Source organism: Nasonia vitripennis (genome assembly GCF_009193385.2).
Source record: "Nasonia vitripennis strain AsymCx chromosome 1 unlocalized genomic scaffold, Nvit_psr_1.1 chr1_random0005, whole genome shotgun sequence".
Classification (NCBI taxonomy): domain Eukaryota; kingdom Metazoa; phylum Arthropoda; class Insecta; order Hymenoptera; family Pteromalidae; genus Nasonia; species Nasonia vitripennis.
The window spans coordinates 1,057,376-1,345,733 of NW_022279591.1; the positions used below are offsets into that span (position 1 = coordinate 1,057,376).

Consider the following 288,358-nt stretch of genomic DNA (forward strand, 5'->3'; position numbering starts at 1 on the left):
GAAACTCTAGCTGTGAGCTCCAATATTTTTGTTTTTCAATAATTTAATTTAAATAAAATTTTTTGTGTTTAAAAAACAAAAATATTGGAGCTCACAGCCAGAGTTTCCGTGTTATCATCCTGATGGCTTTAAATGATTATCATCTGATTATCACCTGATTATTATTATTATTTTATCTCACATAAACGCATATTTATAACTATCAGCGTTAATAAAAATACTGAACTTAAATTACCTCATAATCAGCTGACGTTTTGGCATGATTATCAACTGATTATCAGCTGATTATCAGCTGATTAACAGTAGATTGTCATCTGATCTTTTTCAGTAGGGCAGACTGCGTTATTTGATGAAATTAATAGCATTATTTACTTAACGCCTAAATACTGACAATTATTTATTGTATCCCACTCAAATTTGTTAAATTATCAATACCTATACAAAGCATATTTCTATCTCATTAAAAATGGGTAGTTACCGGCAATTTTCAGCCATGTAAAATGTGAACAGTTTTATATATATTATCTTCATAGTTCTTAGGTTTTTACCCAGTTTAAATCGGACTTTTTCTACCAGGGTTGTAACGAGGTGGTTTTCTCTCGTTATTTTCCTTTGCAACAGTGATTAGCTACTAACGCCCGGCCGTATTTATTTCGAAGGCGCCAGGTCGGACGATTTATCTGCGAACGTTTTGGGGTCGCGTCTCCGGCTAGTTACGAGACTCTATTCTCCGAGGGAGTTCGATCGGGAAAATAGGAAGTAATAAGCTTAGACCACTCGACTGATTATCACTTCACAAATCTTTACTTACAAAAAAAAACCGGCTGTAATATAATAAACGCGAGGCTCTAAGGTGATATTTTCTACTAGCTACAATTTCCGTTTTCGCACACAACGCTCACACAGTTATCCGGTACTACAAATCTCGGCTCGTCAAAAATTTTGCCACGAGGCAGTAACGCTCCGCCTTTCGCAACGTCCGGCTTATTCCTCTCACACTCAATATATATTATAAATATTACCATTAAACACTACCTTCCGGCTGAAGTTCTCTCTCGTACCTCTCCCTCGTTCTTATAACAATATCGACAGGATAACGCACTCTTATATTTTACTCTACTCTCGATAAACAAATGTCTGGTCAAACCGTAGGGATGTTCTCTGGGCTGCGACGAAAAATCAAGTGGGCGAATTCTCTGGCCGAGGCGCGACGGTACACCTCCCTAGAGTACTCACACAAGCGCAATACATAGTTATCGGTCTAGTGCCGTTACATTTGGCGATTTACATATGTTTTCTCGTGCGATCGTTGGGTTTTCACACTGTATCATACCACCTCTCATGTCATACATTACAAATAAATAATTCTTTAGGTTACATAGGTGAATATTCTTTTTACACACACTCAACGCCTCACACATACAAGTAGCAGTATAGTATCTGCTGCCGCGGCCTGGCGCGAGGTTTTCCCCCTCCCGGCGGCGGGCTTATCTTCTGACTCGAGCGGCTTAGGTGTGAGCGTGCGTGAGCTCCAGCGTGTGTGTGTAGTCGCACGGCTGGTGGGAGCGCTCTACAGTAAGCGGCTAACTCGGCTGTTAGTCGGCTATTCTCTCTCTCCTTCTCCCGGCTGCTATCGCACGGCTATGTGGCCGATTCCGACCTTCCTCTACCTAGAATGCATACCAGATCTATGAGAGTTAACTCATGGTGATGCAGTTCTGATAGGGTGACGTAGAAAAGAGAGAGAGAGAACTTCTTGATACTGGACGGTCACCCCGTCGCAGGGTATAAGATAGTTAATATACATGGTGGACCATTTTAATCTATTATGGGAAATATCTCAGATTTATGGTTGGATACAGAAGAATGTTTTAGACAAAAGTAGTAGAGGTCAGGTGGTCAACTTTTGGTACCAACAACATTGACCTTGAACTTATTTTTGAAGGTCATTTCAAGGTCAAGATCATTTTTTTAAATAGGAAGACCTACTTTTGATTCCGGATTTGAAAAGTGCAGAAAATTTTACGTTCAAAATGATATTTTGAACAAGGTCACGGAAGGTCATATGATGGTCAAATTTACGAAAATTGTTAAATAATGTGTGTTAACTCGGAATAACGGTTGGAAACATCAAAATGTTTTTAAAAAACGTTGTCAAGAGTGGAGAGTTTCACTTTCTGGTTGCAATAACCTTGACCTTGAATTTGGTTCTCAAGGTTATGCCAAGATCAAAGTGATTTTTCAATCGAGAACCCCTGTTTTTGATCTCCGATTTGGTAAAAATAAGAGAATGCCCGTTGGAAATGCTAATCAAGGTCATGGTAAGGTGATAATGAAAAATTACCTGACCACTTTTGTGCATTCCACCCTCGAAATTCGTGTTCAGGAGGCAAAAATACATAGAAAAAACCTTGGTGATTTACTGGCCATTCAAGTCCGACGAAAAGTGCTCAGCACTGAAACGTGACGAAAAGTGACGCATGCATGGTTTTATTTTTGCGTTTTTGATGGTTTAAAACACCATCAGAATTATATCATTCAAATTATTTAAATTTTTTAAATTTTAAACTTTATTTTATTTTTTAATTTTTTAAAATTCAAAACATTTTTTAATTTTTTAAATTTGTTTAATTTGTAACGAGGCTTGATTTTGGACCGGATCACAATCCGTCATTGCGGCGGAGAACTCTCTCAACGACTGTGGTTAACCCGCGTTACAACGCAGCTCGCTGCAAGAGCTGCTTCGCAAACGTCGTGTTCGCACGTGCGCTATCTCTCCGTACTCTTCTGTCCGAAGCCGGTTTCTCAGATTTGCGTTACAACCGTTTGTTACAACGCCCGCGGAGGCAACGGTATTTGCGATGGGGATGTAGGGAACGGGAGAGAACCTCAATGTTGACTTGGCGTGGAGAGTTTTTGCGAAGCGTACGCGCGCGAACGAGAAGGCCGTTACTCGGTGCTGTTACACCAAGTCACAAAGCTGTAGCTGCTGCTACTACTGACGCGATACAGATAAAAGGGCTCAGCCCTATTTACTCGCTGTCATCGTTCTTGGTAGGCACTCTCACACACTCTGCGCCGGTGGTGTTGCTGGCTCTCTCGCAGGAGTCGACGTCTTCTAGTTCGGTCGCTGATCGTCAGGCCGGGTCGTCCTTTACTATGAAAGCCGAAGTTGGCAGGGACGTCTTCTTCTCGCGTTCACACACACTCTCACTCTCTCGCACGCTATCGATCATCTCTCGATTTAGTCAGTCTCACACACGAGAGCTGACGCGTTCGCAACTATGGTCGGAAGCTATCTTTCCATCCGATGGACTACAACTTATACGCGAGGCCCCGAATCTTGCATCGCGCTTGCGCAACGTCGCGTTTCAACGATGCGAGAATCTACCTAATTTCGCACCTCGTTACAAATTTTTTTAACTCCAAACATTTTTTATTTTTAAAATATTAAACATTTTTTAATTTTTCAAAATTTCTAAATCTTTTGGAAATTTTCAAGTTTACCCAAAAAAAACTTTTAAAAATACAATTTGTTTAACTCTGTGTATAGCATGTGCGAAATGCCTGATTTTCACGCTAGTGCGTGAAATTCACGTACGAAGATATACTTAAGAATATGTTTCAAAAATTGAAGGTTCCTAATAAATTATCGCGGTTATTAAGATCTTTAAAAGCCAGCAAAAATGGAAAGCTCGAGAATACGAGAATTTGATATTATACTATAGTATTCCTCTGTTAAGTTCGGTTTTACAAAACCACAAAAGAATCTTAAAACACTGGTCAATATTAGTAAACGCCTTGCACATTTGTTTGCAAATCGATATTACTTTTGGAGATTTGAATTACGCTAATGAAATCCTTTTTAAATGTGTGACTGAAGCAGAAAATATGTATTCGTGAACTACGTATAACGCACATCAACTACTACATATAGTTAAAAGCATGTATAATGGGGCCCTCTGTATTACCATTCGACCTATGCCTTTGAAGCTGCTAATTATAAATTATTAAAATCAATTCATGGGACTACAGAGGTGATTTCTCAAATAATAAGATATGAAAGCATTGAACAAACCATACAAATTCTGGAAAACAAAATTTATTCAAAACATCCTGGAATATTGATGTTTTTTTTTTTGTACGAATCTCATATCTTTGCTAGTTGTCTAAAATGTCTGATGAAATATAAATACACATGATATTCATAAAACTTGTTTATTTATTGAAACAGGAGATAAAGTACATAATTCCAACACCAAATCGGTTATTTTATTGGTTGTTTGTTATAAATGTATATACTTACATAAAAATAAAAAAAATCGTTAGTACTGTGACGAGACATAAGTCTCGCACATAAACATAAAGCGAGCGCGCGCGCGCACCAACCGAAAGGCGAGTCAGCATGAGCGCGCCGCGCGCTTTTATAAGGTGGACCTCGCGACGCAACGGGTAGTTCTACTCGAGCTCCACTCCGGGTAGTATCGTGAGCACACGTTACTATAAGGAAAGCGAGAGATAGACCCTGGCCGACGAAATCGTCTTGTGAGCCCATGTGACGACTAATCCGCCGCACCGAAACCCGAAAACTCCGGATTGCCGTCGTGAGCACACGTAGACGACACCCGGCGTCACCGTAATCTCCTAACCTACGTCCCAATATATTGCTGCTCCCTCCGCCACTGTGAGCACACAGGGTTGAGGAAGTAGCAATAATCTCGCCGACGATTCTCTAGGTCGTGCGCTCACGTCTTGGTGAATTTGAGGTTAACTTCTAACCCTCACAACCAACTTTACGCCGACATCTTACGATTCTCTTTGTCACTGTGTACACACAGGGCAAAGAGAAGAACAAGACGAGCGACGAGGATTTGTAGAGCCGTGCGCTCACGACTCTACGAGTCCGAGGGATAACCTCAAAACATTGTAACCCCGTCCCGACCGCACCTGTGCGCACACAGATCGATCGGAACCGTGGTTACACGGTACATTCGGACCAGAGTAGCCATGCGCCCATGACTCCACCGTCCCGAATGATAAACCGATGCCGCAACCGTAGAATCGCTATTGTACCGAAATCACGTAGCCGTACTTGAAATTTGTTAACCACGTTAGTTTAAACAATACAAATTGTAAAGGCAAAATATTCTTAACAAAGCCCCTAATTGATTTCTCTTTTAGACTGGATTTAACAACTGACTTCCAATACATTTGTTTTGTTACTAAATATACTTTATGATTGTTAAAATATAAAAACAGACTCATTACTTTGCCTTTCCCCTATCCAGCTCCTGGAACCGACTGAATATCCAGTCTCTCGGGGAAAGTCATACCGTTACAGTACATAAAAAACAGTATTGTTACAAAAAAGTATTTTATATGTATTTTAATCCGAAATAAATATTTGTTCAACTATCCAAGCATAATCGATTATTGTTGAGAGTAATGTATACATAAATATATTTTTTAATTTTAGATAATTTGTTTATATTTCTGTTATATAATTTTGTAATTGATATTTCTTGTAATCACGTCATAAATTGATCGAGATAATCACGTAATAACGCATGTGAGTATCCACGTGAGTGTCGCGTCAGTACTCACGTGAGTTTTTTCAGCAAGGGTGCCGACCGGCTTGCAAGGGCGAGAGAGAACACAGGTGAAGGAGTGGACACGCGGTACTATTAATTGAGCCTTTATTGCACGTAAAACTGTAGATACAGGTGTGCATGTATTTAATGCGTGTGCAAATATAACTTTTATTGATTATCTAAATGCGTGAGTGTGAGTGTCTATGCCTCAGAGCTTTTGTAGAAAAGATTCACGATCACGTGATAGTGTAGGAGTACTTATCATCTGGAGTGTGCCAAAACAAGAGAGCGCGAGACGCCCCGTGCTCCTGCTTTGTTGCGGCCTTGACCCCAATAAAGGGGTGAGTTCCACAAAATGGATCTCGGGTGGTCTCCGGTTTAGTCAAATTACAGTAGCGCGCTCGATATCCAAACGGTGCCAACAGTCATTTCTATATACAACAGTAACTGATTGATTAAGATATATCAAACAATTTATTACGTACGGTAGTTATTATGTATTATTTATTATGTACGTCAAAACTGGCTGTGTTAATATTACTTTCAACATAAATCCTCTGTAGCTTTAAAAGCTTTAATCGAATTTTTTTAAAGACTTAGAAATTGATGTCAATGGAATAAATTCAAATTTAAAAAAATAAATATATACAAGCAATTGTTTAACAAAGTCATTGCCATTATCAGTTTTAAATATATACACATAAATAGTTTTAATATAATAATAGTAATTTTTAGCTGAGTTATCGCCATTATAAAGTCTAAATATAAAATAATAATTGTTTGGCTGACCTATCGCCATTATACAGGCAGGGTGACCCAATTTAAACGGACACCGCTAATAACGCATCAGGGACGGCCCTAATCAAACAAAGGTAGTGACAATAGTTGTAGGATATCAAGGAGGAACTCGGATGGTGACCTAAGATTGGACCTCGAACTCTATTTTTTAAGGTCATTTGAAGGTCACTTTGATTTTTAAAATAGGAACCCTATTTTTTTATTACGGGAATGAGAAGAACGGTAAATTTTACGTTCAGAATGATATGTTTGGTTGGGGACTGAAGGTCATCTCAAGGTCATGCAGCCAGTATCAAACCCCACCTACGCAATTCCTCTGGTAACACCGGAATCAAAAAGTGGTAAAAACATAAGTTGTAGGATATCTTGGGGGTGCCAAATGGCGACTCCGGATTCTGAAAGCGCGTAATATGTTACGTTTTAAACGCCGCGCGAATATCTGTAATCATAACTAGCACTAATACACGAAACACTCGGCGTAAAGCAAAGTTATTGTGTCCAGCGACTGTACCTTCAAGCAATTCGGGAACATTTGAAGAATATTTCACGGAAGATATGTGGAATATTTCTGAATTATTTCAGGTGAAATATTTTATTAAATTTTTCAGAAATATTTCTGAATCATCATTTCACTAGTAACTTATAGTGATTATTAAACTTAGAAACATTTCAGAAGTGTTTCTCAAATCTAGTAAAGAAATATTTTATGAAAGCTTTCTTGAATGTTCCGGAATTATGTTACTGCAATTTTTCCAGTAAATATTAAACACTGAAAGAATTCCGAAATAATTCAGAAATATTTTAAAGAAATATGTTACGGAAGCTTGCTTAAATATTCCAGAATTATTTCAAATACAAATCCCAGGAGACTGCGTGCCACAAAATAATTTAGAAACATTTCAGAAATATTTCAAGGAAATATTTCATGAGAGATTTACAAGGCGGGGCATTTTATGAAATAATATTATTGCAGTAATATTTCTGAAATATTTCGTGAAAAATTTCAGAAATATTTCTGAATTCTTTCAAAAAATATTTCAATATAGGAATTCGAGGGACATAACATTATTTCAGAACTATTTCGTCGAAAGATTCCTGGAAGATTTCAAATATTTCGTTCCAATATTTCCGAAATATTTCGGAAATATTTCATGCTGTATGGGTAAATGAGAATAGCATTAGCTACCTTTTTACCGCAGAAAATTTATATTATCGTTTTTCGTTCTTTTATTATACACTGTAAAGCGCAATTTATTGAAATCGTTTTATCTCAAAAACTAAATGTTAAACCTTTTTAAAAAAACTTGATTATTAAGGGTTATTAGAACTATACACCACTTTAGTTTTAAGTCATTTCAAGGGGCAGTTCCTGAGAAAAATATCAAAAACTGATAAAAGTCATTTTTCTACGTGACGCTATAAATGAAGTAAAAAGGCAGTGATCAACATCAAATTTTAGATTTGGTTAGTATTATATAGCACCTTGATCCCTTTCTTTGGGCTGTTTATGAAACCAGTTACTTTCAAAGATATTAAGTTTCAAAAATTGTTTCTTACCCTGTAAACTCTGTATATCTAAAAACTGTATCGCTTGGATCTCAGCTTATATAAAATGGATTTTCAGTCTCGCATGTGCGTTTTTTTATATTATATTTATTAAAATTTTTGTATGATTGCATTTGCTAATTTTATTAGAATATTGAATTTTTATAGTTTTAAAATAACAGTGAAACACTAATGTCCATAAGTAAATACTTGTAATGAAAGCACGATAATAAATTATCACATTACTATTGTTGTATTATGAAGTAAAATATAACCTCAACTGGAAAATAAAAATATTATAGATTCTGGTTCCAATAACGATATTTAGTATAAGTTTCTTAAAATAGATTTATCAACAGATAAAATGAATTTTTTTTGTTTAAATAAAACTTACAAACATTTTTTAAAATCATGTTATAAATATAAAGCATATAATAACTATTGATTATAAATCATTTGCACCTTAAATCTCCATGATCCTCTGCACCATTTCGGTGGGGGCGTAAGTCCTGCCTCGGTTTGAGGACAGGGGTCAGCCCCCATTTTTCAATAAACTCTATACGAGAAATCTTGATGTTTAACGGTAGTCACGAGAGGGGGTTAATCCCCCCCTCGTTCTCCATTGTTTTTGATTACTGCACTTCTACAATTTTAAGCAATAATTTTTCCACCACTGTCAGTCTTTAAAAGTTTTTCTCGTATTTTTTCGTTCACATTCAAGTGTTTGGAGTTATATCTTGCCCCTCTTTCTGCGGCTGAGAACCGCCACCAAAATGGCTGCTTTAAAAGAATCTTGAAATGACGTTTTCATTTGCAGTAACATTTTATGCTATTGATAACCAATATTAACTTTTGCAAAACAAGCAGAATAATGATTTTTATTGTTATTTATTTGTTTATAGCACTATCACACTCTAGGCTCTTGCAGCTATTACCCACAAACAGATAGATATCTATATTGCAAAAATAGCATTTTTTAACTATTACTTTTTTTAGAAAATATGATAGTAAATTTTCTTTGTAGAATATATTAATAGTATCAAAATATGGCCTTTGTTATTAAATGAAAAATCTTTAAACTTTTCTAGTAACTTTATGATTAACTTCACTGTTATGTTAATAAAATTCGTCAATACTTCTGCTAGTTAATATACTGTTACCATAGATTTTTACTAAACATATTTAAACATAGAATAAATATAAAAATGATTTTTTTATGTGTTTATATTCTAAATATTTCATAGAGTCATACCTTATGATATTAATGAACTTATTACTTTAAAATACAAGATTTTTTTTATTTAACACTGAGTACAGAACAATAAAAATATAAATTTAAGATGATATACTAGAAAAGTCACAAGATTTTAGTGATCTGTCTGTCTATATGCTTGGTAGTCTGTCTTGTAAGCTGCGCGCGCTTTCCCACTCTGATGTTTCTACTACTTTCTCCCACTATAATTTATTTATTTATTTCTTAATTTTATTTAAAGAAGTAGAAATAAGGATCTACTTAATCCAATATTGTATATTTTTGCGTGTATCAAATTCACTAAACAACGTTAATTAGTACTAAAAAATATAAGTTTACTCGGATTACAAATGCTATCTAATTATTCCATTTCTTTACAAAAGTAATGTTTGGACAATTCTACGAAGTTCGCTGTACATTTTTGTACAGAATTTTTTACACAATTCTATGCATAAAACCCTCTCTTATTATTAGTTTGCATGTATATTTTTAGAAAAAAAGATAGCGAAATATGCAAGGAACTTTTCAAAATATCCCGCAAAATTTTTTTGTATGACCCAATTAAGACTAGAACCCGATTCTTTATGGCACTGAGTCCTTTACTCTGCAATTAAGCTAACTTTATTTTATGTTACATGTTTTTTTAAATTTAATTTTGTGGGTATATATATGGGGCATTCCGCGTCAACTGAGACAGAGCTGTACACAAACATCCTTCTGACCTAAAAATTTTTAAAAAATCATAAAAGTTAACATTTTTTATCTACTTTCAATTACCGAGTGGCACTTTTTTAAATTTCGACCCTAGGAAGAGCTACACGTCCCTTAACCTCAAAGAAAATACTGTATTACGATTGAAATGCATATAAATGTTCACAGGAGCGGTCATTTTTAATCAGATAGGGCTTAAATTAAAGCTCTTTTATTCTCCTTTCAATTTAAAAATTTATTTTAAGTGCCTATTTGTTAGTTAGCGATACATATTCTTATCAATTACGACTGTTTCTTTCCCTTCTTGATTTCCATATATATAGCTAACCAACAAACAGGGACTTAGTATAAACTTTTTAAACGAAAGTAGAACAAAAGAGCATTAATTTAAGCCCTGGATAGTTAAAAATGACTGCTCCTGTGAAAAATTATAAGCATTTCAATAGTAATACAGTATTTTCTTTGAGGTTAAGGGACGTACAGCTCTTCCTAGGGTTGAAATTTAAAAAAGTGCCACTCGGTAATTGAAAGTAGATAAAAACGCTAACTTTTATGATTTTTACAGCTCCGTCTTAGTTGACGCGGAATGCAGCATATACAAAATCAAATTTTAAAAAACATGTAACATGAAATATATATATATATATATATATGCGTGGTTTTCTGACAAATCATGCACATGTGAATTTTCAGATCGATTCGATCGTTTCTCTTCGAGTTACAAGGGTTTAAAGATGGTTATTAAGGCATTTTTTGCCCTTTTTCAATGATTTATAGCTCTTAAAGGGCGAATTTTTCACTTAAAACACATAAAATGTTATTTTTGTAAAATTTTTTCAGCTTTTTAATAAAAGTTTCCTTATAGCCCTGTATACATACGCTGCTAAAAATATGCGATTGAATTCGATTGAAATCGATTAAAATTTAATCGAATTTAATCGTTTTAAATCCATTCAATCGACCAATCAAATTTCGTCGATTAAATTCCTATCGATTTAAGGGGTCAAGCCTGGGTTAAATGCTGCAAAAAAACAAAAAGATATTCTTCTTACCAAAAAATTTTTGATTTGATGTGATTTGAAAAAAAAAACATGTATATACCTTGTAAAATCATTGACCAAAATTCATGACATTTCACTATATAAATAAGTGTTTTTAGTCACTTGCCACGGCTTTTTGAAAGATCCGGACCGTCTTCTTTACTCTATCCGGTCTTAAAATGTACCTTAAACATGCCCCCTCGGACCGATCGAGAGACATTGCTAAAAAATATGAATTAAATAAAGTTAGCAACAAATTTTGTTATCTAAAATATATCAATTAAACATTGCTAGCAACAAAATTTGTTGCTAGCAGTATTTGATTTATATTTTTTAGCAATGTCTCTCGATCGGTCCGAGGGGGCATGTTTAAGGTACATTTTAAGACCGGATAGAGTAAAGAAGACGGTCCGGATCTTTCAAAAAGCCGTGGCAAGTGACTAAAAACACTTATTTATATAGTGAAATGTCATGAATTTTGGTCAATGATTTTACAAGGTATATACATGTTTTTTTTCGATAAAAATGGTGTATATTTTATATATTTTCAATAGAATTTTTTTTTTCAAATTACATCAAATCAAAAATTGTTTGGTAAGAAGAATATCTTTTTGTCCCTGGTAAAAATAACGTATTAAATCCGATTCGAAAGATAATAGGGTTTAATTGGATTTCTTAATCGGAAATTATCGAATTAAAACCTATTTAATCGATTAAAATCTATTTAATCTGATTATAAGTTTTAGTCGGTCTTAATCGGATTTAAACAGTTGTGTTTTTAAATAAAATATTATATTTGTTGAAAAATACAACTGATTGAATCTGATTAAAACCGACTAAAAGTTATAATCAGATTAAACAGATTTTAATCGATTAAATTGGTTTTAATTGAATAATTTCCGATTATGAAATCCAATTACAACCTATTACCTTTTGAATCGGATTTAATAAGTTATTTTTACCAGGGTTTTTTTTGCAGGATTTAACCCAGGCTTGACCCCTTAAATCGTTTTTAATTACGATCAGTTTTAATACGAAAAATAAGTATTAAGTTTAATATATTTTTTATCGATGTTTATGTAGTAATTATTTTAGTGCAGTTGAATTTATTTTGTCGTCTGTTGGTGATTTTTCTCTTATTTGTGTTTGTTGGATGTTGCAGGCGAATTTTCATTTATTTATTTGTTACATTTAATCTCAAAGTCGCATCGCATAGAATTTCATTATATCCTAATTTACCTACGTCGCAAGCTATTTATTATACATGTCGCAACCTGACAACGCATCGCTAGACAATCGCATTTATATTTATATATTATATTCAGATCTGGAAGTTCCTTATATACTAACCGAACAGTTTTTCGTCACTTGCGAGTGAAGTTTACGAGTCACCCCCTAACGGCAGTAAGTGATCAGGCGAAATCTTGTCGTCGGCTTGAGTTACGACGAATTTTCGAGCTCTGTTGGTAATTTTTTACCGACGTAACACAGCGAGTCAAAGCGAAGTCCAATTTTTACTATACTGGTATAGCAATTTTTTATGAATGTATAGTAAATATTCACACAAGCATACTATATTTTCTGCATAGGTTGAGTTTGTCTCCCGATTAGGAGAAAATAAAGTAATTTTTAATGATACCTTTCTCTCCGTGTATTCTTGCAATATCATTAAATTGTTATTTTATCAGTATATATAAATTTGTTTGAATGGTACTTTATTAATAAAATATTAAATCTATCCCAATCTATCTTTCAAGGATTAGCCTTTAATGTTACTTTAATCAATCAAAATGATCACAATAATAATCATACTTTCAATATATTTATTTGTAAATTTGTCAACAAACTTGAATCTTTTGAATGGTAATTTATAAGTATAATATTATGTTGGAATATAGGCGCTAACACCCGACATACGACCCGTACCGACTGCTCGTAGCGTCCACGACGTCGAGTTGACTCAGTCACGTGATCTGCCGCTCAGCTCGACGGCGCGCGCGGGCTGCCGCCTCACTGTTCGCCAGCTCTCCGAGCAAGCAACATCTCGCGCTCACGCAACGCTTATCGTCATCACGCTCTGTCACGTTTAGATTAATAAAGTCACGTTTAGTTCTTTACTTTATACAAGTGTATTCTCTTTGTGTCACATCCTGTTCCTTATCATATCACGTGTAGGAAATATCCTTTACACCGACAGGTTATGGGCCCAGCACGCTTCCACTGCGCGGATCGGTTTTCGTGAACAGTGACACAAGTGTAAGAAAAGAAGAACGACGATACACACTCGAGGAAAGAGGCACGCTGACTCCCAGTGAACGACACGACCACACGACCACATCGCTCAATAAAGAAAGCACCACGCCCAGCATCAGAATACAAGGTCTACAAAGTCAAGCTTACTTCGGCTTACGCTTCAAGGTCACCGTCATTACAAAACAATGGCATCAGGTCCATTTCGATGGGAAAATCCGGAACCTACGTGTAAGTACTATTTATAAAGTGAAGCAGAAAATAAATTCGGTTTATCGGGAACAAAGAAGAACGCGATTTCTCTTGTTTTCAAAAAAAAAGTAAAGTGAGAATAAATTCGGTTTATCGGGAACAAAGAAGAATGCGCTTTCTCTTGTTTAAAAAAGTGAAGTGAAGAAAAATCGGCTTATCAGGAAACGCGAAATAAAATCTAAGACAAAAACGAATTCACGAAAATCGCGTAGAGAAAACGACGCGAATAAGTATTTCGAAAAATCACGTTTTCATAAAAGTCAAAACGCGCTGAAACAAGAAACATCGACAAAACGCATTTCCCAGAATTTCAAACGGGCAAAGCCGCGCGCTAAGCTTCTCGGTACGAAACGCCAGTAAAAGGGGGGTCGCTAAGCAACCGAGCCAACATGGCCGCCTCACCTCTCTCTCGCACGTAAGCTACGGAACGGAGAGAGAGAGAGAAGAGCGAAAAGACGCCGCTGCGAACAACGCGCGAAGCAAGGCGCAAGGGAAACGCGGCAACGCCATTTTGAATCTGATGCGCACTATACATTAGTACGTGTGCACAAAAACGGAGGGAGAGTTGCTGTCGATGCGCTCATCGCACTTAGTAACAAACAACTTACAAACACGATACGAATTGGATGATGTTCGGACACGTGTGCGCGTATATGTGCGGGTCGTGAAAACAATATCGACACACACGATAAAGCGAGAGCCGAAAAAGGGGTCGTGCGAAGATGCACAGGTCACGTGATCACTCTACACGTACGTGGCAATTTCAAATCGCTAACGCGCGCTAATACTACCAGTGCAAGTCTGCCTGCGTGCTGCGCTGCTTGCAGACACCACGTAGGTGGGGCTGCTGAAGTATAAGCGCACTCAGCAATTAATTAATTAATTAATTGAATTAATTAAACAAAGATCAATTTATAATACGATATAATACGCGTGAACGAAAAACTTATACGTCTAGTGTAAGTCTGCCTGCGTGCTGCGCTGTTTACAGACACCGCGTAGGTGGGACTGCTGACGTATGAGTAAACTCTGCAGTAAATTAATGAAGCAATTTATTTAAAAAAAAAACGAAATGATGTTGATTTCAGTTTGTAAATGTGCAGATCGGACAAAGAAAAGATGATCTAAGAGTAATAATTAATCACGAAATGTTTCAACATATCCAAGCTCAAGCTCAGACTGGGAGGATATACGGGAAAAGATACTGGAAGAGTATGGATTCTACTATGAACGGCCTGACGAGGAACTCTGGCTCACGCTCTACAGCGGAAATATATGGATAGTCACCAACAAAGACAAAAGACTCCTGCTAGGTAATGAAGTCATGTTTATATTATATATATATATATATATATATATATATATATATATATGGAACTGACGCTCGTTTAAAATTACAAAAGATGTTAAAATGACTCTATCGGTCTATACGCACAAAATTAATTTTGAAATAATAGGTTATGACACTGTTTATTCTCAAAATTTGAGATCTTGAACAGGCATACCTTTCAAAAATAAAATAAAAATCTCAGCGTTTCGTCATTAAACGATTCATTAAACCTAACACTACGGCGCTGCAGACTCGGTTTTTCATTTGCAAGCTCTAGTAAAAAAGTTTTATGTAATAGAAAAAACAATGTTTTTTGGGACGACATCCCCTTTAGTATTACTTTTTTAATCAGCGAGTTAAAAAGTTGGCAGCAGTCAAATGAAGTCATGAATTTTTTTTTACTTTGTAGCCTTAAAAAAGTGAAAATGCGAAAATCGATACACGTGCGTCAAAAAAGATATGGTGTACAGCACGGGCGTAGATTAGGCTTTTTTACCTCTTGTATTTTGTAGTAGTCGTTTTGGAATCAGACATGCACTCGCTTTTAACTCGTACAAGAAAACTCCACACTCACGCATTAAAAGATACGTGATTTGTGCAAGCTTGTAAAGGTAAAAACATTTTATTTATTTGTAGGGCTCTCCCTTGCAAGAGTCTAAGTCGGAATCAGTATAATTTCTGCACATATACATAAATAATATTTTTTATTTTGCAGAAGCTATGTCATAAAATAAAAGGATTGGGAAGCTTGCTTAAATATTCCAGAATTATTTCAAATACAAATCCCAGGCGACTGCGTGACACAAAATAATTTAGAAACATTTCAGAAATATTTCAAGGAAATATTTCATGAGAGATTTGCAAGGCGGGGCATTTTATGAAATGATATTATTGCAGTAATATTTCTGAAATATTTCGTGAAAAATTTCAGAAATATTTCTGAATTCTTTCAAAAAATATTTCAATATAGGAATTCGAGGGACATAACATTATTTCAGAACTGTTTCGTCGAAAGATTCCTGGAAGATTTCAAATATTTCGTTCCAATATTTCCGAAATATTTCATGCTATGTGGGTATCCCCTTAATTATTTGACGTGTCATTATTAAATATACTGTTAAATATTAGATGTACACTCGATGGTAGTCCAATAAGATTGCCAGATTGATAAATTCTAACCAATCAAAAGCACGACTTCGGAAACGTTTCATAAGAATTAATTACCGTCGAGTATAAATGAATATATTCAATACAGCCAACATTCTATAAAAGTAGTTATAGCTACTAATATACAGAACCGGCTTTAAAATTATAGAATAAAATAGAAATAAATTTTGAATATTAAAAAATGTTTTTAAACTCTTTGTAATTATTTAATGGCAGTATTAATTATATTAACAAAATCTAACAAAAAAATAATATTAATTAAACATTTTTTTATTTACATTTATAAAATAATATAAATTGTGAGATTATAACAATTATACCATTTATATTCTGTACTACATTTTAATACATAACACGATATTTACTTTTATATTAACTAACTTTTAATGCCATTTTTTTAAAACCTATTTTCTCTTTAAAAAAGTGACACCGGAAAATTGAAGCCGAAAATAGATTCTGATGAATCGAGAATATGATTGGTTAATGGCGGCGCTGTAGCTGCACTGTAAAAAATGTTTTCGTAAAATTACTATTCTCAGAGTAGTACACGAATCCGACCTATTCTCAGAGCAGATAAATTACAATTCAAGCTAGTAAAATCACTAGGGAAATTAGTAAAATTAGTCAGTTTCGGTAGTAATTTTACTAGCTTGAGTTGTATTTTAACTGCTCTGAGAATAGGTCGGATTCGTGTACTACTCTGAGAATAGTAATTATACAAAAACATTTTTTACAGTGTGATATCTATAAAAACGCATCATGAGTGGTGTTCATAGCGCTAAATTTGAAAATTCTAACCTTAAATTGTAACGCGCAGGGGGCGAAGTTCTATTCATCGTCTGATTGGTTGGTTGAAAAAGGGCGCGTTTTCTGGTTGATTTTGAATTCGAAGTTGTATTTTAATTTTAATAAGTATCATACGTAAAGCAATAAAGTTTGTAATAGATTGAATTGTTGAGATGATTTTTAATTAAATTTAAACAGACGTATTGATTTTTAGAATCTTGTACTCGATTATCTTGGCGTCAACATCCTTAAGTGAAAAATTAAAAAAAAAAGACTTCAAAAAGCATTTATTAAAAAAATTATTTGTAATTTTTAGATAGTTCTACTATCCATTTCTATAGATCTTACTGCATTTTATCAAATTTGAATTAAAAAAATGGCATTAAAATTTAGATAAAAAATCAACACAATTTTCAACAATATAATCCATAAGTAAATCATTCTACTTAAAGAAAATGCCGATAACGATATATTTTTTTTCCCGATTCAGGCATGCATATTCAGGCAGCTTTTTAAAGAAATAACGTAAGAGCTCACGTCTGATTTCTTAGGAGAGAATACTTAATTTTAATCATTGTTTGTAAGATGCGATGACAACATCTTAACAATGATAAAATACCCTGGTTGACAATCGGTACTCATGGTATTGGCCCAATATGGCATTCTGAAGCACTTGCTTTCAATATTATTGACGTATATCAGGGACATGTCCAAGGACAAAGAAAAACAAAGAAAAACTTCAATTGATGAAGTTGCACAGGGAAAATCAAAGCAATTTAGTACTGTTAAAAAATTGTTTACAAGCACAGATATACGGTACATTCCTAAAACAACTGATCTATACTGAACATAGTTATCTATATTTACTGAAGGGGTTAGACCTCTAGAATGTTTACCTATAAATTTCCTATAATTTTTATCAAATTTTGTTGAAACGTTGACTCGCCAATTTTCTGCTCGCCTATTAGCTATATGTTGCAGCTGTAAATTTGGTTTCCTACACATTTTCCTGAAATAGCTCATGTTATTTTCATATGGGAAAGCTGAAAATCCCTTTAATGGTCCAAATAATCTTCCATCATCAGCAAGGTGTAGCACACAATGGGTGTTATATGATAAGAATTCAACACCATAAACATCAGGAGCTGTTTTAACAAAAAGTTCAAGGCAACTTTCTGCAAAATTGATGAATTGAGGAGTTGAACGAGGATGGATGAGAATTCTCATAGCTGTATGAAGCAATAAATAATGTTTATAAACAGCATTACTGACAATACCATAAAATATAGCTGGACCTGAATGTAAAAGAATTTTTCGAAACTCAGTAGCTTTAAATTTGCTATGCTTTACAATATCAATTGCTGTTCGAGCAAAGTCTAGAGGACAGTACTCCTTGACTTGCTATAGCCGAGTACTCAACATTTTCACTTGAATTGAGGATGAAAGCTTAACTGATTCTGAAAACCTACCATCGATCAATCCACACAATATTTTTTCCATGATGCCAAGACAACCTAAGTGCATGTAATCGAACACTGTATTGTAAACAACATTGAAAGGAAGAGCACCAATAGGACAGTCTGGTCCCTTATGATGATTACTATTAACTCTACTCAAATACTCATCTAGTATACGAGCGACAAAATCTACACCTTCGTACACCATAACACCTGCACGTAGACATTTACCTCTAACCCAACACCTAGAACATGGGTCAGTAAAATTGTGACCACGATGACCTAATCCAAGGGATCGAGCTGGTCCATCAGCAACAAAACACCTTAATTTTGTTAATATTTTGTTGTAAAAAAACTGAAACCTATCTTTTAAAATTTGAAGCACTTCCTGCACAAATGGTTGAAAAAATTCTACTGCGTCAACTCGTTTACCCGATACTCTATATATGCCTACAACTTCAAGAGCACTATTTTCTATATTTGCAATCCTTACTTGGATTGACCACAACACTATTTTGCTATTTTGGTCCAGTGATGCTCCATGCGTGTTAAAATCTAATTTTAGCTCTTCAGGAATCAAGTGCGAAGGAGTTGATTGGAGAACCCTGATCAAACCATTAGCTACGCCTAAATGCAGATATTCTCCACCAGCAATCTGCATAGGAACAGTTAATAAGCTTGGTGTTTTTAAAATTGCCCTTGGGTCTACGTGAAAAGCAGAAAAACATTTATGAGTCTTGAGCACTTGATGTATGGCTTTCGCTTGCACATGAGTCATATTTGTCTCAGTGAATGCTAAAGCCAGCTTGTCTTCAAACACTTCTACATTTTCTCTGCACGAATGACCAGATTCCACTGTAGAAGCTCCAGAATCAGAATCAGATAAAACATCTTGATGCGCATGGGTGCTGTTGTCATCATCACTTGCATCAGAATCATCTTGCAAATGATTGTCAGCATCGTTGATCATACTTGATGAAAGATGATCATCGTCAACACTCATAGCACCACTAGAACCACTACAACCACTGGCACGATCACCATCATTGCTAACACAAGAAGCTGCACCAGAGGCATCAATATTATTCGATACACAACCTCTATCCGACTCTACTAAAATGTCATTTCTTTCTGCCCTATAAGACTTACTGCACTGAGCTAAGGGTTTGCGAGAACGAAATTTTTTAAACCTATTATCCATTTCAATTAAAATATTCAACACAAGGGCTACCCAGATAAATAAAAATTGAATCTAACCTCAATGAAAAAGGAAAAGAATCTGCTCATAGATAATAATTGAACTATTAAACTAATTATACCTTGATTCAGACCCTTACACTCCTTGCATTACTTACTTTTTCTGCTGCACCCACTATTTATACGTAATATAAATATAAAATATACTTATTAAATATACTTATAATAGTGCGTACAATGTTGTTTCAAACTGGCCGCCGGTGAGATGTATACAAATAAAAAATTCACCAACATGGAGCGAAGAACCCCATCGCATGCGTATAAAATTCGAATATATATTCGAGCTACATGACGGCATTGTGCCTTCGACCCGTGTTCAAAATTTATTAACATTTGGCGCGGTCAGAGTGCTAGCAGAATGTCTGCTAGGAGTGCTGCTCGCCATGTCAGCATTCTGTCGGAACGAAATTCCCGCAGAATGCTGGCTTTGTTGGCTGCGAAACTTAGAAAATTTTCAGCCGCACAATTCACGAAATAAGGCTTTTCAATGTATTATATTTTAAGGCTGTTGATTTTGTTAATTTGGGCTATTATTTATCCACCGGACTTTGTTCCTTGCCAATTTTTATTAATTATATTATTATGACTACTCTTTCATGACTACCTAATTTATAGCAGCCTGCCAGTTTCGCACCTTACACGAAGTAAGCGGCGAATATCAATGTTGTTAAACGCGTTAATAATAATTTTGGTGATTGTTTATTACAATAACTTGCATATTTATTAACATCAACAGCTGCTCGCAGTACATAAGGACACAATTAGCTAACTGAAAGGTTCAGGGTTCGAACCCCGTTAGGGTTTTAATTTTTTTGTTTTTTCCTAATTTAAGTTTCTTAATACCGTCATTTCCGGGTCATGGAGCAGGGGTACCTGGACGTCACGCGTAGCCCATTCCGAGCAGTCTCGGTGCCGTCATTCGGCCGACATCATGTTATCGGGGTTCATACAAATTGAATTGCGATTGATTATTTAACAGGTTCACAGAAAGATTTTAACATGCGATCTTAGTTTACAACTATTTTAGGTATAAAATGTAAATATATATATTTTTAATAGATATAGTATGATTAAATATAGAAATTCTATTTTTGAAATTTGAATACCTCGCCAAGTCGCCATTGGTGATGGTTTCCGGAATCATCATACACGCAGCTTTTGCGGCGCGCGCGTTCGCATTTCTGACAATTGGAATTTGGATAGTTTGTTGTTCAACTGCGAAATATCCGGATGCCAATATTTTCTTGTGAAGCAAGTGTTTTAAGGTGCAAACAGTGCTGTGAACAAAACCTGAAAAGCAGCTGTATCTACGAAAGAGCCGTACAATTCCTTTTTGGAATTATTTATTTCAATAAGCGATAAGTATTAATAATTTATTTTGTGAGGTTAGGATCCATTAGTTTTTGTTTTTAACAACTTTGAGTAGGTGTATTAGTTATACTGGAGTTTGTTCAAGTTTCAATATTCTTTCAATATTTCTATTTTTAATAACATTTACTCAAGTAAGCTTAGGAAGTTTAGTCTTTTTATTATATATTGTAAGTTTAATTATAAGTAAGTTAAGCGTTTAGTTAGTGTAGTGTGTTGTTCATTCAGTTGTTAGTTGTTAGTTGTTAGTTTTTAATTTTTAGTTGTTAGATTCAAAATGTATAAAATCAAATCTATGCATTGTAGCCGTAAACCTTTGGAGGAATGTACTCCTGATCATAGAGCCTGCATGAATAGACTGTTGGCTAGAGCTCGTCAAGAGTATTTGGCCAATAGTCATTCTACTCGACAGGCTGCATCTGATAATTCTATAGTTACAGTTCCTGATGTTTATCAGACAATAGATCAGTGTGCTTTTAGTGATGTTGATGCGACATATGAGAGTTTAAATGATAGCTTCTTGCATGATGACGTAGTTCAGTCAGAGTCTGAATCTTTTGTTGGACCGAATGATCCTGTTGGTGAAAGTGAAGTTTGTCTAGAGTTCAGTGAGCCGGATAGCTTGGAAGAATTTGAAAGTAGACACGCTGTAGCTTTCACAGAGTCTAATATGACTCACTTGCAAGCAAAATGTGTTTTGCGTGTCCTTAAAACTCATGCTTGCTTCTCTATGTTACACGTTGACCCTAGAAGATTACTCAAAATACCAGTTCATGCTGCTCCTACTGTTCAAGTAGCTGGAGGTGAATATCTCCATTTAGGTGTCGAACAAGGTCTTCAGATTCTTTTATCGACTGCTCCAAATGAGATTCCTAATGTTCTTACCATTGAATGTGGTTTCGAATACTGTATTCGACTACATGCACTTAGTGTGTCTTGGTATAATGGCTGAAATTTTTCAAGGTATCATAGATGGTAGATTCGTCAAATCAGCCAAACTTTCTCCAAATAATATAAGAGTGTTAGGTGATCAACTAGTACAGGTAGAAAAGTTTTGTCCATTTGATTTTGCTCGTAAGCCTGTAAATATTGAAAAACATGGTAAATTCAAAGCTACTGAGCAGCGACAGATTCTTCTCTATAGTGGTCCAGCTGTATTTAACGGTTTGATGAATCCTGCTGTTTATATTCATTTTCTTTTGTTTCACACGGTAATTAGAATTCTTGTGAGTCCTTCATGTTTGATGGAATCAATAGATTTCGCTGAAAAATGCCTTAAATTATTCGTTGAAACTGCTTCTGATGTGTATAGTATAGAATTTCTTTCTTATAACATCCACACTTTGTTACATCTTGCTGACGATGTTGGGTCTTTTGGGCCATTAGATGATTATTCAGCTTTTCCTTTTGAGAATAATATGACCTACTGTAGAAAATTGTGTAGGAAGCCAGATCAACATTTACAGCAGATATCAAACCGGCGAACAGAAGATTGCCAAGTTAATCGACGCAAGCGAATTGATAGAGATTCTTTGAAATTTATTAGACGTCATTTGAACGGTCCAATACCTGCAGTAGATAATTGTTGCTATAATCAGTATAGGAAAGTTATTAAAGGGGCATTGAAAATATCTATTCTTCAACAAGATAACGCCATTATTTAAAAAAATGGATCCATCTGTCTTGTAGAAAATATAATTGAGATTCCAGATAACGGTTGCTATCTTCTAGTAAAGCCTTTTACAGCAGTTCAAGATGTTTTTCATCTTCCTTGTGCTTCCTCTGCACTATGCGTTTTTCTATGTTCGCAGCTATCTGACGTAATGTCTTTTGTTAGTCTCAATGAAATAGACACGAAATGTTTTAGGATGCCATATTGGACATGTAATCCGACAAAAGTTAGTTCCTTAGAATATTCGATGATTGTTAAAATTCTGTCTTCTCATCAAACACAAACATAAAGCTTTAAACATTATCTTGTTTCTATATATTTATTCTTATTTGTAAAATCTTTTGCATTGGTTTTTTGAATTGCTGTCAGTGTTAACTTTAAAATAAAACCTTTCTCAAAAGGTGAAAGGTAGGTAAGTATAAACTGGTTTTTATTTACTATTAATTTTTTATTTGATGATGATATAATTCATTCAAATAATTATTTATATAAGTGACAAACTATGGTAAAAAAAATATATGATATCAAATAGTTAAATGGCAATTGCGTATTTAGAATAAATTTATCAAATTATTCTTTAATACGATTTATAATTTCATTGTTTTCCTAACGTTATTGTGAATTTACTGGCGGTATTCTACACTACTATGAACATACTTGATAAACCCGTCGCTTAATAATTTTACGGTGAAATAAAAAGAATAATTTTTCAATGATAATTTTTCATTTTTCAATATTTGCTTTATTATTAATGATGTTGTGGTTCACTAAATATGAAAGATGTTATAAGTTTACTTGCCTACCTTTTACCTTTTGAAAAAGGTTTTATTTTAAAGATCTCACGAATTTTTAAGGGTAATAATTATAATAAAAACTATCCTCTCGATAGACATATTACTTTATACCTCACTAACTTAAAAGAGAATCATCAAACTGTTGTTAAAATAGTGAGTATTAGTTTTAGTTTAAAAGCAACCATCAAATAAGATTTGTAAAATTAATAGATGTACACGCCGCTAGGATCTATCTTCACAGCAAAGCCTACAACCAGTAACCACACATACCTCATAAACTACGGAGTGATAAGTGACCCTCAAAACCCTTGGGTAACGAGTTTTAACTAATTGCGTTACAAATTCCCCAGAAACTCTTGAAGGTGACGTTGATACTGTCCACCCTAGGCACCAGGTACCTTGGAGGCCGTTGCCGTCGCGATATTTGTGTTCAGCGACCAAAAGCGATAAGGAGGGATACCGGCGTGCCGCACTTAAACAGCACGCAGAAAATTGAGAGAGAATTTTTCAAACACAACGTCGAAAACGTCCGCGGCGTGACGATTATGCTCCGGACCATAACCGCACCCTGCCTGTTGACTTATCTATTGGTTCTATCAGTGAGACCAGCAGCTTGGCGGACTGGCGTTCGCTTGAACTCGGAGAGTACGACACGATGATTTGTCGGATAAATACTTTGATTTCGAAAAATATCCACCAGGATACAGCGACTACAACGAAGAATACCCAGAAGAACATCCAGAAGAATATCCAGAAGAATATTCAACAGAATATCTAGATGAGTATCTAGAAGAATATCTAGCAGTATATCTAGAAAATTTAAAAAGAGGCAAGAAAAACAACGAAGAATATCGAGAAGGAGACAAAAACAACGAAGAAGATCCCGAACATATGCAAGATGATAGAGCGCATGGCCCCGACGATGTTAACGATATATTTGAAGCCAACGAAAATGATAAAGCTCAACAAGTAAAGAAGGCCGATGAAAACGATGACTTTAGCCAAGAGGTCTTAAATGAATGTGAAGAAAAACCATCGAGCCCAGAAGGATCTCTCGAGGAGAATAATGAAAATGACGCGTATGGGGGAGACGATATCCTGGATAATGGCCCCAACAGCGGATATAACAATGACACTGACAAATATGATCGAGTAGACTCTTTAATAGGTGGTCAAATAATGGTGCAACTGCAAACTAATCTGCTGTACAGGTTCTTAAAAGGAGTAGACAATGAGGATACGTTATACGTTTATCCTATTTTCGAGTAATTTCTGACGCCTTTTCGAGCCTTTTTTTCTTTTTTACTCATGCATTATTAATTTTTCTCTTTTCGAAGCATTTTCTATGAATTTTTTAGCCTTCTTTCAATCATACTTATGTATTATTTTCTTTCTTAATGTATTATTTATTTTATAATAAATTGCATTCGTTTTAGGTAAATGAAAATATACATCAGCCTAATTTAATTTTTTTCTTTATTCGTACCATCGATGTGTATTTTTTATTTCATGCAATAGCGCTCTTTTACAGTTCATATTTTTGAATTCTTTTTAATCGTTCACAATTTTTGTGTTATTGTATTTTTTTTTAGTTACATATTGTTAATTATTAGCGGTATTGTAAGAGCGCTGGAGGGGCTAATGAAGGTGGATGAGCCTCACGGAGATGGGCGAGGTCGGGGCCCCCTCATACCTAATCAAAAAAGAAATTTACAGATTCTATTATACGATGTCGACCATCCCATTTGAACACGAGATATAAAGCAGATGAAGATTAAAAGTAATGTCTACTAATAGAACACAATACTAATGAGGCATCAATTTTTTTTTTGTAAGTACTCTTTTTATTATTTAATCATCATTACTATCGTTAATAAATATTATATAATGATATTTCTTTGTACTTTGTAGGATTAAACTGGATTCTAAAAGAAAAAAGTATCATAATCGCCGTATATCGGATACGATTAATTACAATTACATAATAAATCTTAATACAATTCAAATTATTATTCTCGGATTTGGGCTATTATTTATTTACCGGACTTTGTTCCTTGCCAATATCATTAATTATATTATTATGACTACTCTTTTATGACTACCGAATTTATAGCAGCCTGCCGGTTTCGCGCCTTTACACAAAATAAGCGTCGAATACCGATGTTGTTCAACGCGTTAATAATGATTCTGGTGATTGTTTATTACAATAACTTATGCAACTTTATTAACATCAACAGCTGCTCGCAGTACATAAAGACACAATTATGTCTACGACTTGTAACAAGTGTTCATGGTCAAATGGTAAAGTGCCAACCTGCTAACCGAAAGGTTCAGTGTTCGACCCCCGCTCGGGTATAATTTTTTTCTTTTTTCATAATTTAAATGCCGGCACGATGCTTGCACCGGGTGCCAGCATTGTGCTGAGCACAATGCCGTCATCAGGGATACCTAGACGACGACGTACTGCACACTTTTTGTACCCTTCCAGAAAAGATTTTGTATACAAATTTTAGCTATATTTAGCAGACAGCTTTTTGACAGCTTTTTATGAGACTCTTACTGCAGTCATCTTGCTTAAGCGCTCTTTAAGGCATCATTTTTAGAACAACTTTGACGACTCTAAGACAGGAAACATGGCGGAAAAAAGACAATTTTTAGAAAACTATGAATGTATTAAAAATTTTGACATACGCAACTTATCTAAAAAATATCTAATATGATCACTTTAAAGCAATCTTTAAGTGCTCGCATATAAGATATTACTGTTACTTTTTTCTACAAAAAAATCTTAAAGGAAATGTCAAAAAGATGTCTGAAAGTGATCTTTAATGAATACTATTTTAGTTCATCAATACTTATCTCTGAAAAAGTTGTCAAGTCGACTATTTTAAGAAATTCTAAAAGAAGTCTTAAAAAAGGTAATTCATAATATATCTAAAAAGTTTGTTGACCCTTTTCTATGACCTAAAAGTTATCAATTTGAAGACTTTTAGAAAATCTTAAAGTAGTCTTCCGAAAGATAGGTAATAAGCTATTCCAAATTTAGTGAGTTGTCTAAAAGGCATCTTTTTGATGTCTTTTAGAAATTCTTAAAGAGGTCTCAAGAGAGATAAGTATTCAGATGTCTAAAAGTCCGCCAGTGTTTATTGGGGTGGTGGTGCCATCAAGCGGGACTTGCACATGCGAATAAGTAGAGCACTCTTAACGCGAGTCGAAATCAAACTGTATAAGTTCTAAAAACGAAACGAACAATCCTTATATACCCGGACGTGGAACGTGAAAGCAAACCAGACGTTTCATTACTAATCTTTGCTTGTACTACAGTTTATGGTTCTGTAAATCATAGTCCAAACCAGGGGAAAATAGAGTTTATTATTAAAATTAAAATTTTTGCTGCATTATACAAAAATTTATTTTGTTCTTAATTGAAGAACTGAAATTTTAACTGAAAGCATTCCTTAACATTTTCAATTGAAAAGGTTTAATTTACTACTTTGGTTCTATGCAGTATTTTGATTAGGATTATAATCATTTTATAAGTTCAAAATTTATAAACAATAGAATAATTATTTATTTTATATAAGAATGAAATATCACTATATTACCTTAATTATTTTAAGATTTTTGGCAGTACAGAATCTGGGATTTATAGTTAATGTTTTAATTCTATAACTTATTAACTATAACTTAACTTAAATAGACAACAAAAGGCTTCTCTAGTGAAAATATAGTGCAAGAAAGTGTAATGAATTGTGAGCAAATGTAACCAAGTGTGATATTTTGTATAGTTTTGTTGAATTTTTGAATATTTTTATTTTGTTTCAGTGTGCCACATTTCATTTTGTATACTATTGCTATGAGAACTTTTTATGGTTTTTAAGATGATAAATGTGACGTGATGTAGTTAAAAAGCACAAAAAAATTGTAAATAAGTATAGTATTTATGTAAATAATTGGCATATTTAATTATACTTGCTTACTTTTTCTTATGTTTTTATACGAATCATTACATTTTTAAATAAAAATATATTACAGAAATTGCAAGAATTACCGATAAAAAAATAAAATTAAGGAGATGTCAGAGCTAACGTAATCTAACCTCTAGTTGTAGTTTATATTGTTTTCCATCAATATTCTTTGGACTATCGGAAATCTAATTAATAGTTGTTATGATGTAGGTTATTGTGTATTGAGTTTTTGTTGATTCAACTATTCGAAAATTTTATTTATGTTATTTTATTGTTATTGCCGCCTTATTGGCTGATTATAATTCATATTTTATTTAATTAATATACCGAAATGATTATTATTTCATAATCAGGTGGTGTACTTCAGCAGATTATCAGCTACTAATTAGCTTATAATTGGCTTGCTGTGATCTGCTTTTTTCAGTAAAATTATGAGTAATAGAAAATATTTAGATGAAAATTTCACACAATGTTAAAGTATAAAAAATATAAAATGTTGTAAAAAAAACATAAGAAAATGTAAACAAGTATGAAATGTTATTAGCTTTTGGACAATTTTATCACATTTTTCTATATTTTATAATTTCTGATCACAATGCATATGGCAAGTTCTTACTTTTATTCTTAGTTTTTCATATTTAATTATTAACTTTTTACATTTCTTTACCTTCTATGAAGTTAAACTATATTTTAAAATGGACATTCTTATTCGCACCAAGATTCACGTAATTAAGTGATTAGGTGACTGAGGGTAGCTTTTTTGTCTCATTCTTAGAATCACGTAAATTTTTCAGACAACTTGTGGTCACGTAAATTTTTCAGACAACTTGTGGTCTCGTAAATTTTTCAGACAACTTGTGGTCACGTAAATTTTTCAGACAACTTGTGGTCACGTAAATTTTCAGGAAAAATCTTAGAAACACGTAAAAGCTCCAAGATACGTAAATTTTTTCTTACAGTCACGTAAATTGAGAAAACATAAAGTTGTTCCGATTCAACGTTTTTAGTGACTAGTAATTTACTTTTCTTCTTCAAAGAGTTACTCTGTGTACTGTTGCTTTAGCATACTGATCTTTTCACTCAGATGTGCTAAAGAAATCATACCCACTCAGGCACACTTTTCGCAAACGTACTCTAGAAAAATGGCCAAACGTTGAATTGGAACAACTTTGTGTTTTCTCAATTTATGTGACTGGAAGCCTTACGTGACTGTAAAAAAATGTACGTGTCTCAGAGCTTTTACGTGACTTCAAGATTTTTCTGGAAAATTTACATGACCCCAAGTTGTCCTGACAATTTACGTGACTAAAATGCGACCAAAAAGCTACCCTTAGAGTCACGTAATTACGTGAATTAGTACAGAATTTCATTGATTCCTATCAATTCCTATCGATTCTATTGATTTTAATCAAGTTTTTATGCAAAAAATGAGATTCAGATATAGCTTAGAATTCAATTAATAATTTAATCGATCTCTATTGACTATTTCTAACAGGGCGATTCATTTTCTAGAAAATTCTCAAAAACTATTACTTTTTGTATTTAGTGTCTATATAGATGTTCTCATCTCGATGATAACATCAAAAATATTTATTTGAGGTGCGATATTTTTATTTTTCAATAGTTATTTGATAATTACAGTTATGGAGATACTCATATGAATTTCACCAATTTAAAGAATGTTTCAAAAATTAAAATTGAAAAAACAAAAAATTTATATTTTCTGATGACCTGAATAGAAAAATTCATTAGCATGATAAGGCTTAATGATGGTTATTTAATTGGTTGAAATAAATTTGTATTGTAATTGATATTAATCGATCAAAATTTGTACGCATTGATTTTGATCGATTTTAATGGGTTATATCGCACGTACCTTATGATTAGTATAATAACTTAAACAGTCTTACCTCTTAAAAAAAACTTAACCAAAGTAAAAAGGTTAGGCGTGTTTGAGGTTTTGCGTACCATCATGAATGACAATAATTATTTTTACTGTGAAATTACAGATTAAAAAACAACTGAGATCAATTAAAACAAGTCAAGTTTACAATCATATTATTTTATTTATAATACGACTAACAAAAAATCATTATGTTTAATTAAGGGCTCAGTCAAATGATTGGTAATTTAAACTTAAGTAATATATTGATCAATTACAAACAACTCTCAAGATGCTTACTACGTAACTTGACATGCCCCTTACATTTTATTCATGGTACATACTTTTACATTTAAAATAGTTCATTTTATTGAAATAACAATTTTATAAGTTTAAGTACTCAAATTAAATATTTGGATAGTTACAATTAGGCAACACCACGATCCTTGCAAATTCCTTACAAATCTGAATCAAGATTTGACGCAATAACATTCGGCTTTGGTGAGATGAGAATCTAATAAGAATCAGATAAGAATCAAATGAGGATCAGATGAGAATCAGATAAGAATGTGAGAATCATTTGACGATCGAATAAAACTCACTTGAATATCATCTGAAAATCACGCCAAAAATCACATTTGATTCTAATCACTGATTATCACGAAAATGAACAAGCTAGAATTTTAGTACACGAATAAAAAATATAATGTCTCATTATTATCTTGTGAGCTACGTGAAATTTTTATATTATCGAAAAAGTTATCTATGCATATAGTTATTTATCATTAGCGAGAACATTGACGTGATTTTTTAATGTATTAAAATTTTATAGTTTTCTTCGTCAATTCGTTTCTGTCGATGTGACATTTGTTTAAAAAAGAGGTAAAAAAATGTATGCTGCAATCTCACTTAAACCAATTAATTAGTGCGGAAATCCCTGATGAAGATGAAAAACAAAAATAGATTATTTGCTGTTGTTCGACAATTTATGATACATGTATGATACAATAGATGTCCTTATTTTTAAAGACATTAGAAATTCTTTAATTCTAAAAGTTAATTAAATGATAACCAAATACTTGAATTCAACAACATTTACTCGAATTTTAATATGCAATCCACAGTCAATTTTCAGAGGTTGTCTAATATTCACCCTATTGATAGACATAAAGAATATATTCAAATACTTTTTTCTGGTTCCAGTAGAAACAGACACTGGATTTGTTGTACAAAGACAATGTAATACAAATTTTTGATAGTATTAACAAAACATGTCTTGATGATGATCATCAAATTTTTATTGATAGACTGTTTTTCAATAAAGATAATTTGTCCATGCAATGTTCAATTTAATATTAGTAAAATGCGAGAACATTGATTAGTATGCATGATACATTGACTTTATCATTTTTTCCAATATCAAAAGATTATAAAAATAAAATTTATTTTGAATCAATTGCTGAATTCAAATTAAATTCTGATAGAATAAATATTGAGGAACTTGAGGTATTATATACAGCAATCATTAATTAACTCTTTTAGAAGCCAACACAAAGAAAAAGTAATTGCTGAAAATCAATCAAAAAGAATATAGATAATAAAATATTTAGTTTATATGACAAAACAACTAATAATTGTATTTATCATTTTGAAAGAATCATGCCGATGAATGTGGATAACAATGACATTGTATCGTCGCTCTGCACAAAGCCTAGTACAGTTCAAATTTTCAAACGAAAACTAGTACAACTCACAGTTTGCCGCGAAGAGTAGCACAGTTCAGAAATGCGGTCAAGTAGCACAACTCGCGATTTTATATTACTAGGAATGAAGGCGCGCTTCGCGCGCTCTTGATTATATCTCTGTCTAATAACATTGGTAGAAAATCTACCATAAGTGTTGGGTAGCGCACTAACGTCTGCTAATATTTTATAAGCATGTAACATGTTACTAAATCCCTCAAAACTATTTTTTAATAAATATATTACTAATGCTCAATATATGTCGTCATCATTGGTTTGAATAGTGAATTTGAAGAAAAGTTCAGTATAAGAGTCAGTGGGTTTGTCTATCATTAAAATGCCATTTATTTGCATTATAAAAAAGCTATACAATTGAAATTTTACACAGATACTTACTATACTACCTAGAAAACATGTAACATACATGATTATGATTTAACTGTTGTCATTCGTATTTTCACATCGAGGTCCATATGAATTTTTTAATTTAGCGTATCAAATTTTGCTTGTAGACAGTTACACAGAAACTACCATCTCTAGCACATTGTATTTCTGGTTTACAGTGTATTTTTACATGAAGAAAGTGATAAGTATTTTAGCTTTTTTGTCAAGGCATTAATTAGAATTCTGACTTTTAACAATTGTGAGAGATTTTGAGACCGATACCTGTTTCTCCATTTTTGCATTTATTCTCATTCAAAAACAAACAAGTCTAGAGAGATCATATTTTGCATATAGATTTCTTTTGTGATTGTGGAAAGATATTTAAAGTTGAATTGACCTTAACTGAAAAACTTCTGATTTCGACTCCGACACTGACGTGAATGCAAACTCATGCTATACGACTAAATAATTATCATGGGTATTGTAGTCGAACACAAAAGTAATCTCTCACAACTATTAAAAGTCAAAATCCTAATTACCTAATACCTTGACAAAAAAGCCGAAACATTTATCACTTTCTCCATGTAAAAATATGCTAGAAACCAGAAATACAATGTGCTAGAGATAGTAGTTTCTGCGTAACTGGCTATAATTAAAATTTGACCTGCTCAATTATAAAATTCACATGAGCCTGGATGTGAAAATATAAACGAAAACAGTTAAATCAGAATCATCTAGGTTACATATTTCTAGGTAACATAGGAAGTGGCAGTGTCATATTTTAGTTGTCTATAGTAGCCCTTTTACAAATCAAAGAGCATTGTATAATGATATACTTAAACTTACTGACTCGGATACTGAACTTTTCTTTAAATTCACCCCTCAAACCTTACCGAGGGCGACTTTGGGCACAGAGACACAGTATATCTTCAAACTCTTTATTCTTTTAATTGAACTTCTCACTAACATTTAAAAAAAAACTAAATAATATTCACACACTTTATTGTTACTTCAAATAGGGTTAGGGTGTTACTTTTCAATACACATGTTGTAATACTACGTTATATTACATATATTTTATCTGTTATCAAGGTTTTCACATTTCATTTTAAACACCTCAAATATTTCTACCAGGATTATGAGTTATGACTGTTTTGAGGGTTATGAATTTAAAGCGCGGTTCTGATCTCGTTGCCTAGGCAACTAACCAGCAACCAATCAGAATCACGTATTAAATGCTTCACAACAAAGGCCATCATTTTTTTAAAAGAGGAAAAGAGGAAAAGAGGACTTAAAATGTGAGTATTTACGTTTTTATTGGGTTATTTTGTTGGTTAAGTTCATGAAAACCTTGGACAAAGACAGACAAACCTCAAAGTTTAATAAGGTTTCGGACATTTTAGAAGGTTTCTAAAAAAGTGAATAATTTAAAAAAATGTTTGTAAAAAATTATTGTGAAAATCTGTGAAAACATTTTTAAATTCGGTAAAAAGTTGTAAATTGTGAATATTTGAAAATGTTCATTAAAGACAGTTTCGCGAAAATCGGGAAATTTTTATAGAAATTCGTTGTTTAAGTTGTGAGAAAATTTGAGTTGTGCTTGTCTAGCGTGCGTGAAATGAGTTGTGCTACTTATGACGGGAAATTTGAACAGTGCTACTCTTCGTAGGGAGCAACGGTATATTTATCAAATTAAAATAGAAAAAAAACTTAATTAAAACGAAAATTGGATTAAAACATCATAGTACTTTATAGTACCTTATTGATAACACAGCCCCACACAAAAATTGAAATTATTTTCTCCGATATCTGAGGAGGTGCACTTTATGTTTTTGGGGTTGCTGAATCCGAATCCGAGGTCCGTTTAACCCCATCACGTCAGGGTCAAGGGCATCTGAAGGTCAAATTGCGGAATGACTATTAAAAAATCTTGAAAATTTTATATATATATTTTCGGGGTCGCTAAATCTGAATCTGGGGTTCTCTTGACCTTGAAGTGTCAGAATCAAGGTCAAACAAAACCCTAAAATTTGATGATATGATCATTTTGACCCTGGATTCTTGAAGAGCAGAAAATTTTACGTCCGAATATGTATTAACTTTTTTTTAGAACATACCTTTGTAGGTCACGTGATGACCATCCAAAATCAAATCCATTTTCCAGCTTTTGGCTGTAAATTGAGATCTTGGGTCTTTGATGAGTTGATATTTTTCGGGTCGTTGATCACGATTCTGGTATTCATTTGAGCCAATCACGTCGTAATATAACGATATAATATTTTCTTACTCCGGATTCTGAAAGAGCGAAAAATTTAATCCGTGTGTTTGCATCCAGGGTACCTCCCCGTGGTGACGGCGGGCAACGGAGTTGTCCCGCTATCCGGCAAAGTCCCTGGAACAACACAGTGTGAGACGAAACGTTTAATCGAGTGTGTTATCTGGTTGTTCCTCGAGCCTTAAGACGCGCGCGAGTCACGCAGGGTATCCAAAAAAATGAGTTTTTGATGTACGATTTAGTTGCTACAAGTCATAATTAATTTCGACAAATAGAAGAATTGTTGTAATCAATCAATTTTTATCAAACTCGCCTAACCTTTTACTTTTTTAAAAGTTAATTTTTTAGAGATTTCAGATCTTTTTAGTGAAGTATTTTGAGTGTTTCATATTGCGCACCATCTAGACTTCGTCATCGGCCACCCTGTACACCGAGACGCTGTCCTCCTATGATTTTTTCCCTATACAGCAAAAACGGAGCACCCTACCTAAACCTTGTCATTAGCAACTCCGTACAGCTAGACACCGTCATCATCTGATTTATTTAACTAGACACAAAAAACCACGGTGCAAACTATGTAGACCTCGTCATCGGCCACCCTATGCACCGCTTAATATAGAGCAAAGATTTATAATACTGTAACTGCCTCCACGACACACGGATGTCTATGCGAGTATGTAGAAAACTGTGGGAAAGCATTACCCAACTGTATTACACACATAGCTTGTGCGGCGAAATTCACAGTCCTACCACTTTTGGGCTGAAGAGGAAAATTTGAAATGAGCATATGAGGAATCTTGAATTACACAGTCGTTTATTATGACATAAAACGGCTTTTTGCTAATATTTTTAATGAAAATGATAGTTCATTATTAAAACATGCTAATAAGTCAAAATAACTTACGAACAGTAATGATAATCTTTTTTTTTTCTGTAAATAAAAAATCCGAACACCAATATAGAAGTAAATAGTGACGCGAGCGCCGCATCTTCGTTTGCTTCTCAAATTCGCCTTCGTAGCGCTACCGCGCCTCTTGATATTTTGATATTTCAACACTAAAATGTGTGTATATGTTTTTTTATAACTAATTTTTGTCCGATTTTGCTTCCTCCTAGAGGAAGCTTTGTAATAGTAAAATTTTGTCAAAACTACAAGAAAATACTTTTTGGTGTGTTAAAAGTTTAAATGAATTGTTTTGAGAAAATGTCCGTATGGATGTGTGTTTTTTCTTTATGTGGCGTAGGCAGAGCAAGCTCTGCACAAGTGGCCCTCCGACACAGGATCCCCACAGGTACTATCGTTAAACAATACTTCCGTACGGTCCGTTAACTAGCCTTTTTTGGCTTCTACTTTGAAGTTTGACATTTCCATACATCCCCCATCCAGCAAGGTGATTAGGGGTTCAGGATCAAACTCGTTTTCTTTATTTTGCATCGTCCGGCCGTCTTCTTCATTCTGCATCGTCCAGCTGTCTACTTCCTGCAGCATCGTCCGGTCTTCTACTTTGAGCAGCATCGTCCGGTCTTCTACTTTGAGCAGCATCGACCGGCCATCCTCTGGACAGACTCGGACAGGACATCGAGAGAGTCTGGGCTCAACTCAGTTACCTACGTTTCTTAGCATCGGTCTGAGGACCACTTAGAGGTACTTAACCCTAGTTCCTACGTTCCTCTGCATCGGGCAGGGGAGTGAGAGCTCAACTCTGTGACCTACATTCCTTTGCATTGTCCGAGGAGCGTTTTGTATCTATTACCTAGTGACCTTCGTCTAGCAACAGTTTTACTCAGCTGTTTCGCCTTGTCCTTTCCTTCTATTCTCTTCGTCATTTCTAACCTTTTTGAGAATGGTCCTTACGTAGTTGTTTACTGCGCACCAGCCATCCTTCGACGCTAGCATAGCTGTCATCATTGACTCAGAGGTCACCCTAGTCTGAAGTTAACGCTCGAGTTCTTCTCGTTCCATTTCGTATCGTGAACAGTTACAGAAGACATGCTCCGCATCTTCGTTTGCTTCCAAACATTCTGGGCAATTTGGATTATCCTCTATCTTGAAGCGGTGTAAGAAGCCTCAAAAGCACCCATGTCCTCTCAAAACTGCGTAAGGTAGTAATTCACTCCCCCGTGCCGTCTATTGGTCCAGCTAACAATACGTGGTATGAGGCGGTGCATCTATCGCCCCTTTTCACTGGAGTCCCATCGCCTTTGCCACTTAGCTAGGGTTTGTTTCTTTGCGGATTTCCAAAATTCCTTTTAAGTATTGTCATCACGCCGGCTTTCTTCGTATATATTCTTTCGTTCTGTTGCTAGAAGGTCAATAGGCGGCATACTTGAAATAACGCAAACTGAATCTTCTGATACTGTTCGGTAGGCAGAAGCGACCCGCAATGCACTTCTCCTATGAACTGTTGACAGCTTTCGTGCATAGGACTTCACCAACATAGCGTCCGCCCATATTGAGGCACCGTATAACATAATTGATGTAGTTACACTGGCTGGGAGTAACCTTCGACCCTGCGTTGGCCTACCTACATTTGGCATTAGTCGCGATAGTGCAGCACCGACTTTTGCTGCCTTATTGCTCGCCCTCTCGAGATGCTGCCTAAACGTTAGTCTGGCGTAAGATGGTGATTCTCAGGTAGTTAATGGTCGGCTGAGAGTATATTTCGTGTCCATCCACTGACAGCGTTATTGACTCAATTTTCATCCTACTGGATATAAGGAAAGCCTCCGTTTTATGGCTAGCAAGCTCACGTCCAGTCTGTTTTAGCCAATCGTGGATTATACCTACTGCCTCGTTAGCGATTTCCGTCACCTCTTCGTTTTGCTTTGCTACTACCACTGCTGCAATGTCATTTGCAAACCCTATAACTGTTGCCCCTTCGGGTAGCTCTAGCCTAAGTACTCCATCGTACATGATGTTCCACAATAATGGGCCAAGCACTGATCCTCGTGGGACCCCTCCGGTTACTTGATAAGTTTTCGTTCTGCTCTCTGTGTCATACAAAATGGTTCTGTCTTTCAGGTGGTCAGACATAATCCTTCTTATATATACGGGTACCTCTTTTTTCCGTAGTGCCTCGTGTATCTTGCTTCAGCTGACTGAGTTAAACGCATTTTTAACATCCAGTGCAATAATAGTACTTCTTGGCTCCACTTTTCCATCTTTTTCCTTCTATTGTAGTTCTAGCGGTGTCAACTACTAAGCTTACGGCATCAAGAGTAGAGCGTTTTTACCTGAAGCCGTATTAATATTCCGCTAGTCTGTCTGGTTTTTCAAGGTCCATTCTTACGCTGCTTATGCGCTCTAAAATCTTGCCCGGGGTGTCCAGCATGCAGACTGGTCTCTATGAGGCAGCTTCTCTAGGTGGCTTATCTCCTTTTGGTAGTAGCACCAGGCGTTGCTTCTTCCAGTTCTTAGGAAACATCCCTTCTTCGGGACATGCATTGTACAAGTCCACAAAGATATCGAGGCGTGCCTGTATAGCTTGTTTAAATGTAGAATTGGGTATGCTATCCAGGCCTGGAGCCTTGTTGTTCTCAATTCTTTTACATGCAGCCAGTGATTCCTCTAGGGTGATTGTTGGAATGATTTTGTTATTTGTCTTCGTAGCTACCAGCTGCGTGGTCACTCTTCCCACCTGTGCCTCTTTTGCAGAGTACACAGTTGGGTTGGTTCTTACAACTCCTTTGTTTTGTGCCCATCTTTTCCACATTTAAAGCAAAGCTTACTTCTGCCTTCAGTTACTGTTTAGTTTCTACTGATATGGCCAAAACCTAGAACCCCATTTATAACACGTAAGCGGTTCGTTTTTGCGAAATTTACATCCTTTGTTATAAGCGATAATACGATGGACACAGTCATCAAACTCAAACATCTGGCCAACTGCTTAGGAGGCGAGGCTGTCAGGAAATTGAAGGGAATCCAGCTCATTGGAGCGAATCTCCAGACAGCTTGGGATACATTGTGTCACCGATACAACAACAAATACTTACGCCTTACTTTTCAAATGGAAGCTCTGGTCAAGCTTTCGCCGGCGACTACGGAGTCCGAACAACGCCTCAGCCAGCTGCTAAATACGGTAAACGAGAGGACCAATGTGTTCGCAGCGTTGGGTCGACCCGTCGGTAAGTGGGATGACTTCCTCGTATTTTGAATCGACAGTAAGCTTGCACACAGCACACGTCTTGAGCAGAAGAAAGAAGTCGAGAAGTCAACAACGATGGTATTTTCTGGGTACGCTAAAATCAAGGCCTTTCTGGAGGAACGTATCCTCGGTAGACATTGACAACGAGCATGCATCAGTGGAAGGCGACCGTTCGGAAAGTACCCAGGAGTCCACCACGCGATATAAGAAGGAGGGGAAAAATTCAAATGCCCAAAAAAAGGCGAAAAGCGTGAACGCTTATACTACGACCCAGAAGTCAACGCGAACCACAAGCCGTACGCAATGCTCGTTTTGTCGCGGAGAACACTTCCTCGGGTATTGCAAGAAGTTTACAACCACCTCAGTCAAGCAACGCCGAGCACATGCCGCATCGGCACTAGTCTGCTTCAACTGTATAAGTGCAAGTCACACCGTAAACCAGTGTGTGTCAAAGGGGCGATGTCTAGTGTGCGGGAATAAGCACCATACCAAGCTGCATCAGGAGGGGCCCGCTAACGCTGCGACTGCAACTACGGACTATGTCGAGCGTAAATCAACTTCAGCACACACTGCAACGGAAAGCTCGTTACTTCCAAAAATTGCTAGCACAAAGGTGTTGCTATCTACGGCGTGCGCAATACTGTAAGCAGATAACGGACAAGCAGTCACAGTTCGTGTACTGCTGGATTCCGGAGCTGAAGAAAGCTTCATTTCCGAGCGTATTGTGCAGTTACTGGCACTGCCCAAGCATACTGCAAACGTAGCTGTCTCCGGAGTCGGGGGCACCACCATGGCTGTGGCCAAAGCACGTGTAACTGCTACGTAAAGATCGAATCACGATGCTAACTTTCGTTTCGATTTTTCAGCTCTCGTACTCCAAAAACTAACGTTAATCCTACCCCGCACGGTCGTTACGATGCAGGATCGAGACTACTTGAGAGATGCGACGTTGGCAGACCCGCACTTCGACCAACCAGCCAATATTGACTGAGTCTTGAGGAGCGCTGTCTACGCGGCTGTACTCTGACCAGGGATCAAGAGAGGGTCATCTACGCAACCCGTGGCTCTGAACTCTGCCCTAGGATGGATACTGATGGGATCAATCAACGAAGCCGCCCGAGAGAAGAACGCCAACGTCTCGCTGTTTCATACAACGATAGACCATGCATTAACCGATGCCATCACTCGCTTTTGGGAAGTCAAAGAAGCACCAACTAGTCGCCGCTTATCGCCCAATGTAGAAGCGTGCTATGAGTTTTTCCGCCGAACCACAACTCGCGACGCAGATGATCGGTTCGTGGTCAGGCTGCCGTTAACCAAGAAGCCTGAACTTACTGGAACCCGAGCTCTTGCGGAAGCCTGCCTCAAGAGAGTCGAGAAACGATTCAAGGTGCAAATGGATTTGGCAGCTGCTTACCGAGGATTTATGGCAGAGTGCGAGGATCTCGGCCATATAGAGCTGGTATTTTGCAACGACGAGAACTATCCAGACGCTGCATACCTACCGCATCATGCTGTGTGGACACGCAGTGGGAATAAAATACGAGTGTTATTTAATGCCTTATAGAAGGATACCTCCGGACTGTCGTTCAACTTCTACATGCACGTGGGTCCGAAACTACAGGAAGACGTGTTGATACTAATGGTGCGGTGGTCCTTCCTACCGATGGTATTTACATGTGACATCGTTAAGATGTTCAGACAATTTTTGGTGCATCCTGACGACCGCGGATTACCAGAGGACGACTACCAGAGGATTGTATTGAGAGCGGACGACACACCCATTCGTATTTACCGTCTGACTACGGTGACATATGGCACGGCCAGTGCACCCTTTTTAGCAAATGCCTACCTGCTTAAACTAGCCAATGACGAAGAACACCGCTTTCCCGAGGCAGCAAGGGCGTTGCGACAAAGCCGATACGCTGACGACTTTTTTGTGGCGGAGACTATTAAGGAAGCACTGGACATGAGAAATCAGCTCATCCGAATTCTGCAAACTGCCGGAATGACGGTAGAAAAATGGGCAGCGACACGAACTACTACGCAGCCTGGACGATCCAGAAGTCGAGAAGAAGGGTACCGATGTCCAGGAGCCAGAAATCGTATCAACGCTGGGACTGCATTGGCTGTCGAGGGAGGATGCCTTCTGCTTCCGAGTCTCGGAACTGGTCATCACTGACAGCATTACGAAGAGATCAATGCTGTCCGAAATTGCAAAACTTTACGATTTAATCGGCTGGCTCGCACCGGTCGTGGTATGCGCAAAAATCCTACTACAAAACCTCTGGATGCGGGGCGCCAACTGGGATGACGCAGTTGGCGCCGGCCTGAAGAATGCTTGGCTCGCTTTCCGAACCCAAATCATAGATCTAGAGTGCATACAAATCCCTCGCTGGAACGGCGCCTTCGAGTCCTCTCACCGGCGGCTACATGGCTTCTGCGACGCGTCTGAGAGGGCCTACGCCACAGCAATTTATACCGTGCTTGCCTCGGACGACGGTACCATATCCACGAAGCTGATTATCGCGATGTCTAAAGTTGCCCAAATCAAGGTAATCAGCCTGCTGAAGTTGGAACTGTGTAAGGCCTCGCTGCTGTGCAAGATCATCTCTTCCGTCACTTCAAAGCTGGATCATTAACCTTCAGAGATATATTGTTGGAGCGACTCTAAAGTGGTTCTTGCCTGGCTTCACGCGCACCCCTCGCGTTGGAAGGCATTCATAGCCAACCGCGTGAGCGAAATCGTCACGACGTTGCCCCAGGCCAGCTGGAATCATGTAAAGTCTGAAGATAACCCTGCTGATCTGATCACTCGCGGACTTTCTTCGTTGCAGCTTCGAGAGGCGCAGATTTGGTGGAGCGAATTTCTGCACTGCTCAAGTCGACGAGTTTTCTTACTGGCTAACCACGATCTCTTCGGTGGACAAGATCATCCGAATTTTCGCCTACATACACCGATGGCGCTCGAACACAAAGCTGATACCAACCGACAGATGCCTGACCTGGTTCTACGCATCAGAATTGGCACTGGGGACGTCTCTCGCTACTTCGACTAGTGCAGGCAGCCGCCTTTGACTCGGAGATATGACGACTACGCGAGGCTGATTTCGTACCGAAAACCAGTGCCATCAGCAGGCTCTCGCCATTTCTGGATGGCCAGGGACTGCTACGTGTAGGTGGGCACCTGCAAAATTCTTTTTTGAGCGAAGACGAGAAGCATCCGATTATCCTGCCGAGCCGTCATCATGTAACGACGCTACTAATTCGGAACGCACATTTAACCACCGTACACGGCGAACTAACGGTCGTTCATAGCCATCTACTTCGGAACATCGTACGGACGATTGTACGTGAGTGCGTGCGATGCACTCACTATAAGGCCGTCACGTTGGAGCAGCAGATGGGACCCCTTTCTGCAGTGCGAGTGAGACCAGCTCGCCCCTTTACTTACACAGAAGTGGACTTTGCCGACCCGTTTCTAATGTGCTGCTCAACTGGCCGAGGACAAAAGGCCTTCAAGGGCTATATAGCGGTGTTTGTCTGCATGGTGGTGCGCGTTGTGCATCTCGAGGTCGTGTCGGACTACATCCGCCGTTCTTGCGGCATTCCGTCGCTTCGTTGCTCGCCGTGGACTGTGTCGCGTAATTTACAGTAACCACGGTACCAACTTTCAGGGAGCAAAGGTGGAGCTGAGCCGCCTTTTTGCCCGCACCTCCGCTATGAGCCAGGAGATTGCTGCCACCATCGCCAATGATGGAATCGAGTGGTCGTATATTCCACCACGGGCACCTACTTTCGGCGGTGTGTGGGAAGCCAACGTCTCGCCCAATTAATTACAGCAGCGGTGAAAGTGGCTAAATTCGAACCATTCATTCAACGAAGAGGATTTGGTATTGTATAAAGACGGCTTGTTGCCGCCCACCAAGTGGTCATTGGCGCGGATCATCCGACTGTATTAGGGTATAGTTTATGCCGCGTCGCGTTAATCAAAACCGCCAGTGCCGAATATAAGCGACCGGTAAACAAATTAATTTTACTACCCGTCAATAACGAGGCGGTCGCTCATCTTGCCGCGATTCAATCTACCGCTGAATAATTTTGTATTTCTCTGTTTATGTCATATGCATATAATTAACCTATCCGGCAAAGTTTGTGCGAGCCGCGCGTGTGTACGGAAGGATGTTATGGTTGCGATTTAATTCTACTTATGTAAATTGTTTTTGTTGACTAGCGTCTTCGGGTCTTTTATTTATCTGACTAGTGGGTCAAACTGTATATGTTAAGTACGTGATACAAGATCAACTTTTTATTCAGGATCAAATTTTAATTATGTATATTGAAAGATTTTAATTAAGATGAATTATAAAAAGAGTTTTTTTATGGCTTGTGCTTGCTCGAGTGTGTGGGAGTGTAAGTGTGCTGCTTCTAGCTGTGTAATGAATACTTTTTGTATGTAGCTTTTGCAACTTAGGCATCGTGCGATGCAACCGTGAGATACATTGGTCGACAAATGTGCGTCTTATTAAAAGGAAAACTTCGAGCTTATTGTTTGTTGTACGACCGATGCGTTACGAAACGATTGTCACCCGTTTCGTGGGGGCCGATATGTTCATGCCGTTCGTAAATTTAAGTTATATCGGTTGTTCGGCTATAAGCGTGTTTGGGGGTAACCATAGATTGTCGTGAGAGCCCTCGTGACGAGTCGCTCTTATCTTCGTCCGACGGCTCGTACGCCAGTAAGTTATATCGCCACCTCCGGTGGAATGGCACACGCCTGATCTACAAGCCTCAATAACGGTCTTTCATTTTAACTGTGTGATTTATTCTTCCGGCACAACTCCTATTCTATACCGATAATCGCCAAGTGGTCATGTATGGACTAAATCACCAATAGTCAGTACAAGAGATGAAGTGAACTTATAGCCGGAGACCACCAGGCATATTTTAATATAATAGAGGATGTTCAGATGATCTACCTTAGTAGAAATAAAAATGGAAAATGTATATTAATGTACAAAAATGTATATGGGTAATTTCAGCTAATTTTTAAAAAACGCTTTGCGGGGGGTAGGGGGTCGGCCAATGTTTTCTACGGAAGTACATTAGGAAAGAAGGCAGAAGTACATTAGAAAAAATTTGTTCCTAAATTTTTAACCCTCAAAATGATAACTGTGCCCTGTAGAATTTGAATGTTCAGAAATCTCTAAAAAGTGTCTAACTTAAAGAAATTCCTTCAGCTTTGCATTTTGATAAAAAAAAACCTTCATAAATCCATGGGGAGTAACTATGTTGAATTGGAGAAAGTAAAAAATACTTTCGTGACATTTTTATACAAAATTTGGATCTTCCAGTTTCAAACAGAAATTTCACTTTATTTTCTTCGCATATTCCCTTAACTTTTGTTAAAAATTAATCTGTTGTAACTTGATCGCTAACGTTTTCGCTATGCCTGACGTCGTGTTGTCTTGCCGCGTTGCTGTGCTGTTGACCTCCCCGACCTTTGACGTAGTAGCCTCGCTGTGCACCTCTGCCTCCGCGGCTTCGGAACTGCTGTTTCTACTGTTGCAGCTGTGGGTACCGTGCACCTCCTGCCAATGCGTTGCACATCTCTTGCCTCTTTTTCTGGTCCAGGAGCTTTTGCAATGCTGCTTAAGGTGTCTAAATTGTCCACAACTATAGCAATTTTTATCTATATTCTGTTCAGCTCGAAAATCGCTAGTTTTCTTCTATCTGCTGTCATTACTTGTATTTCGACTTCACAATTTTCATTTTTTTGTAGTGCATCTATCAGATCTCCAATATAACTCAGTGAGTCTGGTAATGTTCTCAGCATATAGTTTAAATTTCTTTTTTCATCAACTTTTCCACCTGCATTCTTTAATCAATTAATTGTTTTTTCAAATCCTGTTAAACATAAACTGGAGTCTTCAAAACCTTTCAACTTCATTTTATCTAGTTTATTCCTTACACGTATCTGTATAGCCAATGATTATTTTACGTATAAATTGTCAATTGTGAACATAATCGAAGTAATCAGTGACGTAGATAAAAAACATGAAAATTTAAACGAATGAGTCAAACAGAACGGTCTGAACTACACCGGTTTAAACCTAGGGCATAACACACTAAGAATAAAGGTCGATCAAAACGTAACAAAATCCATTGATAGTAGAGTAGCTCTAAAATTTTCTGTACTTCAGCTTGAGGCTCAACCGGGGATAAGCCTTACGGGGAATTTCGACGCTTTAATACACATGGCTATAGATAAACATGAGAAAGAGCCGGAAGTCTTACTGTCTGATAAAAAAATCGACGACAAACTAAAGTTTTTTATAGTAAAACATCCAGAAACGATCAATAAACTCAAAATATTATTACAAAAATATCAAAAAGTATTCTATAATAAACCAGGAAGATTACCATTATTCAAATACAAAATAAAATTATTTCAAAGTTTAATTGCATGGGTTCTGCTTCTAGAATTGTTGTTTGCTTCTGAAATTCCTGGGAGTAAGGAGACAGACATCAAAAAACTCCCGTGCGCGGATATGAGCAATTTGAAAAATATGTATGCCCCAATCGTTCGTCTCAGCTCTAAATTAAACTAATGATTTTTTTAGCGCCCTGGTAGAACATTAATGAGTTTCGCCCATTAAGTTATTAAAAAGTAGCTAGGAACGGTTGCCAACGGTAGCTAGAAGTGGCAGCTAGAAACCTATCTGTTTGGCAGTAACGTAAGCGTACCGTACATGCCTTGAGTCTATACTCTGAGCGCCAACTATACTGTTTACTCTGCTCCGAGTAAAGACTATGATGTTCTTTACTCAACAATCTCTTTCGACGATCAGACTCCGATGTAGTCGGATATATAATTTCTCATGTATAGTCCGCTTCTATCTGTTCTGTTTGTTTTTGCAATGTGACTTTATTCGTGTATTAGTGTTTTGAGGCTATGTGCTTTTGTGTGTGGTGTATGCGTACGTCTGTGTGAGTGTGAATGCTGTGCGTGTATGTATACGTTTCTTCATTCTTTTACTTTCTCTCTCTTTCATTCCTTCTTGTCTTCTTCTTGATCTGACACTATTCCTTTTTCCACAATCCTCTTTTCCGGTCCGGCGTATATCTTTTTCCTCCTACCTCCGCTATCAACGCCTTCTGTGGACTCGCTTCTTCCTCTTCTTTAGCTACTTCGTCTCGCTTTTCCTTTTTCCTCATCATAAAGGCCTTTACCCTCCTCTCCTCGTATGACAGCCACTACTCCCAACTTTATCTTCCCCCATCTTTTATCTCCGCTTTCCTCCCCCATATCTTTTCTATGTCTTCATTTCTCTTAAAATTTACTTTTTTGTATCATCTGTCCTCGTATCCTCCAGCTCCCACTCTACTCTTTCCATGATGTCGTCCATTCACTCATTTAGCGAGTCCTCTTCTCTCCCACACCCCCCCCTCTCTCTCTCTCTCTCTCTCTCTCTCTCTCTGTTTCAGGGACTCTAGGCTCGTTTCGGATCTCCGCATTTACAGATTAGCTAGAGACTATGCTCACAAACAAGTCGAGGAAGCCAGGCTGAATTATTATTATTCATGCCTGTCTACCTTGACCGACGTTGCCGAGATCTGGAGAGAGCTGGAGAAACTTGGAATTTCTGCCACTAAGGCCCCATTACCATCTCGATTTACCACAGATGAACTCAACAGGCATTTCAGCGCGATCTCCAACGATCCGTTGGCCCCTGCCGTTGAGGATTATCTTCTCACCCTGGAAAGTCTTGACCTCCCGGAACACTTCGAGTTCAGCACTATAACGGAATCGGACGTGTTGGCTGTGGTTTCGCACTTTGACACCCAGGCCAGGGGAAGTGACGGCATTCCACAGGTTATTATTTCAAAAGCATTGCCGGTTCTCGCTCCCTTATTAAGTCATATTTTCAACCTATCCCTGAGCGAACCCGGCTTCCCATCTGCCTGGAAATTGTCACTTGTGCGCGCACTCAGCAAAATCAGTTCACCAACAGCCGTGACCGACTACCGTCCGATTTCACTTCTCTGCTTTCTATCCAAGGCCCTGGAGTGGCTGGTGCCAGGCAAGTCTCAGAATACCTTGAATCAAGGCTCCTACTAGATAATCTTCAAACAGGCTTCCGCACTGATCACAGCACTCAGTCTGGCCTAATTAAGCTAACTGATGATGCCAGGGCCGGGATAAACAAAAAGAAAGTAACACTTCTCCTTCTCTTTGACTTTAGCAAGGCGTTTGACACTGTGTGTCACGTCAGGCTCCTGAGAAAGCTATCCACCTTCGGCTTCTCAAAGCAGGTCATCCGCTGGTTTGCCTTCTACCTCTCTGGGAGAGAGCAGGCCGTCGTTGGTGACAATAGCGAACGTTCCTCCCCTCGGCGTCTTAACATCGGCGTCCCGCAGGGGTCCGTTCTGGGTCCCTTGCTGTTCGCATTGTACATCAACGACATCGGTTTCTGCCTTGATTCCGATGTTTCCCATCTCATCTATGCGGTTGACTTGCAAATTTACAGTCAATGCCACCTTGAGGAGCTCGATTCTTTATCAAACAGGATGTGTGCTAATGCCGAGAGGATAATGGCTGGGCTGCACAGAAGAGGCTAAAACTCAATGTTAACAAAACCAAAGCAATTGTCCTGGACTCCCCATATTACATAAATGCACTACCTTCAATAGCTAACACCTATATCAACATTGGGGGTGCTCAGGTCAGCTTTGAATCTTCTGTGCGTAATCTGGGATTGGTGCTTGACTCTAAACTCATGTGGAAGGATCACGTTACACAAGTGTGTAAGCGTGCTCACTCGCTAATGTACAGGCTTTACTTTTTCAGAAAAAGTACCAATCTCAGATTGCGCAAGCACTTAGTGCAAGCGCTCCTGTTTCCCCTTATAGACTACTGTTCTCTTGTATACTGTGACCTGACGCAGGAACTCGACTTAAAACTACAGAGCCCTACTTAAAAACTTCAGGTGATAATCAGCTGATTATCATCTTGATATTTGCATTAAATAAAACATTGTATATTAACATTATTTAATAAAAAATTTATTTTTTAAAATCAAATGCAATTAATATTTATCAATAATATAATTGATATCTTATGTTTTAGAATACATTAATTATAAACATTGATTGTTGGGGTAAATTTTTTATTAAGGTCATTAATTATATATAGCAAAAACTTATTTTTTATAATTCTTTTGTATTAGAATACTATTGTTATTACAATAATTGTTAATTTATATAAAGTATAGATCCTTTTCATTAAGTGAAACTAAAATTTTGTAACCTAAAAATTATGTCTCTGTCGTCATCGGACAAGTGTTTATACTTTTTGTTCTCTTTTAGATAATCTTCATACAAACCTGAAAAATACAAGATTATTATAGCGATATGCATATTTTTATTTCTAAAAAGCTGTTAAACATTGTAGCTTAGATACAGCACGCTCTGAAAGCTTGTATACTGAGTTTCGAGTCCGGACAATGCACTCGTTTTAAATATCCAATTATTTTGAAATTTTTAATGTAAAAAATATAATATCATAAAAATAATGCATTTTTCGGACTTGAAAATTAGTATGCAAAGCCGCAGAGCATATATTGCATTAAATCTGTACAGCTTTAAAGCTTTAATAATATAATTACTTTAATGCTTTAAAGCTGTACAGATTTAATCCGAGAAATCGATTCAAAAATTAATAAAATCACAGCTCCACACCAAATTTCGAAATTAAGTCGACCATTAAGCTGTCGAAATGACTGGAAAGCACGAGAGTGGGAAAATTACATTTTGTACTATAGCGTCGTTGTTTTGCCAGAACATTTAAGTAGAAATTATTACTATCATTGGCTTCTCTTTGTAGAACGTTTGTATATATTACTACAAGATAAAATAAATTAATATTACGGAATTAAATCGAGCTGATGAAATGTTGCACACATTTGTAGCTGATACTGAAATATATTTCGGACATAAAGCTATGACATACAACGTACACCAACTATTGCATTTATCCACAAGCGTACTGAATTGGGGACCATTGTGGTGTCATTCAACGTTTTCATTTGAGTCGGGTAATCACGTTTTATTAAAAACTATCAAATCTTCCAAAGGCGTTTCGCATCAAATTACAAGATTTATACAAATTAATCACGCAGTAACAGTTTTGCAAGAACATTTATACACACATATAAGTGACGTCGTAAAAATTTACTGTGATGACATTCTGGATTCGAAGGTTCAAAATTGTTGTAAAATATCAAATATAACTTATTTCGGTAAAGGTGATAGCATTGATAATATATTAGTTGTTACCTCTGATGTATCAAAAGATGCAACAATGTATTATAAAATAATAAAAGATGGTTGTTTGTATGAGTCTGAATCGCGAAAAAAAGGAGATCCAATTATTCCTTTGTTTTGTAAAACAATAATAAATTTGCACGTATTGACAAATTTATTCTGGACGAAGACAACAAACGAGAGTTTACAATTTGTAATATTATTAATATACGTAACTATCATACTCGATACTATCACATGTTCAAAATAATTGATGAAATTGAAGCCAATTCTACTATTGTACCTACGAGCGAAATAAAAACTATTTGTATTTATATTGATATTTTAGGAATAAAGTATATACTACCATTGCCGAATTTGTTACATTATTGACATAATGATTTTTATATTTTTATAGAAATATATTATTTCATGCTTGAAAAATCTGTATTAGTCATTCTTTTTTCCTAACATAAACCCGATCTTAAAAAACCAAAAAAATTTACCCCAACAATCAATGTTTATAATTAATGTATTCTAAAACATAAGATATCAATTAAATTATTGATAAATATTAATTGCATTTGATTTTAAAAAATTAATTATTTACTAGATAATGTTAAAATACAATGTTTTATTTAATGCAAATATCAAGATGATTATCAGCTGATTATCATAGGCACTGGCCTACTTCGACTTTTGCGTAGCACTCCGGCCTGTTAGGGAGGAAGTGACACCTCTGGATATCCCTACTTTCGCGACGGAGACGCTGAGGAACTCGTTTCATATCAGCGCCTCATATCTATGGAAGAACCTGCCTTCACACCTCCGTAACACTACATCCATCGCAGTATTCAAGAAACTAGCTAAAGATTACTTTTTCGAACTCGAAAACGCATAAACACATAAACATCGTGTACACAGTCACGCACACGCACACACTTGCTCACTCTCGCTTAACCCATCTTCACCTCAGCATACTTTCACACTACACAACTACTAAAACAGATACCTCAAACTTATTACTTTTACTACTCTGCTGTACATATTGAATCGTACAACATAATGTACGCAAAATAAAATTAATTAATCTAATCTCTCTCTCTCTCTCTCTCTCTCTCTCTCTCTCTCTCTCTCTCTCTCTCTCTCTCTCTCTCTCTCTCTCTCTCTCTCTCTCTCTAAATCTTTATTCTCTCCTACTATTCTTATTCTTCTCGCCTCCAGCTTCTTCTTGGGCACTTCTACCTTTTCTTTTTTCTCTTGCAACTACTTCCGGATTTCCCGTTCTCTTTTATCCTATATCCCAAGTATTCAAAACTTTCTACCACTTATAGTTCCGTGTCTCCCCGAATAAAATCTTTCCTCTTTTTTTTATCTACCCCCGTTCTTAAACGCCATAATCTTTGACTTTTCCGTGTTCAAATCCAAACCTTTTCTATCTATTATTTTCTTAAACTTTCTGAATATCTGCTTTAGCCCTCCTGCGCTTACTGCCAGCAACACCACGTCGTCCGCTTATGATAGCGACCAAAATTGATCTTTCCCAATTACTATCCCTCCTTCTTGCACCTTGCTCAATTCCCTCACTGTATCTGTAACGTAGCGGTTATCATTGTCTTACCTCCTTGTGTAACTCAAGCCCTCCTATGTTTTTGTCCCCTATTTTAACTCGCTTTTTGCCCCCTCGTTTAACTCTGTAACCTTATTCCTTATCATATTCCTTAATCCCAACTTCCTCATCATTTTTCATACCTCTTATTTTTCACTTTATCAAACACCGCCCTCATGTCCGCAAAAAAAGCGTACACCTCCCCTACCTCTTTCTTTGGTTCCGAGTCTACCGCCTTGCTCAGTATGTATATCACGTCTGCTGGCCCTCTTCCCTACATAAAGCCCATTTGCGTATTATCTAGCAACTCATTTCTCTCTAGTACCATTTTCATGTTTTCCCCTGGTATTTCCGCGTATATTTTATACTCTGTGTCCATTAACGTGACTCCCTTATAGTTCTTGGAGTCCTTCCTGATTCCTTTCTTGTAGAGCGGAGTTATCATGTGTGAGTTGCACGTGACTGGTTATCCCTCACCACGTTATCACTTGACGAATGCATTACTATTCTTAACGCTAACTTAACAAACGCCATAAATCATCTCGCCCAATGAAAGACTGTGACACCAGGACGCAATCGTCACCCGTGGTTCACCATGGGTCTTTGTAACCTTTTGATTGAACGGAACAGACTCTACAGATGATTCAGCAGAAGTCGATTACATTACAAGGATCTATACTTTTATACAATTGCAAGGGATGACGCTCACAGGCAGGTTGAGGAGGCCAGGCTGATTTATTACTATTCAGGCCTGTCTACCTTGATCGATGTTGCAGAGATCTGGAGAGAACTTGAAAATTTGCGTATAACCATCTCTAAATCCCCTTCATCTACTCGGTTCTCTTCAGACGATCTTAACAAATACTTTAGTTCCATCTCTACTGACCCTCACGTTCCATCAGTTGAGGAGTATCTGCGAACTATGGAGAGTCTGGATCTCTCTGAACATTTCAGCTGTAAGACTATCACAGAGTCTGATGTGCCGGCTGCTGTATCGCACTTTAACACCCAGGCCAGGGGAGAGGATGGCATTCCACAGGTTGTAATTTCTAAGGCACTGCCAGTACTTACTCAGTCACTGTCAAATTTTCAACCTGTCTCCAAGCGACCGCCTTTCTACCACTAAACACCGGTATCCCACAGGGATCAGTTTTGGGCCCTCTGTTGTTCGCGATGTACATTAATGATATTGGCTTCTGTTTAGATTCAGATGTGTCCCATCTGATCTACCCGGATTACCTCTAAATATATAGCCAATGCCAACTTAAGGAGCTTGATTCTTGTTCTGTTAAGATGAGTGCTAACGCCGAAAGTATAATGAGCTGGGCTGCACAAAACCATCTCAAACTTAATGTCCTTAAAACTAAGGCAATTGTCCTGGGCTCTCCCTACTACATAAATGCTTTACCTACTGTTGCTAACGCTTACATCAACATAGGGGGAGCCCAGGTCGACTATGAATCCTCTGTGCGCAATATGGGGTTGGTGCTTACCTCCAAATTTACGTGGGAAGAGCACCTAACACAAATATGTAAACGTGCTCACTCTTTGATGTACCAGCTATACTTCTTTTGGAAAAGTACCAACTTCAGGATGCGCCAACACCTTGTGCAAGCACTCCTATTTCCTATCATAGACTATTGCTCATTAGTATACTGCCACCTGACCCAAGAACTAGATACTAAACTCCAGAGACTTGTTAACACGGGAATTCGCTACATCTATGGTGTAAGGAGGGACGAGCACATCTCCCCTCACAGGCGCGAATTGCAATGGCTTACCACCGCTGGGCGTAGAAAGTACTTCATGGCCTGCCTTTAAGAAAAATTTTTAACACATCAGTGCCTACCTACATTCTAGCCTTTTTTGACTTCCACGTCGCGCTCAGGCCTGTGAGGGGTGAGGTGATCCTCCTGGACATCCCGACTTTCAAGGCGGAGACGCTAAAGAATTAATTTTTCATGAGCGCCTCATACCTCTGGAAAACGCTGCCACCACACCTTCGCAACACACTATCATTAAGCAATCAGCTGTAAAATACTTCTTGAAACTAAAAACCACATAATCTTCTCACAATCATCTACACTCTTTCATCTCATCTCATTCCATTCCACACGCTTCGTATCTCACACTCACACAAACAAATTTTTATACTATTTATCTGTAATCTTTTCTTAATAATGTGCAACATAATGTACAAAAATTAAAATATTTCTGTCTCTCTCTCTCTCTCTCTCTCTCTCTCTCTCTCTCTCTCTCTCTCTCTCAAGGGGATGCCGCTCTTTCGTGAGGGACGGCAGGATCTTCATCCATTCTGGCGAGGGCAACGAACGGGCCACCATCATCACTACAGATGATGATCTTGAAGCTTTTTTAGCCCGCACGCCGCCAACAGCCAACACGGACGCCACACACTAAAACACATACACATCATCCCACCAAAACCACCATCTAAAACATTAAACTCATCCACGTCTACTTCTAAAGTGTCTCTGTTTGGGGGCCTACGGGTTTGTCATTTCAATGCGAATTCCCTTACGGGTCACATTGAGATGGTCAGGTTCTTCTTGTCCACTCGTTCCCCCTTCCGCGTAATAGCTGTAACTGAGACCTGACTAAGCGACAAGATATCGTCCATCCCTTCACTGGACGACTACACTCTGTACAGACGGGACATTATTTCGTCATCTGACGGTGAATGGTCGGGCAAACCAGGTAAGCCGGAGTATCTTTTCTGTGAAATCACAGCTAAGGGAATATCGCCCATCTTCGTGGGGGTTGTGTATCGCCCTCCTCATTCTCCCTTTATCCAGGGATCTAATTTTATTGAACAACTAACAACACATATGCACAATTACTCCACGAAGGTCATCATGGGAGACTTTAATGCAGACCAGCTTTCCTCGTCTGAAGACGCCAACTTCATCAAGGCTTTCATCGACGAAAACTCCCTTACTTCTGTGCCATATGGTGCAACCCATCACAGACAGGACTCTGACACCTGGCTCGACCTATGCTTAATCGATGAGCAGGATCGCCTGCTCTCATATTAGAAGACAGACACTCCTTTCATCAACGGACATGACCTTATCACAGCCACACTCGACGTACAGATTCCACGCCACGTACCTGCTACATACACCTACAGAAACTACAAAGGAATTTGTGCTGAGAAGCTAAGGGACTTCCTTAGCGCATGTGACTGGTCATCTTTCACCACACCATCTCTTGACGAATGCATTACCATCTTTAACGACAAAATCACGAAAGCCATAAATCATCTCGCCCCAATAAAGACTGTGACACCTGGACGTAAGCGTCACCCGTGGTTCACCGCGGCTCTTCGTGACCTTTTAACTGAAAGGAATAGACTCTACAGGTGCTTTCGCAGAAGTCGACTACCTTGGGATCTATACTTTTATAGAGTCGCAAAGGACGACGCTCATAGACAGGTCGAGGAGGCCAGGCTGAATTACTATTATTCACGCTTGTCTACTCTGACCGACGTTGCAAAGAGCTTGAAAATCTTGGTATTACTACCTCTAAATCTTCTCCACCTGCTCGGTTCTCTCCAGATGCTCTCAACAAACACTTTAGTTCCATCTCAAATGATCCTCAAGCTCCATCTGTTGAGGAGTATCTGCGAACCCTTGAGAGTCTAGACCTCCCTGAACATTTCATCTTCAGGGCTATCACAGAGTCGGACGTGTTGGCTGCAGTATCACACTTCAATACCCAGGCCAGGGGAAGCGAAGGCATCCCACAGGTTGTAATCTCCAAAGCATTGCCAATACTCGCTCCTTTACTTTGTTAAATTTTCAACCTGTCTTTGAGCGAGGCACGCTTTCCTTCCGCCTGGAAGTCATCGCTCGTTAGAGCATTAAACAAGATCAACTCTCCAACAGCTGTAACAGACTACCGTCCGATCTCTCTACTTTGTTTCCTATCCAAGGCGCTGGAGTGGCTGGTGCACAATCAAATCTCTGAATACCTTGAAACAAGACTTTATCTTGACAACTTCCAAACTGGTTTTCGCACTGGCCACAGCACGCAGTCCGGCTTAATTAAGCTGACTGGTGATGTCAGGCTTGGGATAGATAGGAAGAAGGTCACTCTTCTACTTCTATTTGATTTTAGCAAGGCGTTTGATACGGTGTGTCACGTCAGACTACTCGGAAAGCTACCCTCCTTCGGCTTCTCCAAGCAGGTTATCCGCTGGCTTGCATCTTACCTCTCGGGAAGAGAACAGGCCGTCATTGGCGACAACAATGAGATCTCTACCTTTCTACCACTAAACACCGGTGTCCCACAGGGGTCAGTTTTAGGCCCCTTGTTGTTCTCGTTGTACATCTATGATATTGGTTTTTGCCTAGATTCAGTTGTGTCTCATCTAATCTACGCGGATGACCTGCAGATCTACAGCCAATGCTACCTCGAGGAGCTTGACTCCTCTTCTGTCAGGGTGAGCGCTAACGCCGAGAGGATAATGGGCTAGGCTGCGCTGAATAGACTTAAACTAAATGTAACTAAAACTAAGGCTATCGTCCTGTGTCCCCCCTACTATATAAACGCTCTACCTTCTACTGCTAACACCTATATATCCCAGGTCAACTTTGAATCATCGGTGCGCAACCTGGGGCTGGTGCTTGACTTCAAACTTACGTGGAAAGAGCACGTTACACAAATTTGTAAACGTGCTCACTCTTTAATGTACCGTCTCTATTTTTTTTTAAAAGCGCTATCCTTAGATTGCGCCAAAATTTAGTGCAAGCACTCCTGTTTCCCCTCATTGACTAATGCTCACTTGCTTACTGCGACCTGACTCAGGAACTTGACTTAAAACTGCAGAGGCTTGTCAATACGGGAATCCGTTATATCTACGGGTGTAGGGACGAGCACATCTCCCCTTACAGGCGTGAGCTGCAATGGCTTAACACCGCCGGACGTAGGAAATACTTCATGGCCTGTTTTCTAAGAAAAATGTTCAACACCTCAATACCTACTTGTCTATGAGCCTATTTTGATTTCCACGTCGCGCTCAGGCCTGTGAGGGGTGAGGTGACTCCACTGGACATCCCGTCCTTCAAGACGGAGACCCTGAAGAATTCATTTTTCATCAGCGCCTCCTACCTCTGGAATAGCCTTCCATCTCATCTTCGCAACACACTATCCATATCACACTTTAAACAAGCAGCTAAAAATTACTTCTTCAATCTGGAAAACACATAAACATCACACAAACATGCACACATTCTCATTCATCTCATTTCACTTCATTCCATTTCACACTCTTCACACGCACTAGCACCCTAACACAAAATTTTTATTCTTTTTATAATATACTATAATTGTATATGTACAACACAATGTACAACAATAAAAAAACAATTAAATCTAAAAAAATCTCTCTCTCTCTCTCTCTCTCTCTCTCTCTCTCGCTCTGCCCAGCGCTTGAATATAAACCCTGCGAAAACTCGGGCTTGTGCGAATTTCGGACCAGCAGTGAGAGAAACACACACATATTGTACATAAAACATCTTTTTTACAAATAAAAAATTTCTTAACAGTTTTATGAACAGGGCGGCATTGATCGTCGAAAATAGAGAAAAATAGTTCTAATATTTTCTTTTTTCTGTACAACACCTTTGCCTTGGGGAAGTCGACAGGTTCAATCAAAATTGTTTTTGGTTTCTAATAAGGTTTAAAAAAAATACTAATAAAAGTAAATTGCTAAATATGTACCTAAAAGATGTCAGCATTCTCCATCTTTTTCTGCGGACAATTTATAATATGGTACGTCGTTCTTTTACTATAAACCATACAGTGCAGTTTTTGGAAACCGTTTCAACTCGAAAACTAAATGTGTGATTTGCCTGCCTATCTAATAGAGCTCTTAGTAACTTAACTCTTAGTAGCTTTATGCTCTTTGTTTAATTCTTTGAAAATTGCATCCTCATATTTAAAACTGTCATCTAATATAGCGTCCTCATTTAATTCATCTTCAAATTCTCCTAGAATTTGATTTCTTGTCTTTTTTTCTATTGACTTAACTTAAGCAATTATAAGTTTGCCCGACTACTCCCGTTTTTGCTGTTAACTTTTGAGGTTAGATCTAGATCCACATGTTCTGAACAGATAACTAGGACAACACTTAGCCTTACTGCGTTGTTGTTTGTTGGAAATCAACTTGTACGATAAACATTTTCACAGAGTAAGTATAGCGTAGTCTTTTTGCATTGGATGGGATGTATAAACTTTTTGCGATTGGCGACTCGATAGGCTGTTGCACTTGTTGCCCATCTTGAAAACTTAGTATGTAATAAACTTTTTATAACGTGAATTTCTACGTTTCTCATCTGTTAGTCATCCCTTGACGACCAACCAAAGATCAGGACAATCGTTTTAGGTCCTAATAGACTATCTTCTATGTAATATTAAAATTCTTTATTTTGGAAAACGATGCCTTCTGTAAAGAGCCCTATATTTCGTTAAAAAATTCTGCATAAATTACTTTTTTAACATTGTCTGTTATCTTTGCATATGAACACATGGATTTATCTCAGAAATCTAATTTATAAATAATTAGTTTTTGCAAACATTAACAATGAACATTAGAAAAATAGCGTACTCACACACACCGGTATTTAAAACTTTGAATTTGGGAAACTCTGATAGCATGCTGAAAAGAACTTATGCACCTAACCCTATAGCCCATGAATAACATATAGCAATACAACTTATTATGTTTAAAATGATGCAACTTCTACTGCAAGGCCCATCTAATTACCAAACTTGGCATGCTCGAAGTTCTTGTCATAAGAAACACTTTCTTCATTGGAAACCCAAAATTACCTCAGCCAAAGCTAAGCACTGGGCCCGTATAGCTTCTATTTTAATATAGCAATATGAAACAAACTATATAGGCCAAAATAAACTTTTTTTCATATTCTGCATGAAATTTGCACCAAAAAATGCATTTATGTACTTCTATTTTGAATTATAATCCATTTTAGTTGTCAGAAAAAGCAAAAATTGCAAAAATTTTAATTTTTGATATGGCTACAACTTGGAACTAGGGGTACTGAGAGGTCTGAAATTTATTTTGTATTCTTTTTTTTTTGGGGGGGGGGGGGTATACTTGACTAGTATACCAATCTTACGGGTTGATGTGGATAGCCCATATATATGTATATGGATGGTTCTCTGACAAATCGTACGCGAAAAAGAAATTCTTGCCCAAACTTAGGGGATATGTTCTAGAGATCGCCACGATGTCACCTGTAACTTTTCAGATCGATTCGACCAATTTTCTTCAATTTACAAGGGTTCAAACTTGCTTCTTTAAGCATTTTGTGTCTATTTTTAATGATTTATAGTTCTTAAATAATAAATTTTTCACTAAAAACATACTAAATGTTTTTTTTTGTAAAATTTTCTCAGCTTTTTAATAAAAATTCCCTTATAGCCCTGTATATGTATATGTTACACCTGTCTTACAAGCCATTTAAACCTTAATATTGGTAAAAGCTATTTTCGATCCTAATTCAAACCACCAAAAATTTCATGAAGATGCCTTTTTATAGTGCAAAAGTCTCAGCATAGGTCCCAGAATTTCAGAGGTCCTGTATTATTATCTAAAAATGAAGATAACCATAAATTAGAAATGTTAACATGGAAGCTCGGCCCAGAGGGCGTCTTGGTTCCCAGTCCCAAACTCGCGTTAAATGTATCTATATATATGCTCACGGACACGCTCTTGCATGTGTTAGGTCACGTGATACGCACACACACAAAAGAGCGTGTCCGTGAGCATATACAGGGTGTTTCATTTTAATCCGACCACGACAAAAAACCATGGAAAAACTAATTTTAACGAAAAATGACCTTAACAAAAGTTGAAGGGGGTAAAGGGGGCCATCGAATGACACAAACACCTATGACCTTGAACTCGATTTTCAAGGTCATTTGAGGGTAATTGTGATTTTTTTAACGGGAACCCATATTTTTGACCTCGGAATACGGAGCAGCGGAAAAAATTACGTCGGAAATGACATTTCAAGTTTGCCTTAGTGACCTTGAGAAGGTCAATTCAAGGTCAAATAAGAAGTATCAGCCTAAGATTGTTTTCCTTTCAATTTTTTCGTAGAATTATTATTTTGTTATTGTAATAAACATTAAGAGAATAATTGACTTAAAATGTGATTATGCTTTGCTGGCTTTAAAGCCATTTTGTAAGGTCAAAAGTGCAAAAATGCAATATCAAATGTTATGTGAAGTCCATATTTATATCCTAACTTTAGCGTTACCCAGGAACAACGACATGGACGTAATAGGATTGTGTTCCCGTTGGGGTGCTTGATTAGAGTGAGTCCCTTTGCCTCTCACTTTTCGGGGTGCTTGATTAGAGTGAGTCCCCTTGCCTCTCACTTTTGCTCAAAATTCAACGCAGGTGCTCAAAGACACCACCATTTTGTTGGATACACAATTCAATTCGCTGCTGAAAATGTTCTACTGTTCTGAGTAATACAGCTCTTGGGATGTTTTCACAAGCGGTTTGAATTCTGTGGATCATATCTTGTTGTAGTGTCATGTTCATAAACAACATCTTTCAAATACCCCCACAAATAGAAATCGGGTGGTGTCATATCTGGAGATCTCGGTGGCCATCGAACACCCAAAACTCCACGTCCAGTGCGTCCAATCCACCTGTCACGGTAATTTTGATTAAGATATTGTCTAACTATTCTAGCATAGTGCGCAGGAGCTCCATCTAATTGAATCCACATTCTTGCTCTTGTGTATAAATCTACTTCTTCAAGAAGTACTGGAAGACGTTCTCTCAGGAACTGTAAAAAATTATGGCCATTTACATTTTCATCGAAAAAGTATGGGCCTACAAGGTATCCGTTAACAATTCCACACCAAACATCAAGACTCCAACGATTTTGGTTATCTATCTGCCTGTACCAATGCGGATTAACATTCGACCAATAATGACAGTTGTGTCGGTTAAGCTCTCCATTGCTTTTGAATTTTGCTTCATCAGAAAACATTACGTATTGAAAAAAGTGACGATCATTAGCAATCATTTGTCGTGCCCATTGGCAAAACTGTAGCCTTAACCTCATATCAGCAGGTGTGAGATCCTGAGTCAAAGTAATATGATATGGATGATAACGTTGACTTCTCAGTATTCTCCAAGCAGTAGCCATAGGTATACCACTTTGCCTTTGAATTTCACGGGTACTAACGTGGGGATTCAAATGAACCATTGCTAAAACGACCATTACACGAAGATCATCTTCGTTGTAATTACGACTTTCTCTAACCCGTGCTAGTTGCCCTTGTTGAGCTCTACGGTAAATCTCACGAATGGTTGTATAACTTGGATGTCTTCTATCGGGATATCGAATTCGATACAAGGCTGCAGCTTGTCGATAAATACGTCTAGATTCACCAAGAATCAATAAAATATCGACCCTTTCAGCGGCTGGATAATCAGCCATTGTTAAAAATTTATAACAAGTTCAATAAAAAATTTTGTTTTTACCAAACTGAACAAATTAGATAGCTTTCTATCCTCACCTATACTCACTAAAAGTGAGTGCGTAGCGAAGTGATTTATTGAGTGTGTTCATTGGTTGTTTATATGTGTATGTGTATGTGTGTGTGTGTGTGTGTGGGTTGGTGTACCTTATTGACCAAACTGAAAATTCGGATCATGACGCCACCTAAAAACCTAGTATATAGTCCGAAATTTGAAAAAAAAGTTTTTTAGATAATATAAATGATTTTAAACCACTACCGTGTATCGTTAGTTAGAAATCGCTAGAAATGGTTTTTAAGCTGTAACTCGCAATCCAAGCTTTTAACGAAAAAAGGTTAAATATAAAAGTTGTAGATTTTCAAAAAATACAATTTTTTTCTATTAACACCAAAATGTGAAAATGTTTTCAACTTGAATAAGCAGCCAAAAATCTTTTTTTTAGCTGATTTTTTAAGCGAAAAATCTATTATTTATTGTGAAAATTAATTGTTACGTTAAAATTAAGGACACACTGTTTAAAATATGAAAAATATCTCATTAATGGAGTAATACATATATCACAGGTACTAGGCCACTTATACCAACTTTAAAACCACAAAACCATAACTTAGAAAAGCTAACTTTTTTTAGAAAATTTTATTTCTAACTTGCAAAAACTTGAATTTCATACTGGAAACTTGTTTGCTTACCATGTTAAAAAAAGAAATTATTTTGTTATAATATTTTTAAGTTTTTGATACTATTTTGTCTTACGTTCTAATAACAGTGGAGACGATTTGTTATTCAGAGGCCAATAAATTGAAGATATTGCTATGCTATTCAACCCACATTAAGTATGATTTTGGTTATTCATGCTAGATCAACATTATAGGTGGATTTAAATACTTATTAAAAATAGAACTAAGAACGCGAAGCGCTTATCGATATTTCTTGCAAATAAATAAGGGTTTTCATGAGATTTCTGTTTCCAAATTAAATGGTTAATATACGTGAAACAATTTGTAATAAATATTGAGCTTGATCTTCCTTTTTTGTCAAATTTTTCAAATATTGTTCAGCAAAATGAACAGCCCTTCCTGTAGTATCATTTACAACTCTTATATCTTCAACAACTTTTAGGCCTTCTATGTAACTTTTATTTTCTTGCCAAGTATTGCAATCATCGAGTAGAAAATCAGTTTTTATTCGAAATCTATCAAAAAAACAGAAAGACTGATTGTTAATAAAGTAATCCATCTCTTTTTCTTTTAGGTCTCTGAAATTGGTTGTAATTTAATATAAAATCGTTTTGGTGGTTCATCCGTTATTTCTATATTATACTCTAAAGGCTTGACCATTTAATGTTTTATTCCTATTGATATTTTTTCAATAAAAATGAAATTGCACTACATTCTGGGGCCAAGTACCATTAATGGTTTTGCAGTTTTTGCAACGCTGCTTTTGCAATGTTGAAATCAACATATTCATAGTCAATGAGTTTGTTGATCAGTTTTAAATCATTATTTATAGCATTGCGTGACCTAAGTCCGCGTTTAAGTCACGCCTATCCGTCACCTAAACAGTCCTTTATTGCACCGTGCTTTATCGTCCGAACGTAGCGAGGATGCTAACCGCACGGTGCAGTACAGGACTGTTTATGTCACGGATAGTTGTGACATAGCGGGCTTAGGGCAGGCAGATGCTATAAAATGGTATACGATACTTGTGACTCAAATCGACCCATTATCACACGGCGTGTAAATCGCCCTCGCTACGTTTGGGCGCTATCTACACGCCGTGTAATAATGGGCCGTTTAAGTCACATGTATCGTAATATACTATTGGCGCATTAATAGCAAGTGCTGCTGTATACCACGCTTTAATGTATAAAAATACAACAAATTGACAAATTTTAAAGATTCCCTTTTTTCTTTTTTGTTAATTAAAAAGATTCTCGAAACAAATATATTTTATAGCACAGTGTGGCTAAAATCCGCTGTTAAGTCACGCCTATCTGTGACTAAAGTAGTCCTTATTTGCACCGTGAGGTTAGCGCACGAGCGTAGCGAGTCACGAATAGGCGAGACTTGCGGACTTTAGCAGTCTGTGCTATAAAATTTTATACGATACGAGTGACTTGAATGGTTCAGTCACACGTATCGTAATGTACTATTTAAAGAATATATGGCCTTGGCCATCCAACGTGCATGATGAAACGCACCAGGCTTTCGAAATTTCACTTCAGTAGATGGTACTGCTCTCAAGAAAATTAAACACAACTCAAGTCATTCCTTGTAATCGTCTCGAGGCAATTGTTTATTTAGGTATTTTTTTACAAAAATGTTTTTTTTCTATTTCGGTTATTAATGGTGATGCAATCTTTCCGTCTTTCAATCCATCTACAAAATTCTTTTTATCTAGGGTTGACCAAACGCTCTAAAACTTCTTAAAAAAGGAAACATTCAGTCCATTTGTACCAGGTAGTTTCACTTCAAATGAAGAAGCCAAAATCATTTCAAATATATGTCGGCATGGCAAATAAAGTAAATCTCTTTCTAGAATGGTCTCCAAAATGACTGCTGTACCAGCTTTACAGTCTAAATTTGAGTTTGTTGTGTCGCAACATAGAGCTTGAACATTATCGCTCAACCCCCAATCATCAATAGCTCTAAAAATAGCATTAGCTTGGGCAAGGCCTTTTTCATCGTAACGGTTTATCTTTCCCCTAGAGACTGGATAGTCAGTCGGTTCCAGGATCTGGATAGGTAAAAGGGGCAAAAAAGAGTCTGTTTTTATATTATTAACAATAATGAAGTATATTTCTAAATTGAACAATAGTATTTGGAATCAGTTGTTAAATCCCCGCTAGAAATTAATTATACGTCTCGTTAAAAATACTTCGCCTTCACAAGTGAAATTGTTTAAACTAACGCGGTTAACAAATTACAAGAATTTCTATGCGATTTCGTTACAATAATGTTTCTGCGGTAGCGGCATCGGTATCGGTTCGGTGGCGGGGTTACGGGTCGGTGACGGATTTCGAGGTTAGGAATTCATTCGGGACGGTGGAGTCGTGTACGCACGGCTACGCCGATCTGAATGTGTCGCGCAACAACGATTCCGATCGCTCTGTGTGCGCACAGGAACGGTCGGGATAGTGTCACGGTGTTTAGAGGTTATCCCTCGGACTTGTAGAGTCGTGAGCGCACAGCTCTACAAATCTTCGTCGCTCGTCTCGTTCTTCTCTTTGTCCTGTGTGCACACAGCGACAAAGTATGTCGTGAGATGTCGGTGTAAGGTTGGTTTTGGAGGTTAGGACTTAACCTTAGACTCACCAGGACGTGAGTTACGTATTGTTACCTCCTCAACCCTGTGAGCTTACAGTGGCAGAAGGAGGCAGCAATGTGTCGTGATGTAGGTTAGGATTTTACGGTAGCACCTGGTGTCGTCCACGTGTGCTCACGTAGGCGAGGCTCGGTGTCGTTTGGATGTTCCGGGTTGCCTCGTGTGCTCACGATGTCAATTCGGAGTGTTGGGTTTCGGTTCGTCTACTAAATCGTCACGTGGGCTCACGAGACGATTTCGTCGGCGTGGGTCTATCTCTCGCTTTCCTTGTAGTAACGTGTGTGCACGATACTACCTGGAGTGGAGCTCGAGTAGAACTGCCCGTTGCGCCGCCTGGCGCGTCGCCGCTGAGTCGCTTGCCGGCTGCCGCGCGCGTACGGACTCGCTTTGCGGATGTTGCGCGCGCGCTTCACCCGCGTCGTGCGGATTACGCAAAATACTATCAGGGATAATTTTTCCATCCCAATGAATCACAGCAGCAGTAATCTTCTGATCTTTAAATAATTTTTTTATATCCTATGATTTCTCTTTACGTATAATTTTTTGTAATCTGTTAAATGAACTTTTATTTGGTACTATTTTGGTACTAATTTGTTAATTTATTTATTTGTTACTAATTTGTTAATATCATGCCCTAAAGCATCAGCTATCATACCAATTATATAAACTGAATGCCTATAAGAAACTCTACAATTATCTTAGGCAGCCTCTATATTCTCATTGAACAAATTAATATTCCCTTTTACTTTTTTATTATAATAATAGCGACCTGATAAGGACAATTTTGAAACGTTACGTTCTTGTGAAGAAGGGCTAGTTTCTTCGCTGTCGAGTAAATCAATCCTATTCATTTCTTCATTCGAACATAACTGCTCAGATGGACAGGGTGAAGGTGAACAGTGTATCTCTCAGCTGTTCGATTCTAATTCGCGCGAGTCGAGATGTTCGTTGTGTTTATATAGCGCGGAGTAGTGAGAAGAGAGTCGAGCGGCCGTGTTGACAATTTCTTCGGCTATTGACGTCAGAGCATGGCTTATGTTTGTTTTGTTTTTAGCTAGTGTATAAAGTATGTGTATACTGTATTTAAATTTTGTGTGTCTTCCTTCTTATAAATACCGTTTTCTTGTAGGTGTATGTGTAGCATTTCGAAAACTAGTCTTTTATTTAAATTGATCTCTCTGTCTTTAATGTGGTGATTTTCGAAATTGAAAGTCTGATTCAAATAGTTGATGTGATCGGAAATTACAGTATTGTTCGATCTTTTGTGTTCATGGATACGTACACACACATTCCTCCGCAATCATTACATTCAAGTTTATAGACAACGTTGTTTTCTAGATCTTTATCGTTCTTATCTTTGCCTTTTATGATGATACTTTTCATTTGGCTATTTATTTTCGGCACCGTTTCGATGTTAAGGGCCTTAAATGCATGACTGGTCTGCTCGTAAAAACCTTGAATATAGGGTAGGCTTACAATATTGCGTTTTTCATTACTGCTAGTCTGTTGCCTCGACAATGCGTTTGATTTTATCGTTGACATTCTTTTTCGTATATATTTGTTAACGAAGGTGGGTGGATAATGATTTTCGTGTAGTAATTTTTTGATATTTTAAATATTCTTATTGTGAAATTTCTTGTTAGATAATTTTATCGCTCTATCGACAAGATTGTACACCATGGCGATTTTTTGAGACATAGGATGTTGTGACAAATTCCAACTAATCAAAAGCACGATTTCAAAAACGTTCCACGAGAATTAATTACCGTTGAGTATAAATAAATATATTCAATAAATCCAACATTCTATACAAGTAGTTATAGCTACTAGTACACAGGACCGGTTTTAAAATTATAGAATAAAATAGAAATACATTTTGTATATTACAAAATATTTTCAAACTTTTTGTAATTATTTGATGTTAGTATTAATTATATTAACAAAATCTGACGATAAGATAATATAAATTAAACATTTTTTTTATTTACATTTATAATATAATGTAAATTGTAGGATTATAACAATCATAACATATTTTTATGTTATATTATATTCTGTACTATAATGTAATAGATAATACAATATTCACTTTTGTATTAAATGATAACGATATCTTAAATCCCTAACGAGAAAGAAAAATGAAAACAACTGAAGAAATAAGATATGAACTGCAGGTGATAGCGGAAAAATGTCGGGATTGAGACGCAGACAACAGTAATCTTTTGTTATCTTCAGTTGTATTTAGTTTCCTAGATTCTTTAATTGGATTTATATATTTATTTTTTTTTTTTAGGTATAAAATTTTACGATTTTGAAAATAAATAAAAGAATAAATACAACAGACAATAACTATTAATAAGTGAAGACAACAGTTTTTTATAGTTCAAAACAGTTTTCCTTATTTTATAATTGCTGTATTTTACATTCACTAGTTTTTACCCAAATAAAACAGCTATTTTCGGATTTCTACACATTTTTCTTAACTTTTTAAAAACACGCATTTAATAACATGATTGAATCTAATTAACGTAACTGTTGAAAACTGTTGAAATCTGGTACCATCCGCAGTAAACTAAAAAAAATACTAATAATACCTGCAAATAACTGTTGTCTTTGTCTCAATTCCGACATTCTTCTGCTGAAAATTGCTGTTTTGTTCAGTTATCTTCTGTTTTAGTCTAAAATCTTCAGATGAAAACTGTTAAGTGAAATATTTTTGTTCCACTAAGGATCGATATAAGTATGGAAAATTATGTAATTTTATACAAAATCATATTTTATATCCTTACATAAAGATCAATTAATTTTATTATCATTTTATTTAATCCTTATCTAAATTAATTAATAAGTCAGTATTTAAAATATACTTTGATATAGTGTTCGTAAAATGCACTATTACGCACGCTCCGAGTGCGTTCAAGCACATTTTCTGCCTACTTTATCGGATAATAACGTTCGATACTCATACAAAAAGTTAATTTTGAAAATGTTATAAATAGATAAAATTCAGTTATCAATAACACCGGCACACAAAATAAAAAAAAATGTCTGTACAAAAAATCAGACCCATGTATCCTTATGTTTTTCAAGTCGCTGAATTCGAATCCGGTGTCAGGGTCAAGGTCAGTTGGAGGTCAAATTAAGAAGAAACGGTTCAAAAAAATAAAAATGCCATATATGTATGTTTTTTAGGTCGCTGAATCCGAATCCGGGGTCAGTTTGGCCCTATCACGCCAGGGTCAAGGCCAGTTCGAGGTCAAACTGAGAAGAAACGGTTCAAAAAAATTTAAATGCCATATATTTATGTTTTTTTTGCAATTATTATTTTTTTTCCACTAGTTTAGTAACTGTCGATGTCTTTCTTTACTCCTTTTATTCTCTTGTAACGAACTCTTTTTTCTTCAAATGACCTATGCAATGGGTTTCTTTTTCTCTTTTTGTTATTTGTTTTAATGTCTCTCTTCAGCGTGCAAATAAGCATGGTTCGTTTTCGCGGGACTGTAGACCAATTTTCAAAGCAGCTTCCGTAAATCTTTCGTTCCATCGCTTTGGACTTACTTTCAGACCGTACAACGCTCTTTCTAACTTGCAGACTTTACTCAATCTTGTTTCATTCGAACATTGAACTTCTTCCGGAATTTCCATATATATGTCTTCATTTAGTGTGCCACTCAGAAAGGCAGTTTTCACGTCCATTTGACATACTTCCAGACTATATTTATTTATGATTGCGAGCACTGCTCGGATTAGAGGTAATCATGAAAGAGATGCATAGGTTTCTTGCAAAGCATAAACATTCTTATCTTCATTCGATTGACTTTCGGGCTCAAATTCATCGAACCAATTACTTGCATTTATTTCAACATTGACATTGGCCCAGTTATTTATTTCATCTTTCTTGTATTTGTCTCCAAAAATAAATCTTTCGTTAAATCTAACGTCGCGACTTCGTATAGCTTTCCATTTTCCGGTTTCATCAATAAATAACCAGTGTCTTTGTATCCCACTAGAATCGTTCTAAAACCTAGCGATCGAAATTTCGGACCTACCTTTCGCTGTACTTTCATATATGCCAGACAGCCAAATCGTTTGATCTGTGTCAGGTCAACTTTGATTTGTGGATTGAATTTTTCCAACGGAGAAATCATATCGTTCGATACATGTGTCCGATTATACGCATAGATTGCCGCACTCAGAGCTAAATCCCACATGTTTTCAGGTAGCTTCGAGTCATACATTAGCGTTCGAATCTTACGTTGTATCGTTTGATTCAATCTTTCCGACGTACCGTTGTGTTAAGGAGTATCCGGACAAGCCAATTGATGTTCGGCTCCTAGTTTCTTCAAAACTTCAACCGTATAACCCCCGGTATACTCAGTGCCTTGATCTGTTCGCAGGTAACATACCTTTGCCTCCCTTCCCAAGAGGTTTCGAGCGCTCTTTACAAAAGATTCTAAACAATAACCCGTTTCGTCTTTTGTTTTCATGACATAAGCCATGACGAGTCTCGAACTATCATCAATAAATACAGATATGTATTTATACCCTTTAGGATGAGAAGACGGACTTATCTTTCCCATAACATCCGAATGAATTATCTGTAAAGCTTCTTTTGCTCTTGAAACGCTCATCACTTCTTCTTACTGGTCCTTGGTACTTTTTTAATATTAGATTTTAATAAAAGAAATAATAAGTCTAATATTTATTAGAAAAAGTAATAAACATTTGCAAATCTGAACCGTGGATCCGAATTCAGATTTGGAATAAATCGATTTTACTTTAAATTATTATTTAACGAATAATATAACAAGAAAATTGATTTTAAATGAATTAAATAATAATAATAATAGTAGGTCCGGGATTGTGGGTAATGGATATGCAACGCAATAATTATAAACTCTTGTTTATATTTAAAATAGTGTGTATATTAACAAAAATAATTTAACATAAGAATAATGCCTATTCTTGCTATTATTCTTTTTGAATCAGATTTAGTTACAATTTTGTTTATTTTTTGATGAAGACTTCTGTTATGCGATTATTAAATATTATTAAATTCTACGCTTAATTTTGCAGTAGATTTCTGTATATGCACTAAGGCGCTTAAAAGTGCAGCCAGAGTAGACTAGGGCGCTTGAAAATGCTGCCGCTAGTGATTGAACACAGGCCTCGCATGGCCTTTTATAGGGCGCTAAGAGAGCGCTGATCGAGCCGCCGAAAATATTCGCACGTTCACACAATCATACTATCATTCATTCATATTTACATTTATCATTCATACAAACATACTCGGATGCGCACGACTCGCCGTCGCTCGCTTACGCTCACATATACATATAAATACTGTTACGCAACGCGCTGCTGCTAATGCTGGCTTGGTAGCTGGAGAGAGAAGGGGGACGCGCACGCACACATGCGCGTCGATGGCCTGCCGTCGCTGCGTTGACTACTGCGCAGCTGCTGGTTTCGTAGGAGCTGAGAAGAGTGGGGACGGCCGAAATATTCCGTGCGCTCGCTGTATAGGCAGAGTCGAATGTTTTTTAGGATTTTTTTAAATGTATATGTTCTAGGAAGTTACACGCCGGGTCGTGTATAGGGCATTACACTCTAGTACGTGTAGTTCGAAAGGGTAGTCTATTTAATTTTGAAATTAAACAAACTTCACAGTTTCTAATCCTTCGTCGAACTTGCGTTCTTTCAAATCTTTAATTTCGGGATGTTTAGTCTGTAATTTTTTTAGATATTCAAGCGACACGTGACCCATTCGTGTGTGCCACAGCATAGCTTTGTTACTAATTTGTCTCTTAACACTTTCGAATTCTATGTTGCAGTCTGGATCTTCCTCAATTGAGGCTTGATTAATTAGCACTATATTTCTATCTCTTACTGTGACATCAAAATCCGAGCAGTTTCCTGAGTTTGAATTAACAATTTCTTTCTCTTTTTCTCTTTCGTTTTCAGTTTCATTTTCCCTTTCAACTAATTCTTCCGTTTCCTCATTCATACTTTCAATTTCTACACTATTTCTCCTTTTCCTTGCCATGCTTCGCGTTACTACGTATGCTCTAACATCATTGGATTTGCATTTAGAATATTTTGAGTTATTTACTTCGAACTCTATTATCCAAAAAGGTTTTTCATATATACCAGTCAATAAAGATTCGTTCGATTTCGAGTCATAAATGTCAATACGTTGATTGTCTAAATAAACACTCAAGCCTTGATCAACAATTTTTCGTAATGAAATCAGATTTTCGGATAAATTTTCGGCCCACATAACATTATTTAAATTTAACAGTTTGTTTTTGTTCGTTCTACATACAATATCGCCGACTCCCTTCGTTTTCAACATCCCTTCTTTCGAATTATTCGCGCATTTAATTTCGTCCGTTCTTATGTCAATGGTTTTAAAAATAATGCGTGAATTTGTAAGGTGCTCAGTTGCACCCGAGTCAGCTAAAAATTTTGCTAATACTTTTCCTTTCTCGCATGTAACGTTCGTTCTTCCGATATTGCAAACTGACTTGATTTCATTATCTGTATTTATGTCAAAGTACTCACCATTGATATTTAACCCATTAACGTCCAAAACAGAGAAATCGTAACTCTGTTTTCAACCGTTAATTTATCACATATTCCACGGATATATTTAAAGCAAACATACTTTTTCTGAAGTATTTTTTTCTCTACTTTCCATTTCTGGTATCAGAATTGCGTATTTTTAACTCAAAAATCCAATATGGCGACGTTTAAAAGAAAAAATGCAAAATTTCGATACTTTTTTTTTTTAATCCAATTTCTTGTTGTGTTAACGTTGAGGACGGAACTTTATTTTTCAACTATGAGTGCATAAATGAGTTGTACTTTAAATTCAGTTTGGTCCCGAATCCAGAAATTTAATATGGCGGCTAGAAAATGGCGCCTGAAGCGCAAAATTTTGCCCAAACTTTCACGAATTTTTTTCTCGAATATAATGCATTCGACGAAAAAATCAATAAGAATAAAAAGTGCTTAGAATCAATCAAGGAATATGTCTAAATTTTTTCACTGAGTTTTGAGCAACTTTTTTATTTTTGCCAATTGGCAATTTATGACAAATTGGAAAAATTCATCGAATCGTCTCGAAAAAATTCAGATATACTTCTTGGTCAATTCTAAGTACTTTTTATTCTCTAACTTTTTCTTATATTTTGTTTTTGAGTAAAAAATCAAAAACCTTAAAAAATTGCCATGCATTCGATCAAAAAAGTGGACGTGGGTGGTTTTTATTAGATTACTTCAGGCCGCTGTCACCAATGCAGTAGTACTTTATAATTGTGCTAATCCAAGTCACAAAAAAAGTTCAAAAGAATTTCTGATGGATATTGTGAAATACTATCTGACTAGACCTAAAGTTGATGACATTGTTCATGAAACAGTATCCCTCAAACAACAGAAGCTCTGCTGTTGCAAGCCATGTGTCATTAGGACAAACAAATTTTGCAAAAAATGCAATAATTTTTATTGTAAAACGTGTTTTATAAAAAATCATAACAGTTCCTAAAAAAAATAAAAATTATAAAACTATAAAAAATCAAAAACATAAATAAAACCCTAATAAAAAACGAAAAAAAAAATAAATAAAAAGATAAAAAAAAAGACAAGATGCTTTGACTCATTCACCTCCACGCGGTAAGTGTCGGGAAACGTTGTACATCAACGGCTAAGAAATGAGAATTTTTCAATGCGAAAATCATATCATCTGGAATGTGACAGATACTCGGGCACAAATTTGAAGTAAATTTGCTCATAATTGACCAAAAAGTGCATATGGAACAAAACATTTTGAAGTTTTTGATTTTTTTTTTTGAATTTCAAAAAATCTTAAGAATTTTAAGGTTTTTGATTTTTTACTCAAAAACAAAGCGTTATATAAGAAAAAGTTAAAGAATAAAAAGTACTTAGAATTGACCAAGAAGTATATCTGAATTTTTTCGAGACGATTCGATGAATTTTAACAATTTGTCATAAATTGCCAATTGGCAAAAATAAAAAAGTTGCTCAAAACTCAGTGAAAAAATTTAGACATATTCCTTGATTGATTCTAAGCACTTTTTATTCTTATTGATTTTTTCGTCGAATGCATTATATTCGTGAAAAAAATTCGTGACAGTTTGGGCAAAATTTTGCGCTTCAGGCACCGTTTTCTAGTCGCCATATTGAATTTCTGGATTCGGGACCAAACTGAATTTAAAGTACAACTCATTTATGCACTCATAGTTGAAAAATAAAGTTCCGTCCTCAACGTTAACACAACAAGAAATTGGATTTAAAAAAAAAAAGTATCGAAATTTTGCATTTTTTCTTTTAAACGTCGCCATATTGGATTTTTGAGTTAAAAATACGCAATTCTGATACCAGAAATGGAAAGTAGAGAAAAAAATACTTCAGAAAAAGTATGTTTGCTTTAAATATATCCGTGGAATATGTGATAAATTAACGGTTGAAAACAGAGTTACGATTTCTCTCTATTGTTGAATCGACCTCTTTTAGCATTCGAATCGTTCTGACTTTCACTCGGACGTTTTGTACCACTACGATAATTATTACCGCCTCTACCCCTTCTATTACCACGACTACCTCGATTATTATAATTTTTATTTCCATACCTTTTCTCTTTCGACTTGGACATCCGAAGTGGACACTGTGCAACTCTATGCGTCACGAATTGTCTGCATTCGTAGCACATCTTAAGGTTCGTGCCCTGCCTTGGACAATCGCATCCCAAATGTCCATACTCGCCACAGTTAAAGCATTTGGTGGCTGCTGTCATCACACTTCCAGGTGCTTGCGTGGTTCCAGTCTCGCTTTCGTTCTGTATTATGTAATTTTTAAGACTTTCGTAAGATAAAGGTTTGTTCTGTTGGTGCATATTTAAGAAATTCAGATTCTTAATATCCGGTAAGGCTTTCGAAATAGCATTATAAAACGAATCTCTGACTTCGACATCGGTCAAGGATTTTACGTCCGGCAAACCATACATTCTAACTATGTCTTCGAATCGATTCCAGAAGGCCGAGGCCCTTTCTTTACTCGGATTATATTTAATGCTATACAATTGTTCTCGTAATTTCATAGTAGTTAAATTGGCTTCGCTTAATTTTAAAGTTTATGCTTTTCCAATATTTCTTTCGGTTCCTGAATATCACAAACTTTCGAATTCATTTCTAATCGTCCTAGTAGTCTTTCGCGAACATCATATTTTTACCGTTTTAAAATACTTTCGTCTACATTCGAACCCAAGCTCTCTTTTTCGTCTATAACGTGCAACAAATTAAGAGAGCATAATTCAGATTTAAAGAAGTCCAGAAAATATTCAAATCGAGTTTGAGTATTTAATTTGTAATCTCTATGCAACTTTATGTTTCTAGATTCTAACGAGGTTTTAGCATTATCGCGTTCTTTAAAGCGCTTGTCTATTTCTTTTGCAATCAATGAATTTACATTTACAGTGTACATTTACAGTACTCGGTACTGCATTTGAATTACTTACAGCTTTGTATCGTCCGGACATGTCTGGCATTGAGCCTGCTCGACCAGTTGATGTTACTTTGATCAGATGTTCGGACATAAATCCTTTGGTCTGGTTTCCATACTCCACCAGTTGATCAAATTCTTCACGAGAACATTTAAGCAGATCATTCATCTCGTCCAACTTTCGTTTCATTTCGGCTTCCGCTTTTCTTTCCATTTCTTTCAATCTGCTTTCGAAACTGTCCGCCACAACTTTCATTTTATCCTGAATTTCTGTGGAATTTAAGAAATCATTAGTTTGATTTTTCTAACTAGGCGCATTGTCGTTCCAAGAATCATTCATAAAGTCTTTATTTATTATAATTTTCGGAGGTTTTATAGTTGTGATATTAGTGATTTTTGGGGTACCTTTCATTAAATCTTTCATTTCTTTCGAGTCTTTAACTTCCTTCAAGAATACATTCACTTTCGGACTTTTGAAATCAAAGAATCTTTTGTTTTTCGGATCTCCAACTTTCGTAATTTCTGTCCTTTCTTCTTCCTGACATTTTTCCGAAGTGCAGTACGAAAGAAACATTTCTTCTCCCGCAGCATGAATTTCGGCCAATTCCCTTTCCAGCAGTTTCAACTCCTTTTCTTCAGCCTTGGATTTAACTGCAATTTATTGTACAATTTTATAAGCTTATATTTAGAAAGTATTGGACGTACCAAAGTAAGTTTATGCATGTTTTATTATTGCAGATAAACAGACTCTATATTTATGAGTCAAAGCATTGCATTTAAAATCAAAAATGGGAATCGTTCTATAACAATTAATGTTTTTATTCTCATGACCGAACACAAGCCAATCAAATAAAAATGAGCAAGTACTATGGCATCCGAACACAAGATTACCACAATATTTACTCAGACTCATATGGCTTATTGCTCTCTCAAACGAACACAAGTTAATCGAGCAACAGCGAGTACATGCTGTCAATTTATAGTATTAAACAAGAGATCGTATACCGATTTCCCTTTTGAATCCACTCTCAGTGGTGAACCAGATTTTGGTGTCGTCCAGGTGCACCGTCACCTTCTCATTGGGAAAGTATTCCCGGAATCTCAAGTTCTCTTCTTGTGTTTTCAAGAACAGGATTAGAGTAGATCGATCTAGAATGAGTAAGATGCAATTAGTTTATCTGGTTTTTCAGAGAACTTTTCTTTACTGAAATTTAGCTTTCATTTTAATTTTCGTTCTAATTAAACTTTCAATTCAACAATCCGTTCAAAATTAAACTTCCCTTTCACAAATTAATCTTTCCTTTCAAAATTAAACTTTCAAAAATGTTAACTTGCCGTTCAATATTAAACTTTCAATTTTAATTTTCGTTCCAAGCTAAATTTCATTTTATTTGTTGAAACAATTTTATCAATTTCAATTTAATTATGTGTATATATATACACACATGTACATGCATAAGCACGACCCTGTATATACAGGTATTCACATATATGCGTCCATATATGTGACTGGCTGACTCGCAGGACTCGCTGTAAATGCGCAACTACCGGTATTATAGGCACATGTACTCGAGAATCATGTACACATGCGTTCAGCGCGCTTGCCTTCCTTCCGATGGCTTTCCTTCGAGCTAAGCGAGCATAGCTTCCCGCTCTGCGGCGATCCACCTATACTCGCAACGCGCCCATATACCTATAGCGCGCGCGGCTTCTCGCGTCGGCCCGACCGATATTTCGTGTGTATATATATGGGACGTTTCACGTCAACCGGACCATCAGTGCACCCAACATTTGGGTTAACCTAACAAGACGTTTGAGGTCTCAAAATGATCGTCTGGTCAAGGGCTTTTGAAAAAGTTCTGGCCTTTTCAAAAATCCAATGTGGCGCATAAAATATGGAGCCTGAAACCCACGTTTTCATAGCACATTCAACAAAAACAATAGTAAAAATGTTCTAATTTGTGAAATATTCCACCAAAAAGCATGTGCAACTAATGATAGGACATATTATTGACAATGCTGACGGAATTCCAAAATCAAAAATGGCGGAATCAAAATGGTGGACATTATACCTCCACCAAACCCATTTTACCGCAACAAATGATTTTTAATCAGTTTAAAGTATCGATATGGGAGTTTTCGGGGTCATTGAATCTTAGCTTGACCTCGAAATTCCAAAATCAAAAATGGTGGATCCAAAATGGCGGACATTACACCACCACCAAACCCATTTTACCGCAACAAATGATTTTTGATCAGTTTAAAGTATCGATATGGGAGTTTTCGGGGTCATTGAATCTTAGCTTGACCTCGAAATTTTAAAATCCAAAATGGCCAATCCAAAATGGCGGACATTATACAAACACCAAAACTATTTTACCGCAATGAACGATTTTAAATCAGTTTAAAGTATCGGTATGGGAGTTTAAGGAGCCGCTGAATCTTATTTTAACCTCGAAATTTCAAAATTCAATATGGCCAATATAAACTGGCGGATATTTGTCATAACCCACCCGCAGGCTCTCTCGCGAAAAGCCCCTGCTAACGCGCAACCCGCCGAACACGCCACGCACGCTGCAGCGCTTATCACCGCGGCGCGTCGCTAGGCGGCTGCGCATTACCCACAAGTAAAGTAGCGTCGCGTAGGGCACATAAGGAGGCTGGGTCCAGCGCTGTACCTCGCCCCTCTTCCAACAGCCTAATGCTGCAAGTACACGGCTCGTGTCCAATGACAACTTGTGCAAAGACTTCAGCAAATAAAACTGTTTTGTGGCAAAGGAATTTATTGCTTTCAAGTGATTTATTTCATCCCTCTTTTTTACCTACACCCCAAACCCCTTCCCACGTTTAGCAACCCATAGAAAGGAATATTTTCTTCAAGGAATGCTTTCTTCATCGGCGACTTTTTTTTCAACAGTCCTTTTTAGGATAGTTAATAGGTACATTAATAGATAAATTGGCGACTTCTTCTTCAACATCCTTTTTAAGGCAGTTGTTGAGTAAGTCTTACTTTATCGGCATCTCCTTGTTCAACTGTACTAGCCGTAATTTTGTTATTTCTAACATTTTTTTTTGTTTTGGTTGTGCTTTCTCATATCCTACAACAATGTCTTCTCCTGCGAAAAAATATCGTATCGATAGATGCGTTAATCCAATTGATATTAATACAGGACACAGCAAATCTCTTAGGAAGATCTCCAAAGAATTTCAAGATGTCTATCCTGATTATTCAACATCTTCACTGATTTGTGATACATGTAGAAAATCCTTTTACAAACTACATGATTTGTCATCTCCAAACGTCAGTATGAGTGTTGATTTTGAATCAGAGACTGACTCACCTTCGGTTTCAAACACGGATGCACCTATGCAAGATGATCTTACAGATATTTTAACTGGACTTAAAAACAAATTCCAATCCCTGCCGGAGAACGATCCATTACGTGTCAGTATTCTTACTATTTTGCCCGAACACTGGGCAATACGTAAAATTATGAACCAATTTGGTGTGTCTCACAGAATGGCTCGTAAAGCAAAACAGTTAAGAGAATCAGATGGAGTTTTGGCTTCTACTGTTGCAAAACGTGGAAAAACATTACCTGCAGAAACTACTCAGAAAGTTGAAGATTTTTACGAAAATGATCTTAACGGCAGAATTATGCCAAATAAAAAAGATACCGTCAGTATTTATTTATATGGTGAAAATATAAAAGTGCAGAAAAGATTATTACTTACTGATATTAAGAACCTTTATAATCAATTTAAAGAACAGTTTCCTGAACATCCGATTGGGCTTACCAATTTTGCGGAACTGAGACCAAAATGTTGTGTCTTTGCAGGATCCTCTGGTACACACAATGTATGTGTATGTACGATACACCAAAATTTCAAGGCGATGATTGACGCAGTAAATATAGAAAAAATCTCAAACAATATTCTGAAAAATTATAAAGATTGTTTGAATTTTGTTCTATGTGAGGATCCCAAACCAAGTTGTTATTTGAATGAATGCAAATTTTGTCCGGACATTCAAAAGTTTTCTAATTACGTTGAGAACATTATGGATGAGCACAATATTGATCAAGTCATCTTCAGCACGTGGCAATCAACCGATAGATACACTTTGATAAAACAATGCCTAACATCGCAAGAATTTATTGAAACTTTATGTTCTAGTCTAGAAAAGTTGATACCTCATCACTTCATCGCTAAGGAACAATCAAAGTTTATTTCTGGGAAGAAAAATAATCTTTCAGATGAAGAGGTTCTTGCTCAATTGGATTTTGCTGAGAACTATGCTTTTACAGCCCAAGATGCTGCACAGGCATTTCATTTTAATAATGATCAAAGTACGATTTTTCCTGCTGTTGTTTATTATAAATCTGAAGGCAAGCTAAAGCATTTCAGTACAGTATCTATGGACGACTGTACTACTCATGATGCCACTGCAGTATACATAATGCAGCAAAATATATACCTGAAATTCGCAAGGTAAAAAAGGTAATATATGCTACTGATGGTGCTAAACAGCATTTTAAAAATCGTTATCAAATGAGTAGTTTAATGAGTCATAAGAGAAATTTTGGCGTTGATGCTGAATGGCACTGTTTTGCAACAGCACACGGAAAAGGTAGTTGCGATGGGGTTGGAGCGATAGTAAAGAGAGAAGCTACAAGAGCGAGCTTACAAGCTGCAAAAAATAAAGCAATTCTAGATGTTAAAGCTCTTTATTCATGGGCTAATGGGCGATCATTCAATATAAAATTTTTCTTATACACCAAAAAATATCACGAACAAACTCGTCAATTCCTAACAAAGAGATTTAAAAACTGTCCACCTGTCACAAACATACAAATGGGGCATGGATTTATCCCAGAAAATAATGAAACGTTGAAAATCATGCATTACTCAAATGCCAATGAACCTAGGAACAGAGTAATTTATGATATCGGCGAAAGCCATTTATCACCAGTAAAAACTCCACGAACGAGGAGCCAGAATTGATAAGAGTGCACAAAATGTCATTAAAGATTGATTCATTTGGCTAAATTATATATTTTTTTCATCCACGCAGGAATATACATATACACAGAACAATAGAAAAATGTAAGTGCAAAAACCTCAGACAGATAATTCTAAATCTAATAGACCGGAAAAATATAAGATTCATGTGCACAAATACTGATTCCGATAATACATTTATAACCATTTACCTCACAAACCCCCATATCGATACTTTAAATTGATCTAAAATCATTTGTTGCGGTAAAATTGGTTTGGTGGAGGTATAATGTCCACCATTTTGATTCCGCCATTTTTGATTTTGGAATTCCGTCAGCATTGTCAATAATATGTCCTATCATGAGTTGTACATGCTTTTTGGTGGAATATTTCACAAATTAGAACATTTTTACTATTGTTTTTGTTGAATGTGCTATGAAAACGTGGGTTTCAGACTCCATATTTTATGCGCCACATTGGATTTTTGAAAAGGCCAGAACTTTTTCAAAAGCCCTTGACCAGACGATCATTTTGAGACCTCAAACGTCTTGTTAGGTTAACCCAAATTTTGGGTGCACTGATGGTCCGGTTGACGTAAAACGTCCCATATATATATATATATATATATATATATATATATATATATATATACGGTTGCGCACCACAGCTTAGTCTCGCGCGTATGTTTTCGTTCTGTCTCTCTCTCTCTCTCTCTCTCTCGCACGCGCGCACAGCCTAACTCAAGCGCGCGCTCGCTCTAGCCTGTCCCAGCCGGCGTTTGACTTTCCGAGAAAAGAGCATGCGTTTCTTCACTTGGTTTCTAACGCGTGATTTTTGTTCTTTCGACGCCATTTTAACACATCAAATATTTCGACTTTCAATCTTTTCTAGCTAGAATGGTTTTACTTTCACGTGATTTTATTCGTTTATAGATTTTCGTGCTATTAGATTTAACGTTCCTTTTGAGTTTTTGTTGCAACAATAGTATCCATAAAACGTTTCACTTCCGATTTTTATCTTTTCAATTATAGTTCCGAAAAACTATTTGTGTTGTTTCTAGGAAAATCGTCGCGTGAAAACAAAATACTTTCGCGTAAGTTATTTCGCATTCGATTTTTCTTTCTTAAAATTGTTATACATGCTTTCTTTCAAACGTTCACTCGCGTTTAATTCACCTACTAGACGATTTTCCACTTACTTGCTTTCTGAGCAGCTTTCGATGCTTCCTGTGCTCCTTCGCCTCCTGCAGTCACGTTCTGCGCCGTGAAAGCTGGCTGGGGCTCCATAACCTGATGAAATATTGGGAATGTGGAGGCAGATCCAGGAGAAATAAACAACACTATAGTCTTTATTCACTTTGCGTTTATTTAATATAAAGAGTCGAGTCACTTCCTGACAAAACTATCTTTCGTCGTATAGGTATATATATATATATATATATATATATATCTGATAAATTGATTTTTTTTTTACATAAATAACTAGTTAAACGATGAGTTGTAACGGGGGTTGATTTCTGGGGAAAACTCTTTCTGGGCAATATCCGACCGGATCACAATCCCTCGTTGCGGCGGAGAACTCTCTCAACGCCTGTGATTCACCCGTGTTACAACGCAGCTCGCTGCGAGTGCTGCTTCGCGAACGTCGTGTTCGCACGTGTGCTATCTCTCCGCACTCTCCTGTGCGGAGCCGGCTTCTCAGATTTGCGTTGCAACCGCTTGTTGCAACGCCCGCGGAGGTGGCGGTATTCGCGATGAGGATGTAGGGAATGGAAGAGAATAACTCGGGAAAATGAAGCTAGTCCCGATTAAAACAAAATAAAAAAATAATGTATTGTACGGACAATATTGTTTCTATACAAATGTGCGCCGAGTCACCCCAATGTCGACTCGGCGTGGAGAGTATCTCGCAAAGCGTACGCACGCGAACGAGAAGGCCGCTACTCAGTGCCGCTGCACCAAGTCGCAAAGCTGTAGCCGCTGCTACTGCTGACGCGATACAGGCAAAGGGCTCAGCCCTACTTACTTGCTGTCGCCATTCACGGTAGGCGCGCACCACACACTCACAAACACTCTGCGTCGGTGGTGTTGCTGGCTCACTCTCATTCGGTCATTAGTCGACAGGCCTGGTCGTCCTTCCTTATGGAAGCAGAAATTGGCAAGGACGTATTCTCGCGATCACACACACTCTCACTCTCTCGCACGCTATCGGTCGTCGCTCGATTCGGTCAGTCTCACACGGAAGCTATCCGTCTGTCCGACCAACCGCGACTTATCCGCGAGACCCCGATTTTGCAACTCGTTACAATCCCCTCCTGGAATCGAACAATCGTCCCGAGTTCCGGACGGATTACCGCAGAACGAGGACTATTCGAACGATCCGGAAAAACGAAAATTGTTAATAATAGATGATTTGATGCACGAGTCAGCGAATAATGGTATGATAGATTTGTTTAGTAAGGGAAGTCATCATCGTAATGCATCGATTATTTACATATGTCAGAATATATTTCACAAAGGGCAGCGTGATATATCGCTGAATGCAACTTATATGGTTTTATTTAAGAATCCTCGGGACCGTGCACAGATTCAGCATTTGGATCGTCAACTATACCCCGAAGATTCCAAGTTTTTGCAAGAAGCTTATTATGATAGTACTATAAAGCCGTATTCTTATTTAGTTATTGATTTGAAGCAGAGTACACCTGAGGAGTTACGTTTCCGTAGTTGTATATTTCCTGATGATGAATATCATTATGTTTATATTCCCAAATATTCGTCGAGTCAGTACAGCAAGTTAAATGTTGTGTAAAGAGAAAATATCGGTTCAGGTATAATCCGATAATGGCGAAGCGAGCATCTCGTGAGAGTCGAGCGTTAATTAGAAAGAAGAATAACGCATCGCCTTTTGAAGAAAAATATTTTGTGTTGCTGCAGGCATTGAGACATTATAATAAAGAACAACGACTAGCGTTATTGCGTACTGCCCATGAAAAACTTGTACAGTACATTTGTGAGTGTGCATTGAACGTATCAAAAGGTGTTGTATGTTTAAACGTCACGAAAAAAAATAAGCTGAAAAAGTATAAAACAATTCTACGTAATTTAACAAAAGTTACAAAACGAAAAAAAAATTCTTGGAAGAGTAAAAAGCGCATTATTGTACAAAAAGGAGGGAGTTTTTTAGGCTTTCTGTTGCCACCTATTATGGATCTTTTTCTAAATGCATAAAAAATGGAAAGAGCACGAAAAATGGTTTTGATTCCTCAAGAAAGTTTACAAAAAATGCAAGCAAGTGTAAAAACAGCATCAATAACTAGTTTGCCAGCAGCAGCCGGCGTACAAGAAGTTCCAGAATAGGAGACAAAATTAACGAGTGAATCTATTCAAACACCTGGAGATAAATTTTCACGGCTTGATAGCGAAATGCGACAGATCTTGGATTCAGGAAAATATACGACAGATAGTGACAAGTACAGAGATTTTCTACAAGTTTTACAGAGATATCTATTTTTTGTCGATGAAAAACGTCGGTTTGACGATAAGAAAAATTTAGCAGATGGTAAAAGATCAAATGAGCGATGCGTACATTCTTGAAAGTGTGCCAAAATTATACAAAAATAAAACAAAACTTTTTTAAATCATTTGAAAAATAATAGCAACCGTTATACACTGTATCCTTATAGAGCGTACATTGAAACTTTATTGAATTACGGACCTGATGCAAAAACTTCGCATCTCTCGACGTCGTTATGGGGAGCGGAAAAATGGATGAGAAGCCTGCCACTGATTGTGCGAATAAAGGTCTTTTAAGTCATCAAAAATTTACGAGCGATGGAAAAGTCGTTGATCTTTTAGGACATCTGCACATTGACGTATGTAACCAGGATAGATTTCTTTTAAATGGTGTAGAAATGAGTGTCCGTTTGGTACGCGCAAAGGACGCTTTTTGTTTAATGGATGCCTCCGATAAAAATTATAGTGTACATATAAAAGAAGCTAGTTTACTTGTACGACAAGCAAAAATAAATCCAGGTGTTTTAGTGGCACACGCTATAATATTAGCGACAACAGCTGCAAAATACCCTCTGACACACGTCGAGGTTAAAGCATTCAGCATGCATAACGGTATACTCGGTGAGTGTTTAGATAATGTAATTCTCGGGCAATTACCGAAAAGGCTCATCATAGGATTTGTCAATAATAAAGCTTTTAACGGCGATAGATTACTAAATCCATTCAACTTTCAAAATTTCGGTATTAATTATTTCTCACTTTATATCGATGGTCAACAAGTGCCGGGTAAACCGTTACAGCCAAGCTTCTCCGCAACTGCGCCTCTTTACATAGACTGTTACCACACTCTTTATTCTGGTACTGGAATACACTTTGCAAATGAGGCAAATGATATTGATAGAACAGAATATCCCGATGGCTTTTGTTCGTTTGCATTCGATCTTACCCCCGACATGTTTGCTCATTGCGGTACGCATTGGCCCTTAGTCCGTAAATGTGCGTATCGTAGTGCGTTTCGATAAACCATTAACACACACCGTAAATTGTATCGTTTATGCTGAATATGACAATATTTTAGAGATCGATTCTATGCGTCAAGTTATTTTAGATTACAATTCATAAGATGTGCGTAACAGTAAGAACGAACGAACGAATCACAGAACTCTGCCTCCTCCCTCTTTTTCGTTAAAGTTCTGCGCTGTATGCAGGAGGGAGAGAGGGAGAAACCGTAAAGAAGGGAGAGGGCTTGCCTATACAACCTCTCCGGATTTTGAGGGCTGTTAGTTCATCTCTAGTATTTGAGAAAGAAACAGTCGATAGCTACAATGGATTTTATCATTGATATCCAAACTTTTCACGTTAAAGAAGGGTTATTTTTACCCAAGGAAATTGCTGTAATTGCAGTTGACCGTAATGTTATCGCTCATTAGATTGTGAAACCACCGTGTGATTACAACGAATTATCCAAGGGAATAATTTCGACTAATTCTTATCTTTCGTGTTATCATCACGGTATAGAATGGTACGATGGTGAGGCCGCGTTGGAGGACACATACCCGTCGTTACGCTATATTGCCAGAGAAGCATACACAATTTACACACGTGGCTACCAGAAAGCTAATCTACTAGAGCATATTTTGGGGAGACACATACAAACCTTGAAGAATACAGCTGTCCATCGTTTAGAAACTTATCCAGTGTGGACGATCATATTTGCATGTATCACGGAGGAAAATCTGAACACCTTACACGTGCATTAGCTTACACATTCAGAGTGCGCTCATAGTTGAGAAAGGTGTGACCTTATACGGTCACACCGTAATCGATATGAACGAGCAGAGAAAGAAGAAGAAGAGCCCAATTGAAAAACCTCCTCGAAGAGCACTTGTGGATGGTGCTACATCGTCATCGTCGTCGTCGTCGTCGTCATCAGGGTCGTCTATAGCACCTCGTAAAATCAGTGTCAACAACAACAACATCAGTAAAATTACTACTTCAGTTACTGCCACACCTGCCGAGGTTATTGAATCTTGTTTTGCTGTCATTGTTGAAGAAGAAGAAGCTGATGCTGATGTGCTCGTGGTACCGGTGGCGGTGGTAGTTGGGCAAATAGAAAAAAAAGAGAAGGAGAAGTAAAAGAAGAGCCCTACTACTCGAAACCTTACGATGAACTCTCTATATATTCAGCAGGCACTGAGGGGCATATCAGCACAGACCGTCGGAGTCTTCCCAGCAAACCGGTTACCCAGGGTGTGGACGAGACCAGTCGCCATTATTGCTAATACTCAAGAACATCATCTACCTGGTGCTCACTGGATAGCAATTTTTGTCGACAAAAACGGTCATGGCGTTTATTTCGACTCCTACAGTATACAACCAACTGTGTCGTATCACCTTGACGGATTGCGACGAAATTGTACACTATTCACGTGGTTTACAAGTCGGTTGCAGAGTTTCGATTCCGATGTGTGAATTTTTCTAAACTCTTTTGTTGCGACACAAGGAGTAACGACAAATTCTGCATGGTAATTTTTCGAAAAATTATGAAAAGTATAAAAAAGAAAAAATTTAAAAGTGTATCAAACTCATGTTCTTATTGCATTCAATCTTGTAAATCCGAATCTTGTAAGAAAAAGAAAAGAATCTGACTTTTAATAATTTACATTACTACGTATTCAAAATTTATGAGTGAATTATATAACCGCATTTATTCTAGATTTAAGAATTTCTCATGTATTACGTATATTTTTTTAACAATCAACTGATTTAATACATTTTTTTTAAAGAAAAAATTGTAGTTGTGTTTCAAATTATTTTTACGTGAAATACGTATGTTTATTTATTTCCTCCTCCTCCTCCTCCTCCGTCTTAAATTTTATTAATATTCTTGTCAAGAAAAAGGTTTAAAGACAGAAAGAGAAAAACAACTTTGATAGATTTTTCGTTTACTTTTATTATTATTATTTTTATATGAAATTTATATATTATTAACGCAAAGTATCTGATGGCCAGACTGGATGGTGCCTTCCGGTGAGATCATTCATGGCTGTGTCAAATGCGACAAGCATTGGATTCACATGAACCATACCTCCACCTTCCTTGCCCGCACTGCTTAGAAATACGTAAGCTGAATTGTCGAATAATCCTTTTTGTGCAAAAACGCATCTTAGAAAACGGTTTACGGTGACCATAAGAAATATTTCAGCAGAACGAGGTGACCAGTGGAGACCATTTGTCGATATGGGAATGACCAAAGTCCAGCTAATATTGCTCGTGAAGGTAAGGCAAGAAATTGGGCTTCTAGCAGATAAATGCCACTTTCCTCGTTTGACTCAATCAGAGTCACACATGTACCATTATCTATTAGTCAGCATCGTTGCGGGTATCCTTCTTCTGTTACTCCTCGTAACCATCTTCCCATTTTTTTCACTGCAATTATCGCGTTTCCCTAAAATGAAAAAAAAATGTTCTATCGCTATATTATCGTAAAAAATAAATTTGGATTACTCATTCTTCTTCTTCTTCTTTTTCTTACCTTTAACTCGTGGAGTTTTTCCTTGTGTAACACTGGTGAATCAGATTTTTCCATTGAAATTGTAAAACTTTCTTCACAGAAATATAACAACGACTGTGTACTATAATAATTTAACATTTCTGCCTCCAATTTCATGTACACGGCATCTTCTTTTATTAATTGTATATGGAAACAAGATGGTGTTTGAAACGCAGACACTCTCACTTCATGAACTGTATGAATCAAAGGATCCATGTCCCGTGCAAGAACTCCACGAGAATTCATGATGCAGGAGTTGCTATCTCTACAAACTGTCTACGTATGACAGATTTTACTAGAGCAAAAAGAAAATTTGGTTTCCCTCCCTCTCTCTCTCTCTCTCTCTCTCTCTCTCTCTCTCTCTACATCTAGTGTTGCTATAGCGAAAAAAATAAGTGGGGTGAGAGAGGAAAGGAGGAGGAGGAAATAGTGAAGAAAATCATCCATGCTGTATACGAATTTTCGGTTCAGAGCGCCACTACAGGTGTTGCTTCTATAGTGGCGCATGTCTCCTTGTAAAATATAGGTCAACTGCAGTGCGAGAAGCGACACCGCTGGTCATTCACCTGTGCCGGGGTTAAACCGCTTACCTGCGCGTCGAGTAAAAGTCCTACCCAGCGGCCCTGCTAGGTCTTTTTTTACCTGCGCGCGTGCACGCGCCCTCGCTACTAGCCTACTAGGGCGCGTGCCGGGGGGGCCCGGCCCCGCTGTTCAGCAAGCCACCGCGCCGCGCCGCCGACCGCCGCCGCCGCCTGAGGGATGCTATTATTTTATAGGATTTAAGGGTTTGAGTAAATACAATAGGATATAATTTTTATTTTTATTTTTTATTCATGTATATAACCATATGGTACAGAATATCGATGATTAACAAATTGTCTTTTTTTCAAAACAGCGCGACATTTTTTCGTTTGCTTAAAACTAATAATGTCATTGACTGACGTTCGACCTATATGGAAATTCCTAACATATATACAATTATTCGCGCCCCGATCCTCATTTACCTCCTCCTCTCCCTCCTCCTCCTCCTCTGCATCTATAATATCGAATTCGTGATTTTCCATCATCTTTAAAACAGAGTCGAAATTTATTTTTTGACTATTCTCATAGTTGAGTCGGATGCCCTTTACTTTACACGTATCAAAGGTTTCGCCGTTGGGTGCACGCACTCTATAGGCGTAGAATTTCGGACCATCCGAAACAAAGGTCTCGATGTAAGAGCCTTCTCCGTATTCTTCCAGTTCATCTGTTAATTGGCCTAGCAGAAACCCGGTTTCTGGTTCGTACTCATCACGCTCACCCTTTGATACGTATATGACGGAATCGGTATCATAATACAGTACCCGCTCGCCTAGATTTTCGAGATATTCATACAATTTTAAACGTCCTTGCGCAAACGTATAAGCGGCTATCACTACATTCGTATTTCGCGCCGAATTAGCTACTTCTATTTTTAACTTACTGGATGCATATATTACATTCTCGTTAACTAAAACTATTCTACCTACTTTCTTTTCCGGGCTAGTTAATAATTGTAAAAACTGCTCACTCGAATTAATTATTTCGGTGTTTGGCAAATTACCACGTTGTCCAAATTTCCCTCATAAACTATTAAAACAAAGTTTTGCAACCGAGCGCATGCCCGGATTTTTCTCTATTTTTTGAGGATCTAGATCTATACCCTCCTTTTCTTTATAATAGGCGATGTAAGTCGCTTTACTAGCCTCATCCGTGCAATTACGTGGCCAACCCGAGCTCTCCTATTTTAACTTTAAAAATAAGTTAATGTAATCGGTAAACAATCCGCATGTCGTGTCGTCTTGATTACCGGATTTAGGGTCGTACTGCGTTATCTCGTATTGCCAGATAACGCTGATATTTAAAATTGTATAACCGAGTTGTAAACTTTTTTTAATCTCGTCCGATACCCATGTACCGCTTAAGGCGCGAACTTCCGGCGTTACGTGTGTACATGGGACTTTTCTCAAACTTTCACAAGTTCTGCATAAGGGAAAAAGTAACCGAGTATGCAGACGATACGGTAGCACAGGATGAAAGAGTTTACGCGGCGGTAGAATCGAATATTTAACTAAGCCCTCAACACGGTCAAAATATTCAAAATTAGGCCCAGTTAGTTTGAGACAGTCGGTGCTGTTATACACGCGCGGGTGTTTTATCGGAAACTTGCCCGTTTTACAAACAAAGGGGTATAAAGAGCAAACATCGACATATTTTATTTTTTCACCCGGTTCGACTTTATATAAGGTCGCAATGTTACCCGTGCGACCACCGTAAAAAGCATCTCGCGGATTAAGAATTTCATTATGAGCGATCGGGTGATTTTCGATTAAGCGCTTAAAAGCGTTTAAAGTAGCTATTCGAATTAAAGTCATGCTCCCACATTTCAACTAAAATAAAACCATTTGATCTTATTTTAGCTGAAATTGCTAGGGTACTCTCATACTTTTGATTGAGAGTAGTCCGATCTAGAAGAGGCGCATCGCGCCTCGTTGGATAGCAGATCGGACAGCCATGAAAATAACATCCATGAAACTGATACATTGTACCGGTTTCTGGATTTTGAAGATCCGCTAAAAACCCGTCGACTTTTATACGACCGAAAAGGGTGTACTCCCGTCCACGCCCGGCATGAATGATTTCCCTGCCTACCTACTGCTCAACCCATAACAACCACTCTACGGTCTTTTGGCTATGTCTATCGACGCGCACATCACCTTCATTGCTTATTAGACCTATCAAATTATCTTTTAGGAAATTACCAATTAAAAAAGTGTTCACGCTCCTTGGAGCTCATCGCATCCGGTGCATAATATTCGGCTGCCGGATAAGGACCTTCATAATCCGGGTTATCATCTGTATTAAACAGATGCGGGAAATATCCTTTCTTTGCTTCTTCCGGCAGACCGAACGAAGCTGTCATTACGGCAAGTTTCATAGGCATACAATTTATGCTATCTATGAATTTCGTTTTACCAAAACTTATTAAAATAATTTTTCGTCCGTTTATAATTAAGCTCGGAACGCTGCCGGATTTTTTCACAATTCGATTCTCTACAATGTCATGTAGAACGAATTGTGAATCAAATGCTTTTGCGTTATGCGCAATGCAGATGATGTTTTTAAAATTAGTTTTTTCCGCAAAACTAAATTTAAAAAGTTAGAAATCGGCTCTTTTGTGAAAACGTGTTGGCGAAGGCCACAATAATTGCAAAATTGCAATACATCGTTTTCATTTAAACACGACGAGCATGCAAACTGCGCCACGCATAAATTTACCACGTGTAGGTAAACGCTATTTTCACCCTCTTCTCTTAGAACGGTGTTTTGCATCGTCTCGAAATCGTAGAAGACGAAAAGAGTTTCCTGGTGAAAATTTGTTGTTGTCGTAACTACACGTGAATTTTTTTTAGAGGTCTAATTTGCATGTAGCAGTTGGCATTTTTCTCATGCACTGCTTTACAATTCGTACAGTACATATTTTTGCAATTATGTTTATTCGAGTCCATATCATAAACATAATGACAAAAAGTACAATACTTTACGAATTGACAAATTGACCGTCGCGCATTTTTCGATTTACCCATCGTGTACGAGTCAGGAGCCTTGTGATTTTCGAAGCACTGTGGGTTTTTAAACTCGCGGTGGCAATCGTCACAAGTTATGGCCGCACCGAGAGCCTGATACGCTGGTGAAGTATTGCACGATATGCAAAGATTTTCACATTTATGATGAAAAGGCCGCGTATATACTGTGTTGCAATCTTCACAGTAATATCGCTGATGCTTTTTCACAAATAACGCAGTCGAGTTTAAAATTAATTTAAAATGATTAATATCCCTATGGAACGCCATATTAATTTTTTTAGTATATTTTATATTTACCCCGTCAAAAAATGCTTTCCCATTAAATAACGCACCCTCTCCACTGCCTAAACTCTCTATATAATATATCATTAGCGCAACTCCGTAATCCAACAAGTATAATTGGAATTTCTGAAACTCGGTATAGCCACAGCCTTCTGCAGGCATGACTACTCTAGCTTTTTGAGAAATTTCAATTGCACATGTTCTTTGGTGCGCCATTGAATTAAAGGTGATTTTTCGCCAATTTTTTTCCCAGATTGTGCGTTCGGACTCCGCTTTCTCAAGAAAAACTAACTCGCATGCGATAGCCCGCGGTGGGCATAAATTATCGTTATTTTTAATAGTCAAAATTGATTGACGAATTAATGCGTCAACCAACTTTAACTCCTGCAGACCATTACCACCGCGTGGTAAGTCTGAATAAGTCACATTTTCGCGGAGAGTCTCGTCTATAACAAATGATTCGTTACTCTGTGTAACGCTACCTATACGGTTCCAAAGATTGTTAAAGTCGAAATCGCGGATCTTTCGTACTGGAAACCATGCGTCGCCTCGAGCAAATCTATCACTATTTACTGTAACACCGATTAAAATATTTTCATTTAAACCCGTTACTAAATATCGATAAATTTCCAATAAAGCCGAACGCAGGTAAACAATCGGGTTATCTATATTCGGCGTTATTATAAAACCGAATTTTACGTCGAGAGCCGCGGTGAAATAATTACGAGCACGACGAGTACTCTCATTTAAAATAACGACTTTTTTTAAATCACCTCTATCTATTCCTTCGCCTATGAGGATCTAGTTGTGTTGGTGCTGGCGGTGATGCTGGAGTGGCATGGCTGGGTGTGTTGGACTCGTCATCGCTGAGTTGGAGATGTCCATATCTTTTTTAAAAAAATACAAGAATTTTTTTTAGTTTAATTTGTTTCATTTATTATAATACTATAAATAAATTAATCACAGAATATCGTTGACAAACTTTCTTTTTTTTTTATTCATTTATATAAATTACACACCTTGAATGTCGAGACATGTTATCTGTGAAGGACCTGCAGCAGCAGCAGCAGCGGCGGCATTAGCAGCCGCCGCCTCGAGCCAAGCGATGCTGTTATTGGGCACCAATTGCGAGTCGAATATGATTCTCAAGCCTTCTTCGTCACTTATGTCCTCGTAAAGAGGACCCTGTGATTGCGCCTGCGGTTCTAGTCCTGCATTGAGGATATCAGCGTACGCAGCTGACCCCGTCTCGAACATCTCGGCAGTCTCAAACATCACCCCTTCAAGGGTGACATTTCCAAGGTCAGGAAAAGCCGGTTGATCGGACAGGATAATTACATCGTTATCATCCTCGTTGTCGTCGTCGTCAAAATAACCCTGGAGATCTTCGAAGACTGAAAATATAAATTAAAATGTTATTATTATTTTTAAATATTTTTCATTACTACGTTGTGTGTGTGTGTGTGTGTGTGTGTGTGTGTGAGTGTGTGCGTAGAATGTATATTAAATTTGAAACTTATAATTTTCTACTTCACCGAAATGATAGTACTCCATAGTGACATTTTTCACGATGAAGTTTACAATATTTTCTGTAATCAAAATGCTCAAAAAATATTAATAAAAAATTTATTTACATAAGTTTGCTTTTAAAATTTTTTAACCTTCACCATCCTCCTCACAACTACCCGATTATTTAAAAAATAATCTATTGAAAACAATATATACGTCTATCTTTAGTACAAAAAATCATTTTAACAAAGCTTGTAAAATAAAAAAAAACTTCAGTTTTATTTCTCCGAGAAACACACAATAGCATTTCTCTTACTGATTTTTCTCGTAGCTTTCCTCCAAATCGCACGAAATTTCACCTTGTCAAAAAAAAAAGGGTCGATCCCTCTACACATCCTGTAGGAAAAAAATTCTGCTGCAACTCATTGCTTTAACGCCACTTACATAGCTCGGTATGCTATATAAAAAAAGGGCCAATGCCATGTCGTAGCTAGCAAACAGATAAACGCACTTATTGTCCTTTTTATTGAGCAAATGACCTCCTATAGCGCGGGTGCGATCCCTACACCCGCACGGGCCCTACAGTACCCCCGCCGGGGACGCGCCACCGCACGTGCGACGCTCTTACGTCATCACCTCCCACCAGAGAGGCCCAACTAGACTTGCCCCGACGAGCCATGGCGCCACCCTCCCCTCCTTTACCTCCCCTACCTGTCTGCCTGGGCTTGTCCCTCTCTACTTACACTCTAGGAAAAACGCGACGTATATCGTTTGGACGGTTGAACCTTTTCTACGACGCACCTGTTTCTTCTCTGGTCTACTCACAGAGGCTTACAGGTCGCAAAGCGGCATACGGGGCAAAGCGGACCTAATGCTAGCTAACTTTAAACGTCGCCTCACCTATCGGGACCGGTTGTAAGCTTCTATTCAAACACTAAGAATGTTATAAAAATCGTGTTGAGGGGTTGGGAAAAATCTACGGAGCCTGGGTAGTAGAGGTTTCAAATTTTTATTGATTTAGCAAATTTCTTGATTTTTCAACGACGGATAGAAGCGTTTAGCGTTCACTTGACTGCCTGACGCTTGCGCTTCGTTCCATTCTTTTATACGTTCATTTATGACAATTCTGCATTTCGTGCTGAAATTGTTATTAAATTATTTGTATCAAAAATCTTTTTTAGGACTATGTCTTGCATTAAAGCATTTAAAAACTATATTTGCCACGGTAAATCTACAACTTTTAGATTTAGCGTTCTCATGGGAAATGCATAACAATTAATCTTTACAGTAATAACAGATTTTTTGGTTAAAAAATCAGCTAACTAACGATTTTTGGCTGCTTACTCAAGTTGAAAGCATTTTCACTTTTAGGTGTCAATAGAAAAAAGTTGTATTTTTTTTAAGATTCCCTAGTAGAAACGGAATTCAAGTCATTTGGAAATTCTGAGGTTGTCAATCTAAGAACTTAGTAGTTTTCTTTGTCACTTTTTATTACAAGCTGTAACACTTGTTATCCTAGTTCTTAAGCAGTTTTTAGGTCGAGTATTCTTAACTATTTACTTCCGAAGATAGTTGGTCAAATAATACGTCGCAGGTGCACGTGGTTAATGGCGATTCGAGGTTAGAATTAGAAAATCATTACTAGCAGGCTTGTATTCGAGTTTTTTTAATGAAAGTATATAGAATAATGATTTGCATGCGAAAAATCATCCGAAAAATTTCGACTGACCGGGGACTCAAACCCGAGCCCTGCACAAGAATAGCCGCGCGCCTTAGCCAACTGCGCCACGTAGACCTTGTCTTTTGACCAACTATCTTGGGCATTACTTTTCAAAAACAGCTCAATCTAAGAACTGCCAAAGAACTAGGATAAAAGGCGTTTCATCTTGTAACAAGAACTGAAAGAAACCATCAAGTTTTTAGCTTTTTCGCCATTTTAAATCGGGCAATTTCTACCAGGGTCTACAAATTTTATATTTAACTTTTTTTCGTAAAATATTTAGATTTTGAGTTACAGTTTAAAAACCGTTTCTAGCGATTGCTGAAACTTACGAAACACGGTGGCACGGTTTAAAATCATTTATTCTAGCAAAACAAACAAATTTCTTCCAAGTTTTGAACTATAAACTAGGTTTTCAGGTGGCGTCACGATCCCAATTTTCAGTTTGGTAAATAAGGAACACCCTAAAATATATATTATATGGCTATTTTACATCAACGCGTGGGGAAATTTTTCAAATCCCGGCCAAAATTGGTTTATTTGTTCAGTATACCCCCTAAAGAACACAAACACAATCTCAGACCTCTAAGTGCCCCTAAGCAAAGCTATAGCCATATCAAAAATAAAAATTTTCCCAATTTTTGCTTTTTCTGTGAACTAAAACAGCTTGTAACTCAAAATAGAAGCATTTTAAGTAAAAACTAATGAATACCTTTTTTTGTAAATTTTCAGTAGAATTTGATAAAATGATTTTTATGACTTATATAACATGTTTCGGATTAGTTTTCATGTGATTTAACACTAAAAATCAAATGTTAGCTATGCTCCACCAGATAAAAATAAAAAAAAAAATGTTTGCATTTCTTATCATAAAATCTTTAAATCTAGACCACGCTGAATGATTTTATACGATATTTATTATATAACTGTTTTTTACATCAGAACAGGATAGTACGTTATACTTTCAACCTTTTTTTTAGAGGTAAAATCATTAGGTTATAAGCAACTAGTGCGATAAGTTGCCAATCACGCACGCGGGCTCTATGTCACACTCGTTCCGCTAAAATGATCAAGTAATGTCATTACACGAGTATTTAGTCGGATGAACTTATACACTTATATAAAATAGCTAATTATTTATAGATGTACGACTGATCGACCTATTATGTTAATGATAAGGAAGTTTTATTTCTCTTCCTTTAATCCAATTATTTACTGCATATCTATATGCTTTTACACTAATGCAACCTCTTTAATTGTTCATTAGATGATAAGTTAAATCTACGTACTTTACACTATCAATACATATATAGTCATACAAGTTTTTCACTTTATTACCTTCATGCTATGTCTGTATATGCACAGTTGCATTTTTATAATTCTTATACAATTTTAAGTCACATGATTTTGAATAAAATAAGCTGATTTGCTGTATATTATTCATATACATATATGCTGCAGGGTTACACGCACAAGTGCATTTCAGTAAACTACTCTCTTCACTTCTCTTAATCACTTTCATGATATATCTGTATACACTCAGTTACATTTTTATGATTCCTATACAATTTTATGGTTAAAATATGTAGTGAACAGAAGAGGTAGTTACACGTTTGCCTGCCAATGTGGGAATTTGATAGTTAAGTTCAAGTTCTGTTGCATCACATCCGTATAGTTATTAGACTATATCTGTAAACTACAAAGACATATGCTATTTCGTTATGAAATATAATATGTAACATTTATTCCAATTACATAACCTGTATAACCAAAATGTTTTTTAATATAAATAAAAATAAATCTTGCCAACTAGATAGAATAAATATTTAATTTATTAACTATACTAGAATTACTACATTGATATAGTTTTTACAAAAAAATCTAATTATAAAAATTTGGAATCTTTGTAGTTTACAGATATAGTCTAATAACTATACGGGTGTGATGCAATAGAACTTGAACTTTATTATTAAATTGCCACATTAGCAGGCAAACGTGTAACTACCTATTTTGTCCACTACATATTTTAACCATAAAATTGTATAGGAATTATAAAAATAAAACTGTGCGTTTACAGACATATCATGAAGGTGATAAAGAGAAAAAACTTGTATGACTATATGTATCATAGTGTGCTATTAGTTGACTGAAATGTACTTGTGTATATAACCCTACAGCATATATATGAATAATATACATCAAATCAGCTTATTTTGTTCAAAATCATATGACAAAATTGTATAAGAATTATAAAAATGCATGCATGACTATGTGTGTTTCGGTAGTGTACATAACTTGATAATATTTTATTAGATTTTAATAAAAGTAATTTGGAATAAAAAGATCAAGTATAACTTAAAATTAATATTTTCCTCGGGTGGCAATTTAATCCCAGTTGGATAATTAATTTGAAAATTATTTAACTGCAGCTCAATACCAATCCAAACAATTAAAAATGCTTGAAATAATAACGTACTATTCTGTTTTGATGTAAAAAACAGTTATACATTAAATATCATATGACATCACCTAGCGTTGCAAGCTGTAATCATGAATAATGGATTTTAAGTACGAAAAAGTGTATTATTCATCGTAGAATGCTCGACCCACCTCCTACCATGTTAAGATTTAAAGATTTCATGATAAGGAATGCAAAATTTTTTTTTAATTTTTAACTGGTGTTTCATAGGCAGAATTTGATTTTTAGCATTAAATCACATGGAAACTAATCGAAAACATGCTATATAGGTCAATAAAATAATTTGTTCAAATTCTACAGATAATTTACAAAAAAAGGTATTCATTAGTTTTTACTTAAAATGCTTCTATTTTGTGTTATGAGCCATTTTAGTTGACAGAATAAGCAAAAATTGAGAAAATTTCAATTTTTGACATGGCTATATCTTTGCATAGGGGGTACTTAGAGGTCTGAAATTTTGTTCGTATTCTTTTGGGAGTATACTGAGCGAGTATACCAATTTTGGCCGGGATTTGAAAAATTTCCCCACGTGTGGAATAGCTCATATATAATTTCGAAGAGTTTAAACGTTTTTTAACATTTATAAAATTGTTCCATCTATTCTCCACTCATATTTTCACAATATACCATAATAAAATTAAAAAGAATTATTTTGTTCTATTTGCTTGATATCTAGAAAGAGGATGCCAACGTCTTCAACAAGTGTTGCTGTTATATGCTCAAGTAATATGAATCGGAGCATGGAGGCTCATGCATTTCTTAGGTAATGTATACTATATTGTGCTCTGGGGGCTAACAGTAAAAATCAGCGCTCTCTGGGTGTAAGTTTGTTAGCCAAGTAATGAGATAAACATGCTATCTCACATAGCCTACTGTTTTTTAAATGCATTATACAATTTGTTAACATATCGTGGTAGTTAGATTGTACTAGTTTACTGTCAAAGAAAGAAATAATTGCAAGTGAATCCTAACATTGCTATAAGTTTTGATGTCATACAAACTGTTTATGTCCAAGAAGCAGGCTTGGCACCGAAAGGCTTAATTGAGTGCAGGAATAAACGTAGCACTGTTCTTCTACTTAGCCAAATGCTCAGCGTAGATAATCAAATAGCAGCTGAAATAAAAGTGCTCTTTAAGTAAAAGTCGTAATGGAGCGTTCTCAAAACTATCGTCGAGATAGATTGTATTTCCAGTTGACCGTCTATGTCAACAGTATGTGCGCGAGACTTTTTGATCCGTGGTCTGCTTTCTATATGTCAATGGTTTCTGCGGACAAATCAGTCACAGTTCTTTAAAATAACGTCTGTCCATAAATACATTGGTCCTCTCTGGTGACTAATATCCGCACTTTGAATCAACTCCTCAAGTGTTTCTCGGTTTATGATTTGGGTGCTTATTTATGTTGAATAAAATATACTGGTGGTCTCAAGGAGTATATTCTTTCATGATTTATGACGTGTCAGTCCCTTATGTTACAGATCTTTATTTCGTTTGCGAATGATACATCTGGTAGGGATTCCTCAAAGCCTGGTATGCGCACTGAGAGGAATGTAGAGTAAGAATAGCTGTACATTTTTCTGTGGTATTAGCCTTGGACGACCACAGTTGATTTAGCGGTGGACTCAGGCAGATTCTACCGGAGTTTGCAGTAGTCCAAGCTGGGCTCCTCCCCGCGCTATATCAGCCGCGCCGAACACGTGAGGTTTTACTTATTGCTTATGTCTTTTAGCATATCATATCACAATGAGTGACAAATTCATAAGGGACCTATTGGTTTCGTAGAATTTGTAAAAGTTATGTGAAAGGTTTGAAAATAAGTATTGCAATATGTACAACATAACCTCTTAATCTCAAAATTTGTATACTTATGCTGAAGCACAAAATTTAAATAATTATAAATCAATGCATTGTTCAGCCATGAATATTGGTTTACAAGCCCTCAGAGTACAATGTGACATACCTGTAAAGTCTCTTGGCTTATCTGAAAGCCATAGACCTGCATTGCCCTTAAAACCCGATGATACCGTAAGCTCGTCAGAGCTAAGCAAACCTTCTGCTTTGGGAACATGAAAATGTACAAATACGATAAACTGTACTCTGAGGACTTGTAAACCAATTTTCATGCCAAAACAATGAATCACTTATTAAATATTCAATTTTTATACTTATGCTTACTGCCCGTTAAAAACAGCGGTAGTGCTAAAGCAGATTCAACCTTAAACCATTTGCTTGAGCGCTCCGGTAAAAACTGCCGGAGTTTCCGGTTAATCCAACTCTACATTTCTCTCAGTGCGGTAGGAAATAGTGTTACCCTCGTTCGCTAATACTAGGCTCAGTTTAGTTGTGATCTTAAGAATGACCCTGCCTTCTGTATTAGTCCTCGGTGTCCCATTTCGTGTATCTCACATTAAAGTCGCCTGCGATCACAATTTCTCTGGAAGTCGCATTATAAAAGTGCTTGAACTTAGGTTACAGATATGCGCTAAAGCATGTGAAAGAGCTCGAAGAAGAGCTAGTTAGAACAGGTGAAAAAATAATTGTAACTACAGCGGTAGAGAATATAGGAAGACAAATAGATCTGACAGATAAAAATAAGGCAAGCGAGGATGAAAGAGTCGAGGACGGGGAAATAGAGGAGGAAGAAGTAGATAACAGACAGGAAGAGGGGGAAAACGCGGATTTAAACAATAATGGGGGAAAAATAGAAAGTTGATATCTGAAACAGATGCCGGATAAGTTAGGGAAAGGGAAGTTGGAATGGGAGATGGCTGAAAGAAGAAGTAAAAAGAAAAGTATAGTCATCAGAGGAATAAGAACGGTGAGAGCGAAACTTAAAGAAGAAGTTAAAAGGATAATGAAAGAAAAGCTCGATGCGGCAATATACATAAAGAGAATGAGGGCGATAGGGGGAGAGTTAGTAATAGAATTGGAATCGATGGAAAACAAAATCGAAATAATGAGGAAAAGAAAAATGTTGATGGGAATAAATTTATGGATAGAAGACGATTCAACCAATAGAGAAAAAGAGATCCAAGATTGGCTAAAAATTATAGTAGCAGAGGAAAGAAAAAGGGGATTAGAAACTTAAATAGGATACTAGAAAATAAAAATAGAGGGCAGTTTATACGAGCGGGATGAAAAATAGGGAGGGATAGTAAATGTAGAGAAAAAGAAGTTTCGTGATTTAAAAGGAAATTAAAGACGGGGTAAGGATATTTTGGAATATAGCAGTCAACAACGTGAGGGGGGTTAAGAGTTACTTAGATGAATTTGAAATAAAAGCGTTGCAGGAAACATGGCTGGAGAAAGAAAAGGAGAAAGACTGGTTAAATAAATTAAATGGGAACTATAATTGGAAGACGAAGACTGTAATAAGACTGAATAGGAAAGGTAGATGTAAAGAAGGAGTATTAGTAGGAATAATAGGGGATTGTGTACCAGGGGCGTAAAGTGGACTTTTTTAGGCTGAATGTGGAGTTTGCAGTACAAATCAAAGCAAGTTAGCCCGAGCCGAAGGCGAGATTTTCATCTTCGATTTCAGAGAGAAACACACGTGTGTGTGTGTGTCTTACCTAAAATTTTTTATTGCTCCATTATCTTGAAGGAGTTATATTTAAATTTAAGTAGTATTTCTTGTCCGTGTTTTGGTGTTTTGAGGTTATGTGCGTATGTGAGTGCGAATGCCATGCATGTTTGTGTGCGTGTGTGTATTTGTGTAATTGTGTATGCTGTGCTTTTGTATATCTGTGTGCATACGTGTCTCATTCTTCTTCCTCTTTCTCTCTGTCCTCCTCGTCCTCTGTTGATTCCCCTGACCTCTACCGTCTGTATCTTTCATCTTCTTCGTGATTGGTCCCTTTTTCTCTTTTAACAGTTCTCTCCTTCTCCTCGTCTCACGTGTATCTTTCTCCTTCTATTTCCGCTATCCACGCCTTCTCTATGTACAGGCTTCTCCTTCTTCTTCAGCTGCTTCCTGTCTATTTCTCTTCTCACTCATTATTAGAGCCTTGGCCTTACTCTCCTCGTATGACAGCCACTGCTCCAACCTTATTTTTCCTCTTTTTTTCTCCACCCTTTTCTCCTATATCTTTTCCATGTCCCCTTTTCTTTTGAAAATTACTTTTTTAGTGTCCTCCGTCCTCGTTTCCTCCTGCTCCCACTCTACATCTTCCATTATATCGTCCATCCACTCTTTTAGCGAGTTCTCCTCTGTCCAATTGTTCATATAAACAATTAGTCCTCTCTCTCACACTTTGCACCTGTTCTCACCTTTTTTCCTGATCTCTCCTCTCTTCTCTCGCGTCCACCTTTCCTTTTTTCTCTTACAGCTTCTCTTTCATTTCAACTATTTCTCTCTGTCATCGTTTCATCTTACCCTCCATCACTTCCTGCAATTTCCTCTCTAGAACTTCTCTCCCTTTCTAATTTCACCTTTATCTTCCATCTTACTTCTTTCACTGATTTCACTTTATCTCTCTGGCTACTCGATGTTTATTTTAACCTCTTCTTATCTTATCTACCACGTGCTTTTTTTCTGCCGCCGTGACCCTGTTTCCTTTTTCCTTTTCCTCGTACTTCTTATCTGCTCATTTATTTTCTGGTCCTTTTTTCATGTTACTTCTCTCTAGGGACCGTTCTGCCTGGACCCCATGCTCATAAAAAGACCGTGTACTGGTCTCGTTTTTGTGTCCGCTTTCACTTTTCCTACCTTATTTCGTTTTCTTCTATCTTTAAACTTTTTTTTAGCTTTTGCTCATTCACGTTTGCTCCTCCTGTTCGCCTGTTTACTCCTTTTCTATCCCCTATTATCTTTCTTCTTCTCTTCCCTCTTCCAGAATATTCTGTGCAGTTTTTCTCGATTCTTTATATCTCCGTTTAGGAGACCTTCCCATTTATCTTCTCTGTTTCCTGTGCTGCTACATTTCTCGATTATATGTTCCAGGATTTCTTCATATATTCAAACTGGTCCTGATATTTAAAATTTCACGACTTCAAACAGTGCACGACATAACCTATAAAGTCTGCGTTTATGAATTTAACCGATGATTAGTTGCTTCGTGATAAAAATTTAGAAATGCAAATCAGAAATTCGAATTTGATTACATAGCCTAAAAACTCCTCAAACTATGCGTGCTCAGTATCAGGCGGCAAAATAAAAAATCTTTCTGAAAAGATATAATTGACTTAAAAAGTAAAAAATTAAAATGCGTTGAGTGCGTCTAAATTCACTAGTGTATATGGGTGACTCTGTGTAATATATATATATATATATATATATGTGTGTGTGTGTGTGTGTGTGTGTGTGTGTGTGTGTGTGTGTGTGTTATACCTATCTTATATGCCATTAAAACATTAAAATTGGTAAAAGTAAGAGTTCTATCCGGACTACGGCCACCACAAAATTCACGGAGATACCTTTTTATAGTACAAAAGTTCTAGTATGGGTCCCAGAATGGCAGAGACCCTGTATCATTAGCTAAAAATGGAGATAACTATAAATTCATGCTAAAAATGATCAAAATTCATATTCAAAGCCTATGATAAAGCTTATAAATTTCTTAGATTGTTTCTAAAAAAATAACAGTTGTAGTAAACATCAAAATAAAGAAAATTACCGTAAAAGAAAATTGGTAATTAACGTCTATCATTAACTAAAAATGCAAACGTTTACTAAAAATGCAAATATTTACTAGAGATTTACGTTATTTATTCTTTATTTTGTACTCTTTAAGTTAATGTTACATTTTTATTTTTATTGCGCCTAGGCACTAGATTTATAAACATGTCACTCATTGTTTCTTATCCAGTCCTTTATTTTTTTAGTGTTAGATTCTTTCCTGATATCTAAATTCTTAAGCACATTTGGCATTCTATTAAAAGTGTTTATTGCTTTTATATAACTATTTTTAGTACTTACTGTTTTGTGGTACCTTGATGTGATTATTAATTTGGATCTCGTTTCGCTTGTTGATTTGGTGTATTGATATTTAAGTTTGTTATAGTAAGTGTAGAGTAAATGATAGAGAGTAGGTGAGATGGAGTAAATGAGGGGGAGAATTCTTGAACCGGCGGCGAAACTTTTTTTATAATATAAAGAGACTAGGGGGGTACCCCCCTGCTCGCTTCGCTCGCCAGCCCCCATTTATAAATTTTAGTGTTTTTTGTCTTCTGATACATTTTGATATACTGTTTGATATATTGTTCTATTCTGTTTCATGTATATTAATTGTTTCAAAAAATGGAGAGATTCCATTAGATTATGATCTTTGTGTTTATCCAAAAAATCCTCTAATAGAAGCAGGTCCAACTTCTATTCTGAATAAATTATCTTTTCATAAAGAGCCTATTATTTTCCCTATAATTTTTCCTTACAAAGATATTGGATGGAATCCTATATTTAAACAAAATTAAGTTAATGATAAAAATTTATCTCCATTACAATATTACTCGTATCGATTAGCTTATAGGCCTATGTCAAAATTTAGTTACCAAGGCTTTGTAGATCATGTATCAAAAAGTACTTTCAACAATAATAAAAATTTTGAAAATAACGAAAAATTGTGTAACTTGTTTGTTCTACCGTCATCATATACAGGAAGTCGTAGGTACATGCACCAAAGTTTTCTTGGTTCTATGACTATAATGCGGAAAATAAGCAGTCCACCTAATATATTTGCAACAATAACAACTTACCAAATTGACCTGAGTTGAAAAGAGAATTGAAAATATTTCCTCCATTGTATTGTAAATTCCGAGCAATGCTTACTGATATTCTGAGTGGAAGAATTTTTGGAAAAATTTTTACTTATGTGTATGTAATTGCATTTTAAAAAAGAGGTCTTCTTTATGCACATTTGTTATTAGTATCGGATCATAAGTCAAAATTGATAAATCTTGAAAAAATTGATAAAGATATTTTAGCTAAAAGTCCGGGTGATAGTGATGTAATATTAAAAGAATTAGTATTCAAAATATTTTTGTAATTCAACACGACTTTAACAGCATGGTTTAAACTAAATAGAAGAGATGATTAGGCTAAAAAATTATTATATTGTGAGATACCAGAGCATTATAGATTCACGGAAAAAAGTGAATTAAACATAAAAATTATTCCTTGGAAAGATTAGTTTGTGTGATTCATAACGAACGTGATTTGTTTCATTTAAAGTTAATATAACACAGAGTTGGAGGTGCAACATTGTTCGATGATATGAAAAAATTTGAAAATAAAATAACCTTTACTGAAACAGCGATAGCCATGAGATTAATAGAAAACTATTAAGAAATTTTTCACATATTTAATGAAGCATATATATTTATGTTACCAAAGCAATTGCTTGATTTTTAATTGTAAACAAGTTACCATTAGCAAAAACTGTTTGGGAAAAATATGAGAATTTTTTTTTGTGAAGACTTTGTTGATAATGCAGAAAATAAAGCTTTGCAACATATAGAGGAAATTTTAGATGTAGAAAACTATAAATGTTTAGGTTTTGGATTTCCAGAACCTGTTTTTCAATTAAATAAACAAACAATGAATTAGAATTTACTATAGATGATTACAAATAAACATTCACTGAATTATATGAACAAATTCATAATGAAAATATATTTTAGATTATAAAAGCAAATTTGCTGAAAATAAAAAAATTATATTCATCGATGAACCTGGTGGTACAGGGAAAACATTCGTGTATAATACTTTAATTTATTATTATTGAAGTAAAAAAAAAAACGAATTTTGTCAATGGCTTGGACAGGTATTGCTTCTATTTTATTACCTAGAGGAATGACAAGCCATTAAACTTTTGAATTACCTTTGAATTTAGGAGATATAATAACAGCAAATTTAAAATACCCATCCAAAAAGAAAAAAATGAGAGAATCTGAAATTATTATTTGGTATGAAGCTTCCATGATTCCTAAAAAAGTTTTAGAAATTGTTGATACGTGATTGTTGTAAATTAGAAAACGTTCCTTTGTTGGAAAATTATTGATTCTAGGTGGCGATTTTAGACATACGCTTCCTGTTATAAAATATGGCACTAAATTTAATGTTAGAAATGAATCTATTAAAAATTCAGATTCATGAATAAATTTCAAGGTATTGAAATTAAAAACTCACATGAGATACGAAAATAATTATTTTTATGAAAAATTAGTGTTGGTGTCACGGGCGTAAGCCAAAAGTTGCCGATGAAGCACCTTTGCGCGGAGCAGTTCGCATACGCGAACTGCTACCGGCCAGCGGGCCGACAGATCACCGACGACACTCGCCAGATTAGGAGCTCCTCTCTCTGCTAATAAACCATAACTACCATCTAGTTGCTCTTCTTGTCCATCACCCGAGTACCACCCTCCTTTTGTAACACGTGGCATCCCTTGTGGGCTCGGGCTCTCAGAAAGGTCAAAAGATAGGACTAGCAGAAAGCCGTCCGTCAGAAGAACAATTTCTAATTCGAAAAAGTCCATCTTCGAAGAGGATCAGGGCTTAATGTCTACACGTTCCCAAGAATTTGAGTGAACGAAGCAAACTCTTTTACGCCGTCAAAGCAACACAGAATTGTGAAGAGAGAACTCCTGTGCCGTCGAGGCTCCGAATTCTACATCGGAGCTCAGAGAAAAACTTCAACCAGTAACCGCCGACGTACCTTACAAAAAAATCACTATGACCAACGGACCCCGTGAAGCCGAGATCAACCACCTAAGCCTGCGGACCATCGAGGACCAGTCATCACGCGCATTCAGCCGCCAGCGTGGACCAGCCGTTGGCGCGCGTGAATTCGCAGCCGCATCCGCATCAGCCGCAACTACCCATTGCAGTCGCAGCCATCCCGAGAGCCGTCACGATGTTCATCACCGCCGCAGTCCGCATTTCGATCAACCTACTGTAAGTCTATTCCGTTACATCAGCTTGGCTCGCGTCTTTAAGTCACACAAATTTCGGCTCGAATCACTCGGAAATAACAAAACAAGTTCCTTTAAAAACATACAAACGCATCTATTATCCGTCGTATCCTCAATGGCTCCTCCGGGTTTATTTAACATTCTGACAGGGAAAACGAAGAAATCTAATGGTAAAACGAAAGAGAGCGGATCTCTAAACGAGCCAGAATGGGATCCAAAGCAAAGGAAATATGCACGCAAAATATTTAGAATTGAACCAAAGCTATCACCCCGCACGCGTAATGCATTACGGTTCCGCCGCGAATACGAGGGTATCTCGGCATCATCCGACGAATCGATTATATCCGCTAGATCAAACACCAAAACAATACGAGTTTCCCAAACCGGCAAGCGAAACGAGCGGCGATAAAAGCAAACCGCAAATCACTAGCATGTTCGACAATAACGCAGAAGGCGCGTGCGCGCTACCAGACATCTCCGCAACCCAATATGAACTCGAAAATATAAACGAAAGAATAAGTAATCTAAATTTAAACGCAACAAGTAAAAGCACAAACGCAATTAGTAGAATGAGCATGCCACTGGCCGCGCGCGAAAGATTGAGCATAAACAAAAAGTGCATGGTAGGCGTAAAAAATTATTTCGATATTAGCATACTCGCTACAAGTGCCATTCCAGTAGAAAATAATCCACTGCCAAACTTAGAACGCGCACAGCACAAGGAAACACGTGGGTCAAAAGACTTTCCGACGGCAACCAATATCGTAAATAGAGAGGCCATGCAGTTATCAAACGAAGAGTTCGAAATAATAAAATACCTCCGTGAAAATTGCGCAAATCGCATACTGAATTCAACAGACGAAGTCTTTAAGGCACACAGTCGGGAAAAAACTCACTCTCCGCCAAGAAACACACACGAGATAATAAACAAGCAAAAGATCATCTCATTAGATTGGCGGCCATTAAATCACGCCAATAGCAGCGTGGGCCAGGAAGTGAGAGTAGCGCGGTTAATCGACATCTCGTGCGACAAAGAAACACACGCACGCGCGCGACGGATTAATAGATCTAGAAGCCGCAACTCGCGACGGGACGGCAAAACCTCGGAAAAATATAAATTAGGCAAATCGGGGAAAAGTAGAAATCGCGGACGAGACGCATCGCGAGATAGCTACGGCAACCCCTGGCCGTCGGACAGCGAACCTTCCGACGAGTCCAGCAATTACAGCGAGCCTAGCGACCCAAGCGAACCTAGCAACAGCGAATCCGAATAAGAAAGTGATAGAGATTTTGGTAGGAATAGACTCAGATTGAGACACACCTTGTCCTTTCACGAGGCAATTAAAATGATTCCTCAATTCAGCGTCGAACAGGATCAACTAAAAGCATTCTGCGACACGTTCCGCTCAATTCTCGAAAAATTCGGGCACGGTTATGAGGATTACATTCTTATGCACTTGCCGAGCAAACTAAAAGGCCGAGCAGCCGACGGCTACGGCGCGCGCGTAACAGCTTATCCGTCAGTAAAAAAATTATTAAAAGATCTAGCTCTACACTACGAAATATAGGAATTGCAGATGAGATCCAAGCCGAAATGAAAGTTCTCCAGCAAGAATCGAACGAGTCCGTGGGAGATTACAGTAGCCGAATGCAGAAGCTGCACAATCATTTACTGACTATAATCGAGGCCGCTCCAAATTTATCGAAAAGGGATAGGAAAACAAGAAAAGCTCGCGCGCACGATGACGCGTTAAGCTATTTCACTTTCGGATTACTGCCGCCTATTGATCATCAAGTGCGAAGCGAACGGCCGCATACGCTTAACGAAGCTTTCAGAATCGCGCTCGAATACGAAGGAAAACAAAGTGCACGGCGCGCAAAATACGGTAACTCGGCATTAAACCATACGTTACTCACGCTACCCGAATCAGCTCAGGTACGAAGGGCGACGGCGGAGGACGGAAAGAAAGAACACGAATCGCAGCCGGGACAAGTGCAACCCACGCAAGCGCTACAACCAGACAGCAATAGACCGGAATTTTGTTCATATTGCGAAAGAATGGGCCACAATATCACTAGTTGCATAACACCGCTGGTACATGCATCCAAAAAAGTTATATCGAATCCTTATAACCAACGCGCGCGCAATTCGAACAATAATAACCAATATAGCGGCGCAAGCGACAATAATGCCCAAAACTCCGGCCAAAATAACGATCCGCAGAACGCGAACAATTACAACGGTCAGAACCGCGGAAATTACCGCGGAAAAAATTTTAAGAGTAATTATCGCCAAAACTCAGGCGGGAATCAACCCGCTAAAGACAACGACGGCAATAAAAATGAAAATAAGCCCGCCGAGGAACAAAAACCAACGCAAAAAAACTAATCTTGCGTTCGCCGCAATTCCCGAGCGACGAACGCGACTACTCAAATAGAAGCAAGTCTCGAGTAGAAAACCTTAACAAAATGCCATCAATAAAATTCTTATCGACAAGCAGGCAGCCGCCAATAGTAAACATATCATGCATGCAACTCAGAGACGGCTGCGGCAGATTTTATGCCGACTCGGGCGCCGACATATCGTTACTGAAAAGAGGTAAGCTGGCCCCGATCTACCCAATTGACACAAAAATCATTGAATTAAAGGGCGTGACCGCAGGTACAGCGCACACCGTGGGTGAAGCAACAATTCTTATACAAGACTTGCCCTGTAAAGTGCAAATTATCCCAAACGCATTTCCCATAAGCGAAGCAGGCATAATAGGGTGCGACACAATCGAAAAGCACAGCGGGTACGTCGATGCAGCCAGTAAAACACTCAAGCTAGGAAATTATTCCCTTTGAGGCGAACGAGAGAATCTCGATTCCGTCGAGAGTTAAAATGGTCATTGGCGCGCGCGTAAGCAACAATGTACAGGTAGGTTGTGCAGAGCTAACAAACCTTCACCCAAACTTGAGGTATCAATAGACAGTCCGACGGTCGAATTAAAGGAATGCGAAACAATCGCAGACAATCGTCTTTGTCAAGCCGACGGGGACGGCTCACCAAAAAAAGACTCAGAATTCGCCGCAACTATCCGACGCATGTACGAAGTATAAAAAGCGGATGAAAAATACAAGGAGGTAAAAAACCTCAACGATAGGCTGCACGCGAACGAAGCAGAAAGGCGCGAACACGTCGAAAAAATGAAACTCGCAGATTTGGGGGGATGTAACGAAGAAGAAGTTCTTCAAATAAGATAAATAATCGATGAGTATGCGGGCGTATTCGGGCTCGAAGGAGAACCGTTGCCGTCCACACATCTGATTCAACATAAAATAACATTAAAATCAAATAAAGTAATCCGCAATGACAGATTCAGATTTCCCCCGATACTCAGAGAGCACATGGTTCGCGAGTTACAGAAGCTCCGCGAACAAAACATAGTAACAGAGTCAAATTCAAATTATTCTTCTTCATTATGGATAGTTCCAAAAAAGCCCGATGCGCAGGGCAATAAAAAATTCAGATTAGTGACGGACTATCGCGCGCTAAATGAGGAGACGGAAGGCAGCTGTCATCCACTCCCCTTCACGCGCGACATACTCGAACATCTCGCCGCGGCAAATTACATAACGGTCATGGACTTAAAACAAGGCTACTATCAAGTCGAGATGCACCCAAATTCGGCTTATTTAACAGAATTTCACGCGCCGGACGGGGAGCATGGTAATCGTTACTTTAAGCCAACGTTACTTTAAAAAGATTAGACAGCAGCCACCTCGTATTAAGCAAAACTGAGCGCCGTCGTATAGAAAGTATTCTCGCCTAATCGATAAAATTTAGAGAACAGTCGAAAATTACTCAAAAAACCAAGCGCATGGACGAATCCAGCGTTCAATCCGAATCTGGGCCAGAATCAGTAAATTGAGATATCTCAGAATTTTCGAGCGACCGCGACATCCCGAAAGAACTACGCCCACACTATCGATACTTAGCATCTATCAAAGTCAAAGAGACACACCCGAAGAGAAAACAAAGCGCAAATTCGCGAAAACTTTACAACCCAAGCAGTTCGGACGACAGCGAGGAAAATAGGCTTCTGTCGGCAAAAACCGCAGTCGCCTCGGGAAATTTAGAAAAATTTGAGTTCACCGCGAAAAATAAAATAGCGTCAGCAAAGCCTCAACCGTATCAAACGCAGACTAGTTTCAACGAGTCGCGCGAAACCAACGTCGCAAATCTTTCCCGTGATAGAGAAATAGCTCCCAAACCAGTGTCAGTGTTCTCCGAGCCCAAGCTAAATGACGCATGGCCACTGCTGGGTGAGAAATTAAACAGAAATTTCATAGTTAACATCAGAGAAAAACAATGCGGGTGTAGAGACGGACTCCAAGTTAATATCCACGAAGCAAAAACCCAAGAGGCCAGCGATGGTGAGGAGTCGGGTAGAATCGCGCACGTGTCGCATGCAACCGGCAAGAGCAACAGCTTTAATAAAAATAACGCCGAGACGACGAACGCCAACGAAAATTCCCAACCGCGTGAGCGTAAAACTACACCGTCCGTTGATTCACCCGAAACGAGTCAAACCGAGCCAACACAGCGAGAAAAGCCCAGAGGACCGAGAATCATCGCGGATGTAATCCTACCCCGGTCGAGTCACGTTAACGCGACGCTAGCACAATTAACTCCGCTGTCTCCGCACCGCGAAGCCAAAGACATCGTTTCAAACGATAAAAACGCGGCCGGCGATGCAAGCGATTGCGAAGGGCCTTTCGAAGATTTTGATGGCATACTAAGAAATTACGAACGCGCTAACCAACCCTCCGACGAAAATTCTTCAGCAAGCTCAGGGAACGTACTGGTACAAAGCTATATCCGAAAAAAAGATGCGCCGAGTAGCACGCACTACTAGTACGATCCGACGACATTCCCAACTCTTCCCCAGGCAATTGCTTATTTTTTTTTATTAATTAAATTATTGGACTTAAATATGTCGGTCACACAACTAAAAAAACGCTTGCTTTCCTCTCCGGAATTAAACTCGTGTGGCGAACCCGTTGAGACAAGAAAAATCTTAGAATCAAAAACAGAATACGGTTCGGTAGATTGCGCGTATTTTTTTGCTCAAGAATTTAAAGTTAACATCTGCATCCACGTGCAACTAAAAGACGAAACAACGGGATTTTTCCACATACTCTCGGATAAAGCCGGAAATTTTATTCACATTAATCTTAACCTAGCCGGTCAACATTTTACTCCTTACCTACGCCTAAACGAACCAGTAGCTATCGGAAACGCGACAAACCAATCTCGCGATGATTCTTCAACCAATGATGAAGATAAAAACGATCCGAGGTCTCAAACATTCGATAGACCGACACTCGCACGGAAGAGAGCCCGATCGCACGCTCAGAGCAGTCAGTCCGAGCCAAAAACAAATTTAAAAATCAAGCAGACTCTCAACGAGACTGCAACGATCTACAGCCTATTATAGCGCCCGGTAATATCGAAAATGGCACGCGGGAAACGCAAATTATCGGCGACGTATCAGCCCCGGATAAGCCCGAAAACTATAATAATTATTCAGACATCGAGTCAGAACACGCGGATCCAAAAGGAGCAGTAAGCAACTGTCGTGTAGACAAGGACGCGGCGATAACACCTTCGAGATCGCACGACGTCAGCGCGATTAGCAGCGACGACAAGGTCAATGCCGCGAGAACAGCTGCAGCCGTAACCGAAGCTCTGAACTCAGATAAACTGAAGCGCTACGTAACCGGGCAAGCTAGACCGCCGCGAGAAAAACCACCTTGGGCGATACCGGAAGGCCAAGAACCACCGCTCTTCGTACACCTACATTCGTATAACGAGCACCCCTTCAGATTCAGGGAAAATATTGTTTATTTAGCTTCCGCGGACAATTTTCTCTCAACAGAAATCCAAGAGTCTCTAATTGAGTCTTTAATTGAAACGAGAAGGAATTAAGCGAGAAAGAATTTGAGCAAGGTGAAATCAATGTCACCGAGTGCAAGGGCATCAAGATGATAGGTATATATATATATATAAAATCTCACTTTAATGAGAAACCGTTACTAGCAAACATTAAAAAATGCTTACATACACTACGTAGAGTCCTAAGCAGGGAGCACATCAATTCAATCGCTATTATTCGCGACCTCGCCATGTTAACATCAACAGAGTGGGAAAAATTCATAGATGCATTCGACAATATCTTTATGAATAAACCAATAGTCGCCATTCTCTATAAAAACAATTTGCCCGTACCTCCGGTTCTAGAACGCTACAAACTATTAAAGGAATAAATACCACGACGCGACACTAGGCGGGCACCGAGGCGTAAGCAAAACCTACAGTAAAATTGCCAATGACTTACTGGAAAAATGTGCGCGCGGATGTAAAACAGTTCGTCGCGCGCTGTGCCACTTGTATCGGTAACAAACTTGTAAGAATAAAAACACGATTACCGATGCTAATTAGCAGTACACCTTCGACACCTTTCTCGCAGATAGCACTAGATTTCTACGGTCCGCTGGAAATCACGAAAAACTGTAACAAATATCGGTACAAGACATGCTTACAAAATATACGATTCTTATACCAACAAAATACGCAAATGCAATTGAGGTAGCGCGCGCTTTGTCCGAAATAGTAATTTGCATATTTGGCACCCCAGCAGCAATAGTAACTAATCAGGGCACCCATTTTCAGAAGAAAACACTAGAAGAATTCGCGAAAATTTTTCAAATAAAGAAATTCTGCACCACCGCGTATCATCCTGAAGCAAACGGATCCATTGAACGTATGCACCACACTCTTACCGAATATCTAAGGAAATATGTTAAAAATAATGCGGACTGGGATAACTGGAGAGCCGTATGCCAACATGCATATAACTGTACAGTACACGAAAGTACGCGATAATGCCCACACGAACTTTTATTTGGAACAAAGCCATGCACGCCGTCAAGCTTTCCGCGTGTCAGAGATGATATAACGTATAACCAATATATTAGCGATCTCACTGCAAATTTGACAGCCTTACAGATTACCGTGAGAATGAATCTAGTCCAGTCTAAGTACAGATCCAAGTACTATTACGATAGGAAATTAAACACGAAACATTTTCGGGAAGGTGAACAAGTATTTTTATTGAAGGAACCAAAAAAAAAAGGAAAATTCGATCGAGAATATTTAGGCCCGTTCGAAGTCATATAAATCAAAGTGATCATATAAATCAAAATCAATCGAAAAATAAACAATGTAACTATACAAAGCGATAGCGTAGTGAAAACCGTGCATATAGATAAAATAAAAAGAACTGACGTAATAGCGAATCAAATAGATGAATCTGAAGGCGATTCGTCGGAAGAAAGCCTGACGGATTATCCGTTTTTTTTTACTGTTTTTTTTTTACGCGGCACCGGACGTGCCGCGCAGCAAAAAATCGTCTAATCCGTCTCAATTTTGCATTGCCTAGCCCTTAATAGTCTACCGAATATCGGGAACTCGTCTTGGACTGATATCCTTGAGGATACTCCCGAATTCGTACAGAAACCGCAATAGCCAAGCTTTACCGCTTATAAAAAAAAAAAAAAAAAAAATTACAGGATCATGTCGGGAGGAATTCTGGGAAGCAACAACCTGAATGCAACCAGCAGGCCTCACCGCTTCATCTATCAACTGCAAAACAATCCTGGGTTGATATCGGAAAAAATCGCCCCACTCGCAACATCAAGCTCTAATTGGAAAATAATCCAAAAAATAGATTTAAAACCATATTTCGAAACTAGCAAAAAACTACCCGAACACGCGGCCAAGATAATATACTCTTGCGGGCCGCGTTGCGAAATTAGCGACTTGCAAAACGAAGTAAAAGAAGTCACTCGTCAAGCAGATCGGGTGCTCGACTTAATCTTAGTACACAACGTAGACGAGCAAGGTAAACGTACACGCCGCGCGCTCCTTCCATTCATCGGATCACTTCATAGATTACTGTATGGCACACTAACAGAAACCGATTTAGTAGAGGTTCAAACTTCTATACGCGCCCTTAGCAAAGATACAAAACTAGTTGCAGCGCTGCTAGCTAATCAGACGGAGATAATCGAACATTCCTTATCAGATCTAGGAACGCAAACCGTAAAACTTGAAGCATCTACAGTCATACTAATCAATAGGTCAATAGACACGCAAAGCGAAATTAGGACCCATGACACCATCCAGGCAGTCAGAAATAACGTAATACAATTTAAACTAGACACTGAAACTTTAACTGACGCGATTTTACTCGCAGTTCAAGGCCTGATTCACCCGAAAATCATAACTCCGGCTCCGATTGCTCGCCCAGCCAAAATGGTTCAAAACACCGTAAAAAACGCAAAATTTCCTCTCCCCAGCGAGAAGTTCTCCGCAATACCGATTATGAAAATTTCCAAATTAACCGTGATGTTTGACGACGGATTCCTAATTTATATCATATCTATACCACTTTTGGGTTCACAACAATTTCATTTGTTTAAAGCATCTCCGCTCCCGGTCATCCAAAATTCATTAAAATTACCATTCATAGCGGCCTACGTATGGCCGGAATACCATTACTTCGCTGTAAGCGAGTCAAACAGAACTTACATGCCGTTGCAATCAGAAAAAAATAGCGAAACTTCGAAAACTTAACGATTTATTGATTATAACTAATCCCGAACCAATCCGAGAAATAAAAGACAGCGCGGCATGCGAAATAAAATTGGCAGCAGGTCTCAAAATTGATAAAATCGAAGAATGCGACATTAGAGTAAGAGAACTAAAAGATACATTTTGGCTCCGCTTACATAAAGCCAACGCATGGCATTTCTCAACAAAAACCACGGAAAACATTTTTATTCAATGTCAAGGCGCCGAGCAATTAAAGACATGACTGGCCGGCGTTGGTATTCTGGAATTACTTTCTAGCTGCACAGCTCATACAGCAAACGCGCGGCTAGTGGCACCCAATCTTATTTTTCATTTGAAAATACCACCGTTTTTGAAACTATTAAATTTAATATAACAAAAATATTACAAAAATTAGAAAATGAAGGCGAGAGCACCGTGGCTATAGAAGACGCGATAGAGACCGAGGCGGCCAACCGCGCAGGAAATCAGCACGGGATAAAACTAGAAACGCTAGAAGCAGGCACAGCGCTCTGCGAAGTAGCCAGCAAAGCCCGGAAAATCTCAAAACATAAAGCAACCGAGTTTGAACTAAGAAATCTAAGCAGTTGGACCTCGTGATTCACTATTGGATAGGTTGGTGCATCGTTAAGCGACGATGCGCTAGCAACGCAGTCGATCGGATAATTAAGCAGCAGGAAAAACAATTAGAAATAGAAATATTAAGAGAAACAAACCGCGCACGCCGCCAACGCACAGAAAATACTGCTGAAACTACCGCGCGCGAATAACTCGCGAAAAATCAAAACCTCTACCAAACATTATGTAACTATTCAAAAAGAAAACGAAAAGCTAAGCTCATAACAGAATAGACTTGAAATAATTCATAAACTAACCATACTACTTTTAGGATTGTAATTATAAGCTAATTTTACATTTATTCATATATATCCTTCGATCACACATTTTTATATACACACTATGATGTATTATTAATATTATCTATAATTTCATGTAAAACCATGTAATATTACAAATAATTTTGTATTTTAAGGAGCTCCTAAATCAATGTAACGCAGCAGCGGCTGCGATATTTCCTCACACAAACCTAACAAAAAGAAATCAAAAGGATGGAGAAGATCCAATGCGACTCGCGCAACCAACACTTTTAGGGACACTCACACATACACTTACATTCATACTCACTCTCGCATACACTCGCAAACAAACACACTTATACACGATACATTGAAAATGACACCAATCTTGTAAAGTAACAGCGGTTGCTAAAGGCTTAACAAAAACAACAGACAAATAACACAAACGTGTCCAAGCGCACTTGCGCGCGCTTGAACGCGAACACCATTCTCACTCCACAGCATATGCAATCAAAATGTTAATCATTTAGGAAAATTGACAAATTCAAGACTGTTTTTTTTCACGGGCGTAAGCCCGTGGCACAGCACCGTACACCCGCGGAGTGTTGTGCGGACCAAAGTTGCCGATGCAGCACCTTTGCGCGGAGCAGTTCGCATACGCGAACTGCTACCGGCCAGCGGGCCGGCAGATCACCGACGACACCCGCCAGATTAGGAGCTCCTCTCTCTCTGCTAATAAACCAGAACTACCATCTAGTTGCTCTTCTTGTCCATCACCCGAGTACCACCCTCCTTTTGTAACAATGGAAAAATTAAAATAGGACTTAATATAATATTAGAATTCTACATACGCTTACTTGTTACTCTTCCACAACGTATCCCCGCAAAAACACTACCCACGCTATCAGTTCAATGAACTCTTTAAAAGCGGCCAAAAAAAGCTTGTGTTGTGCTTTGTGAAAGCTTTTACACTTCAATAAACAATTTTTCTTAGTTATAAATTTTCAACATAAGAATTGCGAATCGAATTTGAAGAATACGTAAAGGCAGAGCAGTGATTTTCTCGATAGGCGCTATCATTTCTTATTGCATTCTACATGCTTAATCGAGTAATTTAGTAGTAGTATTCGAGGACAATAACAAAAATATAATAATAGAGGGGCACTAATTGAAGGACATTAATTGAGAGACAAAATTTATGAAACGGTGGTGGAAGCGACGGTGAAATTTTTGTATAATAAAATAAAATCGCAAGAGGTATGGGATCGTAGTGTGGGACACCGGAATCGGCGTCTCTTATAGTCCGTTCTACAGGGTGATCGGCACATGTTACACCGCTTCGATCTTCGTGTTAAACAGAATTGAGAGCACCGCGTCGCATCTGGCAATTGTCCACAGAAGCAGCAGCAGCAGATACGCTATTTTCGGCTGCATTTTCAAAAGTCTTTAAAGAATGCAAGAGGTCGAGTCGCTCGCCGAGTGTTGAATGCACGAATCTGCATAATACGCGAAGTTTCCGATATGGCCCATGTACTGCAAAACGCTCTCGCTCGCGCTTGTTATTATAATAGCTTAATGCCGAGCATTCTCGGACGGGAAAAATGTAGTAATGTTTTCAGTTGAGCTTGCGTCAATGTTGCTGGAAAGCGACGCTACCACTGCAATTTGTGGACCATTGCGCTGAATTAGTCACTTTCTGTTTGTTTCTTGTGTTACGTAATGAAGTGCACTTGTCTCGACTCGATGGCTTGATGAGACTACAGTTTCAGTACGTTCACAAAATCAGATGTCGGAGAGGAATGCAAAAACAAAATGAACGATGTAATCGAGTACGAATATATGATACATTATCGAACGCGCGAGTGCTTTGTCACGCATTCGCCGTGTATAAATATAGTAAATATAAGTAACTTATAAATACTATACTTATACTTATACTTACGCAAGTCTTTTGCTGTACATGCTACGTATAACAATAAAATTGCTTCTCAATTCCTACTTAATATATATTTATTTATTTATTTATTATTCCAGAAAATGTACAAGATATGAAGTTCATATCTGTAATCCTGCAGAGGTACACGTCGGTATCTGTTGGCAGGCCTAGTTACAAAAAGAAAATACAAAAAATACTTATAATTAAGACTTAAAACTATTTATATACGTTTATTTCAATATTCTAACAGAATTTGTTGCGCACGCGCCATTACAACAATTTTATAACTCTAGACCTTAACAATTATATTTTATCCACTCTTTAATAAGTCTCTTATGCGAGTGTTTTTCTATATTCAACGCTTTTAGGTTATTTGGCAGCTCATTGAACACATTAATTGCTTTCATGAAGCTATTCTTATTACTAATTCTTTTTTTCGTTTTAGGTATAATAATACTTTTGCTTCTCGTAACACTATCTGATGCTAAAAAGTTGTCTTTCAGATCATTGTAATGTACTTTCAGAGATTCTAGTGCGAAAAGTTGTCCTATATTTAATGGGTTTTCATTCACTATGCAATTATTTTTATTGACAATTCTTAAGATTTTGTTCTGAAGCTTTTGTAATTTGACTCGACAATTACTATAGACTCCGCCCCAAGCTATTATACCATAGCTTATTACGCTATGAAAGAAAGCGTAATAAATCATTCTGAGTGTCTCTGTGTGCATGTATTTAGAAATTTTATAAAAAATATATACTAGGTATTTAGTTTTATCAATTATGTATTGAATATGGCTGTCCCACTTTAGATTGCTGTCAAAGACAATCCCTAGATATTTAATATTTTCTACTCTAGTTACATTTTTATCAAAAATTTTTATATTTATTTGAGCTGGAACGCTACCACTACTACTTCCAAATGTCATGCACACAGTTTTTCCTACATTTAAAGACAATTTGTTTACAGCCAGCCACTCAGCTATCACAGATAAAAACTTGTTCATGCTAACTTGGGTTTCTAACCAATCCTTTCCAGAAGATATGATAGCAGTATCGTCAGCATACGAAATTATTGACTCAGAAGGAACCTCCTTTAATATATTGTTAATGTATATAATGAAAAGCATCGGTCCCAAGATCGTTCCTTGAGGGACACCAGTATTAACTTCTAAGTTATCACTCTCAGTACCATCTATTTTGACTACTTGGTGTCTATTACTTAGATAGCTGGATAGGAGATCCAACGCTTGACCCCTGATTCCAATACGATATAATTTCGCAAGTGATATACTGTGATCTACAGTATCAAACGCTTTCGCCAAGTCTAGGAAAGTTATTATTGTAGGTTTGCTCTTATCAACATTGTTAAACAGTACGTTAGTTAAATAATTCAGCGCATCTTTAGTACCAACCCCTCTCATAAAACCAAATTGTTGATGCTTTGATATAATATTGCACTGTTCAATAAAATCATTTATTCTATTGTATATAATTCGTTCAAAAATTTTTGCAACATTTGATATGAGAGAGATAGGTCGATAGTTCGTTATTTTATTTTTTTCTCCTGATTTATATACCGGCACTACTTCGGCCATTTTTAGGGCATCTGGACATATCGCATTTTCAATACACTTGTTGAAAGTATGGGTCAGAGGATCTGCTATATAGTTACATAGTAGTTTCAAAGTCTTGGTGTTTATCTTATCAACTCCCCCATTTTTCAGTTTCAGTCTGTTGATTATGCTCATTATTTCCGCATTACTTGTTGGCTTCATGAAAATCGAAAGAGGATTCATGGCCGGGAGCTTAAGTTCAGCATTTACTGGTTTAACGATACTTGCACTCAAATTCCTACCTATTTCACAAAAAAAAATGATTCATGCTTTGTGCAATTTGGAATTTGTCCGTAATTTTTTTATCATTAATCTTTATATGATTTATGACATTTGATTTTTTAACTTTCCCAATTTTCGTATTTATTATTTCCCAAAGCTTTTTGGGTTATTGGAATTTTTCTGTACAAGATTTAATTCGTATTTTATTTTGCCAGACCTCTGACGATATATATATATATATATATATATATATATATATATATATATATATATATATATATATATACAGGGTGAGTCATTTTAATCTTTAATCTCAATTATCTCGTTGGCAAAGCATGCCAGCGAAAAAAGTTTCGGATAAAAGTTTTGGGATTTTTCCCTGGCTATCTGATGATGACCATGAAAATGTCATTGAGCGTGACCTTCAAGGTCATTTGAAGGTCAAGTCGATTTTTTCAAATAGAAACCCCTACTTTTGGCACCAGAAATGGAAAGAGCGGGAAATTTTACGTTTGAATATGACCTTGCGTTGACCTTGAATTCAATGGTCAAGGTCATTGGTCATGCCGATAACAGTACAACTGGTTAGCTGAACTAAAATGCATTCAAGGAGAAAATGTTACCCACAAAAGTTTTCAGTTTTCTCCCCGGCTGACGAATGGTCATCTTCACCCTGTCGTTAAACAGGATCTTCAAGGGCATTTCAAGGTCAAGTTGATTTTTTGAAATGGAAACCCCTACTTTTAGCCCCATAAATGAAAAGAGAGTGACATGCGTTCAAAAATGAAAAAATTTTCAATATTTCCAGAAATTTTCAATATTTTCTAAAATTTTCGTAATTTTTTCAGTTTTCAAAAATTTTCAAAGTCATTCCATTATTTTGTATTAGTGTCAATTTTCAAAATTCTTGATGTAGTTAAGTCATTCCATTATTTTGTATTAGTGTCAATTTTTGAGAGTGAACTACTCTTAATAGTTATGTAGATAGCAAATTAGTGCAGAAAAGCTTAATCGTGTTTTTTACTTCTTGTAAATCGATAATTATTATTGAAAAAAATCTGTTTCCCTGTTTACTGGTCTGTAACAAATTATTTTGATTTTGATCATGGCTGATTATGGTCCCAACGAAATCGTTGATATGATCATGATTTTGGGAGAAAGTCGAAATAATTATGCAGCAGCTGCCAGACTTTATGCTGAACGCTATCCCAATAGGAGACACCCAAGTAATGTTACTATTGAAACCTTAACTCAGAGAGCTCGAAATGGAGCTTTTGTTCGTCAACGCCGTCATCATGAATACGACGAAAACGATCCTCGTGTTATTGCCATTCTAGCGATTATTCATCTTGATCCTCACATTAGTACTCGACAAATAGAAAGAGAAATAGGTATACCTCAATCAACAGCATCCCGATTATTGAGAGCGAGAAGATATCATCCTTATCACATAACATTAACACAACAGTTAACTCCAAATGATATGATTTTGCGAGTACGTTTTTGTCGATGGGCAATACGAATGATTCAACAAGATCAAGACTTTTTCAGGCACGTTCTTTTTTCAGATGAATCAACATTCAGAAACACTGGAGAATTGAATAGACATAATTGCCATTATTGGTCAGATGAAAATCCTCATTGGTTCAGGCCCATAGACAATCAACACCGCTGGAGTGTTATGGTTTGGTGTGGAATCATCAATGGCTATTTGATTGGTCCTTATTACTTTGAAGAGAACGTGAATGGGATAAACTTTTTGAGATTACTTCGAGACATTTTACCTGAATTACTAGAAAATGTAGACCTAGCCACAAGGCTAAGAATGTGGATCCAATTAGATGGAGCACCACCACATTATGCACGCATTGTTCGTGATTATTTAAATACCCGCTACAATGGCAGGTGGATTGGGCGAGGTGGCCCAGTTGCCTGGCCCCCTCGTTCACCTGATTTAACCCCTCTCGATTTTTACTTATGGAGATATCTTAAGAATATTGTTTATGCTCAACGGCCAACAACGCGAGATGAAATGATCGAACGCATTCGTACAGCTTGTGCAGCAATCCCTCGAGATGTTCTACTTAGAACCATAAGACAATTCAGAGCTCGACTTGATCTTTGCATCCAACAAAACGGCGGTAATTTCGAACAATTAATCAATGGTTAACTCCAGTTAACATTCCATAAAAATACCAAAAAAAAATAACAAAAAGGGAAAAAACAAAAAAAAAACAAATAAAAAAAAAATACAAAAAAAAATAAAACAAAAATGGGATGCTAAATCCTTTTGACAACCTCCTCGATGGTGCATCCTGGGTTCGGCTGATGTCAAAGGTAATTTCCGCACAAAAGATGATTTGTTTCCAAAATCACATGTTCGAACGTAAAATTTCCCGCTCTTTCCATTTCTGGTGCCAAAAGTAGGGGTTTCTATTTGAAAAAATCGACTTGACCTTCAAATGACCTTGAAGGTCATGCTCAATGACATTGTCAAGGTCATCATCAGATAGCCAGGGAAAAATCCTAAAACTTTTACCCGAAACTTTTTTCGCTGGCATGCTTTGCCAACGAGATAATTGAGATTAAAGATTAAAATGACTCACCCTGTATATATATATATATATATACATATATGCGTGTGTGTGTGTTAGGTCTAAAAAATATAGAAATCGTGCATGTGTTACAAACAAGTTTTTAGTCCACGCTTGACTGCAATAGCCACTTTTTGTGCCTGAAATGCATATCTATCCGGAAAATGAAATTTGCGGGATAAATAAGAATTTTGCCGTAAAAATAAAAAAGTTGCGGGAAAAACGAAACATTTTCGGGGAAAATCTGCTACTTTTGCCCCTTGTTGCATAATGTACTATTTTCCCCGTTAAATAACTTTTTTGCCTGCCGGTCAAAACAAAGTCACTGTAGTCCTGATTAATAGGTATGAAAAACGCAAAAATCGTTCGTGTATTGAAAATAACTTTTTTGTAACGCATGCACGATTTCCGCGTTTTTTAGACTTAAAAAGAGGCTCTAAAGCAACATTTTTTGCCCGGTTTATCAGAAAAAACGGGTAAAGAATCTTTTTAGCCCGATTTAAAAAAAAAATTGTAAAAATGATTAAAACATGTACTGACACATATATAAATATAGGTACATGAATCGTATTTTTTTTTTTTTTTACATGGCATTTGGAACTCGAAAGTTCATCGCCTCATCTACGCAAGCCTTCCACGCTGCCCTATCTTCTGTCAACCCCACCCAAGATCCACCTCTCCGATCGACACACACTCGTCCTATTTCTACTAGATCCGCTTTTACGTTGTCCTCCCATCTACGTCTAGGTCTACCTAGAGGTCGCGTTACCATCGGCCTGCCCTTCATGACACGCGCTGCCGTACGGTCGTCTCCCATTCTCGCTACGTGCCCTGCCCATCCCAATCTGCGCGATTTTATTATTCTGTTAATATTTGGTGACGCGTACAGATTGTGTAACTCATCATTGTGTAGTCTCCTCCATTCCCCGGTTTCCTCATCTTTCTTCGGCCCGTATATTTTTCGCAAGACTTTATTTTCAAATACCCTAAAACGGTTGTCCGCTTGCTTAGTGAGAGCCCACGTTTCGCACCCGTACAGAACCACCGGCAGTATTATTGTCCTGTATATTCTTATTTTAACGTTTTTAGACAACAGCCTCGACTTAAGTAAATTACTCACGGCGTAGAAGCAAGCATTACCCGAATGGAGTCTCTTATTTATTTCGACATTAATCTCGTTTCTATCATTTATGGTAGTACCCAGATACCTGAATTGGCTAACCTTTTCAAAAGTAAAATTCCCAACTCTGAGATCTTCCTCCCCTCTGCAGATGCCTAGCTTATCCACAATCATGTACTTTGTTTTTGATTCACTCACTTCTAGCCCTGTATACTCCACCGCTTTTATGAGGATTTCCGCGTTTCTTGCTACCGTTTCCCTACAATCCTCCAGTATATCCAAATCATCTGCGTAGCCTAGTATCTGCGTTGTTCCATTAAGCGTTGCGCCCATCTGGCTAACCTGCATTTTTCTAACGGCATACTCTAACGTTAAGTTGAACAGCACCGTAGAGAGTCCATCCCCTTGTTTTAAACCATCGCGTATCATGAAGGGTTCTGATACATTACCGCCTACTCGGACCTTTCCCGTGCTTCCGTTCAGACATATTTGAATTAATCTCACGAGTTTTTTCGGTACACCGAGAAGTACTAGAATTTGATACATTTTGCTTCGCTTAATAGAGTCGTACGCTTTTTTAAAATCTATAAATAGTTGGTGTATGGTTTCGCAAAATTCCCACTTTTTCTCTAACAACTGTCTTATGGTAAACATTTGATCGCTCGTCGATCTGTTGCGCCGAAATCCGCACTGATAATCTCCTACTATATCTTCCGCGAATGGAGTGAGTCTATCTTGTATTACGTTTGACAGAACTTTGTAGCACGTTGCTAAAAGTGAAATACCCCTATAGTTATTGCAGTCTGTCTTATCCCCCTTTTTAAAAATCGGTATAATGATAGATTCCTTCCAATTTTCGGGTATTGTTTCATTTTTCCAGATGGCACATACTAGTTTATAGATTTTGAAAGTGAGCTCGACGCCCCCATATTTGAGTAACTCAGCTGGTATAGAGTCATTTCCCGCGGCTTTGTTGTTTTTTAGTTTTTTAATCGCGGCCTCTACTTCTTGGTAGCTCGGTTCCTCCACGTGGGGTTCAGCAGTGTGAATTTCGTCCCCTAATTCTTCGCTATTTTCGTGCACGTTTAATAATTTATCGAAATAATTTTTCCACAGCGACAGTAATTCGTTGTCATTTGTTACGAGGTCCCCGTTTTCGTCCTTCATCAATTGCGCTCTACTCCTAAAACCCTTTCTGATGGCGTTAATCCCTCTGTACATTTCGCGGGGGTTATTTTCCTTACTGTTAGTTTCTATTCTCCTAATAAGATTCTTTTGATACTCCCGCTTCTTATTTCTGTAGATCGCGCTCGTCCGTTTCCTTACGTTAGAATACTCTTCTACGGTCCTATCGCTTCTATTTTGTAAGCTATCTAATTTAGCCTTTTTGCGCCTTTCAAACCAGAGTTCGCACTCTTCGTCAAACCATGGTTTGCTCTTTGGCTTTTTCTTTTTACCCAGTACTTTGTTCGCGGCCTCTTTTACCGTTTTTTCGATGTCCCCCCATAAGCTATTCGGTTCGTCATTCCCCTCCGGCGATGTGTTTGCTTCTTCAAGTGCCTGAAACCTGTTATTAATTTCTATCTGGTACCTAATTCGCTCTGTTCTATCTCGTAGTTTCTCAATATCGAAGCTTTCTACCTTGTTTGCTCGCTTACTATTTTGATTCGCTACTAGTCTAGCTCTTAATTTGGCTACTACTAGGAAGTGGTCCGAGTCGCTATCTGCCCCTCTGCAAGCCCTTACGTCAAGAACATCAGTATGACGTCTTTTTTCAATGAGGAAATGATCAATTTGGTTCTGTGTGGCCCCGTCCGGCGATGTCCACGTTGCCTTGTGTATGTTCTTGTGCTTAAAACACGTAGTTTTGATTATAAGATCTTTTGCCGCCGCGAAATTTATGACCCTAATACCGTTATCATTGCTGGCTTCGTGCAGGCTTTCCTTACCTATAGTAGGGCTAAACATTTCCTCCCTACCTATTTTAGCATTGAAATCGCCTAATACTATTCTTGTGTAAGACGCGAACTGGTCGATTACCTGCTCTAAAGTTTCGTAATAGAGATCCTTAGCTTATTCTTCTTTGTCCTCCGTAGGACAGTGTACATTAATAAATACATATCTATACCATTCACCTTCGATAATGATGTACGAGAGCCTATCATTGACGGATTTGAAACTTAAAACCGAATGTATGATGCTTTTGCTTACGAGAAATCCGGTGCCTAGAGATCCCCCACTCCCGGCCCCATACAGGTACGTGAAGTTACCCGATGCTAGTACTCCGCCATCTGGCCACCGCGATTCCTGTATTGCTACAAAATCTAGATTGTACCTATCAGCTTCCTTTACGAGTTCTTTAAACGCACCTGCTCTGTATAGACTGCGAACATTCCAAGTTCCGACCCTTAAGTCCCTTTTGGTTCGGATTTGATTTTTTTGAGCCATGATGTTATGTTAAACCCGCGCGCTTCGGATCCTGTTCCGATCGCAGGTGAGTCCACCGTTCTAGAGGTGATAACCCCCATACCTCTCTAGAACTAAATATGAGAGCTTTCCGACTTTGACGAGGACAGTGTCAATTCGTCGTCAGACACACTACGGTTTCATTCTCACATCCTAACGCCCCCCTGCAAGGCAGCGCGCCTTCGCTGGCATCGTTACCGAGTAAGACCAGGTGACTAATCTTTCTACACATCCCCTTTCGGGGCAGTTGTCATCGCTCCCGCATCCTCCTCGGCAGCAGGATTTTGGCCCATTTTTGTAATGTGTGATGAAAGAGATAGATTGAGAGATAAGAGATAATGTGAAGTGGTTTTGTTGTCGTGGTGCTTGCGTAGTGTTTCTAGATGAATGCGTTCGACAGTGTGGGCTCATCACACCCACGCCTGTTCCTATCGGCTTTCCGCGGCTGCTTATTCAATTTATTCGCAGCTAACCTCTTTCTCAGGGGCTGTTCCTCTATCCGCAACCTAAGGACGCGCTGTGTAGTGGTGATAGGCACCCACCCGTCCGATCTGGACGACAACGCCCAAGACCCGCTTAGGGTAGCGGCATTGTAACAGACATGAATCGTATATAGAACTGAATACTTTGGGGTGCTGTATCAAAAAAAGCCATTTTAGCTCTGTTTATAGGCACAAAAAACAAAGAAATCAGTACATGCGTTACAAAAAATATGGTGTGCACCAAGGGCTAAGCGGGCTTTTTGGCCTCGTGTGGTTGCAGTACTTGTCTGCGGATCGTAAACGCCCTCGCCTTCGGTTCGAGCTAACTCGCCTTGACTTATACTGCAAACTCCACACTCAGCCTAAAAAAGCCCACTTTACGCCCTTGGTACCCCTGGTAGCAAATGGCCGATAAGTTCTGGCCCGTTCCCTAGCGACTCGGTAAAAACGAAACCCAGAATCTGTCAATAAATATGCGTAATTTCTACGCTGAAACACGAGTGGCAGAAGTTCTCTCAGCATAGGCATACTAGAAGTATATGACGCGTATTGTAGAGGCTGTCTGCTATGTTATACAGCAGAATAGCATAGCAGACCAGAACTACAGTTCTCACAGTCAATGTTGAATAAATACCGTATAAATTCATCTAGAATGTTTTTAAATGAGAGTCAAAATGGAATTGTGAAACAAGTAATAGAAACCAATAAAAATTTGATTTAGCTCTCATTTAAAAACCATCATATCGAGAGAGCTGAAATTTTGCAACTTAATTTGTGTTGGCCTGTTGTAACAATATATTAAGATGAATTCATTCTAGCTGATATGAATTCAACTTTCATGTATAGACCTACCTGTATTTTTTGCCGCTAAAGCCATAGGGTTCAGGGTGTAAAGCTGAACCAAGACTGTTAAGTGAAAACTGAGATGGCAGGCTGTTTCTAAATAATTTAACAAGTCTTAATGCAAAATACTTGACATCTAACTTCAATATCATGAATTTAGCATGATTATACGAGTTTTGGTGGTTGACAGTGACTGCGCTCGCATACTGATGAGATTGAAATACCTATGCAAACCTCATCATTGGTGACTTTGAGCACATCGATGACACTTTCTACACAGTAATTGCACTTAAACATCACAAAGTTAGCCAGTACAGCATGCTTGTACATACTGTCATGTATGAGAGTATGCATGTGTAGGGTTAGGTTTTTACTCTTAATGCGCACTTTAAAAATCAATATTTCCCCTTTAAAAAATATTCTAGATAAATTTATACGGTATATATTCATCAATTTATAAACATTTTCAAACAATCTCAATGTAGAGCAGGATCATTGGCACAAAAAGTAAGGTTATATGAACAAATCATAGTGGGAAAAAAATTCTACCTATATTTCCTCTAGATTTCATGTCTAATTTATCGGGGTTTTCATCTAGATTCTAACCTGGAAACTATGTAGATTGAAAAAATCTCGGTAGCTTTCAAGTACTTTCTCGAGAACGCTGCTACCAGAGTACACAATATACTATTTCAAAAGTCAAATTATTCAAGTTTGTTCATTTTAAATTAATAAAAACATTTACCATTAATTTTTTGGCTTCGGTCAAAACCTTGCGCGCAAAAGACTTTTGCAAGTAAACTCATTGTATAATGTTTTTTGCAATATTTCATCAAAAAAATTATGAAAATTACTCAAAGTTTAGGTAACTTACCCTTTTTTCATATCGAATGAGAGTGACATTTGGGAAAATATTACAATTAAATAAAATGACCATAACATTTAGTAGAATACTACCTTAAGGGCAGTTATATACGATTATTCAATGCTTTATAAATATAAAAATAAGCCAAATGACTTATCGAGCGACTTTTACTTAGATAAATTCTTTACACTCTGTATAGTGGTTGAAAAGTACTAACTTAATACGGGATTTTGTTACATTAAAATATAAGATATTAGTTGTTTAATTTTATGTTGATTAATAACTAACGTTTTTTTTTCTTTTCTTAACCATTAAGTAAAAAAGGATTTAATGTAAAATCCTTTGGTACTGGAGATAAAGTAAAGCTACCTGGCAATGCTCCGGACCGACCTAACATATATGATTTCGGAACAACTTATGAAGAAATCTATAATGATTTACTCATCAAAGACAAGCAATAGTATCCTATTTGATTAAGAATTACTTACAATTTTTATATATTTTCCTTTATGCATATATTTACAGTTATACACAAAATGGTCTTTTACATATGCTAGATCGGAATCGACGAATAAAAGTTAAACCTGAAAGATTTCAGTTGTCAAAAGATAGATTTGATATTTTAATAACATGTGAAGAACGTGTGTATGATCAAGTAATAGAGTGCATGGAATCTAGAACTCAAGAAGACAATCAACCAGTCCATCTTATAAACATAGATATTCAAGATAATCACGAAGAAGCAACTGTAGGATCGTTTCTTATCTGCGAATTAGTATCAGTGGTATGAAAAAAATTAATTGTTCTTTTATTGCTTATATCTTAACGATAGATTCTAACAATATGATTTTATTGCAGCTTGCGAATAGTGACGATCTTGATAATGATATTGATGAGCTACTACATGAATTCGAATCTAAATTCGATAAAACGATTTTGCACACTGTTCTTTTTTATTAAATATAAATATATTGTATTCTAGTTGATACAGTGCATATGTATAATTTATTAAAAAATGTCACAACAAATGTATTAGGTGGTTCTTGTAAATATCTTTTATTAAAAACTATTGAAGCATTGTATGTTTAATGAAAACAAAAATAAACACAAACTACTTCTATATAAAAAAATACTGCTGTTTATACATAGATATTATTCTAAAAAACCAGAGGAAGAGAGTATTGTATGAATAAATAAATCTACATAATATTAATTCGATATTTCTAATGTGTTTTTCAACTTTGCCTTCTAATAATGTATATCTTCCTACAATTTTGTTGAACTATTTTGGGTCCCTTTTGTTGACTACATACTCCTTTACATTGTTATGAAAGAAATTTTAAAAAGTTGCTTCTACATTTATAAAAAAATTGAATTAAAGGTAGACAAGTCGGTTTTGAAATTCTCCGGTTATCGAAATCGTGACACAGCACTTTTTTATATCGACTTTTTTGACACTTAGACATCATTTACAAAGAAGCACGATTTGTTTTTCGGTAGATTCTATGTACACTTGGTGCTCATTCTCGTAGACAATAATTCATTAAGTTAAGGGCCATTCATACTTTGTTATTTTATTTTCATTAATGTATGTACTAGCAAAAAACACCACTCGCTAACACTCGCTCGGTGATATATCAGTTGATTTTCTTGGATTTATTTATAAAACTAATAAATCCAAAAAAACTATCAACTGATTTTATATTTTTAGAATATTTAATTATACAGGTGATTTTTATCCGCGCTTGTATAGCACTGTAAAACAGTTTATGATTCATTGGCCTTGCGGAGTAATAAATAAAAATTCTCCTTGTATAAATAAAAATACAGAAGAATGTACAAAAATTTTTCCAAAAAAATTATAATAGTAAGACAAGTTTTCAAGTAACAGGATATCCAATATACAAACCAAGAAATGATGGTATTCAAATTAATTGTTAGTAGAATGTGGATTTGTTGATTAGAATAATAATGATATATACAGGTCGTGTACACCATATGTACGATGCGACGGCTCGGAACCAAGAGAGAGCCGCAAGCACGCTACGCAGTTTATACATTCTCAACACGCCTCTTTACATTTGTCTGTATATTATGGTCTGTATATATTATCATTTAGCAATTCTCTAAATTTTACAAACTTTTCTTTACATAGTGCTTTAGTAAAAATATGTAAGTCTAAAAATATCTAACTAAGGTAATTTACGCTATAACTTATATCCTGTCGTATACTTCAACTTATGTATAACAAAGCACCTATCAAATTTTTATATTTAATGTTTATTTCACAGCTTTCAGCCTTTTCAAGCTTTAAATGTGTCTCCATAGGAGTACTATACAATCTACTTTCTTGTATTTTATATTTATCGGCTAATGACTCTATATACTTCGTTTGGCTTAAAGTGAGTTTATTTTCTAGATAATTGTAATTTATATTAATTCCAAGATACTCTTTGATTTGTCCTACATCTTAAAAGTCAATCTACATACATTAAAATATAAATTTCATCATTCTCTTTCCTTTTTTATATAGACAGAGATCTACGTTGCTTCTCTTAAATCCTAACTAGCTAAAAACTCGCTCGCTAACGCTCGCTCGTTCTATTTAAACATTGATTCAAGTTTTAAATATATATATATATATATATATATATATATATATTATATATATATATATATATATATTATATATATATATATATATATATATATATATATATATATATATATATATGATAAAAGAAATATGAAACAAAAACAATAATAAAATAATATATCAATATTTCAATACAATTTTATTTTAAAATCGATAGTAATTGCATTATAACATTAAAACATAATACTTATTTAAATTCATGCGATGTGATGTATTAAATATAATACCAAAGGGATTTAATTTTATTTACCAACCTTGACGAGAACAATCACGTGATTTTTCGTACAGACAATTACGTGATAGACTGCTTGAATTCTTACGTAATTCATTACGTAACTACATAGTGTGATTTTTCACGTGAAAAATGATGTCAGAAATCATTCATAAAACTATTATATTAAAATGTGTCTGGTAGTCTCCGGCTATAAGTTCACTTCATCCCCAAAACTACCCCTCCTTAGGGGTTCGGGTGAACAAGAAGTTTACCGGAAATAGACCGGAAGTCGACCGGAAGTTGACCGAAAGTAATGGGAATAAATTCAAAATGGCCCGGAAGTGACCGAAAATAACTGGCAATGAACCAGAAATATACCGATTTTTGAACAGGAAATAACCAGAATGATGCATATTTGCTGAAGTACTCTTAAGGGGTGAATTGGAAATAAATTAACAAATGGTTAATACAAATTTTACGAAGATTGGTAAGTATGATTGATGAACTGTAAATAATTTTGAAGCCTATCTTATACATAAATAAATAAATACATACATATATATATATACATACATACAAACACATACATATATACATATTTTAATGTTTAATTATGTAAAATTGTGCACAATTCTAAATGTATCTAATACTAAAAATTACATCAATATAATTAATTTTAAAAAATCTACATTTAAATAAATATTTAACACAGTATACCGTTGAATACACTTCAATGTTAATGTGACAGTTGAATTTGAATAATAAGTATGGGCAATATGAAGAAACAAATCAATTATTTATTGATCTATTATCTGTGTATTTTATAATATCCCATCTATTGATCTATTATCAATAAGGTATTATCAAATATTATACTGTTTTAATCAAATTTTCGTTTTAATGAAGTCTTTTTGCTATTTTGATTTGATAAATATACGATGTCATTGTTATCCACATCCATCAGTATGATTCTTTCAAAATGACGATTACAATTATTAGTTGTTTTATCAGCTAAACTTATTATTTTATTATCTATATTATTTTTTGATTAATTTTTAGCATTTACTTTTTCTTTGTGTTGGCTTCTAAAAGAGTTTAATATTATATTATTAGTTATAAACAACAAGCATTAACTCTTTTGATTTGATTATATCAAAATATAATTTTTTAGCGCACCTCTTGTCAACAAAAAAAGTTTGATACATGTGTACAGAGTAAGCGATCCTCGCACGGCTATTTTGTCACCCGAGCAAGGCGTGCGATAGAAGGAAGACTGAAGGAAGAAGGGGAAAATGGAAAAGAATTAGAATAGAATGCAAGGAGGCGAGGGAACGGGAGGAGGAAGCAAGAGAGAGGGAGAAGAAAGAGTGGGAGGCGAGATTCGAACGCGAAAGAAAAGAGAGGAAAGAGGAAAACGAGGGGATATTAGGGAAGATAGAAAGTTTGGAAAATAAGGAAGGGAGAGACAAGGGCAGAAACAGGGAGAGACAGGCGGGGAAGAGAGAGGATAAGGGAAAGGGAATTAAAATGGATAGGGGCAGAAAACAGATAGAAGAAATGCAATGGAGGATCGAGGAAGGAGAAATAGGAAAAAGAACAATATTATAATAGCAGGGTAGAAAGAAGAAAAATGGGATAGGAAGACGGTAGAAAACTGGATAAAGAAAAAACTTGAAGTAGAGGTTACGTTGAAGAGGACGTGGTCATAGAACGGGAGAATCCGAAGCATAGGAGCGGAATGTTGAAACTGGAAAGAAAAAGGCGTCTTTATGAGAGAGAAGGCTAGGCTACAAGGGTCAGATATCTTCATAGACCACGATCTAACTTGGAAAGAGAGAAGAAATAAGGAAAAACTGAGAGAGTATGCGGTAAAGGAAAGAAAAGAGATCAAAATAGGCTATAACAAACTGTGGATAAATGGGGTAGAATATTTATGGAAGGAAAGAGAACAGGAGTTTTTTCGGAGAAAGAAAAGGACTGGAGAGGAAGAAAAGCGAGGAGAAAGGGAACATAAGGATAATTAATTGGAATATAGCGGGGATGAGAGGTGTAGATGAGAGGACCTGGGGATATCTAAGAGGGTTTAACATAATAATATGTCTGCACGAAACGTCGCTGGAAGACAAAGAAGGAAAATGCTGGGAAAAGAAATTAGGAGGTTACGAATTCAAAGTCAGAAATGCGAGAAAAGGGGGAGAAAGAGGTAGAGTGAAAGGAGGAATAGTGACGGCAGTAAAATAGGGAATAATAACAGAGAGAATAGAGTGGATAGAAGAAAAGACAAACGAATTGATAGGGGCAAAAATACTAGGGAAAGGAGATACATGGTGGATAGATAGGAAAAACAAGAAAACTTTAAGGAGATAGAGGGGATGACGGAGAACGCCAGGGGCGAGAAACTGATATAGTGTGGATATATGAACGCAAGAACGGGATATGAAGGAGGCGGAATTGACGAAGAAGGTAACGAAGAGAACAGGGAATCGAAAGATGAAAAGAAGAACAGAGAAGTGGAAAACTACTTGAAAAAACAAGAGAGATAGGAACCAGTATATTGAATGAACATACCGAAGGGGACGAAACGGGAGAATACACGTACATAGGAGGAGCAGGATGCTCAGTGATAGATTATGTGATTACAAATGAGGAAGGAAAAAGAGGGGTGAGTAAAATAAATATCGTTTACAGGCTGGAATCGGACCACAACGCAATAGAAATAGAGACGGGTTAATCAACCTGGGGAAAGGAAGAAGAGGAAGAGAGAATTAAGGAACGAGCAATATGGAATGAAAAGGCTATAGGCCAATTCGGAGAAGAATTAAGCAAGGGCGAAAAGGAAACAGAATGCACGGAATTGAAAAGAAAACTGGAAAATGCAGTCAGAAAGAGAAAGGTAGGCGGCAGGAAAAGGAAGAGAAACACCTGGTGGGATGAAGAATGCAGACTTAAGAAAGCAGAGGTAAGTAAGCTGGGCAAAGCGATCAAGTTGGGATCAGAGGAAAGAGTACATCAAGCAAAAAGAGAGTGGGGAGTACTAGTAGAAAGAAAGAAGGAGGACGAAATGGGGAAGAGGATAAAAAAGAAAAAGGATAGAAAGAGGTGATGAGGGATGATACAAGATCTGGAGGTCGGGAGAATCAGAGGAAGAGGACGAAGAGTAAGAAACGAGGGTGGAGAGAAAAAAGAAGAAAGAAGAGTAAGTAAATAGCACATACACATAGGGAAATAGCAGTAGAGCACTCACATACACACATACACACACACAACACATACTCAGACAGACGCGCACACACGTAAAATCACATACACACACACCCAGACACGAAAACAGGAGTAGCAGGAGTGATCACACACGCAGTCAAACAGAAACATAACCTACAGAGGAACATGGCATGACACAACACAATAGGGTAGAGAGAAAGAACAGAAAAATGTAAATAAAGAAAGCACTAAAATTGTAAACACACCAAGTGATACAATAAAGAATTATTATTATAATAATAATTATTATTATTATTATTACTATTATTATATTCTCTCATTATATTTCATAATGTTCCGTACAAATATAATAATATTACAAGGTTTTCAATACATTTCCTTATAATTAATCTTAAAATATATTAGAAATATTTTGTAGATATACATTTTGATTAAGTTAGAATGAAATATATCGATAAAATATTAGGAAATATTTTATAATCTTTTTAAGTAAATAAAAATGTTAATTACTTAGCCTCGCATATTGCAACTTTTTTTAAATATTCCTTAAAATCTTAAACCGATAACCTAAATTTTCTTTTAAAATACATTAACTCTTTTAAGAAGTATGTTGCGCATTCAAGTTAAAATAACAAAAGATTACGCTAAAAAGGCGCAATTAATTTGCAAAAAATTAACACATTACAGAAATCTGTGTTACCGACACCCTATTTTATATTTATAATACCAAAAATAGTATTTTGAATTTACATACTAGTAAAAATAATTTACAAAAGTACGTAGTAAGTATACAATTGCAAAATTATTGTAGTGGCATATGTGTAACATTTTTTAAAGTGATTTATCAATTCATCCATAGCATAACGAGTAGAATGCCAGACTGTCACGCAGAAGATCGCCGGCTCAAATCCCTGTCACATCAAGGTTTTTTAATTCTTGAATTCTTTCAGATATATATCCATAAAATATTTCAAAATATATTCATAATCTTTCTATATTAATAAAAAATCTTCGCCACCACCGCCGTTTCAGAAATTAGCTCCCTCTCAATGTGGGTTATTGGGTTAAAATTACGCTTTTTCACGTTATTTTTAACCCAAGTTTCGTTATTTGGATATTAATGAATGATTTTTACGTAATTTTACTGTTTTTGGCTCCCCCTCATTTTGACACCCCTTCATTGGGCCTCCCTCTCATTTTGATTTGCCTTTATTATAACTTTCCCTTATTTTAGCGGCCCATGATATATATTTTACCCTTTTTCGCTTCTCTCGCCAATGCCCCATTTGGATATAATATGCTGTGATTAATTATTATTATCTATTAATTTACTAAATATGCAATTTAGAAAGTACTGAGAGATTTCCACGCCACCCAAGGGTTACTGCCATGAACATACTGTAAATTTAGTGGAGTATGCTGTTGGTGCGTTATTTTTTTTAATATTTCGGTAATAAACAAGTCAAGTCAACACGCCAGTCAAGAATGGCGATGGCGCCACCCGAAAGTAAGCCGCCTGACAAGGCTGATATAAATTTTTACAAGTGTCATAAAAATAAAAAAGTTTCAATTGTGATGTGTTTTATTTGTGGTGGTGTTTATGATAAGAGTTGTTGTGAAAGATTGAATAACACAAAATTCATTGGAGAAAATATGGTAATTTGCCCTGAACACAATGCCATAACCTCAAACTACGATGAGTCAACACTAAATGAAGATACAAGAAAAGTAATTGCACAGTTAAGATTAAGTATGATAAACGAAATAAGAGAAATGGTATTAAATGAATTAGAAGAATATAATACCTCCAGTGCCAGTCAGCAGGATGAGGATGAAGCAAAAGATATACATAATCTAAAGAAAGAAAACAAGTTACTAAAATTATTAAACATTGAACTACAAGATAAAAACTCATTACTCAAAGAACATCTGAATCATGTTAAACAAGTTAAGAACAAGTCTTTTTCCCAAGTTCTTACTGATGAAATTCCTAAACAAAAACGAATTTCCAAAATCATTATAAAAAAGAAAAATAGAGATGATGGTAATGACCTGTAGAGAAACGTCACTCATTATTTGAACAAAAAAAAATCAATTCAAACAAAGAAAGTGATATTCAAGAATGATAGTGAAGTTATTATTAGCTGCATGAATGAAGTGCTATTGATACCGAAAAATCGCTAACAAAGAAATTATCCAATACATGTACTATTGAAAAGGAAGAGGTTAAAAAACCCAGGCTAAAAGTAGTCGGATTTGATAACTATGAACAAATGGACATAAAAACTATAGAAGAGGATATAAATACTAGAAACTTTAAGAAATTTTAAAGTAAATGTACAGTTGTGCACACGTACGTAAATAAAAAAACAAAATTACAAAGTGTCATTTTAGAAGTTACTGCTGAAATATACAAACACATTAGAGAAAGCAAAAACAGGATTTTTGTAGGATACCAGAATTGCAGAGTTTATGATGACTTAAACCTACAACCTTATTTCAATTGTGGTAGGTTTGGACGTAATGGAAATAAATGCTTTAATGAAAAGGTGTGTTTGAAATGTGCTGGATCTCATAATAGTGTATACTGTAACGGGATAAATGAAATGTGCTGCGTAAATTGCCTATACAGTAACAATACGTACAAAACACAGTACGATACTAAGCATGTTACAAACGATAGTCAACACTGCCAAGTTCTAATAAACAGAATTAATAAGTATATAGCAATTACTGACTATCAATTGACTCCAGTTATCCAGAGATACATCGGTAAGATAGATATCTACAAAAACACCGGAGCTGAATCAACAAATGCAAGACAGCAATCACAATCCATTACGTCACTATCACCACGCAGCAGTATTCTTTCAATTCCAAGGAAAACCGACGCAGCTAAAAAACGGTAATACGATCATGGAGCAGAACATCGAGTTAATTGACAGTGTACAAAAAGATATAATTCAAACAGAAAATACTTTTCATAGTGTTATCACTCTCAATAATTACGTGAAATATAAAAAAGAATATATTTTATACTTAAATATTCGTAGCCTTAATGGTAATTTTTTACAACTGCAAGCACTTATTGAGAGCTTAAATACTAAGCCTAGTATTATAGTTTGCGTCGAAACTTGGATCATAGATTATTGCAACTATTTTAATCTGAACGGATACAAATTATATTACAATAATAGCAAAATAAACAAATCGGATGGTGTAGTGATGTATATTGAGAATTCTATTATTGAAAGTACTGCAATTATTGAAATAGGTAAACTTAAAATAATTAATTCAATCATTGAAACTGATAATGGCAATATAGAGATATCAGCACTATACAGATCACATGACATTCCAAAAATTGAATTTATTACCAATATAAAACAATTACTATATAACAAGAAATATGCTAATAATCACTTAATTATAGGTGATTTTAACATTGACCTACTAAATCTAGATAATATTAGTCAGGAATTTCTGAACAATTTTTTGGACAATGGTTATCTACCGGGATTTCAAGGTATTACTAGACCGTCCGATAGGAATAATAACACTGGAACATGCATTGATAATATATTTACTAAAGCTAAGACAATACACACTTTACATTTTAAATTATTAAGTACAGTAACATCATTACCCATTATTTACAGCATTAAGTAAATTAAATTAAAAAAAAATATAGAAGAATCAATAACCCAAATAAATTATGATAAATTAAGTTGCATAGCCAGTAGAGAAAAGAGTACAGTATTCTCAATGCATGATCCTAATGTAGCTGTGAATACATTGTTAGAAAAAATAAATAATTGTGTACAACGGGCTACTTTCATAAAGAAATTAAACAATAAACACAATAACAAAGTACCCAGAAGTAAATGGATCACTAAGGCAATACTAAATTCTTGCGAAAGAAAATAAATACTATACAAATTATGGAAAACTGAACCAAATAATGTGAATCTAAAGATAGAATATCGGAATTATATTAAAATTTTAAATAGGGTAATTAAAGAAGCAAAAATAATATATGATAGAGATCAGATTGTAAAAAATAGTGATAATCCCAGAAACCTGTGGAGAGCAATCAAACAAAAACTAGGTAAAAATGCGAAAAAAAGATAGAAATATAAACCAGATTTATGATGATAGGAAAAATATAATAAATAATCATACAGATATTGCTAACCATTTCAACTCTTACTTTAGTAGCATCGGCAAAACATTGAGTGATCAAATAGTGCAACCAATGAATGTAAACGTCAAATTACCAAAGATAAATAATAATTCTATTTTTATTACGCCTACTAATTACTTTGAAATTACTGGCATAATTCAAAATATGAAATTAAAGAATGGAGGAGTAGACAACATAAACTCTAAATTACTAAAAACTCTAACACAGTACATAGTAGACCCACTGGTACATATTATAAATATATGCATAGAAAAATCTATATGGCCGACTGCGTTAAAAAATGCTGATATAATACCGATACATAAAACAGGAAACAAGAGGAATATAACTAATTATAGAGCAATCTCTTTAATATCCAATGTAGCAAAGATCTTCGAAAAAATCATTTATAATAGAATATTGAGTTTTATTAGTACATTTAATATTTTATCCACTAATCAATATGGTTTTGTTAAAAATAGAGGTGCGAAAGATGCTCTGGCAGAAATAACCAAGATTATTTATGAGAAATTAGACAATAGTACCCCGATTGCAATCACTTTTCTCGATCTTGCGAAAGCTTTTGATACGGTAGATCATAAGATACTACTTGATAAACTTTACAATTATGGAATCAGAGGCACGGCACACAAACTTATAACAAGTTATTTGGAAGTTAGAAATCAAAGAGTAAAAATTAATGACTATATAAGCGATTTCAAAACAATTACTACGGGTGTACCATAAGGTTTGGTGTACCATAACTATCTTATCTTAGTTCCACTGTTTTTTATTATATATGTTAATGATCTCTTGCAAAATATGCCTGCAAATTCAATAATATCATATGCGGATGATACAGCAATTATTTCGACGGATAGTTCTTGGACAGGAGTAGAGGAAAAAATTACTAACTACCTGTATAAAGTATCTAACTGGCTTGCACTAAATAAGCTATCACTAAACATTGACAAAACAGTTTGTATGACGATCGGGAAGTACTCTGATAGCGTACCTAAAGATTTTTTAATACAAATTGATGGCAAAGACATCAAAAGAGTTGAAAATACCAAGAACTTAGGAATTATTCTTGATTATAATATGAAATGGATAAATCATATACAGTATTTAATAAATAAGTTGAAATATATGGTATTTATTTTTAGAAAGATTAATAGATTTATGCAAATTAAAACTTTAAAAATGATATATTATGCATTTTTTCATAGTGTTATAAATTATGGTATAATAGCTTGGGGTGGTGCTTACTCTACTGCTACCAATCTATTACAAAGGCTACAAAACAGAATTTTGAAAATCATAAACAAATATAATTTTGCTCAGGATAATCCATTGAGTATTGGGCAACTATTTGCATATCAATCACTAATATACCACTACAACACATTAAAAGTTAAATTTTTAAATTCAGAAAGCAAAACTAGGAATAAAAGCATTCAGATACCTAGGAGACTTAAGACCATAAGTAATAAGAATAGTTATATTAAAGCCATAGGAGTTTATAATGATCTGCCAAATAACCTAAAAACTGTAAGCTCTAAGAATTATACTTATAAACTAAGAGAATGGGTTAAGTTTCACATGTAAAAAAAAAATCTTTTTTATAAAATTAATAAGAAATATTGATAATGTATTTATAAATTGCTATGTATTCTGTATACAAATTTTATTAAAACGTTATTAATCAATCTTTCATATTATAAAACTGTTAAAGTGTAAGTTAGGTACTACATATCTTGAAATAGATTTTATTTTAGTTACAAGGTACTATAGTTAGTAAGTATACCGGCCTCGCGAACAGGTAACTGCGTTTACCTCTGCGGAAATTTTAATATTATGTAAATAATATGTAATTTTTTGTCTGGTTAATAAAATAAAAAAAAGATAAAAATAAAAAAATAAACATCAACAATGTGTTTTTCTTAAATATCATTACTAACATTCATTACTGTTTATATAAGTCTTTTTACATTTATATTTTCACATTCATTATGTGTTTTTCTTCATTAGACTTATTATTAGAGTAAAATGTTTTTTAGTATCAACTTTATTTAATTTTTGTTATTAACGTTTATTAACTAAAAAGTGTTTTCCCAATAGGCCTATTCCACTCTTATAATTTGCATTATAAAACTTTTGCTTGCATTTAAAATATACTTAAAAAAAAGAAAACCTTTCTCATATTTGTCCAATATGAAAACATGTATGTACCTTTTTTTTTTATGTTTCATATATATATTGCTTTTCTATGGACCTATATGAGCATACTATTTTATAATTTTTCTAAGAAAAATTAAATGCACCAATATAAATATAGTAATAACATGATTACAGCACAATTTTACTTATGGAATTTCATGTCTTTTTAAATTATCAGCTCTATGGGTAGATAAACTATGTCAGTTCTGGACCACCTGGGGAGGAGGATGGGGTGTAATGGTTTATAGCATCTCAGTTCTGGCCCACCTGGGGGCGAAATGGTACATGGCGTCTGAGTTCTGGCGCAAGCGGTAAGAGAGCGGTGAGAGAGCGGCCGATAACATCATCAACGCTGGCATTGTCGATCGCGAGATCCCCGATCGATGCAGCGTCTCGGTGCTGGCGGTGATGTCAACGGCTCGATATTACCTTTTGCTTGCTGCCCTACCGATATGTCTCCATAGCAGCGAGAGTCAATTTTAAACGTATGGCTTTACCGCGCAACTTATCGTTTCGGCTGGAGAATGTTTTGAGAATCTTTTATCTAACTTATAAACAACATTCGCATGGTGACTATAGAACGATGATCATGGGGACACATTCCGGGCTGTTCTCTCGTACAGCAAAGGTCACATGCATTCAAGAGTTGTATCGTTTTATAATAAAATGGCTGAAAATATGTAAGTAAAATAATAATTATTATTTTTATAATTTATTAATATTTTAGTCGCTTTTAAAAACCTTTTAAATAAAAAAACTGAACATTTTTTTGAGTAAATATAAAACTTTATATATATATATATAAATATATATATATTTTTTTTTAATTAAAATTTATTATTTGTAAAATCTAAAGCGAAAATCTAGTGCTAAATCTGAGAGTATTTGATAAGGACCAATTTTTTGTTTTTGAAATCTAACTATATATTCATATTTTTTAGTCAAATACCACCAGCGCCTTTGTTTGCCAAGAGATTTTTTCTTTCTTTGGCAGAAGATTATCATGAGGGAAACGACAGCTTTTATGCAAAAAGGGATTGAATTGTTCGGCGATGTAGCGAGTTTTTTGAGGGATATTGATGTCTCACTCCTTTTTAAAAGATTATTGCTCTTGGAAATTGGCTCTGAGGTATGTACTTTTTAATAAATGTACAAATGATTATTATTATTATTATACAACATTTTAAAAAAGCTATTTTTTACAGAAATTTAGAAGCATTCGTGATTTCTATACACAACTGTGTTTAGAAAGTGATGCTGAATCTTCAATATATATGCAGGAAGGCTGCAGCCTGCACATGCACAAGGATATTTTTTTATATGAAGTGCAGACGCAAGTGACACGAGAGCAGCATATATTTGGGTTTAAAACCATACATGATTGCATCCATTATAGTCCACCAATTGTTGCACTTTTGATGTTAAAACGCATAATAGAGGAATTAGAAAATGAATAAAATTTACGTTTTTAGATATTTGTGTTGTTTTACCATGATTTCCATGTAATTATTTTAAACTGTTAAGAACGAGTGACAGAGACAGATATGTGTGTGTGTGTGCGTGACAGAGAGAAAGAGAGAGAGAGAGAGAGAGAGAGAGAGAGAGAGAGAGAGAGATATCAAACGCTGCTTATTAAGCTATTGTGCTTGACAGGCGTGTGCGCCGCTATGTTGGATATCTCTCTCTCTCTCTCTCTCTCTCTCTCTCTCTCTCTCTTCATATAATAAACATTAAATACAAAAAATCCATTGTTAACTATATATCTGTGTATTAATTTAATGTATACTGTATGTTTATAATAATCCGTATTAAGTGCTTTAGTCTATTAACATTTAATGAATAAATATATAGATAAATAAAAGCTATTTGATACTAAGTAAATTTGTTGCTTTAAAGATATATATCAGAATCAGAAAATAAGTTTTTTCATAAAATAAGAGTATAGTAATAGCTTTGGTTGAATAAAATCTTATACAAGCATAAGTTTCATTGCTTTCATTCGCTATACATCATAATTAGTAAAACAAGAATATATATAACAGTTTATTATATAACAAAGCTGTACATAAAGTATTAGCCTTATATCTTTAGTAGATGCTGTCTTAGATACTTTATTGCTAAAAGACAAAGCATTTTTCTTTAATGTAGGTATACTGAGTCTGTTTCATCGATGAGTCATAACTCAGCATCTACTAAAGATATAAGTCTAATACTTTATGTACAGCTTTGTTATATAATAAAGAGCTTACTTCTTTACCAACGTAGAACTTGTTGTTATCTATATCTATGTTTGGAATCGAATTGAAGGTTAATAGTTCAACCAATCCGAGAACGTAGTTCTTATACGATGAAAGTTCGATTGGCGGGAAAAATTGTGCTTCAAGTATAGTAGATGTACCTGAAAGACTCAATGTTAATTAATCACTCATGATGGTCAAATTGATACTGTTTTGGTAATCATTTTTTCACTCCTTTATATAGTCTCGAACTCAAGAATTCAAGACATAGATGCCCACAATTAAATGTATCATAGTCCTGATATCTTTCATAGTTATACTTTATTTTATCAACGCCCAAATATAGCATTAATTCTAGAGGTGGTTGAAGGTCACCAAAACTATCAAAGTACATAACTTCGCTACCTCTCTTTCGATATGCTACCCAACGTGTGCCAGGACCGGTAGCATCATCCAATTTAACAATAGCAGATTCACGATAATGTGGTCCATTGATAGCAAGAGCATTACGCATAAAAACACCTCGAAAGTATAGGATTTTAAAATTTTAGCATACTTTAAGAGATCAATATTAGTGAGAGCTCTCTGAGGTAATCTTACGTCGACAAACTTTTTTTTTTCTTAACTCATTTCCAGGCTTAAGACGAAGACCGAGCCCTGTTTTATGTGGTTTCAAATAGAGACCTTTACCAAGAGCTATATCTTCCATTCTTCTATTATGCCTCTGACTTTCTTCAAGAGCCTGTTTTGCTGATTTAGCATCGTTAACAGCTTTCGCTATTCCAGCAGCTCCTCCTGCGATAGGGTATAGGTATAAGGAATGGTAAGAAGCCTCCTACTTTCGATGGAACTGGTAGAATACGAGGAATACCAATGTTTCGTTTATCACCAGCCTCTTTGACTGCTTTTCGAGCTCCTTTTAATGCTGATAGAATGACTTTATGAGCACATTTGCTGGGAACGATTGATTTCGATGCAGCTTTTACTATCTTCTTAAATGGAACACCCATTCCAAATTTAGACTTTAACTTCATGGCACTTGTAACAGCAAAAGCGGCTGCTTTTTCCTTAACCCCCGAATCTTTCGAGACAACTCTTTGCCAGCAGCGTTCCTAGCTCCGATGTTTTCTCGATTCTGAGAATAGACTATATCGTGTTCCTTGCAGGCTACGTCTAGGGGATTAATACCTGGAACGCCACGAGCTAATCGTTTAGTGAGTTTAGCACCTGATCCATAGTATTGATAACCTGGTAGATGAAGTTCAATTGGAAGATTATTGATCAATCGATTAACAAGACCTCGTCCTCGACGTTTGTAAACGATCATTTCACTTTAAAGGTTAAACAACAACTAATATCGAGAGTATAAATACCAGCTCTATTTATAGTCTCACAACAGTTGTAATGCAGACCTCTCTATACAAACATGTTCAAGAACCAGTCTGTTAAGCTTCCGGTAGTAAACTTTGATACTATTGCAGTGCCGGAGAAGAAAAATAAACGACATGGTGATTTACTTCCAGATAGTATTCGAGCAGTATTTTGTGGACCATCAAATTGTGGTAAAACCAACAGTTTGCTAGCTCTTATAACACATCCTAATGGAGTAAGGTTTGAAAATGTTTACGTCTACTCTAAATCACTCAATCAGTCCAAGTACAAATTTTTAAAAGATCTTCTTGAACCATCGAATGGTATACAATACTTTGCATTCAGTGAGAACGATGATGTCAAGCTCCTGATAATGCACTTCCAAACTCTATCATGATCTTCGATGATATAGCCTGCGAAAAACAAAACAATGTTAGAGCATACTACTGTATGGGGAGACATAAGAAAGTCGATTGTTTCTATATATGTCAGTCTTATGCACAAGTTCCGAAACATCTTGTAAGAGATAACGTCAATCTCTTGGTAGTTTTCCGACAAGATGAAATGAATCTCAAACACTTATACAACGATCATGTCAACTCGGACATGTCGTATTCGCAGTTTCGAGAATTATGCTCAAAATGTTGGATGGATGACAAACATGGATTCTTACTGATTGACAAAGATAGTGCTATTAACAATGGTAGATATCGAAAGGGTTTTGACACTTTTGCTATAAATATAAGACACATGTAGTCGACATTCATTAGTCTATGTTTGACTGTTAAAGTATCAACATGGCTGATATTCAGAGACAAAAGAATATAATTCATCAGCTTGTGAAAGCGCAAAATGCTGTAAAACGCAAGTATAGTCTGTTGAAATTTGGAAAAGATCAATTTGAACAGTCAATAGGAGAAACTTTTAAACCTATTGTTGAGCCTCTCGAGAAACTAGTTAAGACAGTTGAAAAATCTGAAGTATCTAAACGTAGTAGAGCAATAAAGAAAGAGGTTAAGGATGAAATGGTCAAAAATGAAAGTTCTAATGACAGTTTTGATGATGATACAATTGAACCTTATCATGAATCTGATTTTGAAACTGCAGCTAGTGAGGATGATGATGATGATTTGAATGATACAAAAATTCGTAGGGGAGTAATTCAAGAGCCCAGTAACGTAGCTGACATGTATATGACTATGTTGAAGCATCAGCAGGATAATGATAAAATTTATGGAGTTCGAAAAGAAGGTTCAGAATGGATGTTAGGTGACTCATCAATAGAGTTTGGAGATCGAAGCATCAAAGTAAAAGATGGAAGATATCCAAAAACAGCTGGTTTGATGGAATTGCTCATTGCAAAACAACCCAAGATTTATGATCAAAGTGATTTGCAGAATTATCGAAGTATTCTGGAAGCGACAAATGCTCATAAAAAACAATATTTGAGCACACAACCAATGCGTGTTCATAATAGTAAAAAATATACTAACATTAATAATCCTATGTTTAGTGGAAAAAGTGGAAAAGGATTACCTCGTTATAAAATTGCTAGAAGAGATACTCGAATGGATTATGTGTACTGGGACGATCCAAATGAGCTAGTTGATCGTTTACGCTTACTTATAGCTGAACAATCAGCTGGCAATCCTAGTCATATCAACGAAATCCACTCAATCATAGAAGAACTTCGCGAAGGAGGGTATATATACTGAGCTGTTTCATTTACAAATATCAGTATCAAAATGAATGTCGACGTGTTCGGACGTAATTTAAAAAAGAGTGAGGGAAGTCGTGGCCCTCCTGGTTTTGGTTTCAAAATCACAACAGATGGCCAATACGACATGCATAAAAAGAGGTTATGCAACGTGGGAGATGCACAAAACATAGATGAGGCTGTCAGTTTGTTTCAACTTCAAATGGAAAACCAAAAAATTCTAGATTTAATATCCCGACAAGAAAGAGACTTAAACAATTTAGATTCTCTTTTGGAAGCATACAGAGAGAAATTTGATTTAAAATTACTTACCTACAAGCTAGAAATCGATACTATAAAAGAGGCTGTGTCACAGATCACAAGCAACATTCATTCTGCAAACGTTTAACATGCAACATAAAAAAGTAATAGTTGAAGAACTTCACAAACCAGCTCGACGGAATTATCCTCGTCGCAGTTTTGATGTTCGAGGATTAGATGAGAGCAAGCTGATTTAGTAGAGATGCAACCTTATGCTAAAGAAAATAAGAGTTTTAGATATATGTTAACAGTCATAGATGTTTTCTCCAAGTTTGCATGGGCTGTTCCTGTAAAGAAAAAGACTGGAGAAGAAGTTGCGGCAGCAATGAAGTCCATACTTCGTCAAGGTCGAGTACCTAAGAATCTACATACGGATAGAGGCACAGAGTTTTATAATACCAACTTTCAAACTCTCATGAAACAGTATAAGATCAATCTGTACTCAACGTATAGTAATTTAAAAGCTTGTATATGTGAACGTTTTAATCGTCCACTCAAGAACAAGATGTGGATTCAATTTAATTTGCAAGGTAATTATAAGTGGTTGAAAATTTTACCTGATTTGATCACAAAGTACAATGATACTAAGCATCGAACTATTAGAATGAAACCCAACGAAGTGTCTACAGCGAATCAATCTCAGATTTTCAAAAGATTTACTTGTGAGAGTAGATTGCCGAAGAAGCCTAAGTTTAAGATTGGTGATAAGGTACGATTGATACGAGTAAAGTGAAGCAAGTTTTCGAGAATGTTTGCTATACACCTAACTGGTCAACTGAGATTTTCATAATAAGTAGAGTTGCAGCAACGAACCCAGTTACATATCATCTGAAAGACTATCAAGATAATCCAATCACAGGTGGATTCTACGAACAGGAGCTCTTGAAGGCAAAGTATCCAGATGTTTATCTTGTAGAGAAAGTCTTGAAGAAGCGTGGAAAACAAGTATACGTTAAATGGTTAGGGTTTGATAGTTCACATAATAGTTTGATTGATAAGACTGAAATATAATTTTCTTTTTTTTGGAAGTGATGAGAGCCCCACCTTCGCTCTCACCTGTGAGATACAACCATAGTTAACTATCTCTCCATTAACTTCCTTTATTTATTCAAACAATTATTTACAATGGTTAACATTTAGGCAATACAAAATTCAATGTTATTTTCGCCTTTTGAGGTCAGGGACATCTCTTTGGCTTGACTAGACATATTCTCAAAGGTCTCTTTGTCCTTCTCCAATGTAGCTGATACACGGGAAGGGAGGAACACCTGACAATCATCGTCTAGAGTAGCCACAATTCTCAGTCCATATCTGGTTTTGACTGGACGTAGGGATGTCACCATATGCTTCTGTCCGGTCTGTAGCTCAGACATCTTCTTCGTGGGAAGGAATCCTCCGCTGGCAATCTTGTTGATAGCGTCCATCTTTGAGGTGTTTGCTCTTTAGCTCGTTGATCGAGAATGATTTCGAGAGCGTTGGGCTTCCTTAAGTATAGTCTTCCCCACCACTACTACCAGCGGTGACGGCGGCTCACACATCGGATTGGTCGGCAGGGAGTCTGCCCAGTAGAGCTGTGATCTGAAACAATATATATGATTAATATAATAACAATTATAATTGTTATTATATTAATTATAAATTATTATAACATACCTAATGTAATCTGACTCTCTTCGCAGATGGCTCATCTTCCTCGATAAGCTGATATCCATCAATCATGTAATGACCCCACGGTAGAGTATCCGTCTGACCGGGGATGAGGTATCGCTTATCGTTAAGTGGACTCAGAGCGATCTTATGCTCCTTCTCGGTCCTGATAACGTGGAGGCGGCTGTGGATGTTCTTTTGTTGCCGGGAGATCGTTGCCTTATCTCGAAGACAATGGATGTAGTCGTCAAACTCAATGGTTGACTTGACGACTAACGACTTCACACCCTTTGCCTTCTTGATAGGTTGCTGTCCTTGTACCTTAACGGAGTACATCTTGCTACAGAGGCCAACAAACTCCGTCATGATGTTGCCATTGCACTCGTCCTTCATGAGTCCGACTATCTTCTTATTGACTAAAGGAATGTTGAATTGATTATCGACCGGATAATCAGAAGTGTCGAACTCATGAAGGTCAGTCTTCATCACAGCGTACATATCTACATCGCTTACTTCATAGATGAGACTGTCTGTGTCTGTGTAGAGGAGCTTGGCCTTGTCTCCCACCCGTTTCTGCATGTACTCGTAGTGGAAGCGGTAAAGAAGACTCTTTGACAAGTCCAGCACTGTCAATCCGATGTAGATCGGCTTGCGGACTGAGATCTCGGTTCGGGCAAGCTGGACCGCCACGAGATTCTCGTCGAAAATCGCACAGCTGTGGAAGTTGGGCTGAGCAATGTATGCCTCACAGCCGTAGCGACCTTCCCACTTGTTTACCAGCTTCACGTCGACTCTCTATCGCTCATTTTCCATGGTCTTACCATACACTGCGTTGTTGAAGAGTTTGAAGAGCATCTTCTCGAACTCATTCTTCGCATTCTTCCTCATCTCGCTGTTCAGGTCAATGTATGGCTTCAACCATGGCTTCTGGTTGAACTGGAAAGCACGATGGATATGCTTCAATCGAAGCCCGTACTTGAGAGCTTGCTTGAGAGCGACGTAATGCAGGACATACCGCTCCTTACTATTTAGAGTGGTTAGCAGCTTTTCTTGGTTTTAGCCTGGAGGTGCAGCATGCTCTGGACAGAATGGAAGGTCCTTGTGAGCATCATGGAGACTTTCTGGATACTCCAGATCTACTTCCATTTGTTAAATCCATTTCTACTCACTTATTTATGGAGACAGTGATGTTCAGCAGTTTCTTGGGCAGCGATTCGTCATCTAATGATCAATTCTTTTCACAACACTTTTACACTTTTATTCGTCGCACTTTTTTCACAATCTTGTCACTTTTACGTTGTTCAACGGAACGACATCCAGCAATTTCGTCCTTCAACAATTCGTTCTTCAGTAGTTCACTTTTTTTACACAGCACTTTTATAACACTTGTCACTTTTTTTACACAGCACTTTTATAACACTTGTCACTTTTTTTACACGGCACTTTTTATATTACTTGTCTCTTTTTACACAGCAGCTCCTTACTTCACAAGTCGATGAACAATAATGATTTTTTAAAGCATTAACGATTCCTTAAGTAGAAGTCCCCCCCCCCCCCACCATAGTAGGAAAGCTATAACGCTGATTGGTTCGTAAGAATGTAGAAGGGGAAGCATTGATCTGATTGGTTAATACGTAAGTGGAGGGGGAAGTCGTCATCTGATTGGTTGACATAGCTCTCGCAAGCAGTATAAAGAGGAACCTGCTACGTTTTAGAAATCATTTCATCATGGCGTACGTAGTAGACATCCAAGGCTTCAAGAGCACTTGCAATAAGTTCATCTTCAAAGAGATAGCGATCATTGCTTTCGAAGAAGATGCAACTCCATCAGTCTTTCTCTTTCAACCACCGTACTCCTGGAGCACGCTACCGAGATGGAGAAAATGTGAGAACCGATGGTTAGAACGCAACTACCTAGGAATACCCTGGACTGATGGAGAGATTCCGTACGAGGATCTGGTGCACACTCTTCATAATCTTCTACGAGGAGCATATAAAATATATGTCAAAGGTCCAGAAAAAAGAAGATGGTTGGAGAAAATAGTACCTCATGTTTTTGATCTTGGCGAGATAAGATGTCCATCATTGAAAGAGTTGCGGAAGAAGAGATATACAACATGCAACAACCACAAACAATGTAAAAAACCGGTATGTGCAACTGAAGGAGCATGCGCACTGAAGACTTGGATGCTTGAACGGAAACTAAATTTGACAGAGGGTATTGATGAAGTAGATAATATGTAAAAATCATAGATCCCTAGTATTTATCAGTCGATTATGTCTCCTGCATGTACCGACAGAGATGGACAGAGAGCTCTATGTCTGTTTTCAACCTGAAATCAGTGATTCCTACATCAGTTAATAACGTTTCCTGCATTTACCAACAGAGCGTTTGGGGTCTCTTTTCATCCTGAAATCAAGTATTAAATTTAAACCGGATGTGATACGTTGTGACGTCACCTAGCGGCGCAGATGCTCGTGAGTAGTGGTGCTGGGGTGACTCAGCGGCGAGGACATTGGCTCGCTGAGCGCCTCGGACCCGGTCAGACATGTTTGCTCTCGGTAGAATTCCGCTTACCATTGAACCGCTTGCTCGCATACAAAGAGTATAACTCCATTCTTAGATTAAAAAAAAATGGCATCTGTACCAATATTACCTAATAGTGAGAAAGAACAATGGAGCATTCTACAATATTTCCAGTTGGAAAAAGAAAAAATCAGGCAACAAGTAAAACTGCAGGAAAAGATGTTGGAGTTGACACTCGAGGAAGATTTGCGCAAACAGCTTCAACCTGTAAAGCAACGACTAGCTGCAGATATCCGGGAAGTGATCCCCCTTGGGAATCCTCACCAACATCCCAGGAGAAAAATGACGAAGCTCATCCCGGAACCTACTAGCAGAGCAATCTTCCCGGAAAAACGGTTGCAGAAATATCAACAGACCCGGGAGAAGCTGCAGGCAGAACGGAGGAGACGGGCTAACAGCATCAGAAGACCAGTAGAGCCTTTGAACGCTAGCTCCACATGTCGAAAGCCAACGATTTTTTATTATGTTTCATATATATATATATATATATATATATGAAACATAATAAAAAAAGGTACATACAAGTTTTCATATTGGACAAATATGAGAAAGGTTATTTTTTTTTTAAGTATATTTTAAATGCAAGCAAAAGTTTTATAATGCAAATTATAAGAGTGGAATAGGCCTACTGGGGAAACTACTTTTTTAGTTAATAAACGTTAATAACAAAAATTAAATAAAGTTGATACTAAAAAACATTTTACTCTAATAATAAATCTAATGAACATTGAAGAAAAACACATAATAAATGTGAAAATATAGTAATGATATTTAAGAAAAACACATTGTTGATGTTTATTACCGAAATATTAAAAAAAAAACGCACCAACAGCAAACTCCACTAAATCTCTCAGTACTTTTTAAATTGCATATTTAGTAAATTAATAGATAATAATTAATCATAGCATATTATATCCAAATGGGGCATTGGCGAGTGAAACGAAAAAGGGTAAAATATATATCATGGGCCGCCCAAATAAGGGAAAGTTATAATAAAGACAAGTCAAAATGAGAGGGAGGCCCAATGAGGGGGCGCCAAAATGAGAAGGAGGCCCAATAGGGGGCGTCAAAATGAGGGGGAGCCAAAAACAGTAAAATTACGTAAAAATCATTCATTAATAACCAAATAACGAAACTTGGGTTAAAAATAACGTGAAAAAGCGTAATTTTAACCCAATAACCCAAATTGAGAGGGAGCTAATTTCTGAAACGGCGGTGGCGGCGAAGATTTTTTATTAATATAGAGAGATTATGAATATATTTTGAAATATTTTATGGATATATATCTGAAAGAATTCAAGAATTAAAAAACCTCGATGTGACAGGGATTTGAACCGGCGATCTTCTGCGTGACAGTCTGGCATTCTACTCGTTACGCTATGGATGAATTTCTAAATCACTTTAAAAAATGTTACACATATACCACTACAATAATTTTGCAATTGTATACTTACTATGTACTTTTGTAAATTATTTAAGTATGTAAATTCAAAATACTATTTTTGGTATTATAAATATCTCAAATATAAAATAGGGTGTCGGTATATCTACAAAATATTTCTAATATATTTTAAGATTAATTATAACGAAATGTATTAAAAACCTTGTAATATTATTATATTTGTACGGAACATTATGAAATATAATGAGAGAATATAATAATAATAATAATAATAATAATAATAATAATAATTCTTTATTGTATCACTTGGTTTGTGTTTACAATTTTAGTGCTTTCTTTATTTACATTTTTATGTTCTTTCTCTCTACCCTATTGTGTTGTGTCATGCCATGTTCCTCTATAGGTTATGTTTCTGTTTGACTGTGTGTGCGTATGTGAGATCACTCCTGCTACTCCTGTTTTCGTGTTTGGGTGTGTGTGTGTGTGTGTGTATGTGAGTGCTCTACTGCTATTTCCCTATGTGTATGTGCTATTTACATTATCTCTTCTTTCTTCTTTTTTCTCTCCACCCTCTTTTCTTACTCTTCGTCTTCTTACCCTGATTCTCCTGACCTCCAGATCTTGTATCATCCCTCATCACCTCTTTCTATCCTTTTTCCTTTCTTTATTATGCTCTTCTTTTTCTCGTCCCATTTGTACATCTCTCCCTCGATTTCGGCTACCTATTCCTTCTTATGTGATACCTCGCCCTCCTCGTCCTCCTCCTCTTCCCTTCTCCTTTTCTCCCTCATAATCAGTGCTTTGGCCCTTCTCTTGTCGAATGACAGCCACTGCTCCAACCTGATCTTGCCTCCTTCTTTAATTTCTGCTCTTCTCTCCCATATAGCTTCCATATCTTCTTTCTTCTTAAAAATAATTTTCTTCGTATCTTCCGTCCTCGTATCTTCCATTTCTCACTCTACTCCTTCCATTATGTTATCCAGCCAGTCTTTAATTGAATCTTTCTCTGTCCAGTTGTTTAAGTGGATGATTAATCCTCTCTCTTATACCTTGCATCTGTTGTCCCCTCTCCTGTGACTGTAGCTGGCCGCGTCAGTCCTTCTCTCTCTAAGAATTCTTTTTTCTCCTCTTTCAAACCCTCTTCTGTGTTTTCTCAATTCCTGCCTTTTCTTTATCACCACCACTCTATTATTCTTACCTGCGCGGCCATCCTTCATCCCATCTATCTCCTTCTGCATGCTTCTCATCTTCCCTTTCTTCTTAGCTATATTACTCTGAGTAGCTTCGCCAAATTTTTTCTTTCTCCATTTAAAATATTTTTCCAGTTGTTCTGACTGTTACCTGTTTTGCTGCATCTCGAAAATATGTGTTCATAAGTCTCTTCCTCTTCTTTGCATAACCTGCATATTCTTTCCTCCTATTTCAGCCAGTATTTATATCCTCTTGCTTCATTTCCCATTCTAAATCTTGCCGTCGTAGCTAGCCCTTTTTCCCTGTGTTACCTACTCTCTTTAGATAATCTGGAGTTTCACCTTGTGGTTTTATTAATTTTTTTATATCTCTCGCTTGTCTTGACTCTCTCATTTTGTTTACCCAATTTTGCCATTGTATGTCCTTCTCTGTCCCTTCCAGCTCCGTCCAAACCTGCTCTCCTGCTCTCATTCATCTGTGGTATTGAGATAGTGCCCATCATCTTTTATTTAGCTCCTCTTCTCTGTGGCTTCGCTTTTTTCCTTTTCCGATCTTTTTGTCCTCCTTTTTTTCTAGTAATTTCGAGCATTCTCTCCTTCTCTCCACAGGGAACCTTCTTTTGCTTTACTTAGTGTCGCCTTGTATTTTATTGCTCTTCTCCTTGCCCTTGTTTCTAGCTTGTATCTCTTACAAGGAAAGGTACCCAACCCGAACTCACCGATTTTGATGATTTTCATATATGTTGTAGAACATAAAAAAATAAGAGACACGTATTTTTTTTTATCGGCTAATTATCACTTTTAAGGGGTAAAAACCTCCCCTAAAGTTAACCCCCAAAAAGCGCTTTTTTTAAATATCTCGGCTTAAAATTAATATTTTTCAATGAAACAAATTGGAGGTTATTTCTTACAAAAAGAGCAAGTATTTCATGGTGATTTGAAGAGTAAGGGTAGCATCTCCTATTTTTTAGGGGTTGAAAACATATATTTTTTTGGCATAATTTTATAATAAAAATGTTTAAACCGACTAAAAAAAATTGGAAAAAATGTTTAAACATCCTTAATAACAAAATTTAGTTGACGTCTTTCGGTGTTTTCATAAATATTACCCCTAAGGGGGTAAACCACCCCTAACACAAAATAACTGTAAATATGTAATTCAATACATAATATTTCGTAGAAAGTTTGTATATAGAGGTTTTTGAGGTCGCTGATTACAAATCTGTTATCAGATTTTGAAAATTCAAAATGGCGGATCCAATATGGCGGACGGAAATATCGAAAAAAAATTTTATATAATAAATAAGTTTTAAACGACTAAAAAATTTGGAAAAAATTTGTAAACATCTATAATAAACAAATTAAGTTTTTCGGTTTTTTCATAGATACTTCCCCTTAGGGGGGTAAACCACCCCTAACACAAAATAACTATAAGTATACTTCAATCCATAATATTTTGTAGAAGGTTTGTATATAAGGGTTTTCGAGATCGCTCTTTGCAAATCAGATTCAGATTTTGAAAATTCAAAATGGCGGAACCAATGTGGTGGACGAAAATGTCGAAAAAAAATTTTAACTTTCATAAAAACTTGTTATAAATGTGTTATCTTTGTAGCCTGTACATGTGAACTAAAGAGCCTTAAACCCTAAACCCCTAAAGAACAAATAGGCTAAATGGTTGTGCTTTTTAACCAAACCACCTCAAATTCCTAAATTTGTAAACAAGAAAATTCTGTGTGTGAAGCAGTTTTATAATTTCCGTAGAAATTGTTATCAGAATATTATTGAAATTCCTTTATTGTAAATTCAACTTATAATGTATTTTTGTTTATAATATTAGAGTATAATAATAATCTACAATCTTTTATCTTTTGCCATAGTGCATTTTTTGTATTGAGCATAAAATATATTATTTTACGATGTTTTTACAATAATGGTAGTCCTCATAAAAGTGTTTAAAGCACAATGCTTTTATGCACCAACCACATCGTACAATTGCAATGTTTGTGCACCCTTCTATTTCACAATGTGTTGCACAAGACTTTCCAAAACTGAAATCTATAGGATTATCAAATTTATCTGGTTTTTCATTGACGTAACCGCTTTTATACCAGGAATATTTAAACAAATCTATATATCTCGGTGAAGACAGTTTGTTGTGAACCAATGATTGAAGTTTAATTATATTATTTCTCACATGTAAATTCATATCATGATCCATTAACATTACATTATCAGAAAATGTTCGGACAAAGTTTTTCGAAATACGGAATCCATAGACATCAAGTGGTTGTATTTTTCCTGTGGTTCCAGTTGGAATTTTTTTATGTTAATAATTTTATTTTGTGGCATTGTTTCTTCTATAACTTTGTCACAATGACCACTCCAAGAATCAAGTAATAGTATTGAGTGATGGCCTACATAGGGATAAAATATTTTTTCCAACCAGATTTTGAAGTGATCTGCAATTAAACGACTTACTAATTAACTGATCAACGATATTACAATGTAAAAATTGTTATTAGTTCCCTTACTTGTTGTTAATTTTCCAGATTTGGATGCTTCCACGTACACGTTTTCTGGTCTAAATATGTTTTGTTCTACAATAGGGCCAAACTTGCCACTTGGTTCCTTTAAAACAAGAAATAGCGGTGACAAAAGTTGTCCAGTAGCTGATATTAGTGGCTGTATAGTATAACTATGCGTTGTTGCTGAAATTGACTGTACCAGACATTGCACTTGCTTTTCTCCTTCTACTGCTAATGTTCTTCCAGAATGCATTTCTAGCTGAAATCCGCTCTGATCTGTATTATACAAATTTTCGAGTCCAATCCTTGGTATACACGATTTAACGTCATCGATAAATGCTTCAGCTTTAGCCGTAAGTTCTGCACTACTTTCTAGTGTTTTTCTTGTTATGAACTTATTTATTTTCCTAGAAACTATTCGGTGTGCTTGCTTAAATTTGAGTAACCAATGTTTAGAAGCTTTGAATCTAATATCATCAAAACCAATTTCTTTTTTAGCTTCTAAGGCCCATCGAATTATATCTTCATCATGGATAATTGAACCACTGTCGAGAGCTGCTTGAAAATTATCCAGGGTATACTGACAAATTTGTGCTACTTTTTCTCTATACGTGCCACCTTTATTAATTGAATGAGCCCAACGACGTAGCTGACTAATAGATGATACTTTTTTGAATCGGTTTTGCACTGTTTTGAGACTTAAATTTTGCTTCGTTTTGCTACTTCTCCAAAATTCTACAGCTCTTTTTTTGTATTCAAAATCTAGTTCTTCATTATCTGCTGTACATTGATTTGTTGGTGCTATATCCGGATCAGGAAAATGATGTTGCACTTCATCTTCAATTATTTCCACATTATGGTCTTTATACTCTTCTTGAAAATCCAAAGAGTCATCAGTAATCATTTCTACATCGTTGAAATCATGTGTTGCATCTATTAAAATTTCTTTTATTTTTTCGGCCAACTCTGTTTCGTGATAATTCGTGACACTATCTGGTATGTTTAACGCTTGAAAGTATGCTAATAATAAGTTTAGAACGTTTAACGGATTAATTTTCATTTTTCAATCTAAAATGAAAACAAGCGGTAAAATTTATACAAGCTGTGTTTTTGCATGTAAGGCACGACTGCTACATTTCTACCAGAATAAAACGAGTGAATGTAAATTGAATCAAATCATTAATTTATGCATTGGAGAAGAATTCTCGTTCCACTTTGTGATGTTCGGAAAACTCTATTTTTGGTTTTATTCAACTTTTATTCACTTTGAAATTGAATAATGTAAATCTATATAAAATCACTAAAGAAAATTTTCTACAACTGTATGATACCACTGACAAACAAAAAGACGTACTATTCGTACTTTCCGGCATCGAATTAGAATACCCACAAAACTCACTCACTGCCTAAAAAATAACACAGGCAGCTGAGGTAAACACTCGATGAAAACAATCTAAAAAAAGAACATACTGATTCGCACATATTGTCAACAACTTTTATGAGTGAAAGACATTTATCTGTGTTATTATCATTGAATGTACGATAACATTCATTAAACTAATGAATGCATATAAAATTCCCTTTCAATAACAACGTGTTCTTTAATTGCAAATGAAGTTCGAGTATTAATATTCTTTTATGTATTTTTACCAATTACAAAAATTATCATAGTAATATAATAATAATAATAAGAATAAGCATAATTGCAATAGCAATAATAACAGTAATACTGATAATAGCAATGATAATGAAAAATAATAATAATAATTAGAATAATATTTATTATTAAATTTAGATTTTTTGATAAATTCATTAAATCGTATCAAATAGTATTATTATGGAATTCCAGACTGTAAATATTTTACTATAGAATAATCATTACTTCGAGAATTCATCTAAAAAACGTTTGGCTTACGAAATAATTGTAACAATGAAAAACTCCCAAGTTTGACAACATTAAATTTTATTACAAAACGCAAAAGAGTTTGATAAACTAATTTTATTAACCTATGTTTTTTCATTTGCAAAAAAGTGTGGACTTTTTGAATTTATAAAATTATATAATTATGCAATTTATGAAATACTTTATAATTTATGAAATTACTTTTGAAATTATGCTAATTTATAAAAGCAGAAAAATAAATAATCTTTGATTGAAACATAAAACGAGACGTTATTTGTTACATACAAAATGATAGAATAAAATATCGGTAATATGTCTATACTCGTGTCTACGGTAAAGCATAGGCCTTCGGCTTGTCTGGAGGTTAGGGGTTTGGAGTCGTTTGGTTAAAATGCACAACCATTTAGCCTATTTGTTCTTTAGGGGTTTAGGGTTTAAGGCTCTTTAGTTCACATGTACAGGCTACAAAGATCCCACATTTGTAAACAAGTTTTTTTGAAAGTTAAAATTTTTTTTCGATATTTCCGTCCACCATATTGGATCCGCCATTTTGAATTTTCAAAATCTGATAACAGATTTGTAATCAGCGACCTCCAAAACCTCTATATACAAACCTTCTACAAAATATTATGGATTGAAGTATACTTATAGTTATTTTGTGTTAGGGGTGGTTTACCCCCCTAAGGGGAAGTATCTATGAAAAAACCGAAAAACTTAATTTGTTTATTATAGATGTTTACAAATTTTTTCCAAATTTTTTAGTCGTTTAAAACCTTTTTATTATATAAAATTTTTTTTCGATATTTCCGTCCGCCATATTGGATACTCCATTTTGAATTTTCAAAATCTGATAACAGATTTGTAATCAGCGACCTCGAAAACCTCTATATACAAACTTTCTACGAAATATTATGTATTGAATTACATATTTACAGTTATTTTGTGTTAGGGGTGGTTTACCCCCTTAGGGGTAATATTTATGAAAACACCGAAAGACGTCAACAAAATTTTGTTGTTAAGGATGTTTAAACATTTTTTCCAATTTTTTTTAGTCGGTTTAAACATTTTTATTATAAAATTATGCCAAAAAATATATGTTTTCAACCCCTAAAAAATAGGGGATGCTACCCTTACTCTTCAAATCACCATGAAATACTTGCTCTTTTTGTAAGAAATAACCTCCAATTTGTTTCATTGAAAAATATTAATTTTAAGCCGAGATATTTAAAAAAAACGCTTTTTGGGGGTTAACTTTAGGGGAGGTTTTTACCCCTTAAAAGTGAAAATTAGCCGATAAAAAAAAATACGTGTCTCTTATTTTTTTATGTTCTACAACATATATGAAAATCATCAAAATCGGTGAGTTCGGGTTGGGTACCTTTCCTTGTTAGTCTTTAGGTGTAGTACATGCTCCGGTGTGGTTCTGTCCAGTTTCATTATCCATTTCATAAATCTTCTCTGAATCTGCTCTAGTTCCTCTTTCCCCTTTCCTATCCACACCTGTGCCCCATATTTCATTACACTTTTCACCATTGTGTCAAATAGCCTCATTCTTACTTCCCAATTGTACCTGAAGAGCTCCTCCCATAGTTCCCACATCGAACTCATTACCGTGTTTGCCTTTTCCTTTAGTTTCTTAATTTGTGCCTCTTCTTTCCCGTTTTCTTTTAACATGTAACCTAAGTAATCAAAGTTTTTCACTACCTCTATCTCCTTCTCTTCATAGAAAAACTTTCTTCCTTTTTTTCCTTCCCTGATTTTTGAATACCATTATCTTCGACTTTTCCGTGTTTAATTCTAGACCTTTCCTCTCTACTATCCTTTTGAATTTCTTTAGCATCTGCTCTAACCCTGTCGCGTTGTTTGCCACCATCACTACGTCGTCCGCATATGAGATTGACCAGAATTTCTTTTTTCCTAATACTATCTCTCCTTCCTGTACTTTACTTAGTTCTTTCTCTGTGTCCGCCATCGCTACATTGAAGAGAGTCGGGCTTAATGGGCACCCTAGTCTCACCCCTTTGTATATCTTGAATCCTCTTATCATTTCCTCTCCTATTTTGACTTCACTCCTGGTCCCTTTCTACAGCCCTTTTACCCTCTTCCTTATTCTGCCACCTATTCCTAGCTTTCTCAACATTTTCCAGACCTCTCTTCTATTTACTTTGTCGAAAGCTGCTCTCATATTTGCAAAAAACGCATATACCTTCCCTCCTTTTTTATCTAATTAATTTTCTATTGCCTTACTCAGAATAAAAATAGCATCTGCTGTCCCTCTCCCTTTTTTTGAAACCCATTTGTGTGTCGTCCAGCAATTCCCTTCCCTCTAATTCCTTTTCCATCTTGTCTCTTATTATTTCTGCATATAGTTTATACCCCGTGTCCATGAGTGTTATCCCTCTATAGTTCTTTGCCTTCTCTATCTTCCCTTTCTTGAAGAGCGGTGTTATCACTTCTGTTTTCCATTCTTCTGGAATTTTTCCATCTTTCCATATTTTATTTAGTATATCAGTTATCTCCCCTATTACCTGTTCTTCCTCGTGTATCCATACTTCATTTTGTAGACCATCTGCTCCTGGTACTTTTCCCTTCTTCATCTTGCCAATTACCTTCCTCACCTCATATTTGGATATGTTTTCCTCGTTCTCCTCTCTATCTCCTTCCCGATCTTCTCCTTGTGTACTTACTCCCAACTCATCCTCTATCACTTCTCCCAGTTGTTCTTTGAAGTTAGTTAACCAATCCGGTTTCTGTATTTTATTGCTGCATCTTGTCCTCTTTTTTCTTCTCCTGCATTTTACCACTTCCCAGAATTTTCTCCCGGTTTTGTCATCTCCTGCCTCTTTTATCCTCTTCCCCATTTCTTCCTCCTTCTTTCTTTCTACTAGTACTCCCCACTCTCTTTTTGCTTTGATGTACTCTTTCCTCTGATCCCAACTTGATCGCTTTGCCCAGCTTACTTACCTCTGTTTTCTTAAATCTGCATTCTTCATCCCACCAGGTGTTTCTCTTCCTTTTCCTGCCGCCTACCTTTCTCTTTCTGACTGTATTTTCCAGTTTTCTTTTCAATTCCGTGCATTCTGTTTCCTTTTCGCCCTTGCTTAATTCTTCTCCGAATTGGCCTATAGCCTTTTCATTCCATATTGATCGTTCCTTAATTCTCTCTTCCTCTTCTTCCTTTCCCCAGGTTGATTAACCCGTCTCTATTTCTATTGCGTTGTGGTCCGATTCCAGCCTGTAAACGATATTTATTTTACTCACCCCTCTTTTTCCTTCCTCATTTGTAATCACATAATCTATCACTGAGCATCCTGCTCCTCCTATGTACGTGTATTCTCCCGTTTCGTCCCCTTCGGTATGTTCATTCAATATACTGGTTCCTATCTCTCTTGTTTTTTCAAGTAGTTTTCCACTTCTCTGTTCTTCTTTTCATCTTTCGATTCCCTGTTCTCTTCGTTACCTTCTTCGTCAATTCCGCCTCCTTCATATCCCGTTCTTGCGTTCATATATCCACACTATATCAGTTTCTCGCCCCTGGCGTTCTCCGTCATCCCCTCTATCTCCTTAAAGTTTTCTTGTTTTTCCTCTCTCATGTATGTAGTAGCTATCCACCATGTATCTCCTTTCCCTAGTATTTTTGCCCCTATCAATTCGTTTGTCTTTTCTTCTATCCACTCTATTCTCTCTGTTATTATTCCCTGTTTTACCTCCATCACTATTCCTCCTTTCACTCTACCTCTTTCTCCCCCTTTTTTCGCATTTCTGACTTTGAATTCGTAACCACCTAATTTCTTTTCCCAGCATTTTCCTTCTTTGTCTTCCAGCGACGTTTCGTGCAGACATATTATGTTAAACCCTCTTAGATATCCCCAGGTCCTCTCATCTACACCTCTCAACCCCGCTATATTCCTATTAATTATCCTTATGTTCCCTTTCTCCTCGCTTTTCTTCCTCTCCAGTCCTTTTCTTTCTCCGAAAAAACTCCTGTTCTCTTTCCTTCCATAAATATTCTACCCCATTTATCCATAGTTTGTTATAGCCTATTTTGATCTCTTTTCTTTCCTTTACCGCATATTCTCTCAGTTTTTCCTTATTTCTTCTCTCTTTCCAAGTTAGATCGTGGTCTATGAAAATATCTGACCCTTGTAGCCTAGCCTTCTCTCTCATAAATACGCCTTTTTCTTTGCAGTTTCAACATTCCGCTCCTATGCTTCGGATTCTCCCGTTCTATGACCACGTCCTCTTCAACGTAACCTCTACTTCAAGTTTTTTCTTTATCCAGTTTTCTACCGTCTTCCTATCCCATTTTTCTTCTTTCTACCCTGCTATTATAATATTGTTCTTTTTCTATTTCTCCTTCCTCGATCCTCCATTGCATTTCTTCTATCTGTTTTCTGCCCCTATCCATTTCAATTCCCTTTCCCTTATCCTCTCTCTTCCCCGCCTGTCTCTCCCTATTTCTGTCCTTGTCTCTCCCTTCCTTATTTTCCAAACTTTCTATCTTCCCTAATATCCCCTCGTTTTCCTCTTTCCTCTCTTTTCTTTCGCGTTCGAATCTCGCTTCCCACTCTTTCTTCTCCCTCTCTCTTGCTTCCTCCTCCCGTTCCCTCGCCTCCTTGCATTCTATTCTAATTCTTTTCCATTTTCCCCTTCTTCCTTCAGTCTATTTCATCTATTTTAGCCCTTCCTCCATTTTGCTGTTCATTTTTTTCTCTAGTCCTAGGTATGTCTGTTCTCAGTTCTCAATCATCTTCTCCCTTTCTTCCTTTTCCTGATCCATTTTCATGCCCATCTCCTCTACGTTTTGTAGGATCATGTCCATGGTGTTCTTTAATGGCCCCACTATCTCTTCTCCCATTTTTTCTTTTTCTTGTGGTGATCTTTTTACGTTCTCTCCTTTTGCAAATGCGTTTCTTTCTCGTAGATCTTCTCCAGTTCTTTCTTTCTTATTCTTTTCGGCTTAATCCTCTGGACTTCTCTCTTTTCTTGTTCCGTGGATTATTTCCTGCACCTCGGTATTCGTCAGGTTCATCGTTCCTTTCCTGCTCTCTCTATCTCTATCTCTCTCACTCTCCTTCCTGGGTTCCCCCTACTATATAAACGCTCTACCTTCTACTGCTAACACCTATATAAATATAGGGGGAGCCCAGGTCAACTTTGAATCATCGGTGCGCAACCTGGGGCTGGTGCTTGACTCCAAACTTACGTGGAAAGAGCACGTTACACAAATTTGTAAACGTGCTCACTCTTTAATGTACCGTCTCTATTTTTTCCGGAAAAGCACTAGCCTTAGATTGCGCCAACATTTAGTGCAAGCACTCCTGTTTCCCCTCATTGACTATTGCTCACTTGCTTACTGCGACCTGACTCAAGAATTTGACTTAAAACTGCAGAAGCTTGTCAATACGGGGATCCGTTATATCTACGGTGTGAGGAGGGACGAGCACATCTCCCCTTACAGGCGTGAGCTGCAATGGCTTAACACCGCCGGACGTAGGAAATACTTCATGGCCTGTTTTCTAAGAAAAATGTTCAACACCTCAATACCTACTTATCTATTAGCCTATTTTGATTTCCATGTCGCGCTCAGGCCTGTGAGGGGTGAGGTGACTCCACTGGACATCCCGTCCTTCAAGACGGCGACGCTGAAGAATTCATTTTTCATCAGCGCCTCCTACCTCTGGAATAGCCTTCCATCTCATCTTCGCAACACACTATCCATATCACACTTTAAACAAGCAGCTAAAAATTACTTCTTCAATCTGGAAAACACATAAACATCACACAAACATACACGCATTCTCATTCATCTCATTTCACTTCATTCCTTTTCACACTCTACACACGCACTGGCACCCTTACAAAAAATTTTTATTCTTCTTATAATATACTATAATTGTATATGTACAACACAATGTACAACAATAAAAAACAATTAAATCTAAATCTAAAATCCTAACCTCTCCACCCTGAATCTTTCTTTCTCACTCCTCTATCCCACTTCTTTGACCCGTTTTTTCGCAAATTTTTTATACCCTTCTCTGATGGACCTTTTCTCTTCCTTTTCCTGCCTATTCCCTCTCTCCTTCCCTTCTAATACCGTCTCTACAGCTTCATAATCTTACTCGCCACTATACACACTTCCTCCCACAATACAATCCAACATGGCACTTCTAATGAGAAAATATAATGTTTTAAAGTTGTATAGTATATTTCGAAACAATTGCGCAGAGTAAGTGATTTTCGCACGCTTTGCTCGGGTGACAAAATAGCCGTGCGAGGATCGCTTACTCCGTATACATGTATCAAACTGTATTTTTTGACAAGTGGTGCGCTAAAAATGTGGTTTTCATGGGACTCGTTTTTTGCGTTGCATATGCGAAACAACACTTTCATATATAACAACGGGATGTCTCTTGCCATTATATTTGTTTCGCGCACTAGTTAAAAAATCTTGTCTTTCGCGCACAGAATACGAGCCCGAAAAACTGCGTTCCGCGCAAGGAGCGTTAAAAAATATTTTGTAATATTCTACGCTATATTTGTTAAGCTCTGTCAATTTGAGAAACTTTGTTTTACCGTCCCATTGTCCTAAATGTTTACGTACAAATTTAAAATAAACGACATTTTTCCAAAATAAACGATAATACGAATTCTTCGCGATAATAATATAGGTAATTATATTCTCTTTAAGGTACATATCATCAGGCAATATTTACTTATATTAACTTTCTCAATAACTTTATTAGAAAAAACTGAAATCTGAAAACTAAAAAATCTCTATTAAAAAACGCGTTAACAAAATGTAAAAATAACGGACTATTTTTCCATTAAATTAAAATCCACTGATAAGGAGAAGCTGGGATATATCCATCTGTGAACGAACACATTGTCACACACATACATTTATTACGTTCCTATCTATTCAATTTAGGATAGTCAGTACGTAACAATTGGTTACTGAATAAAATCTAGCAAAGATTAAGAAAAGCCTAACAATAAATTTGTTGAATCTAACAATTGAAATTAACAATTGGTTCCGATACTGAATAAGTACAAGAATAATGAAAAATATTCTCGAGTAAACCGAGGCAATATCGTAGCGTGAATATAACCGCATCGAACAAAATAAAATCGTAATAAACAGACGTAAAGTAATTTCGAGTAAAAGTAACATTACAAGAAGTATCAAGCATAGCTCGGGTGACACAGATAAAGATAAGAGAACAAGCGTAATACATGACACGGATAAAAGAAACAGAACAATCGTAATACATGTGTCGCGTTTATACACGGCTTAGGATCAAATTTCAGCAGCTGCTCGCGTTGCGGCGAATGACCTACTGAACTTGCTAACAGTAGCAAAAACGCGAAAGTAGAGCAAAACGTAAACAAATACTAAATAGTCCAATTTAAAAGCTCAATGGGTTTTAGTAAAACAATCAGAATATACTTTTAATCGAGCAATGAAAATTTTAAATGAGCAATAAAGCAATAACAGATGATAAAACTCCAGAGAACGTAAGAATTACTAGACAAGTTCAACAAAATCCAAATTTAAAAAAACAGCCTACTAGCAGGACCACTCGAAGAACAGGCTTTTAAGAAGAGCTTGAAGATACAAAGGACACCTCCAAAGACTCAAGATAAAAGCAACAACAAACTACAAAATACAGGAATCATACCAAAAGTTCCAGTAGCCATCACCGCACTCAAAGGTAAGTTTTCGCATTTATTTACTAACAGTGAGAGTGTTAGGCGCGGACTAATATTTATTACAGCCTTTGCCACTACACATATCATTACGTTCCTATCTATTCAATTTAGGATTGTCAGGACGTAACAATGCATTACCCGAATGTAGTCTCTTATTTATCTCGACTTGAATACAAAAAAATTATTACTTAAATGTTTATAAAATATTTTACGTGGATTTCGGACCTTTTTTCTCATACGTTTTTGTACACTTTCTCACATTTTCAGATTTATTAACTTTTTTTACACTTTATTACATATGTTATTTTACCGCCTAATATAGTCAATATATTTTTTTAATTATTAATTTTATAATAAAATGTAACAATGCATAAGGAATTGTAAGAAAAAGTAAAAGGATGTAAGCAAAAGTAAGAAAATAAAAAAGTCGCCTTTTTCTTATATAATATTACGCTTACAGACAATTTTTTACATTTTGTTATACTTTTTTACGTATTGTTACATTTGTCCTTTCAAAGAAGAGACCCCCATGAAATCCTGGATCAATGGATTTGTAATAAATTGTAATAAAACGTAACAAAACGTAATAAAGTGTAGCAAACTGTAGTAAAACGTAAAATCATATGATACTTTCGACCGATTCCTCATAAAAATAAATAATTATTTTACCCCTACTTGATACTTATTAATTATCTTTCTTTGTACTGCTGATTTGTAAGTTGCATCGAGAATTTATTTTTACATAAATATTAAATTGAAAAAAATCCGGATTTGTGGGCGATTTGAACCCAGAACCTCAAGATTATGAAGCAATCGTTTTACCACCGAGCCATCGTGATCTTTGATATTGTCGATTACTTTAGTAGAATCAAATAGTCATTATAACTTACGCGCCTTTGTATGTTTTATTTATTATTACTCAATTACTATTAGTGTGTTTTAATAAAATAAACTCATTATAATTAATTAATAATAAATAAATAAAGCGTATAAGGACGTGTTATATAATATAAAAATGTTTTTTTTTTTTCAGGGATCCATTTCTAATACCTTTTTAACCATCAAGAAAACAAGTAGCAATACTTATTCTGGTCATATGGCAGTACTCAGAGCTTTTCAAATTTACCAGAATGCTAGAGCGAATAGATAGGAATAGGAAAGAGCATTCTGTAAAAAGAATTTTATATCAGCTGCATATGTTATGCAAATGGTCGTTGGAATAAGGACTCAACTGCTCGGACAATTGTGAGCATCTGATTGTGTGAAGTCCAGAGGATCAGGTGATATTAGGGATTTGAGTTCTTATTCTGAAAATTGGGCTATTGTTAAATCAGCTTTAACAGCTGTATTGTATCCAAATTTGATTTGCCTTGATCGAAAACGTGCTCAATTAATTATATTCGAGTTAGTATACAAAGTTTTAAATTCTTAATGAACTTTAATGCTCACGGTAGTATCATTCTTTTTTCTTTTTCAACGTAGTTCAGATAAAGAAGAAAGAAATAAATACTGTACTCTTGCTCATGCGTAAATTTCTATCTTATCAATACACAAGTAATGTATTAATAGTATATTGTGCGACTAGGGGGGAAAATTGTTCTATGATACTCTCGACTTTCAGTCCTGCTCAAAACATCAAAACACCCTTGCTAGAAAAAGCCACTCCCCCTTGTTGCACACCGTACTTTTTATGATAAGTGCATGAATAGGCCACTTATCATGCATATGAAAGGAATGGGAAATTCGAGGACTTCTCAAAGTATAGCAAAGTATAACAAAGTATAACAATATATATATATGTATATGTATAATTTTGAAAATTTTTAAACTTTTTAAAATTTTTTAAATTTAAAAAATTTCGAAAATACTTAGACAGACACACATTTATCTGATAGGCTGCAGAGTAAGGAAAAAACTCTTTCCTCCCAAGGGAGTAATTTTTTCCAGAAAAATTTATTTGACCTAGGACATATTTGACCAAGGAGAAATGCGTTCCCGTGCAGCACCTGCCGCACATTGACTACTGGAACCAGGAAGGACTCTAGCTGCGTTCCTGCACCTTCCAACTGATAAAGTGCAGATATTATTATTATAAGTTATAAGAATGATGAAATTAGGAAAAATTACATTGAAATAGTAAATAATGGCATGGAAATAAAATATTTCTATTTTATTATTTTATTTACAGCGGCAGTTCCAAATTTGTCATTGAAGCCTACCTTAATAGTAGGTAAGTATATTTTTGGTAAGTATTATTTTGTTCTAAGATTAATTTATTTTTCATTAATATTGTTGATTTTTTTGCAGGTTTATATAAGGCATCAATATGCCAGTAGGCGTTGGTGCAAAACAATTTAAACTTGTTTTCGCACATATTTTAAATTGATACAGAGATATATTGGCGATTGCGCCCTGATTTGGCATTCGCGCCCCTATTCGGCGTTCACGCCCCACTAAGTGTTCTCTGTACCTTGTTAATATTGATATTAAGAAGATAGAATGAATAATACACATTATACATTTCGTTTGAATAATCTGGAAAAACGTATGATACTTGATGGTTCCAGGCTGAAAGATTCTCATATAGATAAGTTTCATCAAATTTTACTCCATGAAACTGTTTTTGAGCCAAGGTCTACGCTTCATATTGTCGTAATTCGTCGCGATCCACACACGGAACGTGTTAAGCCGGTTTCCCCAGAGGTCCATCACGTACAATTATTGCACAGTTGTGAGGATCGCTGTGTACGTTGTGTTGGTGGTCATTGGGTTTGCTCATATTATGATACTTAGTCAATTTTCATATATGATTTTTTGAATCAATCAAGATTATACGAATATCATTAAATATTTTTGAAGAAGTTGTTTCATAATTATGATCACATTTTTATTTATTTTTCTAAAGGTCAGTATCAAACAAACTCGGAGGACTGTAGTATATACGCTATAGACTTTGCAACATTAATTGTTTTAAAGAATGATCCAACGAAAATTATTTTTATAGCACAGTGTGGCTTAAATCCGCGTTTAAGTCACGCCTAACCGTGACCTAAGTAGAATGCAGCGTATAATGAGATATAGCAAACTCGCTACGCTCGAGCGCTAACCTCACGGTACAATAACGGACTGCTTAGATCACGGATAGGCGGACTTGGCGGATTTAAGCAGCTGTGCTATAAAATTGTATACGATTGTTAGGGTAGTAATAAATTTACCGAACTAACAAAGTAACGTTGTGTGATTATGCGGATGATAGCTTACTCTCCTATACGGGGGAGATCAGTACTTCGCACTGATTATCGGGTCGAAACTGTTTGCGTGATAATAAAACACCAAGGAAAATTAAATTATTAACGAGAACGACTTACTTGTGTTTGTTGACGGGAATGACCGAAAGGTTGACGATCAAAACTCTCAAATCAAACAATCTGTTAGACTCAATTATTTCAAAAATTCCTTTATTTGTTTCTGGAGACTTCAAATAACTTTCAAATGGAATAAGACACAATTTTGGTAAATGATGATCAAGGCGGAAACACAATTAAGACTAAACTCCAACTTAAAAACTCAGAAATATAACTATAAAATCGAACTCTTCAATAGCGTCCTTACTCTTGGATCGCACACACAGGAAAGAAAAATCGGGGGAGGCGAAGCTTGAAGAAAGCGCCATGGCTTTCTCCCACGCAGGGTCTTTACTTCTCCTTCGTACTTCAGTTTAGCTGCGCTCTCTTTCTTACTCATTAGGCCTTATGGGCCTAAGTACGGTCAACGGCTAAACTGCAGCGTCGACTGTGCACGCGCGTTTTCAGCCGAGGGAGGAGAAGTTTGTTTTGGTTTAGGGTTACTTCTTGCGCTCGTTAAGCGTCGAAGTTTCTGGATTTTTCCTGCTGTCTTTGTTTCATTTAATTTAATGTTTCTGAATATTCATCCAGTAACTCCGTCACTTAACAACGATACTCGTGAACTAAGCAGCCCATTAGTAAAGGGAGAAATATTAATTCAAAATAGTGATAATGCAATTGTTGATGAATTTAAACATAATAAAAAAATATACATTTTCAAGCATGTTGAAAAGTTTAGAACAAGAAAAAATGTATCACACTCGTCATGACATATCGAGCCAATTGATTAATAAATCCATTAAAGGCAATATAATACTCAATCAATTTAATATCGAAGAAATTCGTATTGGCAATGATTAAAAAATAATCAAAGATATTCAATCTTCGAATGTCACATCGGCTTATGATAGTAATGTGAAATGCTCACTTTCTTTCGCATTTTAATATATTAAAAACTCCTATATATAATATATTATAAAGTAAATCAATCAATACCTTACCCACTAGAATGCAGCGTATAATAAGATATAGCACAATTACAAACGATTTAGACCTATTAATAGAAATAACAATCGAATTTAATACGATTTTGTGATCCGGGATTTCCGAATATAATCCGATTAACACTATTATAACCGATTTTAACCGATTAAAACATAGTCAAAAATTTTGCACAATCTGTGCAAATCGATTATAATTATGTTAATCGGTTTATATTTGGAAATCCCGGATCACAAAAACGTATTCAAACCAATTCGTTTTTTAATCGGGTCTAATTGGTTATTTTTAGCAGGAAGGCCTTGATAACATTATACACGTAATTTTTTTTATTATATCTTAAAATATTCAGTCTACAATATTCTATATCATACGAGCTTGAATATTATACTTTTGAGTTAATCTTCCAAAATATAAAATAGAACTAAATTTTTGATTTGATGATTAGGTGTTTCAAACTTGCAACAGCACAAATAGCTCAGGTAGTATGACATTGGATTGTCAAGTGGAGGACAGGGGTTCCAGTCTTGGTCAGGGAAATTTTGTTTCTATTTTTTTGCGATTTATTTATATGGATTATCAACATCATCAACCATTTTATAATTATTTAGGTGGAAAATAAACGATTCATCTCAATATAAACAAATATTCAAATTTTACGAGTGATTTCTGACGTGATTTTACACGTGATATATCACGTAAGAAATCAAGTGATTTATCGCGCGATTAATCATGCGATTATTCACGTGTTTTGTTTCTCCAAGGATGCTTTTACTTATGATTATCAATATTTATCCTGTTAAACCTGCAATTTACGTTTAATATTCGTTTCGATTAAAATGGAATCAATGTTGATATCAACCTTGATATTTTTGACAGGGTCCTGGTACATTTCTGGTTTATTGCTGGTTATATACGACCACTTTTGGTTCATTTACGGTTAACTTCCTGTCGATTTCCGGTTCACATCAGGTTCATTTCCGGTTTGCACCAACTCCTCAGAAGTGGTAGTTTTGGGGATGAAGCGAACTTGTACCCGGGTACAACCATCGACCAGACAAATTGTAGTATAATAGAGGATATTTTAATGGTAAATTTCACTGAAATATTTCCGATCTCTACAACCGTGCTGCGCTCATCACCTATTTTAAGGGTGGAAATAGGGTTGCGGGGGTGAATAAGTCTAAAAAAATTGCCAGATGAAAATAATTTTAATTTTGATCCATAAATGGGGTGACTTTTGATCATTATTATATGTCGCAGCCATACTTTTTTGTGCAAGCGAAGTCACTGGCGAGATAGGTAATTTTTTTGTAGTGTCTGATAAAAATTCTATTTTTTTAGGCAGGAACGCGACATTGTCTTATAGTTAATTCGTGCGCAAAAAATGTATGAGATGCGATGTCTTACGCAATTTTTGACTGATCGGGCTGAAATTTTGGGAAGGCTCTACTCTCGCACAAACTGAAATAATTTTTTTGTATCCCGATCCTCTACGTTTTTTTTAAATGCGGTCAAAATTTGTTCAATTTTTACGTGCTTCTAAATAATAATTTCGGCGTTACACGATTATCTTTGAAAGACTTTAAACACTCGGGCTAAAAATTTGTGTGCAAATTTCCCTCGAAATAGTAACCCTGCTAAAAATATGTGATTGAATTCGATTAAAATCGATTAACATTTAATCGAATTTAATCGTTTTAAATCCATTCAATCGACCAGCCAAATTTCGTCGATTAAATTCCTATCGATTCAAATCGTTTTTAATTACAATCGGTTTTAATACGAAAAATAAGTATTAAAATTAATATATTTTTATCGGTGTTTATGTAGTAATTATTTTAGTGCAGTTGAATTGTAATTTTTTTCATTAATTTTAATCGATTTTAAAATCTCTAATCATTACTAAATCGTCTATCGATCCCCAATACTAATTTTATGAATAGCTCTGAATAAAGTTTAATAGACTTTAATAACCGAAACGAATACTATTCATGCAATATCATTTAATTGTTATTTTATCAGTATATATAAATCTGTTTGAATGGTACTTTATGAGTAAAATATTAAATCTATCCCAATCTATCTTTCAAAGATTAGCTTTTAATGTTACTTTAATCGATTAAAATGATCAAAACAATAATGATACTTTTAATATTTATTTGTAATTTTGTCAACAAACTTGAATCTTTTTGAATGGTAATTTATAAGTATAATATTGAATCGACCCTAATCTTTGTTATTTAAGGATTGGTTTTAATATTACTTTAATTGATTCAAATAATAAAAATAATAATAATTTTTCTAATATGATTTGTTCGTGATTTTATCAATAAATTTGAATTAATAATTCGTTTATGTAATATTTAATCGATCTCGATACTTTTTTGCGGTTAGATTCAATTATACTTCAATCAATTTAAATAATCAAAAAAAGAATCCCTGCTAAAAATACTAGATTGATTTAATCGACGTTTTAAATTATCGATGTGAATTGGTTTCAATCGCAATCTGAATATCAAAATGAAGATATTTTTATCGACTTTTATGCGATGATTATTTTAATGCAGTTCAATTGGGATTCTTTTAATAAATATGAATCAACTTATTAGTCGATATTAAATCGGTTTAATTTTACAAATAATTTTGATAACCGTTTATGTGACCTTAATGATCAAAGTTTTGTAATATCCCTTATGAGAAAAAAACTTTTATATTTCGATTAGAATCGATTAAATTCATTGCGAAACCAGTCGATTTTAATCGACTCTATGTTTCTTAATATAACCGCTTGGTGTCGCTTCAAATGTTCATACTCGCAAGTGAGAAGATTTCTTCTCCGTTGCTATATAAGAAAGGTCAAATGCAGTAGAAGATAGAATAGATTTATTAACTACAATCGATTTGAATTGAAACTTTATTAAAATCGATTGACTTTATTAAACGACACATGATTAAAAAAATTCATGTCAATTCAAATCGATTAACACCGCGATACACACATCGATTGCATAGTTGAATACAGTACGATTGAACAATATCAAATGTTATTCTAGATATAATAAATCATTAAAACCGTTTTTCTAGTAAACACAGATACAATGGTTCCGATTTAAATAAGCATTGAATCGATTAAGTGAATATCCTATTACTTATGTATTCTAATCCGGTTTAATCGATATAATATTATCGTTTTAAACCGATTTTAATGCCATCAATATATTGCACACGCACCAGCCTGAATATAATCGCTTTTAAATGTAAAACGCAGGATAAAGATATAGACTGGAAATCGATTCATTTTTTGTCCATCGATGTCAATCGCATATGTTTAGCAGGGAATGTGCCAAATTCATTTTGGGCTTTATCCTGCATATATACAGAATGCGGTCACCTCCAAAAATCGCTTAGAATTGTTTCAACTCGAACTATATGAAAAGTATTGATTATTTATAAATAATTTGACTAATGATTGAATGTTTGAACAATAATATAAATGCAATAAAACAATAAAGCTTCTTTTACGCTATGTACTGGAATTGTGAAATATCTTAATTACGCCTAAACCTGTGTAATACTTCTTTAGGGTCGATGATTACAAGTCTGATATCAGAATTGCTAAATTATTCGTTTAAACAATTTGTTTTATGCAAATTACTGCATAATTGGAGTTTTGAGATTAACCTACGTACTATAAGGGGTTTTTGCGATCGCTGATTACAAATCTGTTATCAGATTTTCAAAATAATATATGTAACAAATTCATACAAAATACATTGCAAAATTCAGTACTTTATTTTTTTCAACTAACATTTTGCGTACTTACGAGCATTTCGGGGTGGCCGATGATGAGTCTACTATCAATTTTAGAAAAAATAAAGCAAGCTATGGACTCATAACTGCAGGTGCTCTGGATACAGCTAATTACTACACGCACCGTAAGTTTTAACACATTAAAACAACAGAGGAAACGCACTGCGATAGTCTATAGATCGACACATCGAAGGGAGGTAAGCAAAGGCCAAAATTAAATCTAAAACTAAAATACTTAATCTATCTACCCTACGCACTGCGAGACTCTATACGTCGGTACATCGGAGGAAGGCGAGTTAGGGCGAGGAATTTTTATATAAAACTGAAATACTTAAACCCACCTACCCTACGCACTGCGAGAATCTATACGTCGGCATATCCAAGGGAGGCAAGCTAAGGCGAGAATTAAATAAATCTAAAACTGAAATACTTAAACCCACCTACTCCACGCATTGCGAGTGTAAATACGTCGGCACATCGAAGGAAGGCGCGCCAGGGTTAGGATTTTTTATATAAAAATTAAACACATAATGCCACCTATTTTACGCACCGCGAAGTAAAGCGAGCTAGGGCGAGGAATTTTTATATAAAACTAAAATATTTAAACTTAGCCACCCGACGCACTGCGAGTATCATTACGTCATCGAACGGACAGTGTAGGGAGGGGTGCGCAGCAAGGATAAAATCTAAAACCAAAATGCATAAACCTAAATACCCTACTCTTCCCGAGATTCACAATTTATGTAAAAAAACTCTTTGGCACATCAAAGGAATGCGAAGGGAAGCGTGAAATAAATCTAAAACTGAAGTGCCTAAATCTAACTACCCCACGCGATTTTAATAATTCGATTCGAGTAAAAGTACATAAAAAGTTAAGTAAATGTTTATAATTGTTATTAAAGTTGGAAAATTATTTTTTAATAGTAACTTATAAATTAATTGTCCGATATCGGAAAATTATTTTCGGCAATTTTTTTTTTCGCTTTCGACCGCCTTCTGCTCCTGCCACTTTTGGGAACGTTGGTCGCACACGGCGTCATATTGGGCATCTGCCGTCTGGGGCCTTATTATCTTAGCGTATCGAGTGATGTAGCTGAGACAGCTACATTCGATACAAAGACGGTCAAATGATGCTAATACGCATGCGCTTGATTTAAAATTAATTATTGGTTAAGATTGGTACATTTTTTATATTTTGGCGATTTTCTCGTCTCCATTTTAAAAGAACAATGTGCGGCGCGGTAAAAACATTGGCTTATCGTAAGCACATGCGCAGCTCCTTATATCTGTGCGCTATCTCATCTCTCGGCTGTCGTATACCGTTCAACACGCTTAAACAATTAGGCCCCTGCAACTGCAATAATACGTCCACCAAAGCATGTCTGACCGGAAAACTTGATATCTTTTATGTGTATCTACGGCGATACTGAGCCCTTTTTCAACAATAGTACTCATATTTTTTGTATTCGACGCATAAAACTCCGAATCGCGAATTTACCGTTTGACCGCAGCACCATTGCAGTGAATGGGCATTTCGCGAAAAATTCGGGTTAACATCCTTTAGAAAAATTGTTACTGAAAATTGAAATAATTTTCATCTGGCAATTTTTTTAGACCTATTCACCCCCGCAACCCTATTTCCACCCTTGAAATGGGTGATGATCGCAGCACGGTTGTAGAGATTGAAAGGACTTGAAAACCACCTGCAAATATTTTTCCACCTTTTTTTGAATTATTTCAAAGCCTCTTTTTATAATTTTCACCCCCAAAATAAGGGATGATGACCAAGTGGATGTAGCTATAGCTCCCTGCAAAAATTACTTATCACGCACCGTTCTAAAATGTGATAGAATCACGTTTCAAGATTCTATCTCGCGAAAGAAACAATGAGATTGCCGCTTAAGAACAGCACGTAAAAAGTCCCATCCCTTACGGCGCGTGTGAGTAGCCTCCCGCGCTTGAACACTATCAATTCCTGCCTAATCGAATACTTTCAAGTTGTCTGGGATGGCTACTTATTGACTCGCGCGCTGAATTATCTCGTTTTTAAACTAGCTTTGAAGTAGCTGCTTCTTGCTACTCGAAAAATGAATCTGGTTGTTCGACGATTTTCTCGACTACCTGCTTTCAAACACGCTTTCTGGAGTAAGTGCTTTTTGACGCGTTTTCTGGAGCAGCTGCTTTCTGGCGTGTTTTCTGGAATAGCTGCTTCCCGAGACTTTTTCTGGAGTAACTGCCTCCTGAAGAAATTTTCTGGACTAGCTGCTTTCTGAGACTCTGTCTGGACTAGCTGCTTCTCATGCTCGACCGTCAACGGCGACGCCGATGCCGTGACTCTATTTCCCGGTCTAACCCTGCCGAGTTCGTGAGTGGAGTTGAGACTTATGGTTTCGCTGTACACGCAGTGGCACGACCTCCGGCGTGCAAGGTCGAACGACCCTGCTAAAAATAGTCCATAGAAATCGATAAGACCTCTTATCAAATTGAATGGTAAGTCTTAATCATGATTTTTGCAATAAAACTCGATTAAATTAGATTGGGTCAATGGGAATCGATTAAAATCTATTGGCGATTAAGACTTACCATTCAATTCAATAAGATGTCTTATCGATTTCAATGTATTTCTATGGACTATTTTTAATAGTCCCTCCTAGCCAGGCTGCACAGCTCCGTGGATAACTTGGTGCGGGTGCTGCTCGACCTCGCATTCACGCGATCGACGAGGACTCGTATGTCGTAGCTGCTCGTCTAGACGATGCCAACTCCCCGGTATAATGATATCGGTTGCGCGCACGTGTGTTAGCAGTTCGCTAGCCCGAATTTGTCTGACTTCGCGCGCGCCTCTCCGTATGGCTTGGCAACACCGCGTTCGGCTGCCAAGTCAATTCGCGGCCGCTCGTTACAATGGAATATTTTATAAATATTTAAAGAAAAGATTCAAAATTTCTTTCAATCATACAGGGAAATATTTACGAAAAGCTTCACAAAATTTCTATGAAATATTTCAGTGGAATATTTATGAAAGTAGTAGGGGCTATGCAGGTTCTGCGCCATTTACTATCCGATCTGGTATTCCTATCATACCGACGCCAGTAACTGTCGATCGGTATGGCAGTTCTGCCTTATCGGCCCCCTTCCCTGTGGCATGCCGCGTTTAGTGGTACCCCATTTCCAGCAGCCCGCGTCCCCAGGGTAAAAAAATCGATGATCTATAACGATTATTCCTGCCATGCCGACGTCTGTAACTCACGAGTATATAAGCATCTGGCTGCTTATAATAGACCCAATACCCGAATCTCGCGTCCCGATTTTTTCTTCACGATTACAGGCTGCTGCCCGTGGGCCGAGTCTCACTACAAACTTGATGTTTATTAAAAATATTAATCACTCCGAGTCTCACTACAACCTTGATGTTTATTAAAATATTAATCACTGATTTTTTTTTGCGAGTCCAGCTCCCCTACTTTCACAATCACTTTTTTTATATTCACTTTATATTAATTACACAATAACACTGTTTTATATAATATAATGAATAATTCATCAGATCAACTGAATTTGGAATGAAGAGGAGTATAGTTTAAATAAATAAAATTTGCAGGTAAAATTAATACATATATTTAAACAAAAATTATAAAATTATCAGTATTAGGATATAATAATAGTTTATATTCGTTTACAAAATGTCTTAAATTTACTAAGCGGCTTTTTATTCTTCTTAAACGTCCATTAAATAAATTCAATTAGACAATTGCCTAGATATTTTAATCTAACTTCTCGTTTTTGAGTATCTTCTTTAAAATTACTGTACGCCTCTTCTTTTTCAACGAGTATAGCATTAACTTTAGTTGGTAAGAAAACATCAAACAAAGAATCTAGCTGTAACACAATTTTCATTGCAAACCTAGCAGCAATTTTTTTCACGCCTGTAATCAAATACGATTTATTAACTTCCAAGTCTCTCAATTTTTAATTGGAAGGTAACTTGGAGTTTTTCCAGCCAGATTTAATACATCCATGGTTTTGTTGATCTGTAAAAAAATATATAATATGAAACAATTAATTTTATTTTATTCACTATAACTGCATATATAGAATTATACACTTAATCTTTATATAGCACAAAAGAGAATTCACTGAACGCACAAAGTCGAGTGTGCACACTGGCGGTCTGCAACCGATTTTATAGGCCGAGATGAAAGTCAATCCCACCTGTTCGCGAATCTTATGCGCGCGCAGTGAAGGACACCTCCCGCTCTCGCGCGAGGTCACCCGCCATCTCCTACTCACGCACACATCCGAGGTCACCCACGGCTTCCCGCTCTCGCGTCATCCGCCACCTCCAGCGTTCGTACACGGCGAAGGCCGCGCGCCAGCTCCCCCTCTTTTCGCGTGAATCAAATGCGCGCGCAATCAAGGCCGCGAATCCCCTACTTATGTGTGCGCTAACCTTGAACTTGCATATATAAGTTGTACGGAGCGCGCCTACCCGCACACGTGATCGTGATTCGATTATCTCATTGTTAATTGTGGCTCGATAGACGGACAACCCATGGCGAAGGGCGCCCGCCGACCGTTGCCACTTGCGTATTTGGACGGAGTAACCTCGTAGACACAACGTCATCCCTAGCAACGGACGGCAGAACAGTAGCGAGGACTGCGTGGGCCACGTCCCCATGTTCTTGTTCCGGACAGTCAGAAATACTAGAGATGATTATCTCTGCAGTCGACTCTCCACCGCTCATCCCGTCCGTCGGAGAGGAGCGCACGCCAGCAGAGTGTTCCCGACCCTCCCCTCGATGTTTACGAGCCCGGGTGTGACGTCGACCTTTACTGACCCTAAAGCCATCTGTATTAGTCGACGTGGAGGCGCTCGCGTCAACAGATTCACAATCCCTGAGCGAGACGAAGACTCGAGACGCCTCCGCGATACATATATCCGCGCTGCTACTGTCTCTATCATTATCATTTTTGTTACTACTATTACTAAGACTAAGACTAAGATTACGACTAAGGTTACGACTAGTACAAGAACCGCCATCATCAGCATTTATGCGAGTCTCTACTCTATGCCTCACTCGCATAGCGTCATCAAGACTCTCCCGAAGGGCTTTATTTTCTTGAGAGAGCAGAAGGCGATCATTTTGCAGGTCTTTCAGCTTAGACACCTGCTTTTCAATTCTCTCCTCGAGTAATGAAACCCTCTCCACCACCCTGTCAACCATCTCCAGTGCTGCTGGGGCAGGATCTGATCTCTGGCTGATGGCATCAAGCCTCCCCACAAGCAGAGTTTTGAGATCATCAACTGATCTCTCAATGAGCTCGAACTGGTTACTAAAGAGAGTAAGCATGGATGATGGCAGTGTGCAATAGCGAAGCGCACCCATATCCACCGGAGAGTTGATCTGGGCGCGCTTCCCATCACTGGCTTTACTAGTAGAGACGGCCGGCGTCGAGGCAGAAAATTCTTCCCTCAGGGAAACATTGTTGTTTGTGTCATTCGTAATCGAGATGTCAGTCTTGTTCACATTAGAATTATTAACATTTTCGCCAGTATTATTTACATCAGTAATATTTACATCAGTCTTTTTATTTTTAATGTTATAATCTCCTTTATCTTTATCCTTTTCTAATTCTAGTCTAGGCGCAGATTTTCGTTGCGTTTTTATCGTGTTGTCTTTCTTTTTAATTTTACAAGCTTGACATATATAGTTGCCTTTGTCTGTGACATGCCAAGTTATGCAAACATTGTGAAATGTTGCAGAACAGATTTTGCAGTGACGAATTATAGCGCCTGCGCGTGTGACATTCCTACACTTTTCTTAAATAAATAAATAGATAAATAGGTCAATAAATAAATAAATAAATAAGTGTCAGAGAGTAAAACAAAATAGGCAACAGAGTTTCGTCAAGCAATAAATAAATAGACAAATAATTACATAAATGAATGGTGACTAGAGACAACTAGGTACTGGTTACGAACGAACATTTGAATTTCCCGCTCTACAAAAATTTAAATTTAAATTCAAATCTGGCGCGTTGAGAGCTACCAGATTGCACATGCGCGTGGGCCGAGTCAGTGCTACCAACTGTTGCTCAAGTAATATGAGTTGCGATAGTGTTACACTCTTGCGGCAGAATATCGATCCTCGATCGCGGCGATGATTTCGCACTTATTGAGCGAGATATATATATATATATATATATATATATATATATATATATATATATATGTGCAGATCTGACCTCAGAAGATGCAGCGAAAATACGCAAGACGCGCATAGAAGCAAGATGTTGCTGCGCTGAGAACGCCGCTGGCCAGAAATCCCCTCAGAGCGACGAGAGTAAATCGCTGCAGTTGTCCCAGATTCGGTGACAGAGGCGGCAGAAATTGTAGGTTATGTCGTCGACAGTTAGCGGAAAATTCCCTCCAGGCTCATAAAAGGCACAGAGATTATGATTTTTTTAGCGCGAGCATAAGAGCCGTTTGGGGGGTCCTTTCCGCTGTAAGAAAACACTCCGAGGAGTGAAGAAAATATTAGGAAAAGTACAAAGATAGCAGAGCAACTCACTACTGCTTCTTGACTTACCTATAGCACCACAGAGGAAACTGTATGTATGCGTGTGTGTATTTGTACGTGTACGAGTACGCGCGTGTATGTGGAATTTGATTGACTTATTCATATTTTTTATATTATAGGTGTAAGAGCTGCAGGAGCCACTTGAAGAGCCGCAGCTCGATCTATAGTCGGAGCAGAAGCTTGATCTACAGTCGGAGCAGAAGCTTGATCTACAGTCAGATCTGCAGCCCGATCTAAAGTCAGAGCCGCAGCTCGATGTACAGTCGGAGCAAAAGCTCGATCTACAGTCAGAGCTGCAGCACAATCTTAAGTCAGAGCCGCAGCTCGATATAAAATCTAGGCTGCAGCTGGAGCCGCAGCTCGATCTACAACCAGAGTTGCAGCTGGAGCCGTGGTCGAAGCAGGCCCTTGAAGAACATCATCAGGTATTACACATTTTCTCTTTATCATCATGTATTTATATATCTTAGTTATCGTTAAGATTAATAAGCTTTTTCGTTTTTGTTTTCTACAGGAACAGTAGTATTCACCTACAAATGCCACCACCATGCCTTATTCACCGCAGTTTGTTCAACTAAATAAGTATATGAGTATCGATGATGCTGAGATACTTTTCTCAAAGTTTGATCTCGAATATTTTAATGGAGTATCAAAAATGCCTGTTGGAGTAAGTAAACTTTTTCTTTGCTTTCAACACATTATTTCTTTTACTGTTGAACAATATTTAAACATCATGTATTTTTTTAGATTAGTAACGATGAAACCAACGAATATGATAAGATATTGAAGTCACTCCCTACACCATCCGCTCCGGAGCCATGCTCATTATCGAAGTCTGAATCTTGTTTAAATCCCTCCGTCCCTATAACACCTTCTTATATAACACCAGCATTATCCTCCCCGATTTTATATAGCGCACTAACAAACCCTCGTAAGCCAATATTAAAGTCAATAATCCCAGTAAACATTCCTCTTCATTTTAATAAAAAACAATTTATATCAAAACCATTAACAAAAAGCTCTCCTATAAATATTCCTCTCCTAATAATAAAAAAGATTTATTGATAGCCGGCTGCTATCCTATTGATAGCTAATATTATTGATAATCCACCTTATGAAATTCCTAAAAAACGTAGCAGAGTTTATCTGTGTGTATGTGTGTGTGCAAAGATTTAATTATATAATTTTATAATTTTTATAGTTGTCATTTAAGTTTATAGCATTTTTCTACCCAAGTGCTATATTAATTAAATAAGTTATTTAGCATAATTTAACATTGATTATTATATAAACTTAATTATACTTTTTGTATGTTTTTATACATTAAAATTAAAAGAAATTACATATTCAAACAATCTGTTCTTATTTATGTTACTATACATAATTTTTTATAATATAAAAAGCTAATTATAAAAAAATCTAATTACTCTGATCTAAAATCTAAAATCTCTGATAATTTCTTGTTGAAAATTATAATTGTTTGTAAAAGTTGATTTATCATAGATTTAAACCGTAGCTGAATACTATGAATGTCTAATTATGAGTTTAAATGATATTAGTTTAGGCGCTGCATTCTTGTGCTTGGTTGGTAGCAGTCATACAGGCGTCATTACTCTTTTATGAATTCGTATTAATTACCTTGTAAGAATCCCTTCTACTAACTTCTATAATGACCTTTAATTTATGCCCACTGACTTGTTACAATAACCTTGAATTAATTCCCCACAATCATACTTTGACCTTGAATAACAAGGAATATAAGGAGTGCTACAGCTTCGCAGATTTACTTTCTTTTCTCTCGTGTACACAAAAAAGTAAATCATGACGACGTTAGTTGACGAATGTGTTACTTACTTGAAGTTTTTAGAAAAAGCAGCTAATCTTCTAAAGTCTCATAACCCAAAAGAGGTATTTGATCGACGGAAAAAACATTACAAGCTTGCTCTCAAAACTATGCGAAAAGTCTTGAATAATAGCAGTCTAAGAGTGCAGCAAAAGCAAAGTGTTTTACACATTACAGCAAGAGTGGAGTATATTCGCGTAAAACTTAATATTTTAGTAGTTAAAAAAGGTGGAACAATCACAAAAAGTTTGAGTCAACGTATAAAATGGATTAATTTAAATAGTGCTTTTAAAAATCGCATGCGTACAAGCGTTATTGCTAATATTGTGCATATCGATATTAGTGCATTTTTAGATGACTCATCTCAGCTTTTTACAAGACGTATATAGAGCATTTTAAAACAGTATGAAAACGCTTTAAAAATAAATACGGTTTTATTGTGTAAGTTTAAAAAGTTAAGCGCTGAAGGTGATATAATCGAGGTGAAAAATTTTAGTACATCTAATGCAGAAATTTTCTTATCAACCACATTAAAACAGTGGTTTATTGAGAACGTTAAAATGCCTCTTTTACATGCGATCAAAGAATTTCAAGATAAGGATTCCGGCTGGACATTAGATTCAATTATCAATATTCAACTAAATATGAACAAGTTAAACGCAATGCGAGGTGGTAGTTCATATACATATACCATTACCTAAATTTATTAAAGAAAAAAAGCTTGTATAAATGTTAAAAATACAGATAATCAATGTTTTAAGTGGGCAATTTTGTCCGCGCTTCATCCAGTTTCTCGCCAAGATCATCCTGACAAAGTCATTAATTAAGTCAGATTTGATGGAGAATTAAATATGAAAGGAATTGAATTTCCAGTATCTTTAAAACAAGTATCTAAATTCGACAAGCCAAATAATGAAATTTCAGTATATGTTTTTGGTTTAGATGGCCGAAAGATTGTACCATTTCATCTTACGTTTGAAAAGAAAGCAAATCATATTAATCTCCTTTTGATTAAAGCTGGAAAATATATGTACGATAATGATGATGATAGTATCATGAATTGTAACGATTATCATTACGTTTACATTAAAAATATATCAAGATTGGTGAGTAGTAGTCTGACACATACACAGAAGAAGATTCACATATGTGACTGATGTCTACACTTTTTTTCTACTCAACAATATTTAGAATCACATTTGCAGCCTCCTACATTTGGCATCAATCGTGATAGAGCAGCTCTGACTTTTGCTGCTTTATCGCTGACTATTCCCAGATGTTGTTTGAAAGTTAGTCTTGCATCGATGGTGATGCCCAAGTACTTGATGGTTGGTTGAGAAGCTATCTCATGTCCATCTACCGTCAGTTTATTTTCCTCCATCTTCTTCCTACTAGAGATAAAAATAATAATTTCCGTTTTGTGGCTGACTAGTTCCAGACTCGTCTCCGTTAGCCATTCGTGTATTATACGAGTCGCCTCTTCCGCTATTTCTGTCATCTCTTCTTTATGTTTCGCTACTACCAATACTGCTATGTCGTCAGCGAAGCCCACGACTGTTGCTCCTTCAGGTAATTGTAGTCTTAGTACCTCATCGTACATGATGTTCCACGTCGGTGGGCCAAGCACCGACCCTTGGGGTACGCCTCCTGTAACTTTATAGATCTTGGTACCGTCCTCCGTGTCATATAATAGGATTCAGTCCTTCAAATAGTCGAACATCATTCTTCTTATATATAAGGGTACATCCTGTTTCCGGAGTGTTTCGTGTATTTCACTCCATTTGGCTGAATTGAATGAATTTTTGACATCCAATGTAACTATGGCGCAGTACTTCTTCTTTCCTCCCTTCCATCTTTTCCCCTCTATCGCTGTTTGCGCAGTGTCGATCACTAGGCTAACTGCGTCCAGGGTTGAACGATTCTTCCTAAAGCCATATTGGTGTTCCGCTAATCCACCTTTTCCTTCTATAAAATGATCCATTTTGACGCAGATTATGCGTTCCAGGATCTTACCCAGTGTCCAACATGCAGAGCGGTCTGTATGATGAGGAATCCTGGGGTAGCTTCTTTCCTTTTGGCAGTAGCACCAGACGCTGTTTCTTTAAGTTTGTGAGGAATGTTCGCTCTTCCAGACATGCATTGTACAAGTCTACGAAGACCTCTGGATGAGCATGGATGGCATGCTTCAATGCAATATTTAGCAGTTATCGAGGAGAAGAATCAGCACTGTGGTTTGCTAAGGAATTGAAATTGATAGCAGAACAAATAGATAATATATATGGAAATCCTATACCAATGGAAAATCTTAGTTTAGAACAACACATATCTTTTAAAACGAGTCAGATACCTGTCATATTTGTGAAAAATCGATGGATGGTAGAATTAAAGTTCATGATCACTGTCACTTAACCTCAAAATATCGAGGATCTGCTCATGCTGGATGTAGTTTGAACTATCAAGATTCAAGAATAATTCCAGTGGTTTTTCATAATTTAAGTGGGTATGTTATGTGTATCATCGAATCAACTATTATGTGTATCATTGAATCCTAACCATAGTAATTATTACCGCGCTTTTTAACAACTTGTTCTATCAAATAGACATCCGAACACTTCGTTTTTTGTAGTTCTTCATAAAATCCTCCAGCTATCGGTCGATTTTGATAGTCTTTCAGGAGATAAGTATATGGAGCCGTATGATGTATTCGATTAACAGTAAAAATCTCAGTAGACCAGTTGGGTGTACAACCTTTCTCAAAAATCTGTTTACTTTTACTTACTTGAACTCTATCACCTACTTCCCTATTGCAAAATCTCACGTGAGATCTTACATGAGATCTCACCTGAGATCTCATGCCAAAATCTCATCTATTATTTTGGTCCGGAAGCTGCCGGATCCTCTTATTTATTCAAAAATGAGTTTTTTAATATTGGTAGTTGCCTATAAGGAGGAACCTCCCCCCAAATAAGTTAAAAAACTAGGTTTCAAAGCATTTTAGACATTTTTTCGATTTTTAAAAATATCTCATCTAAAATCTCACCCGAGATCTCAGGTGACATCTAAGGTGAGATTTCAGATGAGGAATTTTTAAAAATCGAAAAAACATCTAAAATGCTTCGAAACCTAGTTTCTTTTAACTCTTCTTAGTAGGAGCACCTCCTTATAGGCGACTTCCACTATTAAAAACCTTATTTTTTATTAAATAAGAGGATCCAGCAGCTTCCGGACCAAAATTACAGATGAGATTTTGGCATGAGATCTCAGGTGAGATCTTATGTAAGATCTCACGTGAGATTTTGCAATAGGGTTTCAATTTAGCACATTTAAATAATGAATTTGGAACTTTTCGCTTCTTGATTTTGTCATATATACTAGATGCATTATCAACTGTGACATTTCTAGGTTTAATGCCAATTGTTCGATGCTTAGAATCATTATATTGATTTAATAAACTTGATAAAATTTGCAACCATTTATGATTTCCATTCAAACTAAACAGTTTCCATATTCGAGTTTTAAGTGTACGATTAAAACGTTCACAGATTGAAGCTTTCAGATTGCTATAGATAGAGTAGAGGTGTATTTTATATCGTTTCATGAGATTTTCAAATTTTTTATTATAGAATTCCTTGCCACGATCAGTTTGTAAATTTTTCGGAACGCGTCCTTGCTTCAAAATAGACAGCATCGCTGCTGCTACATCTTTTCCAGTCTTCTGCTTGATTGGAACTGCCCATGCATATTTGGGAAAATTTCAATTACTGTGAGCATATACTTATAGTTCTTATTGTCTCGAGCGTAAGGTATCACCTCGACAAGATCAGCTTGCCACGTTTCATCAATATCTCGAATATCAACTTTTCTGCGTCTATAATTACGCCGAACAGATGCATGTTAGTCCCGTCGTACTCGGGAATGTGCATGACCGCTCGGGCTATACTCTGAGTCTGGTTCGCTACCAGGACGCTGCGGGACACGTCCAACATTTGTCGGTCCCGTTCTGCTTGCTGGATGCGATAAAATTGGTCCAGAGCCTTTATTCTGGCTTCCACGTTCGCCATCGCGAAAATATCCTCTCTGGTCTGGTTTAAATCTTGCGCCATTTTTCTTATATTTTAGTTTAATTACAAAAAAATTCTAACTTCCGGTAAAATTTTCTAAAACTCTAAATTTCTAAAACGTCTAAAAATCTTGTAATACTTTAAAATTTCTAAAACTTAAAAAAAATCTAATCTAAAGACTTCTTTAGGGGATGCCACAAGGGATGCCATTTTGTAAAGACCGTACTAGATAGTAGGACGGGCTCCGCGAGTTTTACAAATAATTATTTATTTGCGAGAACTAGCCTTCGGCTCGAGAGCCTGTTCTGTTACTAAAGTTAAGTGCGCGGACTGTGCAATTGAGGATGTCCCACGCTGCTGGTCTGCGCGGACGCGTATTTAGCGTGCGGACGGTATTCTGTCCTAGACTGCGTTTGGCGGACGTGTGAGTGTCCGCTGTACTTACGGTAGTTGCAGGCAAGTCGCTTGTGACACTTCGGTGTCCTACGGACTCTACGTTATGTCCGCTTAACTCGTTTCGTGTGTGGATGCTAATGGATAGTCCACAAGTAAAGTACTCTTACCTGCACGATTGCCATTCCTAACATATTACCTTTTATTTTCAAAATTTGTTGTAAAAACCTTTTTTTAAACGTCAATGATTTTAAAATTTACTGATTTAAAGTAACTTTAATTATTAGCTTTATGAATTTTAGGTTATAAACCCATTAGTGGATCAAGTACTCAACATAATTTGGGCATATTATGTCAAAGTATTCTGACATATTATGCTAAGAAAATATGGCCACTAGTTATCGACAGGCCATATCTTATGGCGTATTTTCTGCGAGGGTATGCACTACCTGAACCCCATCGTTATGTATTTTATTTTTAGAACAAGTTTTAGGTATTTCAATAAGTTCGCTCAAAAAGACATGAAAACTCTAAAAAAAACTCAACCAAAGTAAAAAGGTTAGGCGCGTTTGATGTTTTGCGTATCATCATGCATGTCAATAATTTTGTTTACAGTGAAATTACAGATTAAAAAACAACTGAGATCAATTATAAAAAGACCTCAATTAAACATGATGATTTTTTGTTTTCCGTATTATAAATAAAATAATATGATTGTAAACTTGACTTTTTATAATTGATCTCAGTTGTTTTTTAATCTGTAATTTCACTGTAAACAAAATTATTGACATGCATGATGATAGGTAAAACATCAAACGCGCCTAACCTTATTACTTTGGTTAAGTTTTTTTCTGAAGATATGCAATTACAGAAAATTCCGTAGTATAACTTATTTTGCCCTGTACAAATAGTTTTTTTTTTTTATTCAAAACCATTTTCTTTATAAAATATACAAAATTCACTAAGTTACAAGAATATTTCATTATTGAAAGAAAATAGTGTACCCTATAATCAATCTAACTATGAGGGGAAAATACACCTTTAAATCCCGAAAAAAAAATATGAGTAAAAATGACAAAATCAAAGTGAATTATTTGAATATTGGAACTCCTCTTCATATTGTAAAAATAATTATAGTAGGAACAAAAGCCATAATGAACTAGATAAAGCTTTTGAAGCAAATGTTTTACTTTAATTTTGTCATTTTTACTCATAATTATTTTTTTCAAGATTTAAATGTGTTGTGTCCTCTTAAAGCTGGATGTTATATTGCGTTTGCAACCTTTTGTTAAGTTGCACGCCTAAGGTTGCTATGGTAAAATAATTCAATAAATAAAGGAGTTACTATAGAAAACTCATTTTTTAAATTTGCGAATGGTTTATAATATGGAAAAAAATTTAAATATAAATGCTGAAGTTGCTTGAATAATCCTACCAAAAAGTTTCGATTGCTTCATCTTGAAAGAGTTCCATTTGTCGTCTGATTGATCTGTCAAAAAAGCGCGCGTATTTTGGTCGATTTGGAATTCACAGTTGTATTTTAATTTTAATGAAAACGCAAAATTTAAAGCAATAATGGTTGTAATAAATTATTTCCTAAGAATGATTCTAGTGTACACATTATAGTGTACACACTCCGTTAAATAAAACTTTGAATATCCCACCCGTCGGCCATGACACTTTCGATGTATTTCTTATGGAAAGTGTCATGGCCGACGGTCGGGCTATTCAAAGTTTCATTTAACGGTGCGTGTGAGACATAACCTATAAAACATGCATGTTCATTTTGGCGCGCGATATATGAATAGATTTCAAATCTCAGACTTTTAGGATGAATTAAATTTTAGTCTGATGCCAAAAGAGATAGCCTGCTTTTGTGTCTTTTGAATGAATTGTTAGGCGCAAAGCACATCTAACGCCGTTAGTGATTAAAAAATTCAGACTGCTTATTTTTATCATGCTAATATTTTTATTTTTTAACCTTCATTGAAAAGGATTTTGCAAGTCAAGAAGTAAAAAATCTATTGTTTTTAGGAAAATGAATATTTATATGTATATGTTACGTAGCAAATACAACGCTTGAATCTTTTTTTAGATTTAAAATCATTATGTCAATGGAATGAATAAAATAATATTAAAAATGTACAAATTCCGATAATAAAACCAAGTAGCACAGAGTCTCTGCGTTTACGCAAATTTATTCTTTGAATTAAACTATTAACTGCTGGAACACGATTTGCAAGGTTATTAAATCTTGTTTGTATACGCTTAAAAGTATAGCGTTGAGCCATCAAATGATCCCTGGCTTCCATGGCGATATTGATTTGGTCGTTAATTAACTTATCAGAACTAAAAAAAATATTGCTTTGTACACTTATGTCTGGTAATGAAAATATTTAAATAAAATAATATTACTAACTTGTGTATATGTTGATTTTCTTTGAAGAACATGTCTCGACGATTTAAACCAGGAAAATTGTTATATCTAAATAAAAAAATTCTATGTGACATAATAATTTTATGTGACAATTGTAAAATCTTATACAATAATAAGTTACCCTTTTTCGATAAGTGGTTCATTTAGAAGCTCTTCTTGATTTTTTCGAGCAACATAATTATTTATTATTTTTCTAAATTCCAAATTATAATCTTTTAAAATTTCTTTGTGACGATGAATGGTATGTAACATTGCAACTCCATTTGGATGTATATCATTCATTTTTCCATTTAATAATAGTAGCTGAAATCATTAAAAGCGTTGTGAATGATATAGTATTTAAAATAAATCGGATAGCTTAGTGTATTTTATAAAGTGGCATACATCGTACCAAAAATGCTATACAATAGAATTTTGTTCACTTAGTATAGTAATATTTTTCAACTAGTTACGAAAAACCGCCGCCAATTCTTTAGCACGTAGCTTCCTTCAACATTATGTATTGCTTAATATCAGAATTGTTTTTAATTCATATATAATTCTACTAAGTTTTTTTGTTTAATGAATAAAATTATTTCGAATCAATTACACATATATATATATATATATATATATATATATATATATATATATATATATATATATATATATAATTACATCTCTCTCTCTCTCTCTCTCTCTCTCTCTCTCTCCCTATCTTTCTTTCGCATAGCTCGCGTAGCTAATTAAATGTAGGTGCACGTGCATTTGTCTAGTATATAGTATTTATCACATATGTGGGGGAATTTGTCGCGTTGGCCGCACTGTCATGATATCCAAGATAGCCCAAAATACTCTCAGGTACCCTCGGGTATCTTCGGTATATCCTCGAGTATTCTCAGTATACCCTAGGGTACTTCCAGTATACCCCTGGTATGCGCCTAGTATACCTCCGGTATACCCCCGGTATATTCAAAGATAATACCTTCGATGGCTTCGAGTAACGGAGAGCAGCCGTATACGCACCGCACCGCCGGCGTTGCTGCCGCCGCCTGCGAATACTGACGCAAGATGGCAGTATGTCTGAGGTAGCCGCGAACGCCAATTGCCATGCACCCGCACATTAAAGTTAAAATTACTTAACCCACCCGCCACTGTGAGAATGTCAGAGGTATAAGCGATACAGTTTTCAATTATGCAAAGTATACAGAGTGAGAAACAAAATTTTGAAGCTTAATTTCTGTGAAACTAACTGGTTTCGTAAACAACCCTAAAAAAGGGATCAAGATGCTATATAATGCTAACTAAATCAAAAATTTGAACTTAATTAATGCCTTTTTACTCCAGTTACCGCGCCACGTAGAAAAACGACTTTTTTCAGTTGTTAAAGTTTATATCAGGATCTTTTACGTGAAATGACTTAAAATTAAAGTGAAGTATACTTCTAATAACTTTCAATAATCATGATTTTTTTTAGAAAGATTCAAAATTTAGTTTTCGAGTTAAAACAATTTAATAAATTTGCGCTTTATAATGTGTAATAAAAAAAAACGACGAACGATAATATAAATTTTCTGCGGTAAAAAGATAGGTAATTTTATTACGCCGGCAGAGGCGGCTTGATTCAGGTAAGCTAACAAATGTAAGATTTTACGTAAGGGAAAAAATGCAGGATTCATTCAATGTCTATAACTACAATACTTGTCTCGTAGACCGTTTAATAGTTTATGATTTTTATTAATTAGATTATGTTGTACGAAAACTTGCAATAGTATGTAAAATAAAGGTATAAAACGTGTATTGAGTAAGAGTGTGTGAGATGATACAATGGAGTAGACGAGTGTGAGTGTGTGAAAATGAAACCGCATAAAAACCGTAAAGGATCGGGATAAAAAAATTAGTTTTCTAGTTTGTGCAAGAGGAGACCCCTTCAAAATTTCAGCCCGATCAATCAAAAATTGCGTGAGACATCGCATCTCACACATTTTTCGCGCACGAAACTATAAGGCACTTCCGTATTGCGGTCGTGCCTAAAAGAATAGAATATTTATAAAAAGGGACTACAAAAAAATTACCTATGTCAGCAGTGACTTCGCTTGCGCGAAAAAGTATGACTGTAACGTATAATAATGATCAAAGGTCACCCTATTTATGGAACAAAAATGGTGTCCATTTTTCACGAAAATAGTGTTTTCGTGATACGATCGACACAAGCAGGGGTGAAAAAAATGTTGTCCAAACATTTTATTCTCCTTTAGAATAATTGTTACCGAAAATTGAAATAATTTTTATCCGGCGATTTTTTTTTTGAACTTTTCACCCCCGCACCCCTATTTCCACCCTTAGAATGGGGGATGATAGCAGCACGGTTATCGAGTTCGAAAGGACTCGAAAACCACTTGCGAATATTTTTTCATCGTTTTTTAAAAATTATTTTAAAGCCTCGTTTTATAATTTTCACCCCCAACATAAAGGATGATGATCAAGTGGATGTAGCTGTAATTCCCTGCAAAATTTACTTATCGCGTTCTAAAGTGTGACAGAATCACTTTTCAAGATTCTATCTCGCGAAAGAAACAATGAGATTGCCGGAGCACGTAAAAAGAGCCCCATGCCTTACGGCGCGTGTGAGCAGCCCCCCGCGCTTGAACACTATCGATTCCTACCTAATCGAATACTTTAAAGTTGTCTGGGATGTCTACTTATTGACTCGCGCGCTAAATTGTCTCGTTTTTAAACTAGCTCTGAATTAGCTGCTTCTTGCTACTCGAAAAAGGAATCTGATTGTTGGACGATTTTCTTGACTTCCTGCTTTCTGATACACTTTCTGGAGCAGCTGCTTTCTGGCTCGTTTTCTGGAGTAGCTGCCTCCTGAAGAAATTTTCTGGAGTAGCTGCATTCCGAAGCGATTTTCTGCATTCTGAAACTATATCTGGACTAGCTGCTTCTCATTTTCGACAGTCGATATAAGGATAGCCTCCGTTTTATGACTAGCAAGTTCAATTCCAGTCTGCTTTAGCCAATCGTGGATTATACCTACTGCTTAGCGATTTCCGTCACCAATTCCTTTTGATTTGTTACTACCACTACTGCAATGTCATCTGCAAACCCTACAACCGTTGCCCCTCTGTGTAGCTCTAGCCTAAGTACTCCATCGTACATGATGTTCCACAATAATCGGCCATGCACTGTCCCTTGTGGACCCCTCCGGTTACTTGATAGGTTTTCGTGCCGCTCTCTGTCATACAAAAGGGTTTTTCAGGTAGTCAGACATAATCCTTTTTATGTATGCGGGTACCTCTTTTTTCTGTAGTGCCTCGTGTATCTTGCCCTAGCTAGCCTAGGTATGCCATCCAGGCCTGGAGCCTTGTTGTTCCTAATTCTTTTGCATACAGCCAGTAATTCTTCTGTGGTGATTGTTAAAATGATTTCGTCATTTGCCTCCGCTTCAGGGATAGCTGTTACTTCGAGTTGAAGGGCAAATAGTGTGGTCACAATACGGTCCAGCAATTCCGAGCTTTTTTCTAAATTAAAAAAAAAAAAAATTACGCCAATAAACTATAAATAAAAATTGAATTTTAATTTTCAGGTGTAATCCTCTCCTCTGAGGAGGAAGATATGGATGGCACAATGAATATGCTCTGCCCATAACAGCAGCAGGAGACAGCACCTACAGTCTTAGATGACGTGTCTGATACACAGTTTAATGAGGGCCAATGATTTCAAACTCTTCAATATGAAGTGTCATTTGAAGCAGATAACTCATTCATTTACTAATATGAATTGGTTCAATAATATAAATTATCTGATATCTAATTTATTCTAATAGATAACAAGCCATTTCTACGATTCCCGAATACGGGAGCGTTTAATACTCAAGAAGCTGAAAATTATTTGAATAAAATTACACAAAGAAAGCCATAAATTGTTAATTCTATGCAAAAACTGTATCCAGTGATCATATCGTTATTTTATATAGAATAAATATGAAATATGCAAGATTGGTTTTATTTAATATTCATCCCGCATAATAATTTTCAATTTACATTAAATAAAATTCAATTTTCAAATTTAAATGAAACTCAAGTTGTAAGTTTAAAATTTCATTTTAAATTCTTTTAAATACATATTATTTATCAAATTATATTTAGCTTTTTTTTCTGCAAATATATGTAAATAAGCATTACTAAAATCATTAGCATACTTTTTAAAAACTATATGGTGCATCACTAATTATAAAAAAAACTCTTGAAAGTAGAATATAAAAGGATCATAAGAGAAAATATTGAAATTTTAGAATAGCAAACTGTTGATTAAATTGAAGGCGGCATGGAAGATGGCGTAGATACAGCCGAAGACAGCAGCGAAGAGAGATCTGTAGAAGCGAGAGCACCAGAGGAACGTAGCGATGACTTTAGCGATTTCGGACTACGGGTATAAAAACACAGGTATCATTTAGATTCCCCGAAATTTCTAATGAAGGTCCCTATTACATGGTTGAATTGGTCTTTGCGAGATATAAATACTTTTCTCACAAATGTCTGTGCTGCTAACGATATTGTAGGATATATATATATATATATATATAGGAAAATATAACGTTGACGCGGGGTAATATGTTCATACGTTTAGGCCTATTGAATTCAATGTCATGCATTTCTACACTATATTAAAAATTTATATTTAGTCGATTATGTAAAAAGCCTCTAAAACTCGTAAAAAAAATTAAATCTATTTTACGGTTGAAATGTTCTTTAAACTTAAATCATTCAGGTTACCGAAAAAAATGTTAAATGTATCAAATTTTAATTAGTTTTTAGCAGTAAAAGAACTAAAAGAATGTCCACATGTCCGTCTGTCCGTCCATCCGGATTTTTTGCATTTTTTCCACAAAACTTTATGTATTTTATGAATAACAAACTATTCAATGGTATAGACAGGTACATATGATAAAAATATACGATCCTACCAAAAAAATATTAATGATTTAGTCCAGGTAGATTCGAATTTGTAAAAACAATTCAGAAAAAAATTATATTTGGTCAGTTTTGTAAAAACACTCCAAAATTCCAGATGAAAGGGATGCTGCGAATAATTATTTGTGTAGATATACTGTTTTTGCTTCCTTCCTAAGGAAGCCTTGTAATAGTAATTTTTGGAGTTTGTGTAAAAACATGTAGGAAATATGTTTTGAGACATTTTAAGTCGAAAAATAGTGTTTTCTGAAAATGTCCGTACGGATGTGTGTGTGTGTGTGTGTGTGTGTGTGTGTTCGTTTGTATCGCCTCTAGCTCAGCTTCTACTCGGTAGATTTTAATCCACCAAGTCTCATTTTCTTTGTTTTTACTAGTACATAGCGGGATAACAGTCCGTTTTTACATTTTCTGGACCCATTTTTTTTTTATATCGATTTTTTATTTTTGAGATTTCAGTTTTTTATAATAAAGTTATTGGGAATGTTGATGAAAGTAAATTGCTTGATACGTACCTGAAAGAGAATAAAATTACCTATCTTTTAACTGCGGAAAATTTATATTATTGTTCGTCATTTTTTTATTACACACCATAAAGCGCAAATTTTTGAAATTATTTTAACTCGAAAACTAAATTTTGAATCTTTTAAAAAAAAATCATGATTATAGAAAGATTCGGTCCAGATGAAAGGCATGCTGCAAATAGTTATTAGTGCAAGTATAATCTTTCTGTTAAAGATATGTGTTTGTAAATATGAAATGACCAATGCTGAATGTATTTATGTCTATCACAAAAGACGCACATGCATCTCAGATAATGAAATCTCCAACTTTATTCAAGATAAAAGGGATGCTGCAAATAGTTATTTGTGCAGGTATGTTCTTTTTTCAAAGCTATGTGTTTAGGATTATGAATTGACGAAAGCTGTATGGTTTCATGCATATCAAAAGCTGTAATTTCCTGTTTTGGTCGAGATCAAAAGAATGCTACGAATAATTTTTTGTGCAGATATGATCTTTCATTTACAGCTATCTGTTTGAGAATATGAAATGACAAATACTGTATGTATTTATGCCTATCACAAGATGTTATCTGCAGATTCGATTTACATAAAAGGGATAATACAAATAATTATTTGTGCATATATGTCCTTTTTTAAAGCTATGTGTTTATGAATATGAAATGACGCACATTCATCTCAGATGATGAAATCTGCAGTTTTGGTCGAGATAAAAGGGATGCTGCAAATAGTTATTTGTCTAGGTATACTCTTTTTTCAAAGTTGTGTGTTTGTGAATATGAAATGACGAATGCTGCATAGTTTTATGCATACAAAATGTAATCTGTAGTTTTTGTCTAGATCAAAGGGTTGCTGCTAATTATTTTATTAACATCAAACAAACTGTACACGTAAAAACTCTACACAAACATATTTTTCTACATGAAAAAATTTTACACGCATATTTTTTACTTCTATATTCTTTACACTGATTTTTTATCATTTTACTACACTGAAAAACCATACAAAATCACATAAACTATTGTCGGATGAATTTAACAACAATAGGTCACACTCTTGTGTAGAATTTACTTCTAAAATACTCTTATAAAGTTTGTTATAATTGAAAATTATTATTCAAGTAGTAAAACCGTATTCAAAAACAGATGCACTGAAGCATTTTGAGCAATATTTTGATTTTGAAATATTAGACATAAAAATTCTAGGTGAGAAACTCATAGTGATTCCACAATCAATAAAGTGTCATTCGATTATTAACAACTTAATTTTATCTATTTATACAATTTTAAAAATTAATTTTGGAAGTGTATCGAACGTTATTTTCCGATACAGGGGCGGAAAATGTGCTTCAACGCTCGCGGAGCGTGCGTAATAGTACATTTTACGCACACTATATCAATAGTACATTGTGCAACAAGGGGAGAAAATAAGCTACGTCCGATCTAGCCCGAGACGTAGACGAGTGCTGAAAACACCTCACCCAAGTCTGACATAGCTTTTATTGCCGTGTTGCACACCGTGTTTTTTCCAACAAGGGCATGAAAGGGACTTTTTTACGCGTGAAAGTATACAAAAAATTTGAGAAATTTGAAACATTTGAAACAATTAAAAAATTTGAGAAAATTTAAGAAATTTAAAAAACGGATATTAACAGAGGGAAGAGAAAAAATTTTCTCCCCGCTTGAGCTCAAACTTTTTCTAAAACGCTTGGAATGGACGATTTTCTACGCTACTTTTAGGCATGAAAAAAGGCCCATTTCATGCGCGACTAACTGAAAAAAACTCTAGCAAACTAGATAAAACTGAAGACGACAGAAAATTATTGTTGTCTGTGTCTTGATTCCGACATTTTTATGCTGTCATCTGCAGTTCATAACTGTTTTCTTCAGTTGTTTTCATTTTCTTTATTGCTAAAGATTTCAGATAGCATTATCATTTAATATAAGTTAATATTGTATTATGTATTACATTTCAGTACAGAATATGAATGTTATGACTGTTATAGTCCTACAATTTACATTATATTACAAATGTAAATAAAAAAATTCAATCATTATTATTTTATTGTTAATTTTGTTAATATAATTAATACTGGCGTAAAACATCATGTACAATGGGTTACTAAGCCTATAATTACTTGAAGGAGCAACAGTCTTGGGCTTTGCTGACGACATAGCACTAGTGGTAGTAGCGAAACATAAAGAAGAGGTGACAGAAGAGGCGACCCGTATAATACAAGACTGGCTAACGGAGACGGGTCTGGAACTAGCCAGCCACAAAACGGAAGTTATTCTTATCTCTAGTAGGAAGACGATGGAGGAAATTAAACTGACGGTAGATGGACATGAGCTTCTCAACCAACCATCAAGTACTTGGGCATCACCAGCGATGCAAGACTAACTTTCAAACAACATCTGGAAATAGTCAGCGATGAAGCAGCAAAAGTCGGCGCTGCTCTATCACAATTGATGCCAAATGTAGGAGGCCCAACTCAGAAGTGAAGGTTACTCTTAGCCAGTGTAACTACATCGATTATGCTATATGGAGCCCCAATATGGGCAGATGCGATGCGGGTGAAATCGTATGCCCGAATGCTAACCACTGTGTACAGACGAAGTGCACTAAGAGTGGCGTCCACTTACCGTACAGTATCGGACAATGCGGTGTATATTATTGCTGGTATGCCGCCGATTGACCTATTGGCGATGGGAAGTATTCCAAACTAAAAGAAGAACAAGTGACAAAACTCAGAAGGAGATCTGGGATGCAGCAAGAAAGAAGACAATGGCCGAATGGCAAACAAGATGGGATGTTAGTGACAAAGGACGATGGACACATCGCCTTATATCAAAAATAGAGGATTGGACTGGAAGAGAACATGGGGAGGTCAACTACTACCTTACACAGTTTTTAACCGGGCACGGATGCTTCTGGGCTTATTTGCACCGATTTAAATTAGAGGACAGTCCGAACTGCCCAGCGTGTTTGGACGCTAACGAAGATGCGGAGCATGTTCTCTGTGACTGTTCGCAATACCAAATGGAGCGAGAAGAACTCGAGTGTTATCTCCAGACTAGAGTGACACCTGAGTCAATAATGACAACTATGTTGACGTCGAAGGATGGTTGGAACGCAGTAAACAACTACGTAAGGACCATCCTCAAGAAGGTTAGAAATGACGAAGAGAAAAAAGGCAAAGACAAGGCGAAACAGCGGAATAAAAATGTAGCTAGACGAAGGTCACTGAGCCGTGTCAGGTTGAGGCTGTCCAGAGGATAGCCGGACGATGCCACACGAAGCAGACGACCGGACGACGCAGAAAGAAGAAGACGTGATGACGACCACATCAATTACAAGAGGGCGTAAAAGCCTTTCGCCCCCCCCCCCCCCCACCCCGCGAAGCACTACTAGACGGTCGTACCGCGGGGAACAAGGGCACAGAAAATGGAGCTACGAGCGCCTTTACCAAGGGTCGATCAAGGCAAAGAGGGCGTTCCTTGGTACGGTTGGGTGTTTTTCATCTGGCCGTAAAAAGGATGGGTTTAGTCGGTGTGAATCCGACAAACGGCTGACATTGCGGATGGGGCTGTTTCGACGACCCCATAAACAAAGTCACGCTATGGTCTTTTTAAGATTTTCCTCAACACTTCTTCTCCGAGAGAGAGAGAGAGAGAGAGAGAGAGAGAGAGAGAGAGAGAGAGAGAGAGAGAGAGAGAGAGAGATTAGATTAGATTAGATTACATAGTTTTTATTTGCGTACATTATGTTGTACAGTAATAAGATTCAGCATTATGAGGTGAAAGTAGAATGCAGTAAGTTGAGGCGTGTTTAGATCATGTATAGTGTAAAAGGGTACCGATGGTGGAAATGAATAGCGCGAGAATGAGTAGGTGTGTGCGTGTACGTGAGTGTGTATGAGTTATGTGTTTTCGAGTTAAAAGTAGTGATCTTTAGCAAGTTTTCAGAAGATGACAGTAGATGAGGTGTTTCTGATGTGAGATGGCAGGCTATTCCATAAGTATGAGGCGCTGATATGAAACGAGTTCCTCAGCGTCTCAGTCGCGAAGGCAGGTATTTCCAGAGGTGTCACCTCGCCCCTCACAGGCCGGAGCGAGACGCGGAAGTCAAAAAAGGCTAGTACGTATGATGGTACGACCGAGTTAAACAATTTACGAAGGAAGCAGACTGTGAAGTACATCCTGCGCCCGTCAGTGGTTAGCCACTGCAGCTCCCGTCTGTAAGGGGAGATGTGCTCATCTCTCCTTACACCATAGATGTACCGGATTCCTGTATTCACGAGCCTCTGTAGTTTTAAGACGTGCGACGTTGCAAACGTCGCAGCCGCGTCGATACGAGGAATCTCGTTCGATGCGGCCAAGCTCTGAGTGCGCGGAAGAAACAAGCGAGTTGGATTGTTGTTGTCAGTGCCAGCCTGACCTCGAGTTCGAGGAACGGGCCGGCTAACCGTCCACGTTAGCGCGAGAGTGAGCATCGTTGGCGCGTGAGTGAGCCTCGACGGCGCGCGCGCTGATTGGTCCTCCGCATGTCGCGAGCCAATCAGTGGGCGCCGATGTGCGACTCGCTATCCGCGCGGACTGCCAGCCAATCAGGCGCGAGGAAGATGCGCGGGCCCGACGAGCGCGAGTGGAGAGTGAGCGCGAGAACGAGCGGGAAATCGGGGAGTTCTCTCACGACTGTCGACGGAGTACGTCGACGTGCGAGAGAGATACGTGGCCTCCTCTGTTGCGAGGAGAATCGGGAGAGTCTCCCGAGGTTGTGCGAGTGTGCGAGAGTGTGAGAGAGTCATAGGTGCAGCGCGTTGGCACGAGCAAGTGCCGACACCCGGACGAGCCAGCAACCATCCGCACGAGAGGAAGGAAGCTAGCCAGTCCGCCATCATTGTCCGGAGGACCAGAGCAACCAGCAGCATTGGCGTGGGAGAGCCGAGGAAGCTAGCCGTCACCAGGTCCACGAGAGTCAGGGAGGCGCCGGCGGGAGCTCCGACGGACGTCCACCAGGGAGAGAGCGAGTAAGAAAGTATTAGAGAGAGAGAGAGAGAGAGAGAGAGAAAGAGATAGAGAGAGAGAGAGAGAGAGAGAAAGAGATAGAGAGAGAGAGAGAGAGAGATCCGAGAGTGAGACGAGTGTGGTGCGGGCACACTAGAGAGAGAGAGAGAACTCGAGAGACCAGGGTGTTGGTGTACAGTGCGGGCGCACACCAAGACGTCTTCTGCGCGAGGCGTCTGGCCAGCGCACGCGAGAGAGAGAGAGAGAGAGAGAGAGAGAACAGTGCGAGGAAACGCGTGTGCGTGAGATAGAGACAGCGCAAGAGAAAACCCTATAGCTGCGCGGCTGCAGCAGGTCGGGCTTGCCACAAGCGGGAGGCATAGCCCGCGCGCGCGAGAGAGAAAGAGAGAGAGAGAGAGAGAGAGTCAGCCGTCAGCGGACTGGACCTGGGCCTGTGGCCCGCCGTCTGCTGCACGAGCGTGGCTCGTGTTTAAGCGTCCCAGTGTAAGCCCTGCGTGGCTAAACTGTGCGCGGGAGGCACTACAGCCACCGTATTGTAGGGAAGGGCTGGGCGAAATACATGTGCAATAAAACTTAACCATTGTGTGTGATCATTTTCCCCTCTCCCTAGCGTTCTCCCAAACGTGATGATCGCGGTCAAATCCTACGTTTAGAAAAATCCTAGTGCATGCGAGGCTCTAGGTGTTGCGCACCTGTGTTGGGAGGCACAGCGTCGCAATTGGCATCCCTTGTGGGGATTCGCGATCATCGAAAGGGAGAGGTAAAGTGTTTTCGCGAGTGTTAGTGTAAAGTGCGCGGAGTGTGAGCGACGGAAAGATGCGCAGCGGGCCACGAGGCAAGCTGCTGACGTCTTTTCGTGTGGAGAGAGACGGCGAAGAGAGCTCAGCGATCAGTCGTCAGCTGTTGAAGTCGCACCATATTGTGCGATGAATCAGCTGACGAAACGGCCGTTCGTAGTGGGACTCGGAGTAGAGCCCAACGCTAAACGTGATAGCGTGGGAGGCTCTACCGTGTCCCCACGAGATGTGCTGCGACGCATGCGCTCTAGCGACAGCGAGTCAGCCAACGGCGACGACTGGCACACAGTTAGTCATAAGCGTCGTCGGCGGGGCTCGCGAGTAAAGCTTTTCGACGGAAGTCGGAAGCGAGAAGACTCCTCGATCTCGTTGTCGAGTGACAATGAGAGCCAAGAGAGATCTTCGAGTTTGTGCTCGAGTGAGAGAGACAGTGTGTATACTGTGATCCCGAGGTGCGAACGGCCAGGTTACTTGCGGTTGTCCGAAAGGACGATAGCAAGAACCGCGGCCTGCGCAACCTCCAGCACAGTCAGTGACGTGGCCGAGGGAGATGTGTTGCGAGGAGGCTCGGGCTCAAGCATAGACGTCAGCGTAGACAGCGGCTATGCGAGCCGAGTGAGTGTCGATCGCAGCGAGAGAGACGCTCGTGTGAGAGAGTTGGAAGAATGCGGACTCACTCTTGAGGATGCGAGAGCTCGAGTCTTTGAGGAGGAGCTTTCTGTAGCTTGGCAAGAAGCTTACGAGGAAGCCCTCCTGGAAGCTCGAGCGAAGCTGCGGGACGAGTTAGCCACGCTAGAGCATGAGCGGCGGCTGCAACGAGTCCGTGAGGAGGCGAGGGAGGCGGCGCGAGAGCAGGTACGGGTCGAGGCGATAGAACAGACGCGTAAAATGGAGGAAGAGCGAATAGGGCGAAAGCCATGTTTGCGAGCCCCAGTCAAAATGGCTGATTCAGTTCGCCCAGATACTCTAGACCAGCTGAGAGGCAGACCGTCTGTGTTCACGAGTGATATTGGTGACGCGGACAAAGAGTTGCTAGAGCCAGAGCGCGAAACGGTGCGACGCCGCGTCTCTTGGGGCAACTCTGGAGGTCGGCCGAGTATGCAACGGAGCTGTGTGAGCTCGGGTGAGGAGTCGGAGGAGGAGAGTGGACAAAGAGAGAAGAGTGCGGAAGAGGAGTCGGAGGAGGAGAGTGGACAAGGAGAAAAGAGTGCGGAAGAGGAGTCGGAGGAGGAGAGTGAGAGGAGAGAGAAAAGTGCGTCGAGAAAGAGACGGAGACAGAGAGGTTTGCTGAGCAGTGACAGCGAGCTCGAAGTTAACTCGAGCTGCGAGTTTAACTCAGCGAACCTGACGTCATCCGAACGCCGGAAAAGATCAGCCGACTCGCTCAGGGCTTTGGAGTTCCTGAAGCATTGGGAACTCCAGTTCTCGGGCGAGAGTGATCACGAGGAGGCGGAGGAGTTCTTTGATCGACTGTGTGAGTGCAGAGTAGCGTTAGCGGTGCCAGACCGCGAGCTGCTAGCGGTGTTGCCGTGCATTTTCAAGTTGCAGGCAAGCCGCTGGTATCGGGCGAAGAGAAAGAGCCTACGAACATGGGAGATGTTCTGCCGGGCCTTTCGTCACCGATACATGGTTCCGTATTGTCGGGAGGATTTGGAGGAAGATCTGCGCAAGCGAACGCAGCACAGAGAAGAGAAGATTGCGGCGTATATCGCGAGTCTTCAGTATCTGGCTTCGCGCTTTCGCCGACCTCCATCCGAACGTGATTTGCTTCGTATCGCATATCAGAACCTCCTTCCGGAATACCGGAGAGCTATTGGCGAAAAGTGCGTCAACAGCTGGGAGGAGTTGGAGAGGTACGGCCGACGCTGGGAGCGGCTAAAAGAGTTAGATAGCCGTTACGCACCTCCGCTGCCAGCGGAGAAGATGCGCGTTCCCGGTGCGGCGTACAAGGAGGAAGGAGAGACCCAGAGAGCCGCTGCAGTCGAGAGGACAGAGCATGCAGGCCCTGGTGACGAGTTGCCTTCTATCGAGGTTGAGGAGAGGACGAGTGAGAGAAAGAGAGCTTCAACGAGGAGAAAGAGAGCTACCGTATGGCGCGGCCTGGTGCGTCCGACCGCTAATGCCGTGGCTCGAGGGGAGAGGCGAGGAGATGGTACGTGCTTCACCTGCTGTAAAGTGGGGCACCGGGCATTGAATTGCCCGGAGATGATTTGCTGGGCATGCCAACAAAAAGGACATTCACGAAGGAAATGTCCTGCGCGTAGGCAATTGCCACAGACATCATGACAACTTTGCAGACGAGTGAGCCACTCAGGTCTGTGTCTAGATTGCCGGAGAAAAATGGCAATGCTAGAAAGACGGAGAGCTGAGGAAGGAAATGAGAAGAGAGAGAAGTCAGCGGAGGTGGAGAGAAAAGGATGTGAGAGAGTAGTGCTAGAGAGATGTGCAGGGGAGAGAAGAGTGTTGGCCTGGGACCTAGTGAAAGGGTTAAGGCCAACTTCTTCGAGAGAGGAGTCAGCGAGAATGGAGAAGAGAGGAAGTGAGAGAGTGGAGCTGGAGAGATGCTGCGAAAAGAGGAAAGTTTGGACCCAGGACCCAGTAAAAGGTTTAAGGCCAACTTCTCCGAGAGAGGAAGCATTGTTAAGGGGAGGGGATTGCGACGTTGCAAACGTCGCAGCCGCGTCGATACGAGGAATCTCGTTCGATGCGGCCAAGCTCTGAGTGCGCGGAAGAAACAAGCGAGTTGGATTGTTGTTGTCAGTGCCAGCCTGACCTCGAGTTCGAGGAACGGGCCGGCTAACCGTCCACGTTAGCGCGAGAGTGAGCATCGTTGGCGCGTGAGTGAGCCTCGACGGCGCGTGCGCTGATTGGTCCTCCGCATGTCGCGAGCCAATCAGTGGGCGCCGATGTGCGACTCGCTATCCGCGCGGACTGCCAGCCAATCAGGCGCGAGGAAGATGCGCGGGCCCGACGAGCGCGAGTGGAGAGTGAGCGCGAGAACGAGCGGGAAATCGGGGAGTTCTCTCACGACTGTCGACGGAGTACGTCGACGTGCGAGAGAGATACGTGGCCTCCTCTGTTGCGAGGAGAATCGGGAGAGTCTCCCGAGGTTGTGCGAGTGTGCGAGAGTGTGAGAGAGTCATAGGTGCAGCGCGTTGGCACGAGCAAGTGCCGACACCCGGACGAGCCAGCAACCATCCGCACGAGAGGAAGGAAGCTAGCCAGTCCGCCATCATTGTCCGGAGGACCAGAGCAACCAGCAGCATTGGCGTGGGAGAGCCGAGGAAGCTAGCCGTCACCAGGTCCACGAGAGTCAGGGAGGCGCCGGCGGGAGCTCCGACGGACGTCCACCAGGGAGAGAGCGAGTAAGAAAGTATTAGAGAGAGAGAGAGAGAGAGAGAGAGAGAAAGAGATAGAGAGAGAGAGAGAGAGAGAGAGAAAGAGATAGAGAGAGAGAGAGAGAGAGATCCGAGAGTGAGACGAGTGTGGTGCGGGCACACTAGAGAGAGAGAGAGAACTCGAGAGACCAGGGTGTTGGTGTACAGTGCGGGCGCACACCAAGACGTCTTCTGCGCGAGGCGTCTGGCCAGCGCACGCGAGAGAGAGAGAGAGAGAGAGAGAGAGAGAACAGTGCGAGGAAACGCGTGTGCGTGAGATAGAGACAGCGCAAGAGAAAACCCTATAGCTGCGCGGCTGCAGCAGGTCGGGCTTGCCACAAGCGGGAGGCATAGCCCGCGCGCGCGAGAGAGAAAGAGAGAGAGAGAGAGAGAGAGTCAGCCGTCAGCGGACTGGACCTGGGCCTGTGGCCCGCCGTCTGCTGCACGAGCGTGGCTCGTGTTTAAGCGTCCCAGTGTAAGCCCTGCGTGGCTAAACTGTGCGCGGGAGGCACTACAGCCACCGTATTGTAGGGAAGGGCTGGGCGAAATACATGTGCAATAAAACTTAACCATTGTGTGTGATCATTTTCCCCTCTCCCTAGCGTTCTCCCAAACGTGATGATCGCGGTCAAATCCTACGTTTAGAAAAATCCTAGTGCATGCGAGGCTCTAGGTGTTGCGCACCTGTGTTGGGAGGCACAGCGTCGCAGACGAGTTCCTGCGTCAAGTCACAAGTATTCGAGAACAGTAGTCGATGATCGGAAATAGGAGTACTTGCACGAGATGTTTGCGCAATCTGAGATTGGTACTCTTTCTAAAAAAGTAAAGCCTGTACATTAGCGAGTGAGCACGTTTACACACTTGTGTAACGTGCTCCTTCCACAAGAGTCAAGCACCAGTCCCAGATTACGCACAGAGGATTCAAAGCTGACCTGGGCACCCCCGATATTAATGAAAGTGTTAGCTGTTGAGGGAAATAGATTTATGTAGTATGGGGAGCCCAGGACAATTGCTTTGGTTTTTGTAACATTAAGTTTAAGCTTGTTTTGCGCAGCCCAGCCCATTATCCTCTCGGCATTAGCACTCATCTTGTTTGATAAAGAATCGAGCTCCTCGAGGTGGCAATGACTGTAAATTTGCAAGTCATCCGCGTAAATAAGATGGGAAACAACGGAGTCTAGACAGAAACCGATGTCGTTGATGTACAATGCAAACAGCAGGGGACCTAAGACGGAGCCCTGCGGGACGCCGATGTTAAGACGCTGCGAAGAGGAACGCTCGCTATTGTCACCAACGACGGCTTGCTCTCTCCCAGTGAGATAGGAGGCAAACCAGCGGATAACCGGCTTAGAGAAGCCGAAGGTGGATAGCTTCCTCAGGAGCCGGACGTGTCATACAGTGTCAAACGCCTTGCTAAAATCAAAGAGTAGAAGGAGTATCACATTCTTTTTGTTTATCCCGACCCTGACATCATCAGTTAGCTTAATTAGGCCAGGCTGAGTGCTGTGGCCAGTGCGCAAGCCTGTTTGATAGTTGTCTAGTAAGAGCATTGATTCAAGGTATTGTGAGACTTGCCTGTGCACCAGCCACTCCAGGGCCTTGGAGAGAAAGCAGAGAAGTGAAATCGGACGGTAGTCAGTCAGGGCTGTTGGTGAACTGACTTTGTTGAGTGCATGCACAAGTGACAATTTCCAGGCAGATGGGAAACGGGTTTCGCTCAGAGGCAGGTTGAAAATGCGACATAGTAGAGGAGCGAGAACTGGCAGTGATTTTGAGATAACAACCTGTGGGATGCCGTCGCTTCCCCTGGCCTGGGTGTCGAAGTGCGATACTGCAGCCAACACGTCCGATTCCGTTATGGTGCCAAACTCGAAATGTTCCGGGAGGTCAAGACTTTCCAGGGTTAGAAGATACTCCTCAACAGCAGGAGCTAATGGATCATTGGAGATCGAGCTGAAATGCTTGTTGAGTTCATCTGTGCTAAAGAGAGGTGGCAAAGGGGCCTTAGTTGCAGAAATTCCAAGTTTCTCCAGCTCTCTCCAGATCTCGGTAACATCAGTCAAGGTTGACAGGCGTGAATAGTAATAATTCAGCCTGGCTTCCTCGACCTGTTTGTGAGCATTGTCTCTAGCTAGTCTGTATAAACGGAGATCTGAATCAAGCCTGGAGTCCCTGAAACGCCTGTCAAGTCTCTCCCTCTCAGATACAAGGTCACGAAGAGCCGTGGCGAACCACGGGTGACGTTGTTTTCTCGGTGTTACAGTCCGTAATGGGGCGAGATGATTAATGGCGTTAGTGAGGTTAGCGTTAAGTGTAGAGATGCATTCATCAAGTGATGAAGCGGTGAGGGATGACCAGTCACATGCGCTAAGAAAGTCCCTTAGCTTCTCGGCGTTGATTCCCTTAAAGTTTCTGTAGGAGTATGTGTTAGGTACGTATCGTGGAATCTATACGCCGAGAGTGGCCGTGATAAGGTCGTGTCCATTGATGAAAGGTGAGTCTTTCTTCCAGTGTGACAGCAGGCGATCCTGCTCGTCGATTAGACACAAGTCAAGCCAGGTATCCGAACCCTGTTTATGATGCGTGGCACCATAGGGGACAGAAGAAAGGGAATTTTCATCAATGAAGGCCTTGATAAACTTGGCATCTTCAGACGAAGAAAGCTGGTCAGAGTTGAAGTCTCCCATTATGACCTTCGTGGAGTAGCTGTGCATGTGGGTTGTTAGCTGGTCAATAAAGTTAGAGCCTTGGAAGAATGGAGCGTGAGGAGGACGATACACAACCCCCACGAAGATCGGAGATATTCCCTTTGCCGATTCCTCGCAGCAGAGATATTCAGGCTTACCTGGCTGGCCAGACCATTCACCATCAGATGATGAAATAACGCTAGCTGTCAGTGATTTACGTATGTAGAGGGCCACACCTCCTCCGTTTCTGTTTCTGTCCAGTCTGTAGAGTATGTAGTCATCCAGTGAAGGGATGGACGTAACCTTGTCGCTCAACCAGGTCTCGGTAACAGCTATTACGTGAAATGGAGAGCGAGTGGATAAGAAAAGCATGATCATCTCAATATGGCCCGTAAGCGAGTTCGCATTGAAATGACAGACGCCGTGAAGATTCTCCCGCGAGGCAGCAGATGTCGCCACGATGTTGATTGCAGTGAGAAATCAAGCCAAGCCAAGCAGTTTTGGAGGTTAGGGGCCTTGTAGAAAGTTTGCAGTGGAAATGATTTTTTTTTTTTTTTTACATGGCATTTGGAACTCGAAAGTTCATCGCCTCATCTACGCAAGCCTTCCACGCTGCCCTATCTTGTGTCAACCCCACCCAAGATGCACCTCTCCGATCGACACCCACCCGTCCTATTTCTACTAGATCCGCTTTTACGTTGTCCTCCCATCTACGTCTAGGTCTAACTAGAGGTCGCGTTACCATCGGCCTGCCCTTCATGACACGCGCTGCCGTACGGTCGTCTCCCATTCTCGCTACGTGCCCTGCCCATCCCAATCTGCGCGATTTTATTATTCTGTTAATATTTGGTGACGCGTACAGATTGTGTAACTCATCATTGTGTAGTCTCCTCCATTCCCCGGTTTCCTCATCTTTCTTCGGCCCGTATATTTTTCGCAAGACTTTATTTTCAAATACCCTAAAACGGTTGTCCGCCTGCTTAGTGAGAGCCCACGTTTCGCACCCGTACAGAACCACCAGCAGTATTATTGTCCTGTATATTCTTATTTTAACGTTTTTAGACAACAGCCTCGACTTAAGTAAATTACTCACGGCGTAGAAGCAAGCATTACCCGAATGGAGTCTCTTATTTATTTCGACATTAATCTCGTTTCTATCATTTATGGTCGTACCCAGATATCTGAATTCGCTAACCTTTTCAAAAGTAAAATTCCCAACTCTGAGATCTTCCTCCCCTCTGCAGATGCCTAGCTTATCCACAATCATGTACTTTGTTTTTGATTCACTCACTTCTAACCCTGTATACTCCACTGCTTTTATGAGGATTTCCGCGTTTCTTGCTACCGTTTCCCTACAATCCCCCAGTATATCCAAATCATCTGCGTAGCCTAGTATCTGCGTTGTTCCATTAAGCGTTGCGCCCAGCTGGCTAACCTGCATTTTTCTAACGGCATACTCTAACGTTAAGTTGAACAGCACCGTAGAGAGTCCATCCCCTTGTTTTAAACCATCGCGTATCATGAAGGGTTCTGATACATTACCGCCTACTCGGACCTTTCCCGTGCTTCCGTTCAGACATATTTGAATTAATCTCACGAGTTTTTTCGGTACACCGAGAAGTACTAGAATTTGATACATTTTGCTTCGCTTAATAGAGTCGTACGCTTTTTTAAAATCTATAAATAGTTGGTGTATGGTTTCGCAAAATTCCCACTTTTTCTCTAACAACTGTCTTATGGTAAACATTTGATCGCTCGTCGATCTGTTGCGCCGAAATCCGCACTGATAATGTCCTACTATATCTTCCGCGAATGGAGTGAGTCTAGCTTGTATTACGTTTGACAGAACTTTGTAGCACGTTGCTAAAAGTGAAATACCCCTATAGTTATTGCAGTCTGTCTTATCCCCCTTTTTAAAAATCGGTATAATGATAGATTCCTTCCAATTTTCGGGTATTGTTTCATTTTTCCAGATGGCACATACTAGTTTATAGATTTTGAAAGTGAGCTCGACGCCCCCATATTTGAGTAACTCAGCTGGTATAGAGTCATTTCCCGCAGCTTTGTTGTTTTTTAGTTTTTTAATCGCGGCCTCTACTTCTTGGTAGCTCGGTTCCTCCACGTGGGGTTCAGCAGTATGAATTTCGTCCCCTAATTCTTCGCTATTTTCGTGCACGTTTAATAATTTATCGAAATAATTTTTCCACAGCGACAGTAATTCGTTGTCATTTGTTACGAGGTCCCCGTTTTCGTCCTTCATCAATTGCGCTCTACTCTTCAAATGAGGTTAGCCCTTTAACATGTAAAAGTAATAATCTGATAAAGTATCGTTCTCTACGTTCGTACCTAGGAAAAAAACACATTCGCCTTAAGATATATGTATGTTACGCCCTGACTACCCTTTATAGAATAGTCAAAACGTAATGATATGAGTAGTGGCAAAGGCTGTAATAAATGTTAATTCGCGCCTAACACTCTCACTGTTAGTAAATATATAATAAATCGCACGGTTTGTTCTTTAGTAAAGAATGAATCTAGCCTTTTAATCTTTTGTAAAAAATAAAATTTGCTTCGCCATTTCACAAGAATAAATGCCGAGTTTAATTCTTTACCAAATGATTTAATCTTTTTAGAGTGTTTTGTATATATAAAATATCTTCGTTTGCTTCCAAACATACTGGGCAATTTGGATTTTCCTCTATCTTGAAGCAGTGTAGGTAGGCTCGAAAGCACCTATGTCCGTTAAAAAACTGCGTAAGGTAGTAATTCACTTCCCCGTGTCATCTATTAGTCTAGCCAACAATACGTAGTATGAAGCGGTATGCACTCAGCTAGGGTTTGTTTATTTGCGGGTTTCCAAACTTCTTTTTGAATATTGTCACCACGCTGGCTTTCTTCATATATATTTTTTCGTTCTGTTGCTAGAAGTTCAATAGGCGGCATACTTAAAAAACGCACACTGCATATTCTGATACTGTTCGGTAGGCAGAAGCGGCCCGCAGTGGACTTTTTCTATAAACTGTTGACAGCTTTCGTGCATAGGACTTCTCCAACATAGCGTCCGCCTAAATTGGGGCACCGTATAACATAATTGATGTAGTTACACTGACTAGGAGTAAATGTCAACTTTACGTTGGTCCACCTACATTTGACATTAATCGCGATAGTGCAGCACCGACGTTTGCTGCCTTATTGCTCACCCGTATGAGGTGCTGCTTAAACGTTAGTCTGGCTTCCATGGTGATTCCCAGGTACTTAATGGTCGGCTGAGAGTCTATTTCGTGTCCGTCCACTGTCAGCGTTATTTTCACCCTACTAGATATCGACGGTCGATAATGAGAAGCAGCTAGTCCAGACAAAGTCTCAGAATGCAGCTACTCCAGAAAATTTCTTCAGGGGGCAGCTACTCCAGAAAAAGTCATGGAAAACAGCTACTTCAGAAAACAAGCCAGAAAGCAGCTGCTCCAGAAAACGTGTCAGAAAGCAGGTAGTCAAGAAAATCGTCCAACAATCAGATTCCTTTTCGGAGTAGCAAGAAGCAGCTACTTCAGAGCTCGTTTAAAAACGAGACAATTCAGTGCGCGAGTCAATAAGTAGACATCCCAGACAACTTTAAAGTATTCGATTAGGCAGGAATCGATAGTGTTCAAGCGCGGGGGGCCTGTTTTTTAGTTTTTTAATCGCGGCCTCTACTTCTTGGTAGCTCGGTTCCTCCACGTGGGGTTCAGCAGTGTGAATTTCGTCCCCTAATTCTTCGCTATTTTCGTGCACGTTTAATAATTTATCGAAATAATTTTTCCCCGTTTTCGTCCTTCATCAATTGCGCTCTACTCCTAAAACCCTTTCTGATGGCGTTAAACCCTCTGTACATTTCGCGGGGGTTATTTTCCTTACTGTTAGTTTCTATTCTCCTAGTAAGATTCTGTTGATACTCACGCTTCTTATTTCTGTAGATCGCGCTCGTCTGCTTCCTTACGTTAGAATACTCTTCTACGGTCCTATCGCTTCTATTTTGTAAGCTATCTAATTTAGCCTTTTTGCGCCTTTCAAACCAGAGTTCGCACTCTTCGTCAAACCATGGTTTGCTCTTTGGCTTTTTCTTTTTACCCAGTACTTTGTTCGCGGCCTCTTTTACCGTTTTTTCGATGTCCCCCATAAGCTATTCGGTTCGTCATTCCCCTCCGGCGATGTGTTTGCTTCTTCAAGTGCCTGAAACCTGTTATTAATTTTTATCTGGTACCTAATTCGCTCTGTTCTATCTCGTAGTTTCTCAATATCGAAGCTTTCTACCTTGTTTGCTCGCTTACTATTTTGATTCGCTACTAGTCTAGCTCTTAATTTGGCTACTACTAGGAAGTGGTCCGAGTCGCTATCTGCCCTGCTGTAAGCCCTTACGTCAAGAACATTAGTATGACGCCTTTTTTCAATGAGGAAATGATCAATTTGGTTCTGCGTGGCCCCGTCCGGCGATGTCCACGTTGCCTTGTGTATGTTCTTGTGCTTAAAACACGTAGTTTTGATTATAAGATCTTTTGCCGCCGCGAAATTTATGACCCTAATACCGTTATCATTGCTGGCTTCGTGCCGGCTTTCCTTACCTATAGTAGGCCTAAACATTTCCTCCCTACCTATTTTAGCATTGAAATCGCCTAATACTATTCTTGTGTCGTAAGGCGCGAACTGGTCGATTACCTGCTCTAAAGTTTCGTAATAGAGATCCTTAGCTTCTTCTTCTTTGTCCTCCGTAGGACAGTGTACATTAATAAATACATATCTATACCATTCCCCTTCGATAATGATGTACGAGAGCCTATTATTGACGGATTTAAAACTTTTAACCGAATGTATGATGCTTTTGCTTACGAGAAATCCAGTGCCTAGAGATCCCCAACTCCCGGCCCTATACAGGTACGTGAAGTTACCCGATGCTAGTACTCCGCCATCTGGCCACCGCGATTCCTGTATTGCTACCAAACCTAGATTGTACCTATCAGCTTCCTTTACGAGTTCTTTAAACGCACCTGCTCTGTATAGACTGCGAACATTCCAAGTTCCGACCCTTAAGTCCCTTTTGGTTCGGATTTGATTTTTTGAGCCATGATGTTATGTTAAACCCACGCGCTTCGGATCCTTCGGAGAGAGAGAGAGAGAGAGAGAGAGAGAGAGAGAGAGAGAGAGATAGAGAGAGAGAGAGAGAGAGAGAGAGAGAGAGAGAGAGAGAGAGAGAGAGAGAGGAAAACAATAGAGTACGTTGAATGCCGTTGAATACTATCAAGCGTGGCACGAGACACGAGAGAAAGCGAGGAGAGGTGCGCGAGGACGGCTCCTTAAGGACGCGGTCTTAGCTAGTGCCGGAAGCAAGAGGCCAAGGGGAAGCCCGACTAATAGCCCTGAAGAGAAGAGCGTGGAAAAGCATGTTAGAAAGAGGCAACGACACGAGAGAACAGCAATGCAACGTGAGACTTTCACCCCGAGAGTCCCTCACAATGCACCAGAGCAATTGGCAAAAGCCAGGCCCAACAAAAACAAGAGTCTAGTGAAAAGTGAACTAGTGAAAATGGGGCAAGAGGACGTACGCGGAATTCATGGGGAAAATCCGAAGGGATGTAAACCTGGAGACCACTGGAACGAGGGTGCTGGGAGTCAAGCAAACAGGTGGATACGTCCTCCTAAAATTGGGAAGAGGGTCCGACAGGACAGCGTTTACTGGGGTAGTAGAAAGGCCAGTGCTGGGCCTTGGATAGGTCAAAAAGGAAGAACGGAAGGCCACTCTAGAAATAAGGGACATGGACCCAGACGCTACGGAAGAAGAGGTGAGAGCAGCTATAGATAGAGCCCTGGGAAAGCCAGAGAATGGTAGGAGGGTGACCCTATTAAGGCCAAACACGAGGGGCCTTAGAATGGCCATAGTGATACTCAGCAAAAGAGAGGTCGCAGTGCTCCTAGAAATAGGACACATCCGCGTCAGCCTTGTAAGATGTAGGATTAGGAAGCGTATAAAGGTAGTGCGGTGCTACAAGTGATTAGGCTTTGGGCATTGGAAGGGCGGGTGTAATGGTGCAGATAAATCGACCATCTGCTTTAAGTGTGGAGTAGCCGATCACCGCATGGCCCAATGCCAGATGGAAGCGAGCTGTTTTCTCTGCAAAGAGGATGGACAAAAGGAAGAAGGCAGTAAACGTGTAGCTGGCTCCGGCAGCTGCATTGTATTCAGGCGCGCCTTGGACACTGCGAAGAAAAAGGAAAGAGGAGCCTGGAAAGGTGGCAATAGCAGACGAGAAGCAGATGACCGGACGATGCAGTAAGAAGAAGACGAGATGACGATCACATCAACTAGAAGAGGGCATAGAAGCCTTTTGCCCCCCCCCAGCGAAGCAATACTTAAAGGTGTCATCGCGGGGAGGTCATATAGGAGAAAGAGCTAGGTCCAACAACTTACTTAGGGTCGGTAAGGAGGACGGAGAGGATTCTGTCGCCGTTGGAACTTAAAGGCTAACGACAGCTATAAAGACAAAAAAAACACACACACTCGTTCTGTATCTCGCTCGCTCGGCTGGACTCGTCCCGACGAAGTCAGTAAGGCAGCGCGCCGAGCTCGTACTCTTACTGTCATAAATTTAGCATTAGACACGGTTTTAATCCTTACTCAAATTTAGGAAAATTAACTCAACAATACATTGTTGATGCTTGGGTAAAAGTTGTAGGTTCACGATTATTTTTTTAAAATAAAAATTAACACCATTAAAGGACAGTATTATGTAAAGGTGTCATAGATAACTTAAAAAATAAAAGTAACTATGACAACATTAAAATTGGAAAAATGGTTATATTACCTTTAACATTTTCAGGAAGTCCACGATCATTACAACAAAACTTTTTAGATTCAATGAAAATAAGTATTATAAGTATTATATTCAATGAAAATAGTTCAAAAGTATGGTAAACCAGATGTTTTTATTACTATGACATGTAACCCAAAATAGAAGAAAATTAAACAAAATTTGAACAAAAATGTATCAGCTATAGATAGACCTGATTTAGTAGTAACAGTTTTCAATGCAAAAGTTAATGAATTATTAAATAAAATTCTTAAAAAGAACATTTTTAGAAAATATATCGCATATACTTATGTATTTGAGTTTCAGAAAAGAGGTTTACCACATGCGCTAATTGGCTTTTATTCATAAAAATCATAAACTGAACAATCCAGATGATGTTAATAAACTTTGTAACTGCGGGTTTTCTTGCTACCCCAGTTATGGTGCAATCCCTCGCAAGTGGCTTGGAAAATGGCCCGGTGGCGCCAGGCGCTCCTCGTGATCGCCAGAGTCTCGCGACTCTTTGTTTCTCGGCAAGAGGGTTTTTTGCACGTAGTTTGCTCGGCTAGCTGCAGCCCCGAAAACGGTAAGAAGAGAGGGCGGTTCGGGATAATAGAGACACCTAGTTTATCAGACGGAACTGTATATTCTTAATAAATTCTTACAACTTATAATCGTTTCGTACAAATTACTAAGATAACCCGTGAACAAAGGCAACTCCGATAAACAAATACCCGTAAATGAAAGATATCCTGCTTGACATGCGCGCGTCTCAAGGCTCAAAAAGCAACCAGATCACACATACTAGCTCGCATTTTTCGTTTCTCACTCACTCACACAATTACGTCGCAAGCGAATTCCACTAACGCCGAACGACTTATCCTAGGATTGCCCGACCACCTTACGCCTCGTGCGTCCAGGTGTCGGCGCCAAGTATTAACCTACGTTTTCACAAAATAATTCTACACTTATATCATAAAAATTCTTAATTCTACACTTCGCTTATTACCCGAGAAGATAACCCGTATAAATGAGGTAACCCTTTATTCGATGTGACACAATAAAAAGGGATAAAGAGATAAAGATAGCGATCCGGAGGTAACTAACGCATACGCGAGATAACCATTTCGTTCGCAAAACCGAACATGGAACTGCCGTTCAAGCGCGAGACGGATACGACCGGAGAAAACGGAAAACGATTCACTGATCTTAAATCCTTCTAGCTTGAACAACGGGTGAAGTTGAAGTTGAGGCACGTCCGTTCGAGAGCAGTCGAAGCAGGCGAGTGCCGGCTCGCGGCCGCCACTCTATACTCCCTAGCCGCCGTACCGCGCGCACGCTGATTAGTCAACGCATCGCGGCCCGACGGCCCGCTCGCTAGCAACACTATTGTTTCACGCGCCGTTGCCGTTGAGACGCTGTATTTTTTGTTCCTGGTGTTCGCGCGGGCGAGCTGCCATCACGCTGGTCCTGCTGCATTAGACGCTCACGTAGGTAGATCCCACAAAGGGCTCCGCTACCTGCATCGGCTGTCTTACGGTTCGCGGGGCCGACTTGAACGCCCTGTCGAGGTGAAAGGTCGCTGCTGCTGCGCCAACGTTGCTGGTCGTCTCGCATCTCTCACTCACAAGTCGGCGACGTGCGTTGTCCTTTTCGTCCGTCGTAGCCACTGCTTCTCTCTCGTCGTTCGCTCAAAAAATAAACGACGCACTTAGACACGTTCACTCTCTTATTCACACATGTACATTTAAAAAATAAACAGTTTGTATCCATGAAGGAAGGGTCAGAAAAAGAGTTGATTGATTAAAACTTAAACACAACTTTGACTGCGTGGTTTGAACTAAATGCAAATGATTCGCAATCTAGACAGTACTTGTATGTTAATATACTATATTTTTACGATTTCAATTAAAAAACAAAGAAATGGACACCAAGAAAAAGAGTTTAGAAGACAATTATAAGTAGAATGTACTTTGTAAATCCGAAAGATCGTGAAAGATTTTTTTTTAATATTATTATTATTACACGTAAAAAGGGCTCAATCTTATAATGAAATAAAAACATTGGAAAATGTTACATACGCAACATTTCATGAAGTAGTTGTAGCTAGAAAATTAATAACCACCGATGAAGAATAGGACAAATGCTTGGAATAAGCAATTAAGGTTGAATTTCCTAAAACTCTGTGTAACCTGTTTGGTTATATATGCGTATTTCATTACCCAGTAAATGTTTAAAAATTATTTGAAAAATATTAAGCATATTTTTACAGTCCATTGTTAACTAAAGAAATACGTGAAAATATCTTACTAAAACATATCAATTCTATTTTAACAAGTCACGGGTATACACTGACTGATTTCAATTTACCTCAATTTAGTGAGGATTTTGAAGCGACCAAATATAAAGAATTTTATGCAAAAAATAAAATTGAAAATGATTCATTACACAATATAAGCTCTTTAACGAATAAACAACGTGAAATTTTCGATGCAGTAATAAATAGTGAATTAATAAAGCTAATCAAGTAAAGTGTTTCTTTATTGATGGACCTGGAGGTAGTGGAAAAAGCTACTTAATAAATCAAGTGGCGCGGTAGCGCCGCAAAGGCAAGTTTCAATAACGAAGTTAGGCAGTGCGTACCGTACTTCTTGGTGCTAGAATGTTTAAATCAGTTATGTTTTCTGTCTAGGTACATGCGGTCGACAATGACACGATTAAGGTAGTGCGCTCCGTAGCTTTCATTGTTTAAGTGTGAAAACTGATTCTAGACACCAAAGGCTATGGAGCGTATCACCAAGATATTGTCATTGTCGACCTTATGCACTTGGATACCATACACGAGAGATATCGATATTCCCGTAATAAAAATCTCAGTATACACTACCTGAACCATATCATCATGTATTTCATTTTCAGAAAAAATTGAAGGTACTTCAATAAGTTCGCCCAAAAAGACATGAAATCTCTAAAAAAAACTTCACCGTAGTAAAAGGTTAGGCGTGTTTGATACTTTGCGTATCATCATGCATGTCAGTAATTTTGTTTACAGAGAAATTACAGATTAAAAAACAACTGAGATCAATTATAAAAAGTTAAGTTTACAATCATATTATTTTATTTATAATAAACTTAAGTAATATATTGATCAATTACAAACAAATATCAAGATACTTACTACGTAACTTGCCATGCCCTTTACATTTTGTTTATGGAGTTGTCTAATTGTAAGTGTTACTTTCTGCATATTTTATTTTTGTACATAAACTTGTTATTTTAATAAAATGAAATATTTTAAATGTAAAAGTATGGGCCATGAACAGGGGTATGACAAGTTACGTAGTAAGTATCTTGAGAGCTGTAATTGCGTTATAAATAAAATAATATGATTGTCAACTTGATTTTTTTTTAATTGATCTCAGTTGTTTTTTAATCTGTAATTTTACTGTAAACAAAATTACTGACATGCATAATGATACGCAAAACATCAAACGAGCCTAACCTTTTTATTTTGGTGAAGTTTTTTTTTAAAGATTTCATGTCTTTTTGAGCGATACAATTATCACTCATTTAAATAAAGAAAAAATAATTGTTTTACTTGTAGCATGGACTGCTATAGAAGCAAATTTATGAATAAATGGAAGAATTTCACATGTAATTTTTAAATTACCATTCAATATAAATGAAGATTATAAGTGCAACATTACGCCTAATTCAATAGAAAAAATCTGGAAAATGTACAAGTCATAATTTGGGATGAAATAACAATGACATTAAAACATGCTTTTCAGACAGTGGTTAAATTATTTAAAGACTTATGTAATAATGACATTAAATTTGGTGGCAAAATAATGATTGTATCAGGTGACTTCCGACAAACACTACCTGTTGTCAAACAAGGAAATTGAACAAAAATTATGGAAAATTGTGTAAAAAATGGTCATTTATGGAGTAAATTCCAAAAAATTGCTTTAAAAGATAAAATGAGAGTTAGTAATTGTGACAGAGAGTTTTAAGAATGGCTATTAAATTTATATAAATTGCTCTGATAATAATAATGCCAATAAACTTTGCAAAAGAGTAATTTTAGCGCAAAAAAACAATGATGTACTAAAAATTAATAATAACATTTTAAATAAGACATGCAAAAAACCACTTGCGAATATTTTTTCACCGTTTTTTTTTTAAATTATTTTAAAGCCTCGTTTTATAATTTTCACCCCCAACATAAGGGATGATAATCAAGTGGATGTAGCTGTAACTCCCTGCAAAATTTACTTATCGCGCACCGTTCTAAAGTGTGATAGAATCACTTTACAAGATTCTATCTCGCGAAAGAAACAGAGACTGCCGGATCACGTAAAAAGAGCCCCATCCCTTACGGCGCGTGTGAGCGGCCCCCCGCGCTTGAACACTATCGATTCCTGCCTAATCGAATACTTTAAAGTTGTCTGGGATGTCTACTTATTGACTCGCGCACTGAATTGTCTCGTTTTTAAACTAGCTCTGAAGTAGCTGCTTTTTGCTACTCCGAAAAGGAATCTGATTGTTGGACGATTTTCTTGACTACCTGCTTTCTGACACGTTTTCTGGAGCAGCTGCTTTCTGGCTTGTTTTCTGAAGTAGCTGTTTTCCATGACTTTTTCTGGAGTAGCTGCCCCCTGAAGAAATTTTCTGGAGTAGCTGCATTCTGAGACTTTGTCTGGACTAGCTGCTTCTCATTATCGACCGTCGATATCTAGTAGGGTGAAAATAACGCTGACAGTGGACGGACACGAAATAGACTCTCAGCCGACCATTAAGTACCTGGGAATCACCATGGAAGCCAGACTAACGTTTAAGCAGCACCTCATACGGGTGAGCAATAAGGCAGCAAAAGTCGGTGCTGCACTATCGCGATTAATGTCAAATGTAGGTGGACCAACGTAAAGTTGACATTTACTCCTAGTCAGTGTAACTACATCAATTATGTTATACGGTGCCCCAATTTAGGCGGACGCTATGTTGGAGAAGTCCTATGCACGAAAGCTGTCAACAGTTTATAGAAAAAGTCCACTGCGGGCCGCTTCTGCCTACCGAACAGTATCAGAATATGCAGTGTGCGTTTTTTAAGTATGCCGCCTATTGAACTTCTAGCAACAGAACGAAAAAATATATATGAAGAAAGCCAGCGTGGTGACAATATTCAAAAAGAAGTTTGGAAACCCGCAAATAAACAAAACCTAGCTGAGTGCATACCGCTTCATACTACGTATTGTTGGCTAGACTAATAGATGACACGGGGAAGTGAATTACTACCTTACGCAGTTTTTTAACGGACATAGGTGCTTTCGAGCCTACCTACACTGCTTCAAGATAGAGGAAAATCCAAATTGCCCAGTATGTTTGGAAGCAAACGAAGATATTTTATATATACAAAACACTCTAAAAAGATTAAATCATTTGGTAAAGAATTAAACTCGGCATTTATTCTTGTGAAATGGCGAAGCAAATTTTATTTTTTACAAAAGATTAAAAGGCTAGATTCATTCTTTACTAAAGAACAAACCGTGCGATTTATTATATATTTACTAACAGTGAGAGTGTTAGGCGCGAATTAACATTTATTACAGCCTTTGCCACTACTCATATCATTACGTTTTGACTATTCTATAAAGGGTAGTCAGGGCGTAACATACATATATCTTAAGGCGAATGTGTTTTTTTCCTAAGTACGAACGTAGAGAACGATACTTTATCAGATTATTACTTTTACATGTTAAAGGGCTAACCTCATTTGAAGAGTAGAGCGCAATTGATGAAGGACGAAAACGGGGACCTCGTAACAAATGACAACGAATTACTGTCGCTGTGGAAAAATTATTTCGATAAATTATTAAACGTGCACGAAAATAGCGAAGAATTAGGGGACGAAATTCATACTGCTGAACCCCACGTGGAGGAACCGAGCTACCAAGAAGTAGAGGCCGCGATTAAAAAACTAAAAAACAACAAAGCTGCGGGAAATGACTCTATACCAGCTGAGTTACTCAAATATGGGGGCGTCGAGCTCACTTTCAAAATCTATAAACTAGTATGTGCCATCTGGAAAAATGAAACAATACCCGAAAATTGGAAGGAATCTATCATTATACCGATTTTTAAAAAGGGGGATAAGACAGACTGCAATAACTATAGGGGTATTTCACTTTTAGCAACGTGCTACAAAGTTCTGTCAAACGTAATACAAGCTAGACTCACTCCATTCGCGGAAGATATAGTAGGAGATTATCAGTACGGATTTCGGCGCAACAGATCGACGAGCTATCAAATGTTTACCATAAGACAGTTGTTAGAGAAAAAGTGGGAATTTTGCGAAACCATACACCAACTATTTATAGATTTTAAAAAAGCGTACGACTCTATTAAGCGAAGCAAAATGTATCAAATTCTAGTACTTCTCGGTGTACCGAAAAAACTCGTGAGATTAATTCAAATATGTCTGAACGAAAGCACGGGAAAGGTCCGAGTAGGCGGTAATGTATCAGAACCCTTCATGATACGCGATGGTTTAAAACAAGGGGATGGACTCTCTACGGTGCTGTTCAACTTAACGTTAGAGTATGCCGTTAGAAAAATGCAGGTTAGCCAGCTGGGCGCAACGCTTAATGGAACAACGCAGATACTAGGCTACGCAGATGATTTGGATATACTGGGGGATTGTAGGGAAACGGTAGCAAGAAACGCGGAAATCCTCATAAAAGCAGTGGAGTATACAGGGTTAGAAGTGAGTGAATCAAAAACAAAGTACATGATTGTGGATAAGCTAGGCATCTGCAGAGGGGAGGAAGATCTCAGAGTTGGGAATTTTACTTTTGAAAAGGTTAGCGAATTCAGATATCTGGGTACGACCATAAATGATAGAAACGAGATTAATGTCGAAATAAATAAGAGACTCCATTCGGGTAATGCTTGCTTCTACGCCGTGAGTAATTTACTTAAGTCGAGGCTGTTGTCTAAAAACGTTAAAATAAGAATATACATAACAATAATACTGCCGGTGGTTCTGTACGGGTGCGAAACGTGGGCTCTCACTAAGCAGGCGGACAACCGTTTTAGGGTATTTGAAAATAAAGTCTTGCGAAAAATATACGGGCCGAAGAAAGATGACGAAACCGGGGGATGGAGGAGACTACACAATGATGAGTTACACAATCTGTACGCGTCACCAAATATTAACAGAATAATAAAATCGCGCAGATTGGGATGGGCAGGGCACGTAGCGAGAATGGGAGACGACCGTACGGCAGCGCGTGTCATGAAGGGCAGGCCGATGGTAACGCGACCTCTAGGTAGACCTAGACGTAGATGGGAGGACAACGTAAAAGCGGATCTAGTAGAAATAGGACGGGTGGGTGTCGATCGGAGAGGTGCATCTTGGGTGGGGTTGACACAAGATAGGGCAGCGTGGAAGGCTTGCGTAGATGAGGCGATGAACTTTCGAGTTCCAAATGCCATGTAAAAAAAAAAAAAAAAAAAAAAAATAATGAACAATGCTAAAGTAGAACAATCGAATATTAAAGATACAAACATTTACGCTAAGAATATTGTATACAAGGAAATATTATAAACAGTACAATATTATAACAGCTGCACTATTTTCTAAATGCTCCAGTGGAAATATGAATTCTGATCTAGAAATAAGAGAATCGGCTGCAGCATTTTTAAAATATGAAATTGGCTGCAGCAATTTTCAAATGAAGCGCTGGAAATATGAGAATCAGCTGCAGTAATTTTTAAATGCAGCGCTAGAAATATGAAAATCGAAAACAGCATTTTTTAAATACAGCGCTGGAAATATGAAAATCGACTATAGCACTTGACTAATGCAGCACCAGAATATGACTCTCGTAAAATTAAACATACCAGCATGTTCCCGTAGTGAGAGTAGGGCAGCACATCATGCTGGCTAATGCTAGAAGGATCATTGCAGGTTTACCTTACTTACTTTCAGGTGATACACTACAGCGGCACAATATAAAATAAATTGAGCTGAACAACAATGAAGTAAACAGTTATTTATTTAATTTAAAAATAAGTTTGTAAATACTCAGCGACAAGGGAAACGAGACTGTTACAGAATGAACATGTAATTCTTGGCTTTAAAGTGAGTTATTGTGTAAATAACATCTATTTGGTATCGAATTTTAAATGTTATGTGTAACTCTAGGACAGATAAATAATAAATTAATAATAGGCAATCGAAACATTTTTTTTTAATTAAGTTGAAAAATGCTTTTTTACAATTATCAGTACAAATCAAGAATCAGCATTACCTTTATATTTTAAAATTATTACCTTGGCTAATAACGAATCTATTTCTGACGACATGTTTTCAAATACATGGTCTTCATGCAACAAGGGCACAGTTTCTAGAGGTGCATGACTCAGAGTCATATTTATCCCCAATTTACTAAATGCAACTAATTTAGCATCAATTTCATTTTCTAAATGTCTTGCTTGCTTGCGTAAGTCTAGAATAAAATAAATTATATCAATTTAAACATGTAAGTAAAAATTATTCTGATTTACAAAAAATGTTTTATAAAGAAATATTTCATTTCTAATACGTGTGTTACTTCAGTAACAATTATTATCATTATAAACAGCACTCTTAAACTAGACGCACTATTTAATCAGAAATAGTATATTGTGTATCAAGGACGTAAAGTGGGCTTTTTTAGACTAAGCGTGGAGTTTGCAGTACGAGTCAGTACAGAAACTATAGTTTTTTGTAACACATGCACTATTTCTGCGTTTAAGTATCTATTATCGCGCAGGTAGTGTGAATAAAAGGAGGAAACCACCTCCAACCTACTGTGCAGAAATCCTGCTTTGGCGGGGTCAAGGTATAGGGCTGGGCGTGAGAAGTCTACCCAACAGGGACGGAAGAATTAAACTGAGTAAGTTGTGATCAATATGCCTATTTGCCGCAACTATCAACAAGAAATTGTAAGTAAGTAGTTTCAGAAGGTACAGTAAACCTAAAACTAGGACTTAAGCACAATAAGTTTCGCTTAAGTACATGCGAGGGCCGCCATAGTTCAACTTCGTCTAAGACTTGGTATACTACTTGCAATCAAAAACTACATTTAATAAGATATCTGATCATATAATATTGTAAAAAAGTGGGTCTACAGAAGTTACTCGTGCAATTGTTTTGAAACTGTTGGTAAAAAGTCTGTTCGCACTACCACAATTTTAAATTTTGTAACCATAGCGTAGGGTTCAATTTTATAACTAGTATAATATAGTTTAAAATCCTATAGATGACATTATATCGTCGCTCCCTACGAAGAGTAGCACTATTCAAATTTCCCGTCATAAGTAGCACAACTCATTTGACGCACGCTTGACTAGCACAACTAAAAATTTCCCGCGAAGATTAGCACAACTCGCGCATTTTCCGCGAAACTAGCACAACTCAAACTTTAAACAACGAATTTCTATAAAAATTTCCCAATTTTTGCGAAACTGTCCCTGATGAACATTTTTAAATAGTCACAATTTAAAACTTTCTACCGAATTTAAAATTGTTTTCCCAAATACAATAATTTTTTACAAACATTTTTTTAAATTGTTTACTTTTTTAGAAATTTCCGAAATTGTTTAAAACTTTAAGGTTTGTCTGTCTTTGTCCAACGTTTTCACGAACTTAACCAACCCAATAATCCAATCAAAACGTAAAATACTGACATTTTAAGTAATATAAGTCGCGAGTTGTGCTAGTCTTCGCGCGAAATACGTGAGTTGTGCTACTCTTGGCGGCATTTTTGAACTGTGCTACTCTTTGCGGCAAATCGTGAGTTGTGCTAGTTTTTGTTTTAAAATTCGAACTGTGCTAGTCTTCGTAAGGAGCAATGTTATAAGATACTTTATCACTTTTAAAATAAGATAATTTGGTAGGTTACTTTTAAGGGGGTTGAGTCGCTACAATATGCTTTAAAAGTGTGTTTCCATTACCCACTGAGTCGCTGGAGAATGATTATCCCCCCCCCCCCCCCCTACAACTCCCGTCGGCACTGAGCAACGAAAGCGCATAAAAGCGGTATCGTCATCTTGCACAGTCTGTTTCTGGCGTCCGCCCGGTGAACATCGTCTTCCCTTCCGTCTTTCGACTCTCGAGCGCGGAACAACTCCTGGAGGACAGCCAGCCTAGGACAAACATAGAATATAGGAAAAAATAAGAGAGATCAATGCTTTGATATTTTTCCCCCGCCGAAACAATTCATCCTTGGCGATCCAAACCTCTCCCGGAGCGACCGCGACAAGCGAGGCTCTCTTGGACGTCCGCGCTCCGCAGCTAAAAGAACGGCAAGCTCCTGCTCTCGCTCAGTCTGCTCGTAACCGACAAGCCATAAAGTTGACCGGAGAAGCCTCGCTTCCTGGATGCACTTCAAACCGCTAGGGGAACGAGCTCCGCGACCACATCGCGTGTTCTCTATCCAAGGTTTGCGCTCCGCAGATATAAGAGCACTCTTAGCTCGCTACCTCGACGTTTCTCAGTGCTCTTGAAACGCTCCGACTGAGCTCTTTTTAAATATTATATTTTAATATGGTCCGGGATGTCGTGGTATTTGAATCTCTTCTTATTTTGAAATTCAATTAATATGATACTAGCAAAAAACGCTCGCTTCGCATGCAATTTACAAATGAATTGTAATGATATTTAATTACTTGATGTGTCATTATTAAATATGCTGTTAATTATTAAATGTACACTCGATAGTAGTTAATTCTAGTAGAACGTTTTTGAAATGCTCCAATCAGATTGCCAGATTGATAAATTCTAACCAGTTAAAAGCACGATTTCAAAAACGTTCCACGAGAATTAATTACCGTCGATTATAAATGAATATATTTAATACAGCCAACATTCTATAAAAGTAGTTATAGCTACTAGTACACAGGACCGGTTTTAAAATTATAGAATAAAATAGAAATAAATTCTGAATATTAAAAAATGCTTTCAAACTCTTTGTAATTATTTGATGACAGTATTCATTATATTAACAGAATCTAACAATAAAATAATATTAATTTAACTTTTTTTTATTTACATTTATAATATAACGTAAATTATAGCATTATAACAATCATAACATTTACATTCTGTACTGAAATGTAATACAGAATACAATATTTACTTTTATATTAAATGATAACGATATCTTAAATCCCTAGCGAAAAAGAAAAATGAAAACAACAACAAAATTTCGGAATTAAGACATAGACAACAGCAATCTTTTGTTGTCTTCAGTTTTATTAAGTTTTCTAAATTCTTTAGTTGGATTTACTTCTTTTTCAAGTATATAATTTTACGATTTTAAAAATGAGTAAAAAATAAATACAACAGACAATAACTATTAATAAGTGAAGACAACAGTTTTTTCATAGTTCAAAGCAGTTTTCCTCATTTTATAATCGTTGTCTTCTACATTCACTAGTTTTTTCCCAATCAAAACAGCTATTTTCGGATTTCTACACGTTTTTCTCAACTTTTTAAAAACACGCCTTTTCCAAAACAAATCGCAGTCGCAGAGAGCCGAACGCACGGAGTAAGCATCTATCTGCACGAAGATTCTGAGAAAAGAGGACTAGACTTTTCAAGCTAGAAATTGTATAGTTGTCTTTATCTAGTTTTTTTTTATTGTTTACAAACCTGTATCAGTGTTTGTTTGAGAAGACAGAGCCACGCGCAGTAGCAAAGTACGTCCGGCCTTGTCTGAACATAAACATTAAAATAATATTTTTGAAAATTGTAACCTTTTTTTAATAACCACTAGTCAGCTGATCTTACTCACCTGCTGAACTTTAATGCTTGATGCTTGACATATATAAAACTGATCTCACTAAATTCATTAACTTATATTTATAAGCATATACAGAAACTTTGCAAGCTGCAAACACTTGGCAATTCTATCAATGATTTCATAAATTTTGAAGGAGAAATTAGAATAGAATTCTTATACAAATGTACAGATTTATGAAGATGCCCTGATAGAAATGCTTATCAATGCTTATCGGTAAACTGTTGGCGAAGTGACGTGTTTAGCAGGTTCGTTTGCCAAACATAATAACCTGTTAGGTTATTTTCTACCAGGGTGGAAACCAAACTTATAGTTGCCAAGCTCTGCCCAAAATTCCTTTTGATCTAAAAATTTTTAAAACTATGGAAAAATTAGCATTTTTTATGTACTTTCAATTAATGAGGGGCGTTGTTTAAAATTTTGTTCCCAGACGGAGCTACGCGTTCCCTAACCTTAAAAAATTACTACTTTACGAAATGATCAAGCTGTCAGAAATCAGAGGGGCTCAGAAAAATTCTAAGCAACGACTATTTTCATTTATTTTGAACTGCTGAACAAGAATCCGACGGTATTTTTTACCGATACCTCAAGCGTTCTTCCCTAACCTCAAAAAACACCCCCCAAAATTGCTTTTTCACGCAGGTGAGAGGTTTATCCTGTGATCGACGGAAGGAAAATTATTGACAGAGAGTATTTTTATGTATTTTGTGCTGCTGAACACGAAACCGGCCGTCTTTTTTACCGATACCTCAAGCGCTCGTTCCTAACCTCAAAAAACACCCCCAAAATTGCTTTTTCACGCAGCTGAGAGGTTTATCCTGTGATCGACGGGAGGAAAATTATTGACAGAGAGTATTTTGATGTATTTTGTGCTGCTGAACACATCCGGATCCACATAGCCAGTCTGAGCAAACTGTAGTGGATTAGAGCGCCAAGTAACGGAAGGAAGATTGTAATTTCCCACCATAACAAGCTGACAATCAGCATTGGCCTCAGCCACCGTCTCCAACCCATCAACATATTCCTGGTATCGTGTCGTATCAGAATTTGGCTGAAAATAGACCGCACCCAGAATCATGGTGGTGTCTGGAAGGGAAATTCTGATGAATATTTATTCGAGTAAGGATTCGACAAATAATTTAAAGGAGTTAATATAATCCCTTACTGCAACAAGTACGCCACCACCTCTTTTGAGACCCCAACAGCCAGAAGGTCACAATCCCTTCTATAAATCCGATAGCCAACCAGTCTGAGTTCGGCAGATAATAAAGCGGGTTGCAGCTAAGTCTCTGTGAAAACGATGATGTCCGGTAAATAAGCAAGTTGAAGAAGATGGGAGCGAAGATAGGTTAGCTTATTTACCAGTGAGTGAGCATTTTGGTAGTAGATGGTGAGCTTGGCTTTATCCGCGGTACAGCAGCTAGCTTTGGTTTCTGTTGGCAAGAAAAAACCCTTGCTTTTTTTTGGCGTCGATGAGAGCCAAACTACCCCGAACAAATTTGACAGTCTTGGGTTTGTCAGGATAGTCACAATTGTACTTGCTTGCTTCCTCAAGCAGCTGACGACGACGTACACGCTGGGCTGGTGTAAGGTCTGCGGCAACAGAAATCCCAGATGGAAGAAGACTCCTGAATGTGATCACCCTGATCACCTTATACTGGTGCTGAATCTTACAACTAATGGAGGGAAAGTTCCTGGAGAAGTCGGCCTGACAAACTTCCTGACGTTAATTTTATCAAGATCCAGACTGGAAATCCTCAGGATCTCCTTGACAGTCGCCAAATCCGCGTCAGACCCGCCAGCTAGGACGTCATACAGAAGAAGATTGCGCGAGCGGTACAGCTGGTCCTGGGCCTCTGACGCAGAGTCAAGAGAGGCAAGAGCCTGGACAGCTCGACCATCAGGCAGTGGTGCAGAACAATCCCCAGACACGACAACCGGACCAGCCGGAACAGTAGCAGGGCGCTCCTCAAGGGCTTTCAAACGGGCATCCAGCTTAGCGACTTCCGCGCGGATGTTTATGTTATTTTTAAAAATACCCCCCCCCCCCCCCCACTGAAAACGTACCTTAAAGAGAATCAAATTATTTATCTCTATACCGCAGAGTTTAGATTAGTTTTTGAGTTATAATGGTTTAAAAATTTGCACGTTTTGGTCCAACGAACGGTAATCTATAGAACTTCTTAACGAAATCATGTTGATGAATTATGATAAGAACTACTTTCTGTATAAATATCGTGATATTCTACTTATTCTTTCCTGAGAAAATTCAATTACTGAAAAAACCTGTATTGACGAGCGTGATATGAACTGAATAAAAAGGCATGAATCAAGTTAGAAACTTGGCTACTGAGAGCCAGCTGAGATTAGTGACCAATAAATTATAACAACTATAATAATAACTATAGAAAAAGTATCAATTTAAATAATCAGAACAAAAATACAAGTAATCCTAATTGGAAACAAATAAGCTGCGAGTATTGTAGAAGGAGAGGACATCCAATACAAGAGTGCAGCAAATTAAAGAATCTAGAGAATATGGCTTAAGAGCGGAAAAATTGCAGTTACTGTAAAGAAGATGGACACACAGTGGAAAATTGTCAGGAAATCAAGGCATTGGAATCAAGGGCAAATAAATCATATGGGAAACGACTAACGCCTTCTCCGGGCGAGTGGATGAGGAGTAATACGGCTAATGCACTCGAAACAAATACTGGCACAGCAAATTTAATAAAAACAAGAGATACACATGAAAAAAATGTTCTAAACACAGAGAAGTCGGAGAAATGCGAGAACGAAGAGAATATTACGGATATCGGAAAACTAGAAGTATATCACATAAAGTTAGATGATCGATTAGAATATATTGAGATTGCAAATCCATACACAATCAAATCATGTAGCCTACTCGTTGATAGTGGTGCACAAATAAATATAATTAAATTAGATCAAATTTATCCGAAGGCGCAATTATAAGATAAAAAAAATATTGTTGACAGGAATAACAAGCAAGCGGATAAAAACTCTAGGAATAGTTAAACTACCAATAAATAATAAATATTTTGATTTTCATGTCGCACCAGAGGAATTCGACATTCCGTACGATGGCATTTTAGGAATTAAATTACTCAAAGAAAGTAAATTACGCTTAGATGAAGGATATTTAGAGATAAATGACATAAAATTAAAACTACAAAATGGACCAATTAAGAAGATATACACGTATATGGAGAAAGTACAAAGCAAGGATCAGAATGCAAGAGTGGGAATAAATAACGATTAAAAGAAATTTCTCAATAGAATTTTAAAAGAAATCATTGATGAAAATGATATATATGAAGGCGTTAATGAAAATAAGTGAAGCGAGATTAAAGCTGAAAATGAATGTAAAGAAAATATAACTCATCAGAGCAATAAACAAATCAGTGTAAATGAGAGCATAGAGCAAGAGGCAGAAATTTTCGACAATACAAAAGATTTCGAAAAAAATGAAATAGCGATGGAAAATACTTTTTATGATGATGTGAAAACAGTCCTGAATACAATAACTAAAGAATATGAAGTCAGTAATGATACTCAGGCGGAAATAATAAACGAAAATAACAAAGAAAAAAATAAGCCAGAAAATTTTAGAAAATTTTTGGAAACCGATAATAAGAATATTGAACATTTTATATGTAACATTAACGTAGGATTGCAACAGGAGCAAAACTCGCAAAAAATCAGTGCAAAAGCAAAAGAATGTGATTTCAAGGACATATTAACAACAATGAAAGAAACTGGAGAAGAATTGTCAAAAGCCGAAGAAAAATTGATGTTTGATGGAAAAGAATATCAATATATATCATTCGATATTGACTATATTCCTGAAGGAGCTCAATTAGCGGACGAACTGGCAATGAGGAGAGTTTAATTTTAAATATAGAAGCAATCGCTGCATTTGAGAAAACTAAACAAGGCAAACTCAAGAAGCCTAATAGGCAGGAAGTATTACGAAAGAAATTACAGATGAAAAATGGTGGTAAAAGGAATCAAGAAAGAATTGAACGAATCACGGATAAATATCCAGATGTGTTCTGAATCGGAGGAGATAAATTAGGAATGTGCAACATAGAATAACATGAAATAAATTTAACAACAGATAAACCTATTTATGTAAAGCAGTTTCCATTAGAGCACAAAAAGAAAGGTATTGTCATCAGTGAAACAAAGAAATTAGTCATAAATAAAGCAATCCGAAATACAAAAAGCCCATTTAATGCACCGGCATTAGTCGTGCCAAAGAAAGAACTTGTAACGGGAGAGAAGAGATACAGGTTAGTGATTGACTACAGGGCACTAAATGATACCACTATAGAGGTCCCTTATTTACTTCCAAATATTAACGAAATTTTAGATCTCATAGGAAACAAGAAATATTTCGATGTTTTAGACTTAAATTCAGGATTACATCAAGTAAAAAATGAGACCTTCAGATATAGAGAAAACTGCGTTTAGTGTACAGCCATTGGGAAGATTTGAATTTCTTGTTTTACCGTTCGGTCTCAAGAACTCTGCTAGGACATTTTAACGAGTGATAAATACAGTCCTAGCCGAATACATTAATGAAATATGCTACGATTATATTGACGACATTATTATTTTTGGAGATTCAACGGAAGAATTGGATGAAAGATTTATTTTAATAACAGAAGCATTAATAGCGACAGGATTAAAATTGGAAACAGAAAAATGTGATTTTGGTAAATCAGAAGTTTGTTTTTTAGAGCATATAATTAGCGAAGCTGGGATAAGGCCGGATGAGAAGAAAATAGAGGCCGTCAAAAATTTTCCTATACCTAAAACTATAAAAGGAGTGAGACAATTTTTAGGATTTGCTAATTATTATAGAAGATTCATGAAAAATCTTGCTAATATTACAAAACCATTAACAGTATTATTACAAAAAGATAGACCATTCATTTAGAAAGAAGAACAACAAAAAGCTTTTAATAAACTGGTAAAGATGTTATGTTCTGCACCAGTCTTACAATACCCGCAATTTGACAAGCCATTTATAATAACAAGCGACGCAAGTCAATATGCTCTAGGATGTGTCATTTCTCAAGGCGAAATAGGCAAAGACAGACCTATAGCTTAAGCATCTAGAGTATTGCAACCAGCTGAAATGAAGTATGCGACGTATGAGAAAGAGGCTTTGGCGATTATGCATGCCATAAAAACTTTCAAAAGTTATATCTATGGTAATAAATTTGTGATTGTAACGAATCACAAGCCATTGGTATGGTTAAAATCAGCAGATAATAATGAAAGAGTACAAAGATGGAGGTTGAAATTACTAGACTATGAATATGAAATCATATATAAGGCTGGAAAGCAAAATACAAATGCAGATGCCTTATTACGAAATCCAGTGGCAGAAGCTGGAATATGCGTTATAACTAGAGCGCAGAAGAAGCGAGAAGAGAATAAAATTCGCCAACAATTGACCAACGAAGATAAAATTAAAATCGTAAATGAACAAAAGACGAAAATCAGTAAAAATAAGTTGAAGATAAAAAATCGTAAACGAAGAAAAATTAAAGGCCCAAAGAATAGAATTGCGTGTGACCTCGAGAAGCAAGAGAGCATACAGAAAAATGTAGTATACTCCAAAAACGCAATTCAATTCCGACAAGATAATGTAATACATTTAATTAATAATAATGGTGAATCACTAGATAAAAATACAGCGAATTTATAAAAAAAAAAATATTTATTGGGATAAAAGTCTAGATAGTAATGAAATTGAGATAATAAACAAGGTATAAATAACAAAAATTTTGTATTATGTTTAAATACAGCAGAATCAGCAATAACGGTTAAAACAAATCTGATTAATTTATTTAAATTATTAAGGACTATATGATTGCAAAAGAATTATGCAATATTCAGTATATCGAAAGATATAAAAATAACAAATATTAGTTGGTATGAAGTCGAAGAAATCTTAAAAGATATTTTCAACGAGACAAATATTAAGGTTATAATTTGTTTAAATAATATAATTTATATAGACATAGACAAAAGAGATAGAATATTTGAAATGTTACACGCGACTGAAATAGGGGGACACTCTGGCGTTAATAGAACGTATAATAGAATTAAGGATAAATATTATTGGGAAAGTTTAAAAGTAGACATTCAGAAAAGGATACAAAGATGCGAGAAATGTCGAAGAAATAAGCTGAAAAGAATAAAAACTAAACAACCTATGATTATCACTGATACGCCATTAAAAACATTCGATGAAATTTCTATGGACATAGTTCGACTGGTAAATGTAACTAAAAATAACAATAAATATATTTTATCTATACAAGATCAATTAACAAAATTTATAGTAAGTGTATCTTTGCCTGATCGGCGGAATTAGTAGCAGATTCTCTAATAAAAAAGTTCATATGCATTTTCGGATCACCTAAACTTGTGCTCACGGATAGAGGAGCAAATTTTACAAACAAATTAATAAAACAAATAGCTCGAAGATTTAAATTTAAGAAAGTAGAAACAACGGCATTTTCACCTCAGTCTAACGGCTCGTTAGAAAGAGCACATCATCCGCTATGCGAATATCTAATGAACTTTTATTCAAAGAAAAAGGAGTGGGACGAATTACTTTAATTCGCTCAATTTAATTATAATACTAGTGTTCACACTAGTCATAAATTCACACCGCATGAACTAGTTTTTGGTTATCCAGCTAGACTTCCATCTAGCGAACCATTAAGGGGACACACCACCTTTGAAATTAAAATCAAAATTTTTCATTAAAAATTTATAAATACTTATATAAATGAACCAAATTTTTATTACTATTCTTAGACATAATTACCTTTATTTTGATGGTTTTAGACCTTCTATATACCTCTATAATACCTACGTATAGTAGGGAGTCCATAATTCACTTATCGTAAGATTCCAAAGGAACGAATGGCCCAAATGAGCTCAAACTCTAGGATATTATTTAAAAGTACATTAGTTGTGGTATGAATGAGGGGATTTGGTTTAAATTTTATAGAAAAAAAGTTACATGATAGTTATGTTAAAATTAATCAAAAATTGATAAAAAAATCAGTAATATGCTTATAAAACTAATGTACTTTTAAATAATATCCTAGAGTTTGAGCTCATTTGGGCCATTCGTTCCTTTGGAATCTTACGGTAAGTGAATTATGGACTCCCTATTATACGTAGGTATTATATAGAAGGCCTAAAACCATCAAAATAAAGGTAATTATGTCTAAGAATAGTAATAAAAATTTGGTTCATTTATATAAGTATTTATAAATTTTTAATGAAAAATTTTGATTTTAATTTCAAAGGTGGTGTGCCCCCTTAAAGAAAAACGAACAATTGCCTACTTTTAATGGTTATTTGGAAAATTTAGTAGCGAAATTACATGAAATTACAGTGATTGCTAGAGAAAATTTGATCGATTCAAAAATAAAATCAAAAGAATATTATGATCGGTACGTAAATCCAATAGAACTAAAAATTGGCGAAAAAGTATGGCTAATCAAAAAACCAAAACCAGGAAAATTCGAAAAGAATCATAACATTATATGATATAATAAAAGTAAATGAAAATAGTAACGTAACTATAAATTACAATGGGAAACCAAAAACAGTTCATGTAAATAAATGAAGCCGGTGCCATACATGATTCTAAAATATATTTCTTCTAGGAAACTTGGACACAATGATTCCTGAAATGATTTTAATTTTTGCAATTCTTAAAACAAGTCAAGCTATAGCAGGATTCGATTGCGGGGCATCTGATCCATCATCACCAACAAGAAGAGGTAAACGCGACCAACGCCACCATACAACTACTACAACTGGCAGAATTTAGAAAAGTAAGAGTAATACAATGTAAAATAGAAATTAAGCGTACGGTATATCATTGTGGAATGTTTAGTTATATAGGTGCGGTAGAACAAGGCGTACAAGAATATATTTATGATATAAGCTATGAAAATTGCAAATCAATCCATGAAACAGGAATATTCAAATATGACAATTTTCACACTATAGCTAATTTGAAAGTAAACTTAACCAAATCAACAGGAATTGAATTGGCGGGAAGTATTAAAGAAAAGAAATGCACAGGTGCAGCATATTCGGCTAGTTTTGGTTCATGGTGTGTGTTTTAGTACAGGTTCTTATAAAAATTACACTTTTAGAAGAATATGCAGATATAAGCTTAGATAATGATAAAATAAGAATAAGTTCAGGGACAGTATGTAAATTCTCGGAGCAGCATTGTATTAATATTACAAGCTAGTCATACATTTTGGTCAGTAATAAATACTGATAGTTGTTTTAAAAATAAGTATGATATATTATATGGAGGAGTATCGACAAAAATAATCTCACAAAATCACGAGACAGTTTATACAATAACTAATAATGAAATATCGTTCGCGTTAACTAGTAGAGAAAACATAAATATTTGCGGTAGGGTTTTATATAAAACGTAAAATTCGAAATTGTTCATTTGCGAAAAAATGAACAATCAATTATTATTTCAAGAAGATATGCTTCACAAAAGGCCGATAGTTAATTTTGATCTTTTTACACATGTAAATTCAAAATTTGTATACGTAGAAAAACATGTTATGGGTCAGTTTATAAATTTATACTTAAATATGGTAAAAGAAGAATGTGAATTAGAAAGGAAAGTGATTTAGGATTCCCTATCTCTCGCAAACAAGCAGATATGTTAATTAATTGTTTGTGTACTCTTAAAGTTTCCCATAATAATTTCAATATCGAATTCGATGGCTTTTTCCTTCTATTTGCATAATTTTTTGCATAGGAACTGGTTAATTGTGTAGCCTAAGAATCATTTAGTTGTTGATATCCTTTTTCTTCGCACGGACCCACTCCAAGCCTAATTTACAAATTTTTCAATATTCATGTCATACAGTTGGAATGAGAATATGCTAATAATAACGAAATTTTAAATACTACTTTACCTACAAACTCTAAAAATAAAATCAGTATTATTGTTTTTACTTCATATATAATTCTATCAAGTATTTTTTTGTTTGACGGATAAAATTATTTCGAATCAATTACATATATACAGGGTGACCCAATTTAAACGGGCACCGCTCATAACTCGTCAGGGACAGCCACAATCGAAAAAATGGTAGAGACCAAAGTTGTAGGATATCGAAGGGGCAACCCGATGGTGACCTTGGATTTGACCTTGAACGCGTTTTTCAAGGTCATTTGAAGGTCAACTTTGGATTTTTAAATAGGAACCCCATTCTTTTATTGCGGGAATGGAAAGAGCGGTAAATTTTACGTTCAGAATGGTATGTTCGGTTGCGGCACTGAAGGTCATCTCAATGTCCTGCAGCCAGAATGAAACCCCGCCTACGTAATTCCTCTAGCAACGCCAAATTAAAAAAAAGTGGTAGAGACCAAAGTTGTTGTATAGGGGGGGGGGGGGGGGGAGAATTGTGACCTCGAATTTGAGCCAGTCCTACAAGGTCATTTCAAGGTCAAATTATTTTTTTTCAAACTTTACTTTTAGTTTGTATCCGAGATGAAATCCCTTCTTAGATGTTCTCTGTCCAGCGGCCAAGACGCAAATGAGCCCTCGCTAGCGTCCAAACATAAGTCTCGCTATTCCCCGAATGATCCCTTCCGACGGTTAACTTGCGAATGACTCCTCTAGGTGGTCGCCACCTACCTACCCGAACTCCTGATGTGCGAAAAATAAAAATGGCTCCCGAAATAAGCCTTTTAAAATAAGTCCCGCGCTCAGTCTTGCCACCGCGACTCCGTCGAACCTTCCCCTACGACGCTTAACTCACGAATGATTTTCAAGCAGGCGCCCCGGCCCCGCGCCGTACCTGCCGCCCGAACTTTCGATTTGCAAAAATAAAAATAGCCTCCGAAAATTGTCGAAAGAGTCTCACACTCGGCCTTCCGCCAAAAATATTAACGAAAATTTTTATTAAAAAGCCAATCATCGATACAGAAAAAGATTAAGTAAAACATCGAAGTATTGTAGAAAAACGTCAAAGTTTGATAAAAACGTAAAAAAAATATTAAATGTTTTATTTTTAAAAAATCATAAATTTATAAACCGTAATGCCAAAATATGAATAGAATTTTACAATAAAAAGCCATCGATACAGAAAAAGAAAAAGTAAAACATCGAAGTATAAAGTAAAAAAGTTTTTATATTTATTTTACACACATTTACTATTTGAATCAGAAATAAATTGCATTATGTTTTTTTAAATAACGTTGTTGTTTTTCCATTTAATTTATTCATAAATTATTATTGTTTTAAGTATACATAGATATACATACATACGTATGTTTGTATACATATGCTATACACACATACATGTAAACACGCATGTTGAAAATACATATGTATAAGCAGAATTATAAAGTTTGTAATACATACTATGTCGTCACACAGATTATACATACAATTACTGGCAACAGTTAATATAATTATTTAGTGATAATTCCACTGTATAAATATTTTAATTCTATTAGAAATATTTTTGCAGCAGAAATTGGTAGGTACTTAAATTTTTTGCACTTTTCTATTAGATAAGTAATAGTAAACAACCAACAACACTAAAAAATGTATGTTCATTATTTAAACTTATACAATATGTAAGCTGTAAAATATTGTATTTAACACGATAATAATTAATTAATAACATACATATTAATATAAAATATTGCATCTAAAGTTATGTTAATGTAAAAAAATTTTTATCTAACGTAACAGAATATTTATTATTGTTAACAAATGAAGATTGTACTTTTTACATCATTTCATTTAATATTAAAAATAATACGAATATACATTTTCTATTAAAATGTTTGTATTAATGTCTTGTATAAAAAAAGTTCTGCAATACGTAATGAAGGTATTTCTTGAAGAATCAATTTACTTAAAATTAAAAAATGTTTGATATAATTTCAAGTCATAGCGATTATTCTAGAAAATATTGTTTAAGAGCTAAATATTCCGATTAATTACCCATATTTTAAATGTATGTATAAGTTTGATTTCACTTCATAAAATTTAATAAGTTAAAATAAATCTTTTACTAAAATACAATTTTAACTATTTTATAAGTTATCTATTAAAATTTACTTTTAACACTTTTGGAATTACAAAATATTTATTTATTATCTATTTCATAAAAGCTTCCTAATCAATAAATTATTTTATAATAAAAAATTAATAATTACTATTTGCAATTAAATAATTGTTTAAGTAGTTTTTTATTTATTATTTTTTGCAGAAAACAGTAAGTTCTAGTAATGCAGTAGAATTTTTAAATTTATTTAGATATTTATCGACTTCAAATACTAATTTAATAATTGAAAATATGTGATTTGAGTCATTTTTTTTATTTTTGTAATATTTATAATCTAAGTAAATATGCCGGACTATAGTCGAAGCGAAATTGTTGATATTTTATTGATTTTGGGAGAGCGTCGAAGAAATTATAATGCAGCAGCACAATTATATCGGAGGCGTTTCCCAAACAGAAATCATCATCCATCTCGAAGTACGATCCAGAGAATTGAACAGCGAGAGAGGCGAGGACCTCAAAGATCACGACAACGTCATAGAGTAATGACTATCGAGCGAAATGATCCACGAGTATTGGTGGTGCTTGCCAAAATAATTTGACCTTGAAATGACCTTGTAGGACTGGCTCAAATTCGAGGTCACAATTCTCCCCCCCCCCCTATACAACTACTTTGGTCTCTACCACTTTTTTTTAATTTGGCGTTGCTAGAGGAATTACGTAGGCGGGGTTTCATTCTGGCTGCAGGACATTGAGATGACCTTCAGTGCCGCAACCGAACATACCATTCTGAACGTAAAATTTACCGCTCTTTCCATTCCCGCAATAAAAGAATGGGGTTCCTATTTAAAAATCCAAAGTTGACCTACAAATGACCTTGAAAAACGCGTTCAAGGTCAAATCCAAGGTCACCATCGGGTTGTCCCCTCGATATCCTACAACTTTAATCTCTACCAATTTTTTTAATTTGGCGTTGCTAGAGGAATTACGTAGGCGGGGTTTCATTCTGGCTGCATGACCTTGCGATGACCTTCAGTGCCGCAACCGAACATACCATTCTGAACGTAAAATTTACCGCTCTTTCCATTCCCGCAATAAAAGAATGGGGTTCCTATTTAAAAATCCAAAGTTGACCTTCAAATGACCTTGAAAAACGCGTTCAAGGTCAAATCCAAGGTTACCATCGGGTTGCCCCTTCGATATCCTACAACTTTGGTCTCTACCATTTTTTCGATTGTGGCTGTCCCTGACGAGTTATGAGCGGTGCCCGTTTAAATTGGGTCACCCTGTATAATTAAATCTCTCTCTCTCTCTCTCTCTCTCTCTCTCTCTCCCCCAATAGTAGGATTCTCTTCAATTTCGTTGACTATTTATAAAATACTATAATATTTATTTAGACATTTTTGTGTTTGGACAATATTACAAATTGTTAATTTTTTCTGATTTTCTCTATCTACTACAAATTTATCTATACGGGTAAATCTGTTATCGTTTAATAAATAAATGAATTATTTGACCTTATTATTAATTTACGTCTCGTATAAGCATCCATCTTTTACGATTTTTGAATATAATTTGTCATTTATTGATACATTTAGACTTGCCAATAATCATTTACGCTGTCGCCTCCACCAAAATAAATTATATCAGAAAGTTTAAAATAATTATGTACATTTGAACTGAGAATATCTTCGGCGCATTATATCTTGACTAAAATGAGCATTCTTGTAGAACTGTTGCAGCATGATTAATGTTAATATACCTAATTATCTGAGAGGTAACACCCTTTGAGCACCTAATTGCTTTTGACAAATTGTGATTCCTGACTCGGAAGAGAAAGTTGAATGACACCATAGCGGTCCCTAATTTAAGACACTTTCGGCTATATGCAAAAGTTGATGTATATTGTAACTCATTACTTCCTCTCCAATGAACTTCTCAGGTTTAGCTACAAATTCGTGTAGCATTTCATCCGCTTTATTTAATTCTGACACATGAATATTATCTTTTAGTAAAATATACAAACTTTCTACATGGATATCCATCCTGGAACATGGGTTGATGATGCTCACATAAACAATAATATAAATATTATTAAAAAAGATTCTATTAATCTTTGCGAACGATAAAATTTATCACTGAATATCAACAGTCTTTTTGAATAATTATTTCGAAATAGCAAACGCGAACAATCTAGGATTATCACCATTATAATAAAAATAATAATAATAATAATAATGCATAAGAAGTTTATTTAATTATAGCAAATATAAATCCGAAACATAATATATTAAAGTAATAAAAAGTTACATGATTTTCATCTAAAAATCATCTGCTAATCAAATGCGAAAAAAATTGGGGTTTTAAAATAAGAGATCACATGCTTTACACCTGAGAATCATCTGCTAATCAAATAAGAAATTGGCACGCATTTCCCTTGAATATCACCTAGAAATCATCCGATTTTCACTGAAGCTTTTTTAGTAGGGCAGCATGCAGAGTGGTCTGTATGAGGCAGCTTCTCCAGGTGGCTTATCTCCTTTTGGTAGTAGTATATTTACAGCAATATTAAAAAATGCAGAGTATACCTAAATACAAGTACCTTAATCTATAGATATATTTTGTTAATTCTAAACATGTACGTGAAATGTTAATATAAAATATAAAAAATAAATGCTAATTTACTACTTACTGTTTTTAATTAAAATAAATCGATTGTAGATTGAAACATGTTCAATGATTTGTTCCTAAAAGTATTATAAAAAATGGATATGTTAAAAAAATATCAAAATGTTCTTAATTAAATCAAATTTTTTTTAATACGAAACGCCAGAGTCTGTGCGCCAGAGTCTCGCAACTATTTGTTTCCCGGTGAGAGGTTTTGCGGGATGTTAGTGCTCGGCCCCGAGAACAGTAAGAATAAATGGTGGTTCGGGAGAATTGAAACACGTGGGTTATCAGACGAAACTTTATATTCTAGTTAAATTTATACAGTTTTAAACCGAGATTCTCACAAATTATCGAGATAACCGAGAACATAGGCAACCTTGACGAGCAGATATCTGTACATGAAAGATACCCCGCGCGTCTTGCGCTCCTTATAGCTCAAGGAATATCCAGATAACACACTTAATTAAACGCTTCGTTATACACTCACTCTCACACTTATGTCGAACGCGAATTCTGTAAACGCCGGACGACATATTCTAAGATTGTCGAACCACCTTACGCCTCGTGCGTCTAGGTATCGGCGCAGAGCGTTATCCTACGCTTTTCACTGAATCCTTAACTCTACGATTTAATCCTACGTGATGAGATAACTCGTACAATAGACAAGAAGTCTTTCTTTAAGACGAAACACAAGATAGAGAGAAAGACAGCGATCTGGAGGTAACTAGCGCACACGCAAGATAACCGAACCGTCCGCGAGACCAAAACGTGAAATTGCTGTTCACCTGCAAGACGGATTCGACCGGAGAAAAGGGCAACAATTCACTGACCTTAAATCCTCTCGAATGCTATGTTGAGCTAAAATACCGGGGCAAAGTTGAAGTTGGGAACACGTCCGCATCTGTCATTACGAACGCGAGACGCTGTAGTTTTTGCCTCTGACGTTCGTGCGGGCGAGCTGCTATGATGCTAGTTCTGCTACATCAGACGCTCACGTAAGCAGATCCCACGAAGGGCTCCGCCACCTTTCTTACAATACGCGGGGTCGAACTGAACGCCCTGTCGAGGTGAAAGGTTGCTGTTGCTGCGCCAACGTTGCTCGTCGTCTCGTCGCGTCTCTCACTCGCGAGTTGGCGAAGTGCGCTGTCCTATTTGTCCGTCGTAGCCACTTTTCCTTCCTTGCCGCTTACTCGAAAAATGAACGACGCCGTTAAACACGTGCACTCTCTCTCTCTCTCATTCATACAGCCTTGAGACGGTCTACCCCGACCGCGCCAAACGCCGTTGTTGTACAGCGAAATTTTGCCGTGTTACAGACTAAATATATTTAATAATGAAAATCAATAAATAATATTTTAAAAAAAGTAAATATATTAAAAATAAAATTGAAAAAGTAAAAGGTTAGGCGAGTTTGAAATATTCCATAACGAAATTACAGATAAAAAAGAAGTAAGATTAATCAAACCAAGTCAAGTTTATTATATTTAATCATAATAAGGCAAAAAATTGTTTTGTTTAATCAAGGGCTTACTTAACTTAAAGTTAATTTATATGTTGATCCATTAGAAACAACTCTCAAGATACTTACTACGTAACTTGCCATACGCGTTCCATTTAGTTTTCTAGTAAATAACTAAAATTTTCTTTTTATGTATTAGAACATGATACAAACACCATAAGTACAATAAAAAGGGCATGACAAGTTACGTAGTAATTATCTTGAGAGTTGTTTCTAATGGATCAACATCTAAATTAACTTTAAGTTAAGTAAGCCCTTGATTAAACAATACAATTTTTTGCCTTATTATGATTAAATATAATAAACTTGACTTTGTTTGTTTGATCTCACTTCTTTTTTATCTGTAATTTCGTTACGGAATATATCAAACTCGCCTAACCTTTTCCTTTTTTAAAAGTCAATTTTTTTTATAGATTCCAGTCCTTTTAAGTAAATTTTTTTGCGTATTTCATATTTGTCCTAAAAATAAAATACAAGCATCTTTAGCACCTTTCGACCATGGTTTTTTTGTAACATTTTTATCATTAACATGAAAACACTGAGTGTTCTGTCGCAAAATTGTAGTATGGTGGCTATGATTGATAATGTATGTTTCGTCTTAGGTATAAAATATACCATTCTTATTAAAACTAAATATATTTAAAAGTGAAAAACAATAAATAATATTTTAAAAAAAGGAAATATATTAAAAATAAAAAAAATATATATATACACTTATAATTAATCAATAGCTAACACTAAACCATTAAATTAAAATAATAAATATTATTGTTAGTATAATAACGTACGCAATTTATCCTGTTGGCTGCCATGCTACCACGGGCCTCACGAAACATGGCTTATATTACTACATTTATATACTTATTCATTTAATATTTTTTAAGTTATAAATTTAAAATTATCTTAATATTATATTTAACTTAAATTAAAGACAATGTTATTAACTTAAATTTTTTAATTAGTTTACACTTAAACTTATAGCATTAACTAATGAATAGACAGAACTGACATAGTAACTTTGATAAACACGCCATAATATGGCAACAGATCCCGTGTTACTTATGGTTACGTGTACTTATGGTGTTTGTATGACGTTCTAATACATAAAAAGAAAATTTCAGTTGTCCACGAATAAACAAAGTGAAACGGGCATGACAAGTAAAATAGTAATTATCTTGAAAGTTGCTCCTTGCTTCATTACGATTGAATATCATAAACTTGACTTTGTTTGATTGATCTCAGTTCTTTTCTATCTGTAATTTCGTTGCGGAATATATCAAACTCGCCTAACCTTTTACTTTTTAAAAAGTTAATTTTTTTTAGAGTTTTTAATACTTTTTTGTAAATTTTTTGAGTATTTCATATTTGACGTAGTAAAAATAAAATATAAGCATCTTTAACCCTTTGACCACAGCTTTTTTGTAACATTTTTATCACTAACATGAAATCACTAATTGTTCTGATATACACCCCTTTTGAATTATTTCTACACCTAGACACCAAAAACCACGGAGCGCTTCACCTAGACCTCGACATCGGCTACCTTGTACACATGTACACCACCCTTGAATGTTTTTTATACCTAGACACCAAAAACCACGGAGCGCACCACCTAGACCTCGTCATCCCTATCAAATGAACGCGGTGTCCACGATACTGCGCCACTTGATTTTACAGGTTTGGGAAGAGCGTATATGCTTTTATTTGGTTCTAGAGTGGCCAGTGTTGTTGTAAATGACTTGGGTGAAAGCAGACATTGTAATGGAAGCAGTACCAAAATTGCAGCTACTGTTGTCAAAGAGATACGCAAATTGGGTTAGATATATACACATTATCACAAAATACATTAATATACTTCACCTTGTACAGTATTTTATTGAGAACTTTATCTGTGTATAGTTCAGACTGCGATGCCTTTTGAAGAATTCATATTGTGACAAACAATGCCAGCATTATGAGAGAAATCCTTCATTCGAATGAGCAAAATAGATCAACAGATCCACCTTTATAAGATAGATTGTATCCGGCACCAAGAGTCAGTAGTACATTTTTTTAATCCAGATTTTTTAAGATAACCGCAAAAATTCTACGATACATATAAATCCAGCTGCAAAAGCACTAGAAATTTCAATGGGTTATGGCTTAAGTATGATGGTACACAAATTTCAAAGAGGGTATCAAAATTGCAAAAAAATGAAGCGTATATTCAAGTAGCTCTGGCATTATACGCTGAGTATGATAATTCAAATAAATAAGTAAGAAATGTATATAGATTGAACTGTTAATTTTATAGTGTATGAAAAAATATAAATGTAAAAAGAAGTGATGAATAGAAACTTTTTTGAGATTTTATGTCCATTGATCTGTTCTCTCTTTATCACAACTTTCAATACAATAAATGTTCAGAGGTAGTGAGTAATGTAACACTATGACAATCTTAATTTACCAATGAAAACTGTTAATACATGTAAAACCATTATCAAGTATTGGAATAAAATGAACACGTAAATTAAAAATTTTGTACTTATATTTTGCATTTCAATTTATTTCCTGATATTTCTAAACATTACAAAATTGTATTTATCTAAACTTTGTGAAATTTAAATAGAATACAGTAAAAGAGCAAGCGAGCAAGCACACCTGCTCTAGATGCCATAATTGATCAAATTTGTTTTTCTTATTTAACAAGTTTTAACCATTGACGCACTCTTCCATATCTATTTCAAATCTATGAAAATTCTCAAGATAGGCCAAGAATGTCTTCTATTCAAGATCGATTGAAACCAACTCAGTTTAATAATCCAAATCAATCACAAAATAGTTCTAGATCAAATCCAATTGATAGCATAAGTGCAAAGTTGAATGATATTCACGTCAACTGTAGAAATCAGGTTGATCAGCATAGTCAAAGTACCATTAAATTTATTTGTATTATTGCAGCAGGTAATTACTTTTAGAAATTTGTACATGATGAAATCACGGCACCAATATTAAATACTAAATGCTTCAAGAATTGGTTTGCCCTCAAAATACGATATTTCTTCAAAGTATAGATAATTATCATTACAATTCTGTCAAATCAAATTCTACAAGGGCAATGTCGTAGACAACAACATAGACAATATCATTTCGCTGGTTTCATCTGCTAAATTTATAAAGAAAAGAATTTGATTTGGAGATTGCTTTGGAACAGCTGCATTAGTCATGTGTGAGTCAGGGTGTTGAGCAGCACCAGGCGCATAACCCATTTGCTGTTGCTTTACTTGTTCCTTTGCTTCTTCGTCAGCTGCTGGTACAGCTATTTTTGGCTTCTTTGGCCTTTCTGTAAACGTGGCCTTCATTTTACCAATGACATCACTGTCTGTTTTAGAATAGTTTATTCGCTATAGGAAAAATCAAATATATTAAATAGTATTTTAAACAAGATGGGATATGATCGAAAAAATTTGATCATTACCATTTGTAGAGAACATAACATAACAACTATAACTTAAGTATAGTCTGATTCTCAAGTTATTATCTCGCTTGGTTTCCTGAGAATTATAAGTGCTTGACTTTTTTCTTAATCTATCTTTAAGACATTTGCTGTTCTCATTTGCAACAATAGAATTCTCAGATTCTTTGCCTACTATGATATCGTCAACTGATAAGTCCTTCTTTCTAGAACGAGTATATACTCTATCTAGTATTTGATTCTTTTGCTGAGTTGAATTTTTGTCACTGCTATACGCCTTCTTTAATTTTATATGCAATCTTGTTGGTCTTGTTGCATCGGATGCTTGCAGTGTTGAGCTATTAGATTCTATGGTGTATGGATCTTCATTACTTTCTAAATTTGAGCAGTCACTGGTATCATCTATGTTGGATTTGTCGCAAGACACTATTGCTTTACTTGTTCCTTTGCTTCTTCGTCAGCTGATGGTACACCTATCTTTGGTTTCTTTGGACTTTCTGTAAACGTGCCCTTCATTTTACCAATAACATCACACACCATTCTGTGTCACTAATTTTTGGATATTTATAATGCTCTTGACAAAGCACTATTTTAATCTTTTGCAATAGGTGTGATTTACTACCGTAAGAATCACAAAACATAACTTATTCTTCAATTCTTGTTTTAAAAATTTATCAAAATGACGCTTGAGATTCATACTATAAAGAATATATCAATCAATTAATTTTACTTACATTTTTATAGATTACATTAAAATTATCATTGTATGAATATGTTAATTTTTTATTACCTCATTGAAACATTTTTCCATGTATTTTATAGCTGTTCTTGAATGTATTTCATGACTACATGCTCATCTCGGTATCACCATCATCATCAGTTTTAGCTTTGGGATCTATCATAGCGCGTTCTACATTTTTGTATAATTCTGCATGTCTCTTATCTAATTTATTAAGATACCTCTGTGCCTCATATATTTGCCTTCGAACAGTTTATAATGCCATCCTATTGTTTTGTTCAGCTATACAAGGTGTTCGAGTCCACTCTTGGAGTCTTTGAGAAAGCACTTGAAATATTCTACTAGTAGCTAATTTGATTCCACAAGCTTCAGAGCAATACTTGCTACCAGGGTATTGAAGTATCGCCTACTTTTAAAGTTGCTGCAGGCCTGGATTGTTTTGATGTACATGAAGGCCCATAACAATGTCTGGGTGGTTCGAGACAATCTATTCTTTTGTTACTAGAATCGCGTCTTCATTTTCTGTTTAACTTTATGTTAGAATTAAGGCTTTTTGACGGCTTTAACGGATCCCCAAGAACTCTACAAGTCCATTGATTGCAACAAAGTTTTACCACACATCTTTTGGAGGATTTCTTAGTTTTTGCTGAATTCCATGTAGCATCATACTCTTACCTCATATCGTATATCGACTAAGTAAGTATATAGAAGAGTTGCCGTTTTGTCGGGAGTTTACTGCGCGCGTATTGGTATACACATACATGTGTGCATGCAATTGTGCACTCATATTATGCGTATGGCTGACGGACGGCGTTCTGTGATTCGGCTTCGAATGCGATCGCGCGCTCGACGACGTACTCGAGGGAAAAACATGATCGGCGACGAGGTAATAGTAGTGACCCGTCGCGACTGATTTCGTCGACGCGTCCGCCAGCCGAACCTCGGCGTCAACGCTGAGAGGCTACTACTCCGCTGCGAACATGACGTTCTTCCCGACACGTAAACTGCCGCTACCGGGACGACGTCTTGGTTAAATATCAAAGAGCAAGAAATTGATAAATAAAAAGTGAATACTTCGACGTTAGAGAGGTTAAGTTTCGCAAGCAGAAGCAGCTGATTCTGTCCTCGTGACGGCGCAAGATATACCTACCTGCGCGTTGGACGTGCGAAGAAGGACGCGGAGCGGTGGACTGGCTCGGCGAATAACCCAACATTAAAATTAATTTATAACTAAATAATTATCGCGAATTATGAAATAAAAAGTTTATATTTGTAATCCGCAATTAAATTGAAAACGATTCGCATTGATTTCATCCTTGAAATATGAGTGCCTGTTCTAAGAATACCATATATTATGGTTTCTCGCAGCTGAAATAGTTTTTGATTTTTCATTAAAAAACAAAAGCACCCGCAATTTTTTGGAGTGAGATTGTTAACATTGTTAACGATTCCGCAATTAATGGAATTTTTTATTCAAAAATATGCAAATCGTTCGCCCAGGTCCCGGAGCTGCGGTGAAGGGTGCGAGTACGCCTTGCGCACAGGGAAGAGAGCGGTGGAGGAGAGAGAGCTACCGCTGCTTTCGTGACGATTATCTGTCGCGCCGCCGTGACGCTCGCCTCTCGCCGATTCACTCTCCAGCAAAATGTGTACCCGACCCGGGCCTATAAAAGTATTCACTTCAAAAACTAAGTCTAATTAACTTTTACTTTTGGTAAAATGATCCATTAAACTTCAAAGAATGACACAGTGTTATTTATGTTGATGGGAATTCAAATGATGAATAATTTATTGGTAAAATTTAGGTTCCACTTTAAGGTTAGCGCTCAGATCGCATAAATACCCATTTGTATTTCAAAACTTGATGAAAAAGTATAGAATCCAACAGACAATTTATTACAATAAAATGATTCTTTCAATAAAACACTATTGCGCTATGGTCTTGGTTTTTTATTCCACATATCCCCTTAAGGACGTACCCTTCATAACAAATTTAAAAGTGAGAATCACTTGAAATTGACTATGTAGAATTATCGGGAAACGCACGTTTTTTAGTACAAAAAAACGTCAAAAAATGAAAAAAATGTTTGAAAAAGTTCTTAAAGATGTCAAATTTTATTTCTAATCTCTAGCTTCTTTCAAAATTCAGAACCTGTAAGACTAGAAATAAAATATTTTCTGTCGTAAGTGTACGTTTAACCTCAAAAAGTGAATCAAATCAGCTTCTTTATAAAACTTGTTATTGAGAATTAGAACAATTAGAATTAATTTAATATTAACGTATGAATGTTATTTGGTTTAAGTTGATCTATACAGTAATTTTAACTAACTATATATCACAAATAAACGAAAAATATATAATCCACTCATTTTGTCTAGCTATGAACCAAGGGTACTTCCCTTAAACCTAGAGCAACTATTTAATTATGAAGCATTTAGACCCCATTATGGTATTCTCAAAATTCAATTATAAAGTTCTACTATTGTTACTAAGAGTAGTAATTTAATTATACCTAAAAATAAAAAAAAAATTTAATAATTTGATTAAAAAAACATTTTTTAATGTTGGAAAATAATTTTCGAGTTTATAAACAGTTTTTATGTTATTATCCAGATGGTAACAGCTATTTAGGCCTTTATTATATGAATTTTATACATTTGAAAAATTCAAACAACTTAGAAATCAAAAATTCAAATTTACTTATGATTGTCCCCCCTTGAATAGAACACATGTTTTTATTATGTATTTTTTGCGTTTTATTTTATGATGTAATTAAAATATGTCATTATCCATGTACTTACTTGGGACTGAGATTATGGTAAAATGTATGTATAAAAATTTGTAAATTTGTAAGTGCCTAATATTTACATAATTTATCCTAAACAAAAGAACAACGCGGGGCGTACTATAACTCTTTTATAACTTTTGAGTAAACAAAACCGCCGGTAACATATATGTCTGCCTCGCCAAAACCAGCATTTGGACCGTCTGACTTTTCTGTAAGCAGCGGTTATGCGTTCAAGGTCAGTGAATCAAAAATTCTCTAACACTTTCTGTAACTTTTAAGTCAGGAAAAGTATGACTACGCCAGTGTGTCTAAAAATTAATATTTCAGGCCTGTGAGATCAAAAAGTACATGTTAAAAGGGTGATTTTGACACCAGGACGCTTGCCCTGGGGCAATTTTATAAATTTCATGCTTTGTTAAAGCTGTAGACGAATTTTTATAGTGGCTGTTTAGGGAGCTGAAAATTTGTGTATAACTACTTTAAACCGAGTTCTTGAAACCTAATTTTTTGATTTTTTTTTCGTGTAACATGTAATAATGTAATTATTTGTGTTTAAGACAATATTAATTCGAGTAGAAATGTCAAGGGTGGGCGACGCGCCTGCCCGCTGATGCATTTGATCCAGGCTCAACATAACCTTAGAATGTCAGATTGTAACTGAATATACTGCACTGCAATTTGCTGTTCATTTTCGCGCAAGATCTACAAGATACGCAACATTTACATTTTTTAATTCCTAACCTGAAAAAGTAAAATTTGAGAATTATTCATGACAAGAACGTGCGAAGCGCGTCTAAAGTAGGGTAGTAGCATACATTTTTATTACAACGTGTTATTACATACATTTTACCTGAACCCTAGTCCCAAATTAGCACATCAAGGATTGCATACTTTAATAACATAATAAAATTAGACTAAGTAAATATGTAATTAAAAGGAGGAAACTCTTTTCAACAAGGTCACCGAACAATAAGTTAATTACATCATTAACATTTAATTTGATATACATGCATATTCATAACTATCTACTTTAAGATCAATATTAGAAAGATTATCACCTGAATGCAGTTGCATAATAACCAGCTGATTAGAAATAATCGGCTGTTATAATCTGACAATCAGTTGAATGTCATCTGACTTTTTAGTAGGATATACTCTGAACTCTATTTCTAATAAATTAATAAATAAATAAAAATAAATTATTCAAAATAACTTCAAAAGCTAATGGGACCTTAATAACACTTGTCTTTGCCATATATATAAAAATTGGCAACATTAAAAATTTGTATATCTTATCAAATATATAATGGACCCACCCTGTTGAAAATATTTACGTGAAATTTTACATAAAATTATATGTAAAGATTTCAAACTTCTACATGTAAAATTTCACATGTATCAATGAAATTGTAAAACTGTATGTCAAAGTTTACATCAAATTTCATATAAAGATCTTTATCATAAATTTTATGTAAAATTTGACGTACAGTTTTACAATTTCATTAATACATGTGAAATTTTACATGTAAAAGTTCGAAATCTTTACATATAATTTTATGTAAAATTTCATGTAAACAATTTCAACAGGGCAGTAAATCTTACATTCCTTAACCTTGAATATTCAAAATGAAATAATTTTACAAGAAATAAACTGTTAAGTCTAAAACACAGATATCACCTTCCCAATTTTCTTTTGATAAGCAGCTTGCCATTCTAATGAATAATTAATAAATGTTTGTTTATTGACAATTATCTATAAATCTAGTTCAATAAATGAATAGATGTTTGTTATTTATAACACGAGTAGGAAGGGAGGAGACCGAACTCTTTTCTTTTTTTCTTCCTTAGGGCTATCACACGTAAAAAGGTACACCGAGGAACAGCAGCTGACAGCCAATCAGAAGCAATCTTTAAACGGACTCATTCCTTCATGTTCCGTCCAAAAATTCCGTGTAATATCGCATCTCACACATTTTTCGCTGACGGGAAAACTATAAGGCACTTCCGTGTCGCGGTGTGCCTAAAAATATACAGCGAAAACGAGAAAATCAAATTAAAACCAATTGCAATAGAGAAAAACAGAGAAATCAGTAAATAATAGAAAAAACTGTATTAATCATTAAAAAGAAAAAAAAACATATTTTATTATTTGCTGCTTTTTCCTGATTATTTCCTGTTTTTTTCTGCATTTCAAAACATTTTATTGTTTCAAATTTTCAAATTCGGTGAAAAAATTAGTCTTATACAAATTTGTTTATATCTTCTAACGAAATTACAACTACGATCAACATAAAAGTGCAGAATAAAACAATAAAAAGCAGAAAAAAAACAGTGCATTTTTTCCCCAGGGAATTATCTCATTAATATTTCATGAAACTATTTCGTGGAAAAATTCTGAAATTTTTTCGTAAATAATTTGACTATTTAAAATTGTTGTTGAATATTTTAGCGAATTATTTACGGATTTTTCATGAATATTTTGAAAATATTTTATGATAACTTGTTGAAATATATTTCATAAGTAGTAGAGGCTATGCGGGTTCTGCGCCACTTACCATCCGATCTGGCATTCCTATCATACCGACACCGGTAACTGTCGGTCGGTATGGCAGTTTTGCCTTATCGGTCCCCTTCCCTGTGGCATCCCGCGTCCAGCGGCACCCTACATTTCCAGCAGCCCGCGTCCCCTGGGTAAAAAAAAATCGATGATCTATAACGATTATTCCTGCCATGCCGACGTCTGTAACTCGCGTCTGTAACTCGCGGGCATATAAGCATCTGGCTGCTTATAATAGGCCCGATGCCCGAATCCCTTGTTCCGATTTTTTCTTCACGATTACAGGCTACTGCCCGTGGGCCGAGTCTCACTACAAACGTGTTGTTTATTAAAATATTAATTACTGAATTTTTTACGTTACCCTAGAGGAAAAAAATGTAATTAATTGTAATAAATTGTAATATAAGGTAAAAAAATGTAAGAAACTGTACCTTTTTGTTGGATTTCGAACCTTTTTTTCATACGTTTTTGTACACTTTTTTAAATTTTCAGATTTGTTAACTTTTTTTTACATTTTATTGTATTTTATTACATATGTTATTTTACCGCCTGATAATAAAACGTAACAAAATGTAATAAAATGTAGCAAACTGTAATGAAACGTAAAAAAGGTCCGAAATCCAACAAAAACGTACAAAATGGTACTATTTGTTACATTTACTTATATTTTATTACACTTTATTACATTTTTTATTTCCACTAGGGTAGTTTCACAATTTTGTTATACAACACTTTTTTATATGCACTTTATATGAATTACATAATAACACTTCATTACACTATTTACTGTAATAATATAAGGAAGAAAAGGATGTATATGGTTAATGAAAAAAATGTATACTCATTTTTTAATAATATTATCTTTATTTTTTCATTTAAACAATGAATCAATTTAATTAACTGTATTAATACCTTCATGAGTCATCCAATTCAAATATTCTCTAAATATCCACGCACGTATCGCTATTACATTTTGCAATGCACAGTTTTTCACCCATCCTTCTCGATGGTATACGCATAATTCAGGCCGTCGAAATCCTGGTGTATGCAGTGATGGACAATGCATATCTTCTAAATTATAAACATCATCTAAATATCGCTCTAATATTCTCTTTTTATTTAAACCTTTGCAATTAAACTTTACTCTAACACACCATCTCCTCCAATCATCTTGAGCTCTTTAAAAACATCATGAATATCATTGAATGGTCTAGTTCCTTTATCCCATTCAAGTCTATGATAATTAAGCTGCAGCCAACCGTTTTCCATAGCTTCTTCTGTTGATAATTCATTCCATGCACAAGGTGGTTGAAATACATACACTCTCGGTTTTAAGAGGCCATCCACGTCGACTGCAGCAAGTTCTTTAATAATTGTATTATTTGCATATTTGAAGCACTGGATATCCACAACAATCTCCATAATTGTAAGTCTAAAAATCATAGAAAAGAAAACATTATTTAAAAAAAAAATTTTTTTGATAAAATTCATAATAAAGAATTAAAAATTACACTGGTTGACAACGAGCCATCACTTTTCACTAGACACTGTACACAAAATGCACCAATTGACCAGACGAGCGATCTGCAGCCGATTTTATAGGCAGAGATTCAGGTCAATCCCACTTGTTCAAAAATTTCATGCGCGATATTCGCTACCTCCTACTCTCGCACAGATCCGAGGTCACCCGCGACCTCCCAATCGACCATTTGCGCTGATTCAAGGTCGCATTCGCGAATTGCGCGCGCATCCAAGGCCAATCTCTGGCTCCTCTCCCACTTGCGAGCCCCCGCTATCACACCGCCAGCCCTCACGCACTACTTCAAGACCGTCCTACTGCCGCTCTCCTGAACTATGCCTACGCAGTCAAAGCTATATATCTCCTTCTTTCTCTCTCTATCTCTCTCACTCTCACGAAGCCTATAATGTCACATTTTTTTCTCACTTACATATTTTAATTTTTTAAACTTCTAAATACTTTGCTTATTGTTATATAATTTTTTTAATTGAGAATTATGGAAGGAAATGGATAACTGGAATATGAGTATTCAAATTATTATATTACTTAAAATCATTTTTACATATTTATTTTTTCAAAAACGTATACATTTATATATTACTAATTATGCTATAATATACTATATTCACACTAGTTTTTTTACATCTCCGCTAATAGGATTATACTCAATTATGCGATCATGTAAAATTAAACAATAAGCTGTCGTTTCCGGAGGTATGGGTTCTTTAGTTTCAAATTCAATACGAACATCTACAGCAGCTTATTTCACAGACTCATTTTGTTTTGAGCAATCGATGACAATAAATGGCGTATATTTGATAAAATCACTTTTACTACCTAGCAAATCAGATTGTAAATCTTTGTTTTCATAGTAAGCATTTTGAAATTGTATGAACAATTAATAAAGTAAAGCATATTGATTCTGCTCGATGTCGAAATTTAAGTTACCATATCGGTAGTACTGTGAGTTAAGAAAAAGTTTTACATTGGCGATTTTACAATGATCAAATTGACTTGCATTTTTTAGAGCTACACCTTTTCTATTTGTCTGAAAGGCTAAAATAACAAATCTTGGCTTCTCTAATTGATTCGACGTTTTTACTGTCCACGTATGTCTTGCTGATGCTGGAAGCATTGGATATTCATATAATTCCCATGATCGAAAACTCATAGCAATAGGAATATCTTTTTTAATATGACTGAACAATTGTATTTTACGTGTGTCTGACATAGCAACGTAAGGCATCATCTACTCAATCCGAGTGAGTACAAACTTATACTCTTCAGCTGATGTACCTGCTGCAGGAGCTGTTTGTATAATAGCATTAATATCATTTCTTGATCTTGTGAGTACAAGTTCATGCTTAAAGTTTACAATAATTTTATGATAATCTTCAGCAAATCCTAAAATCATTGATAGCGGGATTTATACGTCAAATTGTACATTTTCGTCGATTATTTTAGCAGTCTCTTTAAATCAAGCCATCCAGCATTCTCTAACAGATTACTTTGATTTGAACTATATGAGACATAACCTTTCATGATACTGGTTATACCAACATTCTTACACTTATCGATTTCAATAGCGTTAATTTCATAACTAATTTCGTCAAATAAATGACATATAGCATTATTTACCAACTTTGTTGCTGATACGTTTGTATTATCCGATTTTTTTATCTTTCCACAAATATGTAATGAACTTTTTGAAGGCAAAAGACATAAATCTTGATGTTGAATTGACATACGTATCTCATCACTATTATTAAAATTTAGTGACGTGTATGGTTGATGAGCATGTATTTCGTAGTGAGCGATGGATTCGTCAAAGATGATCGGTGTCTATACACTAAGAATCGCTTCCATTTTTCCTTCTATCGCTTAAACAACAGCAAATAAGAATACAGCTTATTTGATCTTTTTTACAGTTTTTCTTCTTTTTCTGACGTCTGCGATCACTTTGAGTCCGAGACTCTTCAGATACTGAGTGTTCTGAGGTGTTAGACTTTTGACTACTTGTCGATGAATAACTTAAATATTACATTCAACACGTAGAGTATTCACTTTGAGAATGGATACTGGTAAGTCAGATACGTGACTTTCATATGGTTGCAGAACACGTTGTGTAAAACCAAGTAATCTTCCTATGGAATTTAGTGGGTGAAAATCAATCTTATGACTGCAGTATATTTCACTAAACGCACAAACGCATATTTATAACTATCAGCTTTATTAAAAATACTGAGCCGAAATCACCTGATAATCAGCTGACGTTTTGGCATGAATATCAGCTGATTATCAGCTGATTATCAGTTGATTGTCATCTGATTTTTTTTCAGTAGGGTATTGTTTGGTTTTATGCTAAGCTCTATTTCTTCAGATTCAAGTTGCTTTTTCAGAAAATGTTCAATATCAGATATTTCATAGCTACCAACTCGAAGTTCAATAACTTTATTGCCAACATAGAATTTATCTTGTCCAAGGTCAACATTTGGTATAGAGTTGAATGTAAGTAATTCAACAAGTCCAAGAACATAACTTTTGTCTCTATATCGAGCTCTATCGGTGGAAAATAATGTGTTTCAAGTACGGATGAAGTACCTGATTAACTGAGATTCAGAGATTCATTCATCTCGAGCACTTAAACGTAACTAAAAATATATGAGGTTTATAACAGCTTATATAGATGATAATTATCTGGATGATCTAATAAATCATTTAAAAACTTGAGACAAAGATGACCACAAGTAAAAGTATTATAACAATGTAAGTATAATTATAATAATATAATAATAATAATAATAATAATAATAATAATAATAATAATAGTAACAATAATATAATAATAATAATAATAATAATAATAATAATAATAATAATAGTAATAATATATAAAAGTATTAAAATCTTGATAACGTTTATAATTATATTTAATAGTAACAAGGTTAAAATAATTAATTAAATCTATAGGCGGTCGCAAATCACCAAAACTATCAAAGTATGAAACGTTTTTGCCATCCTTGCGGTAGGCTACTCAATGTGTACTAGGGCCAGTATTATCGTCAAGATTTACAATAGCGCTCTCTCTAAACAGAGGTCCGCTGGCTGGAAGTGCATTTCTCATGAATACTCCTCGAAAGTTAGATGTTTGTAGTTTTTTAGCAAATTTTTGTAGATCATAGTCTGTCAATGGATGTTTAGGCAGCTTTACTTCAACGAAGTTTCTTTTTCCTCGTCGAGCTATTTTTTTCTTCTTGACAACCTGTTTTTTTCAATAGTATTCCGTAACCTTTGTGATGAGGTTTTAAATGTAAACCTTTTCCAAGTGCTTGTGCTTCCAGTTTTTTATTATGTCAATGCTGTTCTTCTAGTTGTTGCTTAGTAGCATTCGCTCTGTTTACAGCTTGCGCTATTCCAGCAGCACCACCAGCTAATGAACCAACTGCACTTAGTTCTGCAAATAGTGGAATGAGTGCAGGAAGAAAGCCGCCTACTTTTGGAACAGATAGTCTTGGCAAACTAACATTACGTTTACTACCAGCTTTTCTCGTGATAGTGCGAGCTGCTTGAAGAGCACTTTTAATAGCAACGCGTGAGTCATTGCTATATGTTACCACTTTCAAAGCATTTATTAACTTCTTTTTTCTCTTATTACACTTCTTTAACCCCATTCAAAATTTTGATTTAACTTTCATGATATTTGTCACCGTGTATGCTGCAGCCTTTTCACCCAAACTAGAGTCTGAAGCTTTAACACGTTTCCAAGCTTTTTCAGCCAATACTCAATCTGCAGCGTTTCGAGCGTTTATATCTTCACGATTTTTGGAGTATGCAATATCGTATTCTTTACATGCTGCGTCTAGAGGATTAATGCCAGGATCTCCTCGTGCTAGTCGTTTATATAGCTTTGGGCCTGGACCACAGTATTGATAGCCTGGAATATGCATTTCAAACGGCAACTTATTAATACTCCTGCAATATAATAGCACCTACAATCATTCAAACTTCCAGTTTTAAATTTTGACACTCTGACAGAGTCAGATCGACGTAAGGGAAAAAGACATGGGGATCATTTACCAGATAACATCCGAGCAGTCTTTTGTGGACCGTCAAACTATGGTAAAACAAATGCTCTGTTGTCTCTTATTACACATCCAAATGGATTGAAATGTGAGAATATTTACGTTTATTCAAAGTCTTTGAATCAACCTAAGTATCAGCTATTAAGGAAACTTGTTGAACCTATCGAGGGGATTCAATATCTACCTTTTAGTCAACATGATCTTGTTGTATCGCCAGACAAAGCTCGAGAAAATTCGATACTAATATTTGATGATATTGCCTGTGAAAAACAAAATAATGTTAAAGCATTTTTTTGCATGGGTAGACATAAGTGTGTAGATTCTTTCTACCTCTGTCAGTCATATGCTCAAGTTTCTAAACATCTTGTACGTGATAATGTTAACCTTTTAATTATATTCCGTCAAGATGATATGAATCTGAAGCATATTTATAATGATCACGTTAATACAGATATGTCATTTCAGCGCTTTAAAGATTTCTGTGGATTGTGCTGGACAGATAATCATAGCTTTATTGTAATTAATAAAGATTGCAATATGGAAAATGAAAGATATAGAGAAGGCTTTGATCAATTCATTATAAAAACGACAAATTTGAAATAGATCAAACATTTGAATGTGAGACACTAACAAGTCAACATGGCTAATTTTGAAGAGCAAATTGATATTCTTCAGCAGATGGAAAAAGCTCGAGAAGCTATCAAACGAAAATATAATAGTTTAAAATTAAGTAAATTAGATGCTGAGCATGTGCCAAATACTACTTTTAAACCTATTGTTGAACCACTTGAAAAATCGATTGATATTACAGAAACGCAGAGTGAAGTTTCAAGAAAAAAAGGTATAGTGAAAAAAAAGAAAACAGCGATGATGGTATTGATAATTATGAATTAAAACAAGAAGAAAGGGAAGTAGTGGTCGAAGAAGAAAAAAAAACAGTGTATGTCGATGAAAGCTTAAAAGTAGATATAGAAAAACATACTAATCCACAGAATAGAGGTAATAAAAAAGATGTAGTTATAGATAAATATATATCAATGATAAGAAGAGGTGAGACAAAAGCATTAGATCTAATATATGGTGTACGTAAAAAATCTGATGATTTTTATACTGGAAACACTCCTTTTTCCTACGATAATGAGTTTATTATTTTGGGAAACAAACAGTAGGTTATATATACATAAAAAGAGTCCCGGATTGATCGAATTATTGTTTAAAAAAGAACCCGAATCCACTAATATAAAAAAAACTGATTTATCAGACTATGCTAAAATTGTTAAAAAACTAGTGCACATAAGAAATATTACAAAGAAGAGGAATCAATACGTGATTCAAATTCAAAAAAATTCATCGACTTCATTGCAAAAATGTTAGTAATTAAGGATAACACCGACACATAAAGAAAAAAAAGTGGGGAGTACTTTAGACTAGACCCATATATCCCTATGTATTTTGACGCGCTGAATCGGAATTCAGTGTCCGTTTTGCCCGTACACCCACAAAATTTTGAGTAAATAGCGAAAAACCGTGAAAACCCTTAAAAGATCACTGAAAATCGCATTTATAGACGTTGGTAAATGTTAAAAAGTTTTCTTATGAGTGTATTATACCTGATTTCAGTGTATTTTGACGCGCTGAATCCGAATTCAGTGTCCATTTTGCGCGTACACTCACAAAATTTTGAGTAAATAGCGAAAAACCGTGAAAACCCGTAAAAGATCACTGAAAATCGCATTTATAGACGTTGGTAAATGTTAAAAAGTTTTCTTATGAGTGTATTATACCTGATTTCAGTGTATTTTGACGCGCTGAATCCGAACCCGGTTTTTGTTTTGCCCGTAGACCCCCAAAATTTTTATTAAATAGCGAAAAACCGTGAAAACCCGTGAAAAATTGCTGAAAATCGCATTTGTAGACGTTGGTAAATGTTAGAAAGTTTTCTTGTGAGTGTATTAAACATGATTTTAGTTCATTTTAATGTGCCTAATACGAGCCTATAACCGCCAAGCTGCTTCTTCAGTGTTGTCCATGCTTGTAATAAAATTGGCATCTTCAAAAAGTCGGCGAATTTGTGGACCATCAAAAATACGCTCTTTCAACTTAGCATCATTTATTACGGGAAACTTTTCTTGCAAGTACCGAAAACAGCCTTTCTCTTTATCCAAAGCTTTAACACACTTACGGATAAACTTGAACCTTCTTTAGACGTACGTTTATTACACCGGCATACAAAATAAAAAAAGATGTCTGTACAAAAAATCAGACCCATGTATCCTTATGTTTTTTAGGTCGCTAAATCCGAATCCGGGGTCAGTTTGACCCGATCACGTCAGGGTCAAGGTCAGTTCGAGGTCAAATTGAGAATAAACGGTTAAAAAATGAAAATACCATATATTTATGTTTTTTTGGTCGCTGAATTCGAATCCGTCAGTTCGAGGTCAAATTGAGAATAAACGGTTAAAAAATGAAAATATCATATATTTATGTTTTTTTGATCACTGAATTCGAATCCGGGGTCAGTCTGGCCCCATGACGTTAGGGTCAAGGCCAGTTCAAGGTCAAACTGAGAAGAAACAGTTTAAACCGATAAAAATGTTATATAAAACTTTCCAAAAATGGAAAAAGATACCAAAAATTGTAAAAAGTCTTATTCAAGAGATTTGATCACTCAATATCTTCCTTGTGTACAGAGCAAAGTTGCTTTCGTTTATATTTTTTTCTTATTTTTTTTCCACTATTTTAGTAACTGTTGATGTCTTTCTTTACTCCTTTTTTGGGTTTCTTTTTCTCTTTTTGTTATTTGTTTTAATGTCTCTCTTCAGCGTCCAGCAAAAATCTGCCATCATGTTGACATTCCATCTTCCTTGGTATCGGTTCTCCATTACACTTATATCTTGATGAAATCGTTCTCCCTGTTCTTCACTGACGTCTCCTAGATTAAGAGGAACGTAATCAAGATGGGAATGTAAGAAATGCATTTTATAACTCATCAAGCAACCCAAATTTTTGAAATTTTCCAACATTTGTGCAACTAGTTCCTGATAGTTCTCACTATTTTTATTTCCTAAAAAGTTCTCACGAACAGTTTTGAAACTTTGCCATGCAGCTTTTTCTGTGTCGTTCATTTATGTATTAAATGTTTCGTCTTCAAATAGAGTACGAATTTGAGGACCATCAAAAATACCTTCTTTTAATTTAGCATCACTTATTGCGGGAAACTTTTCTCCTAAATACTGGAAACAATCGCCATCTTTATCCAGAGATTTGACGAACTGCTTCATGAGGCCAAGTTTGATATGAAGTGGTGGTAGCGAGTGGTGGTAGCGAGTGGTGGTAGTATATGGCATTTCAATTTTTTTGAACCGTTTCTTCTCAGTTTGACCTTGAACTGACCTTGACCCTGACGTGATAGGGCCAAACTGACCCCGGATTCGGATTCAGCGACCTAAAAAACATAAGGATACATTGGTCTGATTTTTTGAACAGACATCTTTTTTTATTTTGTGTGCCGGTGTTATTATTTATTATTGATAATTTTGAGGATTTTTCTCCGTAAATTTTGCCAAAGTTATTTCTATAGGCACCACCCCAGGCTACTATTCCATAGTTGATTATACTATGGAAAAATGTATAGTAAATCATTCTTAGTGTTTTTGATGACATAGTATCGTCGCTCTGTACGAAGACTAGCACAATTCAAATTTTCAAACGAAAACTAGCACAACTCACGATTTGCCGCAAAGAGTAGCACAGTTCAGAAATACTGTCAAGGCTAGCACAACTTGCGACTTTATCCTCTCTTAAAAAAGTGATGGGCTTTGATGTGAAGCATTAAATTGAGAATCAGTCGCCTGGTACAAGAATTAAGGAACGCGAATCAGAAATACGGATTTTATTAGATAACCTACAAACGCTTCAAACTGTTGGCGCTAAGCAGGCAGCAAAATTTAAATGTCAATTAGGACATGATAAGGAGTGCGCGAAGCGCACTTAAATTTTCTAGTATTACTTAAAATGTGAGTATTTTACGTTTTTGTTGGTTTATTTTGTTGGTTAAGTTCATGAAAACCTTGGACAAAGACAGACAAACCTCAAAGTTTAAAAAGGTTTCGAAATTTTAGGTTTCTAAAAAAAGTGAATAATTTCAAAAAATGTTTGTAAAAAACTATTGTATTTGTGAAAACAATTTTAAATTTGGTGAAAAGTTGTAAATCGTGAATATTTTAAAATGTTCATTAGGGACAGTTTCGCTAAAATCGGGAAATTTTTATAGAAATTCGTTGTTTAAAGTTTGAATTGTGCTAGTCTAGCGTGCGTCAAATGAGTTGTGCTACTTATGACAAGGAAATTTGAACAGTGCTACTCATCGTAGGGAGCGACGGTATATGATAGTTAATGAAAAATATAGACTAGATTCTTTGTTTTTTCTTAATTATGTATTGGTTGTGTTTATCCTACTTTAGATTAAAGTCAAAGACAATTCCCAAGTATTTATAGTTCTCAATTCTAGTTATCTTTCTATTCTGAATTTTTACGTCTATAAGTTTCGGTACACTGTCGTAATATCTTCCAAAAGTTATACAAACTGTTTTATCCACGTTTAGAGATAATTTATTTACCGCCAACCATTTGTATATCACAGTACAAAACTCAATTATATTTTTTTGCGCCTCTAACCACGTATTGCCTGTAGCTATTACTGCGGTATCATCTGCATACGATAGAATTGATTCTAGTGGGATCTCCTTCAAGACATCATTTATACATAGAATAAATAGGAGTGGTCTCAGGATCGTACTTTATGGAACACCCATATTTATTAGTAAGACATCACTTTCTTCACCATTAATTTTAATAATTTGATATCTGTTATTTAGATAGCTTGGAAGAAGATCCAACGCCTGTCCTCTAATTCCAGTACAAACAAGTTTATCTAGTAACAATTTATGGTCGACTGTATCAAACGCTTCAACCAAGTCGAGGAAAGTTACAATTTGAAACGGTCCGCGAAGGGTTAATACGTGACCGCAAGAGATTCGTGAACCGAGGTCAGTAATTAGGAGATAAACACACTCGAAGAATGATTGCGGACTTAGGTCCACTCCGCTTCTGTCAGTTGAGTCGACATAAGCCTTCCCTATCCTCTAAAGTGGAAGAGCCACTAGAGAAGAGCTGCTCATGTGTTGCAGGAGATAAGTAGGGGATATCCACTACGCATGCTCTACACACTTAGGTAAACCACGCAGTTTCAGACTGATATGTGAGTTACTACCATCTCACTATTAGTCTGTAACCAGATAGCTCCACCTAAGAACAGGGTATTACATTCCTGATCCGGTGGAACATCTGATGGGGGGGGGGGGGGAGCGAGGATGATAATATTCAATAAATGGGTTGAGCTATAGTCATATTATAATCATAAATAGTAATCAAGGGGCGCAATAGCACCCCGATGGCAAGTATAAGTTTCTATACACTGTGCCGTCGGGAAGCAGCGCGACCCTATTATACTTTGAATTTGCTGAATAACCTAAATGCGTCTCCAATGATTTATTGTCTGATATGCCTTAGATGCTTATTTTTGTGTAGTCTACGATGTGCATAATATTTACTAATCGTCATACACATCATACGTGCATATTTACTAAAAAAACTTGATTGTTTAATGAGGTTCAGTTGCTACAAGAAAAATTCAGCCGATTCCGCAATATTAAAATTCTATTCTTTACAATAAACTTATATTGTAACTTAGATTATAATAAAAAATGTCCTAATTTTAATTCGTATTATTTAACAGATTTAGGCACACCTCAAAACCAATAATTTGAGTGTTTCATCGATAAACCATAAGACGACGGGACGGCAAGTGTGTGTTAAAATAATAATTTCGAAAAGGGCAACTGACTTATTTTTCATACTTATTAGTTATGATTAATTCTAGCTTACCTACTGATCTTTAATGCTTGACCTTTTCAAAACTGATTTCACTACATTCACTAACGTATATATTTATGAGAATATATGGAGAAACCTTTGTAAGCTACAAACATTTGACAATTCTTTTAAGAATTTCGTAAATTTTCAAGAAAAAATAAGAATCATAATACAAAGATACATCAGATTTGTGAGGATGGAGCCATAACTTATAGTTGCCAACATTTTACCTAGTAAAAGGTGTTTTTCAAAACGATTTCACACCCGTTTAATAAGTTGAACCAAACTTTTAAAGAAATAGCTTCGACGCAAACGACCTGTCGAGAGTCGTTTATTCTTTTCATTTGTGTTCACATACGATGCTGGATCTCTTAAAGCTATTGGGACCTGACACCGGGGGTCCATAGATATAGCTAACCAAGAAGGCGATCACTATCCCATCGATTAACACGGAGTTTAAGCGGATGTGCCTGGTCACTATCTGTGTCTGGAGTCGGGAGTTATTCCTGCTGCCTCCTGCGATGCACTTGGTCCAGCCGACATTGGTATCCTGTCCCATTACCGCTCTGGCTTGTCTGCATCCTTGAGTTCCTTGCCATTCCTTAGTATGCTCCCTCTCAACCCAGCCCCAGATTTCGCCCGTTAGCAGGCACCTTGCGGCACCTGTGTAGGGCTCTGGCCCGACTGGAGGGTGTTTAGCTCCCAAAGCTGCAAGTCTATCTGCTATTTCGTTACCCCTGATCCCGGTGTGCCCTGGGACCCAGAGCAGCCTGACCTTGTTGTTGTGAGCGGTCAGCTGATTTACAACCACTTTGCATTTCCAGACCAGTCTGGACGTCGTCCTATGAGCCATAAGTGCTCTAAGTGCCGCCAGACTGTCTGAACAAATGGTGATAATTCTATCCCTTGCGCCGAGTTCAATGTTCCTCTGAGCGCAGGTCAGTATAGCGTATATCTCGGTCTAGAAGACCGTAGCATACCGCCCCAGGGAAAAGAAAGTTCCTCTTCCATCCCTTTGGCAGTAGTACCCCGAACCAGTGCCAGTCTCTGCCCTAGAGCCATCTGTGTACCAGACGTCCCCAGTTCCTGGTAGACTATCCATGCGGGCCTTCCATTCTTCTCCTGTCAGTATCACGACCCCGTATCTTCTTCCAAAGAAGTAGCGCGGGATCATCATATCAGTTTTGATGGAAAATTCCTGCAAGAGACCCACCCCACCCGGCAGCCGGGTGAGCCTCGTGCCTTGTGTCCATTGTCCGTACGCATTGAGTCTGTGCGCTGCCTTAGCAGCCATCCCAATGATAGTAAGATGGAGTGGTTCCACCTTCACAAGGATTCCAAATGCCTTGCTCTAGCACCCGCCAGCTCCGCCCTGGGCCACCAGACCAACGCGGCGTAGGCCAGACGAGGTACCAGCACGGCCCTGTATAGCCACAGTATAATCCGGGGACTTAGTCCCCATGTACTGCCAAATGCCCTGCGACATGTCCAGAGAGCCACCAGGAATTTATCGCACTGGGCCGTGAAATGCTTCTCCCAGGTTAACTTTTTATCCAGAACAATGCCGAGGTACTTAGCTGAGTCCTTTACCTGTAGGGCGACTCCAGAGAGTTTGGGCGCTCTGTAGGCATCTAACTTGTACTTGCGGGAGAAGATCATCATTTCGACTTTATCCGGGTTAACCGAAATTCCCGTCGAGCAGCACCATCTCTCCACTTTCCTTAATGCAAGCTGCATGGCGTCCATCGCTGCGCCAATTTCACTTCCTTTTATCAGTATCAGGAAATCGTCCGCGTAGGCTTGAGCATAGCAGCCCCACCCATTCAGCGCTTCCAGTAGCCCATTTGCCACCAGGCACCAAATGTTGGGCGACACCACCCCGCCCTGCGCGAATTCCTTACTGACCTTGCCGGAGACCGTTACGGTTCCGAGACTGGAGATCACAGTCCTGCGTGTAAGCATGCCCTGAAGCCATTTTATTAATAGTCCAGGCATCCCATGTATTCCTGCCTCTTTGACAACTGCTTCATGCAGTTAAACGCTCCCTCTATGTCTAGAAATACTCCCACCATTACCTCCCCCCTTTCCAGCTACTCCTCAATGCGCCAAACCGCCGAGTGTAAGGCAGTCTCTGTAGAGAATCTCGTCCTGTACGCATGCTGGTTAGGGTGAAGAGGAAGCACGGTTAGTATATCGTCTTGAATAAATCTATCCACCAATCTTTTTAGTGTCTTGAACACAAAGGAGTTAAGACTTATAGGTCTATAATCCTTGACGGTGGCGTGACTTGACTTCCCTAACTTAGGAATAAACACAACCTTGGCCGTTTTCCATATTTCAGGTACATGAGCCAAAGCTACACTTGCTCTGAAGAGCTTTACTAAGGGGCCAACCAGTCCCTCCAGCCCCTCTTGAAGGAATGCCGAGTAGATTCCGTCGATGCCCGGCGCCTTGAAGGGTTGAAAGTTCCTTATGGCCCACTTGACCTATTCCGGTGTGACGACCTTCGCCGCCAGATCCCATGCCGCCCTCGGCTGCCTATTCCTACCCGAGCTCTCATTCTCCATCTCATGGGAGAGCCGGAAGCCCGGGAAGTTGGCTTCCAGAAGTAGTTTTAAACACTCCTCTTCCGAGGTTGTGTATTCTCCTGTAGGCAGTCTGATTGCTTCAAGCCATACCTCAGGATTTTTCGCGAGTATCCGTAGGAGTCTGGCCGCGTCAGGATATCGCTCGATATCCTCGCAGTAGTCCCTCTATCCCTTGATTCTCACCACGTTGATGCGGTTTTTATATAGCCTCTGGGCTTCTCTGAGAATCCGCCAATCGACAATATTGCGAGTATTCTTGTCCCTGTTAAAGGTCCTCCCCGTTTCACGTCGCAGATCCTCTAGCTCCCAGTTCCACCATGGGGTACCCCATGTTCCCTTTGGGATGGTCCAGGGACAGCTTCTCTGGAAAGAGATGTTTACTATCTCACCTAGCTCAAATGCCCAATGATCAAGCTCATCCGTTGTTCCAAAGCTTGGTTTGAAGGATTGAAGCTTGTTCCTAAGGTTTTCCCTAAAGAACGCCCAGTCTGTTTTCCTGGGATTCCTAAAGGCTCTTGTTTCCGAGCATCTTTCCTTCCATTCGAATTGGATGTATCTGTGGTCGGACAGTGAAGGTTCGTTAGATACCCGCCAGCTGCCCACCCACCCCTCCATTCCAACTGTACACAGAGTTAGGTCAATCACCTCACTTCTAACCGAATTGCAGAAGGTAGGTTCTCTGCCCCTGTTCATAATATACAGACTCGTCGTTACCAGATACTGCAGCAGTGCGTCGCCTCTGCCGTTAGTATCCAAACTGCCCTAAACTATGTGATGAGCATTAGCGTCGCATCCCAGTATAAGAGGAATGCTTCGCTGTCTATAGTGTTCAACAAGATCTTGTACCTCCCTTGGTGGGGGCTCTTCCTGAGATTCGTATGGGAAGTAGCCAGAGGCCACCACAACCTCCCTCTCAGAGCCCCCTCCTACAGGGAGTTTGATGCATTTTAATCTATACCTAGACTTGTTTTTTTCTTGTTTTTGTTTTACCAATTTGTTGACAAGATTTTCAGTTCAAGATTATGCATGTGTATTTTTTCATGGCGATTTTCCGATCACTGGTGATTTTAGCTGCGTTCCGCGAACTATCCTTACCATTATAACTCAGAAATTAAATGTTGAACTTTTCTTTGAAACATCATGATTATGGAATGTTATTGTTACTATAGACTACTTTAATTTTAAGTTATTTCATAAAGCATATCCGGAGAAAAACGAGAAGGAGGAATTTTAACTCCAACCTGCAGAGTTTCTTTTTCTGTTTGTTTCTCTTTGGCAATCGGCGCGCGTTATCGTGACGAATGTTAATTCTCGAGTAAGGCACCAACGTATACATCCCATTAGATGGCAGTCTGTAAGCCTATTTATAATAGTGTGATTGCACAGTAGAAAAATACTTGAAGCTAAATAAATACAATAAATGAATAAGAAATTTAATAATAAATGAAGAGTTTACAAATTTTCTTTTCATGCCGATAACATGCCATCAACTATAGATAATAATATAATATAAACAATTATAGCTATGCGAGAAAAAGAGAGGTAGAATTATAATTGATTATGTATATATAATTGATTCGAAATAATTATATCTATCAAACAAAAAAGTACAAAAACTTTATAGAATTATATATGAAGTCAAAGCAATTCAGATATTAAAGCAATACGTAATGTTGAAGGAAGCTACGTGCCAAATTAGCAAATGCTTAAGATGGCAAATTTTAAGATACAGATTATACATACATATAACCATGCATTTAGTGAATAAAAGCAGTTGCAGCAAGGTCTATTATATTCGAGAAGGAATTATTTTTTATCATGAGTATTAAAAATAGTTTTTTCGTTTTTGTCTTACGTTTAAGCATTCCAAAAAATGTTTGTCATGATGAAAAGTTGTGTTTTCAAAATACCTAAAACTATTATATTTACCTTTTTTTATGTAAAATGTTTAGCCGCAAGTTTAATAATAAATAACTGATTTATTGCTGTTAACTTGAGTTAGAAGTAATTTCATCGTCAAATATCCATTTTCCATAGATCTACAACTTTTCTAACTAACATTGTTTCTAGAATGCTTAGTATCCGAGTTTCAGTGGAAAATTTGTTTTAAGCAACTTTCCACAGTGTACGTATTCGCGGAATCAAGCAGAAGGGGACCTAACCACCTTAAAATAATGTTTATGATACTGTCATATTTGAAAAAAAAAATAAATAAACTGATAGATGTTTAAAATACATTATAATATATGTTATATATAGTAAAAACGAAAAAAAACAGTTTTAAATATTTTTTTTATGGCCTTATATGCTCAAAAATAGCTATGCTAATAAGCATGCTGGTTTTTTACTGACCGCAGGATTCAAAAGCACTGGAGCATCATATTAAAACAAATCAATAGTTATTTTGTTTGTTGTGAGTGTTTTCCTGGTCCGAGTGTGGGATTTAAAAAAAACAGCTAGCCGTAAAAAGTTTAATGGAATGAAAGTCAAAATTTTTGTATTTTTCCTGATTTTATTGAAAACTTTGACTATCGTTCCATAAAATTTTTTAAGGTTAGCTTTTCTTCAAAATCCCACACTTGGACCATGAGAACACTCACAACGAACAAAATAACCATTGATTTGTTGTAATACGATGCTTCAGATCTCTTGAATTTTGCGGTCAGTGAACAATACTTAATCATCTCAATATTAACTTTTGTCAAATAACATTAAATATCACAGTTATAAGTATTTTCACTATTTTTTTTTTATTAATATTACATTTTTGTTCAATATATATCACATTATTCACTTTTTTACACTTTTGCAAACTTTTGTGTTCATCACTGACTGAGACTACTAATAGCGACTGGTATAGTTCAATACTTTTTTGATAACTTCTCATAATACTTTTAATTATCTGACTGCGTCTCAATACTTATTAGACCTCTGAATACGCCAAGCCAAATCTGTAAACACAACATATAATCTTAGAATGAAAAATTACAATTAAAAAATTTAAAATATTGTATTTGTGCTTTTTATACACGCCCCTTAGAATTAAAATAAAATTTCAGTATCCGCCACTGACATATTCATTATCAGCAGTGGGAATATTCAATTGCCTTCTCAATCTTCGTGCTTCTTTTGAATTCATTTCTGTTTGTTTCTCAGCTTCCTTGATACGTAATTGGTCCTTTATCACTGCAGCAGATAATGCATTTTTGCCAGGTTCAATATCAAGGTTAGACATGAGAAATAATAATCCTTTCCAGCCAATCGAAAACATAATGCACGCTATATATGCTGATATTTCTAATGTTTCAAGTCCAACAAAATCAGTCTTTGGTGCGATGTTCCATAAAACATTATTGAAGGACATGTTAGCATTCTGCGTCTATCCACCTAAATATTTTCTAAGAAGCTCCGGCTCAGATAGTTTTTTAAACACATCTTCAATTTCATCTAAAAATTGCTTTTGGTATTGCTGGAGGATGGACATAATCTTGTTCTTTACCTTCTGCTAATGCCTTTTGATATTTGCACCAAGATCCGGATACAGTAGGGCAGTACATATGTTGGGGATTTTCATCAGTCGAACCTTTATGAAAAAAATGGCCCAAATTGCTCTGGTCATGTCTTCTAAAGAATCAGAATTTCCTCTGATAGCATTTCCATAATATGTTTGTAGTTCGTCTATTAATTTGATCTGTCAAGCGTCCTTTTCCACCAATTTTCTTTTTATCGGAAAGAATCTCTGATTTAATTTTTTCTTTTAATGTTCTTAGTTGCTTGCCGAAACGTTTCTGCACGTGGCCACAACACTCTTTCTTCGTAACTACTACATGATTACCATACGGCTTTGCTTCCAAAATTTTTGAGAATGTTGAAGAATCACCATCGTCCAAGTAAGATACGTATTTTACATCATGCTTTTCTACTGAGCCACAGAAAATATCCACAATGGCTGAAGATTCCATTGATCCGGATGAGCCAATATGATTTTTAGTGCACGATGGTAAGTGCGCACTAAACCATTCTTGCCATTTTGGAGTCCCTTCAGATCCATGAATTTTTTCATATAAATTGCACTGTAAACAGTATGAGGAAAGCACTTCAATATCAATGATTTTTCCACTTTCTTGCCCAATAATTGTAAAAACACCATTGTAAGATCTATGACCTCGACGCTGCCGTGTACCATCACCTTGAACACCTATGTTTCGCGTACAAGCTACAACTTCGCCAGGAGTATTTGTCAACTCCGATTCATTCTCTGACATATCTTCCTGTTCTAAATTTTCGATACTCAATCGACGAATAGCTTCTTGATTGGAATCATCAACTTCAACAGTTTCTTTGCTTGAATTCTGAGTAAGTTTGATTTCCTCTTCAACGGCATCAGTCATGAATTTATGAGCAACATCACAGGTAACGTTTAATAGCTGTTTTCTGATTTTAGTAAAACTTGAGTTTTGCACTGGAGCAGAAAAATCCATCACTCCACAAAAACTTCTGAGGCTTTCAAGGCCAACCCCAACTATTCTCATGGCAAGAATACTACGTCTGTTTAGTTCATAAATATTTGATCTTTTACCAATTTTCTTGCAATTAAAAAAAAGTATCATATTTATACTTATTACAAGAATGGTATACTTTCCACCTAATCCACTACAACTTTCTTCATACATGAATTTGTTATTTCCACCACATTTACACACTAAATTATTTTCAAGAATTGTAAAAAGAAGTCCTATAACCTAGTAAGAAGAAAAATCCTATAATCTTCAAAACTGACTTCTGGATAGTAAACAGATGATAATTTATAAGCGGAAGAACTTTTTTTTTTATAATTCGCATTACAGACTTTTGGACGTTTTTTTTTCTCTGCCAAGAGATCTTTTTTTAGCAATTTTTGTATGACGGTTTCTTGAATACATTTTATATTTTTTATTAAAAGCAGAAGAAACCTGTAGCATAACATAAGTATGTCAACATTAGGCTACGTATGCACGAAAAAAAATTCCGTAGCGACTAAGCTGATTCTACAATAACGCGCTATCTATGTATGTATGTATACACACTCGCACACACTATATATATATATATATATATATATATATATATACACGCGTGAAATGAAAAAGAATTTGTACATGCAGTACTAAGGCAGAGTCTACAATAACGCGCTATGTATGACATGCTAATTATGTGTGTATGTATATAATTGTGCGCGTATGTGTATAATTGTGTATGAATTATTCTTTTACTAACTTTGATCGTAAATTTCATATTTACCGGAAAAACATTAATTTTGCAATAAATAATTTCTCTAATTTTTCTAAACAAAATAATTGTATGCAAATCTGATAGTGAAAACGTGATCAGCGACCCCAAAAACAGTAGACAACCAATCTGTTATCAATTTTTTATTTGATTTTCAAAAGTCGGTTTAAGGTGGTTAGGTCCCCTTAATCTTATTTTGTAACCACAGTACTTTAATTCAGGCCAAATCGATAATTAACTTACTGAGATAATCGTGTCACACCAAATTTGTTTACATTAAGTTATAACACATATCTTATACAAGGTAGAATGTTGGCAACTACAAATATCGTTTCTATCTTCATGAATCCGTAACTTTTATATTATGATTCCAGTTTCTCCTTTGAATAATAAAATAATTGAAAACATTCTTAAGCTTACAAAATTTTATATCTATGCTTATAAATAAACGTTTGCGAATGTAAGTGACTTTGGTTGAAAAATCTCAAGCATTAAAGTTAAGCAGCTACGGTTAAATCAGCTGAATCATTATCCAAAAAGAATGCACGCTTGCCGTGCCGTCTATAACATGCAGCGTTCTGTTCCGGTGCGCTCAGCTTTCTGCATTGTCGATGCGACGGGTGCCTTTAATTGTTTAATTAAAAAAAAAATAGTTAAATGTAATACCTAGTGGACCACTCTCTCTCTCTCTCTCTCTCTCTCTCTCTCTCTCTCTCTCTCTCTCTCCCAGGTCAACTTTGAATCATCTGTGCGCAACCTGGGGCTGGTGCTTGACTCAAAACTTACGTGGAAAGAGCACGTTACACAAACTTGTAAACGTGCTCACTCTTTAATGTATCGGCTATATTTCTTTCGGAAGAGCACTAGCCTCAGGTTGCGCCAACATTTGGTGCAAGCACTCCTATTTCCCCTCATCGACTACTGCTCACTTGTTTACTGCGACCTGACTCAAGAGCTTGACTTAAAACTGCAGAGGCTTGTCAATACGGGAATCCGATACATCTATGGTGTAAGGAGGGACGAGCACATCTCCCCTTACAGGCGTGAGTTGCAATGGCTCACCACCGCCGGACGTAGGAAGTACTTCATGGCCTGTTTTCTTAGAAAAATTTTCAACACCTCAATACCAGCTTATCTACTAGCCTATTTTGACTTCCACGTCGCACTCAGGCCTGTCAGGGGCGAGGTGACTCCACTGGACATCCCGTCCTTCAAGACGGAGACGCTGAGGAATTCATTTTTCATCAGCGCCTCCTACCTCTGGAACAGCCTTCCATCTCAACTTCGCGACACACTATCCATATCACACTTCAAACAAGCAGCCAAAAATTATTTCTTTAATTTGGAAAACACATAAACATCGCACAAACATACACACATTCTCATTCATCTCATTTCACTTCATTCCATTACACACTCTTCACACGCACTAGCACCCTTACACAAAATTTTTATTCTTTTTATAATATACTATAATTTGTTATATGTACAACAAAATGTACAAAAATAAAGAGCAATTAATCTAATCTAATCTAATCTCTCTCTCTCTCTCTCTCTCTCATTATTATTTATTTAATTTTTTGGTACACATCAATCTCTTAACACAGCTACGTATCATCACAATTAATTAATTTACAGCATCATTGAGGACTTGTATGTCCAGCAAAGACTGTCAACCAGTTTTTTTAGCAACATTTTTTAGTTTACTGTAATTTACGAAAGTGATATTTTTGCTTACTTTTTTCAAATTAAGCTATTCTAGGTTTGCAAACAACGGAGAGTTGTCATTGAAAGGGGTATTTACTTTAAATATTTTTGGTTTCAGCGAAATAGTTATCAATACAAAATCCTTTCTATAAAGCTAGAGAAAAACTCGTAATTCTTCCAATGTAATGTACATATTCGTGTTCAAGTTAGTTTTTTATAAATTCCTGCGTATCAATTCTATCGCTATTATCATTCTTTACTAAGTCATACTCTAACATGTGAATATTAAAGTCTCTGAAAATGCAATAATTTTTTATATTTCTATATTTTGACAAAAACTATCTAACACTATTTACAAATTCTGTCTTCGGCATATCGTGACACATGTACTATGTGTCTTTTTATTAATCGTAATTCACAATGGATTGATTGTATGAAAGAGAGAATCGCGTGATAAAGTGACCTTGGAGAATGTGCGTTATAAGTATACGATCCTATCTGTCGTCTTTGAGTCAAAATTACATTAGTCCAGAGCTGGATCGTGAGTTGCGAAATCGAGAGCGAGCGCCCGTAGCACCCCCTTTTGTAGACTTCCCAGGTGGTGTGATTCCTACCCGAGCGATCGTCCGGAATCGTAAAAGGGAGGTTGTGCTGATCCGAAAAAAAAAACGGGCTTTAGGGTGAGTCCGAACTGTTGATATGCGCGTATTTGACGACTTATGCATCGATTGCATTATAACCAGCAACGCTATATACGTGTGAGTATTCACACGTGACACGTCCTTGGGGTCGGTACCGGGAGATCTCGTCCGCAAATATAACTATGCAATAAAATCTACATCTAAAATATTTTGAGAAATTTCTTATATTAACTACTTCCCTTTCTACTCTATATCCTTACGATGTATATTAATTTAATAGCGATTTAAGATAAAGGCAAGTACATTTAATTTACACAATATGCTATGTTTGGCTAAAGTATACATACTTGACGAAATTTAAAGTAATACGCCTCTTCTCTGCTGACATAAAGTGTTTGCGTAATCCTATCATACATTATGACTACCTACAGAGTTTCTCTTTCATTTAAGTTTTTTAAAATGTACTCTTGTTTAATCTTATGTTGCGTCTTGATTGGTTGTCTTCATTGTTCTTGGCTCCAATCATTTGCAAATTCAACCTTAAATCTCTTGGCATCAGGGCTGGCTGAAGAAGCATCCCATTGGCTGCGGCCAGCTGCTGTAGGTTTAGGAGGCTGAGGCCTGCTGATTTCATTGGCAGATAGTATGGAAGGATCTGGTTTGTCATCTCTAATCGTCTGGCCTCATACATCTGTTGGTGCTCTGTGCTTAGCTGCGCATGAGTATTGTGTCATGAAATCAATCTATCGCGGTTTCGTAGCGGGGGCTCCCTTTTTGTAAGAACTTTCCATATAATTATTATGATAATAATAATTGCGAGTATACTAGTCCCGGAGTAAGTCACTATTGACTGTAGAGATTAAAATCTACCGTAAATGTTTTTGCTTCCTCCTAGAGGAAGTTTTGTAATAGTAAAATTTTGAGTTTCGTCAAAACTTCTAGAAAATATACTTTTTGATGTGTTAGAAGTTCAAATCACGTGTTTTTAGAAAATGTCCGTATGGATGTGTGCGCGCGCGCGCGCGTGTGTGTGTGTGTGTGTGTATATACCGTAATATTTCTGGAACTACTCCTTCAATATCATTAAAATTTGACATGCATGTATATTTTTGGATTCTGAATTCGGGAAAACATTTATTTTTTATTTTTCGAACTATTTTTTTATGGCCAATTTTTGATTTTTGAAAATCACTATTTTGCGTTTTTTTCAATCATCCCATCGTTACAAACAATTCAGCTAATATGCATTTAAAAGAAAATAAAATTACCTACTTTTCCCCGTTTGGTCCTCGGGATCGACCGTTTTGTTCCACAGATAAAATGGAAAAGATAATATTTTTTTTAAATTCATATCTCTGAAACTAAACATCACAACCTCACGAAGAAAATCATGTCGATGGATCACGTGTCGAACTATATCCCATTAAAGTTATTTGACTATTTATTTTTTTAGTAAAAATCGAAAACTGAAAAAAATGAGTTTTTTTGTGCCTCGATTACGGAAGTAAAAAGGCTTTATTGCACTTGAGATTTTGTGAAAAAATAGATATTTTATGTGTCTTGGCTAAGTTCATTGCGCAGCTTTCAAACCCCTATGGTTCTTAAGATATCAAGGTATCAATTTTTTTTTGAAAATTTTTTGATTCCTTATATCTCTAAAACAATGCAGTCAAATGCTTCAACATTTTATTTGCTGATTCACCAAAAAAAAGCTATTTGCTGCTAAAATTTTAAACGATTACGTCGAGCGGTTCTCAAGTAAAGAGCTAAAATGTAAAAACTGATTTTTCTCAAATCTTTCTCAAAAAGTCCCTCCCTATGAATTGTCCCTATGCAACATGTTTTGAGAGTAGAATTATACGGCACAATATATATTTGTTTTTTTATAGTAAAATTATACGTAGGTTTTTTTATATTACAATCTTATTCTTTTAATACGATAACTTTATTTTTACAGAGTTATCCTTTCATCAATCTCTTCTTTTTCGCGATTTTGAGAGATTTTGATGGTTGATTTTGATTTTGGTTTGATTTTGATGATTGATTTTTCTGATTATTATATATCTTTTGCTATAAGAAAATTGCTCCTACAGCAAAATAATTAAGCTTTGAAATATTTAAAATAGCATTCACATACTGTATTTTAAAACAATATTTTATTTATTAGAACAATAAGTTTCGTTGGAGGAAGCTACGTGCCAATGAATTGGCAGCGGTTTTTTGCCTTGTTAATAATATCCCGGAAATCTCGTCCTGTTTTTAACAAGTGTGTTAGCATATTCTTTTTAAGGTTTAGGGATTTTGTCGCCCCTTCTTTCTCTAGCGTATCTTTAACAAAGGCTAACGACGTGTTGCATGTACTGTTTATTAATGAGGCTTCGTCTAATTCCTTTTCGTTAAATAATACATATATATATATATGTGTGTGTGTGTGTGTGAGATAAGGATATATGTGTTTGATTATTGGCCCAGAACGAAATATTCCGTTTCTGGCCAAATGTAAGCAAATGTATCTGATGCGTTCAGTGATTTTTACCTGATCGGCAAGGCAGACGCATGACACTAAATTGGATTCAGATTGGCATTACGGTGAGTCTTTTGTTTCGTATGCGGTAAGATTTCGTTGTGTTATGGTGATTTTAGCTATATCGGTTTTATTTATGATTCTGATCTTTGTATTTTGTCTGATTTCAAGGTTGGATTTGGAAATCGCTGCCTGTCTTGTTCACTCCGGCCGAGGTGGTGGCCTTGACTCATGCCGGCTTCTTCTGATCTCATGGCAGTCTACCTCAGTGTTACGCGAGCCGAGCAAGCCATATTTTTTAAGAACTTTTTCTTTTATTTGTGTACAATATATGAATTAAACGATATTTGTTTTGATCATTTATTTTCCCTGACTTTTGTCTGCTATCCTATCTTTCCTATAACATTTATCATTTATTCTTCACCATTTTTTCTTGCTTTTAATTTCACTAGCAAGGTCCAACATGCTTCGCGCGCGCTCAATTTTAAAGTTAGCCGTTCAAATCATAACTATGTTCAAACCGATTTTTCAACCAATCCAATAGCTTCTTTAACAGCTACAAAACATCTGGTCATCACTTCTTCTAAGAGAGGGTGGCTAGAGTTCTCTTACCGTTCTTAATAAGCCAATTCTAGTTTTCACTTTATACAAATAAGGTTTAATTTGTAATTTTCTGATCTGCCGTCTTACTCCCTTTTTCCTTTGAAATTATGGTTCATTAGTGACGAGGAGGGTGAGAGGGTGTACTGCTCTTATACGCAAGATGCCTTAAGGTACTTTGCTCCTTTTATCGATCCGATATTGGGTATGAGAGGATCATGCCCGGGAGGCCTAAGTTAGTCAGAGTTTTGCAGATTGCTAGGGTGATCTCCTGGATTGTTAAGGACTGTATAAGCCTGCCTGCTCCAGGGTGTCTCTCGACCGGTAAGTGCCGGCCACTAACGTTTGAAATTGTTCCCATTTCCTTCTTTAATGTGACTGACCTCAGCAGCTTTACCCAGCTTGGTAGCCGGCGTGCCTAATTCAGAAATCGGGCGACTTATAACTGACACCGTAGTCCCGTATTTTATTTATTTATTTTTCTACGCTGTTCGTCAGTATTCACCATCCGTTGGCGATTATAGTTTCCTACTATGATTGTTGGCCTTAACCGTCGTTATATCGTTATGTATTTTTTGTTTCGGGGTTGGGTATGCCTGTTTCTTTATTTATACATTTGTTCTTTTTTTATAATATTCCCCACTTTTTTCTATCGCCTTCTAATCCATTTTCCTCTTTAACCTTTCCTCATTTATTTCGGGTTCTTTAGACATTATGCAGGAGGTGTCTCCTGTTGAATCGTTTAGAACTACACCTGCGACGACTATTTGCCGTCGGAAGGTCGATTTCACCATTGTTACTAAAGAAATTTTTTAAAATTTGAAAAAATCTTGAAAATTTAGAAAAAATGTCAAATAGTAAAAACATTATAAAAAAAATTAAAAAATGTTGAATATTTTGAATAAAAGAATTGTATTAATTTAGTCAATTTAGCTGTTGTAAGCAAAGCACTATATGCAACACGAAAAGTCGATTATTCCCTCGGGTGATTTACTGCCCTCGCTTTACTCCCTGCAACGACTTTATCTCCTTGCTGCATATTGTTCTATTATTCCTGACAGTAACTTTCAGAGATATTTTATTAAACATCTAAGTTTGTTTAAATAATGGTGTCCTTATTTTTGCGTTTTTATTAACTGTTAATAATGTCCTATTTGGCTATAGAATATTTCCACACGCGGAATGTAAGTTTTGAAGTAATTGCATCATGAATCTAAATTTATTTAAACAATAGGGTGGTTATTTCCTTGATTACTTAACTGTTATACATGCCCAATATAGGGCTGCAGAGATTTTCGCTTTCTGAATGTAACTTTCTGCGATATTGCATTTAACATGTAAGATTATTTAAACATTATCGTCGACTGTTCTCTGTCTGGAGGGTCTGGGGGTGGTAGTTACAGCCCCCAGAGGAATTTATTTATTAATCTAATTTATATTAAATTCATCTATGTTAGCTGGTTCCCCTGCTATTTAAAAGTTATTTAGCATTTGTTCATTAACTTATTATAAGTTGAGATTATGGACTGTATGTTTGTAGGGAGTCGCTTATACCCTTAAATACGAATTCTCACCCCGTTCTAACAATTTTGAAAATTTCTTACTAAATATTCTAAAATATTTATTTATGCCCCTCCTATCGTTTATTAATAATTAACTAGCTAAAAACTCGCTCGCTCGTTATATTTAAACACTAATTCAAGTTTTAAACATATATCATTCACAAATTTATAATAATAGAAATATGAAACAAAAACAATAATTAAATAATATAGCATGTAACGAGGTGCGAAATTGGGTAGATTCGCGTATCGTTGAAACGCGACGTTGCGCAAGCGTGAGGCAAGATTCGAGGCCTCGCGTATAAGTCGCGGTCCGTCGGATAGAGAGATAGCTTCCGGCCATAGGTGCGAACGCGTCAGCTCTCGTGTGTAAGACGGACCAAATCGAACGACGACCGATAGCATGCAAGAGAGTGAGAGTGTGTATGATCGCGTGAAGAAGACGTCCCTGCCAACTTCTGCTTCCATAGCGAAGGACGACCTGGCCTGTAGATCGGCGACTGGACGAGAGGACGTCGGCTCCTGCGAGTGAGCCAGCAACACCACCGGGGCAGAGTGTGTGGTGGGCGCCTACGGCGACAGCGAGTAAGTAGGGCTGAGTCCTTTTTCTGTATCGCATCAGCAGTAGCAGCGGCTACAACTTTGCGACTTGGTGCAGCGGCACCGAGTAGCGGCCTTCTCGTTCGCGCGCGTACGCTTCGCGAGATACTCTCCATGCCTAGTCGACATTGATGTGACTCGGCGTACATTTGTAAAGAGACAATATTGACTACACAATATATTATTTTGTTATTTAATTTTAATCGGGACTAGATTTGTGGCTCCTTCGGTCGTCCCGCCAGGACAGCAGCGAGCAACCACACCAGCCGAGAAGGGACGCCGCACAGTGGTCTCAAAATCAAAAAAATGGGACAAATTCAGTCTTAGATCGAGTATTCAATAAAATCCATTTTTTTAAATTGAAAACATATTTTGATGTACCTAGGAATGTAATACGATACCACTTGTTTGTATTATAAACCTGCATATAAGGTTAAAAAATCCATAAAGTTACCCTAAAATGCAATTATTATTTCCGCAATTTATAAAATGATTAAAAACAAAAATTTATTCTCCGAATAAGAGAAGATATGGGTTTACCCTATTAAAGGGGTTGATTTATGATTTATTGTATTTCCAACATCGGATTCGGATACAGCGTCGAAAAATACATCGAAAACCCATATCTGCACTTATTTGGAGAATAATTGTTTTCAATCATTTTGTAATGTCCCACGTTTATACTTTTAAATTATATATTTGTACATCCTGCGAACCGGCAACCGTGTGAGCACGTAGAGAGTACATACGAATGGCAGGTGCATCAGATTGCGACATTGCAAAACCGAGCGCCGAAAATCGGAGCGAGTGCTCTGGAGATCCCGGAGCCGATCCACGCAGTGCCTTTTTGCGCAGTGACTTACTCACTGGCGGCTACAACTGATTCTAAGGTGAAGCGGCGGTGTTTGCTAGTGTTAGTGTTTGGAGCGTGCTAAATCCGTCCAACACCTCGGAAGCATGCTAAATCCGTCCCTTGGCATAGCATACACCGGAGAGCCCTTTGAATACAGATCAGCGCCACAAAGGGAAGTACAAGCGATGGACCGTCGAGTGGAATCTCCGGCGTTAGCAGAGCAGTTGACCATTCCTATCTTAAATTGCCACCTGAACGCGTGTAGATATTACAGTCAGCATCTGCCACAAAGGGTGATTAGAACCATCTAGAGTGCGCAGGATTATAATAATAGTAAGTTGTTAAGATAAATCATAGGTACATTACAATTAATAAATAAATAAGACTAAACTTACTAAATACTACTGTAAAACGACAACATCCTAAGCTAAATGTGGCGAAACTCCGTCAACTCTGTAAACTGAACGTCTGTGGAGTGCTCTGGGCCAATAAAAACATAACAATCAATATAAATAAAACCCTTGTGTACTAAATTGATAATAATAACTAAACCTCAATCAAAACAAATAAATTCAAATCAGCTTCGCAGTCACGACGTGCAGGTAAGAGTACTTTACTTGTAACCATCAGCATCCACACACGAGACGAATTAAGCGGACATAACGCGGAGTCCGCAGGACACCAAAGTGTCACAAGCGACTTGCCTGCAACGACCGTAAGTACAGCGGACATTCACTCGTCCGCCAAACGCAGTCTAGGACAGAATACCGTCCGCACGCAAATACGCGTCCGCGCAGACTAGCAGCGCGGGACATCCTCAATTTCACAGTCCGCGTGTAACTTTAGTAACAGAACAGGCTCTCGAGCCGAAGGCTAGTTCTCGCGAATAAATCATTATTTGTAAGACTCGCGTAGCCCGTCCTACTATCTAGTACGGTCTTTACAATTTTATAAATTGCGGAAATAATGATTGCATTTTAGTTTAATTTTGTCGATTTTTTAACCTTATATGCGGGTTTATAATACAAAAAAGCGGTATCCTATTTCGTTCCTAGGTACATCAAGATATGTTTTCAATTTAAAAAAATGGATTTTATTGAATACTCGATCTAAGACTGAATTTGTCCCATTTTTTTGATTTTGAGACCACTGTTCGCCGTCGCCCGCGCAAGCAGACGCTAGTGCCACGAGTTGATCCCGACGAGCTCTCAAACCAGACACAGATTCTTTCGGATCCTCGCTCAGAGCGCATCTCCGCCACAGCTCTAGCCACGAGGCGTCTATTATAAAGGACGATTAATTAAATATAAGAGCTTCCATCTGAGAAGCCGGCTCCGAACACGACGTTCGCAAAGCAGCTCTCGCAGCGAGCTGCGTTGCAACGCGGGTTAATCGCAGACGTTGAGAGAGTTCTCCATCGCACCGAAGGAATGTAATCCGGTCGAGTATTTTCCCAGAAATCGAGCCCCATTACAATCATTATTATTAAAATATAATTTATAGCACAGTGTGGCTAAAATCCGCTGTTAAGTCACGAATAGGCGAGACTTACGGACTTTAGCAGTCTGTGCTATAAAATTTTATACGATATTCTTGACTTAAATGGTTCAGTTTTACATGGCGCTTAGCGCCCTCGCTACGCTCGGGTGCTAACTGCGCCGTGCAAAAAAGAACCATTTAAGTCACAGGTATCGCAATGACTATTTATTTTGAAATCAGAAGTGATTACATCATAACATTAAAGCATTATATTTATTATTTAAATTTAAATTAAATTCGAAAAATGTATTGTTATTGAATAATATTATGTAGTTATTGAAAAAACATATTTATTTTGATGCGATGTGATGTATTAAACATAAACTGAAAGAATTAGATTTTATGTACGACGGACAAAACATCATAGAAAAAGGACTAAATTTGACGTCAAGACACAACTACATCACTATAGACGATAAATGGGAAATTGCGAGATGTTAGTCATGGTGACGGTCATGGTTTTTTTTAATGTTCTTTACATCGAGATCTGACGATAAGACGAATTAACTTAATAAAGGCGCGATATAATATAGATGTTGATGCCATGTTAATTGAACTGCTTCGATTGGTTGTTCGATCGATTGATTGTTGAGACATACAACAGATATATGCCATTGTGATTGTTTTAACTCGGCTTTCTAATATACCTAACACGGAATCTGTTGCCATATTATGGCGCATTTATCAGAGCTACTATGTCAGTTCTGTCTATTTATTAGTTTATACTATAAATTTAATTGTAAACTAATATAAAAATTTGAGTTAATAGCATTGAAGTCTTTAATTTAAGTTGAATATAATAATAAGATAATTTTAAATTTATAAGTTAAAAAATATGAAATAAAAAATTTATTTATTTTGTATAAATTATCAAAATGATTGTTATTTTGTTTTATTATGTATGAAATAAGTATAACAGAATAACTAGAAAATAATAACGAACGCATATTTTTATTTAAATACCGATAGCTAATGAGTAGGCCTCGCTTTTCAAGAAATAAAGTGGCTACACAAGTCAGTCGTGAATAAAGCACAATATGCGACACGAGAGTAAAGTAGATTATTCCTTCGCGTAAACTCTCACCCGAGGAAATAATCAACGACTATTTCTTTTTTTTAAAATATCATTCATTGTTTTTTATTATTAAATATAATTAGTCTTAATAAAAATGGTATATTTTATACCTAAGACGAAAATCACTAGTAAAAGTTTTACTTGTTCAGTTTTTAAGGTTAATGCACAATAACCAATTCTCTTTGTACTTTACAGGATAAAAACTGGGTAAAATTGGCCCCTAATTTGGGTCACACATTTTTTACCAATACATAAACATTTGACACTTATTAAAATAGCAAATGGCGAAACAGATTCTATGATACAATGCACTATTTTTAAGTATACAACAAATGTACCAAAAAAATTTTCAACCACAGCAGACAATGTCGAGCTATTAAAATCAACTCCCAAATGTCGAGATATAATCTATGATACAAAGTATATAATAAATATACTAGAAAGCAATTTTCATCTTCAGTAAACGAAGTCTAGGTGTCAAAATGATTCTGAGATTAACCCATATAGTTATGGTAAACGGTATATAGTGCTATCTTCAAAATTACTACATGGTTAACCACAATAAACTTCGTTTATAGTCATAAGTATTTGATCTGCGTTAAAACTCCAGGAAGACCAAAATTTTAACTCCAAAATCCGGAAAGTGCAAAATTTCATCTTTACCTAAAAATGGTATAGTCTACCATAAAATGCTCTAAGGATATAACAAATGTCCCAAAAAAAAATTTCACTTCCAACAAATCTCTCTATATTATAAAAAAAGTTTCGCCGCTGCCGCCACCGCCGCCGGTTCAAGAATTCTCCCCCTCAGTTTCCCCCCTCAATTTTTCCCCTCAATTTTCCCTCTCATTTACTCCATCTCACCTACTTCATCTCACCTACTCTCTCGTATTTACTCTACACTAAAAAAAGATAGGCTCACCAGGATGGCCTACTTATGGACCTGTGCGACGCGATAGGTTTCGGGCTCAGAGGTCCGATTGAACCTAGCGATATCTCGCGAAACAAAAGAATACTCGCAGAAAATAGGCTTGTGCAACGCTAAAAGTAGACAATCGTTCGTTGTTTTTCAATATATTTGCGATACATTGTTTACTTCAATCGAACTCCTGGTGCCCCTTCTCGGTAAAGCACATGCTCGCTTGTAGACCGCAGTACTCTCATAAACGACTTGTGTTGAAATTTGAGGTTCTATTTCCCGACTGAAAATAAGAGGTGGCACTGCCGTGGGCCAGCAGTGGTTGCCCTACTGCCACCTAGGGGCTGAGCATGGGTGCCACAGTAGCAACACTGTGGCATGTAATGGGACGCTGACACGGTAGCCAAAAATTAACTTAGCTGGCCGGTAGTTATTGATATTTTGAAATTGCAAATAACTTCAGTTGAATTTTACTTACGCAACAAATAACGCATTTACCACATTATATTATCCATAAATAAACGGTACATCGATAAATTATACACTTTACACAGCAAAATTAGTTAATTGGACATGCGTATGTCAGATTAAATTTCTGGGTTATGGAAGCACATGACAGCCGTGGCTCGAGTGCGCAGTACCACGTCAGCGAACAGACCGAACAGACGCACACTTACACAAGGCGACTGACAGATTGCATCTGCGTTTAATATTGTACGCGCATGCGTAAACGGCAGCATCATTACCCGTGTGAGGTAAATCGTGTGCGCTCGCAGCGGCCTAGAGCCGGGCCAGCTGGGGGCACCATTACATTTTCGATGTGGGCCAACTGTGGCAACCACAGAGGAGCCATCTCTTTTAGCGTGGCAGCCCCGCTAACATTTTCAGGTGGGTTGTGAGCTGCGGCATAGCGGCGGGAGCGCTATTATGCACAAGGGGGCACTATGCATCCTAACACGAAAGGACATCAGTCCCCCTGCGAAGAAAGCCTATGGTGACCAACAGAGGACAGCAGACGCGCCTATATTTTTCAGTGTAGCTCGAATCGACATCTTGTAGAATATTTTCGTGAAACATGTATGTAATTTGCAGATAGAATAGGGTTGGATATACATAAAATTTAGGATAGAGATCGATGATCTGGATAGAGTTAGACATAAAAATAATATAAATTCAGATAATATTAATGAAAGAATAGAGATGGTGATACAGATGATGATGGCGATGGGATCAGTGATAAAGGTAGAGAAAAATATGGAGTCAGGAATAAGAATAGTAATATAAATAAACTCAAACCAAATTAGACTCAGATACATCAAGGTGAAGTCAGAAATAAAGACAGCATTAAAGACGGATACAAATATTATAAGGCGTAATAGCTAATAAAAATCAGAATTAGGTCTAAATCCGACATCAGGATAAATGTACAAGTAATTCAAATATGAAGTTACAGATGAAGATACTGATTGAGTTAAAGTTAATGATATAAATGAAAGAATACTGTAAATATAAAATTTAAAATATTTAAAATATCTTATATAATAGTTGTGAGCTTAAATTTTGACATAAATATTATATATTATATTTAAAATTTTATCAACATTATAGCTTCATTTTCAAATTACATAGAAATTATCACTCAAAATTTGCACTTTGGGGGTAGGCGAGCGAAGCGAGCAGGGGGGAACTCCCCCTAATATACTAAAAAAACTTTTTACTATCCGTAGACGATTTCCAAGTGTAAAAATCACCTTTCTAATGACGAGACATGGTGTATGATACAACGCACTAAGTATACAACAAATGTCCCAAAAAAATTTCACTTCCTGTAGATGATGTCCAGGTGTCAGGATGATCCTGAGGTTTACCCATTATAATTATGGTAAATGATATATGGTGCTACCTTTTAAATTACACCAAGTTCAACCACCAAGAAACCTCGTTTATAATCATAAGTATATTATCAGCACTGAAATTCCAGTAAGTCCTAAATTCCAAGAAGTCCAGAAAAATTTCCTGAAAAATCCGGAAAGTGCGATATTTTATCTTTACATTAAAATATTGCAATATTGGTGCACTAAAGAATAAAAATAAAATACTAGGAATATTCTTAGATGTTAGGACTCATGTGAAAGTTAAAACATTTTAATTAGAATTGGAGGAATTTGAATAAATGAAATGGGAAATTTACAAAGAGTCTTTACTACATTGGCCAATCATAGCGCGCCTTTAGCGGTCTAGCGTGATCGCTTCGAAAAAAGTAATTATTTTCCGAGTAAGCATTATTATTGTATAATTTATAATATATGCAATAATAATGCTGCGTGAGAGAGAAATAGTGATAGAACGAGCAAGTGAATTGTGTGGTAAAAATGTTACACAGAAAAATAATCTGTTATCTTTAATGAGAAATGATTAAGACCTAATTGCATATATGGGAGTTTCTTTTTAATTGCTGCAAAGTTTAACGAAAAGAATTTCATTTTTTGAAAAGCGACTATCAAAAATGTTCTCTACTTTACAGGAAAGAATTGTTCTGTACTTTTGCAAACTACGTTTAAATTTGTCATTTAGATTTTTGGCCATTTTTTTTGGATTAACACGGCAAAGTTGTTGTAATAATTTTTTTTATAAAATTTTATAAACATGTGACTAAAAATAAATTGTACATAATAATAAACAAATAACTACATATACATATTTAATTTCTGATATAATATAACTTTATTAATATGAATGTAAAATATGAAATTATATTTTTAAGAATAAGTAATACTCTTAAATTTTTACTCAACATATTGCACTTATAGTACGTAATATCATTAACTGTCAAGTTATTTAATACCTATAATTTTGATAGAAAAAACCGTCACACCTTTTACTCTGAACATTTAAATATTTCAAACAGGTGTTCGGGGGATCATGCTTAACATGACGAATAGCTAGTTTCAATGCAATGTTGGGTATGCCACCCAGGCCTGGAGCCTTGTTGTTCCCAATTCTTTTGCATGCAGCCAGAAATTCCTCTGTTGTGATTGTTGAAATGTTTTCGTCATTTGCTTCCGCTTCAGGGATAGCTGTTACTTCCAGTTGAAGGGAAAACACGTGATCACAATACGGTCTAGAAATGTCGGGCTCTTAGGAGGGGGAATATAACCTCCCTTTATCTTATTCATTACTACTTGGTACGGTCGAACCCAGGAATCCAGCTCGACCTCGCCCTGTAACTCTTTAACGCACCTTCGTTTATTTTTTCGGATTTTTTTCTTGAGTATCCGTTTATCATCCTTTATTTCTTTGTTTCGGGCTTTTACTACTTCTTGACCTCGATCAGACTTGTAGTATTTTTCCGGGCTCACTGTTCCCGTTTTCTGGTTTGATGACACTCGCTGCAAGCAGCGTTAATTCCTTTATCCCGCCAGTATACTGACGGTCGCTGCGGGCAGCGTCAATTTCTGTATCCCACCAGTATACTGGCGGTCTTCGTCTTCTTCTGTCTTCTTCGTCCTTTCTGACTTTCTTGAGAATGTCTGCTGTAAAGTTGCTGACTGTGCACCATCCATCCTCTGGAGTCAGCATGGCCGTCATAATCGACTCAGGAGTTACTGAAGATAACTCTCAAGTTCTTTTCACTCCTGCTGATATCGTGAGCACTCGCAAAAGACGTGCTTAACATCCTCTGTTGCATCCGAACATATTGGGAAGTTTGGACGGTCGTCTAGTTTGAACCGATGTAGTTACACCCGGAAACATCCATGCCCGGTCAAAAACTGCGTGAGGTAGTAGTTAACTTCCCCATGTCTTTTTCCAATCCATTCTTCTATCCTTGGTATAAGGGGATGAGTCCATCGCCCCTTGCCACTAGCGTCCCATCTTGTTTGCCATTCAGCTATCGTCTTCTTCCTTGCAGCATCCCAGATCTTTTTCTGCCTTTTGTCATTCGATAACTTTGGTTTCCTACTCATGTGGCTGCAACGCTTATGTGTACGAACGGTAAATAAGTCTGCGTTATTTTCAAAGTTTATGAATTTTTTACTCAAGAACTAAGAGAGATATCGAAAAAATACCAAGAACAGTTTCGATTTGTATTTTCACGTAGAATACGAAAAAATTTTTTGTTTTTCAAAATCTCGATTTTTTTATATTCCCGTCCGCCATATTGGATCCGCCATCTTGAATTTTCAAAATCTGACCTCGGATTCGGATTCAGCGCGGCCCAGGACCCTATGAAATATAAACAGTTTCCCCGCACCATAGCTGTAACTCTTATGTGCACGAAAGGGTTAAAACAATAAGCTGCAGTGAGAACTTCTACAATACTATCTATTGGGCATGTGTTAGTTAATTTTACATTTTTTGTGGCAAATTTTGTAGGTGGCAGGTTGAATCCATTTTGTATCAAACTTCTCCAATTATGTAAATGATTTATCAATTTAGACATAAATGCATTTGGAGATTCTATAGAACTTGTAGACTCATTATGTGACCAACATCTTTCGGTATAGCTTGATTCATCAAAGCTTTTGTGTAAGATTTCTTTTACAATAGAACGTTTGACATTAACTGCATTTATAATGGAACTTTCTAAGTGACTATAATAATAATGGAACTTTCTAAGTGACTTCTTTTACAATTCTTTTACAATAGAACGTTTGACATTAACTGCATTTATAATGGAACTTTCTAAGTGACTATAATAATAATGGAACTTTCTAAGTGACTTAGAAAGTTCCATTATTATTATAGTCACTTAGAAAGTTCCATTATAAATGCAGTTAATGTCAAACGTTCTATTGTAAAAGAAATCTTACACAAAAGCTTTGATGAATCAAGCAATACCGAAAGATGTTGGTCACATAATGAGTCTACAAGTTCTATAGAATCTCCAAATACATTTATGCCTAAATTGATAAATCATTTACATAATTGGAGAAGTTTGATACAAAATGGATTCAACCTGCCACCTACAAAATTTGCCACAAAAAATATAAAATTAACTAACACAAACTTGTAAATATACAAGGGAATATAAGATTTTGCGTTGAACAACTACAAATATTTTTTTCCACTGTCAGATAATCATGTATGGTATTCCATAGTTTTTTTGAAGTGATTTGTTCTAATGATAATATAGTAAGGTTACAATGATGATAACTTGCAGTTTAAGCACTGGATCTTTGTTATTATATTTGAACACATTACACATTCTAAAAAGTCGCCAATCACTTTGACCATGTTAATTTATCATTTTTCAATTGACACACATCTATACACAGTTTACATCTCGCAGCGTAATACTTTGTCATATTTAATGTTTGAATATATTCTTTTAATAAATATAAGAAATCTTGCTTAGTTTTCGTTAATGTGTCAGAAAATTCATTAATTGAATTTTGAATCTTCTGAATAGAATGATATGACGATACTAGAATTTCAATAATTGAATCAAAAAAACAAGATGTAACAATGTAAACTTTCTTATTTCCCACCTATCTAGGCTTTAATAAATTATCATTCTTTATTAACTTTCGCTTTAACGTTTTAGTAGTCGGTTGTTGATGTAATAAATCGATTTCTGGACACGCTCTTAAATATGTACCTCATTTAATATTTGATTCGGTTTTTTATAATTTGATTCGGTATTGTGTGTTGTAATCAAATCGGTATTTTCATCATCTAATTTGTTATTTATATCATCATCACATATTTTAGGTGAATCGTGTTCCTTTAGAGATGACTTTTCGCAAGTATTATCGATTATTAATGTGATGTCTTGATCATGGAATCCGTCCGTATCATCTATATTGAAATCAAATCTTTTTTTTACGTCCCTTCCAATTTTCATATTAAAATAAATATTCATATTCGCTATTCTGATTAGTCGCTGTTGTTTGCTGAGATGATTGAATGCTATTGTTCATGTTTTCTTATTCATTTTCTGTATATTCAATATTTTTCAACAGATATGGTACTACTGTTGGCATAGTACTAGTATCTTTGAATAAATAACATTCAAAATCATTTTTATAAGTTTTTAAACAGTTATCGAATAATGATAATTTTTCGACAAAATCGTCACCTTTATGCATCAATTTGGTCTAAAGAACAAATTCCACGCAACATTTCATTATACTTTTACAAACGCTCTCGCTATAAAAAGCATTTCGTTTACATTCCATCCCTGTCATCACAACCCATTGCTTTGCTTTTTTTTATAATTTTGACGATATAATTTAATATTTGAGGGCATTTATCATAATTTGTCGTAGAAAAACTATCAGGATCCAAAATATTTTTCAAATCATTCTTTATGATTTCAACATTTTTTTTATCACAAATTGTGTCAATTTCAAACTTCTTCATTTCAGCCATAAGATATTCAAAATATTCGCGAGTTTCTTTATTTTGAAATTCACTTAGAGCCATTACAAATACCTTTTCAAGTATTATCTCAAAAATTATGCAAACTTGTTAGTGAACTTAGCAAAATAATACAATAAACGTAAAAGTATTTAACCGAAGTTAGAGGAATACTGATTATCGAATCCCAATTTAAAACTGTAAGTAATAGTAATCTGATGTCTGTATAAATGGTACAACTCGGCAACGTATCTTCTTTACTTTCAGTCAGACCTAGAAAACAGCTCGTCAAATAATCCTCGAAAGATAAATTAACGTTAAAAAGGCAACTTGCTGCTACATACAGATTATATTTGTAATGGACTACTAATTGTTTAGGTATAGGTGCACCAGCTATCATAATTTCATGAAAAAATCTTCTGAATATGGTCATACTATTTTCCTCTGTTAACAATTGACAGATTGGAATAAATTCGTCATTAATTTTCGTATTGAAACTGTATAAATTAATAACCTCACTTTTTGTTCCATCTGGAAAAGTAAACTTTTCACAGAAACTTCCTACCCAACCAAATATAAAGATATTATTTTTAGATATGATTTTGCAAGCAAAATCGATAGCTTCCATAGTCCAGTAAAAAACATTAAATGAAAAACTAGTTGCTTCTTTAATAATTAGTTCATACATTACATTCATCTGTAATTGCAACAAATCTTTTTCTTCATCGATATGTATCGACGTAATTTTACATTTTCTTGCGTTCTAAATTTAAATCGAAAATAATACCATTACGATTTTGAGTAACATAATTCTGGATATTACGCTTTGTAATCATTTTGGCGAGATCATCATCAAGATACTCACTATTGATAAAAATCACAAAATTGTTGCCATACTGGATCGCTTGCCTTCTTTACTTTATGGGATGAATCAAATATATCGAATTTACTTAAAGCAATAACTTTTCGCTCGTGTGTCACAGAGGGTTTGGGTCCACGTTTACCCATCATAGAGCAATGATAATCATAAACAAATCCAAAATATAAGATACTGTTTTGTGTAAAAACACGTCTTTTTTCTTGCAACTTGTTCGAACCAATGCTTGCAGCTGTCTGGCTAGTCTAGCTCAGAAGTGTCCGCCGGTGTGCCACAATTGTTACCAACCACACCTTCAGCGTGTTACGAAACTCGGGCGGCCGTATTTTTTGTCTCTCTCAGACACACGCAACTCTATGTATTTCGGAACGGTTTTGCACTGGGCGCCCGAGTTTCGGAATACGCCTCTTATCTACAAAATCTTACACTGAGAGGCGCTTTCGTCGTTTCTTGGAAACAAAGTCGAATCTTGGGCCAGCTCACGATGTATGTATAATGTGATAGTATCACCCACTCGTCTTACAGCGTAACAGTTTTAACGGATATTTAGCTTGTTCATTCGCGGTGCGTATGTAATTTTATATTCAATCGACTTAACCTCAAAGTACAATATGCCTAAACAACCAGAAATCTCGCCAACATATCTAACATGGGAGTTGAAAAAACGACCTGACGTTTTTTACAAAGATGGAACTTTAATAGAATGTGTGGAAAATAAAAAAAGGAAAAAAGAAGAATGGGCTGACGCAATTCGTGAAGAAATATGGAAAGCGAAAAGTTTGAAATGCCCTTTTGCTTTAAATGACATCACTAGTGAACAATTCAAATTTTCTGAAAAATGCAGTGATTGCAAAAGCGGCATAATGGGGAGTTCAAACCTATGCAATTCTTTATTCAAAGAAGCTCAAACTTAAAGGATCCAGAAGACGTAAGTTAAAAAAATTCTCTCTTCAAACTGGAAGCAGTTATCGTGAAGAAGAATTGAAAAAAATCACAGCCAATTCTGACTCGCCACACTTAAATCATACGATAACTTTAAGAAAAGTTAGAGTAGAAGGATTAGATGAGTTGATTGGGTACACAGAGTATACAGGTCTATCAGTAACAAACACGAAATTTCTTGACCACTGTAATGTCAGAAAGTTATCTTTGAACCCTTTCTACATTATTTATTTTTCCGATAGTCAAATGAAATTTTGGAACGAAATTCAAGACAAAATGTTGTCCTTGTCATTTGACGCCACTAGTAGCTTGGCACAAAAATATAACTTTTATCCAGGTATAAAGTCTAAAACACTATTTTATTATACATATATTATTAGTTGTTGGTATAGCTGGAAAAATTGTACCATCAGTGTAAGCTTTATTATCAATTCATCATGTGCCAGTATTACATGAGGTTTTAGATAGATGGATTAACAGCGGAGCAAAAGTTCCAAAAGAAATTAGCACCAATGGTTCTCTAGCATTACAAAATACTATTTGCCTTGCATTTAATAAAATGAATTTCAAGACGTACAATACAAAGTGCTTTGATGTATTACTAGATGATAAGAATCACCAATTTCCTTCTTGTTACTACAGGCATGATGCAGCACATTTACTTAAAGCTGTAGCAGGATGGAAATGTCTAAAAGAAAATGAAGCTATTCGACACTTTTATTTAAGATCTGTTGAGTATTTAACTCAAGTCGATACACTAGACAAATTTATAGACATCGTCACATGCATTACTGTCATTGCAAATTATCCATTAGCAGAAGAGAGTACCAAACCGTATCAGTGTATTTTACAACTGATGCAATTGTTCAAGACGTACAAACATGATCTAGATGAATTGACAACGGCAGTTAATGATTCGTGTAAAAAGAATAATGAACCATTATGCATTAATGTTGAATCGCAGTCAGATAATCGGAACACAATAACATTGTTTATAGATAATCTTTTTCTTAAAATATTATCTGACTGCCCTACTGATGACAAAGTTTCAGACAAAGCTAATTTTTTGTAGTGTCCGGAATTCACAAAATTATTCAGAGTTTTTTTATTCCTTTTCGTCATGGACCAACTGTATGAAGAATCATTTCTCTTCTCCAAATGAAGTTGGCACATCAGCCAGGTCTAAGACTAATTTCAAATGTTTAAAGGCTGGCATTTCACATCCGCTAACGGTTCAAAAATTTATGTTAAGAGACTGTAAGAGAAATGAATCATTAATCAAAGCAGCTTCATTGAAACTAAAGAAAAAAGTACAACTAAAATGTCAAACAAGTTTATTTGATTTACCTCTGGATAAATTAATTTCTTTAGTTGATGATAATTATAAAGCGTATGAGTTAACGCACAATAAAGACTAAAAACATATAAATAAACTCAAATTATGTAAGCTGTTAGTAAAAGGTAAATATACAATTTGTTATATTATAACAACAAAAGAAAACCAAAATATAATATTCATGATTTATGTAATATAATTATTAACGATAATTTATGTTTTGTTTCAGTGACTTACTAACATTTTTTAAAAATTTGGTCGTGAAGAATTATTGCATAAAAAATATACATAAGCATATTAAATACAGAGTAGTCGTGAGACTGATGAAAAACCAAGGATTTTCAACGATCTTAATATTGAATTATTATACGCATTTTATATACAAGCATAAAGTTGAGTTAATGGTATACGTGGGCTAACTGGCGGATGTGCCAATCTATTAATCTCGATTCGTTGCATTTAAAAAAAAAATGCTTTTAAGATGCATCGCAGCATCTTGTCTAAGTTCGATTGATTTATTTCTGATAGAAACAAATAATGTATAAATACTCCATATAAATACAGTAGAGTATAATAGGAACGTATAGAGTTTGTCCAGAGTTTACATGATATTACTCTCGTCGCTACTCAGATTTAGATTGTTCTTTTTGCTCGTCCAAGCAAGGTAAAAAAACGGCGGATCTATCTTTCGGGTGGTTCCGTTGAAAAAGCGACCGAAAGTTTCGGTAAACTTTTCACAATTAGTGTTATTATTAGCAAAATCATTAAAAAAAAATTTACATTGTTTATCACAAAAATATCATTATATGCGGTACGCGGTATATTGTCATTTCAGTAGTTAACAAAAGTTATTATAAATTACGAACACTTGCAAAATTTGAATTATAAGTATTTTATATATCACTTAATGCAAAACATATTCATCATTGTATTCAAAGTTTATCACAATAGTGGTTAATTTATGTACAATATTCGTTTTTTGAATAGTACATTGTGCAAGACGGGGAGAAAATAAGCTATATCAAGCGTGGGTGAGGTGTTCAGCACGAGTCGGAGTCGAGGGCGCCGAAATAAATACTTGGCGTACGAATCAGCAGCCTGCTTTCTTCAATTTCTTCTATACTTTCTGTTTGGCTCTGCTCTTTACTGTCAACAAGCGCATACCTTCTCCATTGGAGTCTAGAAAATGATTGATGAAATGTCTGGTAAATTATTAATGATTCCAGAAGCATTATTACTAGAACTTAAAGTACCTAAAAAATATTTAAAGAAAGAATAGAAAATATAGTTTTAACATCATTTAGGAAATAAATTTATACAAGACTCTATTGAATCCGATTTTGTCTTACTTTTCAATTTTTCTAAAAGTAGTCTTAGCTTATGTTCACTTCATGTTTGTAGGTCTTCTTTTTCCTAAACTTTTTGAGGTATTGTTCTTTAGGTCGCACAGAGCTCCGAGACGAGAGAGAAAAATCCTTCGCCTCAACAGACCAGTATCCGCGATGGCCTCGCGCGCTCTGCAATGAGTGGACGAGCTTCTGGAATAGAACACTTGAGAGATCGATCGTCCAAAGCCTGAAAAAAACTTACTTAGCAAGTACTTACTTAAGTATATCGACGTTTGTTGTACGACGCATGAAAATGACATTTTCCAGGATGAATTCCCGCGCCGCTCATGATCGACAACGCGAAATGGCGAGTTGTACGCGTGAGAAAAAGGACGATTGCGCTACACCCACGCGCGAGCTGTCAACACAACCGTTAAGT

General features: G+C 36.7%; 7 protein-coding genes and 3 long non-coding RNA genes across 40 annotated transcripts in view; 4 read left to right on the forward strand and 6 right to left on the reverse strand.

Annotated features, from left to right (window-relative positions):
- The window catches only part of LOC100114114 (potassium voltage-gated channel protein Shaker), a 594,961-nt gene extending 585,600 nt beyond the window's left edge, over nt 1-9,361 (reverse strand). For all 7 annotated transcript variants that reach the window (XR_004345121.1, XR_004345120.1, XR_004345122.1 and 4 more), the window contains exon 1: nt 8,397-9,361. The gene's annotated coding sequence lies outside the window, so the exon portion shown is untranslated. The remainder of the gene's footprint in view (nt 1-8,396) is intronic.
- A 17,171-nt stretch (nt 9,362-26,532) lies between these two features.
- LOC100119231 (RNA polymerase II subunit A C-terminal domain phosphatase SSU72) lies at nt 26,533-125,437 on the forward strand. Of its 16 annotated transcripts, none has more exons than XM_032601328.1 (8): nt 26,570-26,749; nt 26,891-27,022; nt 27,096-27,194; nt 27,306-27,444; nt 94,308-94,394; nt 124,536-124,679; nt 124,745-125,003; nt 125,078-125,349. In XM_032601328.1, exons 4-8 carry the CDS (start codon nt 27,440-27,442, stop codon nt 125,177-125,179), a joined length of 597 nt encoding a protein of 198 aa, XP_032457219.1. In that variant the 5' UTR covers nt 26,570-26,749; nt 26,891-27,022; nt 27,096-27,194; nt 27,306-27,439; the 3' UTR covers nt 125,180-125,349. The 16 variants fall into 16 exon arrangements, 14 of the variants coding, with proteins under 14 accessions (XP_031777313.1, XP_032457219.1, XP_032457220.1 ...); XM_032601329.1 differs by having other exon boundaries at nt 26,891-27,012; XM_031921470.2 differs by lacking the exon at nt 27,306-27,444 and having other exon boundaries at nt 125,078-125,437.
- On the reverse strand, nt 67,691-72,670 carry LOC100679740. Of its 2 annotated transcripts, XM_031921419.1 has the most exons (4): nt 72,373-72,670; nt 71,984-72,237; nt 71,100-71,305; nt 67,691-67,966 (listed from the first exon to the last, which is right to left on the reverse strand). In XM_031921419.1, the coding sequence occupies exons 1-4, from the start codon at nt 72,539-72,541 to the stop codon at nt 67,816-67,818; spliced, it is 780 nt and encodes a 259-aa protein (XP_031777279.1). In that variant the 5' UTR covers nt 72,542-72,670; the 3' UTR covers nt 67,691-67,815. The 2 variants fall into 2 exon arrangements, with proteins under 2 accessions (XP_031777279.1, XP_032457216.1); XM_032601325.1 differs by lacking the exon at nt 67,691-67,966 and having other exon boundaries at nt 69,230-71,305.
- A 12,083-nt stretch (nt 125,438-137,520) lies between the features above and the next one.
- LOC103316826 lies at nt 137,521-138,553 on the forward strand. Its single transcript, XM_031921488.2, has 2 exons — nt 137,521-137,843; nt 137,920-138,553. Exons 1-2 carry the CDS (start codon nt 137,718-137,720, stop codon nt 138,169-138,171), a joined length of 378 nt encoding a protein of 125 aa, XP_031777348.1. The 5' UTR covers nt 137,521-137,717; the 3' UTR covers nt 138,172-138,553.
- Nucleotides 138,554-143,355: 4,802 nt separating this feature from the next.
- LOC116415886 lies at nt 143,356-144,588 on the reverse strand. The gene is made up of 2 exons (XM_031921483.1): nt 143,993-144,588; nt 143,356-143,917 (listed from the first exon to the last, which is right to left on the reverse strand). The coding sequence occupies exon 1, from the start codon at nt 144,563-144,565 to the stop codon at nt 143,993-143,995; it is 573 nt and encodes a 190-aa protein (XP_031777343.1). The 5' UTR covers nt 144,566-144,588; the 3' UTR covers nt 143,356-143,917.
- A 28,322-nt stretch (nt 144,589-172,910) lies between these two features.
- Nucleotides 172,911-245,084, reverse strand: LOC100678873 (Golgi SNAP receptor complex member 1). Of its 7 annotated transcripts, none has more exons than XR_004345128.1 (6): nt 244,787-244,956; nt 244,167-244,277; nt 217,278-217,475; nt 184,905-185,086; nt 184,766-184,831; nt 184,371-184,695 (listed from the first exon to the last, which is right to left on the reverse strand). XR_004345128.1 is itself a non-coding variant. In XM_032601327.1 (6 exons), exons 2-6 carry the CDS (start codon nt 244,180-244,182, stop codon nt 184,458-184,460), a joined length of 678 nt encoding a protein of 225 aa, XP_032457218.1. In that variant the 5' UTR covers nt 244,183-244,219; nt 244,787-244,952; the 3' UTR covers nt 184,371-184,457. The 7 variants fall into 7 exon arrangements, 5 of the variants coding, with proteins under 5 accessions (XP_031777302.1, XP_032457218.1, XP_031777301.1 ...); XM_032601327.1 differs by having other exon boundaries at nt 217,300-217,475; nt 244,167-244,219; nt 244,787-244,952; XM_031921441.2 differs by having other exon boundaries at nt 217,300-217,475; nt 244,787-244,952.
- On the forward strand, nt 175,709-177,272 carry LOC107981688. Its single transcript, XR_001729510.2, has 3 exons — nt 175,709-176,474; nt 176,564-176,716; nt 176,797-177,272. It is a non-coding gene; the product is annotated as an uncharacterized LOC107981688 (long non-coding RNA).
- On the forward strand, nt 228,237-238,653 carry LOC116415900. 2 transcript variants are annotated; one of them, XR_004226450.1, is made up of 3 exons: nt 228,237-228,709; nt 237,841-237,941; nt 238,026-238,653. It is a non-coding gene; the product is annotated as an uncharacterized LOC116415900 (long non-coding RNA). The 2 variants fall into 2 exon arrangements; XR_004226449.1 differs by lacking the exon at nt 228,237-228,709 and having other exon boundaries at nt 237,547-237,941.
- On the reverse strand, nt 238,636-244,158 carry LOC100678027. Of its 2 annotated transcripts, XR_004226445.1 has the most exons (4): nt 243,952-244,158; nt 240,371-243,849; nt 239,584-240,278; nt 238,636-239,509 (listed from the first exon to the last, which is right to left on the reverse strand). It is a non-coding gene; the product is annotated as an uncharacterized LOC100678027 (long non-coding RNA). The 2 variants fall into 2 exon arrangements; XR_004226444.1 differs by having other exon boundaries at nt 240,371-244,158.
- A 14,206-nt stretch (nt 245,085-259,290) lies between the features above and the next one.
- On the reverse strand, nt 259,291-263,152 carry LOC116415865. Its single transcript, XM_031921409.1, has 4 exons — nt 262,862-263,152; nt 259,972-260,550; nt 259,705-259,878; nt 259,291-259,650 (listed from the first exon to the last, which is right to left on the reverse strand). The coding sequence occupies exons 1-4, from the start codon at nt 263,150-263,152 to the stop codon at nt 259,291-259,293; spliced, it is 1,404 nt and encodes a 467-aa protein (XP_031777269.1).
- Nucleotides 263,153-288,358: the final 25,206 nt, after the last annotated feature.

Coding starts and splice junctions, on each gene's coding strand:
- LOC100119231 (XM_031921443.2), top strand. Junction 94,395..124,535: donor GAGGCTCATGCATTTCTTAG/GTAATGTATACT, acceptor TTAACCATTAAG/TAAAAAAGGATTTAATGTAA. Junction 124,680..124,744: donor CTCATCAAAGACAAGCAATA/GTATCCTATTTG, acceptor ATATATTTACAG/TTATACACAAAATGGTCTTT.
- LOC100679740 (XM_032601325.1), bottom strand. CDS start 72,541: ATGTTTCTTTCGTACTGCACTTCGGAAAAATGTCAGGAAGAAGAAAGG. Junction 72,238..72,372: donor AATGAAAGATTTAATGAAAG/GTACCCCAAAAA, acceptor TAAATTCCACAG/AAATTCAGGATAAAATGAAA. Junction 71,306..71,983: donor TGTCCGGACGATACAAAGCT/GTAAGTAATTCA, acceptor TACATAATACAG/AACGAAAGCGAGACTGGAAC.
- LOC116415865 (XM_031921409.1), bottom strand. CDS start 263,152: ATGTCCTTCAATAATGTTTTATGGAACATCGCACCAAAGACTGATTTT. Junction 260,551..262,861: donor CCACTGCTGATAATGAATAT/GTCAGTGGCGGA, acceptor CACATAGTTTAG/GGCAGTTTGGATACTAACGG. Junction 259,879..259,971: donor ATAAAAACCGCATCAACGTG/GTGAGAATCAAG, acceptor AAAAATCCTGAG/GTATGGCTTGAAGCAATCAG.
- LOC103316826 (XM_031921488.2), top strand. CDS start 137,718: ATGAGGGAAACGACAGCTTTTATGCAAAAAGGGATTGAATTGTTCGGC. Junction 137,844..137,919: donor TCTTGGAAATTGGCTCTGAG/GTATGTACTTTT, acceptor TATTTTTTACAG/AAATTTAGAAGCATTCGTGA.
- LOC100678873 (XM_031921430.2), bottom strand. CDS start 244,820: ATGGCAAGCTGCTTATCAAAAGAAAATTGGGAAG. Junction 185,087..217,299: donor TAGATTCGTTATTAGCCAAG/GTAATAATTTTA, acceptor TAATGATTTCAG/CTACTATTATTAAATGGAAA. Junction 184,832..184,904: donor GAACCACTTATCGAAAAAGG/GTAACTTATTAT, acceptor TTTTTTATTTAG/ATATAACAATTTTCCTGGTT.
- LOC116415886 (XM_031921483.1), bottom strand. CDS start 144,565: ATGCAGAAACGGGTGGGAGACAAGGCCAAGCTCCTCTACACAGACACA.